Source organism: Pseudorca crassidens, chromosome 2, assembly GCF_039906515.1.
Source record: "Pseudorca crassidens isolate mPseCra1 chromosome 2, mPseCra1.hap1, whole genome shotgun sequence".
Taxonomy (NCBI): Eukaryota; Metazoa; Chordata; class Mammalia; order Artiodactyla; family Delphinidae; genus Pseudorca; species Pseudorca crassidens.
This window is the reverse complement of record NC_090297.1, coordinates 181993978-182282335: the sequence shown is the minus strand read 5'-3', so window position 1 is coordinate 182282335 and position 288358 is coordinate 181993978. Positions and strand designations below refer to the sequence as shown.

Below are 288358 nucleotides of genomic sequence, written 5' to 3'. Positions count from 1 at the left end.
CTGGACCACCAGGGAAGTCCCCAAAGTTTGCAGTTTTAACTTATCATAATCTTTTAAAGCAAGGGAGGAAGATTTCTCCCACCTGCCTTCTTAGCTTGTCAACTTTTGTGTGTCTTTGTACTTCTTTTGTTTCATGCACCATGCAGAGGCACATTCAGTTGTATATGAAAAGCGACCATGGGACCACTTTTAAACAGGAGAACCCTATAAGAAGATTTAAATGGACCATTTGATAGAATTTTGTCTTACTCAAATATCCTGGGCTTTGATGGCTCCACTGAAACCTTTAGTAAATATTTCTCTCCCAAAATGAGTCTGCTTGCATCCCCAGCCCAATCCATTCAACAGTTCTCTGTTCTTCGTAAATGGGTTCAATCCTTGTGGAATACTTGGGATGGGCTTAAAATACACTGGAAAGTGTCAGACCATTAACAGGTTAAAATGTAATTAATAGTAGCTGTCAGGGGCTATAGACCAAGACATTGCCCTGGGGAAGACTTAATTTAAAAACTTTACAAAAATTATTTTTTAAAAAATTCAGGACATCCTTTGTCCTCTACCATTCTCTTCCAATCTCCTGCTATTCTTACATTTCTTTAGTTAATAGGAATAGCAGAGAGAAAAACGACCAAAAATTGACTTCGCAATCTAATAAAGGATGGCTGAGTGGAAAATGAGAATAGTAGATAAATTCTATGACCATTAAAATGTTTCACATACACTCTTCATTCCTATCACAGTATTCGGGTCAAAATACTTTCTAGCTATCCTTTCCAATCTAATCAAAATACGGTAAATTTATAACATGAGTTCATAACATTGAGATTTTATTTGTGGCACTAACAATAATCTAAGTGTCCCCGGCACCCATTTATTTGCCATGAGAAGGGAGTATGGTGGATGGAGTGCTTGTTTGGGAGTATAACTTAAAAAAAAATTTTTTTAATTGAAGTATAGTTGCTTTACAATGTTGTGTTAATTTCTGCTGTACAGCAAAGTGATTCAATTATATATACGCATACATTCTTTTTTCTATATTCTTTTCCATTATGGTTTATCACAAGGTATTGAATATAGTTCCTTTTGCTATACAGTAAGACCTTGTTGTTTATCCATTCTATACATAAAAGTTTACATCTGCTAATCCCAAACTCCCACTCCATCCCTCCCCCAACCCCCCTCCCCCTTGGCAACCACAAGTCTGTTCTCTATGTCTGTGAGTCTCTTTCTGTTTCACAGATAGGTTCATTTGTGCCATATTGTAGATTCCACATATAAATGATATCATATTGTATTTGTCTTTCTCTTTCTCACTTCAGTTTGTATGATAATCTCTAGGTCAATGCATGTTGCTGCAAATGGCATTATTTCATTCTTTTTATGGCTGAGTAATATTCCATTGTATATAAGTACCACATGTTTTTTTATCCATTCTTCTGTTGATGGACATTTAGGTTGCTTCCATGTCCTGGCTATTGTAAATAGTACTGCAATGAACATTGGGGTACATGTATCTTTTTGAATTAGAGTTTTCTTCAGATATATGCCCAGGAGTGGGATTGCTGGATCATACGGTAGCTCTGTTTTTAGTTTTTTTAAGGAATCTCCATAGTGTTTTCCATAGTGGCTGCACCAACTTACATTCCCACCATCAATGTAGGAGGGTTCCCTTTTCTCCACACCCTTGGGAGCATAACCTTTTATGTATTTCAATCACTCTGTAACTTTAGTGAATCTCTGAGCTTCAGTTTCCCTATCTATCATAGGAGGAATTTTGCCAGTCATAGAAAGTTGTTTGGGGATGAATCTGCAAAGGCAGCATGGACTCCAAAATGCTGACATACGTGAGTGCATAGGGGGAGGGGGTGTGTTCAACTTCCATTGTGTTTGAAAAGTTTAAATTTCACATGGAGAAAAATTCAGTGTCATAAATAGAAATAGGAAGTCCCTGGTGAATTCAGGAAAATAAATTAGTCAAAAGCTAGGCAATCGCCACACCGCAGACCAGTTGATGGGTGTATGCATGGCCTTTTCAGAATGTTTCAACCTTCTGTAATGTTAAAACTGACAGAGTGATTTTAAGTTTCTTAAAGCATATCTGACGTATTTCTTTATATGAACTCTTTCTCCCCTTGTCAGTCGTTTTCCTGCTAAATGGGTATGCACAGAGTGATGCCCAAAACCCCAGCCAGAAAACAGGAGCTGTGCTAAGCACCGCCCCCCCTCACTGCCACACCCACGGCCTCTGCCTGGGAAGGTTTGGGAATAGCAGGGGGCACGTGGGAGGCTGTTCAACATTCTTCTCCCTTGTAGTTTCAGCTGAGGGGTATTCACACACCTTCAGTTGTGCCCCGAGCACTCTCGAGAGCCTCACCCCAGGTGCCAAGGAGCACAGAGGAAAAGTACGGGAATGAAACATATTGTTATGTGGACAGAAAATATTGATGGTCTTTTACAATAAAAGCAGAAATACATTCCTAAGGGGAGAATACATTGTCTAACTGAAGAAATGAGTTGTGTAACATTGTCTAACAAACTCATAAATTCTAAACACTGTCTCTTACAGTATTTTTTTTAAACATAATACCAGGATTCTCTGATTCTACAGTAAAAAGGGGGAAAAAACCCCACATTAGCTTGTCTTCATTTAGTTTCATTGAAAGGCAGAAAACCACATGGCTTAATCACATTCAATATTTCTATTTTTGAAGATTCAACCATTATCATAGACTAGAAGAATGATATAAATATAGCACAGTATTATTTAGATAGATAAGTTAGTCTCTTTAGAGAAATTAGATAAAAAATAAAGCAATATATTTAACGGGTTTGGGAATAAAATCTAGACTTATTTATGAGTTGTACTAATAGTATTTAATATTTTAAAACCTTTTTACACATGGGAAATACCTCCAAAGGAAAAGTAATCCTTATAATTAATTAGCATAGCGGAGGTAGGCAAAACTACTTGTTTTACCTTTTCAGGGGTCTCTGGTTGTTATTTTATGGAGAGGTGGGCAAACAATGTTTTCTGGGCTAAATTAGTAGTCTTAGAAAAAGGAAAATTTAGGATACGAAAAGTTGACAGATCTCTATGGATTGCTGGATTGGAAAACATTTCCATAAGAGGATAAAAATCAATTTTAGCTAATTTGCTTAACATGACCTGAGTTTTACATAACATCTTTGTTTTGTACAGGGATCGTGGCAAAATTACCAATAAGTCCATAACGGAAACTGAAGGCAGTTTGATCTACACCTTCAATAACAGTCCCACAAAACTTGAAGAAATATGTTATGTCTCCAAAGACATATACTCCAAAGAGCATAGTTATACCCTAAAATTAGGACGTGATTCAGGTATGTCATTTCTTTGAGTTCAGTTGAAATGCTTTGTTCTTTGTACTGCAGATAATTCTTCTTTTTATTCCCCTAGTCCCTCTCTCTCTTCCTCTCCTTCTTCTCATTAACATATGTCTTTTATAATTGATGTTGTTTACCGTCCTTTCATCAAATCTATGCCACATCACTGAGGCGAGCCATCCGGCAGCACACCTAAGTACACATTAAGGAGCCTGCGAGCCATGAGAGGCTTTGACCGTCTCATCAGGGCAATTATAATAAGCAACTTGGTCTCACTGAAGGCATTGCATTCAAATAATAGCCTTCATCATTACTCGTTTTAAATATGAAAGTAAACTTTGAAGCCCTTTGAAGGACCCAAGCAAACAACACACATGTGAAAGTAGATCAGTGAGCCTTTGAAAAGATATCCCTATGTAAAATCTGTGAAGAATCTTAGGCTTTAAAGAAAGACCTCCAGGTAAATGATGGCTTTTAATAAGACACATGACAATCTCAATTAGGAGAATCCCTTCTGTGTGTTCTCTGTGCCATTTTATATTCCCAGCAGGATTTTTTTTTCTCATCAAGAGTTTCCAGGGGTGTCTACTGTTATCTATGTGTAAAGCATATTTAAGTGGTCCCCCAAAGCTATGCTAATTAAAAAAAAAAGAAAAAATAAAGAAAAAAAAAACAACAACGTTGTCAAGTGGTCAGACAGACTGGAACTAGAGGATTATAGGTAAGAGGGATAAAATGAAGGGTTGAAAGCTATAATTTCTATTTCTGTGGTGGCAACTGAATCAGCTGTTGAATCAGGCAGTTTAAAGATACAGTCACTTAAGCATAGAGTCTGGGAAGAGGGGACTTTACAGTATACCCATGACTCAGCAGTATAGACTCACTACACGGTCAGGATTACTTGCTGGGTCCTTTTCCTGCTTGTCTATGTTTCCTTTCCCCATACCAGTTGACTCCATCCCTGTATTTGGCAATTCCACATATTACTTTCCTTCCTCCCATTTTTTCACCTTTTTTACTTTTTATTTGAAACACTAGTGGCTTGGCCTCTGACCACTGCTCCATGCTGGGGCTTCCCAGGCAACAAAGAACGTGTTTTCAAAAGAGACACTGCATCTCAGGAGCATCCTTACTTGACCTTGTTCATTTTTGGACATGCTGTGGCTGTAGATTTTCAGAAAAAGTCCCTCCTCTGGAATGGTTTTAAAGAACACGTATGCACATATGGATATCAGGCAATCAAACATCCATATGTAGAGTGATTTGAAGAATAAATTATAATAGTAACAAATCGTTCATAAAATGATGAGATATAGGTGCCATAATAGTCGCTGTGATCCTGGGTGTTTCAATTCATAATTTGGCCTTCTCTTTATAACCCAATATCTGTTATTGGAATTAACCGAGTCATAGGTCTGGAAGAAATCATAGAAATTTTGAAATCATAGAAATTTTGTAACACAGCTCTCAAATTGAAACAAAGAAAATGAAGCCCAGAAAATAATCTAAGTCGTTCTGCTTGTCTATAAGTGCCATTGGTTCAATTGTAGTTTTGCGTATTTTTAGATAAAGAATATATTTTCCCCAAAACTGGTTAGAAATGTTTGAGAAGAGATAGCATCATGAAAATATATATGCAGTAAAATATCACTATTATTCAATAGGCTATAATATATATTGAAATTACCTGGGGATATTTTCATATAGCAAAACATCCTTTAATCATTGTATAAAGTATGTAAACCATATACAAATGATGCACATGAATGAATATTATTTTTGTATACAAGTACAACCCCCTTTTTGACCTTTTTTGTATTACAATTATATATTACTCATAGTTCTATAGTTACAATTAGAACAAAAAGGATCACCTAGAAGAAAAGAAGGTAAGTTGTCCTAAGCATATTGGAAATTCAGAAGTTGTTTTCCATCACTAACGTTGCACTCTTAAAAAAATGAAGAAGAAAAATCCCTATCTTCCACTTCTGAGTATTCTCAAAAGAACTGGCAGAAGTGAGAGAGTGGAAGAAATCTACTGCAGATAAACAGCTAGATCCTATTATTAAAGGCAGTCAGTAGTATTCTAGAGAAAATAAAATTTGCTCTTGAAGACATAGTAGACTTAATGTTAAACAAACAAGCAAGATATTATACACACCCTAAAGTATGTTTATGAAACAAAGCTTTTAAATTTTTAATTATACCCCTAAACTGGCTTTCTAGTTTTTCTAGGATATCAAACAACTCAAAAAGAAATATTTACTCAGATTAATGTTTGAAACGTCATATGGAAATGTGTATAGTGATGTTTACTAGAAATGAGTATTTTTATAAATTAAACATGTAGAAGGTCTTGGCTGCAAAAAGCCTGACCCACTGCCTTAAGGTTAAAAATGCAAATCTTACATAGATCTTAGAAGTTGTTTAACTTTTTAGTTTGAAGTACATTTTGATGAAAATATTTAAAAGATGGCCACGTCCTCAGTTAAAGGTGGACATTTTAATGAAATAGGAAAAATCAGGAGATTATTAAACACTGCCTCCTTATTCAGGGCATATTTCAGTCCCCAAATATCGAGGACACATCTAGGAGAAATTAATTTTTTTAAAAAAGAATTAAACAGCTATTTTGTGATCATCTTCATGTTAAATTTTGACATATGTTTCAGGGACTCCAAATACAGCTAAACAGCATCAAGATCTGAATTGCCCCTATTATTGTCATCATTTACATATAGTATGGAAAACACAGAGCAGTGTAGTATCACGAATGCGGATTTAGGGTAGAATGTTATTCCCTAAGACAAAAAGTGAGAGGAATCAGCACACGTGAGGATTTGCATGGTTATTTTCCCGGTACTTCTGTAGACAATTCTGTTACAATGGAATTTGGTATTTCTTGTCTTAATGCTATGTGAAGAGATCCATGGCTAACATTAGAGTTTGCAGGTGGGTGGTACGTATGCTCTTAATAAAAATATCTGTGATCAAACGTTGCCGAGTTAATTAGGCTTCGTGTCAAATTGCCTCTCTTAGAATCTTCAGGAGCAGGGGGGATGCAGCTGTGTGTCACCTGCCTGCTTTCTACAGACAGTGCCCAAAGGATGTAACTTCATGAAAATTCAAATCAGATTGCATAGAAATACAGTATTCCTAGTCTGCTCTTTATATTTCCAGATAAATCACATACACACACAACATTTGTCCTTTGTTAAATTTTATGTTGCACAGTTCTACTAAGTTTTGAATGGCTTCTTTAGCCAGAGAAGCCCCAAAACATCCTTTGGCTAAGAAAGGAAAAAGTCATCACATGCCCTTCAGAAAACATTTTCAGAGCTGTTGTAGAAGTTGCTGAAAGGACCATTGAAAGATGTTTACTAATGGAAAATATGTTTTGTTTAGAAACTGGGCTGTGCTTTAGTATCTTATCAACCTGATCGATAGGGTTCAATCATAATAGAAATTGAGAAAAAGATGCAATGTAAAAAGGAATCTTGTGCGGAGCAATAAACGTGCAGATAGTGAAATAAATGCTTGTTTTCTCATGATGAAGTCTTATTTCAAGTAAGCAACGTTTTTCAGAAAAAGAAGTTGACTAAGAGCTGAACATTCCCACAAGGCAATGTGCCATGGAACTCAAAATGCCAGTGCGAAAATGTGAGCTCCTAAAAGAGGGTTCAATACTGGTCTGTAATAATTAGCCGTATCTTCTGCACTAAGAAGGAAAGCTCTCTTCAGGGCTTGAGGATTGGTTTGGAAGTGGGGCTTTTGATTATAAGAAAGGGAATTTAATTCATGTTCTAGGGTTTTACAGCTATGATGGAAGGCTTTGGCTTCCCAAGTGGGTAACATGGAAATTATAGTAACTATGACTAACTTAACTTGATGAAATAGGACTTTATTTTTCTCTAGGACAAGGTTTCTCAACAGAAGCACTATTGATATTTTGGACGAGATAATTATGGGTGTGGGAGATTTCCTAGGCATCGCAGGATTTTTATCAGCCTCCTTGGCCTTTATTCACCAGATGTGGGCAGCATCCCTCCCCCACCACATGGATATCTCCAGACATTGCCCCTGGTGGAGAACTACTTGTCTAAACATTTTTCATTTCTTCCCTTATCTCACTGCAAAATGAGTTACGCTGGTTCTTCACTTTACCGTCAGTAGAAACTCTGCATAAAGAACTCATGTGTACCAAGAGAAGAACAGTTCTGTAATGCAAATATTTTCTGCAGATACAAAAAATAAGACTGTAGGAGCTCAGTGTGATAATGCTTTATTTCTCCATGTGCATGTTTTTAACAACAGAGGAAGCTTTCCCTGGTAATAAATAATATAAGATGAAAACAAGGGGAGAAGTGGATATGAGAAATTATCATTGCCAGTGAATTTTGAAAAATATAAAACACTTTTAGAGCAACTATGTTGAAATTAAAAAGAAATTACCATTTCTTTTACCTACATACTCTGCGACTATTGCTTGCTATTTAATTACTGAAGAAACATTTTTATTACCACAGATTTTCTAGGTCAAAGTTTCACAAATTTTCATTGTATCAGATTACTTGAAAGGCTTGTTGAAATATAAATTACTGGGCTTCCTGCCCAGTTTCTGATTAGTAGGCAAGGCCAGAGAACCAACATTTCTAACAAGTTCTCAGGTGATCCAGAACCAGAGATGTCCACTGCCCTAGAGACAAGTTCAACTTCAGATGTAGCTTCTTAGTCTGACTTGATAACTTTTTTCTTTATTGAAAATGGCAGAGGCTATAAATACAAAGACATAAAAGATAAATTTGGGTTTACTCATTTGCAATAGACCAAATCGGCTTTGTCACTGGAAAGAATGACTTATGAGAGCACATGTTTTTAATACAAGAGTCTTCACATACCACTGAAAGACAGGAAACTTTAAAAGAAAAACAAAACTGATGAACTACTCCCAAACAGGGATTTAAAGGAGCTAAAAACTTTTTTAAAATGCGTACTACAAAGTAAAAGTTTATTTTCCTACACCAGCAAACACTTAGCTATCCATATTTTGTTTATATTTTCCCTATTCATTCTTTTCCCACCTGCCAGAAACAGATTTTATCGTTCTCCACCCTCAACGTCCCCCCTCCCAATGTATGCAACAGCTCTTGTCCTTATATATCTCGTAGCTTCAATGCACTGCACTTGGCAAGATCCTATGATATTTAGGATGTCATTAAGCTCCGGGATGTGTAATATATTGAATAAATTATTCAGGATTCAAAAAAATATTTTCAAGGGTATGCAGGGCTGTCACCTATGGCCATAGAAACTGTGCACAGTACAACTCCAGGAGGTGCCGTTGACAGAGGTGATGATGTAAATGGAACTCCTGGAATTGTGCCATCAGGTGTGCCTTAGTCAGATATAATAGGGCAGGTTCAACAGGACAGGCATAACCACAAAACTCTGCAGGGTGGGGGAGACCTGGCTTAAGAATTGCACATGCGATTTATATCTAGTTAGTTGACTGCTCTTAGCTCAGTGTTAAGCCAATCATAATACGCAACTGCCCAGAAGAACCATGCACATCTTGGTGTCTGAGTAGGACAGAGTTTCTGATGTGAGGGAAAATGAGAAGTCCCTTATCTTCGTGGATGGTAGAATGACTCCAGAATCAAGGACTTTTCAGACATCATCTTCAACCCTGCTATGTTAGTAGGAGAACCAAGGCACCAACTCTTCTGTTCATTTACAAACAACATTACACACATGTGCTACATTCAGCATGTAGGTAATCGGGAGCTTCAGACAGAAAGCCAAGAAATTGCTACATTAAATTTTCTCAATTAATATCCATAATTTGGGAACAAATATGGACTGGTTTTGCCAGTGGAATATGCCAAAATAAGGTAGCCTTTAAAATTCCCAGATAGAAATGTGGCATCTTGATTCTGGCTTTGAAATAAAAGTTTATATTGGGAATGATGTATACACACTACTATATATAAAATAGATAAACAACGAGGACCTCCTGCATAGCACAGGGAACTCTACTCAATATTTTGTAATAACATATAAGGGAAAAGAATCTGAACTATATGTATATATATCACTTTGCTGTACAGCTGAAACTAACACAACATTGTAAATCAACTGCGTGCCAATAAAAATGTTTTTTTAAATGTTTATAGGGCTTTTGATAACTTATGGTCTATTGGTAACACAGCAGGGGAAATTGAGAAATAAGTTATTCTTGGTTGAATACCGGAAAATCATCATCCACTTTCCCCTACTCAGGCACTAATACCAAAAGACAGCCCTAAATAGAGTTGTTGATGAATTCATTTGCACCCAAACATTTTATTTTTCTTAACGCAATGCGCAAGCCATAGTTCCAGAACACTTATAGTTAAACCTTGTTATTTTGTTCTTGGACCTACTTTAGCTGATAAGGCCTGTAGCCTTACAGATGCTTTATCACTCCGACATTACAGCTTTGAGAAGGCTCCCTCTCTTTGTTTGCCAAGCATTTTAATAATTTGGGCCTATCCTCTTCCACAGAAGCAAATGTACAAACCCCTACACTTCAACACAGAGACCTCCCATTCATACTGTGTGTTTCCAAAGCACTGACATTAATGCTGTAGCCATGGTTTTCAATGGGGATGGTAATCTGTGATAACAAAATTGTATCCCTTCCTTCCTGCAATTACCTCACTATCCATACAGCCTTGACATCTGGAAACCCACTGCTACAGGAGCAGCTGGCATTCCTGTCCTACAGCAGGAAGTTAACTACGCATTCCAAAGAGCCCCGATTGTTTTGATATTTTCTGGCAGCTCAAGAAACTTGGATCCTGGAGAACACACTCTTCTGTACCAACCACATTTGGAACCATACACAAAAGCGTAACTTGTCACAACCTGAACTACTTATAGGTATTGGATATTGTCTTTCTCTTAATGACCTATAACTGCATATGGTGATCAAATTCCAAATGTAACCATGTTAAATATAGAGTGCTTTGTGAGAGAATTAATAGAGATTCTGTTCATACAGTACTCTCCATGGTTTATTTGATGACCTCACTCTGCTATCATTTTCTCAAGTAATAATCTAAATTTTTGGAAGAAAATGGATTAATATAATCTAGAAATCGATTCTTGCAGTACTGTGAGAATCATGATGCTCTGGGTTTGCTCTCATAATGCTCCATTAACAGAGATTTTCAGGTACTTATCAATTTTCTAGAAATCAAGAGAGCTCCAAAGAAGTGCAAAATCACTCAATGTTGGGCAAACCCAACTGTATTTTGGCTTCACTAAATGTCTGAAATGATTTTGGTTTTGAGCTGATAAGATCTATATATTGTTTATTCACGGCGATTTAATTTTTTAAAAGAATCATAGGGAATAACTACTAGATGGATTTACTGTGAATTTATCATTGAAATGGCTACAAATAATTATTACCTTCATTGTAAGAACATTAGTGCTTTTTACTCATCAAATTGAGAATGAAATGGATTTTAGTAACACCCTACAATTACCTTATTAATCAAAATTATTACCAGTGATCTCCTTGAAACCAAACTGGTTTGCTGCAGAACTCATTCAAGACTGCACTGATTCAGAGCAGAACTCTGCAAAAATACAACGACAGATGATTTGTATTTAGTTTACACATTTTATAATGTGTTTTCTCTTTCTTACATTTCCTCCAAAACATAGCAATATTTACCACTGTATATTTGTGTTGGCTTTCAACTCCAACTTAATAAAATATTTCTCTTTGCTTAGCTATTTCTTGTGGAATTTTAAACTCATAGTGATGAAATCAGTCCTCTCTCTCATAATTTAAGAGTTGATTCTAAATAATTACTTATGCCTTCTATTCTAGTGACTGTAATCTCTGATACCGCTCTGGTTAGAAATGTCTTTGATCTGTGTGTAATGTATTTTCCCTATGCTACTGATGCTATGTATGCTTAAGCATTTTTCTGTTTTATCCAATCATTCCTATGATGACCAGAAGATAGTGTGCTTCCTCTTAGTATTTTAATACTCAAATGTACACTGAGTGTTTAAATAACCATAAAAAACAATATTTGTTTGCATAGTAATTGGCTTGTTTACCTTTACTACTCTAGAAAACCTTGCTAGGCAATCTGCCTGGGGCCAATACTTGTAACCGTTAACAATTATGGATTCCAGAAAGATGCTGCTACGAAATTTTTTTAAAATAACATTTCAAAATCAGATACATAATATTCAATATATTCCCTAGGATTGTTCTTTTGTTGCCATCCACGCCACTTGCCTTTCTTCTGATGTTAACTAGAATTCACTTTTCATCAGCAGGCACTGAGTAATAGGATATTTTGTGTCAATCTTGGGCTGTTCCTGGACATTCATAGGCAGATGAAATAGTTTCAAAAGCATAGTTATTTTTATATGATGGAGTTTTAACACAGCCTTTATGTTATGCAGAGGTTTGAGTAGAATGCCAGTGATGTGCTTTTTATTGTCAAGGAATCGATCTGCACAAAAGAGGGTTGGGCCACCGTTCAGCAGGTGGCGACTTCATCCTTTGGTCCAGGTCTGATGAGCTCTAGGGGCTTTGCAAGGAAGGATGCCTGGAACACTGCGTGGGGTCCGGGTGAGGGGATCACAGTCTAGAGTCTTTCCTCATGAGGTGCTGCAGGTGGGTGACAGTAAACGCTAGGAAAGAGTTTTACACAGAAACTTCTCCCCTAGTCTGCACGTTGGGATGGGCAGCAAAAGAAAGAAGCCCCCATTTCTACTGAATACAAACCACTCTCTCAAATATATAGAAGAACAGCATTAAGGAAGACTTCAGTCACAGGCTTGGGTTTTGATTTTGTTCGCTTGCTTGTTGATGGGTGTTTTGCAGAAATGCCCAATGCGTTTGAGCTGTTTTACCCTGAGCAGGATAGATGCCGGAAATAGTGCTGATTAAGCTTTTCAACATTTTTCTTTCACTTTTTAAATAACTTTTAATTTTCCAAAGCATTCTTAATCAAAAAAATTGACTTTAGAATTTAGTTATGCCATGTTACAATAATATGTATCAAGGCAGAAAAAATTTCAAGAAACACTGTTTGTGCAGTAGACATTTTGCCTTTAAGCTTTTCAAACCTGACTTTGGTAGTTTATTATCAAGATTTTCCCAACTTGATGGCATAAATTTGACAGGATAAAAATGTTATTTTTGGCCATTAAACATACTGCTTTCAATCATCCCCAAAATTTCACCTGGAAGAGAAATTGGATCTACTTCTTAAGTATAATGAGAATAGAGAGAGATAGATACAAATTAGATTTATAATATTAGATTCAATCTTGGCAAAACTATTTCCAACTCAGTATCTATATTTTAAAAGATTATTCCTCATATTTTAATATAAAAGAATCAAAATATAAATGCTTAAGTCTTAAAGTTCACTAAATTCTAGAAACTATCACTGGCATACTGTGGTCTCCAAACAATATATGATTTTGACATAAATGTAATCAGCTCCTGTACAATGAGCCATCGAGGCTAAGTGAAAATCATGGTGACTGCTTTCTTTTGTCTGGTTTTCCAAAGAATAAGACATAATAAATCAAATGAAAATTTTCCACACGAAATATTTCCCTTAAAATGTAATATATAATTTACAATTACAATTTAAAGCCAAAAAAATCTTAAAATTTCACAAGATTTTCAATAATTTAGAAACTTGCTCAGGAGAGAATTCACTCTGCTTTGCAAATGGTTGTAGTATATATTTTATTACAGATTATTAGCTGCTAACATTGCTCACAAAGGTCAAATATGAGTGTTTATGTTCTGCTGAGTCTTATAAACAAAATGTGTCCTTATTCTTTAAAAAGAAAAATGTATTAAAGAAGAAGATTGCGTTGTTCTTAATTCCTCAGATAGAAATGCTACTAAACTGCCCCTATGAAAACATTTGAGGTTAGAGTTTTGTCACTTTAAACCCAGATGCGTGTATTTTGGGTACATTTTCTGAGCACTACGTGATCATAAAGTAACCTAAAATAACAATGGAAGAAAACTAAGTTCTGCTGATAAAATACACTTTACTTTTTATGTGGTGTTAACAAAACGACTTAGATGGAAAATGAAATCTGTCTTAGCTTAAGAGAGAAACACAAAGACATTTCCCTTCTGGACAACAGATTTTGGCACTGCAAGATCAAAGAAACAATTTTATCTGCATTGTGACTATAGACCAAAAAATTTTTCAGTATTCCTGTCTCCATGCTAGAGTTTATGTGTCTTTAATGGCATTTAAATTATAGCCCTTCTGTAGCCATGCAGTCAAAACACCACGTCATCTGATGAGACACCATATTATAATCTGTCAGTATGTCATTTTAAAACCCTTCCATACTGTACTTGTCCTCATTTTTCTCTTTTGCTAGAAAAAAATTGAACAAATTGTCTTTTAAACTGGGTTTATGAGTTGACCTAGTCAAGCGAGACAAAAAGATTACTTTGCTTTATGTTATTTTAATTTAATTTAAACCAATTTATAGATTGTTTTCCTTTTTTTCTGCAATACGTCTTCCACATTTTAGAAAATAAATTTATTTATTTTTATTTTATTTATTTTATTTTCGGCTGTGTTGGGTCTTCCTTGCTGCGCGCGGGCTTCCTCTGGTTGCGGTGAGCGGGGGCTACTCTTCGCTGTGGTGCGCGGGCTTCTTATTGCGGTGGCTTCTCCTGTTGCGGAGCACAAGCTCTAGGTGCGCGGGCTTCTGTAGTTGTGGCTCTCGAGCTCTAGAGCGCAGACTCAGTAGTTGTGGCGCACGGACTTAGTTGTTCCATGGCATGAGGGATCTTCCCGGACCAAGGCTCGAACCCCTGTTCCCTGCCTTGGCAGGCGGATTCTTAACCACTGTGCCACCAGGGAAGCCCCTCCTCCACATTTTTGTTTGTTTTTAGTATTATCATCTTTCTTATATATGACATGATGCATGGTATACTATAGACACATATTAAATGAAAATCAAGAATGCGTGTCCATTAGGGAATTATAGCTAAAATATTTTTTCCTCAAAGCAAAGTGTTTTATATCAGTTTAAACTGATATATAAGAGTGACTATTACATATAAGTGAAAGGGGCTGTAATCTGAATTCTTTTGTAGCACACAATGCAGATGGTATGTTTCAAATGTCACCAGAGAGACAAGTTTTAATTTGAATGTGTACTTTAATAGAATGTTTATTATAATGACTTAACAATAAAATTAGCAGTTTACTTAGAATATTCCTGCAGATATAAAAATGAGATGTTACATTTCTACAGAAGTGGTGAGCTTTTTCTTACATATAGATATAAGCAGGAACATGCAATCAGTTATCTTATACTTTTTTTGCTACCCAATGTTATATATATTGTTAAATAGTTATTACAGGTATTCAAAAAAGTGAAACTTATTTTGTCTAGGAGCATATGTTTGATTGGTAACTGATGGATAACTTCGCTTTCATGCTTCAAAAGTACAACATGAAGCTTCAAGCATTTTCAAGCAGATTTAAATAATTTGAAAAGATAATGAACTTTTAAATCATATTAAGATTGAGTTGCAAGATGCTTGTTTGAGAATAAGTGACTTTAATGTGCCCATGGGAGACATTTATGTGGTTATTTTTTGTTTTTAAATTTAAGTGACAGTACTTCAGTTAAGCTTCAACTTTCCCCAAACAGATAGATATATTTTAATATGTATCTGTTTGGGGAAAAGCCATCTACTGCAAATAAATTGATTCCCAATCTTCCAAACAGTTTTGACCAACTTTTATTCCTAATATTTTTGTGTAGAAAATCACACATTCTGTATGCTACACATAGAGTAGGAAGGAAGGGAATCACTGGACATATGGTAGCTTTGAAGAATAAGGTCTTTTTCACCACCTGGAAATGCCAGGGATTCTTCAACATATTTTAATTTACCTGAGGAACTGCAGTTGATTCATTGAGAAGGGGCACAACTTAATATATCACTTTTTCATGGAATCAGAATTGGATGTCTCCACAGTTTGTTGACAATTGACAAAAAATCGTGGCAAATATTTTCCCATCAGATTTTGATGTAGGTAAATGGGGTCATTTTAATTTGAAATATATATTTTTCTTGTATTGGGGCCAAAAATATAATGATTTTTAGGGGCAAGAGAACAGAATAGAATGAAAAATTCTCCTTATGTGTAAAGTAGTTAATTATATATCCCCATTCTCTTCTGCCTCAAACCCCAAGATATAGCCTAGAAATACCTTGGGGAGTCTATTATTTGATAAATACAAAAGATTACATGCAATATAATGAACACTTGTAAAACTACTATCCAATTTGAGAACTAGAAAAGTACCAAAATGATGCCTCTCCTCTATCTCCCCTACTTCCCCAGAAGTTGCTATTATCAAGGCTGCCACAGAAAGTTGTGCAAAGTGTGCACTTTACAAATTTAAGAGATGCTGACCCTCATATCCAGCTGAGCCTCATGTGAATTATGCCCCTTGAAGTGTGCAGTGTGTAACCTACACAGATTTGCACAATGGCTCTGCCACTTTCATGGGCTGCTTTGAGATTCTTTTCATATACCTGATAGTTTTGTTTTTTTGAGCTTTATAAAAGTAACACTTTCTATATGGTCTTACTAGAACTAGTTTGTTTTGTTTTTTTTACTCAAAATTATGTTTCTAAGAGTTATATACATTGTTGCATATAGTTGAATGTTTTTGTACTTCACTTCGGTGTGGTTTTCCATTATGTCCATATCCTCAATTTATTTTTCTATTCTCTTCTTTGACTTTGGGTTGTTATCTGCTTGACAATTACACACGCTGTTGCTGTAAATATCCTTGTATATGTCTTTTGGTATGCATGGGCAAGAAATGCTCTAAGGTATGTACTAGAATAGGGGTTTCTGAGTCGCAAGATTTATGTGTGGATTAAGGTCATATATGTGAAAAATAAAACTTTAAACTCCTATGTAAATAATATTATTATTTTGGGCTAGATAGGACTTTCTTTAAAAGACACAAAAAGTTTCTAATACTTGCAATATGTGTACAAGTACTATTTGTGGCTCTGCATCAATTCCACTGATAAGTAGCTATTTGGGTGGTTCTATAAAATGCCTGGCTTGCTGAAACAATCAATTAATCATTCTATCCAGATCCATCAGCTAGAAGAGGAAGCAAAGCCAGAAACCCTTTTGGTTATCTTAACATGGATTAAATGTATTTATTTTAAATTTAGGAAAGAAGGATTAAAATTAGAGGATTCAGCCAAAGCAAAAATGACCTATTTTACTCCCCTTTCCATGCCCTGTTCAATCCATTCAAGTTATTTTTGGAGATACTGAATATACGCACCAAAAACTGAAGATTGCGATTACAATTTTAAATATAAGGAGGCAGAAAAACATAGAGAAAATTATTAGATCGCAAGATGTTTTATGGTGTAAAATACACATAACATAAACTTTAAACATTTTTAAGCGTACAGTTCAGTGGCTTCAAACATATTCACATTGTTATGCAATCATCACCACCATCCATCTCCAGAACCTTTCTCATGTTCCTAAACCGAAACTCCACACCCATTCAAAAACAAAACTCCCATTCCCCCTCCCCTCCCCACCGTCCGCTGGCAACCACCCTTCTACTTTTTGTCTCTGTAAATCTGACTACTCTAGGCACGTCAAGAAAGCTGAATCACACAGTATTAGTCCTTTTGTGACTGGCGTATTTCACTTAGAATAATGTCTTCAAGCTTCATCCATGATATAGCAGAACTTTCTCCTTCTTTTAGGCTGACTAGTATTTAATTGTGTGTATAGACTACATTTTGTTAACCTATTTTCTATTGATGGACAGTAGGCTGCTTCCACCTTTTGGTTATTGTGAATAATGCTGCTTTGAACATGGGTGTACCAGTATCTACTTGAGCCCCTGCTTTCAATTCTCTTTAGGTGTGAAGATTTTTCAAGAACCCCCATGAATCAGCAGCCTGGGCAGCTACTCCTCTAGGTGTTAAAAGAAAATCCTAAGAATACATTCTTTAGATAGAAAGAAGGAAGGATAGAGAAAATACACTTTTCATACTTTTTTTATTTTACATTATTTTTCTGTTACTTAAATGCATTCGTTTCATCTAGGAATAAAAATTAGATATTGATATAATATGCAGGTTGCTATACTCCAATAATATGAAATTGCTTGAGTTTTAACTATAGGTATAATGTTGATACTTTGAAGGATGCATTTTAGATATGCAATTTTTCTCAAGCTACTTCTATTAATAACAGGTTACACTTGTGTGGAATACTAATCTTCACAATACTTTACCGTATTAATATTTAGCAGAACTCACAATGTGATGATTACTTGATACATAAAATGATAGGTAGGTAGGAAGACAGCTAGATAGTTAGATAGATAGATAGACAGATAACCAGTCAGTAATACTGGCTCAACCCTTTCATACCCATTTTATAGAAGAGGAAACTGAGGTTTTGAGAGGTTAAGTGTTCAAGGTCCTTTGATTACAAATCAGCAAAGTCAAAGATCAAACTCAGGTCTTCCTGGTACCAAAGTCCATTTAACTGTGATAGAGTCTGTCCTCCCTTAGCTAACCTAATCCCTACCCAAACACCATGAGGTCTCCTGGGGTGTTGGCAGCCTTTCATTTTCTCTTGAGGAATGAAATTATGGAGGTTCCATCTTTTTTTTTCTTTTTTTAAATTTTTTAAAATTTTAACTTTTTATATTGTATTGGAATATAGTTGATTAACAATGTGTGTTAGTTTCAGGTGTACAGCAAAGTGATTCAGTTATACATATACATGTATCTATTCTTTTTCAAATTCTTGTCCCATTTAGGTTGTTACATAATATTGAACAGAGTTCCCTGTGCTACACAGTAGGTCCTTGTGGATTATCCATTTTAACTATAGCAGTGTGCACATGTCAGTCCCAAACTCCCTATCCCTTCCCACCACCCTTCCCCCCTGGTAACCATAAGTTCATTCTCTAAGTCTGTGAGTCTATTTCTGTTTTGTAAATAAGTTCATTTGTATCATTTCTTTTTAGATTCCACATATAAGCAATGTCATATGATATTTCTCTTTCTCTGTCTGATTTACTTCACTCAGTATGACAATCTCTAGGTCCATCTATGTTGCTGCAAATGGCATGATTTCATTCTTTTTTATGGCTGAGTAATATTCCATTATATGCATGTACCACATCTTCTTTATCCATTCCTCTGTTGATGGACATTTAGATTTCTTCCATGTCTTGGCTATTGTAAACAGTGCTGCAACGAACATTGGGTGCATGTATCCTTTTGGATCATGTTTTTCTCTGGATATATGCCCAGGAGTGGGATTGCTGGATCATATGGTAGCTCTATTTTTAGTTTTATAAGGAACCTCCATACTGTTCTCCGTAGTGGCTGCACCAACTTACATTCCCACAGACAGTGTAGGAGGGGAGAGGTTCCATCATTTGATAAGGATTTCATAGCTGATAGTTGGTATAGCAAAAACTCAGGTCCTCTGGTTCATTTTTTAACCTATGCATCCCATGGGTGCCATCAGTTTTTGTTGAAGTTAATATACAGCATTTTCCCCCCAGAGATAAAGTCTGAACCCTCTACATGGAATGGATATTTTTGAAACTACATAAAGGATAAAACCTGCCCTGTGCCATACTTCTTTTACCTAGAGAACAAATATCACATTTTAGATTTGTTGAGTTTGAGAGCGGATCTCCATCATCTGGACCTTAATCTCATTACACTTAAGACAATCTACTGCAAGATGTTTCCTTAAGGATAAGCTTACAGCACATGTGTATTCTGTAGTATTAAACATATTTTTAAGCTTAGATACAATCCTGCTAGTACTGATCTGATATAGTAGGAATTTCATGGGTGCTTTTAATCTGGATCCCTTAAGGAGTTGCCACCTCAGCTCACTTTTATTAGCAACTCCCAGTAATATCACTTTTTAGTAGTTTCCAACATGGTAATCATCTATCCACAGAAAAATTCAGTGCTTATCACTAGATATATTTTTAATTTAGCCAGGTTTGAATTATAGTGAATAAAAATGTCATTTGTGCAACACAAGGGGAAATCCCCTGAAGTTAACTACTCACTATCTTTTGGATTAATCCAGTTTGTGTCAAAGAACTGGACAGCAGTTTACATACACTCGTATGCAAATGAACAGGTACAAATGTGATTAATTGAACTTTCATTTTGTCTGGCCTAAAAATTTCACCCTGTAGTCACTTCATCAAAATATCTTTGCCCCTTTTAGTGCAATGTCCTTCCAAAAAGAAAGGGGAGAAATGCGCTGTAAATGTTAAAATACATAATTGTATAAATGAGGTGCTTTTAAAAAATCCAGACCCATACCTTCCTAGGTTTCTGCTAAGAAAATGGATATCATATCCTCTTATTACAAGTGTATTTGTTATCACCTCTCCCACCATGGGGCTTCATTTCAGCCTAGAGACTCCCGTATACTAATCCACCACTAATGCCTATGCCCGAACAAGCTCTCATCCACGCCCCTATGGTCCTTCTTTCCTGGAGTATGAATTATTAAGTAAGCTTTACTTTTATCCAATTGATTTCACTTACTCCACATTTCAGTTTTATTAGCATAAAACAGAGCAGAGCTTAATCATTACTTAAACCTAAAATAAAGGAATTAAAAAATTATTTTGTTGGTAAAAGATAGTTGATAATAATTTGGAAATATTTTCAGATGCAAGCAAAATAGAGCTCACCAGAGAAAAATAGAAACATACCTATGTTTATAGTTTTAGTATTGTACACATTTTAAAAATTCAAACATTCCGAAATATCAGGATAATTTCATTTCCAAGGGAGAATGGTTATTTGTCCTCACTTTCTCCATTTAAAATAATAAAATTTGATTTTGTTATGATGGATTAACTAATTGCATAGTCTTTTTCCATACAAGGTTGAGCTAGTTATCTCTCAGTCATCCACTTTGCAAAAAGTATCTGCCATTAAAAAGAAAAAATCTGCCATTTACCGCTGATATAGTCATTCATGTGTGGAAGGGTTACATTCTGATTCTTAGAAGACATTTCTCCAGAGCCTGTTTTCAAGGTTGTGAAGTGGCTCTTCTTTTATAGTGACGCTCTTCTCGTCACTTCCAAATAGTCACTGTACAAAGGTACACAAAAAGTGAGACCCAGAATGTTCTTAAAAACTTTGAACAATTTGAAGGTAAGAGATATATTCTAAAAAAAATATATGAGGGTAGGTGAGTAAAAGAAGGCTTTAATTTAAAAATTATGAATGGTAGTCACGAAGGCCGAGAAGGGGAAAGAACAATATTGGAAAATAAGCGGGTTCTATGACTGTCATCACTTAGGAAATATGAGGATCTAATGGGAAGGGGAAGATGAAGCTTATACATGACATTAATTTACTTCTGAAAAGAATTAACTACTTACAGCAAGGCAATGATATTATTTTTAAAATATATATACAAGTATGTTACCAAAATATTGATGTATGTGATACACAGACACATCAAAACCATCAACGCAATAATCCCCTTTCTTCTTTGAAACAATCACTATTACACACAACGATTTTCATTTTTTGAATTCAATGTTCTGGTAGACATTGTAGTAATTTCCAGAATTTGGTCACTCTTCTTTACAGTGGTAACTTGGTTTGGCCTAAGTCAAATGTATTGATCCACTATGAGTTAAATATTTAGATTTGAAAGTAGCTGGAATTTTCGAATATGGTCCAAGCCCAGAGTATTTTCTTGTCTTTTTGACTTATCTGTTCAGAAATGGATTTCTACAAAATTCTGTTAGTGCATTTTACAAGCTATTACCAGAAACTGTATTTTAATATGTTTTATTGGCCTATATTGTAGAGGTGCTAATGTGTTACCAACCAAATGAATTATATATAATTCTGGGGGAAGAGCACAATTTCTGGTTAAAAATGAAGGGCACACATGGGTTATTTGACATGTAAGTCTTCAAGAAATACAATACTGTGTAAAGACTGGTGAATCTCAGTCTGTAAAGAAAGCTTTTTGAGCTTTTCATGCAGCTGGCTACAGCAAAGCCTGACAAGGAATGAAGGGGAGGAAGGGAGAGACAGGGATGGGAAAAATAAATGATGTTTGGGGGTGGAGGTAGGCAGGGGGACTGTCTATAAGCAGCTTTTCTTGTTCCTTAATTTCTTGACCATTGAACCAACCATTTAAAGGAGACCTGCAACTCTTTTTTTAACACCATTTTTTAAAATTGAAGTATAGTTGATTTACAATATTGTTTTAATTTCTGCTGTACAGCAAAGTGACCCAGTTACACATATATATACATTCTTCTCCATATTCTTCCATTATGGTTTATCCCAGGACGTTGAATATAGTTCCCTGTGTTATACAGTAGGACCTTGTTGTTTATCCATCCTTAATGTAATAGTTTGCATCTACTAACCCCAAACTCCTACTCCATCCCTCCCCCCACCTCCCCCTTGGCAACCGCAAGTCTGTTCTTTGAGTCTGTTTCTGCTTCGTAGATAGGTTCTTTTGTGTCTTATTTTAGATTCCACGTATAAATGCAACTCTTTTTAACAATTACCTTTCTCATGTACTGGTGGCCTTTTGAACATTCTAGAATTTCATATTCAACTTAGAATTGCTCTCTTAAGTCTTAGACATGATATACTGTTAGGTGACTTGGAGAACAAGTTTCTGTTTTTGTTTAACACTGTCTTCCACTTGGCGATGAGCTGTGTGAGAGTATGGACCACATGACTCACAGTCTATAAGGACCTCGCGTGGGACAGAGTGGAAGGGAGATAGAGTGGTCTTCTGATGTTATTTTTTACATCTGTATAATTCTTCCAATCAGTCTTTAAAGCTCTGTCTCTTCTTTCTTCTTTCTCATTGAAACAATTCATGTCAAAGAAAGCATTTTAGGACAAGAAACCGATCAACTGTTGCTGTAGTGCACACTGACCACATGAAATATATACAACAACCCTCCGTGAACTCTTTGTAGAAAGTGTCCATACTTCTGCTACCCAGCAAATAGGGTCCAAACTTCCTACCACGGTGTGGAAAACTCTTTATTTTCTGAGCTCAGGAACTTAGCTTCTTCAAACATCCTCTTTGCCTCTCTCCCCGCCTTATATTCCAGCCCTACCCATCTAATACTTGGGTACCATTTCCCTAACACGTGAATTGTTATGCCCTGTTGCCTTCTCTTAAAATTCCTTTCTCGGGGGGTAGGGATAGATTGGGAGTTTGGGATGGACATGTACACACTACTGTATTTAAAATAGATAACAAGCAAGGACCTACTGTATAGCACAGGGAACTCTGCTCAAAATTCTATAATAACCTAAATGGGAAAAGAATTTGAAAAACAATAGATACATGTCTATGTATAACTGAATCACCTTGATGTACATCTGAAACTAACACAACATTGTTAATCAACTATACTCCAATATAAAATTAAAAAATAAAAATAAAATGTATTAAAAAAAAAACCCTTTCTCCTTGGAACACCTCTATCCATTTCTGTTTATGGATAATTTCTACTCATCTCTTTATTTATTTATTCATTTTTATTTTCTTTATTTATTTTTAAGTGAAGTATAGTTGATGTACAATATTATATAACTTACAGGTGTACAATATAGTGATTCCAAATTTTTAAAGGTTATATTTCATTTATTGTTATTATAAAATATTTGCTGTATTCCTTGTCTTCTACAATATATCCCTGTAGCTTATTTTATACCTAATAGTTTGCATGTATAATCCCATACCCCTGTATTGTCCCTCCTCCTTTCCTTCTCCCCACTGATAACCACTAGTTTGTTCTCTTTATCTGTGAGTGTGCTTGTCTTTTGTTATATTCACTAGCTTGTTGTAATTTTTAGATTCCACATATGAGTAATATATTGTATTTGTCTTTCTCTGTCTGACTTATTTCACATAGCATAATGTCCTTCAAGTCCATCTACGTTGCTGCAAATGGTAGAATTTCATTCGTTTTTTTTATGGCTGAGTAGTATTCCATTGTATATATGTACCACATCTTCTTTATCCATTCCTCTGTTGATGGACACTTAGGTTGTTTCCATGTCTTGGCTATTGTAAACAGTGGTGTAATGAACACTGAGGTGCATGTGTCTTTACAAATTAGTATTTTGGAGTTTTGTTTTGTTTTGTTTTGTTTTGTTTTGTTTGGATATTTACCCAGCAGTGTAGTAGCTGGGTCATGTGGTAGTTTTATTTTTAGTTTTTTGAGAAACTTCCACACTGTTTTCCATAGTGGCTGCACCAATTTACATTCCCACCAGCAGTGTACAAGTGTTCCCTTTTATCCACATCTTTGCTAACATTTGTTGTTTGTGTTCTTTTTGATGATAGCCATTCTGGCAGGTGTGATATGATATCTCATTGTGGTTTTGATTCACATTTCCCTGATGATTTGCGACGTTGAGCATCTTTTCATGTGCCTGTTGACCATCTGCATTTCCTCTTTGGAAAAATGTCTATTCAATTCTACTGCCCATTTTTTAATCGGGTTGTTTATCTCTTTAATGGACAAGAATTGTTCAAAACTTTCCAGAGTATTTTCAGGACTTAATATTTAGAGAAAAGAGACTATTAAAATGGAAAAAGATGTTGGGATTATCTAGTCCAGTCTTTGCATTTTGCAGCCAAAGAAACTGAGGCACGGAGAGAAAATATTGCCCAAAGTCATAAAGTGATATGGTGGGCCCAAAACCAATTGCCCATCTCTTGCCAGTCTCTCCAGTGGTGATCACATCAGTCTTCAATTCAGATAATTCTCGAATTAAACTTTGGACATGTGTTAGCCTATCTGAGTCTAAATTTAAAATTGGGAATGAAATGGATAATCCAGGATAGTTCCTTTCTTTTCTTCTTTTTGTCATCTTTTCTGATTCCCAGTTCAGCATTTAGTCTCCATACCTTGTGTTCTTACCTTCAGAGAGAACTGGGGACTCCCAGAACATCTGAAGACAGTAGTGAGAACTCAGGCTGTGGCTTAGATTTTTGGTGTTGTTCAAAGTGTGTATCACCACTTATGTCCAACTGGATGCTTATGTCCAGCTGGGTACTTTGGGCAGGTTACTCAACTGCTGTGCCTCGACTTCTTCACTTGTAAACTGTGCGTAATTACCGTATTTAATTCATTCAAACATGCTTAGTGGGAGCTCTCAGTTCTAGGCTCTGGGGATTTATCAGTGAACCAGACAACGATAAATCCTGCTCTCTTGGTGGTGAATTCTCGTGCTAGGGGACAATCAGCTGATAAGTGACATGGGCCCTCTGCTTCCTCCACCTATAGTGAGGTCTTCCTTCTGCCTGGAATTTTCTTCCTATAGATGGACCAAGGGCTAGCCCCTTCCCAGAATTTAAGATTCGTATTTAAAAGTCACCTTTACTGGATACCAACTTTAAATTTCAATTCCACCATTGTCACATCTTTATTCCTTTTTCTGCCTGATTTTTTAAAAATCTTTGGTCCTTAGTGCTAACATACCCTATCTTTACTTATTTGTCTTGTTTATGTTACATCTTCCTCACTAAAGGATAAACTTCAGGAGGGGAGGGACATTTGTCTGTTTTATCCTCTACTCTGTCCCAAGGCCCTAGAATGCAGCTGGTATCTGTCAGGGGTTTGTGATCTATTTATTAAATGACTGCATTCAAATCTAACATATGTCCTATGGTGATATCTGCAATTAAGCAAAATAGAGTAAGTGGATAGAGAGAGAAACCAGGGTACTATTTTATTTTATTTTTTGTATGTGTGTGTTCCAATAAAACTTTATTTACAAGAGCAAACATTGGGCTGGACTTGGCCAGTGGGTTGTAGTTTCCTGACCCCTGTTTAGCACAGATTGTGGCATCACACTGGCCAAGACTGAATCCCAGCTTAGCTCCTGACTAGTCCTGCCAACTTGGGTACTAATTTTGATAGAGTGGTGAGGGAAGGCCTCTCTCAGAAGGCCTTTGACAAAAGACATGAATGAAGTGAGAAAAATGAGCCATGGGGTAACTGATGGCTAAATATTCTAGACAGAAGAAACCACACGTGCAAAGGCCGTGAGGTCGTTCGTATCTGGCACATTCTATTAACAGCAGGAAGACGCGTGTGACTGGAGCAGAGTGAACAAGGAGAAGAGAGCTAGGCGACAAAGGGAGAGGAATTATCCAAGCTATTGATGTAAACCCTGATGAGGATGTAGATTTGATAATAAGAGAGCCTACCAAATTCAGGTGTTGAGAGATGTTGAGAGAATTAACACACATAGCTGAATATCTGATGTATACACAGTATTCAGTACAAGTTACTTACTGTATGCCATGGATAGATTCATGGTTATAGGTCGAAGAAAAGAAAAACAACAAAATGAATGCCCAAGTTTCTTCCCAATCTACAGCCCTTATGACAACAACAACTCAACACCCAGAAGGCAACTGAGGATAGAAAGGGGCACGAGGAAAGTTTTACCTAAGAAAATACATAAAGAATAATAAAAAGAGAAGTCCTAGGCTTATTTTTTAAAAGGCATATCATGCATAGCCATCCCACTCATGGAACCTGAAACATCTTTTGAAATTTATTTTATTGAAGTATAGTTGATTTAAAACGTTGTGTTAATTTCTGCTGTACAGCACAGTGATTCAGTTATACACACACACACACACACACACACACACACACACACACATTCTTTTTCATATTCTTTTCCATTATGGTTTATCACAGGATATTGACTATAGTTCCCTGTGCTCTACAGTAGGACCTAGTTGTTTATCCATTCTATGTGTAATAGTTTGCATCTGCTAACCCCAAACTCCCACTCCATCCCTCCCAACCACCCATCCCCCTTGGCAACCACAGTCTCTTCTCTTTGTCTGTGAGTCTGTTTCTGTTTTGTAGATAACAGAACCAGAAACATTTTAGTCCTAGTCTGTGTTACGGATTTTTCTGCACTTATGTTCATAATATATAGCAGTATTTTATCAAATAATCAATCAGTGAAATGAAAATAGTTTCCTGTCACAGAAGTTGTTTACTCCAAACTACTGTTTGGTCTCACAAGCACACCGAAACATTACCAGGCAGATCATGTAACCTCTATAAACTATCCACCTTTGGAGGAAATGATTTATCACTATTGATAATCTCAACCCCAATCCTGGGTATGTTTATAATCATCCCCAGCAAGAGGGTACATGGTAGCATTAAAGACTGTGCTTTATTAAATACCTTATTGATCAATATTTTCTATTAACAATTTTCTACATTCAGCATATTCTCTGGAATGTTCAATAAATATGATGGCATTTCTGAAAAGAACATTTTCAAATCACCTAATAATTCATTGTCAAGGTGCCCACAGATTCAATGTAACACCAGAGCATGCCCTTTCAGCCTCACCACAGAAAGGAAGCTGCTTTTTCAAAAGACGCCAAATAGGAGTCTTGGGCCTTTCTTATACTTCATTTAGTCTAATTCTATGTATGATAGCGAGAATCTAATCTATTTAGTAGATTTTTAAAAACTGAAGTATAGTTAATTTACAATGTTGTGTGAGTTTCAAGTGTACAGCAAAGTTATTCAGTTATACATACATACATATATATGTTTACATATAGATAGATAGATACATTCTTTTCATATTATTTTCCATTATAAGTTATTACAAGGTATCTAGCATATTTCCCTGTGCTATACAGATTTTACTTGTCAAGTTTAAAAAGCATGTGCTGTATTTAATCCCAAAAAGAATTCTAGAAATGGGTCCAAAAATTCACGTAGAGTTGGTAGAACATGTAGGCTTTTAATTATTTTGCTTGTCCAAAAGGCATGGCAATGGGCACACTGCCTACTATACATTATAAATTAATTCCATTTGTCCTGAAAACGTGTTCATATTTCAGGACTTTGAGTATGGGCTGCTCTAATTAATTGCTATGTTGTAACTCAGGCCCGTGTACCTCTGTGGGGCTGCATTTTTCCAGCCTGTAATTATACCCTCAGCAGACAGCCAGGAGCTGCAGACAAGGGCTCCTTCGCGCGCTCTGCTGCCCCTCGGCTTCCTTGGAGACAGACTTTCTGTTTCTAATGGATGTGCTGAGTCCTCCTTGAGACGAATGCCTGGCCAGGGACCAGGCACCTCCCTAGGTCAGAGGACTTGCTCTGGCCCTTGGCCCTACACCTGAAAACTGTCACTTGAGCCCTGGAAGAGAGCTAAGAGGTCACTTGGAATATTCCTTAGAAGAAATGAACTATATCCAGTATCTTGTAATATCTACAATGGAAAATAATCTGAAAAAATTTATATATACATATATATCTGAAACACTGTGCTGTACACCTGAAACTAACACAACATTGTGAATCAACTATACTTCAATTAAAAAAAACATAAATACATAAGGGAAAAAAGAAACAGAAATGAAAAAAAAAAAAAAGAAACAGAAATGAACCCACCCCCAAATCAGCCCCTTTAGGTTACATCTGCCCTTTCAAACCCAAGCGTCAGGGTCCTGATGCTGCTTCCTCACAGGAGCCTGAAGTGAAGGAACATCGTTAGGTGAGCACGGCCATCTCCGGCCTTGACAGCACAAAGGGTCAGCGGCTGTCACCTTGCAATTGGCTCTCAGAGTCATCTTACTAGGTGACTGCTCTGTTTCAAATGGAAGGAAAATGATTTTTAATTTGGTTATTTCTCATTTAGAATAAAAAAAGTATTCTACCTGACCTTTTCTAAGTATCTTCCTTTCACTTAATAAAATGATGTAGGAAAATCACTTTCAATGAATTATGTGTTCAAACAACCCAACTTAACTGTCACCTAGTACTTCTTTTATTTCTGGGAAACCTACTCCCTCAATCTTCTTATCAAGGATCACAGATAAAAAAAAACTAACACACCTTTTTGTTTATGGATTCTTCTCATAGTTGTAGAGGCAAAAATGGGGCCACAACTCTGTCACAGGAGAGGACAGGTGCCAAGGACAGCTTCTGATGTCTGACAAAGCACAGACTCTATTGAAGAGTCGCAGACCTCTGTGATGAGCTTTTTTGCTGGTCTGAAAAGACTTCAGAAAATTTATTTTTTCATTTTTATGGACTTCCCGCTTCTCATATTCCACTCTTCTAGATATTTAGAATAGTTTTATATTTTAAGAATCCAATGATCTACATGTTGGTGTATACAGATTTGGTTGGAGGTGAAAGGCAAGAGGGAAAGCCGTAAATAGCAAAATCCGAACTTTTGTCATAGTTACTCCATAACCTAAATGTCTATATTAATAACACATGTTGGTAAACATCTCGCACAATATATTGTTACGTATCTCTCACGTGGATCAAATGGAACTTGAGTTTTTGATTTTTTTGAATATCAGTTCAATAATGGGAAGATATATTGAGAACATACAATTTTAAGGTCCAATGTATAGTTCTGCAGGTAATGCTTTATTCTGTTTCCAAGTTATATTTCCCCTTCTTCCTTCCAAATAATGAAAAATAAGGTAGCTATTTTTGGAGAAGAAGAAACAGGAGGAGGGAGAGGGTCAGGGGAGGGGGAGAAGGAAGGAAGAAAAAGTATCCAGGGGTTTAAGGATTAAAAGTTTTTATTTATTACAAAACAGAAAGCATTCCACTCCTAGTCCCAGAAAAAAATAGCAAAGAAAAAAATACATTAATCATCCTTGCCCTTCAAAATGCAAATGAATGGAGGTTAATGTTTTATGACATTTTGAGATCAAATGTACTTGCCAGTGGCTTTGGGGTGGTTGGGCAGGGAGGGCTGGACAAGAGATTCACTGTCCCTGTGGCACCAGTGTGATGACATTGATCCGAAGGAACTGGGAAGTTCTAGGTGCTTAAATGCATCTTGGGGGGTGGGGATTGAACCCGTGCCCCCGGCAGTGGAAGTATGGAGTCTTAACCGCTGGACCACCAGGGAAGTCCCTTAAATGCATTTTTTAAAACCAAAAGGTAAAGGAGATTAAAAACAATTAGGAGATACATGATGTTATAATGAAAGATTATAAAACTCTAGGTGTTATCTTTTGGCTAAAACAAAATAAAAATAAATTCATATGATGAACCAAAAAATAGAAAAAGGGCTGGAGCAATAATGACAGTCCTGAAAGTTGGAAAAAGAATTGTAGCCTCATGAGCTTCTCGGAGCACCTGAAAGAAGAGGAAATGATGATTGAAACTGGTCCACGATTGTGACTGTGAATTGACTCCGGGCTCTAACTCTATATTTTTAGTGGGTTTCAGGCAAAGTCACTTAAATTTTCTAAGCATCCATTTCCTCTTTTATGAGATAAAGTGTTTTGATTAGACTAGGTGAAGAAAAAAATCAAAAGAATTGGAGTTTAAGTACTAATTTATTTTGATAGGAAACATAATCCTAGAATATTCTTTATAATAAAAGAAATATCAACAGAATGAGCTCGAATCATTTGTCAACGCTACTTCATGAAATCATCATTAATTTTAGAGTTACTTTTTAAGATTTCTTCTTATGAGAGAGCGTATGCTTGTGTTTTAGCTAAACTGGAAATAATCCAAATTTATGATCACTTTCAGTTGATAATCTGTAATCAAAGAAGTATTGCAGAGCCACTTACTTAAAGTATAATATGTGCTCTATTTGGTATCAACCTCTCACATTGATATTCCCTGTAACTAAACCATGGCCTTTCATAACTTTAAATTTCACAAAGAAAAACAAAGATGAAGCAATGTTAAAAAGTTTTTTTGTTTGTTTGTTGGTTTGTTTTCCCTTTCTTTTAAGATGAAATTGCTGTTAGGATAGTAACATGCCCATTTAGAAATCTTCCCCTTTCCCTCCCTCCCTCCCTTCATCTCTTCTTTCCTTTCTTTATTATGTTATTTTACTAAGAAAACAATTTATGCAAGGGTAGCTTTAGATGGAAAAATATTTTATCAATTTGTATTTGGGGCTTTGATGTGCAGCTGCTAAAATAGCAATAGAAGTTATCATTTGGTTTTCACGTCAGCTTCTAAATCTAAGGGAAAAAATGGGTTGATCCTGTTTGGAAATATTAACTTCAGATTCTTGAAGACTTTCCCTATGTTTCCAAGGTTTTGTAACTACTACCTGACGATACTCTGCTGAGAATTCCAAAGCAAGCTAGGAAGCCATAAAATAAGAGAAGGGATGAAGCCTCTAATTTCAGCCATCTTCCTGCAGAAAGATGTTTGAAAACAGCCCTGGCTTGTATTTTTATGTATCAATCTCTGAAATCTTTAAAAATATAAAAACCATGGAGTGAGTATTGAGCAAATATTCCACAGGATGCATGCAAAAGTGTGAAAATAAATCAACTTAAATCAAATCAACAATCTTTATTCACTCAAATGTTGCTTCAAATAGAAATGTTCTGTTGCTCTTGGAATAACTTTAAGGACTCGATCTTAGTTTCATCAAGCATTTAAGTTTGAATTAAATGTATTCTCCCTCTCCCACCCCCACTATCCCATGGACACACACAAACTATCCTAAAGAAGAAATGTCATGGTTTGGAAAGATATACTATTTACAAGTATGTAAATATACTGAATTTTAGGAGACATCTGTTTTGGATTTCTCAGTGTACTGTGTATATTTTTTATTCCACTATTTCTCCCAAAGTATTCCAGATTTGTGATAATGGGTATACAGCTAATTTTGAAATTTTACTGTCCATTTCAGTAATGTATGTTTAGTAACCACAGAGGTTTACAAAAATTGTACTTTCAATGTAAGATTGGCTTTAGCTAAAGAAAAAGTTATATTTAAAGGCATTAGGAAAACGGAGCCCTTTGCCATTCCTTCTGCCATATACGTCAAGCTATTTCCCATAATAGAAAGGAAATCTTGTTCATATCTTTTGCCTCCAAAGGACAGTTTTAGCTTTTTGATACTAATTTTTTATCCCAAAGAAACGGTAATATTTCTCTACAGTGCCCTCAGAGGTTTTCAGTAAAGTGTGGGAAAACTGTGGTAACTTAAAAGTGCTCATTGAAAAATATCCCATGGACTTAATCTTGTTAATTAGAATTACAGTTGTGTAGTTTCGGTCCATAGAATTTTGCTTTTATGGTTTCTTTTAAGTCAGCATAAGTTAGCAACACTTTGTATCATTCAGGTGATCTTAACATAACTGGGGAGAATGTAGAATTGAAAATGTGAAGGAAACTATTTTTAAATTAACGTTTAGGTCAAAAACCCCATTTAGTAAAATATTTTTGTTACCCTAAAACAGTGAAAATAACCGAAGGGATTTTTTGACAAGTAATTGCCAAAATTATTTTTCTTTTTTACCATAAAATAAAAGCTGAAAGTAGACTGAAACATACTATATTTTATAGCTTTCTTTCCAAAAGACAGATTTTTCTCTGTAAATATCATTATGTAAAATATGCCTTCCCTGTGGAAAAGTATGTGGTATGGGGAGAAACTAATTGGAATGCTCAAATTAGTCAATATGTTTGAAACTGTTTGGGGAATCCTTAGCCTTTTAGGTAACTATGCAATATAAGTTGTTGATTTCTGTTCAGAGTTTCTTCTTTTGAGCAATAAGCAGAAATCCAAAGTTACATTAAGAAATGCAACTTCAGGTATAATGTGATGATCACAATGTAAACAGGCATCTCCCTGAGAAAGTTGTACTGAAAAATAAAATAAGAGTAATAACATGACAATGGAGTGATTATCAACTTAGACACTGATAGAAGCTGAATTTAATAACAGCAAAAGAAGTGTTGGAAAAAGAAGACTCTAGAATAAATTATGATATTTTTAAAAGCCTTTCTAATGGTATCTTTTGGGCAAAATATCTTCTAGCTAACATAATTTTAACAAAGAAAAAAAAAATCCAAGAAGGGTGGAACATTTTCCCTTAAGAACATTGTTATTGATAGCATCTTAACCATTAGTAAGTAAACCTTTGTGTTTCTTTAAATTGACTGTGGAGCTAATTTTCCATTTGCTGAGACTTTTTATAAATGTCAAGCTTATGTTAATGCGACTGATTTTTGGATAAATGTATCCCAGTATATAATCCAAACTCCATTGGGCCTTCAGAATTAATCGCCTTAGATGGTGGAAACACAAGCCAGGAGATCTGCCCCCAATCACTTTTTGGAATTGTCTTTAAATCCAGCCCCACTTATTTTTTAACCCTACTTTTTAAAGATTCTGAAAGATGACAACTTTCCTCTGATGATTCAATTTTCAGAAGAGCCGAAATATCCTTAATGTTACAAAGTTTGGTGCATATAATAGCTGATCAGATTAATTCACACGGACTGGAATGAAAAAATTAACACGAATTTTCACCTGTGTTTATGAAATAACTCTGAAGGTCATTTTGATGGACAGAATCAAATTATCTTTTTTTTTTTTTTTAAACTGGACCTTTCCTCAATGGGGAAACAGTATGTGGTTAAAATATTTAGATACAAGAGGGAGTGGAGCCCAAAACTCACAGCCAGAGGTATGTTTTGGTAAGAACAGAAGCAGAAAAGCTCATTTCTACGGAGGACTTCGGTCTACCCAGAGCACATTATGTAGGCTTTCACTAAATAAAACTTGGAAAACTTAAAGAATAGGCCCCAAATTATTATACTTTCCATAGTACCCTAGTCTGGATCAGTAGAGACAACAGAAACGTTTTCTAAAATGAGAATATTATTGGAAGAAGTATACAGTTGCTCAAAAAGTACATTAAGGTCTAGAAACATGTTCATGAGTATAAGTTTTTGAAAAGTGTCATCCTTTTTATATTGTTAGAAGAAAGTATATGGTCTGTTGCATAGAAGAGTAGAATTCCTAACTTAATGAAACACCTTATTTAAGAACCAAAAAGAATTATTTGTCTGAAATTTGGCCCTTGGCGTTGCTTGATATCAGTGATTCTGGTGGTGGCCAAGATCTCCAATGAGCACTAATTTGTTTGAATGTTTCCGTGTTAAAATTTTGGAGGATGACTAGCGTCTGTGACCGACTTTAAGTTCTACATCATCCAGACGCATGGGGCCCCAACGTGGAAGTTAGCTGCTCGCACCCGTGTTTCATCGTCAGGTAAATGAGGGATGGATGGGATGTAGACTGTGTCTTGTGGAGCAGCTGGATATAGACCTGTGCTCGAAAATTAAAGAAGACACAAGTAAACATTGAACGCCTACTGTATTCAAGGAGATGCGTTAGGTCCCCAGAGTCCATGGATAATTGAGAAACAGTTTCTGACCTCAAGGGTCTCACCGTCTAGTGAGAGAACAAACAAAGGAAGAGAAGCATTATCAACGTACCTTCATGCAATGATGGGTGTATCTATTTTTTATTCTTGAAAGTCATGTCGCATAGAAAAAGATTCAGTATTGAAACTAGAATTCTACATCTCTTGGTGTACTTGTCCTTAACTTACTATCCTTCCTTATTCTCCTCTCATTTTCAAGTTCAGTGGGAAATAGCAAATGGCCTTTAAGTCTCAAAGTATATATACAGAATCATTTATACTGTCTTTTGTGCAATTTTGATTTAAAAAATCCGTAGCTAATAATTGGGCAACGAAAAGGTGCTAAAAATAGAAGCTAATACGTTGTATACATAGGATGATGAAAAGGGGCTGGGGTAGGGAGTAGAATTCTGTCACTGTCCAATAGCTTGTCCCCAATTATTCAGTGTATCTGAGTCTCTATGTCAATTGAGCATAACATTTCATGTTTTTAAAGAATAACTTTGTCTCCATCCTATGGCTATATGATGTGTTTATTTGTACAATGATCACCATCTTTTCCATAAAGTAGTTAAGGTACATATGGGCATATGTATACCCTTATGCCTGAAATCCTTTGATATCTAAGGGTTTTTTTTCCCCCCAAATCTATGTATTTGTAAATCCTTTTCCAGAAGATACGTAACAGTATTTGCATTTGTGTAATTTTCTCATCACTAAAAAGCATTAGCTTCATGGCTGGAATGTTGCAGCTGTTCACCAGCCTCCAGGCAACACTAAAAACTAGTTTTAAGACAGGAAACTGGGAAGAATAGTGTATTTAATTGGAGTTTCAGAGAGGACATTAAAAAAAGCACCTACATTGACTTTGCGCCGAGATTATCTGTTTAATACCCTCACTGATTAAAAACTTGTAAGCTCTAGAGCCACTCTATTATACATGGTAAATAACGGTTGTTAAAAACAGTTCTACAAATGTGTCTTTGTGTCAGTTTCCCTCTGCATTAGTCTCCAATAACCATTTACGATTAATACAGGAGAGAGGCTGCTTGTGAATTAAGTTCAAAAGGAATAATTCCGAAAAATATGGTACAGTTATCACATATCTTTGCGAGAAACTAGGTGTTTCTCCCTGGATTAGTGGTGGTGAGGTGTCCTTACAGGGTTGTAAATAGTAATTTCATAAAGATTGCTTAAATCAAATCATAATTTTCCACTATTACCTAGTAACATCAAAGATGGTTTAACTCCATCTCTCATAAGCTTTCATTTATCATATGGTCCTTTTTGAAAATTTAAGCCATTTGATTTTCTGTAAATATGTCAATATGAAAGGAAAGCAACCCAACAGTGAAGATTTGAAAATTTGGATAGAAGGAAACTTTCTTTCTTACTTTCTTATCTCTCTCTCTCTTTCTCTTTCTGTCTCTGCCTCTCTTTCTGGAGATGTACTTTAATAGATAATAATGTCTGTGTAACTTTTTTTGGAGGAGAAACAGTTATAAAGAATACAATGAGTAGTTTAAAAATTGTAAAAATATCTGGATTATTGCTACACATTTAATAAGGAGCATTCTTACAATGGTACAAACATAAAGTAATCTCTGAATGAAGTCTTTTGTCTTTTCTCTCTTCAATTATGATTTCAACAAATTGAGTTGCCACATGGTCCTATTGTTCAAGGAACAAGCTGATCTATTAATATTTCTTTAAAAAAAGTACTGTGAGCTGTTAACTAAATACTGGGGGTTTGCCTGTTTGTTCTTTTAATATGTAGAATTTTAAAACATAGAATTTCATGTCTAGAAGAGGTCATTAATCAGCATTCAAAATCAGTGCATAAATTCCTTAGACAATTAATTCAAACATATCATATGGCATCTATCTGATGAATAACTGTGCTAAGGTATTTCATTTTCATAAGATTTATTGAGCAATGTGTTAGTTAACTTTAATGGACTCTTGACTTTTGGTTGGAATCTTTTCTCAGCCACAAGTTAGGTAATGTTCTTGCATGTTCAAGTCTCCTTTAGATTATTCATTCTTAAGGGTAAATTCTAATAAAAGTGATTTTGGAGAATTCCCTGGAGGTCCAGTGGTTAGTATTTGGTGCTTTCACTGCCGGGGCCTGGGTTAGATCCCTGGTAGGGGAAATAAGATCCCACGAGGTATGGCCAAAAAGAAAAAATAAAAAGTGATTTTGATGGCACAACAAAACTTTTTATATCAAGTTCTGCATATCAGAACTTGATATAAAAAAATCTTTATAAACTCTCATATTTTCCAAATATAGAGTTTTATATAATACTAAAGCCACAAGAAGTAATCTTTTGATAGAGATACAGCTTGTACTTAAAAATTATCGAGTTCTGCTGATCTCATTTATTTTAAAATTTCTAGGTAGAATGGACCCCTAGAAAACTATTATAAACCACTTTTATATCATAAATTCTTTTTTATAATTCCCATGGATCCTACTTTATAATACATATTTTGTTTACTGTTTTTCATCTCCCTTTCACCTTCCTAATCATTCAAAGATTTTTTTCTTTTTTGCTACAAAGTCAGTGCTTACTAAAAACTCATGGGAAATAAAATTGTATTATATACACTGTTTCACACAGGTTGATGTAAAAAACATTTGGTAACCTGATTGAAAGAACAGAACAGATGCTTGTATAATTTATGAAGCCAGAAATACATTCACAATATCTTCCAAAAATAGTAAGATATTCTAATAACACAGTTAGTGGGGAATGAAGTCAAAAAGCTTGGGAGACTCGAAGTCATAGACCTTATTTTGAATGGAGCATAGACAATTCAAAAGATGCTATCAATAATCTAAAAATATGGTTGTAATCTCAGTTTATAATGTAATGATATAATTATAAAGTAGTATTTGATTGCTTTACATGAAAACTAAAAATCTAGCATTTTTTTTATTATGCATATCTGATCTCTTCTGCTGACAAACTTTAAACAATCTGTGTAAGCAAGAGGTCTACCTCTTTTCAAAAATTAGCATGTTTCCTAGAAAAAGACTTATTTTCTGTAACACACATATTGCTCTTAATTTTCCAAGATTAATTCACATGATTAATAATAAACCAGGATAAGACAAGTTGAGTTACTACCATGATAGTGTTCCCTGGGAGTTAATTTTTAAATTATTTTGAATACCAGTCAACACATATCTCCTTTCCAAACTGAAGGATGCATCAAATATTCCTGCAAAGTCTGAGATCACAGACATTACATTTCTTTGCTAAAAATAAACATTCTGAACATGACATTGGCACATTTGTTGAAGTCATGATGGCTGTGCTATTGACATAATGGTTCTTCACTCTGAAAAAAAACAAACAAACAACAATCTAGCTTCAACTATGATTTGAATTTTTCACTATATTCAGTTCACTCCAAACTGAACACCATCCTTGTTCCTTTTTCTGTAAAGAAGGTTTATTCTATTTTTTAAAATGCTCTTGTTAATTGGTTCTTTAAATGATTAATTGTTCATAAAGGAATAGTTTTGATAGCTCAGTATAACTAAAAAATAAGCTCACGGTTTTTGGAAAAATGTAGTAATGTATATATTTCTTTCCTTTTTCTGCTTCGGAAAAAAGTCTAAATTTCAGAGCAAAGAAATGCTGACATATTTTTCCAGTAGACAAACTTTGAAACATTAAAAAATATGAAGATTTGATGACTGTTTAAATGTACAATAATATGGAAACACTGGTCTAATTCTATGTAGAGCCCATGACACACTTATTCGATTGAAAATGATTTATGACAGGAGGTCAAGGACAAGAAACAATTTAAAAGGTGATCAGGAAAAGCCATCTTGACTGTGCTCTGGTCCCCACTCTCTGTGTTAACGTTGGTGATGAAGACAAAGACACATTAGGTTAATCAATGGTTCTTTAGGAGAGTTTGAGATGAATTTTAACTTTTAGGTCAACATCGATTCTCTTGAGAACCACGTGTCCTGGAAGGGCTCTCCCTACCTGTCAGGCAGTACCACCTACCAGGTAAGAGGGTGACAGAGCAAAGGGCTGATCTTACTGGGAATGTTATTGTGTTGGTCTTTAAAGAATGACATATTAGGAAGCTATTTAGAAAATAAATCTAATATTTCTCTTTTTTTTAATCTTAGAAGTGGGAAAGCAGCAGTTTCTGAAGGGAAGAAGCATTAAAATCTTACAAGACCTAGATTTAAATCTTTTACCCCTTATATAATAAGTATCACACTATCCCCTGAAGAATATCTATTATACAGGATTGTTTAGAAATAAAGTGAACTAGTGTACATGAGGATGATTTTATTATCCAGGTTTGATCTAGGAAATGAAAGCTCGGGGAGGTTCGGTAACCACGCCGGTGAGTGGCAGACCCCAGAACAATGACCCAATTCTTTTGCTCTTTTTTTAACTATTGTATTGTGTTTCCCAGTAAGGTACATCTTTTAAATTGCTGCAATTCCCATGCAGAGAAAACCTTTAGACATATACACATAGTTTGTATAAAAAAACAGTTTTAATCCAACTTGTAATAATAAATGGTTAATATAAGGAAAGTAAGATAAGCACAAAATATCAATAATTCTAGGCTTTTATTAAAACATTCGATTTGGTTCTTTCTTTGTTAACCTTCTCTACTAAATGAAACTGTAAATATTTGAGGTAGTATATGTTTTTTATACAAAAGACATAAATATGTTTGTGAATACTTCCAAAAACAAACATCACATCAGTAGATTTACAAATCTTTCCAGAAAATACAATTTTTAAAAAAAATTATAAGGGCTCCATAAATGTCAGTTAGACCGATTTACCTGTGAAAAAAATAGTTTTCAATGACTTACAGTGTATTTTGGAACATATATACAGTATGGGTTTCATATGTATATATCCAGTTAATATATATATTAAACATCAAACACTTTTTTCCTCCTTCCTAATAACTTTGCCAAATAGTACAAAGGTTGTGCTAGAAATGCATCTCTTCTCCAAAAAAAATTCATAAAGACATTTTACAAAGTGAGTAGTGTGGAATTATTTCCACAGTTTATAGGAGAAGGAAAACGAGAAACGTTTCTGGCCCTTTGCCGTCAACAGGAGTAAGGGCTATCAGTAATTATGAGTCTGTTGGAAAACAAAATTATAGCCCCTCTGGGGTGTCAGTGTTTCAGTAGTAAAAGCTGTCTAACCCAAGCCAAGCTTTGGCATGACTTGCCCTGCTTTTTCTGCTTTCTCGGTGAAGAACCATGTCCAAGTATTCAACTTGGCTCTCTCTGCATTGACTCAGACTCTGACGCTTTAATGCTTCCACTTTTTCTATTGAAGTAGCCAGAAGTCCCAATAATTACCATGATAATTACCCAGAATGAGCATCTGTAATAGGCACTTTATTTTTTTAACATCTTTATTGGAGTATAATTGCTTTACAATGTTGTGTTAGTTTCTGCTCTATAACACAGTGAATCAGCTATACATAAACATATATCCCCATATCCCCTCCCTCTTGCATCTCCTTCCCACCCTCCCTATCCCACCCCTCTAGGTGGTCGCAAAGCACCGAGTTGATCTCCCTGTGCTATGCGGCTGCTTCCCACTAGCCATCTGTTTTACATTTGCTAGTGTATATATGTCCACGCCACTCTCTCACTTTGTCCCAGCTTACCCTTCCCCCTCCTCGTGTCCTCAAGTCCATTCTCTACATCTGCATCTTTATTCCTGTCCTGCCCTTAGGTTCTTCAGAACCTTTTTTTTTTTTAGATTCCATATATATGTGTTAGCATACTGTATTTGTTTTTCTCTTTCTGACTTACTTCACTCTGTATGACAGTCTCTAGGTCCATTCACCTCAATACAAATAACTCAGTTTCATTTCTTTTTATGGCTGAGTAATATTCTATTGTGTATATGTGCCACATCTTCTTTATCCATTCATCTGTCGATGGACACTTAGGTTGCTTCCATGTCCTGGCTATTGTAAATAGTGCTGCAATGAACATTGTGGTACATGACTCTTAGAATTATGGTTTTCTCAGGGTATATGCCCAGCAGTGGGATTGCTGGATCATATGGTAGTTCTATTTTTAGCTTTTTAAGGAACCTCCATACTGTTCTCTATAGTGGCTGTATCAATTTACATTCCCACCAACAATGCAAGAGGATTCCCTTTTCTCCACACCCTCTCCAGTATTTATTGTTTGTAAGTTTTTTGATGATGGCCATTCTGACTGGTGTGAGGTGATACCTCCTTGTAGTTTTGATTTGCATTTCTCTAATGATTAATGATGTTGAGCATCCTGTCATGTGTTTGTTGGCAATCTGTATATCTTCTTTGGAGAAATGTCTATTTAGGTCTTCTGCCCATTTTTGGATTGGGTTGTTTGTTTTTTTTTGATATTGAGCTGCATGAGCTGCTTGTAAATTTTGGAGATTAATCCTTTGTCAGTTGCTTCGTTTGCAAATATTTTCTCCCATTCTGAGGGTTGTCTTTTCCTCTTGTTTATGGTTTCCTTTGCAGTGCAAAAGCTTTTAAGTTTCATTAGGTCCCATTTGTTTATTTTTGTTCTGATTTCCATTTCTCTAGGAGGTGAGCCAAAAAGGATCTTGCGTGTTTTATGTCATAGAGTGTTCTGCCTATGTTTTCCTCTAAGAATTTTATAGTGTCTGGCCTTACATTTAGATCTTTAATCCATTTTGAGTTTATTTTTGTGTGTGGTGTTAGGGAGTGTTCTAATTTCATTCTTTTATATGTAACTGTCCAGTTTTCCCAGCACCACTTCTTGAAGAGGCTGTCTTTTCTCTGTTGTATACTCTTGCCTCCTTTATCAAAGATAAGGTGACCATATGTGCATGGGTTTATCTCTGGGCTTTCTATACTGTTCCATTGATCTATATTTCACTTTAACTGTATAATTGGTAAGGTGAAAGCACCAGTGCTGAAACATTTCATAAGATTTCATATCTGAGAAAGAGGAAGAAATCCTCTAAGAAAGTGGAAATCGACTTAAGAAAGGGGTGGGGGCCCCCAAATAACAGTTAAGCGGCCTCTCAATGTCTTATAGGTTTCAGAGAGAGCGTTATGTCCTTTGAGGGGAAGGGGAGGGGAGGGGGAACAGCAATGGCTGTTTTTCTGAAGCAACATTTCTCACTCTTTCTATTTTGAAAATATTCATTTCCATGAACAGAAAGTAAAGCTGATTAAACTATAAATATTCATGAATATGAGCTTCCCCTAAAGCATTCAAACAAAGTAGAATGAAGGGTAAGACTCATGCGGTAGGAAAGTCTCCTTCCCTTTCGTTTGTCCAGATCAGAGCCCGGGTGCTCAATGTAGGTCAAGGCGTCAGGCAGAGGGAAGAACTGCAGACTGACATTGAGATGCTCTATTTCACACACTTGCCCTCTGGAAGGACTGGCAGAAACAGTCACTTAAATTAAACACAGGTCATCAGGCAAGATATATAATCTATTCCTAAAACAGACAACTCGAGCATCCCAAATCCCTATGGCCTTTTACAGGGGCACATCACACTACCTCCTGGTGTTCCTCTGTCAATTCACATTAGGACTGACTATGTTTAAAAGTGGTATTTCATGTATTCTGTGACCCTCTTGCTCAAAGCAAAGAAATTGCTTTTGTTTATTTATGACCTATTAACCTTAAGGAAAACTGAAATACTTAATATTCTCACAAGCTTAGGAATGGAGAAATAAAGGCTAAAATAAATCTGGCCTTGATACAAGTTGGTCTTATTCTGCCCACACGACCCTCCAAAGTTATGGGCAAGTGGAAAGGAAGATATTTGTCCATAAATGACCTATTGCTTGTGGCTTTTTTCATTCAAGGAAAACTATGCAAGAATTCAGATTGCTGCCATCCACTTAGAGTTCTGGAATTAGGACAGTGTGTTCTCCCCAAAATGACACTACACACTTCCTTACAGAAAATGTAAAACCTCGGTACCATTGAATCTCAATGTTTTAAATATAAATATTTGACAACTAAGGATTATGTCATGAAAATAAAGATGTGGAAGACATAGGAAGATGTAAAGTACTGATTGAAAGCCACGTTTGAATCAGTGAAAGACTAAGTTGAACCAGCAAGTAAAGCCAAGGACAGAACAAAAATATCGGAGAATATATGGCCCTAAAGTTTACTCTCTTTTTTGGCACTAGGTACCTGCAAGCAAGAATAAGATCCTATTTTCCAGTTGTGGAAAAGTTAAACTACTCAGAGATGAGGTATTATCTTCAACCAACTATAACTGTGTGAAACATCTGGTTTAGTCCAAGGAAAGAAGAAAGAATTCATTACTGAATTTACTACTGTTATTTTATGTGTATATGACATTTAATGGAATTTCTTATTGCTATAAGTGAATCATTTTTATATTTAAGAATTTTAAGTTAATTATATTCTGCTAAGGACTTCTAGGAAAATATGTTGGAATACAAAGAAAAACAAGTTTATGTGTTGCAATTCATTCCAACTGCCCTAGAGATTTGCTTATTAGTAGGCCAATGCATATTTTGTGTTAATGCAAAATACACAATTTAGAGCCTTTTTTCATAGCACCCTTATTATACAAATGTTAGCAGATGTACCAAGAGATGAATAGGCATGATTGAAAATGGTTGTATGTTGACCTGACACTAATATTGCAACAGACAGGCAACAGAGCAGGAGTCATAGGCTTTCATTTGTAATTGATAATGCAAACAAGTGAGTCCCCAGTCCCATGATAATATTCTTTCCAGCAGCAACACAGAAATACCTACTGATAAAGCACACCTTCCTAAGGAGTGTTATCCCATAGGAAAAATTTGCTTATTTCAAAAGAAATAAACACCACAGAATCCAGATTAGTCACCGTTTTTATATTCTAAGATTTTGTCACCTCAGTATGAACTCCCAATAGATCATTAAGCCCTCTGCCCCTAAAAAAGATTGTCTAGAAGGTATTAAACAATTAGTGGCTTTAAAATATTTTAACCAAGTGAATATTAGAAGGTATAAAAGGTTAGAGGACCTTTTTCACTTATATTTCAAGAACAACTGTCTTAATTGAATAGACTATGGTCACCTTCAAAGTAGTAGCCCAAATTGTTGTGTGTTGTCTCACCCACAGATAATTAGAACCACATTGGATGCCAGTTTAATGCATGAAATAGTGACTTTTTACCCTGGTTTTGATACATGCAAAGTGACTTTTTGAATTGATGATAGAAAATTATTGAAAGCAGTCCTAAAAATACATTCACTGGAGTTCACAATAATTTAAAAATAAGTATAAATCACAAAGAACTCTTGGAGAAAGGAGATATGAAAAGAACAAAAACAAACAAAAACAGGATTTTCATATCCAAAATCTTGGAAATGAATGGTTTTGAAAAGAACAGAAACAAACAAAAAACAGGATATTCATATCCAAAACCTTGGAAATGAATGGTTTTGAAGCATACCAAGATTGTACCTTTCATAGTATTAATGAAGTCTTTGTGTCATAAGCTGCGAAAAATGTGTTGAGTTGGTTTCTTCATTTATTATTTGTTCAGTAGTTTCTAAATGATACTAATTTTACAACCTTATTTTAGGAAAAAATACATTAAATATAAAAGGATAATATTGACTAACATTAATATGATTTTAGGAAATGTAAGAAATTCTGTTTAATTTGTATAATCTAAATACATCATGTTTACCTACTATAAGAATAACCATATTTGAATTAGAAGATATTGTTTTGATTTGATACCTCAAGCTACTTTGAATAACAAATTCTCCATGTCATCAATAGTGAGATAATTTCATCCCTGGAACTAATCCAGGATAGGCATTTTTTTAGCTCAATAAAACAGATCCTTCTCTCACAATGTGACGTGGAGACCTGCCAAAGTCTCCGTTGGAGAAATCACGCTGCTTCTTTCTGATTCTTTAGAAATGGCTTAAAATGCATCAAACGTATGACTACAGCTACTCTGTTGTTTCTGTCTCCCCTCCCACCCCCTCCAGATACTCACAGATCCTGTAAAGTCAACAGAATTCTGAGTTTAGAGGTTGCTTCAGTGAACATTCAACGCTGTCGGTGAGTTTGGAATTAAAATCAAAACCATCGACCGTTGATTGTACCCTATGGCCAACCACCATCTCCACCGTGGCTTCAGAATTTGCTGAAGACAGGAAACCAAAACAGGACACACCAGGACCTTCTCTTCCCCTGGCAGAGGTTATTTCTTAAAAGGTCACAATCAACATTCATTGCTGTCGGTGGGCTGAGCTGTGTGGACAAGCTCACTGAACGATGAATGCAACTGTGGCCCCGCATTTTGCAGTCAAGAGCTAGTTCATCCTTGAAAGATGCATTGAAAGTAGTAATATGGTTTACTTTAACTTTTCCAATCTGCAGAGTCTTCAGGTTTATTTATTCAATGTATACCATACGATCAGATTTCGATGAAAAAGGCACTAGTTTAAACAAGAATAACACTTCTACACTTCTGTAAGTTATAAATAGAGCACTTTTTTAAAAAGGTAAACTGTTTGGCTCATGGAATCTGTAACATAACCATCTAAGTTTGCACATCTTCCTACAGGGGTGTAAAAGAAAGCATGAGAAGTCCATCAGCATCTTTGTCATTGGTACCGATGCCCTTAAAACAGCAACACTTAACAGTATCCATTCTCTGCATCTTTTGTTAGATTTCCTGATAAATTGGGACATAATCACCAGGTAATTTTATTTCTGCTGCTCTGGGTGGGGACTGACTCAAAGAATACTTGCTCTTGTCATGGAATTTGCTAAGGAGGGAAGAAAATATATATAACTATATATCTGTCAGAACACTTCTAAGAGTCAGAGAGCAGATTAATTTCCATAATTAAATCCAGCTTGAAGATGAAATTTTATCCACCTTCTTTGTGTTTTTCCCTTCTAAGAACCTTATCTATATCATTAGACTTAGGACCACAGCCTCATAAGTCTGTGGGGCTTATAATACAGCCTGGTTTTGTTCTCCTAACTAGTTTGGCTCTGTTTTTATTTAGTACAACTGTCTTTGAATTTGATCACAGCAGTTTTAAGCTTATCATTTGTAATGATAATAACCATTATATTCTTGTTACAATACTCACAATATAAATACTTATAGAGTGTCCATATTAGGAATATCTGGAAGACTTCAATGTTTATTTTTAAAAATCTGTCACATACATTATTCTTCCCATTTCTTGCCCTTTTCAGTTCCATTTACCTTCAACTCTCACTGCAGAAGCCCATTCCTGAGCCTCTGCTCTAGATCTCGTCATGACCATCAAATATTTCACCACATCCAGTACCTAAACTGTGGTAGTCCACTCTCAGCCTATCATCTCCTACTATTCTAGTTTCTCATTCTCTTATCCCCAAAACAACTGTCCTTTCAGCTGCAGCGTTGCTGAAAACAATCACACAATCCTATGATTTTGTGTTTGGATGTATTCATGGGTTTCCAAATCCCTTGGTCCCTCAACTCCGACCTTGCATTCTCCCAGCCTGCTCCCCAGGAATTAGCCTAAACCTTCTCCTTTTTCCTCAACTGCTCTTCTCCACCATCTTGTTTGCAGCAGAGATAGTGACCTCTGGTTTTCACCGAGAAGCTTTAGTTCATCTGACTGTTCCCCCACTTCCTCATTCATGGTCTCTGAATGCCCAGGCTTCTGCCCTGTGGTTTTCTTACTGCCTTCTCCTTGCTCAGGACAGGTCTTCCTCCCTAATATCTCTCTCCTTTGTCGCCATATTTGTTCTTTTCATTTAACGTGTAACACAGTTCAGTTTTCTCCTTTTTCAAATAGAAACAAAGAAAGTTAAGAAAAATCTCTGTACCGCTGCATCCTCCAAATAATCATCCCATTTCTTTCCTGCTGTTTCAAGCTAGGTCTTTGGACATAGGATGTGGCAGCTACAGCACTTTCTGTACTTGATGACTTTCTATTTCACCTTAATTGTCTGTAATTTGTCTGCGTCTAACATTACTCTCACTCATGCATAACATTATTCTATTGAAGCTGCTCTTGACCAAATCACCAGCAAGCTCCATAGAGCCGAATCCTACAAACCACACTTTTCTGTCAGTGATCCCACTTGAACACCCCTTCTTGTCTGTCACTACTGACATTCGTTCCTTTTTTAAACTCTAGTCTCCATTGATGTGAGCCTATTCTCATTGGAATTTCTTTCTGTCTTTATTACAGTGAAGTCTTACTGTTTAGAGGCCCATCTTAATCTGCCTAACCTAGCATAACTAGTTTCTTTGTGAGACACATCATTGGTTTTCAAAGTTGCTTCTCTTCCCATGCTTTACAATCTCTCAAGGGATCTCAGTCACCTGTACGATGTTTATATCTGCTTAGATGTTGCTGATACTCTAGTGTTTCATTCCAGTCAAGATATCCCAAATCTGCAGCTCTGTCTTCTGCTCTTCCCATAGACCCTTGTCCATCCATGACCACAGCAAACTCATCGTCTTTTCCCCAAGGGATAACAACCTTCATCTCCTGAGCAACCAAAGCCAGAAATCTGGACACCATCACATGCTCCTGACTCTTCCTTTCTGTTCTTCCATGCACATATAATCATGAAGTCCTAAAGATGTCCACTTCTCACTATCCTGCTAAGAGTCCAATTTTTCTATGTACTTCTCCTGTGTCATTGAGAAACTCACACTTCTTACTTGGACTATTCCATAGTCACCTAACTAACTTTCTGTCTACAATCAGCCATCTGGTCAATATACTTTCCCCATAGCATTTGAAAAAAAAATCCTTAAAAAAATTAATTGTGTTACAGAATCCTTTAATGCACTCTGAATAAAAAGTCCTAATATGTTTAATAGATGGATTGTTCTAGTGGGAAATGTGAAAATTAGCCTAGTGGGAAAAAGTGAAATTTTACCTGAAACTTCACAGAAGCTCTCAAGTTATATTTCAGTACATTAAGGAGCTAATTGCAATTTAAAAAATTTTTCTAAAGTAAGTGAGGTTGAAGAGTTACTATTCTTAAAATGGTGAAGAACTTTTAAAATATTAATGACAAAGAAGGGGGAAAAAGGAAAACAAAATAATGAGAAGATTTGACTACTTGAACTTCGATCTTTAGCATGTCAAAAAAACATACAATGAAAAGGCAGTTGCCAAATGAAAAAGAATATGAGAAATAAATAAGACAAATTATTAATATGCTTAATATGTAAAATTTAAAAATATATGTTCTTAATATAGAAAATTCAATAAGGAGAAATTAACACCTCAAGAGAGAAAAGAACATTGGATCTGAACAGAGAAGTCACAAAAGAAATGCAAATGAGAGAGGTAAATTTTACATATATGATGTAAAATTCTGCTTCACTCATGAAAATTCAAGTTTAAAACAATGAGATGTAATTTATCTTTAGTAAAGTTAATTGATGAACAAAAGAACATAGAAGCCACTAATGCTGAAAGAAATGTACTCGTACTGTATAATGTATGATTATCTTTGGTTTTTGCTAATACTCACTTTATGCTTGATCTGCCTTTTTTGAAACTGTGACCTCCCCACTGATGGCTGATTGGACCAATGGCACACACCTGTCCCAAGGGGAGCTAATCCATAAGCTTGGCAGCGACTTCCATAATTTTTCCCTTGGGAACTTGAGCTAAAATCCATTAAATCAGTCAGGAGGTAGTAGGTGTGTAAGAGATCTATAATGTCATGAAGATGTGGGGTAGATTTCATTTTACTTTACTTATGTGTCAGTAAGTCAGAAGCAGAGGGTAATTAGTGAAGAACAGCAGTTCCCTGAAAGATGGACAGGGCAGCTTTCATCCACAAAATTCCAAGTCCAGCACTCATTTTCCCAGCTGTCTTTGCTATGCTTTTGGATGGCTTTTACATATCTACAAGTTGATTGAAGCCTTGAAATTTACCCTAGCTTATTTGTTAGCTAACACTGGTATTTATTCTTTGCCTTCAAAACCATACAGTGCTCATGAGAATATGAACTCATGTAAACTTTATGGAAACAATTTGGCACTATTTATTAAAAAAATTTAAATGTTTGTAAACTTTGAATCTTTCATTCTTATTCTAGGATTCTCTTTAATGTATGTATGTATGAAGACGTTCAAAGCAACATTATTTTCAAAAATTTAATGATGGCAGCAAGCTACATGTCCAACAATGGGGAATGCGGCAATTAATTATAACAGGAATATGATAGAAAATAATAATAACCCAAGAATGTTTTCATGACTGAAGAGCCTGCTTATAATTAAGTAAAACTCAAACTGAGGATTAAATCCCAACTTACTAAAGAAGCAGCTTTGGCAAAATTAATTAAGCTCCTTAAGACTCGATTTTCTTAACTATATAATTAGTATAATATTTTCTATCTGATAATGTTTTCTGAGGATAAATGAAATAATTTATGCAATGACTTTAGCTCAATACCTGACACAATAAACATTCAGTAGTAGTAAGGGTAGTAAACTCTATCCTATGTATCATAGGATCCCATTATGTAAAATTTATTCTTTTTATTTAACTCTTATTGCTGAAATTGTGGTCCTTTTACTTCTCATATGCATGACATCATTTTTTTAATTTTTCTTTTCTTTTTTTTGCTTTGTTTTTCTTTGATTTGTTCAAGCTGACAACGTTCACCTCTTTACTATCCTAAAAGACTCTCGGTCTTGTTTCAAAAAAAGTCACACCACAAATTATGCTTAACTTTTAGTCAACTGCAAAAAGAAATAAAATTAAATAGAATTATCATTTACTTTACTAAGTTCACACAATGATCTAGGTATACTGTCTTCTTTAATCCTCATAGGAACCGTTTGAGGAAGAACATACAATTTTGAAGGTGGGGACAAGACAATAAGTCATATATCTGTTGTCATAACTGGTGGAGTGATAGCACTAAACTCTACCGTTTCATTTATATCCAATTTTTGAGAATCTAGCTGTTAATGCATAACAACTTCTAAGAAAAGAAAGAATAGTATATTCCTTTCAAGACAATAATTCAGCCCAAGTTAAGTATCCCTGGGATTTAAGTGAAATATAAAGATACAGTCTGAGAACAAGGTGTGTCCTCTCAGAATCCATATTTGGAAGGATGGCACTATAATTTAAGTGATTTGAGACCTGTTTTTTCTTGTTCATCAGTGAAACTTACTTGTTCTGGTTGCTGCTTCAAACTGGCACAAAGAGCAATGTCAAAGACATGATAAGAGCTCAACAAATATTATGTGAATGAATGAGTCATAAGCATGGCTACATAGCAAGCCAAGCCCTCAATGACTGACTCATATGATACGATGCTTTATGCCAGATACTACGGGTCAAAATTGAGTCTTGGCTAAGAGACTGTAATTTTTTTCAGAAAACTACATGTACAACAGTGGCATTAATTTCTAGCCTCCAGAGTGGATTCCTAACATTCTCTTATATATTTACCATATATGAATTTAACTACAATATTTCTTCCAGCTAATAGACCAATAATGGCAACACAGACCATCATTGTATAAAGTAGTAAGAGAAAGTAGAAAGAAAGAAAGAAAAAGAACTCTAACCATTATTTTAAAATGTCATCAATTATAAGACACATCTCAATTTAAGAGATGTTAAAATATAAAACATGCATCTAGAATCAATGAAATAGAATATTTATTCCCAGAAGTCCACTGGGTTGCATTCCTTCTATTAAAAAATAGACACAAACCTGAAAAGGTAATGCAAGTAAGAAAAAAATGATGGAAAGATTTTGGGAATGGGTTTAATTTTTCCCCACCATTGACCACAAATTAAATGCACAGTTTGAAGATTACAAGTGTTTTTAAGAATTTCCAAGGGTTGTTTGATCTCTACATGATGTTTATCCTAGATGCTGACTTAAAAATCTAACTTTCCCCTTGACCTTAAGCTAAGAATAACTCCTAGGTATAAACAAATTTTTCCTAATTTCTAAGACTATAAATTATAGGTAGTAAGAAGAGCTAGCATTTATCTAGCAGCTAAATTTTTATTTTTACAAATCCTTTCTTTTACCTTCCACGACACCATCACAATTCAATATAATTTTAACAGGTCTTAATCACATTTTCCAAGTCAGTCCCACTTCCTCTTCAGACAAATTCACTCATTCTTCCTGCTCCCTCTGTGAATACCTTCAGAGTCCTTTAAACCACCCCTCCCCATGCAAAGTTTTCTGGAAAATCAACACCAAATAATAAGAATAAAAGATTCCACTATATTCCCTGCCTGAATCTCTCTAAGCCCTGGACAGACAGCTTGGACCCAGGCACATAAGCCTTTGCTAGTGGGGCCAAATCACACAAAGTCATTTCTAGATGCCTGTTCTGTGCTATCAGTCCTCCTACCTTAGACAAACCCCTCCTGCTGGTTAAGTGCTAAAACATGCTTTACAACTCCAGGAGAGGATATGGTTTACAGATTAAAATTAGATGCAGAATTAAATTGCTTGAACACAGCAAAAAAGAAGAGGGTAGTTGAAGGGGTGGAGAAGACAATTTGGTCAGGCCAGCACTCACACACACTTAATTCCAAGACTTGGGTTTCCATAAATTTCCATTAGAATACTTGGTCTCAGTTTCTCCTTTCATTACTGAGAGTCACTTTCAGAGCAATAACACATAGAATCTGTCAAAGAATATGAAGTCCCATGAAAATGCATGTTTAAAATGTGGAATTTACAGCCATGTGAGATCGCTGAGTCGAATACCAGAGCTCCTTTTAGAGAGCCAAAGAGAGTAATTTAAGGACTCCTAATAACATGTGTTACTTTTCAAGCTACTATAATAAGAGTAATCAGATCTCAGGCTTCAGGGTGTAACCTGATCACCTGTGCTTTTCAGAAAAGAATTTCTGTGTACACGGACAGCACTGCACAGCTGGCCAAGCACATTACTGGGCATGTCAGAAGGAAGGGGAGGAGAGACCACCTTCTCCAAACCATTAAATGCCTTTTGCAACTGGTAAACACAAACTAACACAACAGTTAAGATAGATGAATCTTGATTAAATTTAAAAAATGACAGCTGTTGCCTGAAAATGAAGACCTAAACCAGTGGAAAAGGAAATGAATAAGTTCACAGTATGTGGTTTCTTGGTTTAGAATGCAAGGTCATAAAATGCAAAGTTGTGTACTCTTCCATTCAACAGATATGTGTTGGGAACCTATTTATTTCCTGGCATTTTGTTGAGTGCTGAGTGGTATCACGGTAAGTGGTCCCACCTCCTGGGTACTTGAAGTAGAGTGGCACAGAAAAATACTCATCACAAAATTTGCTAATAGAGAGCTCTAAAGTCAAGGCCTAGAGAGGAAAAGGTAGACCACCAGAACTCATAAAAAGGAGAAAAAAGGTCAAGACTGTGTCTTCCTAACTTGCAAAACAAGGGAATGCAAACCAATGAAGAACTTCACTAGGTCATTCAGGGACAGGGCAAAGTTATGGTTTTTGAGTGCTAAAGGGTATTGTTGACCATATGATAAGTCAGGATTAAAAACTAGCTCTCTGGATAAGATGATGAAGGAATTCAAGGTCTATCTAAGGTTGGGTAAAAAACCCTCATAGCTTATTGACCAGTGAAGGGTCTTCAGTTAGATCCAGTAATGGTTTGGTATACCAAGGTCACTCAAAGTTCATGGTCTTCTACAAGTTTCATCCAGTTAGAGATGAAATTAACATCCAATTAGAGTTGTCATGAAATTTAGTTTTGATATCTTCCAGGCAAGTTCTGCTGAAGTGGAAAAATTTTCCATTTGCAGATGTAGAGGTAAGTGGTAAAGGAGTTGAGGATAAGGGGTCAAGGGAAGGAGACAAAGCAACCCAGGCAGAGAGAATAACAAATGTGGACACCAGCAGCGGGATTGGAAAGGCAGTTTAAGGATAGGATAGAGGCCAGCATGGTATGGATGAAACAAAGCCTGCGGAACTGTTGTCATTTGAGGTTGAGAAGGTGGCCTATGGCCAGGCCATATAAGAATATATAAGCCATATTAAACATGTTGGTCTACTGTCCAAAGTGCAATAAGAATCCACCGAAGAATTTTAAAACAAAGGGTAAGGGTGGGGGTTGGAGGGTAGTGGATGATCCAATTGAGTTTCAAAAAAAAAATCATTCTGGTTATCGTGTGAAGGATGATCTGATGGGTTTGCTAGTGGAGCTGCTGATACACCATTTAGGAGGAAATGATCATTATCCAGAAGAAAGATGAAGGAATTCTAAACAGAGAAGTTTCCAAAAAATCTGGATGATTTTCATGATGAAAAAGAGTGATAGTGTGAGAAGAAATAATTAGGGCAGCTGTCCCCCATATTTCTGACACCAGGGACCAGTTTCATGGAAGGCAATTTTTCCACAGACAGCAGGGGGCTTGCGGGGACCAGTCCCAGGCTGTGGCCTGGGAGTTGGGGACGCCTGAATTAGGGCACCCGAAATGCAAACTGCCCAATAATTCATGAATATAGCACTTAACCCTTGATCCAACATTTTCCATCTTAGACAGTGTGGTTGGCAGTCTCTAAAATGGGCCCCAATGATCCTCTTTGACAGATATTTATACTCTTGTATAGCCACAATCTCTTGAGTGTGGGCTGGACCCAGAAACTTAATTCTAACCAGTTGAATGTGGTGGAGGTGAGGGAATCAGTTCCAAGATTAGGGTACCAACAAATGTGTTTTCTCGTTTGGTGGTTCTCTTTTGCTTTCTCCCAGTTCACTCTCTATGGGGAGAACCACCTGCTGTATCCTGAGACAGTCTTGGTGGAAAGTGACTCGTGATGAGAGACTGAGGCCACAGCTGCTTGAGTGAGCTGGCAGGTGGATCCCATTGTAGTCCAATCTAGGTGTGACTGAAGCTGGACCAACACCTTGATTGCAGCCTATGGAGATGCTGAGCCAAGAGGAACCCAACCAAACCGCATCAGATTCCTGACCCCAGAAGCTGTGAGATAACAAGTCTTCATTCTTTTAAGCTGCTAAGTGTTGAGGTGATTTTTTACACAGCAATGGATAACTAACGTAGAAAGCTTGCTGGTTAAGCAAGCAGTTTGCCCTTCCTCTGTCACTGATTTTTTTTTAAATCTCCTGATGTACTTCTTTATACTTTTTCACTATTTTATGCCTTGTCACTTTTCTTACTAAATCTTTTCTTAAAATGTTATGTTTTACAGCAGTCAGTGACAGATAGACATAATAGAAAGTTTAAATGGCTTTTTAAGTTTTAATAGTTCAGAGGTTGATAAAAGCAAAATGAATAGTGGTATGACTTTTTATAAGTCCAACTCTATTACAAAGTTAGGAGGCATTTTGCTTTGATAAATTTCACACTTTCAAAGAATAGATGAGCTCAAAGTACTAAAGTACTTTTATCTTCTCTGCTTTGTTAATTTTAATAATTTTGGTAAAAACTATGGTTGTACTTATTAAGTAAAAATAACAGTCTTCAGATTTTTGATGTAATTAAGTAATAATTAAAGAAAGACCTCTTGGTATCTCATTGATGATTTTTGGCTACTACAAAATAAAATGAACTTTGGGCATATATAGATTATGAAATTAACTTATTTCCATGAAAATCTTGTCCACTGGATACTACAGGGCTTTAGTCTTCAGTAATTCCTTTCCTATCTTTCCTCCAATCTCGAAGTATTTCTGAGAGGTTCCAGGAGATTTTACAAACCAAACCAAACTTGACACCGCACCAGCCTCTTTTTCTCTACTTCTGCTTTCGATTGAATTATAACCACTTCCATTAGCATCACTGTTCTCTTGGCTACTTGCAGTCACCCTCAGCAGGGACTGCTTCTCCCTGCTGACAATCTCGTTGGATAACAGCAATCTGGCCGCCAAGCTCTGCTGCTTTGGGGAACCACGACCCCCCTGGAGTGCTGACTCAAACTTCCAGAACTGCCAGTATGGGGAACTCGAAGTAACCTTCTTTCATCTTTCGCTGTAATTCTCTGGTAAAATGGTACTGAAGAACTGCATTTTTCCAATATCATATACAGCCTTAATGGAGTAGTTCTTCCTGTTTATTCAGAGAACCAAGCATAAATCCATAGGTGGAGCCAACAGACTCATCTCCATGTCAAGCACCTTGCTAAATTCCGAACTGCCCCGCGTGTTAAGGCTAAGGTTTTAACATTGGGCTCAAATTAAAATCCTTCTTTCTTCCTCTTCTTAGAATGAAGCTCTCTGTACGAAAGCATCTCAATTTTTCATACAATAGATTCTAGGGAAGGCATGGCCAGAATCATCTGAATCACAGCAAAGGAAACTACTTGACCTCAAACTAATTCCACCCACCATCAAAGGAAAGTCATCCTCTACCCCTTTCATGTCCTTCTGTTAACAACAACAGCAACAATGGCAAAAACAAAAAATGAATAAATATCTCAAGATTTCATGGTGAAAGCACTGAATTTAAAAATTGGGAGATCTGTGTTTCAGGCTAGCTCTAACACACACTGCTTCTTTGATGCAAGTCAGACTGAATATTCTCCCAGAGTTTTCCAGATGAAATGATTTCCTCATCTCTAAATAAAGTTTCTGGAATAGTTGATCTCCTAAAGTCTTTTGCAACTTTAAATCTCTACAAGTGAGTTAAGAAGAAAAAGGAAATTTCCTCACTCACGAATATTAGGAGATAGCAGGAATCACTAACTACTCAGGTAAGTTATCATGACTGATCACGACCAACATAAAAAGAAAAGCTGACTCCAGAGAAAATAGAGGTAATTCAGAAAAAAGAAGAGGACTTTGCTTAAATTTTAATTTGTAACTAAGAGACAATTGGGAACAAATATATTTATAAAATAGCAACAGACGATAATGAAAAAGAATTAACAGAGAACACAATGATTATCTTGACAATTAAATGTGTGATTGCCAAAAAAATTAATAGGAATTTTAAAATGTAAAATTAAGTCATCTCCTGGTAGGTAAAATCCCAAGTAAGTAAGACTTTGAAAGAAAGGTTGAAGAAAGTGGATCATCTCTGAAGGTCTAATATTTAAGGTGCCAGAAAAGCACATAAGAGAAAAAGGAAATTTCTGTGCACCAAGGATAAAGAGATCTTAAATAATTCCAGAAAATAAAAAAACAAAATAAGTCATCTAAAGAGCCATCAGAACACAGAATAAAGAGCCCAAAGTTTTATATTTTTAACGCCCCACACACATTTCATATTTTTGATGACACATTTTACATCTTTTTATTTTGTGTATCTTTTGACTAATCATTACATTTTTAATTAGTTTTACTTCTTTTCTTTTTTCCCCTTTTGTGCTTGCTTTATAAATGATTGATCCCCTATCTTTCTTAATTATTTACTTTTCCAGTAAGATTATTACTTTCATAAGTTTTCTTATTATTAGTCAGTGCCTTTTCTTTATAGCTTAGAGAAATTCCTTTACCATTTCTTGTAAGGCCGTTTTAGTGGTAATAAACTCCTTTAGCTTTTGCTTTTCTGTAAAATTCTTAACCTTTCCTTCAATTCTGAATGATAACCTTGCTAGGTAGAGAATTCTTGCTTGGCAGTTTTTTTCTTTCAGCATTTTGAATATGTCATGCCACTCCTTTCTGGCCTATAAAGTTTTTACTGGAAAATTTGCTGATAGCTTTATGGGGTTTCCCTTGTATGTAATGAGTCACTCTTCTCTTGCTTTTAAGATTCTCTTTTTATCCTTAACTTTTACCACTTTAATTATAACGTGTCTCAGTGTGTTTCTCTTGTGTTCATCTTATTTGGAACTCTCTGGGATTCCTGCACCTGGATATCTGTTTCCCTGCCTAGGTTAGGAAAGTTTTCAGTCATTATTTCTTTAAATAATTTTTCTGGCCCTTTATTTCTCTTCTCCTTCTGGGACGCCTATAATGTGAATGTTATTTTGTTTGTTGTTGTCCCCAAGGTCCCTTAAGGTATTATCATTTCCTTTAATTCTTTTATTATTTTGCTGCTCTGTCTGGGTGTTTTCCCTTGCTTTGTCTTCCAGCTCACTAATTCATGCTTCTACCTCATCCAATCTGCTGTTGGACCCCTCCAGTGTATTTTCAAGTTCAATTATAACTTCTGTTTGGTACTTTTCTATCTCTCTGTTGAGGTTGTGGCTGTGTTCATCCATGTGTCTCCTAACACCAGTGAGTATCTTTATGACCATTACCTTGAACTCTTTATCAAGTATGTTGCTTACCTCTGTTTCACTAAGGTCTTTTACTGGGGATTTGCCTTGTTCTTTGCCTGGGAACATATTCCTCTGGGTCTGCATTTTTTCTGTTTCTCTGTGTTTGTCTATATGTATTAGGGGAAACGGAGACTTCCCTCAGTCCTGCAGGAGTGGTCTTGCGTAGGAGCTGTTCTGTGTGGCCCAGAAGTGCCATCTCCCCTGGCCACCAGAGCCTGTCACTCTGTGAGTGTCCCTCTCATGGACTGTGTGTGCCACCAGGTTTGATGGAGCTGTAGCAGCTGCCCAGGAAGGGGGGCTCATCGCACATACTTTTTTAAAATGATGCTATTTCAGTTTGTTATAGGAATCACTGAATTCAACACAGAAAGAGTTACTCTATGTAGAGAAGACAGAGACTCTGGGAGAAGGAAGGTCTGAATAACAACAACAAAAAATGTCATGGGAGAGAATTCTGAATATACATATATGTGTTTATATATATAACTTTTGATTGTATATATATAAAATCTTTGATTGAAATTCTGAATTTATAGAGGCACAGAATATAGCAAAGAAAGAAAATATAAAGGAAAAACTCTAGTGAGTTCTTTTTTTTTAATGCTCTGCACAGGGAACTCTACTTAATGCACTGTGGTGTCCTAAAAGGGAGGGAAATCCACAAGGGAGGGAATATATGTTGATGTATGGCTGATTCATTTTGCTGTGCAGTAGAAGCTAACCCAACATTGTAAAGCAATTATGCTCCAATAAAATTTAATTAATAAAAAACAGAGTAAAATCTAAATTTCCATGAAAAAAAAAAGTGATCTAACCAGTTTAGAATAAAACAAGCATTCTGAAGCCTTCAGAATAAAAATGGAAATCACTCCATTAAGTAGACAGAATTAATGATACTAGAAAATAATATGGATGTGGTTAAATGCATATGTTTACACAAACATGAGCACACACACACACACACACACACGGCTTCCAGCCTAAGAACAAAGAAGAACAAGGATGAAGAAGGATAGTCATCAGATTTTGTAGATATTACAAGACCCACAAAAGAGACATATGTTAAAAAGTTACACACTTGTCAGGATTTTGAGCAACTGGTAGAATGTAAGAAAGGAGAATCCATATGATTGTTTTCCTTAGAGAACACATTGGAGCAAGAAGGAAGGACACAGGAGCATTGCAACGTATTGTATTACACTGTTGGGTTGTGACACAAATAACAGTAATAGAGTCATAGTAATGCAAAATTATTTTCACTCTTTGGGCAATGCATGTAAGATTCACTTGGGTTTCCAGACAAAAGGTATATGTTACCATTCTTGATTTGAAAGCAGCAATAAATCTGCCAGAATATGGGAAGTGGAAGAGAAGTTAGAGAGTAGAAGGTTAGAGGTTTTTGTACCCTCATTCAAAGAAGTGGAGAGTGATAATAAACTGCCAATATTGATGGAAGAAGAAATAGTAGAGTCAATATATTATTTAACACTATATATATTTTTATTATATATAAATATAATATATATTTATATTATATATATTTACAATATATTATTTATATTACCAACAGAAGAGCCATATACTAAAAGGGTGTAGAGGAGGTAGGGAGAATCATAGCAAAAAATCAATAAATTAGGCAAAGTGGATAAATCAATAAGTAGCTGCATAAATGTACTTTTAAGAATACAGATAAGACAAAAAAATTAAGTAATTATTTCTAAGTAAAACTGGAGGAGGAGATTACTCTTTTACTTATGAACACCACTATACAATTCAATCTTTTAAAACTATGATTCATGTAATTTTAAGAAGAAATATTTTAAAAATATAAAGTAAAATGGCACTAGTATATTCTATATTTTACTGATTCTCAATGGAAACTAATGTGTAACTGTTTTAATAACTCATGTTTTTATGACTTTTTCACATTAACTAGAACAGCTTTTCCAGCCCCAATTACCCTTTATTCCAAAAGTTCACAAAAGGATTTCTGGGAGTCTCTGAGGTATTTTACACAATTCCAATGACAATGACATTTTCTCTGCCCCTTGGTGTCAATAACCACTATGGAAGTTCTGGTGTCCTTTCCAATAGATCTATTGCCAAATACACATGACTTGACTCTGACTTGATGAATTGGTGATGAACGGAAGCCACATGGTTCTCAGGACTTAGAGGGGTGGCTGCTCCTCTTTCCCACACTGTCACAGTCATAACTCAAGGTTTCAGAGGTTTTCTTGTAAAAAGAAAATTCCTTCAGCTTCTGCCTGCTGCCTTTTCTCTTACAAAGCTCAGGGAGAAATTTAAGGGGTCTAGCAGGGAACTCTTCTGAGCAGGCGTTGCTCTGGCAGCCCTACATCTTGCTTCCAATTTGCAGGGTGACAAGGGCACAGCTGGACTCAGGCATTTGAAAGCTGCCAGAATCTACCAGTTTCCTTGTCTTGGATTCTCTTTTCAGATTTGCTTTATATTTTGAGACACGAGTTCCTGTACAGTAGGTATTATGACCTCACAGCTACCAAAACACATCCCCCCCACCCCAGCTCAGCAAACAGAAGGGGACCAAGAGGGATTCATAATATACTCATATTCCAAAACCTTAGGACAGGATTCTGGTTGATTCAGGCAACGTCGACCAATCAACAATCACAACCTGATTGGCTAAGGAGGCTGAGTGCTGTAAACCCACGACTGCTCCAACTGAAATCCTGTAATTAGGAGTGTAGGAAGGATGAAAAAGAGTATATCACTGAGTCACTTTGCTGTACAGCAGAAATTAAACACAACATTGTGGATCAACTATACTTCAGTAAATTTTTTGAAAAACAAAAGAAAAGGAGTGTAGGAAGGATCATTTTCCAGAATGTTGGGGGAAGGTGTGGTATTAGTACTCAGCACAGAAGAACATCTAAGCACAGAAAACATCCCAGTTGAAAGGTCATGGAATAGACTCTTGGTGGATATAAGCTGAGTGGTTTACAAATTGAGTGCTTTTAGGATGTGCTCAACTTCATAGATGGCAGCGATGTTTGTTCAGATGGAGTAATTTGAGATCAGCAAAGTCAGAACTGCATTCATTCTCAATCCTATTATGGAGCCTAAACTTTCCACAGCTATTTAGTGTTTGGTTCAGAGAAGTCTCTTTTCAAATGTAATATAGGATGAGTGCAAAGTAGGGGACTCAAGTTATCCCACCATGAACTATTAATAACATCCCTCATATTAGTTTCTTAGATTTGCTGTGTAGGAAAGGCTTGGATGGAATGAGTTATACAGCAAGAGATTTTGGATGCCTATTTTCATGATGCAATGCTTAGGGAAAATACAAAATAACGTGTACAGTCCTATGGAAAAATAAAACCATTATCCTTAGAAAGAATGACTCAGGAAACATGAGGCATATGGTAAAACCCTGGAGGAACAAACCTGCTTATGTCCCCACACACACCTGGTGGTTCAATGTCAAGCTTTCAAGTCAGAGTATCAGATTTGAATTCCAGTGAGTTTGGGCAAGTTACTTCACTGCTTCAATTTTCTTCACTTCTAAGCTACAAGTGGTTTTAGAAACCTCATGTAGTTGTGGTGAATTTAAATAAAGCATTATATAAAACACAGGGCGGTGCCGAGCATATAAGACTTGAAAAGTATTAGCGATTACAATTAGCAGGAATCTTAGGCACTCAGAAGCAGTGAGTTTCTAGACGCAATGGAGAAACGTAAAGGGAGGGGAGGATGTTCAAGAGTCTGAGAGGCACCAATTGGCACATTTAAGCATGGTATTCCATCACTGTGGTGACCCTGGTGATGGCAAAATTTGTTTAGGTCCTACAATGTCCAAAGCTTCACATATAGTTTTTGAGATAGAATTTTGAGGGTTTTGTCCTGCTACAGGTGTGATGCCTTATTAGACTACACAGAGTAGAAGTCAGCCCTGCATAATTTGGGTACTTTCTCCCCTGAGTTTACTCAATAACTACTTTGAACTAAAATCTAAACATAGCTGTTACTTAGCCAATCTGTGAGAATTTCGTATTCATCTTTTAAAAGAAAAAAACAGTGTGGGATTCCCTCACTCCTCCATCATAGGATGGGACTATTGTGTAGAGAAATAACACACATGCGTACACATTAGATTTGGGATCGTAAGTTTAAGATCTGAGTTTAGCTTAAGCCTTGATAGCTATGATCCTGTACCAGTCACAGACCTCTTGGGTCCTCAGTTTTCTTACAGATAAAATAAAAATTGGATTAGCATCAATTGTTTGTGAGACCATTTAGTCAAAGAAAATCTTACTAGGAAGCCTTGTGTATAAAACAGATATGAGGGATGCTTCTTTGATTAAAATGGAGAAAAGATTGTGGAATCCCGAAAATTCAGATCTCCTCTCTTTGGTAGCTGAGTGGTTCCCCAGGGCAGTTACATAACTTTTGGACAAAAGGACTCCTTAAGCCCTTTCTGTTTTTAGACACATATTTCAGCTGAGTAGCTACTTCCCCAAAGCTGAGCACAATCAATGTACCATAGAAAGTGTTTACTACACATTTTTGCCTCTTCTGTTCTCTTCTGTATATTTTGCCTTCTTTACATTAAGTCTTCTTAAAATATACTCTTGAAAATATCTTAATTAAATGGGAATAGAATCTCCAGTAAACCACTATCAAGAAACCATTTTAGGGTAAAATAAGAACGCAAATATATTCATATCAAGCAACCATCTACAGGTCACTCAAAAATCAGTGGATTGCACTCACTTTTCTGGGTTAAACTTGGTCTACATTTCTTGTTGGAGACAAGAAAACACTACTCTCTTGTATTCACGTTTGTAGTCCTTATTACAGTTATGACAACTATATCTCTTATGCTAAGCTTCCAGTGTTTGGAGAAAACAACCCGGATTTGAGGTCAAAAAAACAGGTTTTAAGTCCAATTTCTACCACCTGCTAGTTCTATGAAACTTAATCAAATTGTTAAACCTTTTGAGCCACATACATAGGTAAATAATATTCTTCATGGTACTCAGTTGACTTTCCAACCACCGTACTTTCTTGATCATCCTTCTGGTTTATCCTCTACCTCCTTTGTCCTTCCTTCCAGCCCTTTTTGATGGTGTTTCTTCTTCCTCCTCACCTCTTATCCTTACACCTTCCCCTACCAGGCCCAGATCTCGGTCATCTTATCTATTTGTAGGATTGTCTTGTTGATCTCAACCAGCCAAATGTATTTGAATAATATCTGTATCCTAGTGATTCTGAAAGTTAATCTCTAGCCCAGCCCTCATTCCTCAATGCAGACTTCTATATCCAACTGCATACATGACATTGCCAGTGGAATGTCCAAGAGATATCATACTTTCCACAGGTCCCAAACCAAAGTCCTTGATCTTCACCCCAAACGTGCTCCCCATGTAACCCTTCCCATCTCCATTAATACAGCTACATCCTAATAGTGGTTTAGGCCAAAATATTAGAGTCAGCCCTGAAATCAACTCAGTCAGGCCACTCTATTGGCTGTTCCTTATAAAGGCTATCACTTTGGGAAAACAGGCACATGGAAAGATGCTCAACATTGCTAATTATTGCAGAAACGCAAATCAAAACTGCAATGAGGTATTACCTCATACTGGTGAGAATAGCCATCATTAATAAGTCTACACATAACAAATGCTGAAGAGGGTGTGGAGAAAAGGGAACCCTCCTACCCTGCTGGTGGGAATGTAAATTGGTGCAGCCACTGTAGAAAAGAGTATGGAGATTCCTCAAAAAAAAAACTAAAAATAGAACTACCATATGATCCAGTAATCCCACTCCTGGGCATATATCTGGACAAAACTATAATTCAAAAAGATACATGCACCCCAATGTTCATAGCAGAACTACTTACAACAGCCAAGACATGGAAACAACCTAAATGTCCATCAGGAGATGAATGGATAAAGATGATGTGGTACATATATGTAATGGAATACTACTCAGCCATGAAAAGAATGGAATAATACCATTTGCAGCAACTTGGATGGACCTAGAGATTATCATACTAAGTGAAGTAAGTCAGAGAAAGACAAATACCATATGAAATCACTTACATGTGGAATCTAAAATATGACACAAATGAACAGAAATAAACTCTTTGTACAGAAACAGACTCACAGAAAAAGAGAACAGACTTGTGGTTGCCAAAGGAGAAGGGTGGGGGGATGGGGGGAAGAATCAGGAGTTTGGGATTAGCAGATGAAAACTACATATGTACAATGGATAAAAAACAAAGTCCTACTGTAGAGCACAGGGAACTATATTCAATATCCTGTGATAATCCATAATGGAAAGGAATCTGAAAAAGAATATATGTGTATATATATGTGTATATATATATATATATATATATATATATATATATATATATATATATAAACCACTGTGCTGTACAGCAGAAATTAACACAACATTGTTAATGTTGTTCATGTTAATTCAACTATACTTTAATAAAATAAAATTTTTAAAAAGCCTACCAGAAATGAGGAGGGTCAGGGTCACCCTCATTTCTGTGTGAATTGTTGTGAAAGCCTCTTACTTCATTTCTCTGTCTCCCTGCTTCCTTTGGCTACCTACCTATAGCCTTCATTAGGCAAAGAGAGACATCCTTTTGAAATGTAAAATGAAATTAGTCCCTTCTAATAGGTGACATAATTTACATATATTTATTGCCTATTTTCTCTCTTCCGCCACTGGAATGTAAGCTCCTTGACTGCAGAGGGGTTTGCTTCTTCACTGATACCTACTAACTACCCAGAATAATGCTTAGTACAGATCAGGAGATGAATAAAATTTTGATTGACTAACTGAACAAATGAATGAATAAATAAATACATATTTTGAAATGGTTTTGTAAGGCTTCAATAGAATAATCTATCCCACAGAGCCTGACACAGAGAAAACACTAACCAAATATTGCTGTTCTTAGGCAATTTGTTTAGAGTAAATTCTGAGGTTATTGGATCACTGAATCTACTCTCTTTAACATGTAGATGGAGTTTCCTGTGTAAAGTTCTATGCAAATCCTGAAAATGATTGGATAGCAACAAGAAAACTTAATTTGAGGCACTTTTTTGTTTATCAAATCCCATGCTTGTTTGCATGACAATAAAATTTTTGTTGTAAAATGTTTTTCATGAGCATTTTCTCAAAGCAAGATTGGTTGTACTGTAATTTTTCTGCCCGGAGATAAGTAGAGCATTTTCTTAGCTGTCTTGCAGGCTGTCTTTATCCAAACTTATTTAAAAGAGTGTCTCTAGAAAAATCACATTTATTTTGAAAAACTTAAAAAAGTAACTGTCACACATTTCTTACCACTATTTCGTTAGGGAACTAACAGAGAAAATAATTTCACATTTTGCAGCTAAAAGACTTTTCAAAGTCAAGCCGACTATTCAGTTCCTCAGTGCTTGTGATGGGCAATGCTTGTCAAATCATAGGAATTATCATAATTACCCCTTCCTTGATTTGTTTGTCAAATCACAGAAATTGGGATTTCCCTGGTGACACAGTGATTAAGAATCCACCTGCCAATGCAGGGGACACGGGTTCGAGCCCTGGTCTGGGAAAATCCCATGTGCCGCAGAGCAACTAAGGCCATGCGCCACAACTACTGAGCCTGTGTTCTTGAGCCCGTGAGCCACAACTACTGAGCCCACGTGCCACAACTACTGAGCCTGTGCTCTAGAGCCCGCAAGCCACAACTACTGAAGTTCTCAGGCCTAGAGTCTGTGTTCCACAACAAAGAGAAGGCACCACAATGAGAAGCCCGTGTACCACAATGAAGAGTAGCACCCGGTCAACACAACTCGAGAAAGATTGCACGCAGCAATGAAGACCCAACACAGACAAAAATAAAATAAATAATTAAAAAAAAATCACAGAAATTGTCATGCCCATTATAACTACAGAACTTTGGTTTCCCAGCTGGAAACATGGCTACTATCCCTGGCATATGCAAGACTTTTAAGCGTGAATCGAATTCCCATGTTTATTTTAGGTATTAACATAATGTAGGCAGAGCATATAAACGATGTACAATCTTGGAGCTACAGTAAAAAGACACACACACACAAATGCAGCTCACCATCGCTTTTCTATTTTTACAGATATTTAGCACTGATAGCAGGGAAGAATTCAACACATGGAAAACAAAATTTTGACCTAAAACACCTCATTTTTAAACAAGAACACTTATCATCAGTTTAAAGGGTAGTGAGTTCACAAGGCCCTAGTGTGAATGTGGCCTGACCTTGGGGGAGGAGGTTTATAGCAAGGTCACTTCCAGCTGCCAGCAGGTGCTGCTTGGAGTGTCAGTCTAAAGACTTGATTCATTAAGTTCTGCCACTCTGGTACTGTACTCTTTATGACAAGAAAAACAAGAAGGAACAGTGAATCTTTTCTGTGTAACACATAAACCTTAACACTCTGACCTCAACCATATAAACCAGAAGTGAAAGGGGCAATTTCAAATCTGACCAGTAAGACTGGTAAAGCACTTCCATGCTGGGATTAGAAGACCCTCTGTCCAGGTACATAGGGAAAAGAAGAATTTGCAAATTCTTCTGTGTAGGTTATTCCAGAACTGGTAGAGTCCATATTCTTTGCAGCATTTCGGACACATTGGTGAATGATGGGCAGACTCCTCATCAAGACCTGGTTTGCACTAAGGGCTGGGGGAAACGTCTTGAGTAGAAAGACATGGCAAGGAAGGGACCCTCTGTTGTAAGGAGAAGGTGGCATCTCATGTCTGTCTATTTCCTTCCATGTAAAGCCTGAAAGACCCACACATGTTCTAGGAAGAGAGAGTCCTTAGAGTAGAGATGAGAGGACTATTTTATACTAAGCGGGGCACAAAGCCACGCTACTTTGGAATGCATGACTAGAGCACTAGGATATAGAAAACAATCTTTTAGCCTCCAACAAACACACAAGGACTTCAGGCTGTGCTGCTCTCCTTGGTAGCTGGTGGGGCTGATGGTGAGTTTCTTTACCTGGAAGAAAGCAAAACAAAACAAAACAAAAAATCTATACCCCTAGTGATTTGCTGTATAGAATAAATCTTTTTTAAAACCCCTTTCTATATCTCAATTGAGGTGAGGGCATGGATGGAGACTATGGCTGAGAATGAAGACCTGGTTGATGATTCTTTTGCTTAAGAAAACTCCAGAATGTGTGCTTGAGTAGCTTTGGATAGTGGGGGGGTAAGTGGTGAACTGTGACATTGTCTCCTAAAGAAGTCATTGATGATTAGCACACAGGAGAAGGAGGGAGAGGTCTTTAAAAAGAAAAATTGACCCTGACAAGACAGTCATGAACAAGTATTAGGATTTGGCCAGGAAGAAAGTTTCGAATTTTTTCATGTTTATTTCAATATTTTGTATTTATTATGCTCTGATATAATCTCCTACTAGTACTCCAACAGATAGTAAAAGCACATTATATATATATATATTTTTTTTGGTACGTGGGCCTCTCACTGTTGTGGCCTCTCCTGTTGTGGAGCACAGGCTCCGGACGCGCCGGCTCAGCGGCCATGGCTCACGGGCCTAGCTGCTCCGCGGCATGTGGGATCTTCCTGGACCGGGGCATGAACCCGCGTCCCCTGCATCGGCAGGTGGACTCTCAACCACTGCGCCACCAGGGAAGCCCTATATTAGTTTTTTATTTGCTATACTATTGATGGATTATGGAAAAGGTGTTGCATTCAGTACGGGATAAAGTCATGTGAGGAAAAGGATGGTGGAGGAGAGGGACTCAGGAGAAACAAGCAAGCAACATGAACTGGAAGAAGCCCCCTTGGAGTATCTTGCATGGTAGCCAGCATTTTAAGATCACTCCCTATGGATGTAATGAGATCTCACTAGTGTGATTATGTTATACTACATGACAAAGTAGTTTTGCAGATGTACATAAGGTTATTAATATTTGACCTAGAGATAGATGATTCTCCAGGTTCCCAATCTAGTGACATGAGCCTTTTAAAATCAGAAAGTGTTTGGGCAGGAATTTGACATGAGGATCCTTGCAGAGTTGGAGGGGACAGGTGGAAGGACCTGAAGGCAGACTTCCAGGAGCTGAAAGTGGCCTTGGCTGACAGTTGGAAAGAAGACCAGAGTCTCAGTCCTACAACCACAAGGAACTGAATTCTACCAACAACTTGAAAGAGCTTAGAAGTAAATTCACCCCCAGAGCTTCCAAATAAGAGTCTGATCTGGCCAACACTTTGACTTCAGCCTTATGAGACCCAAACAGAGAGCCCAGTTGAGGCCTCCTAGGCTTCTGACCTAAGTAACGGTGAGGTGATCAATGGGTGTTGCTTTAAAGTGCTAACGTTGTGGTGTTTGTTACACAGCAGTAGAAAACTAACACACTTGCCACAACTGGGGTGAGAAGGTGCTGGCTTCCTTTAATAAAGGGCATGGACACATGACTGCAGCCTAAGGCCCAGAGGATGCAGGGCTATCCATGTGTCAGGCAATAAACTGGAGTGCTTTCAGGTCAGCATTTATTAGGTATTTTGATTAGGTGACCAAGGAATACCAAAATCCATGTCAGCTTGTCTGGTAGTCATGGGTGTGTGCCTCTCCACCTTCAACTAGAGGGAGCTTAGTTGACCAAAGACCCAGCTGCATTTTCCCTGAGGCTATGTCTTTTGCAGAACTGCTCCTTGCCAACCTTTGAGTACAGGCTGGGGCCTAAGATTGACCAAGCCCTGCCTTAGACACATTAACCAGTTCCTGAGTGACAGGGGACTCCAAACTTTAGCTTAAAGAGTCCTTTTTTTAAAAAATTAATTTTTATTGGAGTATAGTTGTTTTACAATGTTGTGTTAGTTTCTGCTGTACAGCAAAGTGAATCAGCTCTAAGTATACATATATCCCCTCTTTTTTGGATTTCCTTCCCATTTAGGTCACCACAGAGCACTGAGTAGAGTTCCCTGTGCTGTACAGTAGGTTCTCATTAGTTATCTATTTTATACATAGTAGTGTATATATGTCAGTCCCACTCTCCCAATTCATCCCCCCACTGATATCCATATGTCAGTTCTCTAAGTCTGTGTCTCTATTTCTGCTTTGAAAATAAGTTCATCTGTATCATTTTTCTAGATTCTACATATAAGTCATATTATACAATATTTGTTTTTCTCTTTCTGACTTACTTCACTCTGTATGATAGTCTCTAGGTCTATCCATGTAGACTATCATACAAAGTCAGAGAAAGACAAATATTACATGATATCACTTCTATGTGGAATCTAAAAGAAAAACAAATGACACAAATGAACTTATTTACAAAACAGAAACTGACTCAAAGACATAGAAGACAAATTTATGGTTACCGAAGGGGAAAGGGGAAGGGAGGGATAAATTAGGAGTTTGGGATTAACATATACACATTACTATATATAAAATAGATAACCAAGAAGGATCTACCGTACAGCGCAGGGAACTATATTCAATATCTTGTAATAACCTATAATGGAAAAGAATCTGAAAAAGAATAGATATACCTATTGGATTAGCCAAAAATTTCATTCAGATTTTTCATAAGAAAATGGAAAAACTCGAATGAACTTCTGGGCCAACCTGACATACATAACAGAATCATTTTGCTGTATACCTGAAACGTTGTAAGTCAACTATACTTCAATAAAAAATTTAAAAATAAAAAATTTAAAAGAGCCCTTGACAGCCTTGCTGAGCCTTCCTTAGATAGTACAGAAGTCTAGGCACTTCTATCTAACTTTCCTTCCCTCTCTCTTCTCTGGGTCTGACTGCTCTCCCAGCCTTTCCCACCTCCCAACCAACCCCATTTTCCTTCACACAGGCTTTTCCCCTAAGACAATTCTTGAAAGCTTAACCCTGTCTTAGCATTTATCATTTGGAGGACCTGTACTAACACAACAGAATTATCTTTCTTCCTGTGAAACCCCCGGTTGCAATATGAACATAAGATCGATGCTAGCTACACAGAGTAATACTACGTCGCTAACTAGAGCTTGGGTCCTGAGTTCTAAGGCAGGGCTGTTGTAAACTCATCAATTAGCTCATCAAGTGCTCCTTTACCGGATCTAACTTGGGCCAATGTTGTCCTGAATATCCAAAGACCAGAGGAGCCTTTCAGTGCAAACTTGACCTACAAAACTATGCAATAAAGAATGGGTGTTGATTTAAGGGGCTATGGTTGTGGTATTTGTTACACAACAGTAGAAACCACACACCTGGGAAGACTGAGCTGAGAAAGTGCTGATTTCTTTAATAAGCAGCAGAGCCTACCAGTACAATGGGAGGACAGGTTGAATCAAGCATCCCCACCAGTGCCAGAAGAGGGGTCAGAGAGAAAGAGTGAGACTGAGTGCTGACCCACCTGCCTAGAGTCCAGCTGGTTGTAATTCCGGTCTAGACACCAAATAGATAAAAAAGACAACATCTCAGGGGAGAGAGAGTGCCTGACTGGCCATTTGCCTGGACTTCCTCAGTCACTAGTCTGGTTGGATGGAAATGATGCTGAAATCTGTCTCTGTGCACAAGTGCCAAAGCAAATCTCAGAGTTTTGGGTGAAGTAGAAAAGAATAGTTTTATTGCTTTGCCAGGCAAAGGGGGACACAGCAGGCTCATGCCTCTCAAAACTGTGTGTCCCAACACGGGAGGATTTGGTGAGGAGTTTTATAGCAATAGTTCAAAGGTGGGGTTGCTGATACGATTAGGGTGTGTGCAGGGTCTCCTAATCTTGACGAGCTTCTCTGGTCCCTTTAATCTCGCCTCAGGTGGTTTCTTGGCTTCTCCTCCCTTGATAAGCAACTATTCGAATCTGCCCTTTGGAACTCAGGGAACGTCACGGAGGCTGGAGTCTTGCCTACAAGAAACGGGGGACAAACGGGCTCCTTTTGTGCCCAGGAGTCCCACAGGGACCTTCTCAGTTTCAGAAGGAGGAAAGAAGTTATGAAGAGGAGGGCTTTCATTTTTATTTTCTTGGAAACATCCACCCCTAGAAAATGGGAATTCGTGGCCTGGAAATTGACCAATCTATCAAGGTCACTCCTCCTTGGGGAGGAAGACTGTAGGCAGAAGAGCACAGAGAAGGCTTGAACTCTTTTTCCCAAGAGTTGTGTGTAGCATGAGGTCTCCAGGGCACCAGCAGCCTCATTGCAGATATCTTGGGAGGTGGCATCAGAAGACAGGACACTGAGAGAAACCTCAGCCTTGTCCGTCTGGCCAGCAGCTGTGTGGGTGGTGAGAGGCTCATGTGAAGCTTACAAGTAGTGGGATGTCGGGAAGATACCTCCTTGCCTTAGGGTGCTCAGCCAATCGTAGGGTCCAGCAACCAATTTTGTGTGCGCGTGAGAGAGCTGGCCAAGTGTAGGGTGACAGTGATCAGCTGAACTGCTCAGAGTCTCCTACTTGGCAGCATGAGCCAGGAAGAAGAGAGAAGCAGCCAGCTAGTAGAAGGAGGTGTGTAAAGTGTGTTTTTATTGTTTTAATTTCTTTTTATCTTTTATTTTACTTTTTTTTATTGTGGTAAGACACTTAACATGAGATCTACACTTTGGAAAATGTTCTAGTGTACAACACAGTATTGTTAATCATAGATTGTACAGAAGAACTCTAGAACGTACTCATCTGTATAACCGAAACTTTATAACATCAAATAACAAGTCCCCCTTCCACAAGCCCCTGATAACCACCATTCTACTCTCTGCTTTTGAGTTTGACTATCTTATTTTATTTTTCAATTTAAATCTTTATTAAATCTACCAAGTCATTTTTTAAATTTTTATTTTAAATTGGAGTAGAGTTGATTAACAATGTTGTGTTAATTTCAGCTGTACAGCAAAGTGATTCAGTTATACATATACAAGTATCTATTCATCAAATTCTTTTCACATATAGGTTACTACAGAATATTGAGCAGAGTTCCCTGTGCCATACAGGAGGTCCTTATTGGTTATCTATTTTACATAGAGCAGTGTGTACATGTCCATCCCAAACTCTCAGTACATAAAATATGTTGTGATTTTCTCACCTTGGAAGTAAGGAAAGGGCAGGAGACAGAGAAAAGTTGCCATGTGGGAAGGAATTCCCACAGAACTTTGTTATAATGATCTCTTCCTGAGGAGAGAGAAGTGAAAACAACACTGATGTCGAGAAGATGTTTTTAAATTATGATTTCAAGTGTTTTTATTTACTTAGAAGTAAACCTACCTATGACCCAGAGATTCCACTCCTAGGTATTTTTACCCAGGAGAAATGAAAATGTATGTTTATGTAAACATTTGTAGAAGAACGTTCATAGCAGCTTTATTCACAGTAGGCAAAATAGGGGATTTTCGTATGCTTCATTTGGCAAAACTAGTGAATTATAAATCAGTCAAAGACCTACTCAAAACACACTTTTGTGAGAGACCCAGATGCACCCCTTACACTCAAGCTGGAAGACACCTCATTTTGCAAAATCTCTTTTGCACATTACCTCACTGAGCCCACTGAGGGGAAGTACAGTATCTGGAGAACAAAAGTTCACTATCAAGATTATTTTCTAGTGTGCCTTCACCATCATATATTTTAAATAACATATGAAAACACCATCATAACTATGGGGAAAAGTAAACTTTGATCCTGAGGCTAAGCTAAGCCTTCAGGGTTTGCGAGATCAACAAACCACATGTTATATAAACAGAGACTTTCAAACAAATTGTTAAACCCGGTTTCATATTTACCACTAAAAAGAGTTGACTTGGAGGTGAGGAAAGAGCGTTGCCTTTGTAACTGGGTCCAAACCTCGGCTCTGCCTCTTACCCTCATCTTATCCTCTGGAGCTCAGTACAGCTGCACCTCGCTTTGAAACATGAGAGAGGGGATACACATGAAAAAGTGTGGGGTACCGTATACATGGGATGAAGGGTCTCTAGTCCACGTGTTTTAGGGAATGCTAGTTTTTCTGATGCATTCAGCCAGTTCTTCAGGAAACCCTTAATTCTTGGCAACGGAGTCAGTTTTGGAGGCCAGGAAGTTGGGGGCGGTCAGGAAAACCTGAATACCTGACCTCCTTTGAAATGTCAAGATCCTCTAGACACTGTTTTAACCCAAGCTTTAAAAGAAATGACTGTTTTGTTTGCTTTCACTCCATTTTCCATTCTCTCACAGAGACACCAAAGCACAGTCAAGCCAGCAAACAGAAGCAGAAACAAAACCACAACAAAAAGACTAAAAGACAAGGATGAGATGAAGGGGAAAAACCTGCAGAGTCTGTATAATTCACAGACTGATTATCAACACTGGACATTGGAGAGTTGAGCACCTTTATATGACTCAGAGCCACCAGAAGGCTAAAGGGGGTTCCCTAATGTAAAGCAGGTTCTACACATTTTAACAATTTTTACCGTGAGCCAAGAGCGGTAATTCAACTGAAGCGTATCCCTCCATAGTCTTAGACACGGGATAGAATTGTTTAATTGTAAAACAGAAAACATTGTTTTATGAGGTTCACTGTTGTGTGTGCATAAAAGCCACTGTATTCAGCAGCAATGAGCAGGTGTTGTAGTTTCTCTTGTAGAGGAAACTGTCAAGTTTAAGCCCTTTTTCTTTGCACTTCTTTCCTCAGCATGAAAAGACATTGACTTTGAGCTGAATGTGTTTGCATTTTACAGTCTTGTAATAGAGTTAATAAAAAGGTTTCTGTCCCTTCCTTTCAGGTATTTTGGAAGGTTTTGAGATTTTAATTTTTAAAATTTTTATTTTATATTGAAGTACGGTTGACTAACAATGCTGTGTTAGTTTCAGGTATTTTAAAACGTTTTTATTTATTGTTTGAACAATTCCAGGAACTACTCACCTGTGGTTCATGATATTGACAGATCTTTTGTCACAATTGGACACAATTTTCAGGGTGATTGTGAAGATTTGTAATTTTCCAGGAAGTCTCTGCTGCCGTGGTCCGTGTGGATGGATGCCCTGCTCTGATACTCATAAAAGGATCTGCCTATTGTAATATAATAGCAAGTCCTCAAAAAGATCAGTAGAAATGGGGAAGAGATGTTTGAGCTCACAGATTTTGTGTGGAAATGATGCACAGGAGGGGGTTATGGGGGCTGATTAGATGGAGCCCACCCAAGGCTGCTTCTGATCTGAGCTGAGTCTCTATAGGCATAAATCTAAGCCCAAAGGAGAGACTCTCTTTACAGAGAATCTCTGAGCTGTGTTTCTCCCTCTAACAACTGTGGGAAGCCTGGTAATTGAACCCAACACTTGATCTTGGGTGACCTCAAAAGAGCATTAAGGATCTTTCTTAAAATAAAGTGCTAGCAAGCAACTACCAATCAGTGGCAACTGGAACTTTCAATCAATGATGGAGACATCATGCAGTTCTGAGATCAGGATAAGCTTTGTAGCATAAACATGGTTCTAGGTGATCTTTTACTTGATTCATATACAGAATTAAAAATAGATTTGGGGCCAATCTGAAGTTAAGACTTGGGCACTTGGTCAGCCTTGTGGAAAGACCCACGTAGTGAGGGGGTGAGGTGTCCAGTCAACAGTCATGTGGATGGGTGTGGAAGAGGACCCTCCAGCCTCAAATGAAAGTAGCTCCAGCTGACATCTCGATGGCCAACTTCATTAGATCCCAAGTCATCACCATCAAGCTAAGCTGCTTCCTGACCTTCAGAAACTGAGTGAGATAATAAATGTTTTTTTAAGTCCCCCCCCCAAAAAAAGACTTCATTTCTAAAGGAATAGTGAGAGATCTCCCTCCCACAGTTTATTGTATGTGAGTCCAACTATCATACAGCTATTGCCGTTGCTGACTTGCCAACTTGGTAGGGAGTGAGTTACACACGCACTGACTTATCCACATTTTTCTTCTCCACTAGGTCTCGCTGGGCTTCCAAAACATGCGCAAAGTCATGTGGCACTGCCAAGGAGTCAATGGACTGTGAGTCACAGAGCACTGACTAACCAATCATTTATTTCATGTCTGACACTTGTGGACGTGCACCTTATCTCTTCAGGCAGCGAATACTCTACATCATGTCACATCAGAGGCTCAGCACAACAGGGCTGGGAAATATCTAGCTAATGTTTCATCCAAATACCTTCCAAGATGGCAATAACTATCTAACAGAGAAGAACTACTGAATAGCAGTTGGCAGCCTTGAAAAGCATGTTTAGAATAACCCAGTGCCACTAATGTAGAGAAGGCAGTCTTGTCATTTGAAGGGGAACCTAAGTCACACCTTGTTGCAAAATAAGTGTCCCTTTTGGACCCAGTGTAACAAGAAAATTTCTTATGTTATCCATTTTGCATACTTTACAGTGTTAGTATGTGCATGTGTGTGTGTGTATTTATGTTTTTATGGTGGGGATCATTAAACATTATATTTTGGTGTTGAGGCTCTTGCTGAAATAAAATCATTATATAGAAGAGGGAACATCATAAGCTTTATCTGTCACAATCATGCTGGTGAGGACGTTTGTTTTAATGGGACTTAGAGATGTTCCATTGTTTACAGACTGTGTGATAGACAGAAATATTTGGGAGCAATACTGAAACTTTAAGCAACCTCCTTGGTACATCCTCAGGTTCAAGAGCATCTTATACTCAACACACCCCGACCAAATCTGATTGCCTTACTTAGACCCTGCTGGCTGAACCCCACCACCAGGAACCTAGGACAGAAACCTCTCAGTGCTATCTGACTCCCCCTCTCTCATTTCGCTCCTCATGGGCATTTGATCACTCGTTCTGACATCCCACCCCTCCTTTCCCAGCCCCTCTCTGACCATACGCCTTGGTTCAGGACTAATCATTGCTCATGTAGAAATGCATTAATCTACTCATGGAGTTACTTGCGTCCAGATTAATTAATTTGTTTATCTGCCATCTCCTCTATTAGTTGTGAATTGGTTCAGCGGTAGAAACCATGTTTTAGTCATGGCTCTGCAATTTCTGATGAAACCCACTGCCCAGCATCTGTATGTAAGAAATGAAGCAGGACCCTCTGGGGCCTTCCCAGGATAGCCCCCCCGCCCATGTCCTCAGCCTGCCTTTTGTCTGTAGAAAAACTTTAGTAAAAGAATAAATTTCATCAGAGAAGTGAGAAAATGCAGAAGCAAAGGAAAACAGTCAAATAAGACCAAGTAATAATAGTTTAGTCATTAAACAAAGGCCTTTAGCTCCTCCTCAAGGGCTATAGATAATATTCATAGTCATGTCCTGTGAACTGTTTTATAGATACTGAAACCCCCGCCAGATGGAAGACATTAACTACATGTCGACCAGACCGTAGCCATGACATAAGCTGCCACAGTTCCAAGGAACTGGCCTCAAAGAAATGGGAACAAACAGACCCTAGAACTGAAGATTAACTGTTCTTAAAAAACAATCAAGATGATGCTGGTCGGACCACTGCATGACCAATTTCAAGATGAGTGTCAGAGCTGACTGTGCTGTTTCTGCATATAGCCCCCTCCCTCCGCCTATAAAAGTTCTTGCCCACTGGTTGTCATGGGGGTGGGAGGGAGAGAGTCGGCCTTTTGACAGGAGTCCGCCCTCCCCACAGTTGCTGGCATCCAAAACAAAGCAAACTTTCCTTTCCACCAACCTTACCTCCCAAGTATTGGCTTTCAAGTGGCAAGAAGGCAGACCCCACTTTCAGTAACATATATGTTTGTGTTTCTGTGTATTTCTGTGGATATGCGTGTATGTGCATGTGCATGTGTATCATTCAATAAAATCCAGCATCATGAGAATAGGACCAAGTTGTAAGTCCCTGCAAGCCAGGTGACAGCATGAATGATAATAAGTACTATTCTTTGAATGCCTGCATTGAGCCAGGTAATTGAGACACATTTTGTTAGATCAGTCTCACAACATTTAGAGGCAGCTGCTACTAGTCATAACTTCCAGGTTACTGAATAAAGACTCAAAGAGATTATGTAAGTGCTTAGAGCCATCTGACTCCAGAACCTTTATATACCTAGAGACAAGTGCTATAAAGTGAAGAAGGGCTGCAAACAAAAATTAGAGAAGGTTTTTTTTTTTAAATTTATTTATTTTTATTTTTGGTTGTGTTGGGTCTTCATTGCTGCACGCAGGCTTTCTCTAGTTGTGGCGAGCAGGGGCTACTCTTCGTTGCAGTGCACAGGCTTCTGATGGCGGTGGCTTCTCTTGTTGCGGAACATGGGCTCTAGGCATGAAGGCTTCAGTAGTTGTGGCACGCGGGCTCAGTAGTTGTGGCTCGTGGGCTCAGTAGTTGTGGCTCGTGGGCTCTATAGCACAGGCTCAGTAGCTGTGGCGCATGGGGCTTAGTTGATCTGCAGCATGTGAGATCTTCCCAGACCAGGGCTCAAACCCGTGTCCCCTGAACTGGCAGGCAGATTCTTAACCACTGCACCACCAGGGAAGCCCCAAATTAGGGACGTTTTGATGAGAAGCTTTGCCTGCCTTAACCTCTTGCCCAGTTCCCCAGTCTGTCCACTAGATTCATTCAGGTTCAGAGCTCATTTTTCATTATGAGAATTATATTTGAATGAACAATAAAAGAGTACAGGAGTAGACTCCTACTACATACTTACATACCTGCATATAAAATTACTTTCTGATTGTAGAGCTGCTGTTTTTAATTTGGATATGCATAAGTGTGTGTGTGTGTGTGTGTGTGTGTGTGTGTGTGTGTGTGTGTGTTTTAATGTTTAGAGACCCAATGTTTGGACACCTTCAACTGATTTAATTGAAAAGTCCCCTGACAGAGAAAACTCAGTACTATATGAGGATAGCTATAACATAGTGTAATTTGTTTATTGCATTTTGAGAATGCTGTATATCCTTTCTACACTTAACATAATCTATTAAACTGGTACCTAACATTGATTACAAGATTATATTCCAGATTATCTAAAATAGCTTCCTTGTATCTAGTCAGACGTGTAAATGTTGAGTGACAAGTTAAGATTCTTACTCAGACTGGGAATTCCTTTCAGAATCAACTCATAAACACTCATGAATGACATATGCCTGAAGAGGATTTGATTATGTTACTTTGTATCACAGGTTTTGGAAAAGTGTTAATGGCTGACTTACATTTGCTCTGTTGGGATTTATTTTGAAAATAGAGTTTCATTTTATAGACAGCCTCCTGTTGTGCATTAGTGGTTCTTTTTCTACTTCATTGGCTAACAAGAAACAATTCCAACCCAATCATTTTGACAACGCAAGTTATAAGTATTACCCCATTTTCACAGAAAAGTTTGCTATAATTCATCCAACACCTGTTAAGAGTTTTCCATATATCATGACCTGTGCTATATGTTTGTAACTTATCTGACTGTCAATAATCCTGTGAGTTGGGTACCATTATCTCTATTTGATGGATAAGGAAGCTGAGACCCAGAAGGTCAGGCATTTAGTAACAAACAGATTCTACCCTGGGCTCTTGAGAACTGAATAGAATTGTACAAATTGTCTCCCCAAGTCTCAAAGCCTATATGTCCTTACATGTCTATGTTAGCAGTTCCTTGTGGTCTCTGAAGTATAAAGACCATGATATCCAGGACACTTTGGGAATTCAATTAAGCCAGCTCCCTAGCCAGCTAAATAGACCTGAGATTTGAGTGAACGTAACGTTGTGAGTACTGATTCAGAAAACTTCGAAGAAGCACAGAACATGTTTAATATGCTTCCTCAATCAATGATGAACACTAAACCTTATTTTCCGATGCCGTGAAAGAAAACTTTTTTTTAAAATTTCAGATCTTTTTTTTTTTTAACATCTTTACTGGAGTATAATTGCTTTGCAATGGTGTGTTAGTTTCTGCTTTATAACAAAGTGAATCAGCTATACATATGCATATATCCCCATATCCACTCCCTCTTGCATCACCCTCCCACCCTGCCTATCCCACCCCTCTAGGTGGACACAAAGCACCGAGCTGATCCCCCTGTGCTATGCGGCTGCTTCCCACTAGCTATTGGTTTTATATTTGGTAGTGTATATATGTCCATGCCTCTCTCTCACTTTGTCCCAGCTTACCCTTCGCCCTCCCCGTGTCCTCAAGTCCATTCTCTAGTAGGTCTGTGTCTTTATTCCTGAAAACTTTTAACTGTGTAGCTCTCGCTGATCAATAGCTCAAACTCTAGAGCCAGAAGTTTAGCAGGTCATCCTGCCTTTAATACTTTTTAGCTTTCTGACTTTATTCAAGTTTCTTAACAACTCTGTGCCTCAATTTCCTCTTGTGTACTATGGTGCTAATAACAGCGTTTACACCATAGAACAGTATAATGATTAACTGAATCCTCCTTGAGAGTTATTATTTTGATTGTTATTAGCATTTCCTTAAAACCTTGAAACTATAAATTAGATGAAAAAGCTTTTCTAATAGTTATTATTATATTTCAAGACACGTGATTGGAACTGAGCAATTCACTACTTTTCCCCTGCAATTTACATCACCTAGGAGATAGAATTACTCCTCATTTTGTGTTTCTCGCAATAAAACATTTATGGGTAAGTTAATGTAGAGCACTCTGCTTATCTCTAAGGAGTATTTTGTAAACTCTTCTGAGAAGTCTAACATTTCCTATAATTCATACAGCACTTCTAAATTTCTTGACGTGTTTTTACATAGCTGACCTTATATTTACAACAACCCAGTAATGTTGGAAGGGAAATATTACCACCGTTATTTACAAAAGCAGAAAGTGAGTTTAAAAGTGAAGTTTGGGCAGAAGGAAGTACAGAGGCTCTATCTTCTAATTCTTAGTCTCTTGTGTCTTTTTCTGGACCAGCCTGAGAAGAGACGAAAGGTAGCAGCGTTCTGTTTGCCAGAAAACTGGATTTTCCCCTCTTCACCCATCCCAGTGAAACATTGTCCCTGATAAGGACAAGAGCACATGGGAAGAAAGGACTGAGTCACCTTTAAAACAGTACCAGGAAAAAACAAAGTGTGGGACCTTTTCTCTTTGTTGTTAAAGGCTTCTAGAAGCCTCTCAAGCAAACACAGAGTAGATTATAAAAGCAAGACCCCAATTTACTAACTACAGAAGAGTTCCTTTCTCCTCAAAATCATCACTGACTAAAGATCATAGGAGAAACCAAGCCTACCAAGGAAGCCTAGAACAAATCTTTACAAGCAATATCATTCCAGAGTTATCTTCAATTGTATATTTTACCTTTACATTAAGATTCAGTGTCAAAATTAAAAGTTAAAATACTTGAGAGGAGAACAATTTTGGCAGATGGCTAGTTTGAGAGACTGCTACATTCTCCTGTAGAGCCTAGATGTTGTAGGTCAATATACCTAGCTTTAAAAAAACTATTCATATATATATATACAAACACACGACCAAGCACAAACAATAACAAAAACAAAAAATCCACAACTGTTCAACTGTCCTCACTTCCCTTTGAGCTTGGAAACCATTGTATTCTCCCCAATAAGATGTGAGCAGAAGAATTGGGGTGGAATTTATCAAGAAACCTTTTAAAAGAGAACCAACTAGCACCTGTGCTTTCTCCTTCTATCTTTCTGAAATGCTGACAGGATGACTGGAGGTGTAACAGACATGAGGGAACGGTTCAGAAAATCCAGGGGTCTTCAGCCAGGATACAGTTGAGCCCCTGCACCAGCCTTGAATCACCTACCTTTCAATTTCTTCTTATCACAAAATGAATGAATAAATAAGTGAAATAATTAATATATAAATAAGGAAATGAATGAATTTCAATTTTTATTAAACTCAATATTTGGATTTCTGTTACATAAGGCCATACCCAATTTTGTCTGTAGACAAAAGTGGACCCTAACAGTAAATGAGTCTTTCCCCCATGCACAGACCCACCATCTGTGCAAAAACACAACACAAAGTAAGCCCTGTCATCTGTGAGCAATTCCCAAAGACATTCACAAATGTGGTTTCCCATTACAAAAGAAATACCTTTTAAAAATGCCTTCTATTCTTAAAAACACACATACACAAAACTATCTGTATAATGGCTATTTGGATTAAACCATAGCAATTTATATTTGTTTTTATTGATTTTAAATAGGATAAGGTAGAGAAATGGTAAAAAAAAAAAAAAAAAGGAAAAGAAAAAGTCCTTTTTATTACATTGAAGTGAAATGAAGAGAGTTTATTTGAGAAAGTCAGTCCAGGAGCCTGGATTCACATCCGATGTTTGATAAGAACAAAGGCTGGCTGGACCTTTGGCAGTGGAGACTTTGTTGGGGGTCCCAGCCATCCCTCTGAACTCTGCCATCTCTCAGTTCAGCCCTTGTTCAATGTGCTAATCCAGAACCCATCCTTTAATCGGAGGTACACCTCACTTCCTTAAGACACAGAAAAACTTCAGAGGATGCCTTAATTTTATCATGGTATGGTAAGCCGTTAATATTTTCCCATCTCTTTTGAAATCTCACCTTAGTAACAAACAGCTCTTACCCTCAAAGTTTTGAAATAATACTAAACTTTATAATCGATAAATCATAGAACACTATGAGAAATGACAACAGATTGAGTCTCTTGTCATCATTTCAATTAAAATGATCTTACAAAAGACCTATTTTGCATATACAATAGATGTGAGACATAGCTCAAGATACATCAAATTATAAAACTAGAAGTTTCTTCTGGGGGGTATTTGATGATGAAGACTGAGAACACAAATACAATGAAGGAAAACACTGCTCATCATTATTGATTGTCACCTTCATGGAATTGCAGCAGGTATTTTTGTTTTGCCTCTATACCTAGTGCAATATGCTAACTTTCTAATTAAAATAAATGGAGTCAGAAGTGTGAGAGGTAAAGGAGGACTTGCTTGAGGGGTTAAGGTAAACAGAATAATGTCCCTTCCCAAAGATGTCTACATCTTAATTCCTGCAGCCCATGAATACCTTACTTTACATGGCAAAAGAGTCTCTGCAGATGTGATTATATTAAGGACGTTGACATGAGACGATTATCCAGGTGGACCCAATGGAATCCCATGGGTCCCTATAAGAAAAAGGAGGAGGTCATCAGCACTGAAGATGCCTTGCTACTGACTTTGAACATGGAGAAAGGAATTCATCCATTCAATGAGCCAAAGAATGCAGGTAACCTCTAGAAGCTGGGAAAATCAAGGAAACAGATTGTCCCCCGGGGCCTTCAGAAGAAGTGGAGCCTGTTGACACCTTGATTTTAGCCCAGTAAGATGTACTGTGGCTTTCTGACCTCCAGAATCGTAAAGTAATACACTTGTGTTGTTTTATGATATTGTTTTGGGAGAAATTTGTTACAACAATAGGAAACTTTTCAGTAATATAGGGTTTATGTTTGGTTTGAATTTTGAGTTCAGTGGAAAGATCAGGGAGGTTATGTATTCCCATTTAAGGGAACACTAAATATGAAGTGAATAAACACTAAAGCATGAAGGCTGGAGGGAGAATGATGAGGCGACCTGGATGAAATGAAGATACACGTGAGAAAGAGATGCCTGTGTGCAGGAGGGGAGCTTAGGTGATACAGGTGCCTATATCCCCAAATAAATTTATCTGCCTTTTTAAGGAATTTGAACAATAAGGAATCATGGGGAATGACTTAATTGGATTTGCATTTGGGAAGATTTAAAAAATTGCCCTCACAAGAAGCAGAGTAGGATTGAAAAGCAATGATACCAGTTCAAAACCAAGGAATGTAATACCTAATGGGAAGAGTATATAATGTGGGCAATCTGTTCAGGAGCACCTTGATGGAAAAAGGTGATGGTTAAGCACCGAAGGATAACTTCTAGTTCTGATTTGCATCTCTAGCAACTGAGAAGACCCAGCAGGATCAGAGGAACAACTATGGTCCAAGGGGGTCCCACCTCACTCCCCTCTTCCAAAGAGGACCCACAGTAAAATATTCCATAAACTGGAGACTTCACTTTGCAAAATCGGTCCTAAAGGTACCATTAACTACTATGGTTCTGGAAAACTATACTATTTGTGATTAGAATTCATGAACGTCTGCAGGCAAAATTTTAATTTTCTATTTATCTTAAACTTTTAACTTTTTGACTTGCATAGGAGGTTAATTCTCTCCATTTTTACACTAATATGTATAAATAAGGGGGGAGAGATAAATTAGGAGCTTGGGATGAACACAAACACACTACTATATATAAAATAGATAACCAACAAGGACCTACTGTATAGCACAGGGAACTCTACTCAATATTTTGTGATAACCTATAAGGGAAAAGAATCTGAAAAAAAAAATATATATATCACTTTGCTGTACACCTGAAACTAACACAGCATTGTAAATCAACTATACTTCAATTTTTAAAAAGGTAAAATAAATAAACAACTAAAATATGGGGCCTTCTCAAATAACATGAGGTCAATTATAAAGAAAAAATAAATAAGCAAGACATCATTTTGACAAGTTTTTAAGTGATGATTAGACAACACCCACTACCACCCCAAACCTCCCAAGGAAAGCTTTCTGTTCTAGGTATGCCCCTATGCATAATAACCGGAAGTCATTTATTCTCACCATATAAGAGAGTTGAATCTTCAACAAATTCCCTTTTGTTGAAGAAATTCACAAGAACACGAAACACTAACACATGCCTTTTAGTCATACTTTGTTAAAAAAAAAAAAGGAATTTCCAAATATCTTATCCACCTTTTGTTTTTCTTCACCTGAAGCCCAAATCCTTATTTTCAGCCTTTTGCTGATTTCCCAAAATGTTCTGGCATTAGAGTAAACACATGTTCAACTCGCCTCTCAGGACTCAGCCCATGTGTCAACGTACTTGTGACAATCTGGGTGAATCCTTTACCAGCATTTTGAAAATTACTTATCAAATGTAACATATTAGCTAACTATTCCTACTTTCTCTCTTGTCTATTTAACTCATTAACCTTTCTTTTCACTCTTAATGGAAGTGAAGAGAAGCAATTTATTAGTTCTGACATGCCTATCAGACTTATAAAGAAGGTATCAATGGAAATAGTGTTGAATATATCTGAAAAAATACATATTTTTCTACTACAGATCTCTGTGAACCATTAATAAAGTTAATCCTCTCAGCATATGTTATTTACTGAAAGAAGTCACCATTTTGCATAGGCATAATGCCAGAACTGTAATAAAATGAATTAAGACTTATTATGATGATTTTAACCTCATGATAAAATGATTAGGCAGAACAGAAAATTGAAATTGAAAACATGTGGAGACCATCTTTCTGGTCTCTGGATTAATTTCAAATGTTCTAGGAGTATTAATCAGCTGGTTGCCCTACTTTCTATACTCCTATTAGACTCCTATTAGATGTGTTAAGATAAACAAACACATTCCCCCAGGCAGCAGGACCAGGCTTGGTTCAGTCCTCCACTTAGAGGATACCTAGACCTGAAAAGAGCAGAGATGTGCTTGGATTTGACATAGAAGAGCTTTCTGTGTGGTTTTCATGTACGGGAACAGCTGGAGTAGGCACTGAATTAAGTCTGTGTATGATGTGGATACATAGATGATAGATTGATAGATCGATCGATAGATGATGAATGATAGGTGATAGAGATAGATAACAGATAGATGATAGATAGATAAATGATAGGTGATAAATGATAGATAATAGATAAATAGATGAAAAATGACAGATAGAGATAGATAAATAGATGGTTGATGAATGACAGCTGATAGATAGATAGGTAATAAATGATAGAGATAGACAAATGATAGGTAATAGATAGATAATAGATAAATAGATGAAAAATGACAGAGATAGATAAATAGATGGATGATAAATGACAGATGATAGATAGATAATAAATGATAGAGATAGACAGATGATAGATAATAGATAGATAGATAGATAAATAGATAGATAAAGAATCTGCCAAGGCAGTGTCTGTGCTCTGAGTTAATAAGGACAGGAGAACCCAGAAGGAATTTTGGAAGAAAGAATGAGGGAAGGTTGAGGCCACCCACTTCACTGTGAAGAGAGATACAACCTTGAAACTATTATGGCTCTCCTTACTCTCCAGTCTGTACTATAACTCTGTCATCTTCTATTTTTCCTTCTCACAAGACGATGATCTCTTAAGATAATATATAAGAAGTTCAGTTTTAAAATCTAACATATCTACATCTGAGGCCTGGCCTCACCTCTTGTCAGGTCAGCAGCTTTCATTAGATGATGCAGTATCTTTAAATTTTAGTTTTCTCACCTGTGAAACAGGAATAATACCCTTCTCAAGGGTCGCTGTGAGGCAAAATTAGAGAACATGTTAAAAAGAGAGATTTGGGCTCAAATCTCCCATTCAGCTTCAGCCTGGGCTTTTGAAGGACTTAATCAGAGGACTGTTATTTGAGTCAGGGCTGTGCTTGCCCGTGGTCAGGGGTCACACAGACCTCTGTGAGAACACAAAGGCTGCCCGACACCTGACAGGCATCTCCACCTTAGTCACACTGCGAGGCACGCCTTAAGATGTGTTATTAATATCCAGATACTCTCCTTCAAATAGAGACCGATAAAGAATTTTGAATGAAAAAATATTTTTATGCATTTTATATATTGAAATTCTATTGATCAATAGAACTGTAAATATGTACTTATTATGATTAGTAAAATGATATAAACATTAATAATGATGGTTAAACTTATTAATTTTTTGTGCAAAAGCATTTAAGAACTTTTGGTCGATTTAATAAATAGAGACAGTTAATACAAATCTTAGGACATTTGATAGTAACTTTTAAAAAAAGAATTATATCCTTTAAGCTAAAAATGGAAAAATTTTAAAATAATGATGCAAAGCAGAATTATAGAAAGCAGATTATACTCGATTCTAAATATGGTAGAATTGCTAGGTGTAATAGCATTCACAATATAAAGCAAAATAAAGCAAAAGGCTTTCAAGAAACCTGTCTAATTTTTTAAAAAAATCAATTCAGGCCCTGACTCTTTTAAAGAAAGAAAATACTATTTGGAAATTGTATATATCTCATGAGGATGAAGTGAAAGCAGAATGCATGTTTTGTGATTACAAAACTTCATAAGGAGAAAAAACATTTCCAAAATGACATAACATCTATGATAAATAATCTTTACTGAAATGTAATACAGGATATAGAGAATATAAAGTAATGGTAAAAGCATTAAAGATAAATTAGGTTCTTCCTAATTTAGTTCCTAACTGTTCAGTTCAGAACTGTTCAGTTCCTAGTTCAGTTCCTAACTGAACTTACCAGGTTCAGTTGAAATGAGCATCTTTTTAGTTTCACGAACAAGAGGAACAATCTATTAGCACACTGTTGAGAAATTATCTTCCCCGATAATGTCAAACTTCAAAAACTGAATCCTTACATTTCTTAATAAAATATTATTTTTTAGATACAAATCTATATTTGTTTTTGACTCCATCATAAGCTGATATTTACTGTGGTTAATGATTCATTTTCACACTTAACCATTCATCATTTGCTTTCAAAGCTTATTCAGAACATGTCACAGTTAAGTTTGTCCAGAGAAAGTCCCTAAAGCAAGGATTTCAATGTGAGCAGTGTTTGAGAGGCGATCCCTGAAAACATAGGGAGCAGAGTTGGGGAGTGAGAGCATTTTAGGTTTTATCCCAGAAGCAATCAGAGGCTATTATATAGAGAAGTGGTGAAATTAGATTTCCATTTAAACAAACAACCAAAAATGACTATCTAAGGGAGAATGAATTTGTAGAAATCAAAACTCAGTATGAGAATTGTTAACGGGTAAGTATTACTATAATCCGTGCTAGAGGTCATGTACAGGAGCCTGTGTACATCTTGCAAGGGTGAATTAAAAGCATAATGTGTGCTTTGCTTTTTAAAATATTTTATAATGAGGAGAAAGTTACAAAATTATATCATATCTATGATACATAATCTTTTATGGAAACATAACACAGAATATAGAGAATATAAAAGAAAAGGTGAAAGGTGGGATTAAGGCTCTAGAGAGCAAGAGAGGTTGACAAGTTAGAGGATTTAGAGGTTGGATGTGGAAAGGACAGGAGCAGAATGATATCCATGCATCTGGCATAAACACCACCTCTGGGGAGGTGGTGACCAGCCCGTTGGTTGTAGACCTATGAGTCGGTTATCAGACAAGACCAGCCCAGAGAAATGACTTCTGAATTAAATACATGCTTGCTACTTAGGGCATTAAACTTGGGATATTATTGTAGCTTACTGTGTCAATAAATAATTTATACAGAAATTGATACCTAGAAGGAATAATATCATAAAAAAACCTTAAAATATATGGCATTGGCTTTAGAACCAGGTGGCAGGAAGAAGCTGACAGAATGGCAAGAAAATTGTTAGCAAAGGCTGTAAAAAATGATTTAAAAAATGTATTAAGGCTGGAAAAGAGGAGACTCAGGCTACGTAGTAGCAGAAAAATACTGTGTTCACTTGGAAATTGAAAATGAAGGACCTAGTGAACTTTTGGATTTGGTTAAGAAGACCTTCAGTTAGAATATTGAATGTGTCAGCAAGTTGCTTCTAGCTTTGCGTGAAAAGATATAGAAATAGATGGGCTAAAGAAAGAACTGAGCAATTTGTAAGAAGAATTTAGAGGAAATATCAAAGAGAAAAGCCTTGTCGGGTTAGAAAATAAAACTATTTTTTTATCCCTAGCCTCTCTAGCCAGCAAAACAGTTCGTAAAATACAGCTTGAGGAGGAGATCAAGTAAAGTGGGTGCTTATACAATCTTTTATGATGCTTCTATGCTCTGTGCTATGATGCATTCCCATTCACAGAGGGCCTTCTAACCGCTAGGAAAAAAAATAACTTCTCGAAATCTTAAAGGATTCTAGAAATCCCACAAGAACTTGATATGCCTTAAATAACTATAATTAAATCTAGAGAAAGGCTTGTCTCTTGAATTGTAGGTATAGTCTTCACCGTTAGAACTGAATGGAATCAGATTCACAGAAAACCTAAAAAGTTCTTAAAGGAGTTATGTAAGCAAAAGTGCTGCAAGACTAAAAATGAAATTATTTGAAAATCAAAAAGGCAATAAAGAACTGGGAAAGTTCCTCAAAGGTCATATTTTCCAGTGGAAATACTCCCCACTGCCAGAGCAGGGAATCTGGGAATGTTTGTTCAACAGGATTTTGAAAGGCTATGGAACAATGACTGCTATGTCTCATTTCTTACCTTTTCAAATGAGAATGATATTAAGTGAACCATACTCCTTTTCCACCCTTGTAGGTTTGGGGGATGTGAAACAGATATCTTGTCTTTTTGGTCCTTAAATCTCTGAATCGAGAGGAGCCACATCAGGACCTGATGTAGAGCCCAAGATACTGAATTTTGATCCTCAGGCTGTAATTGGATAACACTTTGAGGATATGTAAGGAGGTGAAGAAATTTTGCAAGTGGAAGGAATATGAAGGGCTATGGCAGAAGATATAGACTGTTGCATATTGGTGATAAAATGCCCACATTTCTTCACCCTGCCCTCTATTCAGGCCCTCTACAATGCAATTTTGCAGTAACTCCCGCCAAAAGCCATGTGAATCTGGGATGGCCTTGTAATTTCCATCCATCTACATGTCTAACTTTATGTCAGTGCTACACCATCTTGATTGCTGTTGCTTTGTAGTAAGTTTTGAAATCGGGAGTATGAGTCTACCCATTTTGTTCTTTTTCAAGATTGTTTTAAATATCCAGTATTGAGTTAAAAATGGAATCAGAATCTAGTCAAAGGTATGTCCTTAGCATTGGACAAAAGGAGTGTTTGTTACTTTCCCTGTAAATAGGAAAGTGCTCAGCACAGGACCAGTTATATAACATGTGTATAACAAATGTGCCTTCCCATTTAAGTATACTTCCTTTTCACACACAAGATAATATTCTATTGCCTAAGATAGATTTTGGCAGCTCTTAGACATTTTCTGTGTACAGATTCCAGATAGCAGGATTTTCTATCTTCCAATGCGGTCTAGAGACATCCCCTCTAATGAAAGATTTGACATCACAAAGTTAAAACATGATAGCACGATTTTCTATCTTCCAATGTGGTCTAGAGACATCTCCTCTAATGAAAGAATTGAGATCACAAAGTTAAAACGTGGGAATCTTGTCACAACATGGTGGAGACTTAAATCCTCAGTCTAGCTGTGTGGTACCCCACGGGATATCCCAGGGCCAGATAGCCACAGTGCTGAACGAGCGAGAGATGATCATATCTGACAAGCTGGCTTTCTTTCCTTGTTGATATGGAGCTCCCGAAAGAGCTGCCAGGCATTTTGTGCCCGGTGAACTATAGAGCAGCCTGTACTTCTCTGACTGTGTTTTTCCAGCCTGGGATGTGGGGAAATAAGAGACACATAAACCCCTGGAAACTCTACTGAGTGGCCTGAAACCCTGAATTTCATTGTAGACTCATTTCTGAATATTGGTCAGATTTCTTAGAGGAAAACAAGAGCCGCTCAAATCAATTAACTCTGTCTGTCAAGGGTTTTTCTTGTTCTTTAGATTCCTCCTGTCACCCCCTCTTGCTGGGTCAATATCCCTTTCCTGAATTTTCTCCTCTTTCTTCGAGGTTTACTTATCCCGAGTACATCTTTCACTGGACTTTGTCATGTTCTTTCTCTAGACCCTTATTACCACAAATCCCCTGGCCCTCTATTTTTCCTTCCCACCCTTGCCATACCCTCATCTAATCATCTTTTTACAAAGCCTTCCTGAAGAGAGATATTTATAATGAAACCTGAGGAAGTTGGTGACAATTTCAGACAATCGTAACACACCAAATACAATTTTAAGTGACTTATTACCTTCCAGGCATTCTGTGAGCTGCTGGAGACCCATCCATGGAAAGGATGGATACCTGCCTTTCCACACGATTAAAGAAATGCTTATGGGTGTGTAATAAATGCTACGGAAGAGCATACGGTTCTGTTGGGTGAAGCATTTGGCCAGAGATACCTAGAGGAAACTGAGATCTGAAGGACAAATAAGGCGAGGTCAAAGGAAGAAATGTCCCAGCCAAAGAAAATAATGTTCGGAAGCCCGGGAGTGGGAGAGCCTGTTTTAAGATCCTAGAGGAATCCAGTACAGCTGGAGCTTAGGAGAGACAGGAAGATAAAGATGTGTGTAGAGAAAGAGGTGCTTGGAGACCGCTTGTAGGACTTGGCCCCAATGGCTAGGGAAAGATTGATGGTTTAATAGAAGGCCAACATAACAGGAGCTGTGTTTGCAAAAGATGAGTCTGTGGATTGGGAATGTATTGGAAGGGGTCAAAATGTGGTATGTGCACTACCATGTGTAAAATAGATAGCTAGTGGGAACCTGCTGTATAGCACAGGGAGCTCAGCTCAGCGCTCTGTGATGACCGAGATGGGTGGGATGGAGAAAGACTGGGAGGGAGACCCAAGAGGGAGGGGATATATGTATACATATAGCTCATTCACTTCATTGTACAGCAGAAACTAACACAACATTGTAAAGCAATGTTATCCCAACAAAAACAAAACAAAAAGAGGTGGTGTGGTGAGGAGGTTATTTCCTGAGTCTAGAGGAGAAATTATGGCTGAGAAAGGTTGAAAAATAATGGTACCAACACATTTATTGTAACAATCAAAGGGAGAGGTTTAGTTTTCCCAACTGCAGTGAAACTAGGATACGGCCCTTGGCTGTGCGTTTGTGCTGCCTCTTTTTCTTTTGTGATGGAAAAATAACTGTATGGGGAGATTCCTATGTTCATGGGCTCCACTTGGCTTGTTCTGATGAAACCCTACTGTTTGATCCAACAAGGGTAAGTGGCCAATAGTGCATGCATTCCTGCCTTTTCCGTGTTTCCTCTCAGTTCTTAGAAACAGACTGAGAAGTTATCTTTTTGTTCCCCAAATGCCTCATTCTTGTCTTCCTGCTGTCTGTTATGTATATGAGTCATTTTCCAAATGTTGAAAAGAAAAGAATATTGTGTCAGATCTCCTTGTAGCATCTTGAAATTCCTTGGGGATTCTTAAGCCTCTCATGGAAATGGCCCTGGACCAGGAGCCTTGATATTAGCTTTCTAGTTCACTTTGTCACTCTCTCACTGCATGAATTTGGACAACACAATGTGTGTCTCTGGACTTCAAATTACAGGCCTATATGCAATGAGAACATTGGATGAGATTACCTCTAATCATGTTTTCATGATTTATTTTGTATGTGTGGGGACACCTTTTTAATTTAGATATGCTCAGGGATTATAAATGTAGCAACACAGTGGTTATCACTCCAGAGCTGTTCACAGAAAGAAATTGAGAGGAACAGAGAGAAGGGAAAAAGGAGAAACAGGGAAGACACTGGACTTTAGACCACGTGACTCATTTTAGTATCTCAACTGTATTTTGGCCAAATAAGAAACTTTATTTAGGATGCTGTATCAATCAGCTTAAGCTAGATTCTGCTGCAGTAATAAGCATCCCCCAAAGTATCAGTGGCATACAACAACAACAACAAAACTTGTTTTAACTTTAAATGACATCTCCAGCATGGATTGGTTTTGGCTCTGTTTCCAATTTTCTTCATTCCTGGGCCCAGGCTTAAGGAACAGCATCTCCCAACGATGGGCCATTCTTAAGTCAAAAGCAAAGAGCAATGGTAAAACCACACAAGGGCCCTTAAAACTAGCACTGAGAAGCATCACACTTCGCTGCCACTCCCATTTCATTGGCCAAAGCAAAGTACACAGCCAAGTCTGAATTCAATGGAGAAAGAAGTATGATCATCTTACAAGGAGAGAAACAAACAATTAGGGACAAAAATGCAATCAACTACAGGCACGTTTGTATGAAAACTGAACAAAATGTGGTGGTCCTACAGGAAAGTAAGAACCTATGACTGCTGACATACTAGATAAAAGTTGAATCATGGCCTATGTAACCATCATTACAGATTGGGTTTCTTTATACAGAATAAAGAAAGTAGTATTAAATGTCTTTCTAGTATAGCTATCTTACAAACTCTGGCTTATTTATACACTAATCAACACAGCAAAACAACCACATTCTGTTCACTGGATTGTCCTTAAGTGTTCAACACTCTGCCAAGCCTGATCCTCATTTCATTCAGTCTTATTTATGTTTCCTATTTGGATTATGTCTACAATTTTTAAAAGTCAGAGTTTCATAGCTTTTTTAAAAATTTTATTTTATTTTATTTTATTTTTTATACAGCAGGTTCTCATTAGTCATCCATTTTATACATATTAGTGTATATATGTCAATCCCAATCTCCCAATTCATCACACCACCACCACCCCCACTTTCCCTCCTTGGTGTCCATATGTTTGTTCTCTACATCTGTGTCTCTATTTCTGCCCTGAAAACTGGTTCATCTATACCATTTTTCTAGGTTCCACATATATGCCTTAATATACGATATTAGTTTTTCTCTTTCTGACTTATTTCACTCTGTATGACAGTCTCTATATCCATCCACATCTCTACAAATGACTCAGTTTCGTTCCTTTTTGTGTCTGAATAATATTCCACTGTATAGATGTACCACATCTTCTTTACCCATTCATCTGTCGATGGGCATTTAGGTTGCTTCCATGACCTGGCTATTGTAAATAGCCCTGCAATGAAAAATGGGGTGCATGTGTCTTTTTGAATTATGGTTTTCTCTGGGTAGATGCCCAATAGTGGGATTCCTGGGTCATATGGTAATTCTATTTTTAGTTTTTTAAGGAACCTCTATACTGTTCTCCATAGTGGCTGTATCAATTTACATTCCCACCAACAGTGCAAGAGGGTTCCCTTTTCTCCACACCCTCTCCAGCATTTGTTGTTTGTAGATTTTCTGATGATGTCCATTCATAGCTTTTAAAATGTTTATAAAGCTCTATATTTGTTCAATAAATGTGCATGAACTTGCTTTCCTACAAAACAATAATAAATCAGCTGCCATAGGAAGGCTAATACTTCTGCAGATGGGAGAATGTGTAACTTTTTTTGCATGTCATTATGTTATTGTTTTTCAACGTTTAAGTTTCTTGGGCATGGATATCACACCTATAATAATTAAAAGATTAAAATAATTCAGGGCTTTCTACGACTTACGTTATTTAGTTGAATAACAAGAAAAACTTGGCCTAAAGGAAAATAAACTTAGTTTTTCTACATATTAAAATCCAACCAATAATGGCTTTTCAGTTTGTTGTTTTGTTTTGTTTTATAAGCAGGAAGAAACTTTTACATAAACACACTCACATGCATGCCAGAAAACATTCTTAGTAGGGCTCTTTAATATTGTTTTATTTATATATACAAAGACTAAATCTATTTAATCCATATTAAACTATAATACCCTTTAATTAGACAAATAAAAATTGGGACCAATCAGAAATTAACCATTTCTACAGAGCAATTCTCTAGACAAGTCAGGATTGGAGACCACCATTAGATAGTTTTACTCCTTCCTTTCTGTCACCTGATATTTAAAAAGCCCAATTAAGAAGACTTCTTGGGGTGTACATGCCCCATTGCACCAAACTTTCTGCTGATTATATCACTATCATTTCTTTCCTGCTTCATTTTTCATCCTCTTTACACATCAGCCCCTCCTGCAGATATATTAAAAAAAAATTATCAGCAGACAAAATATATCTCCCCCTTTTCCTAATTTGCTCATCTTCTTTCCATTTACCATGTTTTTGGTGTTTGAAGGAGGCTGTGCATGAGGCCAAGGTCAGAGCCTGACTCATTGGAAGACTTCTTCCAGTCAAACCTTTCCAGCTGTTATTTCTAACAACTCTATTACATGCCGACTTTATTGTGTTGTGATTTTACTTTCAACTTCCACATACTGATTTGTCACTTGCTGCTATTTTCAGCTGCACGATCTTGGGCCAGTTATTTAAATGCCTGAGTCCCAGCTCTCCTATTTGTATAATGAGGAAAATACAAGCATCTACCTATTTGTGTCATAATGGAAATAAAACAAACTATTGCTAATAAAGCACTCGACACAGTACGTGCTTGATAAACGTTAACTATTACCACGGGGATGAATACATGTAAAAAGTCTTGAGCTTTGGAATTTGACACCTCTGTTAATGCAGGCCTTTCCATCATTGCTTTTGAAAATAAAAATATTTCCAATAATCCAGTAAATGTATTTAACAAGTTTATTTACCAAGCACTTTTGCTTGTGACATTTTGGTAAGTTCCACGAGGGTAGAAATCTCTTCCTGTCTTGGTCATTGTGATGAGATGTATCTTGGTAACTAATTATTGACTGACTGAAGAATAGAATAATGTTAATTTATCCTGGCAGGAATGGGGATATATTCTGAGTCTTGTGAAGGAATGGGAATATATTCAACCAGTTGTATTAGTTTGGTAGGGCTGTTTAACAAAGTACACAGACTGGTGGCTTAAACAACAGAAATTTATTTTCTCTCAATTCTGAAGGCTAAACATCCAAGATCAAGGTGTTGGCAGGGTTGGTTTCTTCTGATCCTCCTTCACTAGCTTGTGCACGGCCGCCTTCTCCCTCTGTCTTCACGTGGTCTTTCTTCTGTGTGTGCCTGTATCCTCATCTTCTCTTCTTATAAGGACAGCAGGGACTTCCCTGGCAGTCCAGTGGTTAAGATTTTGCCTTCCAATGCAGGGGTTGTGGGTTCGATTCCAGGTCGGGGAGCTAAGATCCCACATGCCTCACGGTCAAAAAACCAAAACAAGGCAGAAGCAATAGTGTAACAAATTCAATAAAGAATTAAAAAAAGAAAGGACACCAGTTATATTGGAGTAGGGTCCACCCTACAAAAACCTCATTTTAAATATACTCACCTCTTAAAAGGCTCTATATCCAAACACAGTCACATTTTGAGGTATTGGGGGATGAGGACTTCAGCATATGAATTTGGGGATCACTATTAAGCCCATAATACCAGTCTCCCATGTTAGGGTCACACATAGAACCAGATCTCTTTAGTTTCTCTTCATTTCTCTTCCATCAGAATGTGCTTTATCCTTGTAGCAGGGGGCCTGGGTGGGCAAATATTCAGCAAAACAAGGCATGGGGATAAAGATGAAAAGAATCTAAGTCAAAATAAAGAAATAGAGGAGGAAAAAATAATAGAAAAATTATAAACGAAGTAAGAGAAGAAAGGAGAAAGGAAGAAAAGACTGCCTAGAAAAGTAATTTACCCTGTGTCTCGAGTGTTTTTTTTAAGGCTAACTCCATGCAACATAAAAGAGAAAGTTATTACAATCAGCAATCTAAGAATGAGGGGAAAAGCTAACTCTGGCTGTAAACTTTTCACCATCTTTCTCTGTGATTCTTTCAAGACCTCACTTGTTACTTTTGAATCACATTTAAATCATTTTTTTCATTATGCAGATCTTAGTCTGAAAGCACTGATGGACATTTTTTTTTAATTTATATACAGCAAACCATCAAGAAGCAAACAAAACCAAAGGTAATTAGCAGGGTTTTTATTAACTGCCCTAGAACTGGCTCTATTTGTGTCGGCCAGCAGCCTGTCCTAACAACCACAACTGCGGTGTCCAAATCATACAGCTGGAAGCTTCAGACCTTGAAGGCATGTTCTACATGCTGTCTCTGCATTAATCCATGAACTTAATAAGCATCTGTCTCCCTGGTGGTGCCTCCGTGTCTAACTGAACTACTTATACCCTGTAAATTTGCAGTCTGTTTGACTCCTAGAAAACAAAGCAGTCAGGCTTGCCTGATCTCATCAGTTTAATCTTAGAACATCGAAGCTACTCAACAACCCATGTATCTTTACGTAAAAAAACCCAAAAAACAAAAAAGGAAAGAAAATTGGCACAGCAAGAGCTGTTATTAGAGACATGTGGTCCAGGTTGGAATCAGAAATCATTCCTTCGTCTTTCTGGAGGAACATGAAAATATGAATATAACATATTAAAAACGAATGTGGCTAATGAATCACTCTGTGCTGTAATCACCACGGTCATCTATAGGATGTCATCGTCGGGGTCTTCAGTATCAGTCAGAAAACACATTTTCTAGGGAAAATGGTTAATCACGAGAGTCATGCATCTGTCAGTGTAGGTAAGTGTGTTTAATATATTAATTATGCTTGTATCTGAAAGTTTCTTAGCTCTGCTAATTTAAGTCTCAGAATTCAGGAAACAATATATATTGATACTAACCGGGGGGCTTGATCCCAGAGGTGTTTGGGGACAAAATTGGATCTTTTCATGAGCTGCATCCTTAGTGGCTTGCACCTTCTTGGCACTAGGCAGATGGGCACTGTTGTCATATAATGTCGCACAAAAGTGGGAAGAACCGTTCATTATAAAGAACACCTTATCAGCAGGTCTTCTTCCTGTTTTGCCATTTGGACAGCACCTCACAAAACTCTTCCCTGTTTTATTCTTGGTGCAGGGAGATAGAAAGGATGTCCAGCATTTATCAAATACTTACTCTGTTCCAACCGCTCCCAATCACACGAAATATATAGCCACGCTGTGAGTTGAGAATTCACATCATCCCCATTTAAAACCAGAAAAAAAGGAGGTTAAGTAACTTTCCAAAGGGGCCATCCTCAGTGAGTAGGACATCCTGGACTGGAACTCAGGCATTTAACACCAGAGCATTGAGACTAACCACTATGCCGTATAGCAACTGGGGGCATGAACTTCTGGCTAATGAGGACCTTGGTCTCAGAGAGGAAATGCTGAAATGTCCTGCTTGTCCCACTTTGCACACAGAGTAAGCCACGTGTGAAGGGGTCTGAGTAGGACAGAGGCCAACTTCTTTCAAAGAAAAATTAACAAGAGGACTTGCTCCACGTGGGGAACTTCCCCTGTGAATGCTCCAAGCACCTTCTAAACATCAACCAAGAGTAAGGGGTGGGGGCCAGGGGTTGAATGCAATACAAGCCCTGCCTCTCTCTACCTGTGGGACACTGAGCAATTCTTTTAACCTCTCTGGGCTTCAGTTTCTTCACATTTTATTGAAGATAACAATAGTATTTATTTATCACAATATTTATCTCCTACATTTGAAGAAGTCATAAGACTTTCTCATTTCATCTTCTCAAAAATAGGACAAATAACATTAAGAGGCACACCTTGTTAAATCCATTTGACAGGTGAGAAAAGTAGGAAGTAACAAAGGTTAAAGTAAATTCAGTAATTTCTGAAGGCCATGCTTTTTCTCCTAAACCACGTAGCCTACCATAAGGTACTTTTTCTAAATTTCTGAAAACTTCAATGGATTGTTAGGTGATAACAAGTTCTCTCTCAATGGGGAGGTTCACATGTGGGCTGAAGACCATCAAGCAAGGAAGTAGTGTTTTGTTGAAAAAGGAGATCTGCAATAGTCTCTTCTGAACCTGAGATTCTTGACTACATGATCACCTAAGATCTGGCCATCCATGGCTCTGACTTTCTGGAAGATTCCTCTTTCATGTAACCAGTGGTTATAGTGTCTCTCTGTAGCTGGTGAACTTAGTTAACTTAGTTATTTTGTGCTTCTAACTACACTAAATTATTGAGTCCAAAATAATATGTTTATTGCACTGTGAACCAGTGAGTTTTGTGTTCTAAGACCCTGGATTAAGTCCTTAAACTCATCAAGATTCCCTGAAATACAAGTATGGATGGATTCACTCAATCCACCTCAAATTCTGGGAAACAGATGAAGATATATGCGCTACTAAAGGCAACTTGCTAGCCTTCCTCTATCTTTTTCCAAAGGCTACTATTAATCCTTGGGTAGAACAACTCACTGCCAAAAGAGCTACATTTCATGGGAAGTCCTTTCAGTTGCATCAGTCTGAATGTGGGATCTACTTTCCTAAAATCTGAAATAGATCTGCAACTTTCCGAATTCATCCTTAAGCTACACCTGCCCTGATAAGTGAGTTTATTTTTAAACTGAACTTGTGACTAAATAAATTAATTAATTAATATAATATCCATGTTGAAACACATCTTTTGATATAATTTACCATTCTATACCATTCTATAATTTACCAATCTGTTGCCTTTTGCAGGCATTATGAACATGTCAGACTGAAGGTTAATTTAAGAAGAAACCAGAATTCTCTTTGAAGTGTTTTATTGGAACTGTGTATTCTGCTTCCATTCATTGTGTAGAGTTTATGTATTTTGTTTTTGAAGAGTCAGGCCTCTCATGAGAGCTTTCTTTTCTTGAATTTATTTGTGTGCTTTGTCCTTGTTATTTTTATGCTCAAAGGACATGCTCAGTTATCATTTTAAATAAACAAGAAAAGATCAACTTGAATGAATTAGAACAAAGAAAAGATATGCACACACACAGCACTTAGTCACTTGCCAAGATATCGTAGCATCAACTTGGCTCTGATTTTTAAAAGAGATGAGAGTAAGGTCCTTACCAAAAAAAAAGGGAAGTAGATTCTTTAGATAAATCCTCATTGACATTTTCTAGTAAACAGGAATTGTAGTGACCCATGATATCAGACATAACATCCAACAGCATGTGTGTTTCAACTTCCTCTTCCATTCACAATGGAGTACCACAATTGGACACAAGCACCCATTCACTTTTGCCACAGAAAATAATCTTAAAACTGAATAATATATGCTAGACAACACTTTAAGGTACCAGACAACAGAAGGCAGATGGTATGATCCTTGAGAGCAGGAAACACAAAAAATAAACCCCAGGACTTTCCATACTCCAGCGTGAAGAGGTAGAAACCAAGTGGAGAACAGTGGTCCATTCTGCTGACAGAGGCTGAGCTCAAAGCAGGGCTGATGAGGCAGGTGGAATTCATGGGCCTAGATATCAGAAAGCAGGGAACTTGGCTGAGAGCTGGTTTGTACACACACAAGGCAGGACTCCACAGTGTAGGGTGGTGAGAGAGGCAGAGAGCTACATAGATATATCAGATGTTGTACAAGTATCCACTAAGCTCCTACTGTATGCATCAGGGCACCACGGTAAGCATGAGTGTGGTTTTAAATACAATATATAAAATGTATAAATATATATATTTAATTAATAAAACATTAATATACATGCAGCACTATTTACAATAGCCAAGACATGGAAGGAAACCAAGTGCCCATCAAGAAGATGTGGCATGTATATATATATAGATAGATAGATATAGATATAGATATAGATATGGATATAGATACAATGGAATATTACTTAAGTCATTAAAAAAGAATGAAATATTGCAATTTGCAGCAACATGGATGGACGTAGAGAATATAATGCTTAGTGAAATCTGAAAAATGAAACAAATGAGGTGTATGTAAAAAACAGGCTCACAGATATAGAGAAGAAATTTATGGTTGCCAAAGGGGAGAAAGAGAGGGGGAGGGACAAATTAGGAGTATGGGATTAACAGATACAAACTACTATACATAAAATAGAAAAGCAACAAGAATTTACTGTATAGCACAGGGAATTATACCCACTATCTTGTAATAATCTACAATGGAATATAATCTACAAAAAAATCCCAAATCACTATGCTGTACACCTGAAACTCACACAATATAGTAAATCATCTATATTTCAATAAAAAAAGAATGAGATCAATCAATCAATTTATATAATTTATAAATTTGTAAAATATATATTTATTTATATATTATATATATTATAAAATTTTAACATATCTTCCTGGTATTTGCCTTTTTCTCATCCATTTTTTCACTATCTGCTCACAAAACCCAAAGTCTCTCCAAGACACCTTTTATTTTTTCTTTTCTTGAGCTACATTTCTATATTCCAAATTGAATATGATTAATCTGAGAGCACTGTTCCAAAACTGGGAATGAATGTAGCTATCAGAAAGGCAGCAGGGCAACAGCCAACAATCATAAGTGAGTAGATCAAGCATTGTTTGTTTTGTGAATATAACCATACCTGGTTTCAGTATAGTTGTTCTAGACAGTAAGAAAGAAAGCCTTTTTCACCCAGTCTAAAGTTATTAAATGAGAAATATAAGGCTATGTTTTAACAGTATGCCAGCTTTAGGGTAACACAGGCGTGTTGACATTTTGAACTGATTAAAATTCTTACAGCCATCAAAGGGCATTTATTAAGCAGGTAAGTTCAACAGTTTATAGAGTTATTTGGTATATTCTCTTGATGTGTACAAACAGAAAAGGAACACAATGACTAGTGCTTTTCTTTGGAAGAGCTGGAAGCATACCTCACATATCACAACAATCACATTATTTCTATAAACATTTTCAAAGCAGATATTTTTACCATTTTACAGATGGAAAAAATAAGATTAATTTTACATTAAGTAATAACATCCAGATTTCTCAGATCTTGTCCAGAATTCACTGGCTTCCAGCGAAGTAGCTGCTTGAATTTAAATTTTCAAAAGAGCTATTTTTTATTGGAGGCTTACATGCATCTGCTGTTGGAGAATTTCAATAAGGCAAAAAGCTCTTTGTGTACAAGCTTCATTCTGGCAAACTATGGATTTTGCCATAAAGTGAGATGAAACGTGAAAAAAGTTGGAGTTTATTAATTTTTTATTTAATGCAATGATAAGATTTTGGGTGTGATATATCAAGAAAAAAATAATAAAACTAAAACCACATAAAAAATCAAATACATTATAAATATTTATTATTAGAAAAAATTAGTCTGTCTACTTCTTATGACACTTCCTTAAGTTTATCAAGCTTTTGTAATTTGGTGTTCTTTACTGAGATTTGCAGATTATAAGGTTTTTAGTATATGCATACATTAAATCACAAAAGATCAGAGTTCAGGTCTTTTGAGCGTGAACTGCCTGTTCTCCTTGCTTGGCCCTGCAATAAAACTTTCTCTGCTCAAAAAACAAAACAAAAAAAATCACAAAAAATTTAACTTCCGGAAGCTACTGTATATTACTTTAGGATTCAGCCCTAAAATTTAACCAACAAAAAAAATTTCTGAGGCTGAAGTCTGATAATAACCTAACATCAGCCAGTGACTCTTTCAGAAACAATCTGCCTGTGGAGAAACTCAGGAACAATTGCTTCCTGGAATTAGTGATATAGGGACTGAAATTAAAGTCATATCTTTCACCGTGGAAATCCATGCAGCTGTTGGACCAGCAATCTTGAAGGACCCTGACAATGAAAATGCAGTATCTTAAGGGACAATTCCAGCAATGAGCCCTGAAAACAGAAATTTACATGTTAGGCTAGAAGTTCTCAGCCAGGGGGTGAACCTGTAACAGGGGACATTTAGCAATGTCTGGAGACTTTTTGATGTCACAACTTGCAAATTATTAAAAAAACGATACAACAGGCCCAAAGTGGTGTCATTTATGTCAAGCCCCATGTCAGCAAACCGAGACTTCATTACAGTTTTGGTTCTCCTGGCAATAGAACCTTAAACCTGTCAATCAGGAATCACCTGATCAGCACTAGGGAGCTCATCCACCTGATAAACCTCTGGCATCCCCTAAAGGAAAGGAACCTCGCAATAACCAGCCTCATTTTTTTCCTAGTAGAACTTCCTTGTTCTCAGTCCCTTTGGCTTATAAAAGTATTTCATTTTACACAGCAACTTGGAGCTCCTTCCTCTCTACTAGATTGGATGCTACTTGATGCAAATCAATTTTTGCTCAAATAAACTGAAATTCTCTCCGGACGCGCAGGCTCAGTGGCCATGGCTCTCGGCCCCAGCCGCTCCACGGCATGTGGGATCCTCCCGGACCGGGGCACGAACCCGCATCCCCTGCATCGGCAGGCGGACTCTCAACCACTGTGCCACCAGGGAAGCCCCTGAAATTCTTTTTAACATGACTCAGTTTATCTCTTGACAGAGTGTACCTGGCATCTAGTGGATAGAGGTCAGGGATGCTGCTCAATGTCCTACTACGTGCAGGTAAACTCCCTATAGCAAAGAAGTATCCAGCCCAAAATGTCAATATAGCAGACGTTGAGAAATTCTGAATTAAACTAGTTTTAATAGTAATCATACAGTTTTCTTTAAAGCATTGAGGTAAACCTATTCACATGTAAATAAAGTTGTTTCTTAGAAAGAGGAGATTTCTATGGCTTCTCTGCTGGTGATTGAAAATATTATCAGATACAGTACAGACGTGAGGTATTTTGGAATCTTCCTCGACTGAAATTGTTGACATAAAATCAATAGACTGCCATATATTTCTTCAGCAAAGATGGGTGTGTTTGGGATCTCAGCAGAGAATTGCACTCAGGGTCTGCAAGCATGGTGAGCCACATACAAGCCCCACGTGGCAAGGGAAGGAAAACATTTTACGGAGGAGAAAGGAAGTCAAGAGGGCTGTGTAAACAAAGAGGCCGTGGCTTTTCATTGGCTGAGTCCTTGCAGGAAAGAACAGTATTTCTCCTTCCTATTGGGCTCTGCTATGGTCACAGGGACTGAGCCCTCCCCTTTCTGGTCTCCTGGGGCTTCTGTTTATTCTTTTTTTTTTTTTTTACAAAATCAAAGAAGCCTTTGAATAGGAACAATAACATAGTGTATTACACAGCTTAGGACTGTATTTAACTAAATTCACTTAAAATTTCAGAAAAATCAAATGTTTGTGCACTTTAGTATGATGTTTAAATATAAATTGCCTTTTTATGCCCTTGATTTCCCAGCTAATATGATTTCAGGGGCCACAGCCTCGTTAGAAAGTGCCAGGAAATTGATGTGTATTAACCAACACTCAAAATAAAGTATACTCATTGATCAGGTTGGAAATGGTTTCGTGCAAAGTTTGGGCCCTGGGTAGATGCCACTCTGAGCACATTCTTTGATAACGTGCCTGGTGCAATAGCCTACTCAATCCACATTTGTGGGTGAAAATGGTGTTGACGATTACGGCTGCTTATAACTTGAAAGCCACACTAAGTTATTAGTCCCAGACCAAATATTGCACATGTCAAGACAAAACCAGGGGACTTAAAAAGGTTGTGAGAGTTTTTGAAAACTGCTCTAAATTCATGCAGACTGAACGAAAACTGATTCTGATGCTGAGGATAATAGTAATGACATGAGTAGAGATGTGAAATCCATGTAAATGACACACAGCTCAGGAATGCTGATGAGGAAAAAGCAAGATGTACTGATTTCTCTCCCCTGAGCTGAATGGATCCACCCTTGCTTTTCCTTTGAGAAGTTGTTTTTTAAGGACTGAGATAAATTGATAACTTGCTTTTTAATAATACATTTTTTATTCACAGAAAGCTCAAGTTACTCAGTCACTTTGATAAATTACTGTTTTGCTCTTTATACCTGGAATGGGAATAATATTGAGACTTTCCCCAGATAATTCAGGGGTGAACGTTATTACCTAAATGCATACTATTTATCACAAAACTGAGTCCTATAACTTTCGTGGTGATTTCATTTGGGCTTTGCTAATGGCTTTTCCATTCTTGCTGGGTAACCAGTAGAGGTGGGCAGGATCCTGTAAGACCACCCAAACTGGAAGAACCTAGAAGGTTCCAAACACCACGGTAAATGTGCTGGCTTAGAATCCTTCTGTGGGCCCTCTGGCTTGTGTTTCACTCCTAAGCTTCTACATTCAAGATCAAGTGTTTTACATTCAAGATCTTTCTGAAGCGATTTCCAAAGCTCTTTGCAGTTCTAAAGTGCTGTGATTCTCTATAAATAATATTGTCTCTCTTTTTCATAGCACAGTTTCTTTCTTCTAGGAGATGCTGCCCGATAAATCACTTTCTAGCATACCATCCGTATCATGATATAAATTCACCTGCATGTCATAAATTCAGGCACAAAAACTTCAGGATAGGAGTTATCAAAGGGATGTGTAAAACCAGGAGAGCACATGATTTTAAATGTTCAAAAAGAGTTAAGGTAATGCATATGTGATGTCTTAGTCTATTTTAGTTTATTTTTTACTGAAGTATAGTTGATTTACAATGTTGTGTAGTTTCAGGTGTACAGCAAAGTGATTCAATTATAATTACATAGATACCTATTTTTTTGTGATGTCTTTTTAAAATTTTCCTAACGTGAGAGTTGATTTGTGAAAAAACACGTTAAGAAATCATGAAAACTGAAGTTATTTAGAAATATGCTTTCTAATGAACATATGCTCTGTTCTAGGGCAATTTAGACCATTTAGAAACTCCCCGACTGGAGGAGTACATGGTGACTGAATTTCACTGTATCTGTGTTCTTACTCAGAATCTAAAGATATTTTCATGATTTCTTGAGAGTTTAGAGAACCCTTCACCATCAAAGATGGATTTTATTCCAGTACTTGCTTTGGAGAATGGAGGGTATTGGATATACTTCTAAATAACTTGTTTGATTAAAACTATTTCAGTTCAACAAATAAAAAGAAAAAAAGGAAAAGACAAGAGAAGAAAAAAATAAGAAAAGGCCACGTGGAAAAGTGGGGAAAAGAGCAGCAGCCACTCAGAAATATTCATTGACTGTGGAGAAATCTGCAGGGCTCTGCTTTTAATACTCAACATCTGTCTTTAAAAACATATCAATCACATGATCAGTAACAGCTGTTGCATTAGACTTTTAATCAGCCATGATTTTCAAAAGGGAGAAAGAATGCCTTTGGATCAGTTGATGGAAAGTTATAGCTTAGAATGCACCAGCTTGGGACTGGCAACCAATTCGAAATTTAAAGAGACAAAACTACCAAGCACCGTAAACACTATTGGAGTACCAAGTGCTTTGTTATGACCAGCATAAATGCTCCCACAAATCTGGAAGCCTGAAGAAAACAATGCAGGTCATACCATGTGTTTAAAATGATACATTTAATGTGATATGAAGTGTATGAAAATAATTTAACAACAGCTTTTACATTCATAACAAGGCAGAAAAACATAAAAGCGTGATACATTTTAATCACAATAAATACTGAACTGTATTCGGGGAGCCTATTCCTTCATAGGTATGTGCAACTCTCACTCATGCTATTGGAAATTAGTAATCCATGTGGGAGTCAGAACTTCAGGATGGCAGCAATTTTACATATATTGGGGAAGAGGTTACTCCTGTTTTGAATTAACTTCCAGCTTTCTTGGAAACGACTTATCAGGTCTGTGTCATTTACCATTCATGCTAAGATATAATGGCAACACACTAAAAATTCTTGCATTGAAGTAAGGCATGTTTTTCCAAATTAAGGGGGGAAATATACTTACTTCCAGCACAGAATATTTCTTAGTTCATCAGCCATTTGCTGCTAGAGGTGGTCACAGAGGAATCAGGGGTGTCCAATGAGATTGAAAGAGAATTAAATTTACATGTGACTCTGGCATAATAACTCTGTTACACCCCAGGAATATGTAGAATGGGAGTCATATTCATTGAGACTGTGATGGGGATAATGTCTCACTTGTGATGGCTAAAATAAATTGCAACTGAGTCCTTTTGAAGACATAGATTTCCAATCAGAAGGGTTGGATGGCCAAATGATCTTAAATGACTAATACAATGAAGTTATCTTTCCTCTGATTTACAGTAAGTCCCCTACATACAAACCTTCGAGTTGCAAACTTTCAAAGATGCAAACGTGCATTTGCATGTCCAATCACGTAAGTTAGTTCACGGGTCTGGCATACACTGTCATGTGCATGCATCCTCTACAAGTGGTTGTGCTTTTGTGTACTTTACTGCACCGTAATGTATAGAGTACAGTAGTATAGTATCTTTATTCCAAGACCAGGATGTCCAGAAGCAAGTGTAAAAGCAGTAGTGATGTAGCTGGTACTGCTACCAGCCCCAGTATGCCAGCTGTTGTACTGCACTACTGTACTTTTCAAGGTACTGTACTGTAAGATTAAGAATGTTTTCTTTATTTTTTGTGTTTGTTTTTATATATTATTTGTGTGAAAAGTATTATAAACCTATTACAGTACAGTAATTACAAAGCTGATTGTGTTAGTTGGGTACCTAGGCTAATTTTGTTGGAATTATGAACACGCTGTTGGAACAGAACTCATTCATATGTAGGGGACTTACTGTATTATAAATAAAAAGCATAGAATAATTACAGGTGGCACTATTGCACAGTACTTAATTTCTTTGTCATAATAGGAAATTATTTCTTGTAATGATTCTAAATTATATCCTACAAGATTTATGAGGATAATCTTGATGGCTAACCATCCTATCTTGCTCTAGGGCACAGCAAACATTTATTACCAACACATGTGTCCATATTCCATATTAAAAAATGATGATATACAAACGTATACAAGGACATGGGTTTACTTTCATAGAGTTCAGTCCTCAAAAAAACATATGGCAATTTTGACTGGGATGCAAACAGAGATTAAGATAAAATGAAGACCTCCATCTTGGGGTGATGGGGGTCCTGGGATGAGAAGCTGAGAGAGCTTTCCTGGTGATGGGGTACAAGTGCTGGGCTCAGTGGTGTGTGCCCAGGGCATCCTAAGGAAAGGAAAGTACACACTTGGTAGCATAAGAGTTCACTGTGAGCAGCCAGGTGGCTCCAGGATGAGCTCACATCCACAGAAGGAAAGAAAGAGTCAAGACATGAAACTGAACACCTAAATTGGAGCTGGAAGATGACGACTCATCAGTGCCATGCTGTCAGGTTTGTATCTCTTTTTTAATGAACATTGAGACTCCATCTGATTAAGTCATCTTCAAACTCTGAGAAGCCATAGGTTTTACCAGCACATCCATCAGACACTGCCACGTGGGTGAAAGAAGGGGACTGAGTACCAGGATCCCAGTCCCCGCTCAGAGTTCAGCCAGAGATGAGCCTCATTCATCCACAAAATGTTATTAAGGAAAGAGTTCTCCTGTGTAAGGAAAACTACACTAATTAAAGAAGGAAGAAGTTTACAAATCAATATATTAAGTATTTTGAAATGGGAAAACCAAGATACACAATGTCTTGGTTGGTTGGTTGGCTGGTGGGTTGGGTGGGTTTTAAAGCCACTCTGACAGTTGTCTGAAGAATGGGTTTGAAGGAGGCAGACCACTTACCAAGTCAATAAACATAACAGAAGATAAAAATAGGCCAAGAGAAAAAGGAAGAAAAGAGGACAGGTTTAAGAGGTAAATTGGGGGGCAGGCTACTTAGCACTCAGAGCAAATTGGAAGGGGAAGGGGAGATGGTTTGGAGGAGATGGTGTACTGCAGGGCTACTCAAAGTGTGGTCAGTGGCAGCATCAGCATCACCTGGGGTCACTCCCCACCCCAGACTTCCTCAATCAGAATCAGTGGGATGGAGGAAGTGCGGCGAGGGGGCGGGTGCGAAGTTCAGTGTTATAAGAAGTCTGCCGGATGATTGTATTTGTGCCAAAGCTGTGGAAGCCCTGGTAGAGAGGATGAGCCAAAATCCCTAGGTTGGTAAGTAGAGTGGGTGGTGATTAAAAATGAGAAAGATAAGTTTGGAGTCCAAAATAATTGTTTCAGTTCTGGATATGCTGTGCTTGCTATGAGTAGACAAGAGATATTTAGAAATCCAGGTCTGGAGCCCAAGGCAGGTGTTGGCTGGGTTATTGGTTTATGTAGTACATACTATTCTAACACCATCACCTCCTTCATTTCAATGTCTTAACCTGCAGGCATTCATTTTTGGCTCATGTAAAGTCCCAAAGAGGTATTTTTATTTTTATTGAAGTATAGTTTATTGACAGTATTGTATTAGTTTCAGGTGCACAACAGAGTGATTTGATATTTTTACAGATTATACTCCATATAAAGTTATTATAAAATAGGTTCTTGATCAATAGGTTGTTGAAGCCTTCTCTCTCTGACAGGTGGCTTCATCAGCCTCAGGCTACAGAAGAGGAAGGGCATGGAGGACCATGCATGGCCGGCCGGGAAGATGTGCTGTCGCCTGCACTCCTGTTCCGATGGGAGAATGCAATATTTTGGTCACGTCTTACTTACAAGGGAGGCAAAGAGATACATAAGTACCTATAAGGGAGTCTAGCTGGGATGCCAGGAAGCAGGTTAGATGAGAAATGGGCCTGTCTTTGCCACTCCTAAAGATAGCAATTTGGAGATCAGAGGTACATGAAGTGCTCTCAGACACGAAAGGGGACAGGATTGCTCATGTAACATGTATTTTGCTGATAAGGGTCATACGTAACACAGTAAGACATATTGATATGCTGGTCAGCTGATGAGACATACTGCCTAATTATGAAAAATAAGTTCACAACACTTTCAGAAACAAATGTAGACATATATATACAGTGAAATATTCCTCAGCCATAAAAAAGAAGGAAATAATGCCATTTGCAGCAACATGGATGGACCTAGAGATGATCATACTAAGTGAAGAAAGTCAGACAAAGACAAATATCACATGATATCACTTACATGTGGAATCTAAAAAAAAATGATACAAATGAACTTATTTACAAAAGAGAAACAGGCTCACAGACTTAGAAAACAAACTTATGGTTCCCACAGGGGAAAGAGGGGGAGAGAGATTAATCAGGAGTTTGAGATTAACAGATACACACTATTATATATAACATAGATAATCAACAAGGACCTAGTGTATAGCACAGGGAGCTCTACTCAGTATTCTGTAATAACCTAAATGGGAAAAGAATCTGAAAAAGAATACATATATGTATATGTATAACAGAATCACTTTGTGTATATCTGAAACTAACACAGCACTGTAAAATCAACTGTACTCCAATATAAAATAAAAAATTTTAAAACTAAATTGGAAACTTTTAGAAAATGAATAAAATTTCACTTTTCTGAAAAAAAAAAAGAAACAAATGGAGGAAGCTTGGAAAATAAACTAAGTAGTGATATTCAGGTTGAGAGCTTTGTTTTGTATTAAGGAAGACAACTTGTTTAGCTAGAGATTGGTCATAGTTTCTTGAAATTGAAGGAAGTACATCTAGTCTTCAATATATTCCATTCTTATCCTAAGAAGAGAATATTGTGAAATAAGTACATACTACTTTGAATAGATATATTTCTTTGAGATATGCATTTTCATAGTATTATTTATGTTTTGGCTCTCCTACAAGTGCTTATCCTACCTGGTAGCTAGGATGGTAGATGGTTTGAAAGGTGATAGAATAAGGGCTTAGCTGAAAACGGTTTTTATCCAAAGGTACAAGATAAGTGCAAATCAGTCGAATTCATGGGGAAGGCGATTGAGAGTCCCAGTACTGTTCAAATTTGGTAGCTGGAAACCATGATCCATAGAGCACTATGTTGCCTTCAGAAGACATTCTGCTTTGTGGTGAGCAGGTCGCTAAAGGATCTAAAATAATTCCTTTACATGGTAGGCAGAGCTTTTTGCCTTTCAGTTTTCATCTGTCTTTGCAGACTTACTCACTTTTGTAATTGCTGGACCACTGGTTTTTCCCTGGCATTCTCCCACCCGTCTCCCTCGGCCCCGTCAGGATTTCAGTCATAGTGGGAGGCTTCAAGGAACTCAGAGGACTCTGCAGAGAGCACATTTGAAAAGGACGGATCCAGACAGGAAAACAGGCAGAGATGAGACACGCAGGCTGGACTTGGGAAATATGTTTGAAATGTTTCTCAATAACTTTTCCTCATAAGCCAGGTGTCCAGAGTGATTTATTCCATGTACATATTGAATGTGTCTATTTGAATATATTATATTTGTTGTATTTGAAGATCACTTCACTGGAAGCCCTCTCCCCTACAGGGGATAATAATATTACATTCAGATGTGTGTTGTAAGAGATAAAAGACATAACAACTGCCTGAGATACAAGAACTCAACAGAGACCAAATATTACTACTATTGTAGTATTTTTTGTCTCTCAGGACATCATTAGGTGAAATCCCCAGGAGAGGGAGGTTGATTGGAGGTTTGGCCTGCCCTCTACCATGGAGACAGGCCACACAGCCAGCTGGGGGTAGGACTGCTATGGTTCTCTTCAGAGGAGGCGGGTGCTGCTGAACTGAGAGGGAACAGTGACAGCTGTTGCAATGTGGAGGGGCCTTTAACCCCTATAAACTTTTGTGAAAGTGGTTTCCTTTGTGACAGCTTGAAATATTACACGGCTTACTTTCCTGTCGCCAGTGGATATCATGAGGTCAATCAGGTTTCCTTAGATGGTGCAGGGCCAGACTTGTGTGTGTCTTCAATACATTACCCAGGCAACCAGAGGGAGGCCACAGCTACTGAGAGGCACAGGGCATCCCAGCGACTTTTGGTCTAGAATGCACTTCCCTCCCTTGCAGAGAAAATTCTAAGCATGTCTCCAATGTTGTTTCTTTCCTGAAGTTAGCCCTGCTCCTTCCCCCATGCCCTCCATGGCAGAAAAAGGGCTTCCTACTCACTCTTCCTATTGGGTTTTACTCCAATTTGCAAACATGAAAATAACCACCTTGAGCTACAGTGGGAGAAAGCATGGCTTCATAGTGTTGTAAATTTAGCGTCACCACATCTTTGTGTCTCTAACTCAAATGGGCATCTGTTCTTCCCAAAAAAGTCAGGGCAGTATATAACCCAATGAAAGCGTGGGCCATACCAATGTGAGGGGGCAAAAGATACAAAGCAGAGAGGCAGGGCCATGCAAATAGAAAGGCCATTCCAGGGTTGATAATTAACCGGGGGCAGGCCTTTAGAAGATTAAATGGGAGAAGGTAACTCAGTTACATACAATGAGAAATAAACTGAATGGGCAAGTCTCTGCAGATGACCACAAGGTTCCTAAAATAAGGAACTGGCATTTCAATCCAGATTCACATGGGTCCAGAAAAGGTTAGGATCTTGCATGTCAAAGAAAAAGAAAACTCTTGATTGAACCAGAAAATGAACAGTCTCTTTAGCCATGAGTGCAAGTGTTTTCTTGTTTGTTTTAGTTTTGTTACTATTGTTTTAGTTCTTCTTCAATGTCTAATAAGGAAAATAAGATTAATAGCTGGTGTTTACTGAAAGCTTATGATGTGCCAGATACTGTGCTCGGGGCTTTATATATATATTAACTCATTTAATCCTCACACCACGCATAAAACTAAGTATGTTTATGATCGATATTTTACAGATGATGTGACTGAGACCTGGATAGGTAAGTTACTGGCTGAACGTGACCGAGTGAGGTTGGTGATGAGGGCTAAGCTTGAAACCTGGGCAGCACCATCACAGTCTGTCCTGAGGACTTTCATAGGATCGTCTATAATACCATTTACCATCATTGGTACCTGGGTGGAGGAGATGCTAGGAGCAAGGACCAGAGCCAAAGATACTGCAAAGCAATGGAATCCCTGCTGGGGGAACGTCCCCAAAGGGAGAGGAGTGGATGGCGCAAGAGGAGGATGAGTCAACAAGGGACCAGAGGATCTTCTAATCCCTATGGTGGCAGTGAAATCAGTGCTTCCTACAAGGAGGGGTTTAGGGCCCCTACGTCAGGCGTGCTACCCACAAAGCCAGAGCCCTTTGCCTCCAGGTGCATGGGTGAAAGAGAGGAAGAGTATGGAGAAGACACAACCGCTGTTAATTAAGTTGGCAGGGATGCTCTGCTCACAGGCTATTGGTAAGAATTGTTCACATGACCTTCATTCATATGTGAGGGGGAAAAGAACACATCAAAATTTGGCAAGACCCAACAGTCTTTAACAAACTCACTAGTGGGTGGTCATCCAGCATTTGATTTATTTTCAACCATTTCCTCCAGCCTCAATTCAGCCAAACTGGGCTTCTCTGACTCTCGTTTATGACCCCAGGATTCCACTCTACAAAGGAACTTACCACACACAGTTTTCCTTCCCCTTTTTAAGTAGCTAATCCTTCTGTATCCTTCAGTGTCCTTTAATCATATCTTCAGAAAAGCCTTCTTGGGCATCCTTATCTAGATCAAATCCTGGGTCAAGCTCTCATGGCAACCTTTACTATTTTTTGTCGCAGTGTTGATTTTTTATTTTGTGGTTGACTAATTTTCATTTTCTGCCCTCCCTCATAGACTGCCATTTGAATAGAGTCTCTCTTTTGGTTCATTGCTTTATGTCCCAAGATTTACAATAGCAGATACTCAGTAAATGCTAGTTGACTGGCTGGCTGGGTGGCTGAATAAATAAATATCCAGTATTTTTGATAGAAATTCTCTATCACGAGAAGAATTTGGAGACTGGAAAACTGCTTGTTGGGAATAGAGGTGCTGGTATTTGAACTCAATGGATTATTCATTTATTCACCAGTACATATGTATTGAGTGTCTGTTATGTACCAGGGACAATTAGGTACCAGACACCAATCTAGGATTTAGTGATACTTTCCATGAGTTGCCGTAATTGCCCTCATTTATCTTTGCACACTCCACCTTCTGCCTGAGCACTCCTTCACTCTACCTTTTATCTTACTAATCCCTAAACATCCTAAGAGTCCAGCTTAAATGACTTTCATCCAGGTCAACTTCCGTGGCCCCCAAAGTCTCTGTTAAAGGCATAGTCACTATTCATCACTTATCACTGAAACATCACGGAGATTCTAGGATGGCCGACAAGAGATGTAGCAGATGACTTCTGGTCGCCCAATATCCATTCCTCTCCACTTATGCATGGCAGACTTTTAGCTGACCCAGAGCTGCCAGGTTAAAGACTATATTTCCCATTCCTCTGACAGCCAGTTGAGGTATGTGTCTCCCCTCTCATCTAAAGCATTTGAGCAGATAGATGTATGATCTTTTCAGGCCTTTTCCTCATATACGATTGTCCATGAACTTTCCTGCTCTTTCCCCATGAGCTCTCCTTTACATTGGCTGGAATACAGCAAACACTGGAACGGACATGTTGGGTCTGTAAGTGTTAAGGATAGCCTGACCGGTCGATAGACTGGTACAGGAAAGAAATAAACATTTTGTTATTTGTTTTTCTATACTTCAGGGTCTCTTTGTTATAGAAGCTTAGCCTGTACCCTAGTAGTACAACAGAGTTCATACTTGTAGAGTTTATTTTGTATCCCCACCTGTTTCACTGGGTCTGGCATATAGTAGGCACTTAATAATTATTTATTGAATAAATGAATGAGTAATTTGATATTACCGAAAGAAGTGGTATGATGATTCAGGCTGGGGAGTGGCCAATAGCATGGTGATGTCTGAACCAAGAAATAATTATTAAGTTTGGTTATTTCCTGAAAAGACAGACATATAACCTGGAAATTAAATACATACATAGAGATACAGATGTATAGATAGATACAGATATATAGATATAACTTATATGTACCTATAGGTATAATTTTCCCTAGAGGATAACAGTTGATTATTTAAATGTTGAGAGGTAAGTGGGAATAATTGAAATGTATAGGTCCAAAGTGGAAGCAAAACACAGGGTTTAGCAAGTTACTGAAGTTTTAATGTTTTGTTATCTTTTTCTTTTTAATATGTAAACTTGTATTTGAGTAAGCTCAATCTGCAGATCCTGAGAGTAAACAATGAGGTTCCTCTCTCCTGTAGATAGTTTGGGTTTCCTTTGCCCTATCTGAGGCTCTTGGCTTCACCCTGATTTCTGTATTTACCTTCTCAGCTTGTCAGCGGGACCTTGGACCTTGTCTTAGACTCCCTAAACTAAGGCCACATTTGGGCATTATCACATGCCATCAAAACAATTCCAATTTCCTTCATTCAGCTTCCTTCCATTTTTATTTAGATTTAGTTCATTTTTCAATTGTCCTCTCTTACTCACTTCTGAGCCCAATAATCTTTTCATGCACATGCAGGCTTATCCAAGATCTGGTTAACTGAGTGGGAAGGACCTCCACAATATCTTACTCTTCAGGTTACTTTTGACCCTCTAAATATAGATTATTCATTCTCATCCTTTTTTTTTTTCTTTATCTTTAGTGGCGTTATTCTCTCTGATGGTGGTCACTACTATCTCTGTGATGTTCATTCATGTATCATTCAACCCATTTATTCGTTGGACAGAAATCTTAACATGATCATTCAGATCTGGGTGGGGGATTGCTGCAATGTGACGAAAATTAGGGTAAAAATATTCACAGTTCCCTGTAGATGTCAAGCATCAGGAAAATCCTTACTCTTCCTGGAGAGGTCAGGAAAGGAAATCTTCCCTGAAGTGGAATTATTTTACCTGAAGTGAAAGCCATTAGGACTCTTAAGAGCTGGGCTTAGAAGTGCCTGAACCTCACCTCCACCACAGGTATTGGTAGAAGCCAGTCACAAGGTCAATGAAAGGCACACACCCTCCACCTCTCGGTGTGAGCAGTGGCATGTGCACGGTGCAGAGGGTGGGTAGTGCCCCCATCATCACCAACTATTTACCGCAGACCCTAGAAATCCAGAAATTTATCTCCTGGTATTTCAGAAAAATATGCTTGAATATTCATTCTCCTCCATTACCCTCTTTATTAACCATGTTCTTGTGTCGATTGGATCCCATTGTCTACTTTCTATAATTATTATTTTTTTCCTATTACTTAAATTATTTTAAAGTATAGATTTTTTAACTTTTGCTTTTCTTTCTTACAATTTTCCTCTCTGTTCCTAATTAGATTGTCAACTTCTTTTCTATCTTGCTTTCTCATGGCTTTATTTCCCTCCTTTACTTACTTTCTGACATCTGCCAATTAAACATCTGAAATGTCATTTTCTTCTTTAAGCCCTACTTTAACTTACTTTAAACGGTAGTTCTAATAAACTTTTCATATATCCTTTTGGGTTATTGGGGAATATCTTGGAGCATAGAATCCACCCATTTCTTAGTGGCGATACTTTTCACATCTGTGTTCATCAACAACCACTTTCTTTTGCCATTCCCTTTTTCTCTTTTGGGGGTAATGTTTATGTGTACATTCCGTGTAGTTTTCTCTTTGAATATTTGAATGAACCATCAATTTTTTTTTAAAGCTTCAACCATTCTTTTCAATTTATTTGATATAAAGGAAAACATCTGGTTTAGGGTATGTATTCAGAATACAGACTATCTGTGAAGCAGGTATGATGCTGGTACCCAGGAAAGACAGAATCTCTTTTTTCTTTGCTGGAACTGCCATTAGGAGGTTGCTGGCAGCTTTTAGTTTGGAGAGGCTGAGAAAGCTCTCAGAATTTCTGGAACCGATTCCTTTTGTTTTTGGAAAATTACCAGCTCTAGATACACACTTAGGCAAAACATTTCTCACCCTCTTCAAGGGCATGGTTCTGGCTGAAGACACCCACTTACATCACTGGACAGAATAGTTGGCATCTTAATCTGCAGCATCAGCATTCAGATTTTTGGTGACTTCACTGTAATGGCCAAGGATGATGGGTGGGGACTTGCTTTATATTTATATAACTACAGAGCCAATCCTGAACCCTCAATTTTTGGAAGAAAGTTGTGAGAGAGGAGTCAGGGCATCAGGAAATTGACTCTGCTCTTAGTAGAATGTTCTCTAATTCAAGGCTTTATGTCCGTGTAACATATTTAAAGCCAAGTGTTTGTCAAAGTGGGTGTAGCAAGGTGCACCCCAATCGGAGGTCTCCCTGTCTACCATGAGCATTTCATTCATACCCTTTTTGTTTTCCTTATTAACAAAAAGCCTAAATATCTTCTCCCATGTTTAGAAGCCATCTATTTTCTGTTCACTACTGAATAAAACCTGCCCAACTTTTAAATTATTTTTAATTTTTTATAGAATGTATAAATACGCATGTTTGTATGAGTGTGTATTTGCATATTAATTCTACGTTGTTCATATATGTTACATGTATACACTTCAAGCTTGTGACTTGTCTTTTCACTCTTAACATGGTACATTTCAATGAACAGAAGATCTTACTTTGAAAGTAATGAAATGTATGAATTTTTTCCTACATTTCCTACACCATCCTATAAGGATGGTGCTGTTTGTATCTTGCTAAAAAAATCCTTCTCTTTCCTATGTATGCAAATTATTCTCATATTTGTTTATTTAAACATTTAATTTTTTTTTCCTTTTGGTTTTAAATCTCTAAACTAAATGGAATTAGTGTGTGTGGGGGATATGGGATGGGAATGCAGTTTCATTCTTTTCCGTATCACTAATCAGATGCCTCTGTAGTTTGTCCCCTGTTCTGATTGCCGGGTCCACCTTGAATTACATTCCCTATATGCTCACAGGTCTGTTCTATTAGTCTATTCCTGGTGTGGCCACACTCTGTTAAACTGAGTATTTTTATATCTGGTGGTAGAGGTTGTCTTGGTGTCTCTGCTGAGCACTCACCTCCCTTGCTGTGGTCCTTCTCCCCTTTCTCCTCAACTCAGGCCTCTCATCTGTCTCCCTTTTCTCCCCCTCCCACCACATCGTCTTTTCCCTTCTCTTTCCTCCCCAAAGTTCTTTCTCCTTATTTCTCCCTCTCCCTCTTTCCCCTGCCTCTTTCCTCTTTATTCCCATCTTCTCTTTCCATTAATTTATTCTTCAAATAAAGAAGAACTCATTTGCCTCCCAAAGAAACTTGCCTCTCAAAGAACTGAGGATGGGAGATAAAAAACATGAGTGGGATTTAAGTTGAGGGAGAAATTACTTCCAAGAGCAATAACTCCAAAAGGAGGATGTAAACAGGGATCCAGAAATGATTCTTAGAGTAGATAACATTTGAGTTGAGACTTAATGGGACAGTGACCTTTTACAGTGCTGTCTCTGGGGTCAAGTCCTTCCAAGTAGGCGGAACACACTAAAATCAGTTCCAGGAACATAAAGAGTAGATGGTAATCAGCATGCAGTGAGTAGAGCAGGTGAACTCGTGCATAGGGTAAGGTGCAGATCGTGGAGGGGGTGGGTCTCAGGTCAGCAAGGGAGAGTGACCTTTCCTTGTGAGCCATGGGAAAATCACAGAGAGATAATGTTATGATCAGCTATGCACTATAAGAAAGTTATTTGACAGCAATGTGTTGGATAAACCAAAGATGAGAGCATTCGGAGTCCAGTCCGGGAGACCCTGAGCTTGCATTAAAATAGTCTAATCGAAAGGTAGGAAGGGCTTATACTAGGGCCTTGGCTGCAGGTATCAAAATAATGGACACCTTCCAGACCCTTTGAAAAATGGAATCAATCAGTTTTTATGATGATGGGCCCTGGAAGGGATGAAAGACCACACTGAAGCCTTGATCCCAGGACACTGGGCAGTTATCAATTCCGTTTACCAGGACTAGATGGGAGTTTCCAAGAAGTGAATGAAAATGTGTGTCTGGTCCCTCAAAGGAGGAGCTGATGCCATACTTTTTGGTCTGGAAGCTACCTATATAAACAAGATACAAATAGCACCATCCACAAAAGAAAAAAATGCATACATTTCTTTATATTAAAAGTAAGAACTTCTGGGACTTCCCTGCTGGTCCAGTGGTTAAGACGCCACACTTCCACTGCAGGGGGCATGGGTCTGATCCCTGGTTGTCGGGGAGCTAAGTTTCCACACGTAAGAACTTCTGTTCATTGAAATATATGTATGCTAAGAGTAAACCTATATTGTAGAGGACGCTAAGGAGAAATTTACTGCCTCATTGAATGTAGTCAAAATTGGAGTCATCATCCTACAATTAGGAACAGGCCTGCAGGGCCTTTTGTCCTTGGGGAAACTAGTGTCCTTCTAGATCCAAGGCTCGATGCCAGGGCAAGGCATCGAGGAAAGGGCAGTGGGCTGCCCATGTCTCTAGTCCTGGGTTAACGGGCAACTGGGAGGATCAGTGTGTCTTGTGTCACCTATTACAGAAGTCAATTCACAGGAGGACTAAAAAGAATCACTAAATTTGATAATCCAGAGTTTATCATTAAATATGGAAAGACTAGTGTCAGGCGTCTCTTTGGGCATAAACGTTAGATTTCAAAGGTGAAGATTTCAAAAGATTTGAAAAGTGAGTATGGAATGAGGCAATGTAGCATCTGATGTACATGACTCTTGATAATCTGAAGTTGATACAGAGGCAGCTAGGATGGGACGAGCTGGGGGAATGGCAATATAGATCATCGTTTTGAGAACGGGGGGAAACGTGTTTGTAGGTCAGATGATCAGTAGACGAAACGAATTTGAAGCAGAGGCTGGTAAAGTTGAGGAGGGGGTGTGAGGCTGTGGAACCAAGAACACAGGTGGGGCCTCGTGTAACAAAGGAGGGGGCAGAAGGAGACCCAGCGGAGGAAGGAGGCCTGAAGGAGGAAGCCACAGATGGACCCCGAGTTCGGGAGAAGCTGGCCAAGGAGACACATGGAATTATCTTTCTCTCAGTGAAACAGAGGAAGAGTCATCTGCAGAAATAGTGAGGGGTGGAGTGGGCTGGACCACTGGGAATCACGGAGGACGGCAAACAGTCGTTTGCAAAATGTGACGGAGATTTAATCACCTACCTGTGGCAGAACCCACAAGAACCTGCTTATTTCTCTTTTCTTCCTGTCGTTGTTGTTGTCCTGTTATTGCTTTGGTTTTGCGTAGTTTCAGATTTACTTTCCTAATAATATTAGCACTGAATAGCTGAGGGAAAGATTTTCGTTTTCGGCCTCACTGCTTATAAAATACATTAATAGGCAAAGATAGAAATCAAAGCCATCTTTTTTGTTTTATGTGAAATTACAGAGTACATGTTTAAAAAACAAGTTTTCCTTTAACTCCAGACGCAGACCTAAATCTTAAGGGGTATAAAAAAAGGTTTCACATGGGAAGCTGGATTTTTAAGCTAATGAATGCAACTCTATTTTTGATACTATGCTGTGTGTTTATATAAAATAGAGGAGCGTTTTAGGCCAATTAGTGGCTTGCAAACCCTATACTTTTTCCAGCAAGGGCTAAGCTTGACGAACTTGAGAAGTTAATACAGAAAAGCGTTGGCAGTGAAATCGTGCGGTCGGGTTGATTCGAGGCAACAAAGCTTGAGCATAAATTAGTTTTTATTTGTTAAAAGAAAAACAAACTCTGTTTGTTTTTGTAATACAGTTTGTTAGTTCTTTTAATTTGGGGGAAAATTTGGGGAATTCCAGTTCTCAGAGAAAGTGAGAGGCTCGGGCCAGGGTGAGCCAGGCCCCAGCTCCCAGGCCTGTGTAAACAGCCACATGCGTCTCCCTAAATATACCTCGGTCAGAGGCAGCAGGGCGGGCCTGTTATGCCTGGACCTCGACTGAACCGAGAGAGCCAGCCAGGCAATGATTGTGGTGGGGGCCACACTGGATTATTCAGACCACCAAAGGGAGCCCCTGGCACGGCCCCTGTCCCCCATCCGTCTTACGTAGTGGCCGTGGAAACCCAGATTTAGAGGATGATGTTGCACGATAGAATTTGGAGATCCTGGAGTCCTTTCCCTTCATTTTGCAGATAAGAAAAATCAAGATGAGACCTGTAGCTTGTCCTCATCAAAGCAGACCCGTGCAACTCGAGACAGACTCAATTCCCAAGTCCAAGGCTCTTTGCCGTAAACTGTGCCTATCAGCAGCCTTCTTTGTGTGCTCGGCCACGTGAGGACGGGAGGGGTTCTTCGAGCCCGGCTCTAGAAAAAATGACATACGTGAAAATCAAATGACTTGTAGCCCAGCTAATGGTAAACCCCTGTACATTCAGAATCCGTGTCATCGTTGAGCCCTTCACCCAGGCCTCAGCTGCAACTCCCAGCTGAAACGAAGCTATCCTAACCTTAACTCTATCCCTAACCTTAACCCTAATCTTGGGGAAACTTTATGTGGTTGTTGCTCCATCTTTCTTACTTTTATGAGTTGGTAAAAAATCTCAGGATTTGTGGTGTAAGAGTTTCTTTAGAAGAAGTCTGCAGCTAGGGTTAGTTCAGTGTTGTTGTTGGTTTGGGGGGGTTTTCTCCTTAGGGCTCACAAAGCACTCTCACATTTACAAAGCCCTGGAGACTCATGACAATACTGTAAAGTGATGTGGTGGAACTTGCTAGTGGTTCCCAAAGTCTATTTTCTTTTTTCTACAACAGTAGAATTCCTGTATTAATTAGTCAGGGTCCTCCAGAGAAACAGAACCCATCGGATATAGAAAAAAAAACATACAAGAAGAGATTTATTATAGGAATTGCTTCACAAGGTTATGGAGACCAAGACGCCCCATGGTCTGCTGTCTGAGGGCTGGAGACCCAGGAGAGCTGCTGGTGTAATTCAGCCCAAGTCCGAAGGCCTGAGAACCAGGGGTTGGGCAGGAAAAGATGGACCTCCCAGCTCAAGAAGAGAGAGGGAAAGAATTCACCCTTCCCTTCCTTTTTGTTCCATCTGGGCCCTCCATATACTGGGCAGAGCCAACCACACTGGTGAGGGAAGATCTCTTTATTCAGTCTACTGAATCAAATGCTAATCTCTTCCAGAAACACCCTCACAGGCATCCCCAGAAATAATGTTTTATTGGCTATCTGGTACCCCTTAGCCTAGTCAAGTTGACACATAAAATGAACCAACACAATCCCTGATTTTTATACGGATACAAAAGAAAGGCCAAACATCCCAGGCTTCCTTGCCACCATAGATAGCTAAGTTCTGGCCAATGGGATGAGAGGGGAGGTAATAAAATGTAGGCAGACAATGTGTGCTACTTCTATGTTATGCCATTGAAAGGCAATGGCAGTAAAGCAGCTACACTCCAACAAAAATTAATTAAAAATAAGGGCCATGGCAAACCCTTTCTCCCTTTCCACTTCCCACGAGAATATACCTAGACTAGTATTGAGGTGAAGAAACCTTGTTCTAGGTGATTCAGATAAATCAGTAAAGAATAAATGCAAAAGATTGTGATTTTTATAAATGTTAATGATTGTGTGACCTTGGGTACATCATGTAATCATTTGAAGCGTGTTTCCTCAATTTAAATTTGAGAGACAGATAGCTGCCTCGAGGAATATGATGCCGACTAGAGGGGCGGTGTATAAAGTGCCCATCACGGTGTCATTGTTATTGCCAACAGCAAGCTGAGCCTGGTTTGGGGAGCTGCAGAGGGGGAAGGACTGGATGCGGAAGGTGGAGGAGCTAGTGAGGGAGGGGGTGGGATTCAGAGACCGTGGTCAGCATCACCGCAAGGCTTTCCTCTCCTTTGTGAGATCACTGCAGGGGTTTCCTTAGTGAACAGACAGGACCCTGTGGTTAGTGCTGGAAATCTTTGTCCTGAATTCCCAGTAACAGGAAGAGTGACTCAGTCTCCAGCCTCAAAGGATGGAGAGGCTGAGTCTGGTTTGGAACTTCCTCCCTTAAGTCAGGATTGGTCTGGGAACTACAATAATAACGCTGAGTGTTGGGATGATTCATAGACATCAGTGGGCCCAGCGAAGGCAGGGTGGGTGGGAGTGAGGCAAAGGCAAGGAGAGGATTCTGGCAACAGCAATTTTTATTAGCCTGGTGGTTTGAGCTAAGTTTTAAAGGCCAACGGACCTAAGCGTGAATACCAGGTCTGCTAGTTTATTGGTACCAATTTCCACATCCTTAAAGGGGATAATAGCTACCTGTTGAGGACTGTTAATAGCCATCATAGACTGAGTTCCGATTACGTGTCAGTCACTCTTGTAACTATTTTTTGTATATTATTTGGGTAATCTTCCCAACAACCCTTGGGAGGTAAGAACTCTTGTGATTTCCGGGTTACAGATGAGAAAACTGGGGCTTGAAGAGGTCAGAAAATGGACCCACCTTCAAACTCTACTTCTGGGTTGCTTTTCTATTTAGGATTAAATGAGAAAACCTAACATGCTAGCGTAGTGCCTGGGTTATTGCCTTGAATAAATGGTAATTTTTAAATATTATCCCAATTTTAGAGATGAAAAAATTGAAGCTAAGAATGGCATAGTAACTCTCCCCAAATCGTACACCGTGCTGGTACAACTAGGCTCAGACTTTCAGCTCTAAAGGATTTTCTACCCCTGCATCTGCCTTGGCACCAAAAGGGCTGTTTGAAAGCAACCTGCTCACCCAGGATGGAGTGGAAGTTTCACCCAGCTTCTCAGAGGTCAAGAGGATACCCCGGCTCTTAAGGACATGGCCTCATGCTTCTCAGAGAGGATGTTTTCGTTGTTGGATGCATCTTAAAACAGCAGCCAAGAGCAGCCTCCATCCCACCGCCCTGCCTGCCCCTCCTTTCCAGGGACTGCTGGAGCCACATGGTCTCTCTCTCACTTCTGTTTATGGAGTTTCTCAGCCAAGAGAAAAACCATTAGGTGTCTAGTTGCAAGTAGAAAGCATCCAAGAAGCTGCCTATTCCAGTGGAAGCTCCTGCCAAGAACCTTAAATAAACTTGGTGGAGGGAAGATGTCTAAACCCATTCTGTACGCAGTATATTTTGTTTGTTAGATTAATAGGTAGAACTTGATTTCATCTAATTAATTAGTTTGGGATCTAAAAGCAGAGGAAAACGGTGGGCTTTTTTTCTTCCCACTTCTGATTCTCTTTGTGGGTTTCTTTTGGGCAGAGAAGCGAGTCAATACATTACTGAGGATAAAAGAAAAATCTCTCTGAAGAGTTAAGCAACTCTTTATTTATATTTTTACCCAAAGGTGAGAATTAAAGTCAACAATTTCTCTATGATCAGTGGCTATGCCCAGCAGTAGTATGGATAGAAAGGAAGACTTGAGCATGTAAGAGGAAAAAGTCAATACAGTTAAAAACTATAATGAAACATGTAAGATGCTTTGCCTCCATCTTAAAAAAAAAAAGTCTATTGTGTCTCTAGAATACTTTCAGAAGGAAACTGAATCGTTTTACCCTCTTTTAAAATATATACATATAATAAGGTAGAATCCTCTTATGTTTTACATGACAATGAATTTCATGCCAGTTGACGGATGCCCCACGACAAGGTGCATTAATATAAATGACTCGCACTAAGCAGGCTGACACTTCTCGCCCTGCAAAGTGCCCCCTTAAAGATAAGAGGATGGGCAGGAGTCAGGCCAGCCCTGGTTCCTCACAGCTGAGATAGGGGAGAGTTGGCCGGGAAGTAGAGGAGAGCAGGGTTTGACACCTTATCTTTATGCAAAATTTCTTTTCGCAGAATACAATGCACACCAGAGAGAGAGAGCAGACCTCCTCTCTACACGTTTATTGAAATGCTCCTGGAATAACTTTTGGAAGAACCTGGATCGAGTTCAAGGCAGATGTTGAGATTTTCTGGAAAACCAGAAAGTAGTAAGAGATCATTCTGTAAGGAAGGGTCAGATAGACCAAAAGGAGACACCCCAAGAAGACAAGGCAACAGTTAAAATTTAAAGAAAGAAGCAAACACAAAAGAAGTAGACAGTTGGATATCTAAAGAGTGAGATGTTAGTGTATGTAGTCAAGACAAAAGCAGTGGACGGTTATCTGAGCGGAAAGCAGGAAAGATTCAGGAGGGCAAATAAAACCCTAAATTAAGCGGCAGAAAAGTTACAAATACAGAAGCAATGAAAGGTCCAAAATCCAAGCTGTGAAACCAGTAGGTCCCAAGTGCCAGTCAGGAATAATGCATCAAGGAAACTTACAGTACTTACAGCTGATAAAACGAATCCCCTTCTCCTGGGACAGCAGCAGTTTAAAGAAGAGAAAATGCATCTGTATAAAAAGCAAGGTCATTTTGCCTCTTGGCACAAAGCTGTGGAAAAAGGGAGAATGCTTGTGAAAGAAAAAAAGAAAGAAGAAAAGAGACCGTTCAAGACAACCATCTCCCTCTCTCGGGCACGTTTTTCCTGGTGGCGACCTCCTCTCCACCAGTCCTGGGCGAAATAAACAGTCCTCAGCGCACAGAGTGGAGAAGCCAGAGGCTCCAAAACAGAGGATCTGCATCGTTGGGATCTATAAATCAGAGGCCACAGATAGGCAATAGTGAGTCTGAAGTCAATACAGGCCATTAGGACAGATGGATGGATCCTGCTCTGCAGACCACCGACACTTGATCCACGTGACAAGTGACCACGTGGCCAAGGAGCCCCGTCTCTGGTCAGGTCGAGCTTCCCAGCATGTTCATCTCATGAGCTCAGAGTGAATCGAAGTATTAAAAGGCAACTGTGATGAATAGTAAACCGAAGAAGCTGTAGTCTGCACAGGCTTCCTATCCCTGCGGGTGACCATCCTTGAAGTTCTGTGGCCTCAGGACCCTGTGAGGACGGTGGGGGTCAATGTCAAGGCATGCCAAGGTGTCCACCTCACCTGGTTGGGAAGCTCTGCCTTAGGGGATGGTTTGAGATCTCCTGAGATAATTACCCTCAGAGGCAGATGACCACACAGTGAAAGCAATGGATCTAAACAAATGTCAAAATTAAGTAAAAAGCCCTGGAAACTACTGTATAGAGACTGAGACCAGCACAGAGTAAGGTGATGTTTCAAGTGAAAAGTACAACAGAGGGAAAGAAGTCATTGTTTCCCTGAGTAGTACAAAGACCTTCCTCTCCCCTGAGTAGAGTACAAAGACCTTCCTCTCCCCCTCCCCCTCCCCCTCCCCCTCCCCCTCCCCCTCATCCTATTCAGTGGTGGAAGTTACAGTGTATAAATGTAAAGAAACAGAGGCAGATGAAGCAAAGAGCAACCTAGCAGACCAGCAGCAACAGTTTCCTGGGACAGAAGCAGGACCGGTAACCGTAGCACAGAGATGTGTAAAGCTCAGGCTGCTGGGGTGTTTTCTCAGGCCAGAGCCATGTTTTAAAAATAATTAAATTTGAGTGCTTTTAGGGGTATGCATTTTCCATGTTTTTGAAACTGCCACCCTTAATATTTTATCAACCGTTTTCATTCCTTCTTGTTATTTTCCTAACCTCTGAAGGTATTAGAGTTTGCAAACTCCAGCTCTTGGGCATTTTTAGAGGCATAACCTCCTAAGATGATCAGCCCAGTGGAGATAAGCTTGGGCCCAAGGGAAGGAAAGTACAAAATCAAGACCACAACTAGCTAGCATGAGACAGAAACAATTCCTGGGAAAGAAATAGTGTTACTAAGAGCTACCATACAGTTTCAAATTTTTTAGGATTAAAACACACACAGATTTATGCATACGTATTTTCTAAAAACTATACTTTCTAAATTATCTTTACTGGACATGCTGCTCGTTTACCATGTTATTTTGTTCTCCTCAATGACAAATTCTTTTGTTTCAAAAGGTGTCCAAAGAGGATGTTCAAGTTGAAGTACCTAACTTACATGAACTTAACCTACCACCTGATAAAGGTCTAACAAAGTCATAGCCAAAGTAGGCAGAAAAGACCCTTGACTGAGTCTTCCAAGTAGCCAAAATGCATTGCACAGAAGGGCTTCCGTGCACATGTTTCTGTATCTGTGAGATGCTAAGCCTTTTGCAACACTGTTCTGATTTGGGGCAAAGAAAAATATGACCAACCTGGAGCTCCTTTTCTGCTTTTTGCCTAGAAGGAGCTGGTGTTAATGTGGGATAGATGAAAGGATATACTTGGAAAGATTAAAGGCTTGGGATCTACCACTGGAAGCTCTGACCCCCAAAGAGAACTCCATTCCCAGGGGTTCCTGCTGTCAGAGCAGTGAGATAGGAGGGGATTTCTGTAATGGGTGAGTGGCGATGTCAGGCTGGACCACTTTGGGGAGATTGTATGGAAGACAGTCTAGAAAAAAAATCATTCTCCACAGAAAGAATATGATTGATTTACCTAGTAGTGCCATTCTTAAGTAAATGTGGGTGAACTCAATGATGTAAGGTATCAGCACACACAGAAACCTGTAAAGCAGGCGTGTCTGAATGCACCATCGAGTTTACTGACATAACAGGCATATAAATTTTAGCATTTAGAAGCCATCCACCCCTCTCCACCTCAGCCTCGAGCAGAATAAAACCATTGCAAAGGTTTTAGCACAACCTGGTGGTCATTCTACGGTGTAAGATGAGATGAGGAAAATAAGTCAAGTACCTCCATGTAAAAACACTTCAGTGTGACAAAAATTATCCCAGAGAAAATACAAATCATTCCCATGAAATTTACTGTTTGGCATTACCTAATAATAAAATATGAGTCTGCATCAGTAAAATAAAACATACAATTTCTCAAATTTGTTTTTATTCAGCACTCATTCCGAAAGGGAATATACATTTTGGATGAAAAAATGTCCTGAATTGAAAATGGATTCTTCACAGACTTTTTATTTGTCCTTTTACTCAGAGAGTTATTTCCATAGAATTAATTTTAAAAAATAATTTTAAAGTTAATAATTTGGTCTTCATCAAAAAAATAAGAATTTGCAGTTTAAAAATAAGTTAATGAATTTTTTAATAGAGAGAATGTCTTAGGAAGTCCAAATTTAAACACTGAATATTGATATTTTGTTTCACTAATAAATAAACATTCCTCTTAGAGCGATTAAAAAAAGTATAAAGTAATTGTATAACTTATTGGCCTGGTTTTCTCACCCTAGCACAGAAAGCCCACTGAATTCATTTATATTGTATATGTTTATAAGTTGTTTTTTTTTTTTGGCACGTTACATGATGTCTTTATTTTTACATGTTGATCTGGCAAGATTTTGTATATTGATTTTTTTTTTTAATTTTCATTTTATATTGGAGCATAGTTAACAATGTTGTGTTAGTTTCAGGTGTACAGCAAAGTGATTCAGTTATACATATTCATGTATCTATTGTTTTTCAAACTATTTCCCAGTTAGGTTGTTACAGAGTATTGAGCAGAATTCCCTTGCTGGTTATCTATTTTAAATAAGCTTTATCAAAACATTTTCTAGTTCTCATAAAGCAAGGGCTAGAAAGGCTGATTTGACTGAGATACAGATCGGGCTACCAGCTCAAAGAAGATTTATGTTCCAGGGAGCATTTAGGGACTTATTTCCTCTGAGACTTTAGATTATAAGTTATTGGGGTCAGAACTGTTTAAGTCTAAGAATTTTAAATCTTCATTAAGATTTTTTTTATAGTTTTTGAAGAAAGTTTTTATCAAGAGAATATATAAACAAAGCAAAGAATTTCCATATTCCATTTATTATGAACCCATAGCTGTATGTCTTTGGTGATCTTTACATTTTCTTTAATGATGGTATGATTTTTAAAGGATTAAATACCACTTTTATTTCTAAATTAATGAATTAGTATTACTTTTTGAGTCAGTGATCTGTTAAGAATTACTATTGAAATAGACTATTTTGATAATTGAAATATGACTATTTTACTGAAAGTGGAATGGAATATTTACTTAGCTCTCTGTAATAGGCCCAGTGATGAAGAGCTACACACAATGGAAAAAAAATGTAAAAGCTTGTTTAATACTACAAAAAATATATACTTTCCATTGGTAAAACTTAGTTATTTGGGAGGTTATTTGCATCTGTATAATTTATACACATTCATGTGTATAAATGCTTCATTTATTAAAAATGCAGATTCTCATGAAAAAAATTCACCAATGTTTTAAATGCCTATTCAGTAGTAAAATCACTTCACCGAGACCCTGTAAAATGTACGACACATTGCATTATCTGGACTATATATTGCACTGCAAGGATAATAGCTGTTTTGTTAAAGTGGAATTGCTAAACATGCACTCCAGTGAAAGTGAAAGTTAATCACATGTTTATTTTTGCACATGTCTGATGGAAAAAAAAAAAATCCAAAAACCTCCAGTTATGACTTCTGGGGCATTTTTTTCATTAGCTGTTTCAAAGTAATCCCCATCTCTTATCTTAAAACTTGGTAGGTACAGTGTGAAATTAATTTTAGATGAAGTAAGAAAACCAGGGAGAGAGGGCCTAGAACCGGATGTTTCCCTCCAATACAACAATGTCCAACCGAGAAGCCCCCGAAAGGGCCATGCTGAGTATATTTAGATTCCTGCAGTCCTTCCTCCTAGTTCGTCTCTGAATTCCCCTCACTGACCCCTCCCCTTCCTGTCCAATGGCGGGAAGGCCTCCCCAGGCTGCAGGCTCAGTGCTGCATGAGCAGCTAGCTCTGCTCTCTGCCTCGGTTTGTGGCAGACCACAGAGACCCCCCCGCCACAAATTTGCTTCCTTCCAGTTAATAACACTTGCATTAAAACGTCCCCAGAGACTACCATGTGTCAGGCGCTTGAAATACAAGAGAGAAGCTCACTGGGGCATGAGCTCAGTCAAGGTGAGCCCTGATGAAAGCAACACACAGGGGTGAAAGGACACCATGGAGGGGGTGGCCGGACATCATCCATGGGGGAGAATAGCACAACTTTTGTTCTTCGAGATGGGTGACTTGGATGAGAAAACATGGTAATGAAGTTGAGGATTATCTATTTCACCATCAAGTCAATATTTTACTTGAGGTTCATATAAATTTATACAGGCAGACCTCTGAGATATTGTGGCTTCAGTTCCAAACCACTGCCATAAAGCAAATATGCCAATAAAGGGAGTCACATGCATGTTTTTGGTTTCCCAGTGCATATAAAATTTGTTTACACTATACTGTAGTCTATTAAGGGTGCAACAGCGTTATGTCTGAAAACATGTACATTTCTTAATTTAAAAATACGTTATTGATAAAAAATGCTATCATCCGACAACCCAGTGTTGCCACAAACTTTCCATTTGTAAGCAATGCGGTATTTGCAAAGTGTAATAAAGCAAAGCACAATAAAACAAAGTACATCTGTACATAAGAAAAGTAAAAGATGACTGACAGCATTTAAAACACTTAGTGACCACTCCAATGTTCTCGCTACTGCAAGTTTCTACAGAAAAGGTACATAAATAGATTCAGACACAGTTCTTCATTTCGAGGAGTTAGGTTTCCTGAAAGAGACACTTGTATAAAAGTTATGATGGGATATGACACATAAAAACTGTGCAGTGAGAGTAAGATGAGGGGGTGATAAACTCTAGTTGAAGTAATAAGAAGATACTTACAGATTTAGTGATATTTAGGATGTGTCTTAAAGGCATAGAAGTTCACCAGTCAGTGAAAAGAACTTATTAGGTCACCAAGAAAGGACAAAAGTCTAGAGTTGGGCAAAGGAAACATAGATAAAAACAGACGATATTAGGAATAGGACAAAAAGGTAATTAATATGCTCGGATAACTTTTCCCATCATAAAGTATCAACATGAGGTGATTAAAAATGAAGATCCTGAGAATAAATTAATTAATAAAATTCTTGTTAATAAAATGATATTTTAGAGGGAATAATCAATGTAAGATAGAAAATGAAGACTCTCAGAGAAGAGACCAAAAAGACAATAAGATTTTTTTTTAAAAAAAGATAAGGGCTAAGGGCAGTTTCTTTTGTCAAATGAACAACAGATCTGCTTCTTTCAGATGATTAAGAAAAAAACCCAGAGTTAGATTACACCAACTGAGGAAAACAAAACTACTGATTTTAAACATTAGCTATTAGGTGTTAGAAAATTATTCTGAATTCTTCAATTCAGCAGGGCTCTGGATTGCTCACCTATGAAAGAACAACGCAGTGAAAACTGCATGAACTAGTTTTTTTGAACTTTTTATTTAAAAAATAATTTTAGTAATACAAAGATTGCAAAATAGTAGAATCCCCGTGTAACTTTCACTCACTTTCCCCTTATGTTAACGTCTTACATAGTATAATATAGTAAATTGATTGTAACCAGGAAACTAACACTGATATAAAACGGTTAACTTGGGCTTCCCTGGTGGCGCAGTGGTTGAGAGTCCGCCTGCCGATACAGAGGACACGGGCTCGTGCCCCGGGCCGGGAAGATCCCACGTGCCGCAGAGCGGCTGAGCCCGTGAGCCATGGCCGCTGAGCCTGCGCATCCGGAGCCTGTGCTCCGCAACGGGAGAGGCCACAACAGTGAGAGGCCCGTGTACCGCAAAAACAAACAAACAAAAAAAGAACTGTTAACTAACCTAAAAAAAAGACAATGAGATTTTTTTTTAATAACAAAGTAAATAAAAGAAAATTAGAGAATTTGTAAATTCAACACAAAAAGAAGGTAATTGTCACCCTTGCCTTCCCCCCGCCCTCCACAAACAAAGAAGAATAAGATGAGGGAGGATGGGGAAGAGAGAGACAGAGAGAAACTGAGAATTAAAGAGAGAATGAAAAGGAGGAAGGGAGGAAATCAACAAAGACATAATTTAGGGAAATGTCCCCAGACAGAAAACTATTAGTTTCCATATGAATGGGCCTCTCAAGTGACTAAAACAGTGACATTAAAAAGCAAACAAACAAAATAAAACCTGCCCACATCATGGCACCTTATTGTGAATAATAGATCCTAAAATATCTCAGGAAGGAAAACAAGAAACCTCTGAAACCAGGTTATCAGGAACCAAGTGGCATCAGACTTCTCAGAAGCAACAGCCAATGCTGGGGAACAAAAGGGCGATGCCTTTAAAAATCTGAAGGAATCTAATGGATGTAGAAGTTCGAACGAGCATCCCTAAAAGAAACCAAATATATGGAAGAGAAATTCAAAGACACAGTAAATGAAAACCATCATGAAAAAGTAAAATCTAAATATACAAGTTGAAAGTGCAGAGAGCCCAGAAATAAGCCCACACATATATGGTCAATTAATATATGACAAAGGAACCAAGAATATGCAATAGGGAAAGAACCATCCCTTCAATAAATGGTGTTGGGAGAACCGGACAGCCACATGCAAAAGAGTGAAACTGCTGTTGTATGCCATACACAAAAATTAACTCAAAATGGATTAGAGACTTGAACAAAAGACCCGAAACCGTAAAACTCCAACAGAAAACTACAGGGGTAAGTTCCTTGATGTCTGATCTGTCTTAGCGATGATTTTTTTTTAATTTGACACAAAAAGCAAAGGCAACAAAAGCAAAAATAAACAAGTGAGACTGCACCAAACTAAAAGTTTCTGCACAGCAAAGGAAACCATCAACAAAATGAAAAGGCAACCTACTTAAAAAGGGAAAATATTTGCAAATCATATATATGATAAGGTGGTAATATCCAAAATATATAAAAAACTCATGCAACTCAATAGCAAAATATCAGTCAGACTGAAGAATGGGCAGAGAACCTGAATAAACATTTTCCAAAGAAGACATACAGATGGCCGACAGGTACATGAAGAGATGCTCAACATCACTAACCATCAGGGAAATGCAAATCAAACCCACAATGAGATATGACCTCATACCTATTATAATGGCTATTATCAAAAAAACCCAGAAATACCAACTGTTGGCGAGGATGTGAAGAAGAGGGAACCCTCATGCATTGCTGGTAGTAAAGCAAACTGGTGTAGCCACTATGGGAAACAGTATACAGGTTCCTCATAAAATTAAAAATAGAGCTAAAATATGACCTAGCAATTCTACTTCTAGATATTTACACAAAGGAAATGAAAACTAACTCAAAAAGATATATGCACCCCCATGTTTATTGCAGCATTAATTACAACAGCCAAGATATGAAAACAACCTAAGTGTCCTCCAGTGGATGAATGGATAAAGAAAATGTGGTATATGGATACAAGGGGATATTATTCAGCCATAAAAAAGGAATTCTGCCACTGTGACAACGTGGATTGTTCTATAGGATATTATGCTAAGTGAAATAAGCCAAATGGAGAAAGATAAATACCATATGATCGCATATGTGGAATCTGAAACAAACAAGCAACAACAACACAAAACAAAACCCTAAGTCATAGATACAGAGAACAGATTGGTAGTTTCTAGAGGTGGTTGAGGGTGAGAAGGGTGAAGTGGGTGAAGGGGATCAAAAAGCACAAACTTCCAGCTATAAGGTAAATAAGTCCTGGGATGTAATGTACAGCATGGTGACTATAGTTAACAATACTATATTGTATTTGAAAGTTGCTTAGAGAGTAGAACTTAAAAGTTCTCATCACAAGAAAAAAGATTATATTGTACACCTGAGACTAGCATATTGCTATATGACACTTATTTCTTAATTAAAAAAAAAAAGAAAACGGTACACACTGTGTCCCAGGAAGACTTCATACAGAAAGATTAACACCATGATTAGGTGGGATGAGTTTTTGAATTGCAAAGTTCAAGATAGAATCGTGAAATCATCCAGGAAGAAAATACAATTGGATGCTAAAAAGAAAAAATAGGTTCCGGTTGGCTCCAACATTCCACAGCAACAATCAATGGCAGAATTCAGTGAAGCAGAGTCTATAAAATTATTTGGGATCAAAAATGTGACTCCTAAATTTTCTGCCTCCTGCTTGCTGTCTTTCTAGTATACAGCTAACTTTGGACAGTCTCAAGGATCAGGTCAGAGGGAAACAACATCATAAAGAATATCTGATAAGACCCGCTTGACAATGAAATCAAGCCAGTTAAAGATTAATCAAAGTAAGAAATTCAGGAGTAGGAAAGCCTTCAAAAGGACTCTAGACCCTTACTCAATTTAGATGCAGGTCTAATGCAGTTCTTGCAGGCTTGATATTGTGAAATTAGCAATACAAATAGGAAAAACACTGAGAGGTGGAGAGAGACAAAGTTGAAGGAAGTGTGGATATGAGAACTCATTATCTTGAAAAGCAGGAAGACAAAGAACAGTAAGTGGTGTTAAAACATTTTGAAGGGTTTATGATCCTTCTTTGCCTTAAGTTAACATGAAGTCATTTAAATTAATATATACAGCAAAAAAAAAAAAAGATAATTTAGGTATAGGTTAAAAATTTTTTCAACTCATTAAAATTCCATTTTTTCAGTAAATTTAACTGGATTAAACATAATCCTTTGTTTAAAAAATAAAAAATCTATATTTTGATTTGTATTTTCAAATCTTTATGTTTTTCTAAATTGTTCTACATTTTTTCTAATGTAAAGAAAATCCTTATTTATTTTGGCCTCCTTCCCTCCTTCGCTTTCTCCTTCCCTCTCTTGGTAACTTCTATATATATGGAGAAATGGCTAGCATAATATTCACCAAAATATGATGTTCACTTTGAAAGTACTTTTAGGGACTTTTAAAAATTTAACTGTTTTTCAACTAGGTAACAGATTCACAGTTTAAAATTCAAACAGTTATGCTAAGACATACAAGATCCTACCCGTGTTACCATTCCCCCACCAGCCCCAACAGGTAAGTACATAATATTCCATTGAAAGGGAGCACCTTAGGTTATTCCAGAAGCCTATAGATGGACACTTGGGTTGCTTCTAATAATTTCCAGTTTCATAGGAAAATGCAATAATTTGTACACGTGACACCTTGTAACTGTATAGCTATTTCTGGAAGGAAATCTGGAGATGTGGGGTTTCTAGGCAGAAATGGAAATGCATCTGTAAATTTGGTAGATGTTGCCACGTTGCCCACAGTAGGGCTGGTGAAATCGTGAGGGTCCTCAGTCCCCAGACCTCCTGTGTATCTCCCATTAAGAACAGTTATGTCAATTTTGTCTTGATGTGCATCTTTCTCATACGAGTGAGACTGTGCATCTCCTGTGTTTAGGCCTTTTGTAGTTCTTGTTCTGTGAACTCTCATTCTCCTTTGACCAATTTTCGATTGGATTTGGGGTGACGTTTATTTTTATTGGTGCTTTTCTGTATTGCTTGCTTTTATATAATAAGAATGTGTCAATTTTATAAAACAAAACTTACTGTAAAAAAGCATAAGACCACAGAGGAAGAGTTTGGCTTGGTAAAGTGTAGAAAAACCCTTTCTGAGATAGGATAGGAGCAGGAGAATGAGTAAGGTAAGGATAGAAATATATTTTTAAATACATAAGAAGAAATTTAGGTGAGTGGCTTTTATTTTTGTTTCTTTTTTTAGTAAATGAATCAATGGCATTTGATGGAAGTAGCAGCTATGGAGATGTCCAAGTCGGGAAGAGCACCAAGGAGGCTGGTAAAGGAAAATAATCCACTCATCATATTGTGGTCCTGAATCAAGTTTGGAACCACACATATTTAATGATGCCAATAGGTAAGTTTTTGTTTCTTTTTTTTTTAATTGAAGCATAGTTGATTTACAATGTTCTGTTAGTTTCAGGTGCACAGCAAAGTGATTCAGTGAGATATATATATATATATATTCCTTTTCAGATTCTTTTCCATTATAGGTTATTACAAAATATTGAGTATAGTTCCATGTGCTATACAGTAGGTCCTTGTTGGTTATCTATTTGATATATATTAATGTGTATATGTTAATCCCAAACTCCTAATTTATCACCCTTGCCCCTTGCCCCTTTGGTAACCGTGTTTGTTTTCTATGTCTATGGGTCTATTTCTGTTTTGTATGTAAGTTCATTTGTATCATTTTTTAGGTTCCATATTTAAGTGATATATGTATTTGTCTTTCTCTGTCTGGCTTACTTCACTTAGTATGATAATCTCTAGATCCATCCATGTTACTGCAAATGGCATTATTTCACTCTTTTTATGGCTGAGTAATATTCCATTGTATATATGTACCACATCTTCTTTATCCATTCCTATGTCAATGGACATTTAGGTTGTTGCTTCCATGTCTTGGCTATTGTAAATAGTGCTGCAATGAACATTGGGGTGTATGTATCTTTTCGGATTACAGTTTTCTCTGGACATGCCCAGAAGTGAGATTGCAGGATCATATGGTAACTCTATTTTTAACTTTTTAAGAAACATCCATACTGCTCTCCATAGTGGCTGTACCAATTTGCATCACTAATCATTAGAGTAATGCAAATCAGAACTACAATGAGATACCACCTCACACAGGTCAGAATAGCCATGATCACAAAGTCTACAAATAATAAATACTGGAGAGGATGTGGAGAAAAAGGAACCCTCCTAGGCTGTGGGTGGTAAGTTTTTAAAAATAATATTAGTTCCAAGCAGAGAAGTTACAGGTGTGGAAGTGGGAACAGAGATAGGAGAAATCTGACCAATGCAGGCTTAATTGTCGGTAGGGCAGGAGGGCTGGTGACCAAGGTGGTGGCAGGAACTGGGGATGCTACTGGCAAGTATGTGAAGTGAGTGCACAAAAAGGAGAAAAGGATCAAGACAGGAAGGAGGACTAGAGTTCTCCATGGGGTAACCAGAAATTCCAGACCATACCCAGTTATCTTTTCTTTTTGTTTCCTTTTGTAAAAATTCATATTAAAGCATGTCTTTCACTTGTAATAATTTCAGCTGCTACATAAAACACAAATCTCAGATAATATTCCCAGAAAGATATCTTATATGTAAATCTCCACATGTGAATATGTAAATTTAGAATTACTTTAAATAATGAATTGCCTACAAAGTGCATCATCTTGCAATGATAAATAAAATTAATCTCTTCCTTTAACATTGTATACATGTAGGGTTGATTTTATTTCTCAAATTCACATGTTCTATGAAAGACTTCAGGACATTGAATTAAAACATACTATAAAATCTGTAGGGAGAAACAGTGAATTTTAGTAATTTGACTAAACTTGTCATTGATTTGACTGATTTTGACTTTTTTTAACTTCCTGCATTTAAATTGTGAATAAATATTTTGCTACCTCTTGCAAGAACAAATAGAGTTTATTTATCACTGACTCTCGTCAAAGAGAAATTTGACTTCCATGATTTAATGCGACTTTAAACAAAGAGAAAACTGCCAAAGCCTGTTTTATTTACAAAAATAACTTGTTTTGTTTAAGAAGTCATTTTATAAAAGTAGAACTGACTGTGAGCTCAGATGAGAAACATTAGACTGTCTGAGGGGAAACCCACATACTTGCACACACACTGAAAAATCCAGACTAAAGTATACTGCATTTATATCACTGATATGTATTTTCTCTCACAATTCACATGACTCTAGCTATTGAAAAAAAGTGCTCCTTGGATGTTGAACTAACTGTGATCCCTTATGGTGTACTTGTGTCCTCCAAGATGGATGCAGAGTTCTTTAGGATTATTAGACATTGCAAGATAGTGTGGGAGAAAAGTCAAGATGAAGATTCTAGGTCCTAGGACAAAGATCTGATGGATTATTAAGACTTGTAACCTAATCAGAGTGTGTCCGCTGGAAAAGAATAGTGTAAGGGAGATAAAAACACATGTTTTTAAAAGATGATGTAAAAATAACCATTGCTAAAATGTTCCACAGAGCGTTACCTTAAATAGCTAGCTAACTGTTCTGTGCTATTATCTATGAAGACCCACCGCAATGTATGAGAAACGATGGGAGATTTATCCCCCAAGTCAATTCAGAGTAACTCAAAGCAGATACTAGATGGCCAATGAGCAAGTTTAGCTTTTATTTCTGTTAATTATAATGAAATTATGCAAACGTTTAGTTTTAAATCTTCTGCAAATTCTTTGTTTTCCATCCCCGTCTTTAGGTTAAGTTGTCAATGCAATGAAAGCAAATAATTATTAAATATAAATGGAAACCCCTTTATAAAGGGATTTACTACATGTCAATTTCTTATAAATGTAATAATTCAATTCTCCCCTTTGTATTCTATAACATAACATATGATAAAAGTCATGCAATGTAATTCATGAGGGATAATTTAGTCTGAACTAAGGAAAAATCTCAATTATGGATTACCAGGAAAAATTCTCAGTGTGCAGTTATCTAACATCTTGAGGAAACCCCTTCATAGAGCCTGTGTTAACCAATGGTGGACAAGTTCTGTGGGTAACTCAACTCCATCCCATCTTTCATCCCAAATATTGACAACTTTCATCCCCAGCTCACAGAGTGTCCATGGTAAGATTGCACAATGCATAAAAATTCAAGAGCATATTTTTATTCTTTGACAGGTCATCAGCCTCTACTGGTGGGATTTGCCTGTTATACCTAAGAGTTACCATTGAGTCCAACAAGTTCTCCTTTCCTGGAAAATTAAATATAATATCCCAGAGGTCCCACTTTTACTAAGGTAAAAAGGTGCATATGAGTCAAGAAAGCCCTGCTTTTTCTAGAGAGAAATGCCTGTGTTCTTTTACATAGATAGTCCACTTCCAGGTCCCTGGCATCCTAAGTTTGGGGACAGCTACATCAGAAGAACTGAGCTCCCTTGGACTCACTCACTAGAGAGAGAGAAGGACTCATACGCTCCACAAATGTGGTTTGCATTTTATGGTGCCCTGTTAACGTGTTTCAAAATCTGATAGATGGGTGCTCTGACAAACATACTGAAACGTGATCTAAACAGTAAGAACATGTTCTGATTACCAAACTGAGAGACAATGGAACAATGACATTTGTGATTTATTGTTGGGTTTTATTTCCTGACACTCTGGTGATGAGGTGATCTTCGTTTATATACATTATGGGAAAAATCCTTCCCCAGGGATGTTTAAGAGTGTGTTTATTTTTGTAAAATAACTTCAATGTTGTGAGTTCAGCTAAGCTTACTACATCATACAGCATTGCTGAGAGCCTATATTACACGTGGTTTTGTTTTTGTTTTTAATCACGGGATAAAGAAAAGACAGAAAATAAGTTTAGACTATTTTTTCCACTAATTTTTCAAAACACATGAACAAAGTTGATACTCAGGAAGGCAGAAGAGCAGAAGGTTATAAACACAGCCTATGGTGCCAGGAAGAGCTGGTGCAAATCCTGAATCTGTCACTTACCAGATGTGTTGGAAGATGCCAGGCACCAAACTTTTCCAAGAATCACTTCCTCATCTATAAAATAGAGATATAAGAGTACAAAATTTGTCTTGAGAAACAAATGCAGATAAAATAAATAAAATGCCTGGCATGAATTATGCCTCAATAGTTGTTAGTTATTATAGTAATAGTATTTTTATTTATTAAGAAATGATACAGGGACTTCCCTAGTGGCTCAAGTGGTTAAGAATCTGCTGACACGGGTTTGAGCCCCGGTCCAGGAAGATCCCACATGCTGCGGAGCAACTAAGCCCGTGCGCCACAACTACTGAGCCTGCGCTCTAGAGCCCGCAAGCCACAACTCCCGAAGCCCACATGCCTAGAGCCCGTGCGCTACAACAAAAGAAGCCACCGCAGTTAGAAGCCCGCGCACTGCAACAAAGAGTAGCCCCCGCTCGCCGCAACTAGAGAAAGCCCCCGCGCAACAACGAAGACCCAAGGCAGCCAAACATAAATAAATACATTCATTAAAGAAAAAAAAAGAAAAGAAAGAAATGATACAGGTTGTATACCCTTTGATTGGGTTAGTATTGATCCGAGAAAATGTAAAGAGAAATGTAAAGAGGTTTACAAAAGAACGATTACAGAAAATGGACCTTTAGCAGAATAAATCTTTTCACCCGAAATAGGAAATGAAAAAGTCCCAATTTTGAACTTGTCTCTTTGAAGAAACTTCAGATCCTTCCAACTGTAAAATCTGTTTAAGAGGACGAAAGCACAGCCTTTTCTATTCATTTGGACAGATATTCTTTTAAGTTGTGCATTTCGAAGGTCTTCATAACAAGAAACATGTTGCAATTAGCCAGGGCAATTACCACTCACTTACTTAAACTTAATATAGTGCTATGAGAACATTTTATAACAAATCTCCAGTGTAAATTAAAAATTAAGATCAGTCCTAGTTAGTTATAAGAACTAATAAACTTCATATTCAGTGTTTTAGCAGGAAAAGAGCAAAAATAGATATGGAAATATCACTGTATAAGTATTAGAGTTCTGAGTAAAAGCTAAAAGCTTACATTTTAAAAGTTATCATTGCAAAGACATTTTGCTAATCACTTCATACAGTTTTACCATTGCAGAGAGATATTAAAATGTATATTTTTTTCTGCAAATATTCATTTGTCATATGTAAAATATTAATGTCTTGGGAGCTGAATTTTGAGAATACTGAGTATTTATATCTTTTACTCCCAATAAATTCTGGTACCAGAAATAACATAAACAAACTCTAAAAGAAACATAACATAGTCTCTTTCTGTCTAATAAATATATAATGGAATCCAAGCTTTATCCCTAAAATGGACCAGCCTTTATTAAGTTGGAACTTTTTGCTTAATTTTTCTGACTAGGTCTTGGCATTACTAATGGCAGTGCCAAGCTTTATAAATTGAATTTTTTATATAACATGACAGATTCCCTAGGAATGCAAACTGTAGTCATAGACATGGGTCTATAATTCACATATTATTTTATTTTTTAAGATAAAAATCATAGACATATGATTCCACTTTCTAACGCAATGGACCCCAACTTCTGAGTGATACATATTCTCACAGAGTAATGGACCTTCTGACTGGCCTCCAGCACTTCCTTTATTACAACTTCTCATGTACAGAAGAAGAAAATGTTTCTAGCTTGCTCCTGTTAAACTGATAGAAATTACCATTGCTCTGTTATCTAAGTATTTATTTTGTGTCTTCTCAAAAGGATAAACTCCAGTGGCAAACAAACATTTAAAACACACAACATCCACATTTGAAGATGTCATTTGCAGCTGAAACCTCTAAATAAAAACTTTACTTGTAGATTATTTAAAATTTAGAACTTTTAAAGGTGGGGAGAGGGATAAATTAGGTGTTTGGGATTAACATATACACACTACTCTATATAAAATAGATAAACAAGGACCTACTGTATAGCACAGAGAACTATACTCAATATCTTGTAATAACCTATAAGGGAAAAGAATCTGAAAAAGATATATATATATATATATATTTGCTGTACACACCTGAAACTAACACAACATTGTAAATCCATTATATTTAAATAAAAATTTTTTTAAACTTTAGAACTTTTGCTGTTTGCATTTTGAAGCAGTTCACAGAAAAAATAGACATATATGATGCTAGTCTACTGAATTTGAGAACTCTAAATTTTAACTACATTGTCTAGTAAATGGCGATTGATCAAGTTTCCATTGGAGAAACTGATGCACATTGTTTGAATGAGTAATGAGAGAAATGAAAGCAAGTTTTCTTTCTTTCTGGAGCTCGTAGCTCATGATTCCTAATCCCCCTTTTTTTCATTAGTAAGTAAAGAGATATAAGTAAACAATGTAAGTTAGAAACTATTGCTTCATTCTAAAATTCACTTCTTTTAATATGTTAATGGCAAGGTACTATATAATAATGTAAAGACTTATTGCTAATTTTGTGTGTATAATATAAGAATTAGAAGGATGAACACAAGACGAATGTGAGTTGAATGGAAAACAATTGATGATGTATTGTTGAGATATTTAAACTCAATCAGGAGAGTGAAGATATAGAGAACCAAGCCAACTTAGAGGCAGTGTGTGACTAATGTAATAAACTGATGCAAATTCAGTAAAAGTTTTGTTTATTACCTTTTCTTGAATTTTTTCTGGATCCCAGCAATTATTAGACTATATATCTTTAAAAAATAAAACCTATAGAGTTATTCTACAAATGTTAATTGCATAAGTCTATATTTCAATATCTGCTTACATAATTCATATATGAACATGTGAACACTTATGTACAAGAAAAGATAATGATTGAACTTCATTGTTGTTGTTATCAATTCCTGATAAAAGCAGTATAAACATTTGAGAAATTCAAAGTAAATGCACTTCGGTGAAAGGCAAGGACAAATTTTACCATGAAAAATATTCATATGCAATATTATATATCTCATATCAATGTCTTATTCCATAAAAATAGCTATGTTAGGCTTTGTATGTAAATATTTAGAACAACTACATTTGCATGACTCCATTTTTGTCCTAAGGATTGAATGCAGATTGCATTTGTTTAAAGATGTTTATTTAAGTTCAATTGTAACAAACATATAATTTTGGGTCAAAAGTATCAAGCAATGAATTTCACATATTATACAGAGAACAATCCATGTTGCAAAATCGTAAACACCATATGAAGATAACAAGATAGGTTTTCCTGAAATTTTAAATTAGATTAAATAAGCTTGAGATATTGTACTAAATGCTACCATATAGAATATAAGATTTCCAAATGTTAATTTAGTTAACTTTCTTATAGTAACTATACACACCTACTATTTTATGTCTATTTCTAGAGGTAACATAGTAAATTATAAGATATATTTCAGTAGAACAAGGAGGCCATCTTGAGGTCATTCTAGAAATGTACATGTTATTCTTACACAGAGCTCACACACAATTTATGATTTAAAAAAATACAACCTTTGAGCAAAGTTAATATTTTCCGTATAAAATGTTGTTTCTTAAAAAAAAAAATAAAAAACCAAAAAAGCAAAGTTTCTCAAGAGCATTTAGATTTACTTGAAATCATCCTCTCTCTCTCTCTCTCTCTCTTTCTCTGCCTCTTTGTTTCTGTCTGTCTGCCTCTCACACACACGCACACGCACACGCACACACACAGACTACAAAGAAGTTGTTTTTTGCTGAATGATGGATAAAATTTAAAATAAGTATAAGACTGTACAAAATGCTTCAACTAAACTGTCTTAAATATTTTTCTACAGTTGTAAAATAGAAACTTCCCACAAATATTTGTCCATGCCCTTCATTAATCCATTGTATATCTATTTTGCCTTTCTAGTTCTAGAAAAATAGAAATAACGTTTAATGTGAGGTTTTGGGTTGCCCCATGTTTGCCTTTTCCTATGCACTTTGAGTTAAAACTGGACTCGCTGGACCATTGGCAGAATGTTCTGGCCCCTCAGGGCCACTTGTGGGTTTAGAACTTTCATCCTCTTTATTTCCTTCAGGAGTCTTATCCAGGGCACCAGGTGGACTCACACAGTTAGCATCCTGCTTCGCTTTGTCCACTTCATTATCAAATTCAATTTTATCTTCTTGTTGGTTGTTTTTCTTCACCTGCCCATTCTGGGCAGGGTAGATGCTAGCAATGACGTCATACAGGAATTGATATTGCTCCTAATAAAGGGAAGAAGGAAGGAATTACATAGAAGAGGTTTATGTCATTATTTTTACATCAGATGAAAATTAGCAGGACTTAATCATTTACTTGGGGAAGACCTGGGTATCAGAAAACAACTCTCATGTGTTTTCATAAAAAAGAACATTTTAAATGGTTCACCCTCCTTACAGTTCTAAAGGACTGACTGCAGGGCAATCTTCAGAATTTGCCTTGTAGCCACACCAGACTGGTGTTCGGCCCCCTTGCAGGCCGTGTGGGGTGTCTCATTCCTAAGCTTTTGCAAAGGAAGCCATTTTTGGTGGCCACCCTCTTGGTTCATGCCTACATATCATTTAGCATCAGATCAGGGGTCACCTGCTTCAGGAAGCCAATGTGATCCCCTTGGGTTAAATTCAGTGCCCTCATTCATATTCTCTAATAATTTCTCTGTCATTTCACTTACTACATTGTTTAATAAATGTCTGCCTTTTCCTCACACTAAACAATGAGTCTCTTAATGGCAAAACACGTAGCAGGCACTCAATATACTTTTAACATCAATACATGTAAGCTCAAGGTCATACATAAGTAAAAGCTGCCTATATTTGAGTGAGTAGTTAAGTTTACTTTGTTACTAACTCCCAGACCATCATCTGTGGTCACTACCACTTACAGAGGACACAGCTTAGATTGATTATGACAATGCTCACTCATTATCCTCTCTGTATCCACACCTCTTTGCAAGGTGACTTTGCAGGCCCTTTGGACAAAGGTTGGGTCTATGACCCCATGCCCTACACCTGAGCTGGCCTTGTGACTTGTTCAGATAATAAAATGCAGAGGAAGGCATGTTCCAGTCCCAAGCCTGGGATCCAAGGGGTCTCACTCTGCCCCTATGAACCCTGCTGCCTTTATGGGAATGTGTCAGGCTAGGCTTCTGGATGAGGAGAGACAGGGGATCCACTCATCCTTATCGCCACAGCTAAATGCCAGCCAACTCCCAGCCTAGTGGCAGTCAAGGTCCTTTTGGACAAAGTCAAGTCGCAGTGGACACATCAGCGACAACACACATATCCGTGAGCCTGGTCCAGGTTGGCTAAGCCTAATGTGATCAGCAGAAATCTTCAGCTGATCAAACATATTATTGAATTATAATAAACGTTATTTTTTTTTCAGTTTCTAAATTTTGGGGTGGTTTGCTACACAGCAACACAAATGGATACAGGATTAAAGGTGGGGAAACTGAGGGAATCCATGAGCTTTTAAAAACATGTTCTTCAAGAACCACCACCACAAAGTGTTGGCAAACTCCAGTTAGGTCTCTTATTTATACTAATAATAATTCAATGTGAATGATCATGTAAAATGGAATTTAAAAGAGAAGACTAGAAAAGCAAATAGAAAAGAAGTAATGGAAAGGAGAGGATCAGAAGAGGGGGAGGGGAGGGAAGGGAAGGAGAGAGAAGAAATCGTCAAAATAAAAATGCAAAACATGTTAAAAGCAATGATGACAGGGCTTCCCTGGTGGCGCAGTGGTTGAGAGTCCGCCTGCCGATGCAGGCGACACGGGTTCGCGCCACGGTCCGGGAAGATCCCACATGCCGCGGAGCGGCTGGGCCCGTGAGCCATGGCCGCTGAGCCTGCGCGTCCGGAGCCTGTGCTCCACAACGGGAGAGGACACAACAGTGAGAGGCCCGTGTACAGCAAAAAAAAAAAAAAAAAAAAAAGCAATGATGAGGTATACTTACAAATGTGGGAACCATTCCCGGTCTAGCTTTGCGTAGAGATTTTACTGCTTGAAAAACATCTATCACTTCTTCTGTTTCTGCACTTTCCAAGAGATTTAACAAAGCACAAAATATTCCTGTTTGCTGAGATCCATCTCTAAAATAGAAAGAAATAGATTTTAAAAAAATTCTACATTATATGGAGAAAGTGACATTGGAATAAAAATTGAAAGAGAGAGACAAGAATACATGCTTCCACTTCATGTTTACTGTAATTATTTTATTCCAATATCTTAAGAGCAAAGCTTTTCTGCTAAGTACATGTTTTATGCAAACTTTTTCAATTTGGGAATATAATAATCATTTAGTTTAAAAAAATATTTGTCATAAGCTTTAAAAATATACTTTCTTCTATTAGTACTTTACCAATTATAATGCACTTTAATTTACTTCTGAAGTTGTTAAGACAAATATCATAATATCCGCCAGACAGATGAGGATACTGAGATTTAGGGAAAATAAAGTCAGGGCTAGAAACTGATGAAACCAGAAATACTGGACCTGATATTTTGTAAATTACTAAACCACATGCTTTTTCTCCTCTCTTCTGCCTCTCCAGTGCTTTTTACAAATGTTAACACTTCTGCACCAATAGAAAAATGATACCTAGTGAAGTTATTTATTAAAAAGAGGGCAACCAGATTACTTACAAAACTGTGAGAGGTATGTTAGATTATAATAAAAATTCAAGTTAAAGAATATGTTAATAGCAGAACTTTATTTATTGTACATAACAAGGAACATATAGTAGGTATTCAGCCATTCCCTAAGAAACACATACAGTTTTAAAGCCTAAACTTCCCGTCTTATTTTTCTTTCCATGTAAGTTTTACCTTTGAAAACTCAAATAAATGCCAAAAAGTAATATCTGTCTAAGGTCCTGATTATAGCATATACAATTCTAATAATAATAATGAAGGTTCTCAAAAATTCTAAAAGCCCTTTGCTAGATTTACATTTCTCATTTTACTTTACTATTTTTCATTTCTAATTTACTTTACCATTTTTTATGCAAATATTTTATATCACACACCCTTCTTTCAATATCTCTTATTTAAGGTGGATATCTATCACAGATGAAAGTAAGGGTCTGCATAACAGAAGTTAATCAAATCAAGTATTATTATGGATATTATTAAAATCTTTGCCTTTGGGGTCCATTTAGAGAGTCAGGTGATGGGTTTCAAATCGAAGCTGCTAAACATTGAGATTTCAGTTTAATAAATAGCTTAAGATATGTTTTTTGGAGGCAAAGCATTCAGTCTTCTGGATTTTACTGACGCCTAATAGCGTGGCTCAATGCACTTAGGCAGAAATAAAATGCAACATCCATCCATCCGTCTGTCCTTGCATCCTTCCATTCATTCAGGACATGTGACATTTCAGGTTCACAGCCTAACAACATTGCACTAAAATATAATTATTTCTGCTGTATTTCTATAATAGTTATGCTGTGGGAGCACATGGGAGAGAGTGCCCCACTCCCTAAGAGGCTTCCACTGCAGTCATGCATTTTTATCTGTTAGGAGAAATAGAATTTAACAGAAGGTGCAAACCAAGAGGTCAAGAAGGATGCTGATTTTTAGAGCACATCCCATCAAATCCCACCCACCTGCAGTGAATGAGGAGAGGCACGTTCCTGTGAAACTTATTCCCTTCAGTGGAATTCTTGGGAAGTTTCTGTTTGAGATTCTGAATCATTAAGATTAAGTCTTTGGGCTCCACGGGCAGCTCTTCCCCATTCCAGTTATTGAATTGGTACTGGAACACGGTTCGTGGATCTTTCCTCTAAAACCAGAAGGGAAGGGAACATAAACTCGAGTGAAGCTCAGCCCATCTGTTAAGTTGATAGTCATGTTTTCCTCACAGTTACTTTCATTTAAATCATTTAAAATTTTTATTCTGAGAACATTATAGAGAGAGTTGCTTTGTGTTCATAGAATGGTTTATATTAGTTTTTCAACCAGATCAATTACCCCAAAGATACATACTCCTGAAATTGTTTGTATACCTTGGAATGTCTCAGTTCAAATGCACGGATGGTATAGGCTGAAGATTTATTGGTGTCCTTCATATGAACTTCTATGTCTCCATATGTTTGCTTTCCTTCCTCCCAGTACTGAGAACAGGCTTCCTAGAGAAGAAAGAACATGATTCAACATCATCTGCCCAAGGGTTCTGTTTGTTTTTAAATGCACTCAGAGTACCTCTCTCTGTCTTTGCTCTATCCCTGTCCTCTTTCTCTTTTCTTCCCTCTGTTCTATTAAATTTGAAATTACAACTTGTGCTCTAAAATTGAATCTTAATCATAAAGATCTAAAATCTATTTGAAGTATGTTGGACATCCATTCAACAAATACATGGTGTTGCCTTGTGCAAATCAAGGGAACCTAGGGATAGCCGAGGTGGCCAGGACACCACAGGAACGGCTCTGCCGTCCCTGGTGTAGAGCTCAGATTTGTTTTTCCCTTCCTTCCATGCCCTCACCATCACCTTTTCAAAATGGATGGATTGACCTGACGTTGTTCATGACCCCTGAAATAACTTAAGTCTCTCTGTTCCTCCAGGGGTCCTTGGAGAAGGAGGTTACACCTCTAGGAGCTTTGTCTCTATCTTGTCTATATCAGTTGATTGAATATCCAAGGAAATGGTCAGATTGAAGAACAGGTAGATCACAAAGGTATTTCCTCCTTCCTCAAATGGTTTCCCACCAACTACAGTCCCACAGTTGCTGACCATGATAGGTATTCCTGCCCACGCTCTCGTTCCATTTCCTGATTTTCCCAATTTAGATGAAGGAAAAGATTGCTAGAATTCCACATTGAAAATCTGAACATAGATTTCTTTTTTAAAAAAGAAAAAACAGAAAGATTAAAAAAAAACAATTTTCTATGTACAAGGGTACATAGGGAAAAGAGAGAGAGAAAAAGAAGGCATATAGTATAATGCATACTTATGAAAATATTTATTAAATAAGCTTTAACATATGTCAGATAATGTGTTAGGTGCTAAAACTAAGATGTACTGCCAGGTAAATTTTGATAACTTGAGGTATTCGGAAAGGCTCAAATACATGTAACAGACATTAGGCAGAAGATCAAATTAGATCTCAGGTTCACCTCCAACTATAGAATTGTATGACAATAAATATTACATGGATATAAAGAAGACAGGATTTAGAAACATTTTCCAGAGTTTTATCGTTCTAGAAGAATGGGATCAAAATGGGAAGAGAAGGCACATTTAGGTACATGGAATGTCAGAAAATCAAGTCAATGATGAGAACACAAATGATGTGTTAAGATTCAGTCAGTAAATCTACTTGCCCAAGGTGGAAAGTATGGAAAACATAAACATATGAGGAAAATGGAAAGATACATAGGGCTCGATTATTGAGGGTCATAAATATCAGACTGAGGAGTTTGGTTTCTATCCTGATAAAAAAAAAGGAAAAGGTGACCGTTTGTTGTTTTTAGCAGAGGGTGGCACTGGGATTGCTGTGCCTTATATGATCTGTGAGCAGTAGGCAGGGCTGGTGAGGGGCAAACAGGAGAGAGGGTCAGAACCCGAATGCAAAACTTTGGAGGCCAGCGCTCGGATGGAAAACGGGGAGAATGAACAAATGTAATTGTGTGACAGAGGGATCAAAAGGACTCAGGTATAGCAATCAAGTAAGTAATCCAAGAATGAAGAATCAGATTTTAGGACAGAAAGACTTAAAAGCTTCTTAAAAGTACAAACCTGGTCTCCATTCTTTAGCTCTGTCAGCATAACAATCACCTTGACTTTTCTTTGGAATATCATTTGCCAAAAGTCACCAATGGTCTCTTTCAGTGGTCCCTGAGCTGCAATCATCACTTCAGGTTTCCAATAACTCTTTAAAAAAATTAAAGGTGAGACTTAGTTACTAGTGCTGGAGAGCGAACAGTGCATGTTTAAAATAACCATTTGAAAGTACAGTCACTTAATTTGATATCAATTCTGTTACCTAATATTAAGATGCTTAGGTCCAATCCTGTGATAAACCATAGTGGAAAAGCATATAAAAAAGATTATATATATATCTGAATCACTTTGCTGTACAGCAGAAATTAACATGACATGGTAAAGCAACTATACTTTAATTTTTAAAAAGTGAAAAAAAAAAGATTCTTAGGTCCAAAAAACAATGTGATATATATATATATAAGATATTTACTTAGTTAATGATAATACCTGACTAATAGTGTGAAATCAAGTTTAGAAGATATTATTTTAGGAAACTAACAATTTTTCCTTCCCAAAATACCATTTTTTCTACTGGAAAGCTTAATGTGATGGTAAAAAGAAAAAAAAGCATAAGCATTTCAAGTTATCTCCATCATGTCTCTAATTTATGTTTATATATTCTGTATCTTCTAATTAATATTCTATGAATACATATCAATATTTTAAGAAAACTGGGAAAAGAAATAAGTTCAACTTAGTGTACATGCAAAAAATATTTACTGAATTACTAAAAGTTCCTTGTTTGAATTCTCAGTGTATCCAAAAAAAAGGTATGTGACACAGACTCATTTAAATATTCAGAAAATCGGAATGAAAAGCCATAAAAATATGCAAATTTAGGTTTGCTTACAATTTGGGTATATGAGTAAGTATAAACATTTTCAAATACTTGCTTTTGCTGAAATGTCATTATTTTTCAAATTATATAATAGTCATGTTTGTCATAAACTGTAACTAATAGCATTGTTTTGTTCTGTATCGACTCATTAGGTTTTAACATCTGAGTGTTGCAATAAGTTAAGATATAGCATTAAAAGTGGAAACTCTCATGTCAATCAATACATAGTTATGGTCAAGCTCATCATTCTTTTATAGAATCACTTAATGCATGGCCATAATAACATACATATATTTTTTAGAGTCGGACCTTGGGTTTTGGAAGCATAAGGACCTACCATTACAAAGGAGGCATTGATGTATTTGCTCATCTCTTCCGAGTCACTGTCATCGTCAGAGGACTCATCTGAGTCATGCTCACTCTCCTTGCTCATCTCCAGTTCATGTTTAAGTGTCACTCTGTTAAAGTCATCTACGCAAAACAAAGTAGCAGTCAGTCTTCCTTTAAAGGCCCCTAATCTCTGCTTGATCATCATGTGGAAATAAGAAAGTCACTTAGAAGTGACAGATTACATGATGTACATGTATTGATCTACAAGGAATGAGATCCTGCTCCATTTTTATTGATTAACACATTATTTTTTAAAAGTCTAATAGAAAGAAGATCCCAAGAAAGTTCCAGGAAAAAATATAGACCATAACTCTATGTCATAATGTTCCATACGATTATGCAATCGTTGATATATATACTTTAGTTTTCCATGGAATATCATCATGCTGATGGATAAAAGTTTTAAAAATACATATATGTTAATAAAATACATAGCTTAAGTAAAAACCTGATTTCTCAATTATATCATATTAACATTCAATTAACAATCTTAATTCAATGGGTATCTCAGATAATTTTTTCAACAAGAAAAGTATTTAGTCCATAATTTCTCACTGTTTCTCAATTTCATTTATAATAACCTGATCAAATGATCTGATTAGTTACAGCACCATCAATTCCATATTTTAAATTATATTCATAAGGACCTCTTCAGTAATTAACTAGGTCAGCCATGCATTGATCCGATTTATTTGGTTGTCCAGCTTAGTACCTTGGGTTATATTTTCTCCGTGCTAGTTTTAGTGTAGGCAACTGAATAAAATTATAGTTGTGCCAGGTGTGGTCCTATCAATATACTTAAGTAGCAAAATTCAAGTCTTGACAATGATGCTTATTTTGGTCTGTTAAATTTGATGATTTATAGTATATTTCCCATCTACTTTTAACCTCCTTGGTGTAAGGAAGGGATAAACAGAAAACATAAAGGGAACAAAAGGATGTAATTTTGCTATTTGGCTATTACCCTGGAGTAAATAACTGCAATAAACTGAAGATGAGAGAAAACTGGTAAAGAGGACTTGGCTTTTTTCCCCCAGCTTCAGAGGTTACATCTTTCTGAAAACCCATTTCTGAACTAATTGGTACAAAGAAAACATGAAATATTGTCTGTCCTCCAAAGTCCATTGTAAATGTTTGGGGTTCAATGTATTTGCTACAACTAAAATTCAAATAGCCTATAACTATTCTCTACTGTCAAGCAAATGTTGAAAACGTGCTTCCAAAAGGTTTGTGTGTGTGTCTCACATTAAACAAATTCAAAAGAGAGCTTCACTTTATCTGATACAAAAAATAAAATAAGCTGCATACATGGAATGACGTTAGAATTCCTGTTTTTACTCTTATTTTCTTCTTGATTCCCAATGTGCTGCGTCCTCCAGCTCCTATATGAAGGAAGTCTCTGAGGGAAAAAAAAAAAAAAAAACAGAATGGAAACTCCTTTAAAAATTTATGTATTGGCTTAGTTTATTATTGTAGCGTAAGATGCTCCCTAAGAAAAGAATTTCACCAGGTTTTGTGAAATTTGCATACGTTCCCTAAGGGCACAATTTTTAAGTTTGCCTCTGAATTTTTCTTTATAATGGCTCAGGTATTAAGTACTTTGACATGGCGAATTTGAACATATACAGTTATATAACAGAATATGTTTCCTGGTTAAGAGGTGCTGGATAGCAAAATAGTATGGTTTATTCTTGTATAAGTTGAAAGCATCGCATAGATGTTGATTATTCTCCATATTGCAAAAGCAATGGTAAATTATTTTAAATGATCCAAAGTAAATTCTCCAGATGAAGCATTTGCCGAAGACTAGGCTCACGCAAATAATCAATACCTCATTTCTTTAAACCCTCCAGACTCTTTCCCCTCTCCCTCGCGATAGCTAATCAATCAATCAGTCGGCAAGACCTATCATTTCTCCGGGTGGAGCTCTCAAATCCTTCCGCTTTTCTCTCTTCCTACTTAGTCCAATCTGCTTTCACTTCTTACTTGAAAACATCAGCAGTTTTTTCACTGGCCTCTTTATCTTCAATCTCACTTGCTCTAATCCTTCTAAAACACAAAACAGAGCAGGTCCCCCCTCAGGTTTTTGGCAGCTTCCCATCTTTGTTAGGAAGGATTCAGCATCTGTACAGCACAGAAAGCCTGTCAGGAGACGCCCTTGACTGTCTCTGCAGCCTTACCTCTTGCTGGGACCCCCTGCACTGCAGCCAAACCTACTTCCCCCAGTCTTGGAAGGGGCTAAGCTGTCCTTTAACTCTTAGCAGATTCTCAGGTGTGTTTTCTACCTGGACTATCCTTGTCCCTTTTTCTCACTCTGCTAACCTCTACTCGCCCTTTAGATATCTGTTTACAGGTCAATCTCTACCGGAAGATCTCCCTGCCTGCAGCCTTTTCTTCCCAATAAATAACTTAAATAAATATTTGTCAAGTGGATGAATAACCTAAACTGAGAGAACTCATCATACAAAGTTCAGGAAGATTATACACACACATTATACACATATATGTTTGTGTATATATAGGTATGTGTGAATATGTATTATATATAAATGTTTCGAAAACTATGGTGCCTTTTTTCAAACTAAATATGGAACCTTGTTTCAAATCACACTCCAGCCTCTTTATTTCTTAACCTCTTCACCTCCTATAATATTTCTCCTTTCTTCAGCCATCCACATTCCCCACTCCACTTTTGTAGGTAGGTTTCATTCCAAAGATTGCATCACTTTAAAAGTTATGACTTCAACCATCCTTCCTACGGAAAATTACCTCTATTCTTCCCAGTCATTTATTTTAGTACCTCCAATCCAGCAATCTGCAATCCTATCAAAACCTTTATCATATTGTTTTTACTCCTTTCTTTTTTTCCCTCATGTCTTTCTGTGGTCAATATGCTCTTTATTATCCACACTGTATCATTCATTTGCAAACACCCTTAGTGCCTTTGCCTCCCAACTTTCAATTATTCACTTTAAAAAATTCTAGATGGGTTTAACCCAACTATACACAGCTCTAACCCCAATGTTACTGTAGGAAACAACAACAAAACAAAACAAAAAACCGACTGGCTCTCTTTAATTTCACGACCATAAATTTCAAATGATCCGATAATTCTGGCACCCCTACCACCTTTGCCTGGGAGATTGCTTTCCTACTTTGATAGAACTATTTCATATGCTTTTCTCTTTCTCAAGCATAAGCCCTTCTTTGCCCTACTCACTTCTGTCCCCCTAAACGCCCAACCAATGATCTTACTTCGTATTCTCTTGAGAAAAATAAGGCAATTAGACAAGAACTGCCTCAACTTCCCGTTACTAATCTACCAACCAACCTCCATCTCTACCCTCATTTTCTGTCTCCCTTTCTGCTTAGATGGAATAATTTCACTGTTTCTATGAGAGCTGTGGTCACCACCTGTCTGGATCACACCCACTCCCCATGTCCACATACAAATCACTTTGATTCTTGTGCCTAGAATTGTACTCAGTACAGAGCACAGACTCAATCATATTTGTTCAGCCAAAGAATTTACCCTTTTTTTTAAGTGACTTTACATATGAATGTTTACATTAAATGTATAAGTGTTTTAAACAGTGTCTATCTATATGCAGTATAGTGGGGTTAATGTATCAAAGGTGGTCAATTTATCAGCTAAAAGGGCAAGAATAAGAAAACACCCCTCTATCGAAGACCATGCCGGTAGCCTACTAGCTGTTCCACCACGGTGATTATCTCAAGCCCCACTCCCACCCCAGCCCCACTCTGATCCAAAACATTCAATGATTCTGCATCTGATTAAAAGCACATTCCTGGTCTTGCTGTGAAACTCTCTGAATTGACCAGTTTGGTAGTTTACGGAAAGATTCAATAAACTGAAAATCATAGGTGAAAGAGAAGTTACAAAACATTTTTTTGACAACTGAGCAATTTGGAGATAGCTCTGCCAACTCTGTGAAATCACAGTGAGCTACATCCTAGGTTAGTTTTCAGAGTAACTGCCTGATAAATAGGTTAGGACACACATATTTATCCTTCAGTTTCTGTCTACCAGCTCCAGCCAGTTCATGTTCCTAAGTAGTCATAAACTCCTCTAACTATTTCCTTTACAAACCAAAACCAGATGTAGTTTTTAAAGGTGAGATGCTACATTGCCTTTGGAGGGCCAATTTTGTGGCCATATGCTATTATTCTGACACTTTATTTTATACCAGCTTAATGAAAAATGGTTAAAATGTTGGCTGTAGAATCAGATTTCTTGGTTTAAACAAGTTTCCTACAGAATAGCTGTGTGCTTTCAGGCATTTCTCTTAAACTCTGCGTGTCTTTGTTCTCTCATCTGTGCTCCATTTCATGGCAAAGCCCAAATACAAGAACTATGTCAAGTACATAGGACAGCACTGGAAAAGAGACAGAGGTTCAAGTTATCTGTAATGGTGCTCTTGTTCTCACTATTGTTACCTGGAATTCAGCCTCCAGTGGGGAAGGCTCACTGGGTGGATCTCTTTTCTTCATGTTAGACAGATATGGATGTAACTCAGACAAGCTCACTTCTGTTTCCCCAAACTGATTGTATTCCACCAAGGCCTGATGGATCAAGATGTACTGTGCCTATAATTTCAGGGAAGAATATAGATAATTAATTGATAACTTAAAGTCCTATCAATCACATTTAAATAAATTCTACATTTCCATAATTTTGCTCATATGGAGACAATGTATGGAGAAGAAAACTGATATCTGTAACATTTAAATAATCTGGAAGTTAGCTCTCATGGTTCTATGGGATATAAGCAAATTCCATCCCAGATTTTTTTTTTTCCAGAAAAAACAAAATAGCTTGGTAAATAGATGAGGCATCTACAAGGTAGGGCATAACTTATATCTCATTCCTAACAGTTAAAAAACATTATCTGTTACTTCCTTCTGTGACTAGTATTGAGTCAGTAAGTTAAATTACTAATATATAAAACTATAATAAGTTTCACACTATATCTGAGAAAGAAAAAAGCAGGTTGATATTCCATAGAACATATTTTTTAAAAGAGTTTCCTAGAAGCTTTTAACAGAGAAAATTATTCTATAAAGCACAATAGGCCAAACCCATATTTAACAACTCCTAACCTTTTATCATATTTGAATCCACCATTTTTAAATAAATGACAAATTTCTGATAAAATTCAAGACTCTTTAACACCACCTCTAGTCCCCTGAGTTTGGCTGTAGCATCCTTCCAATCTATTGTGTTTTTCCACAGGAAATAATTTCTTTTTTTTTTCTCGTGTACAATCTGTTTTTATACTTCTACACTAATATCTATGTATTTATAACATTGTACATTTTTGTGTCCTTTCTTAACAATGACATAAATTGAATTGTATACGTTTCATCTGGTGACTATATTCACTCATTGTTTTCATCTGAGCATCTACCTACACAGAGAGCTACAGACCTAGATTATTCCTGTCAATCGCAGCAGAGCATGTGTTTACAAAGGGTCCATATGTCCACATTCTGTTTGCTCATTCCCATATTGATATATATTTAAGGTTTTCTATGTTTTTGTTATTCTAACAATGCTGAACACAATGAACATTCTTAAACATGTTTCTAGTAGCACACATTTGCAAATGCTTCTCTCGGTTATATACATACATGTAGAATTGCTGGGTCAAATGCAGACAATTTTGATAATAACCATTGCTTACAATTACTGACTACATGCATCTTCCAGGGGCTTGTTTAAGTGCTTACTTGGGTTACCCTTTGTGTGTTAACCCTGTAAGGTAAATACTATCATTATCTCCATTTTACATATGACTTAACTGAGGCACAGGGACATTAAACACTGGTAAAATGGTGCACAGTATTAAGAACAACAAGCACGATTTGAAATTACTACATCTAGTTCCCACTTAACCACTGTACCGTCCTCTTCTTGTCTCCCCAGTTTTAATTTTATGAGATGCTGCCAAACTGGGTTTTGGCATTTAAAAATTTTTCCCAATCTGATATGTGTAAGTGCTATTTCATTATTTTTTATTTTTTATTTTTTATTTTTTTGCGATACGCGGGCCTCTCACTGTTGTGGCCTCTCCCATTGCGGAGCACAGGCTCCTGATGCGCAGGCTCAGTGGCCATGGCTCACGGGCCCAGCCGCTCCGCGGCATGTGGGATCCTCCTGGACCAGGACATGAACCCATGTCCCCTACATCGGCAGGCGGACTCTCAACCACTGCGCCACCAGGGAAGCCCCTCATTATTTTTTTTAAATACATTTTATAGTCATCCTCCTTCCACAGTACTCTCAGCCACTAATGCAAAATGCTTCTAACTGCAATTGGTGCTTTATTTTTCCAGATATTAAAAGAAAACAATTTTCACCCACTGTTCGAGGTTGAGAAGAATTTGGATTTCCTTTAAGATCTCTACTCCCACCACAAAAAGATTTAAGCCAAAAGGCATAAGTGAGGATAGTGACTATGGCCTGGAACATACCTCCACCTGAACCATCAGGCACCTCTGTCGCCTTAGCTTGACGACATAGCCATAGACATCCACCTTGCTCTCTGCCTCCAGGCCTTCTAACATGGCATCAATTCCAATATAGGTGCCTGTGCGTCCAACACCAGCACTGACAAAACAAATGAAAAGGTTGAAGGTATGATCGATCACGGCAGGAAAATGAATGGAAAAGCCAGCAAGGGTGAAGCAGGGAAAACAATGTCAGTTTCTCCTCATAGATTGTTTCTCAAAGTAGCAATTGCCAAAGGGGAGGGTGGCCCTAACACCCCAAGGAGTGAAAATTTGAACAGCCCTTGTGCTTTTGGTGGAGGTCTTTATTTACCTGCAGTGCACCACGACAGGGCCACTGAAGAAGTTGCTGAAAGCGTTCACTCTCCTGCGCAGCTTGAGGAGCAGGTGAGGGTCTTCGGGGACTCCATGGTCTGGCCAGCTGGTGAACTGAATGTGGGTCACTGCTCTCCCAGTTGCTTTTTCTTTTCTCTAGCCAGGGGATAATACTTTTTTTTAGATGATTTTTTTCTCAGAGCAAACTATGGGACATAAGTAAGTGGAAGGGAGGAAAAGTACAAAAAACTCCTCGTGCAAGTTATTTTTCATTCATGATTACATTTTCCTTTCCAATGAATAACTAGGAATTGAGACATCACACAGGACTGGCATGCACCAACCAGTAAGCAATTACTTACCAGGAAGGTAAGTAACATATGGTTAAGTGTAGCTGAAACCACTAGGAACTTTCATGCTGCCAAGCCAAAAACAAACAAACAAAATAAAAACAATAAAACACAAAACAAGGGGATTGGTGGGTGGGTGTGAAAAGATACAAAGTAAAAGCCATTCTCACAGCTGTTTGAAATACTTCTGCTTGGTAGGAAGACAAACAGGATTATTGTCATATGAAGAAAGCTGATTAATTATTTGATTAATGCTATATTTCTCATATTAGAAGTGTCAGCTCGACTGTAGAGAGAGAACTCAGGAGAGTCAGCTCCAGATTACAGCTCATGTTTCTCCCAGTTTCAAGGTAAGCACTAGAAGATACATAATTCATAATTCTCTGACCAAGTATGAAGAAGAACTACCTACATTTAGATAATAGAAGAAACAAACAAACAAACAAACTTGGTTGGTTTTAATTTTCAGATAGGAAATAACTGACTTAATGAAGAATAGTAATGGCAGACTAATCAACATAACCAGAATGGTATTGGCTTCTACATTCTTGGTTTTAGTGCATCATGTCTTTGGCCATGAACCACTGGTGGGATTGTTCCACAGCCTTCCAAGGGCATAGTTGTTAGTGATGCCACAGGGCCTTAGGAGGCCTTGGGAGAAATAGGCAACTGATATTTTTTTCTTTCACAAAATGTATCTGGATCATATGGAAATACAATTTAGATTACTGAGAAAACCTCCCATAAATGGAATTCAGAGAAAATTTCAACCTTATCTATAAAGACTTCCATTTTTTGACATCTTTATTAAGATATTTTCACATTTCTTTAAAGTGTAAATGTTTTCATTATATTCACAGAGTTGTAAATCATCACCACTGTCTAATTATAGGGCATTTTCATGACCTCCCCAAAAGAAATCCATACAGATTAGCAGTCACCTCTATTCCTGCTCCACCCACCTCAGTCCCAAGCAATCACTAACCAACTTTCTGTCTCTATAAATTTGACTATTGTAGACTTTTCATATGAGCAGAACCATATAATATGTGAGAAGACCACCATTTTAACTATTATTTAAGGCCACACTGACAATTTTCTTTTTGGAACTAAACATTTTATCTCACCTACAGAGTTAGAACTTTAGACTTCTTACAGTAGTCTCTGTGCCATTTGTATATATTTTCCATAATGGTAATAAACCCATTGAGATGAGGGACCATTTTATCATTAATTCAATAATGCAGTCATTCATTTAACACAATTGATGAGCTCTTTATACTTCAAGGGTCACAGCATTATAAACACTTTTGATGTGATGTGGACAAACACTATTTTCACTAGTGACTTAACTTGACCCTGTTGGCTTGTATTATTGTTCTAACCCAACTCTTCCTCCTGCAGTTCATTAAAAAATAATTTTCTAGATATATTTCAATGTCTCACATTTAATATTCCATAATTATATTTTTAGACAAACAGTATGAAAATTAAAATTATGTCGTAAAGCAAACTCACATTTGCAATGGTCAACTTCTGAATGATGTAATCCGGGCATCTTTTGTGCTCATTGATCTCTACAATCACATCTCCAAAAACCCGGCTGCCCTCTTCCATCAATGGCCAGTATAACGCACACTTGTTCTATATTTTAAAAAATCATTAATGATTCCAGTTTTTCATGTAAATGGATTTGTTTATTAAGCATTCTTTGTAAAACAAAAGAAACAAAAATGTATTCTTTGAAAGTCTCAAGACATTTTTATAGTCTCCTGTAAACTGTGATGCTTGGAAAGTATTCCATTTCCCATTAAGAGCCCTGAAGTATTTCCTTCATACGACCCAGCAGAAGAAGGATGATCTTCCCAGGCTTACCTGCATATTAAATGGGGACGTGCTTGGTGGTCAGCAGAAATGATGTGGTTGCGTGTGGTTAATTTCAGGCTGGGGGATGGGGAGGTTTTCACGCTTCCTAAAGTCACGTTACATGAATTTTCATCTATCTGCCTAAGGTCTGTGTGTTTCAAGTATTAACAAGTATTTGTGAAATCAGCCCACAGAAGTGTACTGAACTTAAAATAATACTGCAACAAACTAGGAATCACGTAGGAGTCCAGCAATGAAGCAGAAACATTTAAATGTTATACTTATATACAAATATTTATATATGTGCATATTTAATTTTTCTACAAGTATGAAATTTTAAATCAAGTGTTATACTGATTCAGACAGAGAATGATCTGTTTTGTCATCAAGCACATACACACGTGACTTTTCAAAATGCAGTTCAACACTGTCTTTTCCTAACATCCAGCCTCCACCCTGTGAGTCCTGGACCTTCACCCTATGAACCTTCTGGGTCCTTACCTTGTTCCCTTCTTCACATCGAGTGACCATGACAATAACCGTGGCTTTCTGTTCCCAGATCATCCTCCAGAAATCATCAACAGTTTCATCCCTGGGACCTAGGGGGTAAACAAATAAAAACTGGTAAGAAATATCTCCTTAAATGTGCAATAAAACAATTTTTCAAAAAAGAATGTTGGACTCTCAGAGAAATTACCTTGTGCAGCAATGTATTTCCTGGGTTCTTTGAAACCCTGTTCAAAACACACACAGAGGTATATCATTTACTGAGCGCTCAGTCATATATTTACATGCAAAAGTGTGAGATAGGGAAGTTGCCTTAGATCTGCCATTTCTTGGTTGTGTATTTCCCTGGGCAGTTTCAAATTAAAAGGGGGGTTTTATTAACTCAGTGGCAGTTAACTGTGTCAAATATGTTTGTCAACATTTACAAACAATGTTCATGACCTTCATGGGTCTTTGCTATATACCCTAAACAATTTTTAAAGCTAGATAGACTTTATCTTCATGTGGGAAGGTGCAGCAATTTATAAGCATAATACAGGCACTCCTATATTTTAGATCCTGCCAACCTTTATAGCACCATCTGCCAGAATTCAAACCTCCTTACCAGCCATAGAGATACTTTGGGGAGTTTTACTCAATTTCTTTCAATAAATCATCCTGAGGTTAGCCCCATACTTCTACCTCTTAACGAGTGCTGGGATATACCGCTGATTCCCTAGAATCCTTTTCTGCCACTCTAGATAAGAGATACAATAACTTTCATTTTATTACCTACAATGTCTGCTTTCTCCACTCTGGTTACCAAGGCAAAGAAGGAATAGAGACAGGTGAGACACTGTGCTAGTTTCTTTCAAATTATCTCCTACTCCTCAGACTTACCTCAGTGATCAGAAAAGCCCTTCAGAGAGATAACCTTTGCCCTTAGATGAAATTCAGTCACGTGGGCCACAATAATCCATGATTAATTTTAGTAACTTCTTGAAACTTCTATCTCATGATATAGTATTATTCATACATTCATTTATTCAACAAGTATTCATTGAGTGGCTACAGTCTGTCAGGTACCTATCTAAAATCTGGAGACATATTTTTTCCATGAGCTCCCAGGTCTGCTGGAGAAAAGTATAACTCGATACTATAATTACCATATTTATTTGAACAGAAAATATAAGGTTTTTTTCCCTAGAGACTGTCTAAATCCTTATAAAATCTGCTCTCAATGACTTTACTTTGAAGAACAAGTTATTGTTTGGAAAAGACACTATACACAAATAAAGTTGTTCAACGTTAATTGTGAAGGCCTGCAGTGGTCACCTACAGAATAAGTTAAAATAGAGGCCAAAATTATGACACAGTCTTAGTAATTATTTTTGGACTATGACCTCACATTTGAAAGTGTTAGTTGCCACTATAAACAAGCCTTTTGAATATCATAAGAACAAGAAATTGCATTGTGGATACCAAGAGCACATGTCAGGCCAAGAGGTATGTGTTGCTTGAGATAGAATTTACAGGGACAACATGAAACAAAAATATAAAAACTCTTTTTTTGTTGTTTTTTTGTTTATTTGTTTTTATTTCTACTGCCTTGGGAGACTGACCTAAGAAAACATTGGTATGATTTATGTCAGAGAATATTTTGCCTATGCTCCCTTAAAGGAGTTTTTGATGTCATGTCTTATGTTTAAGTCTTTAAGCCAATTTGAGTTTATTTTTGTGTATGGTGAGAGGGTGTGTTCTTTTTTTTTTTTTAATACAGCAGGTTCTTATTAGTTATCTATTTTATACATACTAGTGTATATATGTCAATCCCAATCTCCCTACAAAAACTCTTATGCATCAAACAAAGTTGATGGGAAGTAGGACATTGTACAGGTTAGAGGGCTGTCTCCAGACAAAATGCTTGAGAAAAAACATCCTAGCTTTGCTTCTACTAGCAAAATTGGGAACACCTCAGAGTTGTTGTGAGAGTTCATTGAATCAATATATGTAAAGCACTTAAATTCATGACTGATAAATAGCAAATGTATGATAAATTGTATTATTATTATTATACAGTCATCATAATCATTAATGTCAAGAATTTTGCTCTGGAAAATCATCAGCTGTCTCACAAAAGGACACAGAAGTTGCAGATGCTTGTTTCATGAACGATTCAAGTAAAAAGTTTTTTTTCATTATCCTATAATTTTACATAAATTGTGTGTAATGGACTGAATAATGTTCCCCAGAAAACTCATGTCCACTCAGAATCTCAGAATGTCACCTTCTTTGGAAATAGGGTCTTTGTGGAAGATGGGGTCATACTGGGTGAAGATGGGCTCTAAATCCAGCGACTGGTGTCTTTTGTAAGAGAAAGGACACACAGTGACACAGACACACAGGGAAGAAGGCCATGTGTTGACAGAGGCACAGAACAGGGTGATACAGCTACCAGCCAAGAAACACCAAGGATGGCCAGGAACCACTATAAGCTGGAAGAGGCAAGGAAGAATTTTTCCCCAGACCCTTCAGAGGAAGCATGTCTCTGCTCACACCTTAATTTCAGACCTCCAGCCTCCAGAACTGTGAGATAACACATCTTTGTTGTTTTAAGTCACTCAGTTTGTGATGTTTTGTTATGTCCACTCTGGGGAATTAATACACTGTCTAAATAAATAAATGAATAGATAGATAGAATTTGAACATTTTACTTTCTTCACTGAAAGTTGGTGAAAGCTTATATAATCATGTGGATCAGAACAAACAAACCAAACCTCAATTTCAATTGTTTTTTCTTTGAGAAAAATTTGAAATTACCTTATAAACCAGCATGGATGATAGTATGAGACAGTTTGTCAACTGTTTGATTGTCAAAACCAATTTTTGATAGTCACTGTTTTGGCAGTCTGTGTGGAAATAAACACTCTTACTTTGCTGGTGGAACATATCTGGGTACAACCCCAGTGGAGGACTATTTGGAAATGTCTTTTCAAATTACAAATGCATATTCCCTTTGAGCCGGCAGTTCTTCTTTGAGGAATTTATCCTACAGATATGCTAAAACTCATTGAGAAGTAATATGAGTCAAGATTATTCATTAAACCATTGTTTGTAATAGTCGATTAGAAACCATATTTAACGCTTGTTACTATAGGAACTGATTAAATACCTCATAATGCAGCTATGCCAAGAATTACCCTAAAAATATTAAAGAAAGATGTAGAAATGTTCGGTGTTCAGAGCCAGCAACCTACAGCCTGTGGGTCAAATCAGCATGGCCTGATTTTGTAAATGCAATTTGTTTTTCGGAACAGCCACATTATGTATTGTTTATAGAAGTGTAGTCACTGGGCTTCAGAGCTGAGTAGCTGTGGCAGAGATGGTATGTCCGGCAAAACCCCAAATATTTGTTATCTGGTCCCTTACAGAGAAAGCTTGCCAGTCCCTGCTTTTTACAGTGATATTTTATGTAACCAAGATATATGTTTTAAGTAAATGAAGCATTATACAGAACAGCGTGAATATTACATTAACATTTTTGGATAAAGGAGGGGGTAACAAATGTTGGTGTTTTCTTGTTTGTGTATTAAAAAACTCCCGCTGGATAAATAGGAAACAACATAGAGGTTACCTTTTAGGGTAGGTGGAGGCACTGGGTAAATGGTGGATTGGGTGGGAGGAATTGTTTTTAAGTCTCTCTGTGTTTTTATACTGCTTTTTTTTTTTTAAAATTCGTGTGATGCATTAATTACTGAACAATTGTTTAATAAATTACATTTTTAAACATTTTAGATAAATTAACCATGCACTATATCCTCATACTGTTACTAATTGAAAAAGGGCAGGGACTTCCCTGGTGGCACAGTGGTTAAGAATCCGCCTGCCAGTGCATGGGACACGGGTTCGAGCCCTGGTCCAGGAAGATCCCACATGCCACGGAGCAAATAAGCCCGTGAGCCACAACTACTGAGCCTGTGCTCTAGAACCTGTGAGCCACAACTACTGAGCCCGTGAGCCACAACTACTGAAGCCCACGTGCCTAGAGCCCGTGCTCCACAACAAGAGAAGCCACCGCAGTGAGAAGCCTGCACACCGCAACGAAGAGTAGCCCCCGCTTGCCGCAACTAGAGAAAGCCCGCGTGCAGCAACGAAGACCCAACACAGCCAAAAATAATAAATAAATAAATTTACTAAAAACAAAAATAAATAAATAAATAAATAAGAAAAGGGCAAAAGTACCAAATTAATCAGAGCCTCCCAGTCCTATCCTCTATGGTGAGGGGCAAAGACGGGGCTCTTATGAGAAATACACACATAGATAATTTAGATAATATCCAGCGTATGACAGGTACAAGAGTATTTTAATTCTTAGTTATCATTCTGTTTGGAAAGAAAAATCCTATATTACCTAGCACCAATAACAAATAATAAATAACTATTCTTGCAAATATTAGTGATTTTGTTGTTTATATCAATGGCATTTATAGCTTCCTTCAAATCATTTCAAATAATATTTCTAAAGATTTTCCATGAGAGGATATATGTATATGTATAACTGATTCACTTTGCTGTACACCTGAAACTAACACAACAGTGTAAATCAACTATACTCCAATAAAATTTTTTAAAAATAAAAAATTTAAACAAATAAAAATTTGCCATAGCAAAGAAGGAGCTGAAAGGAATGCATAGATACCAGAAGAATGAAAATAGTCAGAGACAAAATGATGAAGATCTAAAACCATCTGGCTGTTATGCATTTTTTACTCACATCAATATAGCTGGCATTGATATAGTTGGACCCTGCGTCTCCGTTTATGTCAGAGAGTTCAACACGGTTATAATCATCTGTTCAAAGAAAAGAAATATTAAATAAGTGAAATCATGAATAATCAAGTAGCCCAAATGTATGGAAATCCAGTTCTCAATGAGCACTTACAAGGAAGGATGTCAACGTAGCGGTTTTTATTCTGGTTAAAGGGTTTTCGAGCATCCTTGATAGAAAACTTGCCAAATACCCTCGGAATGCTCTGAAAGACACAAAGATCCTTTGGGTCACATTCAAGAAAAACCATTTCCCCTTGCCACTTATCCTTTTGAACAAAGGACACCTCCTGGAACGTATTTCCTTTACACCGATGAACAAGTTGCATATGGTAATAAATGAACATTATTAGGAATTATGCAAAAAACACTCTTTAAGAAAAATGAATGATAGGCTACTTGGAAAATAAATCCCATGAAGGAGAGCAAATTTAGCAGTTATTGCTCTGCCACTTTAAAATTCACTGAAAAACACACTTGGATGATTACCTAGAGCAAAAGGACAAAATCAGCCAAATGCGTTTCGAGATACAGCTTCATAACTAGTATTCATACAATGAAGCAGCATTATCTTGAAATGTTGACTAGTTTTATGACGATGATATTCTGGTCTGCAAATATCTGCTAATAAATAGCTGCTTTGACTCCGTTGCACTATTATGTGGGATAAACTATCAAGGCAAATGGTTATACAATACATTTAAGGTGAATTACGTTGATAACAGAGTAAACTTTCTCATCACGTATCGAGAAGAGCACACACCTGGAATTCAGCCAGGAAGAGCCTCCCTTCATCAGCGATCTTTCTTTTGTAAGTTTCCAACAAAACATCTGCATGGATGGGCTCCACATTCATCAGTTGCTTCTCATCATCTTTAAATGTAGTAAAGATTCACGACTAGTGTTAATGTCTCTCTTTCCCTTGTTCATGCAAATTTCATTAAATATATACCTTGGATTCAGTCCTTAGTGTTTTTCCTTTACATACACATTCCACCTGGAAAATCTCACTCACACATAAAGATTCACCTGTAAACCTATGACGTCTAAATCTTGGGCTCCAGCCCCCTTCTGGCCTTTGTATTAATCTTTCCCTCTTATTCTCAGATTTTCCACCCAGTTATTCCATAGGGACCTCAAAGTCAAGATGTTCAAAGTAATTTTCCCTTTATTCTAGCATCTCAAATCTTGGCAAACAGGACCACCATTCACAAAGTCATTCAAGACGGAAATTTCCAGGTGATCCACGATTTCTCCCTCTGTTCCTGTATCCAACAGGTCACCGTGTACTTTCCATCCTTTCTGCCTGTGATCATGCTCAGGACTCTTCTTCATCCACGTAAGGACATCTTCCAGACTCGTCTCCCTGACTCCAGCCTGTCCCCACCCTGACTTATCTTTTAAACTGCCACAAATTAATCTTCTGTAATACAAATACGAGCCTGCAGCTCTGCTTGTTGAAAAAAACTCACACTATTGTTTGTGCTCCATAGCCTATAGGCTAAAGTTTCAATGTCTAATGTGATATATGATCCCTTTTTATCATCTCACCTGACCCATCTCAACCACACTGTTTCCTACACTTGCTTTACATCTTAGGCATGAGTGTTCTCCAAGTGCATCACACACTTTCTTGTCCTCATGTTTCTGCACACACTGTTCTCTCTACATAGAATGTCCTTCCTCATTTTCTATCTACAAACAGATTCCAGACCAAATATCACCACTGTGAGGATATATACATTGTTTGTTGGATTAAAAGCATTTTATGGCAATAACAATACTCATCTATATTGTAATTTTTTCTTTTTATTGTATCTATTTTAACTTGTGAAATACTGTAAACATATAAATAAGAGAATATGATGAATACTCTATACCCAGGACTCATCTTAATGTGATAATCTCTATAGTTGACTGTGAACAGATTGTGTTAATATTTTATGCCACCAGAGTGAAACTCATTATATGCTAGGCTTGTGAAATAACTTACTAAAGAACAAAATACATATTAATGTAAATAGCTGTAAGTGTATATGAATACTGAAACAACTCCTACTATCCCAGGTATATCTGACAGTAGTTTTTCAGTATTCATGTTAATTTCCCCTATTTTTTAGATGAAGAAAGAAGGTGCCCATTAGGGTTGTACATTTATTTTTTTGTCCGTGGAAATTTTCTATCCAATCATAACTATCAAACTGTCCATGTATGGTTGCTTCTTTGGGTGTTTGGAGATTTCTGGCATTCATTAATTCTGACCTAGGGCCACCTTCGGGGTTTTATGGAGTTTGGGTAAGTTCTAATCACTCCAAGGAGCGATCAGTGTCAACTTTGAGATAAATGCTCCTTGACCCCTGGCAATGGTGCCCCACCTGTCTTAGGTGCCTGTCACTCTTGTGATCTTCATCCATCCCTCAGCGCACCTATAAAAACTAACCCTCGGGACATTTTATCTCCCACATTAATTTATTCATTGACACGTATGGAACCCACATGCCCACCCAGGTACTGGGGATAAAGCACTAAATGGGAAAGGAAAGCCTCCCTGCCGTCCCAGAGCCGACATTCTAGACAAGGGAGGAAGATTAACAAACAAGCGGAATATAAAATACGGTGTCAGCAAGACTCTGCAATGGAAAATAAAGCCTATTGGGGAGCTCCAAGGAACCTGCCCAAAAGCTTCTGCTTATGGATTTGGGACCTGCCCTGGCAGAGGGAAACCCTTCCGAGACAAGTTAAAACCAGATAGAGGAGTTCTGAAATGTTTCCTGTCTTGAGGATGAAAAAAGCAAACCATTTCCTATATTATAAACATGTTTTCAACTTCTTTATCTCCTGCCCTTTAAATGGATCAAAAATCACATTTTTAAAGAGAAATGAAAGAAGTACTGTAAACGTTTTTAAGAAGAGAGAAAAAATGGAATATGTTTTCATTTCCTAAGTCAAATTGCCATCTTTTGTCATGTCCATCAATGTGCCTTTAGTGGGAACAGCCAGTGTCCCACCCTGGCAGGGACGTGAATACACTTGCACTCCTCATTTGTGTGGCTTTCCATCTGCTCCTTCCTCAATGTTTCCCCACAATCTTAGAAGACCCAGATTCCTTCCTTCTCCACAATCAGCTTTCCATCTTCCATCTTTCTATAGCACCACACACAGTCCACGACGATGGTATCTATCAAATCTGTCATATTTGTCCACATGTCTCTCTTCCTCTGTTAGATTCTAAACCTTTAAAAGCAGAGTCTGTGGCCTGTCACTGACGTATTTTCAGTGCTGGCACAATATTTGGCCTACTCTGGGAAATGCATAGATCCTTGCTGGTTGAATAAATACATAACTTAAATTTCATCATTGTATCCACAGAGGAAGTCCAGGTTAGATTTTTTTAAATATTGAATTCTTATTTCAAATGAGTAGATTCAAATGGGAGGGGGATAATCACCAGTAAAAAATGTGCATACTTACCCCTTTCAACAAGTTCCTGCTGTTCATCTAAATTGCTGTGAAAATAAGAAATGTAAGTTTGCATACTCTTAAGAAACATAGAAATTAGTTGGCAATCAATTTATGTTTAATGAATGTCTTGAAGGAAGAAGGGAGTGGAGAGGGGGAAGACAAAAAGGAAAAGGGCAGAGGATGGGAGGGGATGATGGGGGGGGAGAAAAAGTGGGGAGGAAGAAACCAATCACAGGTGGTCAACCAAACTCGGATAACTGACCACATTATTTTATTTGGAACGTCTTGGTTTTCGTAAAATGTAGTTGTTCCTGGACAGAGGAATGCATATCCTTCCCTAGATACTTCTCTCCTTTGTCATTTCTAGATCTCTCTGACCACTTTTTACTAAAAGAAAAGACACATTCTTTTCATTGGTTATTATTAAAGGGAATCCATCCAGTTATTAGTGAACGTAGAAAATATTAATATTTAATATAAACCAATAAGACCATGTGAAAGTCTTTGATCAAAAGGTCAGTGATGTCCTGGACTTAGTCCTGTCGTCTCTGAATTCACATTTTTCACTTAATTGGTTCCAAACTGGCCTCATAAATGGGTTTTCATCATTATTACTACTATTATTATTTTTTCATCTTAAAATCAACTCTTACCTGGATCTTTTCTTTTGCAGATCATAGATTTTATAGAGAACAACAAGCAGGGCTATTGATGTCACAATAATCAGAAATACCAGAAATATGATCACTGCATTAGAATTATCTAGAAATGAAAAAGAACACATAAAGAGAGCTTATTATGCCAAATATTTTGCTGGATTCTTTGAAAAGATCATCTTACAGTTTAACGTTTTCATTTCTTTTGAAGTTTTCAAAAAGTACAATTTTTAGAATGAGATCAAAGACAATACATTCCTGATTTTGTAAATCTTGCCTATATTGTTCAGAACCAATAAAACATTTCATATTTTAAGAGCGATAGAGCATAGAAGAGCAATTCTCTTCCTTCCTATCAAATAATGTCCTTTTATGAGATAGTATCATTTATATTTAATTCTCTTTCTTTCAGTCACTCCATTTTGAAGGGATCGAAGAGGTAATCTAGTTACAATTCTCAGAGAGAACCTCCTATAGTTTAACTTTATATGCAGAAGTAGGTAGTCTCTTAAGGGGATCAGAAAGGTCTCTGCCCCACAGAGATAAACCTGCTCATTGAGGTATACAATCAGTTATCCAAGGGACAAAATTATTTCATTCTACAGTTGGGATTAGTCTTACTCTGACCTGTATTTTCACTAAGGTTTAATGTGAAATCACACCCTTTCTTGGAGGAAGGGCAGAGAAAAGAGAGTGTATTGGAAATATGCTTTGCCTTGAATAAGTAGGTCATACTATTTGTCTGCAGTGAAAGTGCAGTAAAGTACCACAGAGGCATTAGGGAGCCAGACTTAGCTCCGCCACTTCCTAGTTGGGACCTTGGCCCAAATCCTTATTATCTTTGTGTCTCCATCCCTAATTCCTAAAATGAGGCTAAACAAATTTGATTCACTGTAAACGTTTAGCACCATGCCTGGAGCATAGTCAGTACTAATTATTCACAATTCACACAAAGTATTTTGAGTCTTTAGTGTGTGTCAAACACTGATTTAGGTACTTAAGATGTCTCAGAGAACAAAACAGACAAAGACCCCTGTCCTCATGGGACTGATGTTCTGGGACGTAAGACAGACAGTTAAGAATATACACATTAAGTAAGTGAATGGTAAAGTAGGTTGGAAGATGATAAAGACTGGGAAGGTAAGGAGTTAGCTAAGGAGGTACTGGCGGATGCTGGTTCTAGGCACAGGTGTAGTTAGGTGAGAGCCTGGAGGCAGGAACATGCCCCGTGTCCAAGGAGCAGCAAGAATCCAGAATCCGGAGAGGGTGAAGTGGAGGGAGAGAGAGATGGGCAGCAGGCGATGCCATTTGAGAATATGGCCAGGAGTTGGCAGAGCGCAAGGGTCAGGTTGGAGGGCCTTGTAAATCATTTTAAGGTTACGTTGTTTTGTTATTGTTGCTTTTTGTTTTGCTTTGTTTTGTTTTGCTTCACTGCTTATCTTGTAGGATCTTAGTTCCCCAACCAGGGTTCGAACCCAGGCCCACTGCAGTGATAGAGCAGAGTCTTCACCACTGGACCACCAGGGAATTCCCAGTTACACAGGTTTTGGAGTTAAATGTGTAGCACTTGCAGGATTTTGAGTAGAGGAGTAATTAACTCTAATGTGTGCATTATACAGATCCTTAGGACCCCTTATTGAAAATGCCATAACCCAGGCAAAATATGACAGTGGTTCAGATGAGGTAGATGGCTCTGGAGTTAGGTGAAGTAGTCATCCAGTGCTACAGTGAACGGAGATCAGGAGGGCTGTGGGCAGAACAGCCTTCTGAGGGGAACAGAAGCTCAGTTTTGGATTTGACAGTCTGAAAGAACAATTAGATGCCCAAGTGGAGGCACCAAGTAGGAAACTGGATATGCAGATCTGAGGCTCTCCTACCATAAATCTCACGAGGAAGGGGCTGGGACTGGACATTAATTTGAGAGTCTTCAACACAGATCTGTTACTTAAAGCTATGAGATTGACTAATTCACCAGGAAATTAAAATTGGATAGAAAGGAAAGAAACCCCAAGACTGAGTCCTGAGACACTCCAGTATTCAAAGGTTGGAGGAGAAAGATGGAACCTGCAAAGGGACTCACAAGTGAAATAGGAAGAAATGAGCTTTACTGTTGGGAGTTGCAGGGGGTAAAGAAATAGGGTGGCAACCAAAGAGGAAATAGGGTCAAAAGAAATATTGTGGTTGTTGCTGTTTTTTGTTGGTTTTTAACAACTGCATCTTGATGAGACCCATCCAGCACAGAAGGGAAATCATGATGCAGGAGAGAAAGAAGAAAACTGTTACATCAGGGGTTTGGGTTGACAGGATCAAGGGATTCAAGAGTAATTGCAAGAGAGTGGCTATGGATTATGGATTAATGGTTAATCCATGACGATGGATTATGAATTAATATTGTGCACAGAGGGAGTGGAGGACCCAAGGGGATGAGGGGCTGTCCATCAGGGTTCACTACCATGGCTATGGTTCGCGGAGATAGGGAGAGACTTAGTGCTCTTACTATTTTCAATGAGGAAAGAAATTCAACCCTCTTCAGTCATGTTTCTAAGGCAATACAGAAATTGTATGTTTTAGGCAGGGGCGGGCTGAGAAGACTGGGTGTTTTGAAGGAAATATATGGTGAGCAGAATTCCAAGATACGCCGCCCAAGATTTCCAGGTCCTGGTTACTTCAGAAAATACTAACTAGGTACTGCTGCAAAGCGATTGTGCAGAGAGAATTCAAGCGTCAAGTCAGTTGGGACTGGAAGATACGGAAATTGTTCTGGGTGAGTCCAAACTAATCATGAGCTCTTTAAAAGCAGAAGTCAGAGATCTGAAGCACCAGGATCCCACACACTGCTCTGGCCTGAAGATGGAGGAGGCCAGGTGGAAAGAACGTGAGGGGCCTCTGGGAGCTGAGTGCAAGCCCTGGCCGGCAGCCCCCAAGGAAATTGGGTCATCGGTCCCACAACAGCAAGAAACAGGACTCCGTCAACCTGGAATGACCTCAGAAGCACTTTTTCTGCATATTCTCCAGATAAAAACTCATTCTGGCCAACATCTAGATTTCAGCTTTGAGCTGAAGACCTGGTCACATGGAGCCGGAATTGTGACCTACGGAATTATGAGCTAATGAACAGGTGTGGTGTAAAGCCACTGAGCATGCAGTAATTTGTTGGACAGCAAGAGAAAACTAATACAAAGCATTACCTCCCTGTGATTTTTGCCTGGAGACAGTCCATATAGTTCAGCGTGGCTGAAGCCACAGCCTCCTCCCCTCACTTGCTTCCTTCCTTCCTGCCTGTGGCTGACACTGACTGACTCTTAAGCACACCTCTTTTCTCTTCCTTCCAGCTTTCCTTGCTGTTAAGTGTGTCCAGGTAACTGAGATAAGGGTAGAAGGCATATAAGCCTCTTCTGGGTCTGGTGTTTACCCACCCTCTGGAGAGACACTTCACCTCGTCTCTTCTCCAAACTGCTGGCTGGATGCTGGTTGTCCTCACAAATTCAGAAGCCATGTGTGGGAGAGGTCAGCCCCTGTGTCAGCCTGGAGTTTTGAATGGTGTGTGGAGCAGAACCCCACCCTCTACATGCCCACAAACATCCCCAATTGGTGTGGAGTAAGAAATAAATGTCTGTTGTGTTACTTCACTGGGATTTGGGGGCTTAACTGTTATAGCATCCATCGTTGCCTTAACTGATTGGTACCCCTCTTCATCCCATACTGACTGAGCAAATGCTACGTGTCCTAAAACTGTGACGGTCTCTGGGGATATGACAGAAAATAGGCATAAAAAGGTACCAGTTCTGAGGGAATTTTCCTTACCTTTGGGGAAAAAGAAAGGCTAGACAGGTAAATAAAATAATTATATATTTTCCTTATATTTAAAGGAAAAAAATAGAGTGGTAAGAAGGTAAGGGGAACCTATTTTCTGTATGGTCCGTGGAAGACTTCCTGAGCATGAGACATTTCTCCTACAACCAGAAAGATGGAGTGACTCAGCCAGGCCAACGGCTGCCCAAACAGCGTGTCTCATGCTCCAGATGTCTCTAACTGGAGATTCATAAAAACAGGAACATAGAAAATTAATTTCAGATGGAGATTGTCAGATGTCAGAGCTGAGTCTGCATCCTGGCTCTGGCATTTCTTTGACTCTTAACATGGGGCAAAATAATTAAATTGTCCGAGTTTAAATTTTCTCATCTATAAAATGGGAATGATTTGATCTTCTTTAGAAAGGTGTTGTGAGGATGCCTATATACGTGTCATGTGTGTGTCTATATCTATATTTATGTCTATATGTATGTATATCTATCAAGTGAGAAAGAGAAGGCCAGCAGCATATACAAGAATTTTGCAAAAAACACACCAAATGGTGTTGAGTGAGCATTGCAATCCATGGCAATTAATTAGGGCTGTTGGTTCTATAGAAACATGACATAGCATCAGATGTGCCTCCATAAACGTATTAATAATAGAACAACCAAGGCTTCAGATACGTCCCGTGGCCTAAGACTTGCTCTTCTCTCTTCTCTCTAGGAGCCCCTGTAACACTGACCGAGGCGAAGATCCATGATGGCAGACAGGATGGGAGACGGGGAGCCAGAGGTTGAGAGATTTTGACAAGTTTTGGAAGGTAGGAAGCAAAGGAGAGGAAGCCACAACCAGAGAAGCATGTGGTGACGAGGGACACACACCTTCCCAAGAACACCTGGGCCTCAAGCTCCCAGGCACCATGGACAGTGGAAACCAATCAAAAGACCAAAATGGCACAATTGAGGGTCTATTTATAGAAAACCCAGGCATCTCTTGAAAGACACACCAGGGAGGAGGAGACACAAGCCTACTCTTTGGAAAAATTGAATGGAAGAGGTAGGAGTCTAGAGGTAAAATCAGGCTCCAAGTAGAGAAGGGAGGAGGCCCAGCACGAAAGTGAAGCAGGAGAAGCAAGTGTCTGCATGTGGAATGGTTGGACACTGGCCCTGTGCCCTCCCCTGAGGGAACCATCCCGCACCCTCCACTCTACCGCAAGGACTAGTTGTGGACTCATTTCTGGAGATTATGAATGATGCCGGAGAAAATAAATCAGTAACAACACAGAGAATCTCCTCAGTCAATACGGCCCCTTAAGGACCACAGAACTTCTAATCACCTTCTCCCCTGTGTCACTGTAACTCTGGTCAGACTGCCCATGAGAACGGAACTCTCAAAGAAACCCTCAACACAAAAGGCAGATGCCAAAATAATACATCGACTAATGATTCCAAAATGTGACTAAGATGAGCTCCAAAAAGACTGCAAAAAGAAAGTGGAACAAAGAAAACTTCCCAGAGATACAAGTCTCCAGGTCACGAAAGCCAATAGCATCCAGGAAAATAAGTGAAAAAGACCCATGTCAGACCAAGAATAAAGAGGAAAGCCTAAACGTTCTAGAGAGAAAATAAAATGAGGGAACATATGAAAAGAATGAGAAGCAGGATGGCATTAGAAAGTAATACTGGATGTAGGGGAACAAAACTGAAATACTTTAAATTCTATAGTTTTAAACTTAAAATCTATGCCAGAGCAAAATATTGATTGTGTTAGAATAGAATATAGATATTTTCATGCCTGCAGAAATTAGAATATTTTCTTCTTACACTAGAAGATATAAACCAGTAAAAACAACAACAACAACAACAACAAAACCCATGAGATTCAAATACAGCAATTTTAAAATGGGAAACTGATAAAGGAAAATTTTATGATGGTAGCCTCAGAGAGTTCCACAAGAAAAGGACCCCAGGAATTCAATTGGGAATGTTGTCAAAATGCAGATGATGGAATGTGATACCAGAGAAACTCAGTAATACATTTCTAGCAGCTGTGCTTTTGCAATTCGAAACCCAAGCTCTCCCCTGGAGTAGATGTCAGTATTAAAATGTGAAGACATTATTTATCTCTTATGAAAATGCTGTTGTTAGCAAAGAGTTAATACTTTTTCTGCTTTATGGGCAAAAAGGAGCATAGGATAACCCTCTAGCTCCACTGAAGGAGAAATCTGATGAAGATGGAATAGTAGCTGTGTCACCAGGCAACATTGCTAATGTAAACACAATCCCTGATTTCCAAACGGCATCTGGACAGGAGGGTTATGTATGAATGATGGTATTCTGGTGGGAAGCCCTGGCCTTGATTTCCCTGAATGCACTAACCCCTGGCACATCTTGTTACTGGGTGCATCCCTGTTGGCACATCTGGTAGCTATAACTGTGGCACTATTATAAGAGATACATGGGGCTTCTAAGCCAGGGTCGCTCCCACACATATGGCCTCAGTCTTATAGCTCAGTTGCCTCTAGAGGGTCAAAGAGTTCATAGTCCCCGGACTGCAGTGGGCAATGCTAGCAGGATTTTCTTGGCCAGACCCCCTTCCTGGCTGTGTTTCCCACTCTGTGTTTCTCTGAGGGAAATGGTGCCAGGCCTGGCTTATTAAGATAGGAGTATGAAATGTCCAGTGGAGTCTACGACCCCAAGAATAAATGCTGCCACTATAAATTATTTACATAATCAGAAAAACTCAATGAAGCTGTTGTTATAGTAAGGGCTTATAAAAGAAAAGTATATGGAAATAAAGTCAAAGATACTTGGCTGAATTTGTTTGGCATTTCACATTAGGAGCTTTTATTTTATAAATCTGAGCAGAAAGAACTAAAATTTTGTATGGGACTTAGTAAAGCAGTTTGGAAAATAAGCTGTTTTTATATCTTCCCTCTTTGGAAAGACTTGGGAAAATGAAGCATTAATGATTGTGCACGTGCAGGTAGTTGACAAAGACGGAGAAGTGACAAGGTGACATCAGAAACAGCCTGTGTTTCGTAACACTGCACCGGGAGCTTTGAATTGAATTGAATTGAATTGAATTTAGAAAGCTAACAAGTAGAGAAAACTTAAAGCAGTGTGCTAAGTCTTCTTCCTCCGCAGGCTCAGATCAATAAGCAACATTAAAACTCTAGAAAGAGCAGCAGACAATATCCTTTTTATATATGGAGGAAACTATAGAATTGAAAACAGAAATGGTGAAAAGTGGTCATTTTGGAGAGCAGAACAACCGGTGAGGGAAGGTGACACATGGCTTTCTTCATTTCAGTGATTTTTTTCTAGAGTGACCTTTGTTTTGATTAAAATATTTTAAAATATTAGTGACAAAACATTAAAAAGCCATACTGTTATTAGGGAATGTGTATCCTAGCTCAGTTGGGTAAATCAGCACAGATTTGTATGTAACGCCTGCTTCTGCTAAGCAAATGCTTGAGGGACAGAATAAAAAAGGTGACAATTTCTAACACATACACAAAACAAACATGCTTGTTACTAACATGAAGAAATGCCATAAGCATAATCATAATATTAGTCTGTGCAGGTAAATACTTTATGAATTATTTTATGAACTCTTTTAATAATTTAATATCTTAATTTGAATTTAAGATATTATATTTTAATATGGTGTTCACCTGTACATCTGTTTGCACACACAACTTAAAATATAATGTTTTTTGGAAAATATATAATATAAACATTTAATAATTAAACATGAGTAGGAATGTAAAATAATAAAGCTAAGTGCTACTATATATTTAATATAAATATAATAAATAGCTAAGTGATGACTTACAAGATGTTGATTGTGAAACAATTATTGGATGACCAGCATATTTCCCATTGTGATAAAAAACCTGAATTTCAGTAATAAAAGAGAAAATAGTTTTCTAGTGTAAATTTATGAATCACAATATAACACATACATATTTGTCATACATTGTTGTTTATTTTCATAAAAAATATACTGGTTAACTTTAATTTAAAGTTGAAACTTCAAGATTATGTCAATACTTTATTATCAAAATGTTTTAAAGAACATATTTACCAGTGAAAAAGATATAAAGAAATCTTAGCCCATTTAGCAATAATAATAATACTAATAGTTATAATCAGCAAGAATAAGTGAAAATGAAGGAATAAAATCCAACACATCAAAATGTTCGTCATTTAAAGTTGATTCCCTATTAATAGGCTAACATCTTCATAGTTCTTTCAAAAGGAAATTCTGCTGCATACTCTTTAGAAGTTATACATAAAACGTACAAAAAAGTTTTTAAGGCTAAGTGGAAACAATATAATGTAAGAATCACAGTATTTATATTCAAGTGATATTTAGTTCAGAAGGGTTAAAATGATCAAGATTGATGATACAGGGTAAACTCTACAGTGTAGACATAAGTAGTTCAAAATATTGAACACAATAAAGCAAAACAATTTAGATATACAAGGAAACAGCATGGAGCAGGAAAGCATTAAGAATCTTCAGCAAAAAAACAGCTGAAGCAAAAATAGATCTAAAGAGTATTAATAGAAGAGATTAATAATAAATCTGAAAAATATATATCTAAGCTTTTACCCCATGGAGGGTATATAATATCCTCAGTACTCACAGAGTATTCATAAATATTTATCACACACTGAGCTGTAAAAATTACTGGAGATTCCAAAGGGCAGAAATTGTAAAGGACAATTATCCTTTTAAACTAATAATTAATTGCAATAAAAAATTCAGGAACCAGAAATGTAGAAAAGTCTCTTTAAAAAAAAAAGGTAAATTAAAAATTCTTCCAAATTACAATTATATACTCTTTAGAAATTATCAATAATAAGAACAATCTACTTTAAAAATCCACTCATTAAATCTTATGTCAGTCATTGAGAAATTAGTAATAAGTAATATAGACATGGGATAGAGTCAAAATTTTACCAAAGAACAATCCGTAGCTTTATTTATTTATTTATTTTTAGTTAATAAAAAGGAAAAGGAGAAAGAAATAAATGGTCAAAAATCACTTTCAATGCCCAAACTACCAGAATATCAAAATAAACCTACAATAAAAGAAAGTAATACATTAATGATTATAAAAACAACTGTATTAATTTATTAACCAGAGATTACAATGATGAATAAATTTAAAATGATTGCTCCCTCATGAAGGTATAAATGTAGCAGTGGATTCTGAAATAAACTTAAAAACAAGTTATGGGAACTTCAGTGAAGAAAACAAGAGGCAGCCTTTTGAAGAGTGAGGAAGAGAAAGGATAACTGAATAATTGTCTCCTAATTTGAATTTTGAGATTGCATTTTAATACGATGTTTACCTATATTTTTCCAGAATAGATTATCATCATTGACAAATGGGAGAAGAAAATTCTAGCAAGAGAGGAATGTTCAGTAAAGTGCCTAAAAGAGAGTAAAACCTGAGTGTTTGGAGAAAAGAAAAGGAAACCAGTGTGCCTGGAGCTTCCTGGGTACTGAGGGAGGTGAAGTGAAATGTACGATAAGGTAATAACAAAGTATTTCTTTTATTCCGACTCTTCTTTGGGAAAATATAAGTGGCACACCCACTCAAAAAGGGTAACTAGAAAAGAACAGTAATATCGAAAGATAACGTAAATGATTCTCAAAGAATCCCTCTGTGTTAAAGGGACTAAAACACATTTTTCGGTGAACAAATAATTCCTGTATTGTTTAAAGTTATAAAACACAGAACAGGCAAATGTCTCCAACCTGTTTTATCAGGTTAGCATAACCTTCATACAAAAATGTGGAAAGAATGATGTGTGTCCCCACCTATGCCAGCGTCGCCTTTACCCACTTATTAAATGACCTCATTTATGAATGCCTATTCATAAAAGCTTAATAAAATATTAAGCTGTTGGGCTCAATAATACTTTAAAGGAATAATACACAATGACAGAGCAGGGTTTTTTTCTTGGAATGTGACACTGGTTCAACATTAGAAAACCTATCACTATAATTCAGCATATACACTAATCACACCATAGCATCACAACCATGGCAGACCCAACATAGTACCATAAAACACATTTGATAAAGCCAAACCTACGTTTCTGGTTAAAAACAAAACAAGAAAGCTTATGTATACCTAAACACTTCTTTAAGTGATAAGAATGTGAAGCAGATTGTCAACATGACATTAAGCAGTCAACTGTGGAAATTCCCATTAAACCAAAAATAAAAGTGAGAGATTTGACTGAATAAAAATAAAAGGGGAAATTGTGTATGAGTTAAAGTGCTATAAAGAAAATTAAAAGGCAAACTATACACTGAAAACAAATTTGCAAGTCATAGGACGAAGAGTTTAATACTATTAATAGCCAAGAAGCATTCCCAAAGAAAACTAGACAAAGGAGCAGGAAGGATGTTACTACAAGACAAATAACAAAACGATATTTCTCCTCAACAGTAAGTAAAGAAAATCTATAAAAACAAAAAGAGATGCCAGTACAGTATTCCACCCACTAAATATCAAAGGAAAAGGGGATACGCAGTGTTGGTGAGATTCTCCAGAGCAGTTATTTCACACACTGCCATGGGAACGGCAATTTGGTAACTTCCACAGGGAAAAGAAAAAGTATCATAAAAAATCTCAAAATACATGTCAATTCCTTTTGACCCAATACATTCATTTCCGGGAATTTATTCAGACAGAAATGATAAAAGACATATTCAAAGATGTTGTTATTTCCCAGTAAGAGTGTTTGCTGACTGTTGTCAAAACAGGCATAGTTAGTAGAAGGTGATAAAGCCGTAAGATAGAATCTTACGCAAACATGAAAAACTAGTAGCGGAATATTTAACATGGAAAAACGTTCGCGATACAGTGACTTATGAAACATGCGGTTTATCAAACGGTGTGCTCATATTAAGGAATTTGTGAGATCATGGAAAATCTACATCTGTCTCTCCCTCTAGTTCCTGGCACAGAGCTCCCAAAACCCTTGTGTCTCCTAACTGATAAGAGCGCTAGGAACATTTTTGTCTTTGGTCTTTGACCCTGATTCCTGACACAGAGCTGCAGAAAACCTTGTAACTTCCAGGGCGACAGTCTTTTACTCTATTGAGCTGATTCTGGGTGGGTTCCTGGATGGCTCCCACATGAGGGCTGGTCACTGGAAAGACCAAGCCATGATTAGTCTCGGAAGTTTCAGTCCCTCCCCTCCCCCAGTCTCTTGAGAAGGGAGAAGGGCTGAAAATGGAGTTAATGATTTATCATGCCTATGTGATGAAGCCTCCATAAAATCCCAGAAGTACTGGGGTCAGAGAACTTCCAGGCAGGGGAACACACTCACACCTAGAGGGTGATACACTCCCAACTCCACGGGGACAGAGGCTCCTGCACTTGGGACCCTCCCAGACCCCACCCTACGTATCTCTTCATCTGGCTGTTCACCTGTATCCTTTCTCAAAACCTTTAATAAACTGGTAAATGATGTAAGTGTTTGCCTGAGTCCTGTGAGCTGCTTTAGTGAATTAATCAAACCAAAGGACATGGGTCATGGGAACCCCTGATTTGCAGACAAATCGAGCTACAAAGTGGTGGGGACTTCCTACTTGTCATTATCTTCTGACATAGGGTGGGACCAATCTCGTGGGACTGAGCCCCTCACCTGTGGAATCTGATGCTACCTCTGGGTACATGGTGTCGAAATTGAATGGACACCCAGCTGGTGTCACAGATACTTGCTTGATGCGGGGAAAAACGTTCACACATTTGGTGACCAGAAGTGTCAGAAGTGAAGTGTTTCAGGTGTCCGATTTTCTTTGGAAATGCTTCCCTGTGTTTCTTATAGTGAAGAACACACAGGAGATAGAATGAACTGAGGTTTTTCCCTACAGCAGGAGGAAAAGACTGAGTTTTCCCATTTTAGAAGTATACACACAGAATATGATCAGTAGACAGCGAGCTTATGGGTGAGCTTTTTAACTCTCTGTGTACACTGCTATTTCCTTACATTTATTTCTGCTATTTTTTAATCTCAATGTACCTGTAAAAAAGTTTGTAATTTAAAAAGTCACATTAGTGGGCTTCCCTGGTGGCGCAGTGAGAAAGAGTCCACCTTCCGGGGACACAGGTTTGAGCCCTGGTCCGGGAAGATCCCACATGCCACGGAGCAGCTAGGTCCGTGCGCCACAACAACTGAGCCCGTGTGCCACAACTACTGAAGCCCACGTGCCCAGAACCCGTGCTCCACAACAAGAGAAGCCACTGCAATGAGAAGCCCGTGCACCACAGCGAAGAGTAGCCGCTGCTTGCCGCAACTAGAGAAAGCCCGTGCACAGCAACGAAGACCCAATGCATCCAAAAATAAAATAAATAAAAAATAAAAATAAAGTATTAAAATTTTTTAAAAGTCACAGTAGTAAAGATAAATAGCCTAGATGAATAAAAGTTGTGGCAAAGTAATAATCTACTGTGCATGAAATGTTGTGCTTCTTGACACGGGAGCAATAATTTAGCTATAAGTAAATCACGTTAAAGGTCAAAAATAATCCAACAAAATATGTGTTGTAAACAACTGTATTATGTACTAGAGATGAAAAGTTTGGAGTCAAACTTTTACACTTTTAAAGTGTGATTCCGTTAGACCTCAGAGCTTCGTGAGCACTGGTGTTAGTATTATTTAAATACTGCAGAATAATCACTATAATGTATATCAGTAATGTATGATTATGGAAATTGTAATCTTACCTGAAACGTATATTCTGTTGAATATTGAAGACCTTCTACCAAGAATGTGCACTTTTGTTGTTGTAATTCTTTTACAGTCGAGTGATTTCCAATACTAACTATCAAATGGTACGTCCCTGTCTTGGGGCCATTAAAGTCGTCAGGAGGTTTACAGTTCACATTCATACTATTATCTGTCTTCCTTGAAACACGTAAGTCCTTGACCTTGCTTGGATCTATCAAAATGAAGAAATATTTTATTTTTAATCATTTGGTAAACGCGTATTTAAATTACTGGACAATATATGTGTACAGTATAAACTGTTTTAAGTGCTTATTTGGGTGTTACAGATGGGGAAGTTAGGATAGAACATACATAAAAAGCTATAACAAAACATCTGAAAATAAATTACACATTCATTTGATGAATATTAGCATGTAAGTTGTACTTGAAACTATGAGATTTTTTGCAATTCCCCCAAAGAGAGTGTGTAGAAATAGAAAATAGAGAAGAAAGGAGTGGAGGGGAAGGGAGGGGAAACCCCGAAGGCCTACGAACAGTCCAGGTCCTCCTTTTGGAAATGCTTACATGACCCTGGTGATACCTGGCTGGATTCTTCAGCAGCAATGAATCATCTTTGTTTCTGTGATAGCACAGACTTTCAGGAAAATAACAAAAGCATAACGCTTGAGGACCTGGACTTTTGAAACCAAAACTTAAATGACATTAAGAGCATTTTACATCCGGCCCTGAAGAGGACAATTTTTCTGTGTGAGCCTGGTGCCAGGTGGGGTTTCTGGAGCCATAGCTGTTGCCTTACACAGGGGTATTTCTTCTGCCTTGACCTCATGGAGTTCACATTCACCCCAGAGACAGATCTAGCTTTGGACCTGGAATCTATGGAGCCATCCCACGGGGGGGCAAGAGCCAAATGAATGTAAAATGTGACATAAAATAAAATAGTATGTAGTTCATTGTAATGGAGAAGAAAATGCTGACAAAATATTGTTTCATGAGGTCATGCAAGCAGTGGATGCTTGTGAGTGAGGCGTTCTTGGGTGTCTGATGGCAGTCGATATTTCTAGAGAGTAAAGAAAACAATGGATAACGCATTTTTATCTAAGTTGGTTAGATACTTAATTGCCTGAAATCTTATAAATGGTACCTGTTCATATGCCCTCAGGCTTCATTCTTACAATTCTATGATTATACCTGAAGTATACAGAGAAAACCCAGGATGAGAGTTTATAAATTGTTGTGTTTTAAATTATTATAAACCCTAGATGTTAACAAATGTGCCAGGTCAGTGTGTTTCTCGAATGAAGCATTAAGGTGGACATGTTGTTTTAACGGTTTAGACTTTGCTGTTCATAGAAAAAAGCGTTAAAGCTTATAACTTACATGTTGCTTTTGTTTCAGCTACACATTTCACATCAGTTCCATTACGTTTCACTCTTCCATTGACAGAGGCATGTAATGTTATCTCATACCTTGTAAAAGGTTTCAAATATTCCAAATTAATTGTATTTGTGGTTTTATTCAGAGTGTGGCATCTTTCTTCTCAGGGGAAAAAATGGAAACTTTTAGTAAGTCATCAAAATTTAAGATTAGCACATATTTAATTTAGTGTCTACAGTAAATCATTCCAAGCCGACTCCAAACTGAGTGATTGAGAAATGAAAAATCCTTGGTGCTCAGAAATACATACAATTATCAGCAAATGCATTGAACAACTGTGATTACTATAAACTCAAATATTCAAAAATGATGGTTTCATATAATTAATTTGGTACATAACATATTTAATAAGTTCAAGCATATTGTTTACCTATGATCTCTTTTCTTTCTGAGAAAACACAGCTCATGGTGGATATTATGAAAGTCTTTTTTCCAATACTTTGGCAACCCCTTTTCTGATACTTAACCTCCAAACTTTGAACTTTGGTATGAGCCACTGTTATAGACTTCAGATACAAAATCCATTTGATCACCAGTAACTAAGTATCCTCTGCCCTATTCATCTGAGCACTACAGTAATTCATGGGAGCTGAAACAGTGAAGGACAGCTTCACACTGGCAGTAGAACCTGAGCTGATCATTGAAAGATGAGTGAGGCTGGGTAGGTGTAAGGGAGGAAATAAAATTTTACAAAGGAAAGAAGGAGCATTTTTAGTTTAGGCACGAGCCCGACTAGGATAGCAGACTCTGGCTGGGTGGGAACGTGGGAGGTGGGACCTTGCTTACACAGATGAGTTAGCACTTGTTAAGTTGAAAAATCACTAACCACTAACTATTTTTGAGTACCCAAATGCCACCAAGAAAGACAGGTTAAAAGAAGGTTAGAGAGGAAGCATGTTACAGTGATAATAATAATAATACCAGTAGTTATAAAAACAATGAACAGACGATGCTGTGTTCCAAGCATGCCTTGAAGTGGTCTATGTGAATTAATTCACCATCACCACAACCCTATAGGTTGGCACTGTTGATGTCATCTGATTTTACAGATGAGAAAACTAAGCCACAGAGATATTAGCAATCTGTCCATGATCTCACAGGAAAGGAACAACAGAGTCAGGATGAAACCCGGACACTGAGGTCCCAGAGGCCATGCTTTACCCTTCACTGCCGTGCATATTGTCTGGGGTAGAAGAGGGGGACAAGGGTCTGCAATGGGGCCAAGCTTTTTCCTCCTCTTGGACACTTTAATTCTCTGGTCTAGGTGGACATGCCAATGGACTTGCAGAAACAGTGTAAGGGAAGATTTAGCATGTGCTAATTTCTTGTCTCAGTTACTTATCCATGACATGGAGATTACAGTAATATCTCTACCTCACCATGGGATGCTAAACAGTAAGTGAGATAAAGTGTCTGTTCCAGCCTGGTTAAATGTCTATTTTCTCAGAAATCCCTAAATCTGAGTTAGTTGATTTAATACCCGCCAGCTCAGCTACCCTGTCCCCAGTGAGAACTGTCTTTGAGGACAGGAAAGGTGTGAGTTCTAGAGAGGGGCAGGTGGCACCCCCTTATATGCTGTCTGGCTGTCGGGACAAGTATCAGCTTCTAACTCAGCTACAATCCAAATGTCAGGATGTCGTTCTCAAGGTCCATCTGGCTTCCATTCAGTGACCTAATTTTGTATGATTGTAGATGTAATCTCACAACCATTCTGCATCAAAATGAGTTCATTTATGTTGTTCTGTGATGCTTTCATCTTAGCCAGCTTAATAAAATCAAATTGTTGATTTAATTTTGAACAACACATTTTTTTCCAAAAGACATTGCTCTTTGGGGAATCAAAGTGTTCAGTGCTTAGAAAGATGGTTTGGAATGTTCATTTCCAGTTGCCAAGGGTTTCAAGCTTTGGTTGAAAGGTCAACATATTTTACACGAGCCTCTCTGCCTCCATGTGGGATACCTTTCCTCAGGACCCTGAGGTCAGAAGCACTAGTCGAATGGCACAGGTAAAGACTTTATTAGATTTAGTGATGAAATTTAGTTTTCCTTAGGGTGACAGGGACACATCTAGTTTCAAGTCATGCCTGTTGCACTGGAAATGGCTAGATAGATACTGGCTTCATCACTTGTCACCTCTTTGCTTTTTAGCAAATACCTCAGGAAATCCATTAACAACTTCCCAGTTTAAACTGCTCTAAAGTATCTTCTTGAACACCATGCAAAGTAGTATAAACTCGTTGATCCCCAAAGGGTTTTGCACTGCTACCTCCCAAAATAAGAGGTAATTTTTCTCTTACGTTGTTTAAGCAAAAAGGCAATAAACAAAATCATTTCCAATAACAGCGCTGCGATGTGGAAGGGTGCACACTGGTTTCAATAACTTTTGAGAAATAGTCCTTTGAATGCAACAATGACTCAGGGTCTCTTCCCTATTACTGAGGAAACTTCATTGTCACTTGGCACTTTAAGTTAATACATAATACTACAGATGCACAAGGTGTCTGATGCTCAAACATGAACTTACAGTAGTGAAAAAAAGCACAGTCCAAGCTGTTGAATTTGAGCATTGATTTTAAGTTCTGTGATCCTCAGGGAATCGTATGAACTCTGAACATATCCATTTATCTCTCCTCTCAGAGTCATTGTTGAAACATTTAACAAAATCTTAAAAAGCTATAAAAACACCCCACAAGCAGATAAAACTAAATAAATGTCAGTTACATTTTTCTACCTCTTTTAGTCTACAGCTTTCAGAGTCGCTGCGATGATTAAATGAGGAAATAACAAAAGGAATTTAATACCTAATTAAAAGTAATATAAATTGCCATAGGAGTTCACTGACTTTCTTCCCGTGGATTTTTAATAGTGGTTTTATTTGAAATAATGAGAGTAGTTAAAAGAATTGTTCTAACAATGCTATACTCCGATCATCTCTCTTTGACTTAGATAATACAGAAGAGGATCTCATGTCCCGTGCTCCTGATGAACCAGAAGACAAGACAGAGCACGCTCCTCTTCCCAGCAGTGGAGTATGATAGCAACAAGAGACAGAGAACTGGGGATGAGCTGTTTCCAAAGGGCCCTTTGAGCAGAATCAGTGCATGAGCCACAGTGGAGACTGGGTTCAGTTAGTTACCCACCAACTTTTGGAGAGGACACACAGCCAGATGTTGCCTACCTGCCCCTTCCCTCCCCACCCATTCTGTTCAAGTGTTATATTTGGAGAGTCATAAATTTGGGTAGCACTGAATAAGAAGGAGCTGTACTCATTGCAAAAATCAAACAAAAACTCATCTGACTGCAATAACTAACACATTACGTCCTTCTAAGCCTAATTATTCAAATACAGGTTTTTTAAATAGTATAGAATACAAAGAAGCAATAAATATTGCTCCATAAATTTCCACCATATATTCTGGCATACAAAATACTCCATAGTAGAGAGAGAATATAGAAAGTAAGGAATACAGAAAGAGAGAGTGAGAAGAAATTTCAGAAAAAAGAGAAAACAAAACAATGTGCTCACACAGAAACCAAGCAAAGAAAGTTTGTAGGAGAGGTGTCCAGCGAGGCAGACTGTACTCCTGTAATATGTCAGATTACAGATTGTCTTCCTGTAATTTCCATTTTTCATCTTCCTGTAAGTTCCATTTTTCCTTTCTCATAGACATAACTTTTCGAATTACCATAACCTCAAATACATTGCCTGTATTTCTTCTCCATAGAATTTGAGTCCTCTTATGCTAATTTGAAAACTACATGTGTATTGAACTTTGTTGTAGTAGTTTGATTATTAAGATTCAAACAACAAGCAAAAACAATATGCTATCAAAATATAAAATAACACACTGGAGATAAGTGGCTTTCTACTTTTCAAAATTTGAAAATTTATGTCTGGTTCCTATGCACCAAAGAAAGAGATGAAATTCTGTGAGATGTCCAACTCAATACTACTTTAAGCTGCAGGTAAAGGATTGACAAGTGGGCTATTCCGTGTGCTGAATCTGTTCTGAGGTGGTCCACAGTCCCCACTGTTTTCTACAAGTATTTTAGATACTTCACATCGTCCAGGAGATGTCTGGTCTCTTAAATAGTGTCTCATTTGGAGGGACTAGGCCAATGGTTGAACTAGTCATAGCACATTTTTTGGGCTGTCTTTATTTCTGCACAAGTTCTGCAGAAGTTAGTTAATGCTAACTAGAACTACGTTCCAAGATTCCACCTGCCATCAAACTCTGTAGCTAAGTGGGCATATGTTCATTTTTGTTCACCCAATTTTTTGTGTGTATCAGCTGGGGCACATTTTGGAAGTTGTTGTTTGTAGTCCAGAATGATGAGTTTTTGGAAGACAGATATGAGTATTATCTTCCAGAGATTTTCTTTCTCTAAGCTTTGGAGTGTAACAATTAGAACTAAGAAGATCAAGAACGAGAAATGAGTATTGGGGGATACTCTGAGATTTAGTCATTTCAGAGGCTAGGGAGCCTGTAGTGAGTGGAGGTAGTTCTAAAACCAAGGCGTACAGGATGCTCATCACGGTTGTAATGTAGAGAGCTCCGTGGCTCACTAGCTCCATCCATATGTGGAGTGCGCTTTCCAATTTTTGATTTATCTTTCCTGATATGGAATTAAATTCTATAAAAGTTACCTGAAGGATTCCGATAACAAAGAGTGAACGTATGAAAAAAATTTTCCGGTGGTTCCCAGGTAACCCATCCTTTATGTGCACTGAAGTTAGAACAATTCATATTCTGAGGGATTCTTGGAACTGTTGAAAGAATAAGAATATAAAATGTAAGAAACAAGACATGGAGAAAACGTTCTTCATATTATCAGCATGCATTATTAATAGCCATATTTTGATTAATTATGAATTGATGATGAAAGTAAAAGAAAGATATCTGGTCTTGTTAAATTTGATATGGTCATGTAACAGAGTGTCACTCCAGGGTGACATTGTGGAGCCTAAATGTTCCACTGACTTGACGAGATCTGAAAGCCCCTCTTCCTCTCATTTATATTATTGTCCAGCTATCTTGGGATGTCTAGATTTCCCTATGCTGGAAATCTGTCACTGGTAGGGCTGATAAAATTAACAGTCAGTACTGGAGTAACACTTGTCATCACTTCCAGTAACTAGTCATCAGAACTTGAGGTGAAGAATGTAATAAATGCTTAAATCAAAACTACAAGGTATAATTTATATGAAAACCTGCCCATTTGGGGTATAGTTGGATGGGTTTTGACAAATATATGCATCGATATAACCACCATCGCAATCAGATATAAAACATTTCTATCCAACCTTGGAAGTTCTTCTGTGCCCACTCCCAGTCCACCCAGTTCCCTTGCCCACCCCCAAACACCCTCTGTACTGCCTTCTATTACTATAGATTAAATTAATCTTTTCTTTCATTTCATATAGATAAAATCAAACGGTGGGTACATTTTTACGTCCAGCATATTGCACTTAACAGAATGTTCTGGAGATTCATTCATATTCATTCATTCACACTGTATGTGTCAGTAGTTAGTCCTTTTTATTTGTGAGTAGTATTCCATTCTAAGGATAGACGACATTTCATCTATTCATTCAACTGTTGATGGACATCTGGGTTGTTTCCAGGCTTTTGGCTATTATGAGTGAATCTACTATGGATATTTGTGCAGAAGCCTTTCTGTGGAAAGGACATGTCCTTTCTTCTTTGGTAAATACCTGGAGTGAAAGTGCTGAGTTATTACTTTGCCTTCTCACCAATAGTATTGTCAGTCTTTTTCATTTTAGCCATTTTAGTTGGTGTGTGATGGCATCAACATCTGTTTGTTGTTTTAAGTTGCATTTCCCAGTTGACTAATGATATTGGGAAAATTTTTATGTGCTTATTGACCATTTGTGTATCTTTTCCTGTGAAGCATATGATCAAAATTCTTGTCCATTTTTAATTGGGTTACTTGATGTCTTATTTTGTATTTGGAAGAATTCTCTATATATTCTCCCAAAACTCTCTGTTGAAAAAATTAATTGTGGATATTTTTTCACAATGTATGAATTGTGAAAAAATTTTATTTCCTTAGTGACTTTATTCAAAGAGCAAGAATGTTTAATTTTTATGAAGTTTGATTTCTAAATGTTTTTCTTTTATGATTCTTGCTTTTTGTGTCCATCTAAGGAACCATTGCTTAAGCTAAACTAGCAAAGATTTTTCTAATGTCTTTGTCTAGACATTTTATAGTTTTAGATTTAGTGTTTAGCTCTGCAATCCATTTTGAGTTAATCTTTGTGTTTGTTGAGAGATAAAGGCTGATGTATTTATTTTTTCTATAGGGATAACTAAAAAAAAAATCTAATAATGAAATAAATATCCAAATAAATAAATAACCAAAAAAAAAAATCCTTCCCTCCACTGAATTGCCTTTGCACTTTTATAAACAATAAAATATTTTTTTTCCTGGGATTTCTATTTTGTCACAGTGATTTATAAAGACTGTACTAATTTTAGTATTTGTATCCAAAAAGCATTAAATTTTTGCTAGTTACATGAAGACATAGTATTTCTGTAGGTTCATTTATTTTCTAATGGCTTTGAGTTGTTTGGGGGGCTACTGGAGACATGGATTTAGGAAGCTGCCTTACTCTCAGCTAGCTATCCCTTCCACATGAAATTCAGAATCACTTTAGTATGTTCTGTCAAAAGTCCTGTAATATTATAATTAATAAACAACTTCAGCAATGAGACAGATTTCAGGATCAATACAGAAAAGCCCATTGTATGTCCACACACTGACAATGAACAATCTGAAAATGGAATTAAGAAAACACCACCATTATAAGCAGGAATAAATTTAAACCTAGGAGTGAATTTAACAAAAGAACTATAAGACTTGCACACTGAGAACTACAAAACATTCTCCAAGAAAATTAAAGAATACCTAAATTAATGGAAAGACACTCCATATTCATGGACCAGAAAACTAACATTGTTAGGATGGCAACACTTCAAATAGATCTACAGATTTAACTCAACCTCTGTCAGAATCCTGGCTGGCTTCTTTGTAGAAATTGACAAGTTGATCTCAAAATTCATATGGAATTTCAAGGGACCTCAAATATCCCAAACAATCTTGAAGAAGAACAAAGTTGAAGGACTCACACTTTCTGATTTCAAAACTTACACAAAGCAACACTAACCAACAGTGTGGTACTGGCATTAGATGTATAGATTAATGGAATGGAAGAGTCCAGAAATAAGCCCATCATTATTGTTAATTAATTTTGACAAGGATGTAAAGAACATTCAATGGGAAAAGAATAGTTTTTTCACTAAATTGTGCTAGGACATCAAAATAATGAAATTGGACCCTTACCTCAAATCATAAATGAATATTAACTCAAGTGGATTAATAGAGCTAATTTTTAGACTTAAAACTAAAATATTCTTAGAAGAAAACATAGGGATAACTCTGCATAACCTTGGATTTGGCAATGAAATTTTAGTTGTGACATCAAAAACATGAGTAACAAAGGTAAAATTTAATAAATTGGACCTCATCAAAATTAAAAACTTATAAGCTTCAAAAGCTATCAACAAATTAAAATGACAACCCAGAGAACTGGAGAAGACATTTGCAAGTCATATATCTGAATTGTGTCTAGAATATATAAAGAACTGTTACAACTCAGTGAAAAATCACCCAACTTTTAAGAATGGGCAAATAGTGATAAAAGATATACAAATGGCAAATAAACAGCTGAAGCTATGCTCAAGATCATTAGTCATTAATTCAAATCACAATGAGATACCACTTCACACCCACTGGAATGGCTAAAATAAAAAAGACAATAAGTGTTGGTGAAGATGTGAAGAAATAAGAACACATACGTTGTTGGTGGGAATGTAAAATGATGCAGCTACTTTGGAAAACTGATTGGCAGTTCTTCAAAATGCAAAACATAAAGTTGCCATATAACCCCCAAATTCCAATCCTAGGTATAAACACAAGAGAAACGAAGACATATATCTACACAAAACTTGTACACAAATGTTCATAGCAGCATTATCCATAATAGTCAAAAAGTGGAAACAGCTTCAATGTCACTCAACTGATAAAGGGACAAACAAAACAAGGTACATTCATAAAATGGAATATTATTAGACAATAAAAAAATGGAAGTATTGATACGTTACAACATGGATGCACCCTGAAAACAGTACACCAAGTGAAAGAAGCCAGACACAAAAGACAACATATTATATGAAATGTCCAGATTAGGCAAATCCATCAAAGCAGAAAGTAAATTGATAATTGCCTAGATATGGGAGCCGGAGGGAAATGGGGAGTGACTGTTAAAATATACCAGCTTTTTGCTGTTGCTTGTTTTTTTGTAGGTTTTATTTTATTTTATTTTTTTTTGGTGTGAAGAAAATGTTTTAAAGTTGATTCAGGTGATGATTTACAACTCTAAATATATTAAAAACCACTGACTTCTATACTTTACATGGGTGAATCATACAGTAGGTGAACGAACAAAAGTTTGTGGGTTTGTTTTTTTTAAGAATGTGGCTTCTTTGGCAATGGTCTTGAAAAATTTCCCCTGTTGCCTGAATAAAATGACATGTAAAATGGTTAAATTGCTATTTTCAAAGGCTGCAGGATTCCTGCATTACTGGAACAAACTCAATAATGGTGGGTTTTTTTAAGACCTTACTTTTTTACAGCATTTTTGAATTCACAGCAAAATTGAGGAGAAGGCACAGAGATATGCACAGCATCCCCTCTTACCAACATCCTCCACGTGAGTGGTACTTATGTTACAATTTATGAACCCTACACTGACACGTCATTATCACCTGAGTCCATAGTTTACATTAGGGTTCACTCGATGTTGTACATTCGATGGATTTGGACTAATATATTACATGACATGTATCCATTATTATGGTATCATACAGAGTACTTTCACTGACCTAAAATCCTGTGTTCTGCCTATTCATCCTTCCCTCCCTCCCTTACAACTCCTGGCAAACACTGATCTCTTTATTGTCTCCACAGTTTTGCCTTTTCCAGAATATCATATAGTGAAACCATATGGTATGTAGCCTTTTCAGACTGGCTTTGTTCACTTAGTGATGTGCATTTAAGGTTCCTCTATGTCTTTATAGCTCATTTCTTTTTAGTGCTAAATAATATTCCATTGTCTGGATGGACCACAGTTTATTTACCATTCACCTCCTGAAGTACATCTTGGTTGCTTCTAAGTTTGGGCAATGATGAATAAAGCTGCTATAAACATCCATGTGCAGGTTTTTATGTGGTCATGAGTTTTCATCTCCTTTGAGTAAATACCAAGGAGTGTGATGGTTGGATTGCATTGTAAGATGATGTTTAGTTTTATAGAAACCCTCAAAATCTCTTCCAAAGTGACTGTACCATTTTGCATTCCTACCATCAATGAATGAGAATTCCTGTTGCCCCCCATTCTTGCCGACATTTGGTATTGTCAGTGTTCTAGATTCTGCCCATTCTAAAGGTGTGCAGTGATATCTCATTGTTATTTTAATTTCCCCAATTACATGTGACGTGGAGCATCTTCTCATAGGCTTATTTGCCATCCATAGAACTTCTTCTGTAATTACATATTTTATAATGTACTAAAGGATCCACTTTGCTAACAGTTCATTTACTATTTACTATCTATGTTCATAGGAGAGACTGGCCTATAGTTGCCTCAGCTCTGCCCAAGTTTGGTATCCACATAACAGTAACCCTAGTTTATCCCCCACCCTAACAATAATCAAAATTAGTAGATGGATTTCCATGATTTCTATACTGTGGAACACTTTGAATAGGATAGGAACTAACTGTAAACTTACCTTTCTGGTTTTTCTTTTTTAAAGGGCAGGTGAGGTAAGCAGACAACGAGTGTGAAGAGATTAGAGAGGTATTAGACTATTATTTTATATACAACTCCAATTTTCTAATTCTTCCTAGGCAAATGTCCATAATTCCTATGTTCTAGAAAATTATCCATTTTATCTAACTTTTCATATTGGATGCAAGTTTCTTTATAATCTGTAAAATTTCTACTGTATTTTTAATTTCCTTTTTATAATGCATGGGGGAAGGTTGTTTTGCTAGAGGTCTAACTATTGTATTATTCTTTTCAAAACCAAGCCTTTAAATTGGTTAGTAAATTCCTGCAATTTTTGTTTGTTCCTTCTTTCAATAATCTGTACTCTAAACTTTGTTATTTTCTGCTTTCTCTGCTTTTGTTTTCTGGTTCTTTTCCAAGCACTCTCCAATGATTTTCATTCAATAGAGAGCAAAGTGATAAAAGTTCCCATAGGGCTTCCCTGGTGGCGCAGTGGTTGAGAGTCCGCCTGCCGATGCAGGTGGCACGGGTTCGTGCCCCGGTCCGGGAAGATACCACATGTCACGGAGCGGCTGGGACCGTGAGCCATGGCCACTGAGCCTGCGCGTCCGGAGCCTGTTGCTCCACAATGCGAGAGGCCACAGCAGTGAGAGGCCCGCGTACCACCAAAAAAAAAAAAAAAAAAGTTTCCGTAAAATGTCACTTGATCTTACTTAAGGCTACAAATTCCTCCCCGCAAATATGTCTTTACTTTACTCAAGTCTGAATATCTTTGTTCCCAAAGGTAAATTTAAGCCATCTATATTTAGTGACTTTTGATACTTTGACATGTTTCTGCTATTTTACCTATTGTTTCCTACTTAGTAGTCTCTTTCTCCCTCCCTTCCTGCCACGTTTTTCTTCTTCCTTCCCTTTCCCCTCCCCCCTTTCTTCTTCTTCTCCTTCTCCCTCTCTCCCTCTCTCTCTCTCACAATCTCTCTCCCTCTTCTTCCTCCTTCTTTTCCCTTGTTTCTCCTTTTCCTCCTTTAACATGAAGAATTTTTTTTTTATTCCATAACTTCCTTCTACTGCTGATAGGAAAAGCCATCTATTTATCTGTCTTTCACGTTTTTAGTGGTTACTCAGAAGTTGTCTTATGCACAATTAACATAGTTTCCTAGCAGATTCTAAATTTAACTGGAATGTCTTTACTTCTACTACAGCGGTCCCCAGCCTTTTGGAACCAGAGACAAGTTTCGTGGGAGACAATTTTTCCACGGACTGGGGTTGGGGGGTTGGTTCAGGCGGTGATGGGAGCGATGGGGAGAGGCAGATGCAGCTTCACTTGCTCACCGGATGCTCACCTCCTGCTGTGCAGCCTGGTTCCTAACAGGCTGAGGATCAGTACCCGGGGGTTGGGGACCCCTGTTCCACTAAATACAACTGAAATGTTAGCACTTTTCACTTCCTTCTCCCCTCCATCTTCCAAATGCTATTACTTTCCAGAATTTTACTTTCCAGTTGTTATTAGTTATGATAGTCTGGTTATTATTTATATTGCTGACATTTTAGTAATAACAATTGTTATTTTGCCATCAACACTTAGCTTTACCATTGCGTTTTATTAGCTTCTTAAAGTGAGCTTCCGTGCTCATTTTACTCCTATCAGCGGCAGGATTTGATAGAGGGGGCAAAAGATGCAGGACACACCAAGAAGAGAATGCTGCTACAGGAAGAAAGGGGAAATAAAATGGAAAACACGTGAACAAGCATTTCACTTACCTCACAGTTTTGTTTCCACCCCGACCTCACAACAGCCTACAGTTTGCAAAAAACTTGATGAAGGTTTGGATTCGCTGTCATTTATTTCTAAATTCTTACTTTAAAACGGACACAAAGCCATTTTCTGAAACCCTTTCTCCAAATCCATAACATCTTTTTCTGTGATTCTCAACGAATCATAAGAATATAAAAAGGAAAGAAATTTAACATATAAATGTAAGTGATATACTCACCTCCAAAATCTGTTTTAATAGTTGTATTTTGGCTAGTAAGAATCTTGTTATTATAAGATACTTCTGAACTACAAGTATAATTACTTTCGGGCTGAAGGTTGAACTTTTCAAATCTGCCACTTTCATTATATGGAGAAAGGCCATCTAAAAGAAATAAGTATTGCATATGAGTATATGAATACAATATATCACACTTAAATTTCATTTTGGTTTTATATCTATAATTAATATCTATTAGATTGAAAACCTATGCAAATGGTCAAAACAATAAGTAAAAGGACCTGCTATCAGCTATAATGCCGCATGATTTTGCTACACTCAATTTTAAAGAAAACATTAAGACGTAGAACTGAATTTGAGAGTGTCTCTAATTTAGCTGATAAAATGAGGCCTTAGTTCATTGTTCTCTGTTCAGAAATTGAGATTGCACTTGACATAGCCTTTACCTCAAAGATATCTTGTTTAATCATCAGTCTGTCATATGTTTGTCCTTGCTTTCCTCACCCTGCTCGTGTCCGAGCTGAGCACCTTCCCCGTAACATGATGATTATAAGCAGTATCATACTCCATCCTTCGTGTGAGAGTCTGTGTGTCTTTGTTTGTCTGTCTTGCCAAATATGGCCTAGCAGATAGCTTTATGCCAAGGGGGGAGATTTCATCCCAATAAATGCAAATGAAAATAAATTAAAAGTTATTAAATCATTAAAAAGAAATGCTATCTCAATTATTCCCCCTTCCCTGAACTCAAATTCATATTCCTAGAAGCACTTACTATTCTTTCTCTACTTTCATTTTATCTAAGTCTTCTTGTAGTTGTTTATAAATGTTGTTGATGGAGGGCTGACAAAGAAAACTCTTGGAATCACGTGAAATTATGGTTGTTTTCCCTTTCATTCTAAGAGTATGTGTACCATAATTTTTCATAACTCTCTTCTCTGATAATATTTTCAACAATACCTCGTGTATAGCAGTTGCCACGAAAATTCTTATGAATTAACTGATATTGCTATTTCAAACATTATTTTTCAGGTGGAGTGTTTGTCTATTTTGTGAATTTGAGTTGTATAGAGAATACAATGATTTGATTCCAAACATATCATGGACTATGCGTGTGTGTGTGAGAGAGAGAGAGTGAAAAAGAGAGAATGGAAGAAGGAAGGAAGGAAGAAGAAAGGAAGGAAGGATTAGAGAATATCTAGAAAAACATTCCACTATAGGAAAAAAACTCCTCTGATCAATGTTAAATTCTTACCACATTTAAATTTATATGTTATATTCTTTTTATCACAAGTAAAATTTTTACTGATTTCCCAACGTAAACAAAGAGAAGTATTTGCCTTTTCAGGTTCTACACACTCATTCAGCTGAAAATGTTTACGATCTGTTAAGAAAAAGATACAAAAATAGATGATTAATATTTCATAATGTGTGCCTTATGCTCAATTACAGTCATTGAAATTATATTCATGATACAGAATCTGGCAAGAATTTAGATTACCTTTGAAAAAAGTCTAATAACTCTCAGGGTGTTGAATTTCTTGATTCTTTAGTTTATTCTTTTTTTAACATCACACATATTGGTAGCATTTCACTTAGAATTTATGCTACTTTAAAAAAATGGAACCCAAGGAAACATCTAGATAAAATTGCATTTTTTGCACATTTTAAAAGGTACTCCATTTTGTTTTCTTACTTGTATCTTCAATTTTTCATTTACTCTTTGATTTTTTTCATCGCATGATCATTACACAGAGCATGGGGGCTTCACTCTGGGCAATGTATTGTTTTAAATTGTCATTTTCTGTTTTTAATTGATCATTTATTCCAGTAACATTTAGAGAAAAATGAATAAGTTAAATGGCATTTTTCAAAAACATCAGCTATTTAACCTATTTAAATGTTAATAAGTCAATCAATGATCTTGAATTATTAAAAGATGTGAGAGATTCAACAAACTTACATAGTCCCTGAATCCCTTTTAGAAAATGCATTTTGTGAAGGTAGCTTCTCTGAAGTCAGCTTGGTACCTTAGTCTCCTCTTTCCCAGCAGTAGCTTAGGTACTAAAACCATCTTGATCACCTTAACATGACTATAACGCTCCCCCTTTTTTTTTTTTTTTTGGTGAAAGTACTTTTGTTCTTTCCACAAACATCAAACCTTTGACTTTGTGTTATTCCCCCAAGATATTCTAGACACACTTGTATTTAAAAGGATTTATATATATATATATATATACACACACACACACACACACACACACACACACACACACACACACATATATAATGACTTGAATTCAGTAGCGGAGAAAAAAGAAGGCTTGTGAATAACCACTCAGTGGGATAAATTAGATCCAATCGACATGAAGCACTCTGTAAAAGAGGTGTAAGGAGGCAGGTAAGGCTTCTCTGAGGTTACCATTTTCACTGGGTCTGGAGAGCAGAAGTCCACACACTGGCCTCCTGCCGCCATCTTTCCCTCAGCCCTGTTCCCCTGCCTACTAACTCCTGTGACCAGTAGGACACATCACACACAAAACTGCAGTGTTGCTGTAAATGCACGAACAGAAATCAACGGATATTTACCTGGTGGTACCGCTAATAAATATTTAAATGGAGGGTAACATGAAGGATGTGTTATACTGATATTCTTCTTTTCACATTCCTTTAGGCCATGGAGAGGCTCTTCAGACTTAAGAGGGTTACCGTTCTCGTCACTAAGTGTTGCATTATATGTTTCACTCTCATTGTTATAAACGTAGTGCACAGAGATACCTGCATATTTGTCTTCTGAAAGAAAATAAAATAGTGAAGCTTATCTTTTATTTTTCAGAATGAATAAACCTCTATTAAATACAAACTCCTTAATGTATATTTTTAAAAATATCCAATCTCCAACAAAATAACCCCAGGAACATAAAAAAGAGAAGGGACAGATCAGTGCCTCCATGTTATTCTTTCGTGATTCCCTTTTCATCACTGTCGCATCAAAGACCTCAGCTTGTGAGTTTGTATTTGGATGATAATTGGATTAATGTCTGTCTTCCTAACTGGACTGTAAATTCCATGAGAGAAAAATCCCATCAATTTTGACCATCGCCATAAATCCAGATCCTTGTGTAAAACCTGTCATCAGAAAGGGCTCAAAAATGGTTGAATTACACAGAAATGAACAACGCATCTGACAAATTTCTTCTTCTTGCTCTATCATTTCCCTTGCTTTCTAAAGTGTAGTATTTGATTATCTCTTTCTCTCGATACGGGGAACATTAATTACTTAGGGAGCAGAGGCCTCATTATTCCTCTACTTGTGTAAAATTATTGATAACAACTCCTCCTAAGCACTTTCTCTGAGTGTCATCTCACACTCTTCCCTTTATTTAAACAGACTCCATTGACTTGTAAAAATATCTTTTCAACACACATTCACTTATTCACTCATTTTTAGTACCAAAAAATTATGAAGGCTTTATTTTGCTTAAGACACTGCCCCAAGCACTAGGAATACAAATGATCCGCTTTTGGAACTATAGAATCTAACGTGCAGACAGGCACAGGCATGAACTACAGAAAACACCAAAATAAGATGATGCACAAAATAATACAGGGGTAAAGAGGCAGAGAAGTCTGTTCAGATTGCAGGACCAGGAGGGGTCCTCCAGAGAGGTGAGTCAGTTTGCATTTAAAATATGAGCAGGACATAGAAAAATTGATGGGGGAGGGAGGTGGCGGATGAGGATGCATTCCAAGTGTAGAGGAAGAAGAACAGGGGTGAACACAGGGGCAGGAAGAAACATGTTTTAAGAAACTGAGCACTTCCACGTTACTTAAGTGAAAAGTGTAAGGAGGCAACAGTGCAAGAAGAACCTGGTCATCCAGATCATATTCATTAATCAAACATACAAAGGCTGATGTCTGCACTAAATATACGGAGAGCCACTGAAGGTCGGAATTCCAGTGGTGAGACTTAGAAACACGTGGAGGGATGAGCCCTGGCCACGAAGAAGGACTCTGCTTCCACTGAGAACAGAGGAAGAAAATGGGAAAAGGATGGATACAAACTGTTCTCAAGCATCTGCTTTGAGCCTAACCCTGGCGAGACAGAGAGACTTTTTCTTCTTGGTGAGCCTTGAAGGTATTATTCACATTTCATATTTATCATTACACAGAATCCTCTCCCAACCGCTAAACAACCTTGCTATTATCCCACTTTACAAATACGCAAACTGAAGTTAAGTGGCACCACCAAGGTTGTTTTGCTAGTAATTATCAATCGTAATCCTCAAAACTAGGTCTGACTGTGACATCAAAGCTTCTTGCCCTGAAGGACCCTGGCTCTTAATAGTTGGCGCTAATTGTTGGTGAGAAATTAGAGCCAGTGAGCTTAGCCTGCTGGGGGGTCTTGAAAGCTTGTAATAAAGAAGGAAATCATTAAAGTGATATATGTTGCCTCTAGGTAGACAAACTTACCACATGATGGCTTATGTGTAGTATTAGGATCTGTAATAGAAAAAAAAGAAAATGCAAATTATTAAAACTGCATTTTAGAATATCTCTGCTCTAGTCATTCTGAGGAAGGGTGGTTTACAATGTTTCATCTTCATAAATTATAGAATCTACCGAGTTAGGTTTAACAGATAATGCAGAGTTTGCAGTGCCTGTTCCCATGTTTGGATCTCAAAACTTCAAAGGTTGTAAACCAACAAGCTAGTTCTATAAAACGTTTTCATAAATTCACCCAATAAACACAACTGTGATAATACAATATTAAGACTTTGGGGCACACATCTGATTATGTAATGGTGATGTGGTTGACTATTTACGCAGCCAGAAATATTTTAAAAGTCTTCCTCCCCTTGATTAATCTCAAAATAGGTTTATATAATTATAATCCCTAGAAAGTTCAGTTTACTCCTTTGTTTATTAAAAAAAAATCAGAAAATAGGCAAGGGCTGCTTCATTGTCTGGTTTAACTTTTGTAAGCTCTTTGCCCATATACTAAATCCAGGGTAACACATCGTTCCGTCCACCAACTGAGAACTATCTTGTGTGAGCATATGTATTTAACTGAAGAATTGGATGGAAATGGGGTTTGTGGAAGCTAATAGATCTCTGCTAATCTGGTCTTTGAGATGGAGAACTTGCAGGGAGAATAGTGTCCTGGCAGGCTCTGAATGGCTGACCCATTGCAGACTCTACCACCTCCTGGACGTTCGTTCCCTGCATGGAGCCCCCCACCTCCATCTCCACATCCCACGTGTGTGTCTGGGGCTCTGCGATCACTCCTCTGCCACTGACCTCTTGGAACAGAGAGCTCCACTGAGAGAATTGTTCTTTTTCATACCAACACCGAAACCCACTCTTAGAAGTCCTAGTATAGTTGGTCATTTCTACGAGTTTTCATAGAGTACACAACTCTTGGGGGATGCTACGACAATGATGTAAGAGGTTATCACAGTAACACCGGCCCTGATCTCATCGGCTGTTGCACTGCGGAAACTGATCTGTGTTTTGGACCAACTGCCCTTCCACAGCCCTCAGGATTAGAACACTCAATTGAACTTCTCGAAGAAAGAGCCCAGGGTGGAGTCAACGGAAGACCCTTCAATGAGCATGTCCAAAGCACATGGTGGTGGTGTGACTGCATGACTGGGGGTCAGGTTGTCACCTGTTGTTGTGAGATCAGTTGTAGAGATAATACCTTTTGCAGAGGTCGGAGAGGATGGTGTAGTGGACGCACTGAACTTATCTGCAAGGAAATGAACAGAGGGTCACGGTTAATGAGTTTGTCATATCGAGGGTCGAGGGGAAAACTCTTTAGCAAAGATGATTTCTTAACTGAATCTTTGCTAGAGGCTTCCTCCTCGTTTGAATTGACACTTGCTTGTTTTTAAAATAAGAAAGTGAGTCAAAGATTTGTCTACACGTGGCCGTTTAAGATGACTAAGAGTGCAGACAATTGGAACTAGACATTGTATACGTTGAGAAGAAACTATTCATTCCTTAGTATAATTCTGACGTGTGCAGTCTCCCTCAAACTACCTCTCATCCTGTTACAGCTATCCTTATTTTAATTACTAACAAGGATACCCGTTACCCTTTTGTACTATTCAGTTCATACCAGACTTTTTACATATTCTGTCTTCCTATCAATCCTATGAAATGAGTATTATTATACCCATTTTTACAGAAAGAAAAATTGACACACAGAAACTCTAAGTAACTTGTCCTAAAGTCAGCTAGAAAGTTGAAGAGGCTGTATTTGATCTCAGGGCTATAGGACATTAAAGTTTGTTATCTTTCTTCTTCACCATGAACTTTTATAATATAAATAATAAAATTAAATATGCCCATAGAAAGCTTACTGGTAAGGTTTTTTTTTTTTTCTCCTAATTTAGTATCACTGTGTGAAAATTTGTAAAATAGCAAACCCACAGTCATATCTGGTGTGAAATAAAAGAGCTGCATGACAGTTTTCAAGTTTCCATTTCATCATCCAGAACCTAAAACACCTAGAGCATCACGGTCAAACCTGAGGCATTGTCTTGGGTGGTCGAGTTGGAGATGTGTGCAGGTGAGGCAGCGGGACTGCTGTGTGCAGGGCTGAGAGTGGTTACTGGTGGGAAAGTTGTGTCTGCAGGCAAGCTGCTCGGTGCAGTCCTCTCTCCTGGAGCCCCTGTAATCACAAAGGCCATCAGCCTTCCTGTCCTGCAAGGGCAGAGGCCACACAGCCCACAGAGGCATGTTTATTAATAGAGGCTAAGGCCAGGGCTTCCCTAGTGGTGCAGGGGTTAAGAACCTGCCTGCCAAGGCAGGGGGCACGGGTTTGAACCCTGGTCCAGGAAGATCCCACATGCCACGGAGCAACGAAGCCCATGCACCACAACTACTGAGCCTGCACTCTAGAGCCCACGAGCTACAACTACTGAGCCCACATGCCACAACTACTGAAGCCCATGCACCACAACTACTGAGCCTGTGCTCTAGAGCCCGTGAGCCACAACTACTGAGGCCACATGCCACAACAACTGAGCCCACGTGCCACAACTACTGAGCCCACGTGCCACAACTACTGAAGCCCACGCACCTAGAGCCTGAGCTCCGCAACAGGAGAAGCCACTGCAATGAGAAGCCCACGCACCGCAACGAAGTGTAGCCCCCCGTTCGCTAGCAACTAGAGAAAGCCCGCGCTCAGCAACGAAGACCCAAGGTAGCCAAAAATAAATAAAAAAAAAAATCACTTTAGAAGCTAAGGCCGGGCAGTAAACACTCAAGCACTCCTGCTACCTCATAACCTACGCGTCTACAAAATGGGATGAAAAATAACACGGCTTATGGGAGAGATGAGTTTAAAGGCAGACACCTCAGAACCTATGCAGCTTTGGCATCACAGCACACATTTTAAAAGTATCTGGGACCTCGGGAGAAAGCCTGGACTGCCCAGGGAGGCCAAGCCTCCTGGCGGGGGGCTGCCTTAAGCAATACTGAAAATGCACAGAGTGGGTGCTGCTGGCTGGCGCAGGGACCACAGAGATGGACGTGAGCTCTGAGGGCAAAAGGCTGCTGCGGTGAGGTTACCACAAGAGGAACTGTCGCCCGCCCCTGCCAAGTGCCGTGGGTGAGGTGCACCTCTCTGGAGGGATCCCTGGGTGCAGGTGCTTCCTTCCGATTTTCTGAAAATAGAGCTGAAGGGGATCCCGCCTGTGCAGTTGCTGAACTGGGGGATTGTTTTCCTTCCAGCTGAAGGTCACCATACTACCTTCACTATGAAAGCTCCCCTTGCCAGGAAAAAGCAAACTGGTTCAGAGCCCAGGGACTTCCCATTATATTGACAGCATCCCCTTCGTTTCCAATTACAGATGAGCTAGTGGGTATAGAATCAAGGGTTGTCGCCGATAAAAGCCCACACTGTATTCGGTTAGGACTTTTCATGGTCAAGGTTCAAAGCACCCACCGCATGTCACATCTTTCCTCCCATGCACAGACACCACACCCAGAATCACAGCACAAGGGAGCAACGTGTATTCACTGGGTGCCAACTAGACGCCTAGCACTATGCTAGTGGTCCTGGCAGAAGCAAAAGAAATAGGGCTAGCTCCTAGTTGAGCTTTGTGTGGTTATTTCACTGTCACGATCCCTGGGGTCACCGGTTCAAGGGTATGAGGTGGGTCCTGCATCTGCAGTCAGATGCTCAGTGTTTCAGCCGAGTGACACACGCATGCGCATCCCCCAGATGGCTCTGACGTGAGCCCTCAGGCACCCTCCAGTCACACACATCCATGCCACTAGGACCGAACATGCATCTGCTAAATTTTCAGTTTGGGTTCTCAGCTCAGTCTTCAAATACCACTGAACCCCAAATTTAGCTAAACTGTGGAACAGGACGAATAGCTTAAACATCAGTTCTTCAGGTCGGGCTCCTCAGTGGAAGCCTCCCACAGAACCAGGAGAAGAGGAGAAGATGCATTTTTTTAATCCTTTGAAAAAAAATGGTAGGCACACAACTGGCCCTCTGCAAATTTTGAAATCAGCTAGGCTTGACTTTAGCCTTCCTCCACACTTTTTTCTACTCCTCGCTTCACTAGCTCATTCTCTCTGCCCCTCCCCAAGGTCCCTGGTCCTCATGCCATTCTGAGGTCTCCCACCCTCACCCTCTGCACATCCCTGACCTTCTCTCTTCATAGGAAAACTATGTTCCCTGGTTTAGTAATCTCAGCGATGGCTTAGGAATGGCAATTACAATTTGAATGAGGTTAATTAATCCTAATAGATGTTTAATTAGTGGAATTAACCCCTGGGAGAGGAAGAAGTCCTTGATGGGGCAAAGCAGACTAAATTGTGTGACGACCAGCCTCCCAGGTCAACCCTCCTTAGCTTTTTCCCACATCCTTCCCATCCACAACTTCTGTGGATTTGCTAAAAGCTCCAGATCTTTTTACTGCTGTTCCCATGGCAGCCAGAGTGAGTGAAATGGGGCAGGGAGACAAGGGCAGCTCTTTCCCCAGCTGTTTACTCTTCCTGGATTGCCTGTCATGATTTTGATGCCGAAGGAGCAGTTTTAATACTTCAAAATAATAATTACTCTATCTGATACACTTGGCTTCCTCGTTGGAGCCATACTTAAAGCAAGGCCACTTCCCTGCCAGGCTCCCCATTCATATCTTTAATTTTCAGGCACTCAGGTCACTAAGTGTATACATGTGGCTGTGTGCATTTGCAACCTGAGAAACATGCTTGTTTTTTAGGATAAAAAGGGGCACCGTGAACTGATTAGACACGAGTTTTGGAAAGATCAGGGAGAGGATATTTTGCAGTTTTTATAAATAGAGATGCTGAACTGAAAGAATCTTGATGTTTGAATGGAAAATATGAGCATCCTTTTTTTTTTCATTCTTTTAAAACCGATGTATTTGTGGTTATAACTTCTCAGTGCCCTTTATTGATAATGTACACCATCTACTCTTCCCTGTTTTGTTTAGGTAGGAGGTCTTTAAGGAAAGAATCTGTGCATATATTCTTTATTACTAGCAAGAAGTTTTCACTGCAGAATTATACTTGCCTAAACTATAAACAAACATATAAAGCCCTGACTAACCCCCTGAACAGGTCTTTCCTGTATTCTCATAATTCTCATTCTTTATCAATTCATCACTATTACAAGGACTTTTGTTAGGTGCCCTCTTGGAATAGGGGTGACTCTGAAAGTTTGAAATTCCAAATCCATCCACCAGCAAATGCTACACGTGGAACAGTGGTTGGAGTCCCTCACTCCGTACTTAGACGGTGTTCATGTGCTCTTTGTATTGGCACAAGTCTGAAGGAGCCACAAACTGGACTTGACATTCCTGCCCAGAGCTGGGGTGAGTGCAGAGAGGCACCCGCGGGTCTGCGGGAGACGGCAGGTGAGGCGTCTGGGCTGGTTAAACTCTAAGGTAGGAAAGCGAGATCATTGTATCAATATCTCCCCATGGCAGGGGAAAATTTTAAATACCAGGAAGTTATAAGGAGCACACTGTTATTATAGTTTACCAAACTGTGAAATGGCCCAGTCTGTTCAAGTGCAAGTCTGCTCGTCTTTAAGTTCACCTGCCAGAAGCACCCGCGTGCTCGTTTACACATCTCGGAGCCTGTCTGGGTTGATGCAGCCATAGGTGGCTCATGTTTCCAGGTGGCTTTTGTGACTTTCGGGTCACTATGAGCTTTTGGAATTCTCCATCAACTCCACAACTGAAAGTGAGGACATTTCTTTGTAGGCAGAATAAGCAAAGAATCCCCCAATATACAAGAATCTCTTACACGAGGAAAAGACCAGAAAAATGTGTGAGAGATGTGAGAGACAATGGCCAAATAGTATATGCAAGGATGCTCATTATTATGAAAAAAAGTTTAATGTAAATCAAAGCATAAATCAAAATGAAAAATGTTTATCATACTGACAGAGTTTTAAAAGATTGATAATAGCTAGTATCAGAAGTGATATGAGGAAACACACTCACAGAATTATATGCTGAGAGTCTGGAAGATAGACAACTTTTTAAGGAACAGTGTTTGGGGAGAGTGTATTTTCATTGTATGTGTGTGTGTGTGTGTGTGTGTGTGTAATGCTTCTATAATGCTGTTTTGCAACATGCATACATTAATTTTACAGAGATAATATTACAAAATTAAATTTAGTGTTATGCATGTGAATGCTTATTGTAATAATTTTTTAATTTTTGAAATGGTGTATATTATACTGTTACAAAAATAGATTGAGGCATAGTTTCCCCCTTCATATATTAGTAAGCAAGAAAAATTTGATTACATTCCATTCCACAGTACAAATCAATCATAAACATAAAATAAATAACACCTATAGGTTTTAGCCCAGTAGAGAATTGAAATATCACCAAGATTATTTTCCAGAAAAGAAAACGTGTTGTATTGTTTGAAAGCATAAGAAATTTTCCAAGCTAATTTTATCACTAGTATTACTGAGCCAGAGCAAGTTAGTATTTTTAAATAATTCATCCATATGTCCAATCTATTTCATTTTAAACCTTTTTTTCTCGCACTTTGCTTCATATGTAAATCTCTGGCTTTAACGTTTTCAGGGGAAAAAATTGGGGAAATAAAAAGGTAGGAACGTTGTATGTGTGTATTTGTGCACGTGAGGTGAAATGTGGAAGCTTTGAAATAGAAAACTCTGTGTGATGTTATTCAGTCAATAAAAAAGTTTAGCATGAAAGGTTCTACGTAGCCATCAGTTCCCTCATCCTCACATTCCTTTTGTTAAAAGGAATTCCAACACTTGCAATGTTTAGATAGGTCCCAGCCACCTCCGCTGCCCTATGGTAGGAGGGAAAATGGGATAAAGATTAAATATAAATTACTGTAATTGATATAAAAGGCACTGAACATTTATTCAACCACTTACCACAGCCAATAAACTTCATCCGGATGGTACTCAAAACACTGCGTGTACCCATCACCCAGGAATGTGATGGTGTTACCAGTGCTTGTGTTTCAAGCTAAGATTGATGACCTTATTGAACAAATATCTTAGTCTTTTTAAACAGAACATGTCTATTAACCAGTTTGCCTCAGAAAGTGGCACACAGCACATTATTTAGGAAAAGGCAGGAACCAATCTCAGGATGGTCAGTTTATGTACCAGATACACTTGTGGACCTAACATTAAACAGAGAACGAGTGGATCAATGGTGTCCCTGGATTCTAGGAGCATCAGAGGTTTTCCCCAGCAGAAATACCTCCCATGTCACTCTGATATTTTGCTACGAACAGGACCACGTCATCTTAAATTCTACCATTGGGACTCACAACCCTAATTAAATACTTTTTAAAAAAAAAAAAAAACAGTGCAAATATCCCTGGAAGAAATCCAAATAGCAAAGCTGAATTATTAATCCTCAGTGTGTTTTTTTTAAAAAAATAATAAATTGTCTGTCTCCAATCATTTTCTGCTATTGAGGATCTGGGATTGAACCAAGAAAATTTCTACTTTGGGGTAAGAGCTGGGGAGTGTGAGACAAACAAAGACCTGAAAGAGGACATTCTGACCTCCCCGGGGCTACAGAAAACTTAGGTGAGCAGGAACCAGGAAAAGGATGCAGCACGTGGGGATCAGAGGACACCGAGAACCGCCTCTGTCCCCCGTCAACACACCCTGATTTTACTTAGGGGGACTTCCCTCCCTCCCCGTCTCCCTAACAACAGGCTTCATTACGTATGCCGGCCAATATTTCATGAACACCTAGATGTTCTACGTTTTACACACTTTAGTAAAATCTCACACGTAGAAACTGAACATAATTTAAACTGTTCTGATAACTTTAAAATTTAAAAAGTAAAAACAAAGAGAGACAAGTTTTTCCCTAATCCCGTCTCAGTTAAGATCGCTGCCAACCTGTCACAGCAAGAGAACTATCATTATCCCAAGAGTTCAGGGATGCTTCCGTGGTGGTACTTTCTGGGCTAGGAGGAGACGTGGTCTCTGAGGAGTCATTTCCTCGTTCAGAGATGCTTGCGAGTGAGAATGCAGTGGTGTGAGCAGGTAAGGGATCACCTGCAGGCAGAGTAGAGGGCTCTTCTGTTGTGTTCATTCCTGTCACATTCATGGGAGATGGAGGGGGGAGAAAATAAACATGTGAGTCACACCCTGAATCATATCATCTGAGCCGGCTAACTCCCCAGCCCATTATCGCATGTACATAAATATACTTACCTATACGTGTGTATATACACACACACACACCATACAGATATGAGTTATGGTGTGTGTGTGTGTATATGGGGTGTGTGTATATTTGACAATGCGTACACATGTATGCACATGCATATGTACAAATATAGATGCATCCAGAGGGACAGATGGAATATATAGACTTAGACAGAAAGCAAGCTGCAGAACAGGGGCTAAAGGTGAAAATGGGGAAATGAGGTGAAAGCAGCTATTCCCTGCACTCTTCTCACTTCACTGGTGGATTCTCAACTGTCCAAAGCAATTGGGTTCAGAAGGATGAAACACCAGGCGTAAAGAGGATTAAAAGAAATTGTGGAAACCTGATCAACGAAGAAAAGAATAAAGAAAGATAAATTTGGAAGGGGATTATTAGGAGGGCTAGGCATTCCAGGAGAAGAAAATGAAAGACAAGAGTTCTAGACGCACACACTGTTTTTTTTTTCCTTAATCAATCAAATTCAAACAAAGCAAAGACCAAGCAAAAGACTGGAAAACAAAATTCACAAACAAGTATACAAATGACCCAAGTCTACAAAAATGTTTTTTTCATGATAACCAAAGAAACACAATTTGAGATACTGATATAACTTTTCCCCCAGTTTCAGTTCACTTCAGGAAAAAGAAAACTGTGGCAAGAGAAAAGAAAACTGTAGCGAGGGCGTGGTGAAGTAGGTCTGTGCACAGCTGAGATGAGCACACAAATGGAAAAACGTGCCTGCAGAGCAAATGAGCACCGTGTACTAAAGGCCTTTACATTTGTGTGCTCTCTTATTCAGAAAGTGGATTTCTTTATCTCGAAGAATGCTGAAGTACACCAGTTTAAAAAAAGAAACATGTTGTGCTCTCTGAATATTAGGATTATAGAGGTGCATTTTTTTCTGAATTTTCTGTTTAACATGTGTTTACTTCTATGAATAGCAAATTTTGTTTTGCAATATCTAATTAATAAAAAATTGAGTTATATCACACAAGCATTTTAATTAACTCAGTTCAATAAGATTGGACAAGCGAGAATAGCACAAATATGGGAAAAGGGAGAGAATGGGGGGCGAATCAGAAAAGGAGCAGAAGTGCTAAGAAGGGCAGAACTAAGAATGGAAATGGAAGATCACTGAGTAGAGAATTAAGAAATGGAAACAGAAACGACACAAGGAAGTCCCAGCTTTATTCATTAATGTTGAAGGTGATGTGAAATCCATTTTTACTAAGTACCCGTAAAACCCATCTGAGCTTCATGGAATTGCCTCGACGTCAGTGTACACGAAAGATCACAGAACTATTCTATGATTACAGAAATCCAAAGAGATAGGACAGCTGTTATATGTGTTCTTTTCCAAAGAAAAATTCCAATCCCTAAAATTTCATAGCCTAATAACTCACAAATAAATGTTTTTATTAACAAACTTTTACCCATAATTACATGTCAACATGTTCAACTAAGTAACAAGCAAATGGTGCCTTCCTGTCTTCAGTGTCAAATCCTAAATCTAACTTTAGTGTTTTCTCTCATCATTACAGTATATACTGAATAAAAGGAGGGGAGGTGGGTTGGTGGGGGAGAGACTGGAGGGAGACAGGGATGGGGAGAGAGAGAAGGTGGAAGGGTGGGAGGAGCTTAAAATTCTGTCCAATAACATTCACTCACATTCAACATTATAGACGACCAATTATTCATTTGTTGTTTTCAGGTTAAACTAATTTTAGTGTCAGCGAAGTTCCAATGATCCCATTTGCTTTGAGGAAACTGTTGCAACTTTTTCCCTTTATCACCCCCTCCACGCCTTTGCTAGATTTGAATACCAAAGAGGGAAAATCACTGCAAATATCTCATATAACAGTGCTTTACTGTTCTGAAGAGTAGCATTCCTAAGGATTACTTCTAGTCAAGAGCAAATTCAATTCATGGTGTATGAAGAAAGGGTGTTTGGAGAACCACCCTCCACCTAGAAGCCTTAACATCCTTGCAGACATTCTAAAGCTCCATGCACATTCTCTCACTTCATAAATAAGAACTGAATTTAGGATGAGGAAGCATGCTTCAGTTGCCAATTCCACATTGCCCCTGTGCTCCCGCTTTGGAGAGATACTGGTTTCCACTGACCACATTCTCCTAGGCAGTATTTGGGAGAGAACGTTCTGATTTGCATTGGGGGCCACTATTTTAACTTACCTGGTTTCACCATTTAGGGGCTTGTTGTGATCGAGTCTGGGCAGAGATCAGGACACTCTCAGTAAGGTGAGGGTCACCTACTGTTTTAAACCTTCAGTCCCCTTTCTACTCCCTCCCATTCCCCTTCTGCAAAAGTAACCTGTTTCTATGGTGGAGATGAATTTACTCTTCTGTAAAAGGTGGAGATGCTGAGTTGCATGTCTTTAGGTGGCATAAACCAATCACAATCTGCTATGCACCAATGACTTTAACATATTTATAAAACCTCTCTGCCATGGTAGAGTTTCTTTAATAATCCACTTCTCAGAATATTTTGAATGTGCCTCATTAGAACTGTGCATTATAATTGTTAAATCAGGGTTATCTTAAGGGCTTTACTTATCTTCTTAATGCATAATGTCAACCATATGATTAATCAGGACATCAATAATATAATTTCAATAACAATATCATTTAAGTGGTGTAATTTATTTTTAACCAGATCTAATTTTTCTTTCTTCTTTGACACTTCATATATATGAAGTTATTGTCAGCATCTTCATTGCTTAAATTTATCTCAGGATTAGGACACTTGTTAAGACAATTCAGTTGTACAATCGAATTTAGAAATGATTATTACAAAATATCTCAATATTGTCAAAACTTTTCTCTTGCAGGAATTTATATAGATATATAAAGTTACGCTTAGAATTCTAATTTCTCATATAGTTCCTTAACTATGAAGTTTTGCAATCTAACTAAAATAAATTGATTTATTTATAGTGGCAAAGTTTAAAAAGAGATTGGAAACCTGCTATGTGATTTACTGTCAGGTGTAAGAAAAGCTATAATTTATACACAATAATATGTCTACAAATAAAAATATGTTCAGGTAGTTATCAAACTTTATATCTTACAAGCAGGAATGTTAAGAACAAGAGAATGTCAAGGACTATTCACGATTATAAAGTTGTCCTTACAAAACGATTTCCCAAGAAAATAATAGAAAATTCTATCAATGTTAAATATATAAACTTGGCAAGAATAAGTAAAATGTAAATACCTTGAGTGGAAGAAAAGGCTTGTTCTTCTGCAAAAAGGAAAACAAACATCTCTTAGAAAGTTTCAAACTTCATACATACATATGTAAATATAAGTTAGATTTATGTGTATATATATATATATATATATATATATATATATATATATATATATGTATATACAAACAGCATCCCTATGTTAATTCACATTCACAAAGTGACAATTTTCAGTACATTTTACCCCGGTGAAACCATAGTCCTTCTCTTAATATCATGCTTACAAAGCCCAAGTATGTCAAAACTATGCTATTAGTTTTTGAATTCTCAGGTAAAATAAAAATAATAGAAAAAAAAGAGAGCTTTGGAATTAATTTCAAGTCTGCAAAAGACTTTGAAAAGACTTCTGGAAAAATTTTCCCAAATGCATTCCTTTACTGAGATGATGATTATTGATTGAGTACTTACTATATTCTAGACATTATACCACATTCTAGGATAAAATACGATCGAGTTATAGAAATTCTCTGCCCCCAGTGAGCTTAGTTCAATGTGAGATATAGAACAAAAAAAAGAAAAGAGAGAAAGAAGGAAGGAAGGAGGAAGGAAGGAAGGAAGAGAAAGAAGAAAGAAAGAAAGAAAGAAAGAATAAAGAAAGAAAGAAGGAAGGAAGGAAGGAGGAAGGAAGGGAGACAAAAAGAGAAAGAAGGAAGGAAAGAGAAAGAAAGAAAAGAAAAGAAAGAAAGCCATACAGTGTGATGACAGATGAGAAGAAATGTGATACAGAAACAACTATGAGGATCACCTAATTCAGACTCCCAGGGTTGGTGGCTGGCTGGTGGAGGAGGTGTTAGAGAGGGTTTCGTGGGTACATTTAGTCTGTGACCTCAAGGATTATGGACAGCTACCTTAGTCCTAGAATAAGAAGAAGTTGGGATTTATCTTGCAGGCTTTAGCCATCGGCAAGAGGTGTTAAGGGGAGGTCTAATGGAGAAGCATTTCAATTTTCGATCAGTCTTGTTATGAAATGGAAGATAGATTATCAGAAGGCAAAGCTGGGAACAGGAAAATGAGGAGACTTAAAGAAAAGCATATGAGAAGGATGATGTCCTACGTGAGGAAAATGGTACCCACAACTCAAAAAAAAAATGGGATTCATGAAACACTTAGGAAGTAGTCATCAAGGTTTTGTAAAGCTTTGAATGCAAGGAGGAGGAGGAATAATTGGAAAGACTCTCAAGTTGGTAACTGAACATCTTAGTGAACTGCAGTAGGGAGACTGTGGATGCTTTCACTGAGTGAAAGAACAAAGGAAAACAGGTGGGAGGGGAGCATCTGATACGCCTGAGACTTCTGCGTGAAAACGCTTAGCAGCGCTATCTGTGAAGGTGAGCAGCTCAGGCTATACATCTGGGCTGAGGCTGCAGATCAGCATATGGACAGATATTACAGCTGTGGAGGTGACGATTCCAAGTCATATAAAAGAGGAGCATCCAGGATAGAACCCTAAAGGTTAATGTTGAAGGAGAGCCCAGCAAAGGCGACCTAACATTCCATGCAGTGGAGACACCGAAGTCAACAAGACTTCAGAGTGAGGGTTGTTTCAAGAAGGAAATGATTGAACTAAGACGAGTACTAACATGGGTCACTGGATTGATCACTAGGGTCTGTGGGAATGTTGGGAAAACCGGCTTTATTGGCGTGATGGGAACTGGATTCCATCCACATCGAGTAAGACGTGGATCCATCCGCCATCTTAGTAAGAGACAATTAAATAAAGAGATCATAAAGTTCTCCCCTAAATGACAGTCAACTCACCTTGTGAAAGGGCGGCAAGCAGCAGATGGAAGTATGGGTGCGTGAGTATTTAAGGTACTTCCTGCCTTGAGATTTTATTTTCTGAGAATAAACTGATCTGAAAAAACTCTCTCCCCTCAGAAGCACCATCAGAGGTGTATGACCCAGTATTCGTCAATCACATTTCCTGGCTTATTCCTCAAAATAAAATGTATTTTTGTATTTTATATATGTATATGTAAAATATATATTATATAAATATGTGTAATTAAAATATATTTTTTAAAATATATAAAATACTTTCTTATTATAGTACTCTATGTTTTCTTCCTTTTCTTTAAATTTATTTTATTGAAGTATAGTTGATTCTACTTTTTCTTAACCATTCATACTTAATATTGTTTTAAATTTATATTATTTGCATTTTTGTCCCTCCTCTTTAGTCAGCTTTTATCTTTCTATCCCATAATATAAAATGACTTTTTTAAAGTTTTTTTTAAAGTTTTTATCTTCCTGTTAATAGTCTTCCCTTTCCTCTTGTTTATTCTTATTTCCTTCTAAATAAAGTTCTTAGAATTGTGTTGATTTGTAAAAAAAAAAAAAAAAAGTAATAAGAGAAATAAAATATCAGCCTATCAGTAACTAACGTCTTGTGTTTTAAGTGAAGAAAAAATAGCCCTCGTGGTAATTGTTCATAAAGAATTTAGCATATTGCCACATTCAAAATATTCAAGTTAGTTTAAGTGTATGAACACATGTCATAGAAGACACCCCTCTTCTTCATCTGAGAAATCTATAAGGTTTTAAGTATCTAAAGCTATTCTGATGTGCCGCTTCTCGGTATAAACACTTAAATCCTTGGAACTTCAGACAAGTTCACTTGATTCAGTCAGGTCCCAGAAAGATGTATCGTTTTGCTGGCATGCTATTAGTGGCTGCTTTTGAACATGATGAAGGTATGGTCCTTTTCCCTGGAAAAGCTCATAACCCATAAGACATAGAGATAGAGATAGAGATTTAATCTTCAGTGGTCTGCACAGACATTTAAGTCATAGATGTACTTTATTATGACTAATAAATAAAATCCTGTCCACCTGAGGTCAGCAAGAATCCCACAAGATGAGGATGCTGAAGAAGAGAAGAAGCTTTGGCTACATAGCAAAGAGTCTTGCGCATAGTATGTGGTCCACAAGTCATTACTGAATGATTCTGAGCATGAGTAAATGCAAGGGAGAAATCAGACCTGAAAACAGCAGCTTTGGGACAAAAGCCAAGAGCGAGCATTAGAGACTAGGTGAGGAGACTGAATGTTGTCCTGAGTGATGGAATCAATTAATATAGAGGAAAAATCAAATAGTAGATTTGATGACAGAGAAAAGAGAAATCTTAATGGTACCCATACTAGCTCCATCACTAATTCCACAGACCACTCTAATCTATTGTTCTGATCTATTAATTTTTTGCCACTAAAATATGTAACACAAATGACATAGAGCATTTTATAACAAGGAATTATAATTTATCACATATTTATTGTGGACATGAGAAAAGAAATGATGGCACAACAAGGAAGCTATTTCTTTTTCACCTAAGAACTATGAAGACTAGAATAAATCTGCTAGAAATGTTTCCAACCAGTAGACGACTTATCAGGCCACATTTGTGTCAAATGCCCCAGAGATACTCATTTAATTCCAACTGGTTTGAAAGCAATGCATTTCTTTAAAGGAAATAGATGATGTTCAGTATTTTAGTCTAAGTTTGGAAAATGAGAGCAAGCTAAGTCACCAAAATGAAGAAGACAGTTACTAGAGATTTGTCTTTTTTAAAGAACATTTCAGAAATAATATTTTATTACTAATTACTAATGTGTATTGAGTGTTTACTGGGTACCAGGCAGTACGCTAAGCCTTTTGCTTGTATTTTCTTTCTGAAGCATCAAAGCAACCCTCAGGAGCTCAGAGAAGACGGATGCCTTGACCAAGCTCTCGGGGCTGGTCCAGGCTAGCCAGGGCTTGACCCTGAGCCCGTCTGACTCCGCAGGCCATCTCTCCACCCTCCGGCATCCTGCTTTCCCCATCAACTTGGGCCTCTAGCCTTTCTCTCCATTTGACCTTTCAGCCAGGAAATTCTTTTAGCCAGTGTTTTAGGTTCCATAGAGGTCAGTGTTTATGAAAAGCTCAGAAGTTGAGTAAAAAAGCATCTTAATCAGGATCGGACCTCAGAGTAAATGACTCATAGTGTTACGAAGGCTAAAATAAACTTGACCCTAAATAGAGACGTTCAGACTAAATTATAGTTTGCTAAGTGAATGCTCTCTGTATGGTACAGACCAATATCAGAAAATCCAGTGGCGTGTCAATTTAACTTACTACAGGATATTATTTTGACAGGAAAGGCAACAAAACAACAGTAACATCAAAAGAATTACAACTCACACATCTCTTGTTTAGCTGTGAAGAGGTTTCTGGAGTTTGGGAATAGAATAATAACATATCTGTATATCTATATATCTATAAGTTATCTATCTGTACCTATATCTACATATTTCTGGTCTAATCATGGTCTCATATCTAACATTTCCCCAAATCCTTTAACCTTCAATGCAACAAAATTCAGCGTCCATGGAACACAACATAATATCTAAACATTGATCACACTTCCTTTCTTCTCTGTTCCTGTTTACTTCCCATAAAAGCTTCTCACATTGAATATGCATTTTCTTTTCTATCCATTTATCTCAGAAGCTGATTCTAAATTTGTCCACTCAGTGATTTTAGTGTATTAAAACACAGATGCTTATGTTTTATTTCATTTTTTTATAGAGTATTACACACACACACACACACAGAGCCTTCTATCTTTTTGAAAGAAAATTCCAAGCCCTAGGCAACACAGTTTATACTCAGTGTAAGATTAAAACCGCTTGTTCTCATGGTCACAAAATCCCTATAAGCAGATTTGCAGTCCCTGTAACAATTTTAGTCAACATGATAAATCATGTGAAAATTATTTAAGCACTCAAAATATAGGATAGAAGCACTTGAAAATAAAATTTTACAAATGTAAGCCATTCCCAAATTTAAGCCAACATTTTTAAGAAAATATTCAGGCACTACAGCAATGTAACTGGAAATGACACTTTCATTTCAATAAGCTATATCCACTAGACTACATACATTTTTAAAAAATATTTCAATTAGTTTTTAAAACATCAAAAAATTAACTACAATTCGGAAAGTAGGAACACATATAAAGACAATCTACATGAAATAGACTAGTTATAAATCTAAGTAATATCTAAAGGACATATCCAGCCCCCAAATAATGTGCTGACTTTTATATTAATGTGCACTGACAAATACTTCCGCAGAGGCTGTCTCGCCACACAAGATAAAGTAGCAGATGGGAATTCCCTGGTGGTCCAATGGTTAGGACTCCCCGCCCTCACTGCCGAGGACCCAGGTTCAATCCCTGATCAGGGAACTAAGATCCCACAAGCCCCGAGGTCTGGCGAAAAATAAACAAAAACAAACAAACAAAAACATGATAAAGTAGAGGATGGGTGAAGTTACTTAAATATTTAGAGGAGACAATATTACCATATGTCTGCATAATTTGTCAATGTCTCATCACGTTTTGTAATTCTTCAAGTGTCCGTTGCATTTCAGACATTATCAGAACGTTAGCAAAATCATAGACAGAGGGGACTGTGCTGAATTCTCATCACCGAACAGGAAGACCTGATGAGACGGGTTGTATGAGGTATTTAACTATGTCGCGATCTACCCACTTAGCTGCTGGGTTTGGTCACAGAGGGATCTGCTCGGCCAGCAGAGTTAATGTGGTTACGTCTGTTGCCTGATGTAGGTGGACAGCCCTGCTGTCTTTATACCCAAGTTTATGTATGACTAGAAAGCAATCATCTACTGATAGTGGAGTCAAATAGACCTGGAAAAGCAAATAAAACATCTACCTAAAGCACTTAATAACTATGTACAATAAATACCTATTTAAAAATTAGGAGATTGTATTAATATAAATAGCATTACAATATGTGTAGACATTATATGCGAACAATGCTGTGAGGGTGTGGAAAACAGGTAAAGAAAAATATGTGAAATAGCGGCAGGAAATAGGAGGTCACAGGCTTAGGGTGTGACAGTAAAGAGAAGGTGTCAGGATTTCTCAAAGTGTGAACTGCATTGAATGGTCTCTTAGATTCTACACACACATCACATCCAATAAATATAATAAAAGAGAGCACTGTTGTATACCTTGTGTTTCTATATATTATCCTTTGACTTTTACTCCTCTGGGGATAATATTTTCTACACCATTTTTTAACATACGTTAAGTGCCCGTTTTCATTATTTAGACAAAGGACTATTTATAAATCTTCCAGTAGGTGGCACCATAGCACCAAAAATCTGCAAACCATTTCCCAGCGTTATAATCCTGCTGTTGTGAATCACCCATGGAATTGACTAGGTACATTAAACAAATGAAAATGTAGTTAACAGACCACTTGATCTTCAGAGCTGTGTTATTCTAACACGTGTCTTGTTATTGAATTTACCTTTCCCAATGTGTTTCTTTTACAACTCAAAATGTTCAAGTGATTGCAAATCAAAGCTACCTTGAAGTTGCACCCCTAAGTCCCCCATCAGAGATTTCAGCAAAAACTAGGAATCAATTGAGTGAAAATGACATTTCAAAAGACATGCTTGGGCTTTGAATACCAACTGTTCCCATCACCGCCCACCACCCTGACCCCCCACTTCCTCAGAAGGAATGGAACACCATTTCCAAAGAGAATTAAATCTGTCTAGTTCAGCAAATCTGAGAAAAGTACAAGGACAGAAGGGTGAAACAGAAGAGATGAAATAAATGCTGATTTTCAGCATCCAGCCTAAAATGAATGGTCTCATGTTTTGAAGGTTGAGAATGCACACCTGACCTCCATAAACATAAAGGCAATACAAAAATGGAAAAAACAAATCAAGACAAAAAACACAGGTCAACTAAAACAGATATGTATGGTTTTCCTTGCTTACTAAGGCAGGATAATAATAAAGCAGATAAAGAAAAATAAAAGGATTCTACCTTTACTTATTCTGTAAATGTGATATATGGTCCACAAACAGCAAATCCAATAAATGCATGAAATTACTAAGGACCTGTGGAGTAAGTCCTTTGTGCAAATGACAAACAAAGCGTTAGCTGGATTTCAGAGAATCATAGGAAGTAGCCTTTCCTTCCCTCCACCAGTAAATATAATAATTATAGCAAGAGTTTTCTGAAATGTTATGTATCAGACACTATGCAAACCTCTTTACATGTTTTTGCCCTTAATCATCCCAGCAAGTCAATGAGTTAGCAATTATTTTTCCTATTTTATAGGGAACAAAACTGATACTTCAAGGAGCTTCATCAGTCACACACCTAGGAAGTGGTAGGTGTGAAGGAGTCTATCCAATACTAGTTTTCTTATGCTTCATGCAGGATTTGTGTTAAAACATTGCTTGTATTGTTATAAGTGCCTGGAGTCCTGCAGATAAAATAGTTGCTGCTGACCACCAGAAAATAATTTTAGACATTTCAACTGGTATAGAAACATAGGATTTTAATATCTATTGACATGTAGCTCCTTTGATAGATAAGGAAACTAAGTCTCATTGAGTTTAAATGCCTTTCTGATTTCATGCAATTTAGTAAGACCCATGACTTATAAGCTCCATCAATTATGACAGAATTTCAACATACCTATTGGGGAACCTCACTCTGAAATACAATGGACTTCCAAGAAACTTAGACTGAAGCCTCTAAGAAGAAGGACTGAGATCAAGATAAACAGAAGACAGACCTGGGAGGAACAAGACAGTTCAAGGAGAACACAAACCGCTAAAACCAACTATAATTCATCTTCTCAGAAATGAGACAACGTTGCATGCGTGAACAAAACAAGGGGTATTAAAAAGCAACATTCCAAGAAGAAGAAAGGAAGTCAATGGATACTGGCTAAAATCTTTGGAAAAAAGAAAAAGAAACTGCAGAACAACAGACAACACCATTTAGAAATGGTGAAATATCTTTGTGTTTGCTTCTGGAAAGATGGAGGATGAGGGGTGGGATGGGGGCAAAAGATTGTCTTTTACTATAGAACTTACAGTCCTGTGTAAACTCTCCACACACACACACACACACACACACACACACACACTTGAAAAAAACACAAATAAGAAAGAAAGGTATCAATTTGTAAAATTCAGTTAAGGATAAATAAGGCAAATGCACTTGGCCTTTGAGTGGAACAAAATTTTAAAATTCTTAATTTTTTAAATACAGCGATCATATCTAGCTATCTAGAGGTTGTCATACTTAGTGAAGTAAGTCAGATAGAGAAAGACAAATATCATATGATATCGCTTATACGTGGAATCCTAAAAAGTGGTACAAATGAACTTATTTACAAAACAGAAATAGAGTCACAGATGTAGAAAACAAACTTACGGTTACCAAGGGGGAAAGGGGGTGGGGGAGGGATAAATTGGGAGATGGGGATTGACACATACATGCTACTATATATAAAATAGATAACTAATAAGGACCCACTGTATAGCACAGGGAACTTTGCTCAATACTCTGTAATGACCTATATGGGAAAAGAATCTTAAAAAGAGTGGATATATTTGTATGCATAACTGATCCACTCTGCTGTACAGCAGAAACTAACACAACATTGTACATCAACTCTACTCCAATAAAAATTAATTTAAAATAAATAAATAAATAAACCAATCATATCTGGCTGTCTCCCAAACAACTGTCATGTGCCACATCACAAATATTCTTGTTCTCACGTGAGCACGTGTGAGTACACACACATCCACCTCTAAAACTAGGCGTGCATTTACGTCTTTTATATTTGGCTTAAAACATGCTATCAATTTTAGCCATTGTAATTAACTAACAAATAAAAAAATAATAATAAATGCAAGATGACCATCTATAAAAGATTGGTTATTTTGCCTTACTTTCTATCTTAAAATATGTATCTATAAGTCATGGGGGGAAAAAAAACGAGATTATCACTTCTTGGGTATTGATGGCCAACCTGGAGTCTTTGATTCAGACTTGAATGTCTTAAAATGGCCCATAGTCAATTTTTTTTTCAGAAGTACTTCATGCTACATGTCCCCTGGAGAGATATATAAAGTGTGTTAATATAGCAAAGGCAAAGAGAAAATTTATGCAGCTGTTTAACCCAGAATCTCTCAAAAGCATTTGACAAAAACCCATTTTTTTCCACGTGTGCAGGGATCTGTGGGCTGGTATTTTCTTAAAGCTCTGATGATGGTGGGGAACCAGGGTTAAGAATAATTGGTGAAAATACTTCCTCACACATTGACTCTATAAAAACATTTCTCAGAATAGGTTTATTTATGTATTAAATGTCTTTTTATTTCTTATGAAAAAGTCTGTTTTCCTTTATTGAAATCCAGGGATAAACACCACATTTATAAAATATACTTCAGATAGCAAAAACTTTTTAATTCTATTAATCTCTTAGTAAGCATGCTTTTGTAGCTCTTTGCTTTCTCTAGGATAGGGTAAGATCGTAGTCAAAGAAATTGAAAGAGTCATCGAAGGATGTTTGCACAAGTCGTGAAATTATTTTACTAGTGTCTTTAGTACTATTAATAGTTTTTACTATTTAATAACCGGCTCCTGTGTGAATGGCACTATGATAAATAAATGTATGTATTACTTCATTTAATCAGACACCCCACAAAGTAGATAGCATTGTCCTCTTTTTACAGAGGAAGGCTCAATAAATAAATCTATGCAAGGCTAAAGAGCTCATTGCAAGAGGAGTTTGGTTTTAAATGCAGATCTGACTTTAAAGAGCGTCACACTTGTTCAACTACACACTGCCATAAGGGAAAGATATTTAACGCTAAATCCAGCAGTTACTCTAAACAGACCCCAAATGAGTAAAATATCACGTGTGGACCATCAAAATGGGATTCAGAGTTAAGTCCCACATTGAAATGTGTTTTTAAAAAGTGCAAATTAAGAGAGGTAGATTCTTATTTAGAGAAAAGTTGGAGGGTGGAGAAGCTGGGAAGGCGGGGAGGGGATGTGAACAGACCTCAGACAAACTAAAACCAAGCTGGGACCTTATCCTTCAGTATTTTTACCCAAATCCTCAAGGAAGGAAAAATAGAACACGCCTGAAAATGGTTTACTGTTATTACGGGCATGCTTTAAAACTAAACAAACAAACAAAAAAGACTGTGCTGATCAAACCTACGTTTCCTAAAACAAGTGGGGAGAGGGAGAGACACGGTGGGCAGGTTCCCGGTTGGCGGGTCATTGAAAGCTGGGGGCGGGGCTGCGCGTTGACTCAGTTCTGCGTCAAGGCCAGCGACTGGCAACACCATCCGCAGATTGTTTTAGACGAATCAGGAGTGAAATCTAAATCATACTCTTTTTTTTGGTGAACTAAGTACAAGATAACAAGAGGTAAACAGAAGATCCACGCTAGACTGTAGGGACTCCGCCTAACCAACTGGTCTTCCGTTGGTTTATTTATTTATTTATTTTAAATGAATTTTTATTGGAGTAGAGTTGCAAACAGCATCCCAGGGTCGGCCGAGGCTGCCCAGAAGGGAAGGGAAATAAAAGCAAAGTCTGATACACGCGCTACTAACTTCTTCTCATTTCCCTTTGCTGAAAACTCCGAAGAGAAACACTCGACTGACTTTCAAAATCATTAAAGGAACCGCGCCTAACGGGAAAAGCTCCCCTTTCAGATAGAATAGGTTTTCAACACGCTCTCCTCGCCAGACGGCTGTTTGCACAGTGAAGAGCACACCGGTGGCTTTTCTGCTCTTGTGGTTTCTCCTCCTCGGGGTACTTCTGTTTTTCTTTTTCTGAGTCTTTATAGGAAAGGAAGAGGTGTAGCTGGTGCGGTTAAGCGCACAAGCCTTTGCAAATGGTGCAGCGGGTTGCCATGGCAACGGCCGCAGCAGCCCCATCTCGGAGTTAAACCACAACTTCTCTAGTTTATAGTTTATGGTGAAGCCGGCTGATAAGACAATGAGCTCCTGCAGCAAAACTGAAGTTCAGGGTGATTTGTTTTTGTTTCAGTGAAAAGGTGTTTCAAAGAGAAGATTGAGGATTAGGACGATGATTTGTTTCGCTTGGAAGCACTTCGTTTTGAAAGGCATTTGCAAATCATATGTTTTTCTCTTTTTTTGTTGTTGTCTGTTTGTTTGTTTTGCGGTACGCGGACCTCTCACTGTTGTGGCCTCTCCCGTTGCGGAGCACAGGCTACAGACGCGGAGGCTCAGCGGCCATGGCTCACGGGCCCAGCCGCTCCGCGGCATGTGGGATCTTCCCGGACCGGAGCACGAACCCGTGTCCCCTGCTTCTGCAGGCGGACTCTTAACCACTGCGCCACCAGGGAAGCCCGCAAATCATATTTTAGTGAGAAAAAAAAAGTTAAATCCAATCGTCTCTTCAGTAACATAAAAAGTCACCCTCTCTTGGGCTCGCAGTGAAACTGGATTCATTCATTACATAATGCAACTTGGAAAAAACAGGTTCCAAAGAGAAAAGTAAGACAAACGTGCTTATTTGTAAATAGAATTCACACTCCTTTAACCTCAAGATTATGAAATGACCAGAGTGGAGGTGAGGATATTTCACAAAGCACACAGCTCTTTATCATCACTTACAGATGTTACTCTCCCACTATGACATACCACATACCACCCTTTGCAAGCAAATGTTCTGAGCTAAATAAGTTAAGTAACTTCCTTAATATCACACTTGAAGTCTCCTGAAAGTTCACGCCTGAGAACACAGAAACGTACAGGTGAGCTTTGCTACCTTTGCCATGTTAACCGACACACTTCAGCCCTGATCGGTAACCATTTTCCATGCTGAGCATTTCTACCAACGGTCTTAGGTCTTAGCTAAAGATAATTAGCTTATGATATAGAAAATATTAAAATAATATATGAACATCCATAAATTAACTACCCTGGAAAAGGTCATGAGATCATTTGTATTGAACATTTTCAGAAAGATTCATATTGGGTCGGTTTCTCGTGGCTTTTTATGTCAGGAACCTTCTCTCTCTTGAGTAAAAAGAGGAATGTTTTTGGAATACCTACTCTCCTCAGAATATCTCTGGGTGGTGTTATTACGCTTGTTTTAGAAATAAGGCGGCTGACAGTTTGTATAAATTGAATTCAATGAATACATAGAGTGATAAGTAACAGTGCAGAAACTCAAGCCCAGGCCTACCAGACACCAAAGCTCTTGCATGTTTTTACTAACCACATAAGGCCACCTCCTGGGACTGCAGGATACAGGGTAACCATTTCACTTTATTCTCGAACTTTGGTACATAGGCCGTGAATATCTAGTATCTGGGGTCTGGGCTTCTGTCCTTTTCCCTGCGCTTTCCCCTAGTCTGACTACTTATCCTATCCTATTTCACCAACCTTTATACTCAGCTCTAAACCGTGACTCCCCCTTTCCCCATGCATTTTATTTTTTTGGCCACACCATGTGGCACGTGGGATCTTAGTTCCCGGACCAAGGATCAAAACAGCGCCCCCTGCACTGGGAGCGTGGAGTCTTAACCACTGGACCACCAGGGAAGTCCCCCTCCACACCCCGTGCATTTTAGGTAGTGTCGCGAGTCCACTTTTACCATGTAGTGATATGCTTCATTCTTGCTAAAATATTTTAGTAGAAGATTCCAGAATCTTTACTATTATTATTGAAAGTCCTTCCCACTCTATCTCCAAGTTGCCTTTTCAATAACATTATCAATATTCTTTAATGAAATCACTTATTTCATTTCAAATTCAGTTCAAACGCAATTTATTGTCACCCAATAGGATTTCAGCACACGCCTCCTCTCTCCCTTTCAGTTTAATTTTACCCTAGCCTGGGATATCTTTCCTTCTTTGAATGACCCTGATTCATAGCCTTCCCCAAGACTTGATTCAAAATCCAACTTCATGACAATTTTCCTGGTCCCCTCAGGCCACCAAAGTCTTCTAACATTTAGAATAATAATAATGTGTAGCACTCTTGGGGATGCATATCATAGATCGACTTATCTAGTTAGTTATCTCTTTACATGGAATGTTCCAGTTAAGATCATAGATGTTTGGAACCAGCATAGGAGGGTTTGAATCTCTCCATTGCCACTCTCTAGCTGTGTGACCTTGGAAAAGTGACATACCCTCTCTGAACCTCAGTTCTTCTCCCGTTAATCTATAATATCTGCTCATAGGGCTGTATGGCTATTAGGTAAGACAATGTCTGTGAAGCCCTTAAGTGCACTGGACCCTTAAGTAGTCATTGAGCCCTTCCTCACTTAGGAACTCAAAAAATGATACTAATCACTGTTTTTGTCATCATCACCATGATTATCACCTTTGGGCATTTGACTTGTTAACTCTATTTGTGTTTCTTAAAGGTGCTGGTGAATCGTCATCCCTTGTATTTTATACAGTGGCTAATTTATGGAAGGTAAATAATAAATATCTTGGGTTTTAGTCTTAGTATATTTTGTACTTGGTAAGACAACATTGAGCAATATAATTTTGAAACTCATTGTAATATATGGTATGTGTCATTTCTCAATAAGATGAAATGGTATTGTGGTTCCTCTTGTCATTTTCATGTGCTTTTGAATTTTCACGTACATCTCTATTTATGTCATGCATTGAAGAACAGAATGTAAAACTATACCCATAACGAACTGGGCTTTGCATGGTATTCACACTGACCTGGTTTTGAATCCTAGCTCAGCCAGTTAGGACCTTGTACAGGCTAAACAGTATTTGTGAGCTTTGTTCTCCTTGTATGTAGAGACAGAACCACCACACCTCATGTATGTACAGGTACATAGGAGATTAGATGGAGTAATACTTGCAGAGGGCTTCCCAAAATGGACAGCAAGCACACAGGTGATGTTGAATAAATGTTCAGTACAGCAACACCCATCCACCCCTCTGCCTTTCACACTCAGTGGCCATCAGTGGTCATCATTTTCAGATGAGAGTCAGGAATCCAGTGGTAGTTAAAACTACCATTTTAAGAGGCTCTCAGGGCTGAACCATCTGTTTATTTAATTGGCACACAAAATCTCATTTTAGTTTTCATCATGGGTCGGGTAAGAATCTATATGTGCCTACTGTCTTGAATTATGAATGTTTGCAGACTTTTTCTATGGTTAATGCAACTTGTACTGGGCAAGAAAGGAAAGAATCTGAGTTCCACACCCAGAATATTAGCATTCCGTGTTCCCTTAGCTTGGATGTGCTTTTCATATCCAATGCTGCATTTTCTATATTCCTTTTGCATGCCCCCCATCCCTTGGAGGGCTTTGAAAAAATTTTATCAAAGCAAGGCTTATGAGTGACCATGAAGATACCAGACCTCAAAAACACGTGGTTTCCCAATGACCGATCATCTGCGATTTCCATCTCGGGGCAAGCAGTGGAAACGGCTGGGTCCCATGGGTTCTGAATTCCAGGTGCCCCTTCCCAAAGGCGCTCAGACACCAGTGCCATGCTATCTGGGACCCAGCTTCCTGGCCATCACCCAGCACATGACTCCAGAACCCCTCACTCACTGACACAGATCTTAAGTTTGACAATTGTACAAAAGAGGCATGGCCTCTTTCCAGACTCACATTCAGCTCACTGTTTCTCCTTACCGACGGGCTGAGGCATTCCCCAAAGTCAAAAGAACACCGTAGGCTTAGGTTCAAGCTATGCTAAAATTGTCACCCTTTTAAAACCTCAGGGCATGGCTTCCTTAGGCCTGAGTCTTTGACATGTGCAGTGCCAGCCTGGGTGCCCAGACAGCACGTCAACTCTCCATGTATTGAACTGAAACTGGTTGGACTGAATCAAGTTGTTAAAAAACACAGCAACAACGATTACAACATTGGAGGGTGGATGTGCAGTGGCCTAAATAAAATGACTTGTTACTGGTCTGTTTCTCGTTGTAACCATGTCTTACTTACTTTTCACACTGAGGTGCAATTTTAATCTCACAGAGCATCTATAACCTCAAGTTTGAGGTGTAGTCCTCAATTCTGAAGCAGGAATGATATTCTCGTCAGTGGCAAAGTTCTGGAATCATGCTTCTCATATGCTTTAGTGACGCTTTTAAGTGAATTCAGCAGTAACAACAGAAATTAACCCACCCATTTTAGAACCAGGAATGTAGCCACTGGGGGGGCATTAAGGGTAGGGATGCCTGGGGACTTCCCTGGTGGTCCAGTGGTTAACACTCCACACTTCCACTGCACGGGGCACGGGTTCGATCCCTGGTCAGGGAACTAAGATCCCGCAAGCTGCACGGCCAAAAAATATACATGTATAAATACATATATGTGTGTATATATATATATATATATATATATATATATATATATAAAATAAAATAAAATAAAATAGGATAGGGATGCCTGCCTTCTTTTTGTAGTGATAAAACTGTCCAGGGAAAACAGACCACGTGAGTTTTGAATTATCAATTCATTAACATATTTTCATGACATACCTAATTTACAGAGATAGAAAAATAATTTTTATGCCTGATCTATGACAAAGGAAATCCAGATCTTGGCCCAATATATCAGTTAATATCATAGAACCAAAAGCATACTTGGGCTGAGATCATTCTTATGGGAAATCTCATAGATTTATTGTCATTTTTTTTACATCATTTTGTCTCTTTATGAGAATCTATTCCCGTTGATCCTAGTGAGAAGGAAGGTGAAGCCAAAATTAGGTAGATTCTTATGGTTAATGAGTTTTTATCAATGTCATATACCTTTTTAAAGAATGAAAGTTAAATGTGAATGAGATAAAGGTAAATTTGAGGCACATTTAGTGAGAAAGTGCTGGGCTTTTTTTTCCCCTATAATAAATACTTCTTTCACAACCTCTCGCCTACCTCAACAAAATTACATTTTCTTTAAAACTTAGACGTCTGTTTCTCACAAAAGTTAATTCCATGTCAAAAACTACTGTCCTTAAAGTGAGTAGAATTGAGAAATATTTAAAGTTTTCCAAGGATGACTGGAAAAAAATTGTTATCACTGAAATCAGGCATTCAGATTAGAGAAACAGTTAGGTGAAATTCACATGCTATATGACTGTTAATACATTATTTTATAGAATTATGCAAACTAATGGGGCACTGCAGAGTCTCCAGAAATGGAGTGGGAATTCTGATAGTGTGGTTTTGCAGCACATGGTACAATTAAAATTTGGGGTAAATTAAATACAGTCACTTTGGTGTATGCATGGGGAAAGGAGTCTAGAAGCATATGCCTCATTATGTCAACTATTAAGTATTATCAACTATTTACATTATTATCCATCTAACTCACACATTTCTGTGTCTATATTGTTATCATGAATCCATTCTATTTGTAATTAGAAAATTAATATTAATCGTGTGTGTCTGAGAGAAATTTATTTAAAACTACATTTAATCTCTATATTTTCTGCTAATTGGTTTTGAGACAAAGATTGAAAAAATATAAAAAGGAACACAGCAGCTATGTTTTCAGAAGGTAAGGATCGCATTATACAACACCCTAAACTTGTGGATGCTTAAATACTGTGCCGATATATTTATAATAAATCAGAACAGTGGACCCATTGAGTATCTTAGAACACACAGCCACATCTTTTAAAAATGAAGAATATAAAATGAAGCATTAGGAAAACGAGAAAATACTTGAAATCACTTGCAGCTTCCCTCCAAGGGTAGACATGGCAGCAGGGATAATAATAGTGATGATGACGACAGTAGTTAATGTCAATTAAGCCCTCACCCTGCTAGTCTGGCCCTGAGGTGCTTAGTTACCTAGTCCTCCCTTTATGTAGCATCCTGACACTCTCTACTCAGTCTCTGACTGACATGGGTCATTTCCCTCTCTCGCTGCTCCACTAGTTCTCTCCCAAGCAGTATCTCTTCAAGATCACTATTTCTTTAATATATGTCCTGTGGGGGGCTAGGCAGGAGGCATAATAGAATTATCGTGGACCGGATGGCCACGTAGACAAAATGCGGGCTCCTGCGGTCCAGGGTAACAGGGCAGGGGACTCAGAGGCTCTGCCTCGCACCCCTTGATTTAGGTCCTGGGAGTAAGCTTTGCCTTCTTATCTAAAAACTGGGTGGGTAAGACTTATCTGGCAGTGGTGTGGTGAAGATTAGGGATGTGTAAAGCCTCAGAGTCATAGTAAACATTCCAAATAATAGGTAGCTGTTTTCATTGCCAGGGATGCAAATTTGAGGCAGGAAACAACAGCTACAGAAAGGCTACAGCAAATATTGGCTGGAAGTTTCTATAAGGAAATCTGTATTCATTAATATCTGTGTAAGTGGATCTGTGATGTAGGTACTGCATGAATTTTGCAGAGGGGAGGCCAATGCCACATAGATGAGGACAGAGCCCTGTGTTAACAGTCTAGCTGCAAAGTGGAAAATATGTCATTGGGAGTCACAGAACCCCAGGCTTCAGCACCACTGTGAGAATGAAATCGCATACGCTGAGTGATACTATTGTAAATTAGTCCTAAATGAAGTTAGTTTTAATAATAAAATTCTCTTGAAAATTACTTATGATTAGCATCTATGTTCAGGAAAGAGCATCACAACTCAACCGGTCCATCAGACAAACCCCGATTCAAAGCCGTTCTACAAAATATCTGACTGGTAACTCTTCAAAAATTTCCAGATCATGAAACACAAGGAAAGACTTAAGAACTGTCCCAGATCCAAGGAGACTAAAGAGGCATAACGCGTAATCAGTGTGGTATTCCGGATTAGACACTGCAGCAGAAAAAGGACATTGGTGGAAAAATCAGTGAAATCCAAATGACTATTTCTCAGTTTTGACAAATGGACCGTGGTTATGTAACATGCTAAAATTAGAGGAAGCTGAGTGAAAAGTAAATGGGAACTCTCTTTGCAACTTTTCTGTGAATCTAAAACTATTCCCCGATTAAAGGTTATTTTTTTTAAGTTTTATTTTTATACTTCTGAGAAAGATGAAGCAGCTTTTTTTTCACTCTGGAATAGAATTATTTTGAAATTGCAGGCGCTTTCCTAGCACACCTGGTAAATGTTTGCCGTCATGGCCCCAGTCTTCATGCAGTTATAATACAGATGCTGTAAACAGCCACTAGTAAAAAGACCACGTTGGACACTGTGCTCTGTTTAAAGAATCATAAAATTTCAGGATTGAAAGGTACAATAAAGCTTACCTAATCATCTACTTAATACATGAAACTTTTTTTTTTTTTTTTCCGGTACGCGGGCCTCTCACTGTTGTGGTTTCTCCCGTGGCGAAGCACAGGCTCCAGGCGCGCAGGCTCAGTGGCCATGGCTCACGGGCCCAGCCGCTCCGCGGCATGTGGGATCTTCCCGGACCGGGGCACGAGCCCGCGTCCCCTGCATCGGCAGGCAGACTCTCAACCACTGCGCCACCAGGGAAGCCCACAAGAAAATGATATATAAAACCCCTACTCACTACTTGTGAGTTTATTCTTAAATGTCTTACTGAAAACATAACTTTTTATAGATGTGGACACAGCATCCATCACCTAATGGAAGTGATGCTGAGTTTTAGCTACTGCTTCAGACGTCCATAAAAAGAGGATATGGTCTTTAGGCCAAAGAGTTAGTGTCATTTCTACTGCATGTAAGGAATAAGCAAATGCAGGGAAATAAATGTCTTTGATTTAAGGAGATAAATCGGAATTTAGTTGAAAATGTGTAAATATAATTTTTTTCATAAAAGTTTTTGATTACTACTTTACAGTATACCAAATGAATAGACAAAAGTCTACTAATCAATGAAAGAAGATTATTTTTTAGGGTTTTTAGCCCCCATATGTTTATATAATTCATCCATAGTATGAAATTTAGTTAAATGATTTTAATCATTTAATTAAAGCAAAATTTGGAGAAAAATACATTATGAACATCTCCTGACTGTAAAATTCTTAAATTTGGCTTTGCTTTTTAAAAAATACCAGCAAAGTAACATAAGTAACATATAAATACATACATATATATGTATGTGTGTGTGTGTGTGTGTGTGTGTGTGTATACATATATATAACAAACAAAAGGCTTATTCCTGGAGAAATTCTATTTCACTCTTAGAGTATATTCTTCTGCAGTCTTTCATCATACTTTGTTAATTTTCCACAAGAGACTGTATTCCTTAATATCACTGGAGGAATGACAAAAGTTAACTCTTTCATTTTTCAAAATAACAAACTGAGGGTGACAGAGTGGGACTTTGCCTCTGTAAAGGACACAGCCCAAATGGTGTCTTTTTGTTTATTAAAAACAAACACTTCACTCTTTATTCACTCAATAAATATTTTCAAATCCCTATGGTGTATAAGAGGCCATGTCTGATGCTAAGGATACACAGTCCTTGACCTCAAGCAACTTCCAGCCTAACAGAGATGCAGTCATAATAATACAGTCCTAATAACACTAACATGTGCACAGCCCTTATCATGTATCCAGCACTATAATAGACTATCTCCAATATCTGTGTAAAATGTACCATATACATTAGCTTCCTCGACCATTGTAATCATATGGGGTGTGTATAATTATTATCCTGATTTTAGAGATAAAGAAACCACAGTAAGGTACATTAAATAACTTGACCAGGACTACAGGATTTGGATGCAGACATCAGGGCTCAAAGTCAATTCTTTTAAACATTGGGCTATAACCACATGGCAACGTGCTAAGTGCCTTAGTGGAACCAAGCACAGTGGCCATGAAAACAGAGAGTGCTTAAGCCAATCTTGGGGTAATCATGGAAGATGCCCAGGGAAAAGCAATGTCTGAGTTGAGAAGGACACGTTGGAGTTGTGCAGGAAGGGAAGACAAGTCTTTCAGAGAACAGAACAGTGTGGTCCCGAGTGGAGAACCTAGTACATTTCAGAAAGTGAAAACAAGAGGTAAGGTAGAAAGGGCTAGAAATGTTTCTGGAAGGGAAACTGCTCTGCTGGTGGAAGGACCTCCTATTATATACTCTTATCTTCAGGCAACAATAACCACTGTCAAGCTTTCAGCTGGTGAGTGATCCCCGTGTGGCTTTCAGAGTAGAGTTTAGGGATGCAAAATGAGGACGTGGGTTAGGAGCCTGCGAAATGCTTTAAAATGCTGTGAAAATACTTTCAGCTGCAACTAGCAACAACAAAAACCCTCAAACAGAATAAACACTAAGGAATTTATTTTTTTCCAGAAAAGGGTTAATTCAGTGGTTTAGCAATGGTATCAGAGCCCAGGTTCCTTCCATATTTTTTCTCTGACATTCACAGGGTCTGGGCCTCACTGCCCTCAAGTTCTCAAAATGACTGTGTCACCTTCTCATAAAATATCAACCAGAGACAGGAAAGGGGCCTTGTCTTCCCTTTGTTTCTTTTTAAGACTGAGGACAAAGTATCCCCAAACTCTTTTTATGTTTCATTGGTCTAAATTGCACCCCTGTCAAAGGGAAAATGGTCACCATCATTCACCCTGACCAATCAGGCCCTAAGTTTAGGTCACGTGGAATCAGCAAGGTCTAACTGAACTTTAAGTCTCGTGGAAAGGCATAAATAGCTGAATAATTAAATAAATACAAAATCAATTTCTTTTCAAAAAGGAAGCTCTCATTTGCAAGAAAAACACAGAGGTATAGGCGATTACAGTCTCGGGTGGTTCTACTGTAGGCTGCATCAAAACTGTGGCAATGGAAGTGGACAGGAGTGAATATTCCAAGAGATATAAAGACTGTAGACTTAGGAATATTTTATAACTGAATGCCGAGTAAGGGAAATGGAGAAATTCAGAATAGGTTCTAAGTTTCTGCCCTAGACACAAACTGTGTGAAAGTTGATAGAATTCACTGGTATAGGGAATACAAGAGCAGAGTAGGTTAATGGAAGATTTTGAGTTGAGTTTCAGTAAGGCTGTGTCTGAGACGCCTGGGATACGGGTTGGAAGCATCTGGTGCAGAGTTGGACAAGCGGGTCTTTAAAGCAGAGATGACAGCAAAGCTGCAGATACAGACGTAGAACCCACCACCTTACAGAGCACAAACTAAGCCATGGGAGTGAGTGATCGCTCCCAGAAAGATACCAACACCAGCATCTAAGGAGCCAGCAGAGAAAGAGAAGCCAGAGGACTGAGACAGATAGGAAAGCCTAGAGAAGGTGGTTTCATGGTCCATGGAAACTAGGAGAGGAAAGAGTTTCAAAAAGAAGGTTGTCAGTAAAGTCAAACGTCTGGGAGAGGTGGAGTAAAATAAATCCTCAAGCTTGGTCCATGGGATTTAATTTCTTAGAAACTGGGACATGGGCGGTGATGCTGGTGTGTGAATATGAGTAGTTTCAGGGGCATCGGAGGAGAAGCAGCCAGAAAGTCGTAGGCGGGTCGGTGAATGGGAAGTGAGGGTGTAAACTGTGAGGCTGGAAAAAATCTTTACAAAGTCTGTGAAAGAGAAGACAGAGCTGAAGAAGAAAGACTTAGCGATGCAGAGTGGAGAGAGGGTATTTATTTGTTAATTGCACTGACATCACAATTACAGCGCTTCTCCCAAAATTGTGTTTTGATGATCACAGTTGCAAATTGTTTTGCAGCCTATCAAAGAAAGATTTTTAAAATGTAATGTAAATATTTCTGGGATTATATTATGCACTAAATCCATTAGGAAGTTTTTTAAGCTTTTAAACTTTTGTTTATAAATTTAAGTAGTGAATGTGTCCAAAGCTATCTCGTGTTCTTCTTTCTGTGTATTTCTTCAATGGTGTTTCCTTTTATTACCAGTCTTTAAACCCCAAACTGAGCAGTTTTCATATTTAGAAATTGAATATATATATATATATATATATATATATATATTTTTTTTTTGTGGTACACGGGCCTCTCACTGCTGTGGCCTCTCCCGTTGCGGAGCACAGGCTCCGGACGCGCAGGTTCAGCGGCCATGGCTCACCAGCCCAGCCACTCCGCGGCATGTGGGATCTTCCCAGACCGGGGCACGAACCCGTGTCCCCTGCATCGGCAGGCGGACTCTCAACCACTGCGCCATCAGGAAAGTCCTGAATATAATTTTTATACTTAATAGGGTTGTATAACATTAATCAGTTATTACAACAAAGTTATCATGAATTTTGGCTTTCAGTGTCTTTCCTTAAAAATGCTAAGGCAAATCAACAATAGTAACATTTATATTCAGTATTTAAGGCTAAATCTGTCATATGGGCCCTCGCCAAGCTATGCCAGGGATGTATTTCACTTGTGACCTAATTTACAAAATGTCTAGATCACTAACAAAACTCCTGAGATAAGTATAAAAATGAATTCAAAGCAGAAGCTAATAATACTTTTAGGTTTCATTTAACATAAAAAAAAATAGCATGTGTCCTTACAGTTCTGAATTAAGATGCTCACAATAGAAAAAATAAAAGGGGATCATATATTAGCTTTTCTTCACTTAGGTCCTTTGAGCGATGCCAAAGAAATAGCCCATCAAATCCATTCCTTTACAAATGCAATTTTCAGGAGGATGAGGGTGTGAAGAAAAGTGGAGAAGAAGAGTGTGTAGTTTGGAAAAAATGACTCAGTCATTCACTAGACTTAACAGCTCAAAGACCAGCCTATTAATTCAGTTAAAATAAAACCTGATTTGTAAAACTTTCCCAGTTGTTTCTTTGTAGGAGAAACAGGTTTTACATTTTCTTGGGGGGAAGGGGAGGGATGCTAGTGTGAGTGGTACAGGTTCTGGATTACACCCTGGCTCTGCTTCTAACAGAATACAGAAGCCAAGTAATCCGTATCTGAAGGATTCAGCAATGGGATGCTTAGCAAAGGTTAAAACATGGCACAGAAATAATGTGAAAACTTGAAAAATAAGGGAAAATATTTTAAAAGAAATACTTAACTTTTAAATCTAATTCTATCATCTCTTTCCAAAGAAACAAGTCAACTTACATCTTAGGCTTTATAATTTGAAAAACTCTTGATCAAATAAATCAATTATCTTTCAACTCCCTGCACAAATGAAGCTTATTGGTAGACTTTCTAAGCCATCAGATGCTTTCTTAGTGAAACAAACGAGTTAATATTTTTTCTAAGCATAGAATAGCTTCTAGTTAGTGTCAGACACAAATGTGCTATCCTTTTCTCCATAAACACACACAAACCCGCAAGCAAACATAATCCTCATCTGCTACACACAGCCATTCATTAACAAGTGGCTAAATGTAATATTAAAGACGAGTGGAGGTAAAGAATGAGGATTCTCAAGGTTTAAAAAAAATCCTGTGGGAATTCCCTGACGGTCCAGTGGTCAGGACTTGGGGCTTTAACTGCCAGGGGCCAGGGTTCAATCCTTGGTCAGGGAACTAAGAACCCACAAGCCGAGTGGTTTGGCAAAAAAAAAAAAAAAAAAAAAAAATAGATCTTGTTTTGTGGATGAAGCAGGAGGGAGGCCTGCACAGCGTGAGCAGGGAGGCCAGAGGGCATCCAAGGAGAATGTTGGGTGACTGGGTAGGGGGCTGCGAGTCCCGGAAAAGCGTGTGCAGGAGAAAAGAACGCTAAGAATTAGTCATTTCCAAACACACTCTCACATTGACCACGATTTGAATTCTGAAAATGTGTTCATTTTTTGTGGCTACTATGCAACAACGTAGCTACTTCTTTGTAATTCTGACCCAATGTGTTAGCTGTGGGTACCATTTCAACCATGTTATTTGCACAAAAGTCACTCCTTTGAAGAGATTGCCATGAGGCTGAATCACATAAAATGGTTTCTTCTGTAGGCCAACAGGGACCAAAGAGCCTCAATTCCGTGTTTCAGTCTATATGTCCCATGTCACCTACTGTGCATATGAAAATACCTTCTAGCTAAAAGTATCATAGCCCTCAGTGGTCTTGCTATAGGGATGGATGGCAGGTCTTTGTTAGACTCTTTTAATCTCCCTTAAATATATATCTGTTCACCAAAGGGCTCTAATTCTTCCATAGGGAGAAGTGGATTCCCCAATTCTGAAAGGCTAAAACATCTCCCTACGCGTTTCGGAGTCTGAAATCTCTGTGACCCCATGTTTATCTCTAGAATGTACACTCAGTCTTCTCTGCTCCTTTATCTTTGCTCTCATGTGCGTTTTTCACCTAACCTGAAAAGATCTTTGATTTTTCCTGGGACACATTTTAGCTACTGCCATATTTCCCTCTTCTCTTTTAAATCATCTTTCCTGATACAGAACCTACTAATGACTTATCACCCGTTCTCACCTTAACCTTAACCTTGATCAGTGGTCTTTCCTCCAAACCATGCAATTGGAATAATTATGCTCATTTGGCATTTACTTGCCAAATGCAAGGAAGAGTCTTGCTTCCTTCTCCTAACACTGTCCATTCTTAGTAGCTGTATGGAAGGTGCTTGGCAAAATTAAAGCCCTCCGTTTGTATGCAGGTTCGTACCTCTGATGTCTGAATGTGCCTATTTCTTTGTGTGCCGTGCCCTCCCCTGACTCCCATCCGGTCTTTAAAACACTACCTTAGCTAACATTACTTGTTGCTACCATGTCACTCTGTGCCTCTGTTTACGTAAAACGTGTCACACCGTATCCTCACCTTTGATTTGAGTATGTGGAATGTGCTTCCCCCACCCAGACCTATGGCTAATTCTCACCATTTCTGCTCTCCGTGTTATGTCTCTTTCTGTGAGGCCACACTGACCCCTCCTACAGTCACTGTTCCACTGTTATGACCGCACATTTTAACTTTGACTTCTGCATTTGGGGTTAGCTACCTGCTAAATCCCTGAGTAATTTTCTAACACTCCCTCACTCTGCCTGTGTTTATTTTTATGACCTTATTTTCCCACGCTGTGTACTGCCCAGAATGCCTGTGACACAGCGGCTACTTGTCCATATCTTAGGATTTAAATTCTATCAACTACTTGAGTATTTCTGCGGACATCCTAGCTTGTAGCGATATCTGGTTTGCATATTTCTGTGGCACCTTGTGAACTGCCGGTGTGCGTCCTGTCCCACCAATAGAGGAAACATGTTTTGGAGGCAAAGATCACGCCTTTTTCTCTTCTGGGTTCTGCCCAGTGTTGAGCCCATTGCTCTGTCAATAATAAGGACTCGATACCACACCTAGAATGACCCAAGTGACCCACACCTGGATGAGCGCCCTTCGGTGCCCATCAGTAGAGCAACTAAGACAAAATCTTGGCTTCCCAGATTCATCTGGGAATTATTATTCCCATCCGAGGCCAGCTCATTATTTTTCTTTGATCTTTGCACATGGGGAAGCTTGTCAGATAAAATGGCCTTATTTGATAGATTCAGTCATAGGAAATGAGTACCAGCTCTGGCAACGAGCAGACACAATACGTCCTCAGAAGCTCTTCCTACCCCCATTCTTCCTGGTGTAAGGCTACAATAGAGGCTGGAAAGCAAAAATGTCTTATTTCTGGGTGCCCTCTCCCCATCCCATATTGCAATGGATGCCATGAGATGTTTTTCTGGCCAAGAAGCATAGACAAAGTCTCTGGGAAAGGTTTCCATCTCTGAAACAAAAGGCCAAAGCTCACTACCCAAAACCTCCTGCCACTTTGTCCTTCCCTTTCTTACTGCCTGGGATGCAGATGAAAAGTGTGGATGCAGCGCAGCCATCAGGAGACGTGAGATAAAGCATGAGGACAAAAGCCTACAAAATAGAATGGTAGACTAGACACAAGAGGTTAGTTGCTTAAGCCATCCTAATGCCTCTGTGCTGGTCATGGATTAAATGACTCTAGGTCTCTAGTTGTATAGCTCTTCTGTATTTGAACCATCAGGAATTATTTTATTTTGTTTCCTAGCTGAATACAAAGCTGACCGATACGTATCAGAACTTTCAGTTTTACATTTACTTCAGCATCTAGTCATGGTTAGTAAATGCTTTAATTATTCCTTTTTCTTTCTAAGACAGATCAGTCTCACCAATGGTTTCTAAAACTTTTTGGCCCAGAAAAGAAAAATCTATTAAATCCAAAGAATCTGTTTAGGGGCCACTATGATCACCAAAGGAATCTCACCCTCGTTCCCATCTCTCCCTCTTCCATGAGCGAAGTGAAAATAGTGTGAAAAAAACACACTATTCCAGACACACGTTTGCCCACTTCTACCGTTCAAACTCTGTGAGTAGATGTCCACAACTCTCCCTACATCTGTAAATGTGAATATCTGAATGAATTAAAAGACAGTGAGCTGCCTTTGTAGGTCAAGATACACGAATGACAGTATGAATCACGCATGCACTGGGCTGTCTTTCCAGGACCAGGAAGAGATTCGATCATATTTCTCCATATTCTCTCTTTATTCTGAAGGCACCAATCAGAATATTTTTGCCAACACTTCAACACTCTACCAAAGAGGCTCCTTGGTCTGCCCTGCGGTATTTCTTGCCGTGCACCATATGGAACATACTTGAATGTTTCTGTTGTGTTTACCAGTCAGATGGTAAGGAACGAAGAAAGAGGAACACATAAGTGTGTCGAGAGAGCAGGATGAGAGCATCACATGCCCTGGGGGCTGACCCATCTGCTGCTTCCAGTGCCCTTGTGCCTAACTTGATTTCTTGGGCCCATTTTGATGTCAAAACACGCCCATCAAAATTGTAAAAAATAATAAAGTGTACTCCCTTACAAACTCTGATATTGAAATGATCCATTAAACTGTTAGAAAAGGCTGCAGGAAGCTTCCAAAATTGCTCCCCTTGTACTGGCTCCAAACCCATTCAGATTCAAGACAATCTCCAAATTGGAAGACCTGACTTTTTCTTCAGAGACCACCAGAACATCAGCCTTCAAAGGATAAAAATAGCATTTTTCTTTCTCTTCTAACCTTTGACCACTTTTGATGCTGAGTATCACAAAGTCGAAAGAAAATAGCTGTCCAAGCACTTCTTCCGGTGTTAGAATCTATAGAGATTAAAAGGAGGCGGCCCAGGGCAGTGGAAAACCAAGTCCTCAACTTGCAACCTGGTGCTTCCCAGGGTCCTAAGTAGCCTCAGGGAGATTTTGTCTTCTTTTCCAGCCAGCTTCATACACACGAGTGGAAATAAACATCAGAGCAGCGCTTAGCATATCTAAATTGGAATTTTCCAAATTTCCAAAAAGCATTCACTAAATATGATTAAGGGTCCCTCTACTTGACCTTGTCATCAAGTAACATGACTATTAAAAATTATGAGTTGACCAAAAAAAAACCCCTGTCTTCTAGTTTTCTACAGGGAAACAGTTTCTACATTGGGCCCCAAGGAGATAGTCCGAAGGGTATGGAAAATATCCTGTCCTTTGAAACCTGTTCTCAGAAAGATAGGTCAGGACTTGGTTTTCCTATGCACAGAGCATCTTCAGATTTCTTGCCAACCAAATAGTTTAATTTGTCCCTAAAGCCCTTCACACTTACAGCAGAATTCACAGCAAAAACCATTCTGAGCAAATATTTTCCCATTTTTGTACAGTTCCCTTTCAGATGTGGGAAGATGGTCTGTTCCTTATTTCTCACAGCCAGCCACAGACACTGAAGGAAGAAAATCCACTCTCACCTCAATTATCCACAGACCAATTTTCTTAGAACACATAAGCTTATATGGATATATAGTAATTAGAGTAACACCGCCTTAAATAATATTATTTCCCTTCCTATTCACCCCCGTATATTCTTGCTATTTGATGTACTACTCCTTAGAGGACCTAAAGGCATATGCGAGAAAAATGTATAGTTCTGAAGCATTGAAAGTGTTTGTTGCTATTATTAATAGAGAAAAGCTTTTTTGTTTGTGTTCTACTCTGCTCATAGGCAGGTAACGTGATGTCAGGCATAAAGGAATAATAATACAAATAATAGCATAGCAATGATAATAATGAATACTAACGTATATTCAATGATTTCTCTGTGCCACTCATTTATTCTCTAGTATCTGGGAGGTAGATGCTCAAAATCTCACCATTTACAGATGAGGAAACCGAGGCACAGAGAAGTTAAGCAACTTTCCCAAAGAAAATTCAGTACATGAAAGGGCTGCGATTTAAATCCAAGAAGTCTATGTTATTCAAGTCCTCAATCTTAACCAACCTCAAAGCTACCTTGTAACTGACAGTATTTTTCAAGGCCACCAGGTCAGCGCTGGATGCAGAGGGAGGCTGCAGGTCTGCAGTGGCCTGGTCAGGGCATCATCCGTTGGACCAACTTCTAACTGAAGCCTCTTTTAACTGCTTCCGGAAGCTCACCAGTGTCTCCACTTATTAAGACTCAGGATTTTTTCCTTCTACTTCTACAAACCCACCTGGGCCCTTTTACACTTTACCAGGGGTTTCAGCTTATTTAATTAGATAAAGGAACCATATAGCTTCAGGCACTCTTCGGAATGCTTTTTTTTTTAAAGAAAGATAAAAAGTTCAAGAGCATTATTATTCAAATTGCGAACACTACCAGCTTGGTTTGGCTCCGTAAATGGACTGAAAAGAATGAAATTCAGCAAGGTGTCGAGGGGAGTAGGAGTACCCAGCAGGGCTCAGGTCTGAGGAACGCAGAATTACATGGAAGGAGTCATGATCGGGGCATCCTGCCTGTGGGGCAGTTGTGCTGGGAGAGTGTCTCTGTTCCCCAGCAGTGTGGTCACAGACTCAGGAGGCTGGGGCCTTCCCCGCGCAGAGACCTGGGAAGCAGGACACAGCTGCTCGCTTCCTCCCGTGGCAGGTGGTTCACGCCCTGGCTGGGGACCGTGGCAGTTCAGCCCCTCCCTCCCACATCTGGGCAGGAGATGCATATGGCATTGTTACAGCAACTGCATAAAGGGGACGCTTAGTCCCGAACAAGGGCTTGAAATGAAGTCCTCTGAGCTAAAGGAGAAACAGTAATTTTCACAATTCCTATGAAAACACAGGCAGGCATGTTAAAAGAAATGTAACTGTCAAGGAGCTGAATATCTGTAGCCTCTGTAAGGCTGTCCTAGAAAAGGAAAGAGTGACATTTGTCAGTGTGGTGGAAAGTCACCGAGTGGATTTAAAGCAGGAGTCTCCAGAACAAGGAGAGGACGTTCTTTAGATTCTTTAATCTTCATAATTACTTTTTCCTTTCTTCTCTCTCTCTCTCTCTCCGTCCTTTTCCATTTCACTCATTGCTACCAAATAAGCCACTCCTACCTGTGACATTTCAGTCTAAAATATATATTGATATGTACGCTTATACAAATACAGGCTTATGTTTACATTTTTATATATTTATTGAAACACACAGCTCCCAGAAAATTCCAAGTCAAAATGAGCCTGGAATCAAACGATCTGGGATCACATCTTAGCTCTGCTTCCTATTAGCCATGTAACCTCAAACAACTTCCCCAGTTTCTCTATGCTTCACATTCTTTATCTATAAAATGAGGATAAGAAATGTATGTACACCATAGGATTGTCCTAAGAATTAGGTGAGTGAATGAATATATGCATTACACATAGCACCCAGCACATTTCAAATGCTGAATACTGTCAGTATTTTTAAGGATTATTCCTATTGACAGTATTATTCAAATAACCAATACAGCGTGGAAGAAACGTATCATCTGAACCCAGTTAGGTGGGCTCTGAGATTACCGGTGTTTAATATGAAAAATTGGTCTATCAGCTGGACATGGTCGCTTCTCAGTAGCCATCCTTTTTAAGACATACGTTTGCTGAGTCAAGGTACTAGGTCCCTGAAGAGCTGGGTCCAGCCCAGGATACCACACATTGAGAATGGAATTGAAATCCTGAAATATTCAGAAGAGATTAACCCGATGGTATGGTGATGGGGGGGTGAAATATAGCATGCCAAATATAGAAAACTTAAGAAAATGTAGGATATTTTTTCCTAAGGTTAAATAGTGTCGGTGAGGCTACAAGAAATACATTCAAATACTTGAAATACTATTATATGGAAGAAGGTATCGTCCTATTCTATGCTGATATAAGAAAAAGAATTGTATCCAGTTGGTTTAGTCAGTGGTTCTCCAAGTGTATTCTAGAACCTCAAGGGGTCACCAAGAATCTTTCCAAGTGTCTTCAAGGTCAAAACTATTGTCACAATGATACTAAGCTATTTTTTGCCTTTTTTTTCTCTATCATTAGTAGAAAATAGATATTTCCAGAGGCTACATAGCATATGATACTGCAGCTATTAAAACGTAAAAGCAGATATGAAAATCCAAGTATTTCTACTAAGACAGACATTCAAGAAATTTGTAAAAATGTAAAACAGTGCACTGTTCTTACTAAATCTTTGTTTTGTAATATGTGGCTATTTTTTCATGAAAAAATGCTATTTATATTAACATATATTGGGTTTATTCTTATTATTAAATTAATAATAAATAAATATTTTAAAGTCTCAGTTTTAATTTTCACTATGGTACATAGAGATATGACCCACATAAAGAAAAACTCTTCAGGATTCATAATGGTGCTGAAGAAAGGAGTTTGTTTTTAAAGAACGTTGAAGAAGGCATATTGGGACTAAAATGTTTGAGGTCCATGAGCTTCAGTCATCATGGAGAGGCTCTGAAACCACCAATTTCACCACTAAACTAAGCTTTTCTTTCACAGTAACAGTCTTTAGAAACTCTTCAAACATGGAGGGCATGTGCTAAAAGAGATACAGGCATTGACGTTAATGGCCTCTAAGATTTCTTTCAACTCAGATTGTGCAATTCCCTTACAAAAGGAAACAAAAGGGAGTTTACTCAGATATTGTTCTCATGAAGCTGCTGGGAGAGTGGGCAGATAGGCATGTGGTTATGGGTGGAAGTTTGGGGTGAAGCAAAAAGTGAAGAGTCCCCCCGGGCAAGGAACAGTGCACTTTGAATTGCTGTGCCCCTGATAGGTTCTCTGAGAGGAGGGTCATGAGGCTCTGGGCTCACCACCCAAGTCACCGACATTTCCTAGGGGACCTCCTCCTGGGAGGATAAAGGCTGGTTTCCCTGATGGCCTCACAAGTCTCCCCTGAACATTCCAGAAACTAATCGTCAAGAGTCCTTCAAAGATGAAAATTGATCGAAGCACATACGATTCCTCTTCTAGGATATGTCACAGCTGATAAGCTGGCAATCTCAACTCACTGTCCTGGTTCTAACATTTGTATCAACTGGGAATGTATATATAGTTCTCTCCTCTCCCGTACAACTTGATATCAAAATGTAAACACAGCTGCACCAAAGATAAGTGTGCAAAACAGGAGAATGCAGTTCACAGAGGAAATGCAAATGATGATAAGCAAATGCAAAAAAAAACCGCAGTAAAAATCAAATTAAATGCAAAATAGAAATTTTAAGGAGCACCAGTTGCACCTTTACAATTAAATGTTTGAAAATGATGCAAGTAAACCCTGGCAAATATATAAGACAGGAAACACACATACGTTGCCAGGAAGAGCCTCCACAAGAAAATCTGTCTGAAAAGCCATGTGTTCATATACATGGAGAGACTTAAACCATTCCTGGTTTTTGAAAGAGAAATTCCAGGTCAAGGACTCTGTCTTAAAGAAATGGTCATACATCTAAGGACAAGGGTTTCTGCATAATGATATGCATTTTAAAGAAAAACTGCCAAAACATTCTTCTTTGACTGCAAACTAATAAACTAGTTCCACAGAAAAAGTAAGTCAAATATCCTTGAGGACCAAATTGGTTTGGTCATTAGACGCACACTGTCCCTTTCCTGAGACAGACCGTACGTGCTGTGGCCTCCGAGTAAGTATTGGTCACTTCCGCATCTCCAGGGGGGACACACAGGAAGTTCCACGTGGGGAGAGGCCACCTCCCACCACTGCTGTGTCCTCTGTCCCCTGGCACTGAGTGATAAGTACCTTTGTTGAGTCTTTGTAGGAAATAAGCAAATGATTTCTGTGACATAGTATGTGTCTAGTGAACACAGGCAAGAGAACGAGGCAGACATCAAAGCGTGAGGTTGCTGGTACCTGTTCCTCAGAGACCCAGGACTTGTGTGGACACCACCTTAGGACCAGGTGCTTCCACGGGTCCATCTGCAGTTTCCAACCTTAAGGAAATATAATCTCAATTCTCCAAAAGTGTTTATTTTACTTGAAATCACTTGGTCCTTAATTTTAAGTTCACCAGAAATAACTTGGTCTTTAATTTTAAGGTCACCATTAAGACTTTTAAGAAATGTTATTTTGTAAAATCTTGTCTGAGAGGAAAATGGTGTTTCTCATTTACCACTGCAAAGGCAGAACGTTGCTTGCTGGAGCAGGTGTTTGCCACATCCTGTAAGGTTCTGTAAGGTAGGACCATGTCAATTATTCAACTTGACATTCCCAAGTCTCATTAAAAAATGCCTTTTCTTCTGGAGACTTTTACTCCAGAGGGAAGGGAGAACTGGGTTTCTTCTCTGATTATCATGAAAAGCTTCCAGACAGCAGTGTCACTTTCTCTGAAGTCTTTGTGGGGGACCTGAATTATCATGATTTTTTCAGAAACTAGCATCAGAACAGAAGAGCCATTTCATCATCTTGTCGTGTGTGTGTGTGTGTGTGTGTGTGTGTGTGTGACAGATGTGTTTCATTTAGTAGTCCCGGGTCATAAATACCAAAGTGTTAACCACCTTTAGGGGGTGAGAGGCACAGAAAACTCATTACCTTCATCTGTAAAAGACCAAGCAAAAGGCTCTACAACACATACCACTTCACGTGGAATAAATACTTTTCTCATATACTAGAGACTGGTAAGTCATGGTGAACATTCTAGGCTATCCCTGTCATTCTGTCTCGAGGACGTGAAGCATTTATGTACCATGTTTCTTTCATGAGTACAGTTATTCACAGTGCATGCTGGCTTGTTTCATCCCCTCCTGATATAAGGAAGTAACACAATAAGATATGACTCAGATTCAGTGGTTTGCCATTTTTCTCTCAGAATATCAGCCATCAGTATCAGTGTCTCTATACAAAACATTCCAAAATATTCCCATGATAACAAGGTAGCTCAAAGAGTCCTAAGGGTTCATTCATTCATTCGTTTCCTGTGAATTCAACAAGGATGTGTTGAAAGGCTGCTCTCTAATGCAAAAGCATTTGCGTCTGAGGATGCAAAGCAAACAAGGAAAAGTCCCTCCTGAGAGGGATTTATAGTATTGTAGGGAGAAATTAAAAGTAAATAAGGAAGGGCATTCCCATGACACAGGGATCAGAGGATGTCCCTGTGGGGATGTGAGAGGGCTGCAATCAACATGTACCCAACCTCTTCCCTACAAAAGTGAAAGAAAAACGGGCTATGCCACAGAGCTGGTTACTTGGATACAGTTTACTTTAACACATTCACTGAGTATTTCTAAACATAATTAGACTACTTCTATATAATTATGGAAGAGATGCTAACCAATGTGTATTTTTAGGGGGCATGGAAGAGCCAGTGGCAACAAGAAACCTGCAAGAATTCATTCAGGATGAGAGTGGGACGTTAATACGTGAGCAGCAATTTTGAATGGGTAGGGGGTGACCAAGCCCTGCTGTGAAGGTGCAGCCCAGAAATGAGCCTTTAGTAAGAATGGACTTTCCTCCAGAAGTACCAAATGGACTTCTGGTATTTCCATCTGGGTGGAGATTGAAAAAAAATAGAGCAAAATTTTTCTCACAATGTTTTGCAACTTCTGCTTCTGGACTCAGCAGTCAGAACGCAGAGACAGCAAGAGTTAAAAATGAAAACACTGTTTATTCTTTTTTAAATGACAATTGATTTTTACCCATAAAACTGAGTCTACCTCATTCAGGTATGTTTGGGATTTTACGTGACTATCTATAATAAATCTATTTTTATTTAAAATGAAAAGTAGTTTATTCTTGACATTCTTTATCTTAGCTTGGGGAGAAAGAGTCTTCCTTGTTCGACTCCAGTAAAAACAGAAAACAGAATGACTTATAAAAGTTGAATTTCTTTAATGAAAAAAAAAATACTATAGCACCAGTAATCTGGTGAGAGTATTCAGTATCAGAAAAGCTTCTTTTCTCCAAGAGTTATCAACACTATGATTAGGGAAAAGACCCAGGTAATTTTCTCTGCTCTAATAACCAAAAGTTTTGGATATCAGCCCAAACTTTACTTGACTGGAAAAAGATAAATCAAAATCTTTATTCCAGATATACATATAGATTACTGTATATACAATTGTATACTATTTACACCTATTGGTGTAAGATGATCTTAATTCCATTCTATGCTGCATTTTAAATGTTCTATAAACACAAGAAATGGATCTAATTGAAACAAAATTTGCTTTCCCTCTCTAATTGAATCCCCTTGTTTAGTGCACTCTGCTATTACTCCCTGGTGGAAGTCTGCATGCTTTAATAATTTACTCACAGGATGCATGCCTCCATTTTTTTTTTAATTTTTGAATTTTATTTTATTTATTTTTTTATACAGCAGGTTCTTATTAGTCATCCATTTTATACACATCAGTGTCTACATGTCAATCTCAATCTCTCAATTCATCGCACATGCCTCCGTTTTTGTCTCCATCTGGTAGAGCATAACCAACGTATTTGAGCTCTCAGCTCCCACTCTATAGCAACTAAACTTTCCCTGCAAGCTTGACCTCCGCCCTCCACACCTCCATGATGTGCATTTCCTGTAAAATCTTACGTCAGTAAACTTCCTCAGGGAACTAGTAGCAACACATGACAAACACAGTAACTCTGTGGCATGCAGCAGAGCTGCATCAATTGCTAAACAAGTTTCCGAGGTCCTTCTGTAGCTCTGCTCTGAATGAGGCTCTCCTATTCTACTGGCAGGTATCTGGATTCAGTGGGAAAAAGAATTGAGGATGGAGGAGAGAGAGAGAAAGGAAAGCAACAATATCTTTTAGTTTAAAAACTGAGGATAATGGCTATCTATTTCTTCCACGTGCAAAGGATGCAAATATGTCTGTGACCCTTTTCACTATGAAACACTTAATGTTTGTTCTAGCACATCTTATCAGAAACAACTGTCCGACACAGTTGAAATGGTCTTAGAGAGGAACATGCATTGTGGACACCAAAGATTTGCAGCGGGTCCCTATTAATCTATGAAATAAAGACTGAATTGTTGCTGTACCTTTGGGACAACTGGTAAATACAGAGATCATTCTTACATGGAAAAAAAAAAAAGATGCCACTTACAGTGAATACATTTTTATATTGTTTTGTTAAGCCTTCTTAAACCTTTCTAATATTTACTGTCTCATGGGTGTGATAAAATTCTCACCTGTGAATATTTCTGATCTTTTAAGTTTCTAAAAAATCTATGTCCCTTTTGGTCACTGTAAACAGTATCCAACAAACTTCCTGCTTCGTGGGTCCTTCCTGGAAGCATCTAAGGGTCAACCCTGTAGTCCAGAATTGTACAGTGGTACTGCTGGGGGAGTCCTAAAGAAATGATTGCAACTAAACCACTAGTTCCCAAGGAAAGTGGTGAGGGCTGGCCATTTTGCCCTTGAGGGACATTTGGCAATGCCTAAAGACATTTTGGTTGTCATGACTGTGGGGAAGGGAAGAAGGGGGTCAGGGGTGCTACTGCATCTGATTTGTAAAGACGAGGGATGCTGCTAAACATGGTACAATGCACAAGACAGCCCAGTTATCTAGCCCAGAATGTCAATCATACTCAGGCTGAGGGACTGGAGAAGTGCATTTCACCAAAAAAGGAACTGAGGTCTGAGGACATCAAGTGACTGACCCAACACCACACATCAGAGTCTGAGTCTAGGCAACAGGAATTGGTGACAGAGGCAAGATTCAAAACTTGTCCCTAAACATCTAATCTGATACTCATTTCATTCTGTCAGGCAAATGGCTAAGTACCTGGTGGTGTACAGGACAAATTCTGGACCAAGGTCCCTCATTTTGGGTGTGACACAGGATAAGCCACTGAACACTCTTGACTTTCAGCTTTTTGTCTCGTAAAATAGATGAGTTAATGGGCTTTCCTGGTGGTGCAGTGGTTAAGAACCCTCCTGCCAATGCAGGGGACACGGGTTTGAGCCCTGGTCCAGGAAGAGCCCACATGTTGTGGAGCAGCTAAGCCCATACGCCACAACTACTGAAGCCCGCACACCTAGAGCCCGTGAGCCATAACTACTGAGCCCACAAGCCACAACTACTGAAGCCCGCACACCTAGAGCCCACGCTCCACAACAAGAGAAGCCACTGCAATGAGAAGCCCGCGCACCACAACAAAGAGTAGCCCCGGCTTGCTGCAACTAGAGAAAGCCCGCATGCAGCAACGAAGACCCAGCACAGCCAAAAATAAAAACAAATAAATAAATAAAATTATTTTAAAAAATAGATGAGTTAAATAGATGATTTCTAAAGTCTTTTTATTCCTCTAAAATTCTATTATTGTATAAATAATAACACCTTACATTATAATAGTCTCCAGATTCCCTTTCTCTTTCTTTTTAAACTTCTCTAGGAATCCTAACCCAGAAAGAAGCAGGAAATATTGCTGCTGATTTAAACAGAACAAAAGAGTGCCTTGACCAATACTCGGCTCTCAGTAAATAGTGAAGTGTATAATAAAATTCAGGAATAAAACGTATCCACATTGTCCATGATTTTAATAGGAAGACAAGTTTTTCTGGTCCTTTTATATCCTATGTACATATTAACTTATTTTGACTGTATACATGCCACATAAAAACTTTTATAAAAAGAAAAGAAAAGCAGCCATGTAAGCAGCAAGATGTTGTTACTGAATTAATGGAATTTGTTTGACAAATATAATCCATTGATATATTTCCTGAGATAAAAGTTCCCCAGGGCTTCCCTGGTGGCGCAGTGGTTGAGAGTCCGCCTGCCGATACAGGGGACACGGATTCGTGCCCCGGTCAGGGAAGATCCCACATGCCATGGAGCGGCTGGGCCCGTGAGCCATGGCGGCTGCGCCTTCGCATCCGGAGCCTGTGCTCCGCAACGGGAGAGGCCACAACAGTGAGAGGCCCGCGTACCGCAAAAAAAAAAAAAAAAAAAAAGTTCCCCAAAGTCTTCACGGATCTGTAATTCGTTCTCAGTAATTTTAATATTGTAGACAAGAAAAATTAATCAGCGCTTTAAATTTTAATTTTCATACTCATACGTTTAGTGCAAAAGAGGGACCAAAGTCACTTGTTATGTACTATATTTTGAAGACTAAAAAGTTCAGTAGATTAATCGCTAAAATTGTAAAAGAGGACATGGGAAAAAAAATGAAAATATGTATAGTTCTCATCTCTTCACTAAAAACAAAACTAGTACCTGTAACCTGTATGTATAAATTTGGGGGGTACCACGTAACCCCTAAGTCCTAATTTTAAACCCCTTTTCATTATAAAAAAAAAAGCAAAAGACATTTTACATGTCAGATTGCTGTTTCATTCCACTAGCTAATTTTTTTTTAATCAGAAGAAAATAAGCTATCATTTCTTTTCTTTTTTTCTTTTTCTTTTTTTTTTTTTCCATGAAAAGAATTTTAATCTGACCCATGTGCTATCATTATAGCACATTAACCTCTGGATGTTTTAACAACATTCTGATGGATCTTAAATCAATTAACACTATAAAGGAAAACATCTGTGGTCCTAATACTTTTTAGAGAGGTTCTTAATATTGTTTTTATAAGGAATTTAGAATGTATTTAATTTTTAAAAAGCCACTGAAACTTCCATAATTCACTGTGTGTTAAAAACAGTAGATATGAAAATCATGTCAATTTTATTAACAAACATGAAGCATGTGTATGTATAAGAAAGGATTATTAGAAAAGTCAGTGGAAGGAAATATTTTCCTGCCCATCAAATCCAGATGTTCAGCCCATAAAATGGAGACTTAGAAAGAAAGGCAGGTTATGGTATCTGATATCCTTAAGAAGTGTTACTTCTGAGAAGATTCATGGTCAAGGAAAGCCAAAATAGATTTTTTTTTTTTTTTTTTTTTTTTTGCGTTACGCGGGCCTTTCACTGTTGTGGCCTCTTCCATTGCGGAGCACAGGCTCCGGATGCGCAGGCTCAGCGGCCATGGCTCAAGAGCCCAGCCGCTCCGCAGCATGTGGGATCTTCCCAGACCGGGGCATGAACCCGTGTCCCCTGCATCAGCAGGCGGACTCTCAACCACTGCGCCACCAGGAAAGCCCCAAAATAGATTTTTAAATGAATTATGTTTTACTTTTGTTTTAAAAGAATTGTAGTAATATTTTCTACATTCAATATGGAATGGAATAAAGAGTGAATTAAAATAAAAGGCACATGAATTTTTTTTCAGAAACAACATTATGTAAATACTTGATTAACATTTGATTTAAAATATAAAGGTTACTCTTTTAGCAAAAAATAGAATCATGATAAGCATTTTCTTTCATAAATTGACAAAACAGATACCAGAGCAAAGATTCCACAGAGCCATGGTTTTGTGGGTTGCATTGATTTTTTCTTTTGTTAGTCCATTGCTCTTTAGCAAATACAGATGTTTGTAAAATAGTTTAATTACAAAATAGGAGTCCACATTGATAGTGGCTGAACATTCCATGTTTCTGTGTTTTGATTTATAGATTAATATGCAAACATTTCTTGTTTTTTAAATAAAGATTTCAACTTTTCTTTCAATTCTTAAAGTGAAAAAACAAAAGAGAAGCTAGTGATAATAGTAATAACAGGGACTTCCCTGGTGGCGCAGTGGTTGGGAGTCCACCTGCCAATGCAGGGGACACAGGTTCAAGCCCTGGTCCAGGAGGATCCCACATACCGTGGAGCGGCTAGGCCCGTGAGCCACAACTACTGAGCCTGCATTCTAGAGCCTGCGAGTCACATCTACTGAGCCCACATGCCACAACTACTGAGGCCCACGTGCCTGGAGCCCGTGCTCTGCAAGGCCACCGCAATGAGAGGCCCGCACACCGCAGCGGGGAGTGGCTCCCGCTTGCCACAAATAGAGAGAGAGCCCACATGCAGTGACGAAGACCCAACACAGCCAAAAAAAAAAACACCAAACAGATAAGTAAATAAATTTATAAAAATAAAAACAGTAATAACAGAAATTGGTACTCCATAGTTTTCCAAATGCTTAAAGTAAGAATCCCTTATGATTTCATTTCATTATACTTTATGAGGTGCTTTCTCATCGATTTTCTGTAACCACCCCCTATTTAGAAATGTAAATTTTAAATTTAGTTTAAAAGAAGGCATTTTATTAAGAATAACAAAAAAGTCATTTTGGATTCTTTGAACATAATATACTTTTTTTGTTGTTTTGAAAATTGACCAATGAAGATAGATGAGAAAAACACGTAGAGCTAAATTGATGTTAATAGAAAATATCTTTAGTTTTGCAATGCTCCTGAAAAATAGTGACAAAACTGGACAAATCTTACATCTGACAACTAAAGGTATTTTTATTATTCTTATTTCCCCATCTTTGAAGTTCTCCTTATATTGTATCTAACTTGTTCCACGTCCAGATTTTTGAGGTTCTACTTGCCTTTGGTCTCTCACTGGTCATCCCAATGGTTCTTTCGTCCATGCCTTCTAGCTGCCCTCAACACAGCACCACCTTCTATTCTTAGAAGAGGGATAATCTTGGGTTTCAAAGGCTTTGGTGAGTTTCTGTTGTAGGTCATCCTGCAAATGTTCTTCCTCCCTGTAAGAACCTCTCTTTCTTGAACCTGTAGATGGACTCATGGGCTCCATTGTTCTAAAGTTACCAGGTAGCAAGGCAGCATCATAGCTGTTCACATCGAAAGGACGCTGAGTCCTCTATTATTTAGATGGAAAGTCATTTCCTTCATTCGAACTTTTATCCTTGAAGCAATGGGCAACTAAAGTCATATTTGCTCCATAATTGAGCTCACACATCTGAAAATGGATTACTTAGGTTTACCAGGCTTTTATCTCCCTACTACTTACACACAGGCAGATTTTCTGCATTACAGCAACTAGGCTTTCTGATTCACTGATGCTACAGTCACATGCATGATTATCTATCTCCCCTGCACTAAGATACTGCCTGCAGTAAATTGGTCCTATTTCTCTCATCCCCTCTTCCGCCTTCTTCCACCTTGTGTGCACGTGTGATGAAGCAGATGTGCCTAAATGAAGCTTTACATCCGTATGAAAATGCAGCAGGGCCGGAAGAGAAAGCTGTACAACTTTCTCCTGTGCTGAACCTTTTCAATACGATTTCATAATAGAGATCACAGTAAACTGCTAAAACATTCAATGTGCCCATTTTTCAACGTAAGCAAAACACCATCATACAAAAATAAGTATCAGTAATATTTAGATTACTTACTTTTTTGGTTTAACCTTAATTCTGCTCTCTGCTATTAAGACTAGAGAACAAGAATTGTTGGAACATTTATTTGATACTCTGAAGAATTCTGAATACAGAAAATGTAGAAAGAGGTGAGACCAGCATGGTGCCCGCAAAGCATCGTTCAGAGGGCCAGGCACACAGGAGGGGCCCTGGGCTGCTTCCCTTTCCTTCTTGGTCAATCTTAGTACTTACAATTAGAACAAGGAAAATGAAATTTAGCTCTTTCCTCTTAGGACACGAAAATCAGTACATTTTATGATATATATTGGGAAACAAATTAACAAAGACAAGTATAAGCTAGACTTGATAATGGTTTGTGTACTTAAGTTAGACGAGATCACATTTATAAAACGTTCAGAGCAGTACCTGGTAAGCACTGCTTTTCTTGCTAGCTAGCTACCAGTGACTACAAAAAAATACATTGCCCTAAAGATCTTCTCTAAGCAAAACCTGCCAAGTCTGATATTAAAATCTTATTTATGTATGATCTCATAAAGACAAATCCTTATTTGTATCCTGTACAATTATCAAGGCTATTAGGTTCTACCTAGTATAAGCCTATGTGATAACCAATTGTTTTCAATTTTCTCAAAGAAATGAAAGATTTAAAATTTGATTTAGAAATAATCCTCTTACAGCAAAAGACAAATATTATATGATAGTACCTATATGTGGAATCTAAAAAATAATACAAATGAATCTATATACAAAGCAGAAACAGACTCACAGACATAGAAAACAAACTTATGGTTACCAAAGGGGAAAGGGAGGGGGGAAGGATAAATAAGGAGTATAGGATTAACAGATACACATTACTATACATAAAATAGAGAAGCAACAAGTGTTTACTATATAACACAGGAAACAATATTCAATATCTTGTAATACCTTATAATGGAAAATAATCTAATATAGCTAGATAGATAAACTGAATCACTTTGCTGTACATCTGAAACTAACACAATATTGTAAATCAACTATATTTCAATAAAAAAAGAAATAAGCCTTTTATGTAACAAATTAACTCTCAACAAACCCCCAACCTGTCCTAATATTGGCTTAAATAATATTTAAAGATATTTTTATCAATATGCATCAAAACAAGGTCCCCAAAATGGACTCAACAGAGCATTGTCTTTTCAAGACATTCTCAGTTAAATTCCTAATTCATTAGTCTCTCAATACATTTTATATAGTTTTTATTAAAACAGATTATTTTAAGCTGTACCTTTTTTTAATAGCTAAGCTAACAAAGGATACATGTAAACATATATAGAGACATGTATAATACATACATTGAAGATATTCGATTCTTCCAAATATTGTTATAACTTCCTTCATACTTACTTTTGTGATAATATTAAAGTTAAAAGGGGATATTTGACAATAGTTAGTATGTTCACAATCACTGTTCAGTAACCTTTCAAGAGGAGACATGAATTTGGATTTTCAGTGGAATTTACTGGATTCTTATTATATGCCAGCAAACATGATAAGCCTTTCACAATCATCACTCCTTTCTTTCAACATCCCAAGCAAAACATTCTTCTCCTTTCCTCACTGACTGCCCCCTCTGACTCTCCTCTCCTAACCCCTCCTTCCAACCCCTTCAAACATGCAGTGTCCCAGGGCTCAGAGTCGGAGCGTCGGCACTTCTCCGTCTGAACATTCTTCTGACTCTCTCATAGTGGATCCCTCAGCTCTAAATCCCATCTGCACTACGACTCCCAAAGCTATGGCTCCGATCAAGACCTGATCAGCCCCTCACTCTTAACTCCAGCTGACTTCTTGGCATCTGTAGTTGGATGCCTGATGAGAATTCAAGCATTCACATGGACAAAGCAGACACTGGATTGTCTACCCCCAACTGGGATGTTTCCCATCTTAGTTGCTCATGGAAAAAAAAAAAAAAAAAGTCATTCTGAACAACTTCCTACTCCCCTTCTGCACAGCAACTTCTCCAGATCCCATGTGGATCTGTCCTTTTCTTTTACTGTCAACACTTGGTCCAGGTCCCCAACCCTTCTCCCTTCCACCAACTCAGCGGGCTCTAACTAATCCCCAGGCTTTGTCTCACCTCCAGCCTGCTCTCCACATGGCAACCAGGGTGGTTTCTTAATATGGAAAAGAGATTTGACCATTCCCTGCTTAAAAATTCCAAATGGCTTCTTCTCATTACACTTAGGGTGAATATAAATTCTCTCCTTCTGTTTCTCTCTCCCTCTTCACCACACACCACTCAGCCTTTACTCGCCATCCTGCAAGCACCCGGCCTCCTTTCTGTGGCTTGGACCCACCAATTGTTTGCTTTTTCCAAAGGGCCTGGCACCTGCCAGTTCCTCTCACCTGAATCTTTACATTCTCATCAGCCAACAAGTAGCTTCACGACACTTCCTCAAAGAAGCCTTCCTTGATCACTCTGTCTAAAGGGCCATTCACCCCCAAGTCTGGCCAGTCTCTGTCATATCACACTGTTTCATTTCCCAACACTCATCAATACCTGAAATTTCTCTAATACTTCTTTGGTTTTTTGTTATCTCTCTTGCTAAGATATAAGCTTCATGAACGTTTTATTTACCACTCTTTTTCTTTACTACGATTTTTATTTCTGTTGTATGTACCACTGTGTCAGCACTTTGGCACATAGTAGGGGCTCTAAAAACAACTGAATCAAGGAGTAAATCGTCTCATTTAAGAGCTACTGCCATTATTCCCATTGTACAGATAATGAAGCTGAGAATTTAAAAGGTAATTTTCCTCACATTTCATAATTGGAAAGCTCAGAATGGACTCCAGACAAGATGTCAAAGACTAATTTCTTAAGCACTTTAAAAGTAGAGCATGTCTGGGGCTTCCCTGGTGGCGCAGTGGTTGAGAGTCCACCTGCCGATGCAGGGGACGTGGGTTCAGAGCCCTGGTCTGGGAAGATCCCACATGCCGCGGAGTGACTAGGCCCGTGAGCCACAACTACTGAGCCTGCGCATCTAGAGCCTGTACTCCACAACGGGAGAGGCCGCGATAGTGAGAGACCCGCGCACCGCGATGAAGAGTGGCCCCCGCTCGCCGCAACTAGAGAAAGCCCGCGCGCAGCAACAAAGACCCAACGCAGCCAAAAATAAATAAATAAATAAAATAATTAATTTAAAAAAAAGAAGCAACACCTTTAAAAAAAAAAATAGAGCATGCCTCAATCCAACATTTCTATAATTATCTCTTTAAATTACTTCCATCAGCTCCCTGACCCTCTTCTTTCCATCATCTGTCCCCTTCATGTCATCACTTCCTCTTACAGTCAAAACTCTGAACTGATGTCTTCCACTTCATTTATGTTTTCTTAGATATTATATATCTTGATCATACCTGAAGTATCAGTAAGTAAATTAAGAAAATAAAATGACCGAAAAGTAAAAAGACAGGGTTTATTAGGCATAAGTTAAAATCTTAGTTTAGAAACCAAAAAGGGGATTTGGAAACTCAAGTTTAAGAAGTCAAAGTACAATATTTGGCCTGAATTATCTGATTGGCAGCCCACATTCATCAGAGTAACCAAATAATACACATACTTTTTTCTTCACTTTCCCTTAAGTTAGAGCCAACTTATTCCTGGAGTAGCAAACTATAAGAGAGCTCTACCTGATTCATTTAATATGCCTCTTGGATGAGTATGAAAAGATTGTCTAGTGCCTACACTTCCTGGAATAATATGAAAACCTCATGTGTTTTCCATGATCAAAGTATTCAACAAATGTCAAGTTACTTCCCTTGCACTTCAAAAACAGCAACAAAAAAATCTAGATACTTTGGTACATTATTCAATGGCTTTCATTTTATGTAATATCAAAAACAATTTAGGGATGGGGAAGATCCATTATTTCCATCCTATCACTCACCTTGAGACAGACTGGGTGCTATACTTTGTTAACCAGCTTTCAAGACGATGATAACATCACTTTTGCATTATTAACATGGCATCAGCATTCATAGTACAGACAAATTAATTAAAGATGCCTCTTTGCTTTTTATAGTTTTAGATCTCGCTAGGGATATGGAAGTGGCTCAGTATACAATGGTTCACTCATGCAGCTAAATCAGGTGCATGGGGATTAATGCATGTTTCACACAAATGACCTCTAAGCAACTACCAACTACCCTTCAGTCTTGTTGTGTTTTGCCCACCATCATCATGTCCTCAATTACCTGGTTATTAAGCTGACCTTTCAGAAGGCTGAAAAAAATAGACCTAGAATCAGATAGACTCAGCATGAAATCTCAACCCTCACCTCCCCAAGTCTTACTCCTTATGAACTGGTAACCTTGGAAAATTACTGTGGAAGATCACCAAAAACAGTTGAGGTTTTGTTTGTGTGGTGCGTATATGTGTATGCTTAAAATTTCTCTCCAAATAAATCTTTTATTTTCAGTTTAAATCATAAAACAAACCAAAAACAAATTGAGGCTATTGCCTAGTTCTGCAGCTCCCAAACTTCTATCACCAAAAGCCCTTCCAAAGGAATCTGGTTGGAATGGAGGCCTAAATGTAGTCTGGCAAGAATAGAGTTTTTACTTAAATAGTGTACTATATGCAGATTTTAAAGGAATAAGTTATAATTTATAGAACATTGAGAACACAAATAATTATCTGTTGTGAGGTATGCTATTCCTTCGAGGAGAAAGATTTTGAAGAATTTGGGAGATTTAAAACCCCATCTCTAAGCAGCCACTGCTTCACTGAGATTACAGACTTCACAAGGAGAGGAATGGGACATGGTAGGCCCAATTCATGGAACAACGAAAACACTTACAAAATATTTGTTCATGAAATGAATAAATGAATAGGTTTAGCTAGCCTGGTAAAATGAAATACTCATGAAGTGTTTAGGTGATGGTATTGGTAATCTGATTTTTATTTTCCTATGTATTCATCTCTGTATTTCTCAAGTTGCCTAGAATAATCATGGTTTACTTAGGAAAAAAATAGGATATGCAATTTTATACACAGCATGTGATCGAAAGAGGGGAAGATCGGGAAAGAGAAAGAAAAAATGTTGGCAAAGATTTTAAAGCAATTTTTTTCTTTCTTCTATTTCCTGAAATTTTCTATCATGTAGAAATTTTGCCATGAATAGTTCACTTAAGAAACAACAAAAGGACAATTAAAATTGTTTGCCTGAGTTGTTAAGTATTTTCTACGTACAGGGGTGGGCTGCACTGACACACCATCCATTCATTCAACTCACTGGTAAATAAGAAGAGACCCAGGCTTCCCTGGGGGCGCAGTGGTTGAGAGTCCGCCTGCCAATGCAGGTGACGCGGGGTCGTGCCTCGGTCCGGGAGAATCCCACATGCCGCGGAGCGGCTGGGCCCGTGAGCCATGGCCACTGAGCCTGCGCGTCCGGAGCCTGTGCTCCGCAATGGGAGAGGCCACAACAGTGAGAGGCCCGCGTACAGCAAAAAACAAAACAAAAAAAAAAGAGACCCAGTGAAAACCTACACGAGCTCACCAGCTACTGTGAGAAACAGCCAGGTAAAGAGATCCCCAGAAGGTCAGAAGAGGACCTGTGCAGGTGTGAAAGGGGTGAAAGAGCAGAGGATGTGCAGGAGGGCTGCCCAGAGGAAGTGACCTCTGAACTAAATTTGGAAGGGCAATTATAATTTGCCCAGTTTAAAAAAATTATGGAGGGAAGAAAACATGGAGGGGTGAGCAACAGTTTGGAGACAGGAAAACATTATATTTTTAGGAAAATGAAAGTTACAAGAGTACATAGTACATGTCACAAAGTGGCCCCAGATAAAGCTGGAGAAATCTGGAGGGATTAAATTAGAACCGTGTGTGCCATGCTGTTTGCTTTCATTTTTCCTAAGTGCACAGAGACCAAAGGAGGATGATTTGACACCTTATTTTGACCTCACCCACCATTGTGCCTTGAGAACATTTTAAACTTGTGTTGATTCTTCTATTTGCTTTTTGTTCCACCAGTTAGTAAGAAGTTGGTACAAATGAATGAGAATTAAAATACACCAATGCTAGACTATACAGCAGTCTAATAAGTGATACTAATGTTTCCATTGGCTACCTGAGAAATAACCAAAAACTCTCAAAATCTCAAAAAGGAATCTTGCTGAAGGAGCTCTCAATCACAAAATGGATGTTACTAATAGAAATATCAACACAAAATAGATTTGAGTATAGCTAGTACTGCCCAATCTAAACTTTGACAAAAGTGAAAAATTATATTACATGACGTATTTTATGTGACATTGAAATGCAAAAAAAAAAAAAAAGAAAGAAACCAACAGTGGCTAAAACTGCACACATGAAGTGTTATTTCTGGCTAACTAGAAAAATTAAAGCCTTTTTGGGAAATTTAGATCTGTGTGGTTTGACAAGAAAAATTGCACTTAGAAAATTAATAACCAGGCTTCCCTGGTGGTGCAGTGGTTGACAGTCCGCCTGCCGATGCAGGGGACATGGGTTCGTGCCCCGGTCCGGGAGGATCCCACATGCCGCGGAGCGGCTGGGCCCGTGAGCCACGGCTGCTGAGCCTGCGCAGTCCGGAGCCTGTGCTCCGCAACGGGAGAGGCCACAACAGTGAGAGGCCCGCGCACCACAAAAAAAAAAAAGAAAAGAAAAGAAAAATAATAACCATAAAGGAAAATTCCCACAGGCGTAAACTATAATCAGTAAAATGTGCCGTGGATAAAAATCAATTCATGAATTTAATAGCGATTGTAAAAATTAAATGAAAATAGATGCTGTTGGACGTTAGTTCAGTAAAATAAAAATGGAAAAATTGGTAATGATTTAATCAGGTTATATAAAAAATACTCAAGGAATTAAACTAGCTTAATGGAGGGGAATTTTTCTGTGAAATATATTTTCAAGAAAAATTTATAAATGTTGGTATATTCTAATTAAATGTTTATATTCATAAATGTTGAGTCAAAACACCTTGAGACCAAAATCATGGGATCAGTATATTCTCTATCCCAACTGGGAGCCATTGAAGGAGGAATGTACAAAGGTGAGTTTTGCCTTCTACAAAGATTATCTTGGTAACAGCTGAAGGGAGACAAGGTTCCAAGCTATTAATGTTAAGACACTGTTGGAATGCATCTATAAACTATTTAAGAGGTAGAATCCAGAGGAGTCTGAAAATCCCTAAAATAGGCGATACAAAGTTAAAAACATTCAAAGATCTATAAGAGTTTATTCCTCTTCCACACAGCCTTAAGCCTTATCTTCTCAGAGTCTCTCAAAGGAAGAGATGTGATTTGGGATCACGTTTCAACGGGGAAGAGCTGTGTGCTGTGATTTCGAGGGATTACGTAAATGAAATTTACAACTTTGCAGAGCACCTCACCGTTTTCAAAGCAGTGTCACAAATATTATCACGTTTAATGCTTACAACACTTTGAGGAAATGGTGTATCAGAGAAGGAAAATGATTTGGATCCAGATCACACTATTCATAGAATTTGCTTTCCAAAGTATTTCTCGTTCCACCTGCCATGGTTTTCTCCAACCTGGATGGCTCCTGACTCATTTCCTATGATGCTTAGTATTTCTTTTATCAGTAAACAAATTATGGTCGTTTTCTTTAAGTGGAAATATTTAAAATATTAAAAAACATTTAAAATATTTAAAATGGTGACCACACTTTATTTCTTGATTTTGTCCCTTTGATAACCTCTTTTATCGATACATCATTATTATTTGCATAGGTGTCTCTAATCTATTTTCATGACTATCAGGACATTTTGTTTTAATTTACAAAGCAAAGAGTTTCTTCTTATCTACCAGTGATTTTTGTTAAGTTCACTTTACCGTGTATTCATTTCCTGACACTACCTCTGAGTATGATGCTGAGTTGTCCTCGACTCAAGTTCTGCTCTCCAGCAGATCACTTTTTCAGATGGTTGATGAATTTCCTCCAGTTGCTCACATTTTGGTTGGAAGCAAATTTTTGAATATATGAATGGCAATCATTTTCATTTAAATATCATCACATGGAGTTACAACTTTATCACACTTGTGATATATTTATAGGAGAAATTGAAGTTTTAGTAAAGCCACTTTTTTCACTTCAGATACTTGTGTCTCATTTTTAACAGGAAATGAATGTTTAATCTTTCAACACTGTGTAAGTGTGCACCGTAAAAGATGTTAAAGTGTGTTTGAGTTTGGGTCTTCAGTACAGAACCTAAGAAAAAGCATTGATAATCTTGTTGATTATCTTTTCAGAAGGGAATCAATTGAAGATAAAGTGAACGAACGTGAAAGATTCTTGACTATTTCCCTAACACTCATTTTATATATATTTATGCTTGCCCCAGCTGAAAGAGAAGGAAGGTTTTCACTTCTTTCTTCATTTTTGCTTGTTTCTGTTGTTTTCCTGAACACATAATTCTCTGCTTACAATAGCCATTCCCTAGACTCTTGAGAGACTGAAATTGGAATAACATATTGGCATATAAAAGGAATGCACATTAAAGATTTTAGGCAATAATTAAATATTTTCTTATCTAAATATTGATTACAGCCATGTACACAAAATCTATGAATTACTGTAAATTTTACTTCTGTATATTGCAGAATTGTGTAGAAATAGATATCACATGGTATTGCTAAATGAATAGCCTGCAATATTGTATTTTTTCTTTATCCTTCCATAAGACTATCTTTTTTTTTAATTGAAGTATAGTTGACTTCATTATTGTGTTAGTTTCAGGTGTACAGCAAAGTGACTCAGTTGTATACATATATATATTTTTTAGATTCTTTTCCATTGTAAGTTATTACAAGATATTGAATGTAGTTCCCTGTGCTGTATAGTAGGACCTTGTTCTTTATAAGACTACTATTTTTATGCATGCAAAAGTCATAGCAATAACTCTTTGGTGATCAGCAACTAGTGTGTGGTTGGGTGTCTCGTACTGACAAAACTACTTACACAAGATTGAAATTAAGTTTAAACTGAGGTTAAGTGAAATTTCCATTCTTTTCTCCTAACAATTCCTATAGACTTATAAGATGACTGAAAAAGATCAAAGATCTGCAGTGATGACGAATTTCTTTCTCTGCACCAGTAACTCTTATATACACATGGTCTGTAAACAAAACCCTGTAACATGAATGCTGCATGCACCTTCATCAACAAAGTCAATCAATCTGACTACAGATCTCTGCCCTTCACCTGCTCAGACTGCAATTCTTTATCACATTATCTAGTAAGAAATGATGCTCAGACTCCTACAGGCTTTCTGTGCACACAAAATGCAACTGGCAGGGTGAGCCGTTTTCCATCTGCCTTTGGCAACAGTCCCAGGTCAAGTGCTACCCACACCAGTATGTGCCGGGGCTGGACCTGACTCTGGTGTCTCATTCCCCTGCTACATGAGTCCTTCCCTCCCTATTCCTTACTTTTCTTCCTGTGGACGTCTGGATCTGAAGAACAAAACAGACCCATCAAATGAAATGCCACTAGCGAGAATGTCCAAAGAGTAGGTCGAGGAAAATTTAGAAACAACATATGCATGAACTATGGATTTTTAAGAAATCAGGAGGCTCTTTCCAGAGCAAAGGTAAAATAAGGAGATGAAAGAAGGAAATGGGGTGGGGTTGGGGGGAAGGGCAAAGCCTGTAAAGATCTAGATCTAAAATGATTCTACTTAATCTTGATAAAATTGTCCAATGGCCTCCACCTTCCACTTCGCCTCTGACTAGTTTTTTCATTTCATGTTTTTCCCCTCTCTGTCCTTTCTTTCTGAAAATTGTCTTACCCTCCTCCTTCTCCTCTATTATTATAATCTGCAGTTTCATCAAAAAAGGCCCATTGCTTTTTCAGTGTCTGGGAAGAAATCAAGCACAAATGATACAAAAAAGGCATAAGACGGTTTCTGCTATCATGTAGGTTACAATGGCCATAATGCTCTGATTGGTAAGCAATAATGCCAGCAACAGCAAACTGAAATGTTATGTGAAAAATGACAAGGAAAGGTGTTAAAAAGTATCCAAATGCAGTGGAGATGTTTTGTGGCAAGAGTGATGAAAGAGAATTTTAGAGGGGAAGTAGGATTGGCGCAGCGCCTTGGAGGTCTTGAGGAAGTGTAGAGCGGCAGAGTGTTGAAACTACCTGCTGCTTGTTCTATTTTAGTCAATCAAAGAAAAAGAAAAAAAGATCCCTGCCCAGCTCCTGCCATGCTCCTAGCCCATCGGTGGACTCAGTTGTTCTGGCAAAAGTTTAGAATAGAAACCAAGGCAACGAAAAGATGTCGGAGGGTTTTTTCCTCTTTGATTTTATATTTTTAAGCTGTAGGGTGTGAAAAGAAATGGACAGATTAGGATACTACTACAACACTGCAGGTGAAAAGGGATAAAGTTGTGAATTAAAGGGATGTCAATAGAGGTGGGGGGGGCGAAGATTTTAGAGATCATTACAAAGTAAAATGATAGGACTTGGGGAGCATTTAAATATATATTTCAGATTTTCTTTCTCCCTCTCTCCCTCTCTTTTTTTCTTTTTTGCAAAAACACAACACAGTAAAACAAGATTAAATTTAGGAAAGGAGGTGGTGGGGTGGTGGTGGTGGGGTGGTGGTGGTGGGATGAATTGGGAGATTGGGATCGACATATATACACTAATATATATAAAATAGAGAACTACTAAGATCGTGCTGTATAAAAATAAATAAATAAAGTAAAATTAGAAAAAGTAAAAAGACATAAGCCCTCAGCACACAGGCTAAAATAATTTTGCTTAGAGACTTTGCCTCAATACTGTTAGAGTTCTAGAATAGCTCTACATCACCGTCTGTTTGACTGAGAAAGTTAGGAATGAAACAATATATCTGGGTTTCATGATTTAGTTGGAAAATGTTGTGTTAAATAAATATTAAACACAAAAATCTAACAAAAAAGAAGGAAAGGAGGTAGGTTCCGCCTTCTGAGGGGTGAGTCTGGACATGGAGAATCAGGATCATCAGTGCATAGTAGGTGATGATAAGGAACTCTGAGTTTAGGAAATAAGAATAAAACAGGCCGAAGGGGCTTCCCTGGTGGCGCAATGGTTGAGAGTCCGCCTGCCGATGCAGGGAACGCGGGTTCGTGCCCCGGTCCGGGAAGATCCCACATGCCGCGGAGCAGCTGGGCCCGTGAGCCATGGCCGCTGAGCCTGCACGTCTGGAGCCTGTGCTCCACAACGGGAGAGGCCACAACAGTGAGAGGCCCATGTACCGAAAAAAAAAAAAAAAAACAGGCCGAAGATTGAGGCCCATAGAACTCCAATATTTAAAAGTAGACAAATGTGGAGAACCAGTAGAGAGATGATAGACAGACAGACCAATATACATACATAAATATATAATGTTTGTGTATTATATAACTCACACACATATATATATATATAACTCATCTATTTATGTGTGTGTGTATGTATATGCATACAAACAGTGTAGAAATATCTATGTTCTTACAGTACTTAATTGTCACTGGTAGAAGGATACCAAGTAGCCCAGAACAGAGCAAAGACCCAGCTCAAAGCTGAGGGCTCTGACCCTGTGCTCAGTCACGTAGAGAAAGGGAGGAAAAGGAAACCAGACCCCTAACCTCACCTCCCCTTCCCTCTAACCAAAGGCATTTCAGAGTCTAGCGATGGTAACAATCCCAGGCAGATTTGTATTAGGAAAATGTTTTCCAAAAAATCAATATATAATCATACTCATCACCCCCAAACTCTACATTGTATTTAGAACTTAAGAGGATTGCTGATCAAATTCAATTCATAACTAGTTTTGAATACCTGCAATGGGCAAGGCAAGGTACATGCTTGGAACTAAGAGCTCTTTCTTTTTTACTTAGATGGAAAAATGAAAACTTATGTCCAGGAAATGACTCTTAACTGTTATGACTCATAACTCACATAACTCATGTATTCATGGCTGTTATGGTGTGAAGCCGTAGCTTCTGGCAGTACTTTGTTAGAGCCAGAGATCACTCACTCCTACCTGCATGCTTGAAACCATCACTGTCCCCCAGAATTATTTAGAAATTTTAAACAAAGTGTTGGTTTCCGGTTAACACGGCAAAGAGGCACAGAGCAAATAGATCAGACATTTATGTAAAACTCAGCCAGCGATGTTACTCTGCGCTGGCAAAGTGTAACTTTGCCCATATTTTAGAGATTAAATAACACATCTGAGTTGTGCAACAATTTATCCACTGAAGTCACTCTCCATTTGGCTCTATTTCTTTATGCCCTTAGAGTTCACAATATAAATTTGAGGTCTAATATTTCCTATAAACACGAAACTCAACTGAACACATTAAAGTAAAACATATAATGCAACTCATAGGTTGCTAATATAGAAAAATATATCATTTAAAGAATTAATAATTTCCAAAATTATACAGTGAATCCCAAAATCTCTCTGGGGACTTCAAAGTATGATAAACAAGATTTGCACACCTAGATAATTATATCTATATATTTTTTCTAAAAATGAGTATGTTTGCTCTCCATATTTATGTGAGCAGTTGAAGTGAAACTTGGTTTTCAAAATAAATCTATGTATATCGATACATTTATTTATAGTATAAACTATTCAGCCCAATTGGTTTAAAGGTTGCTAGATCATTTTATACTCTTATTTTGATGATAAATTCAAAGATGTTTCTTACGGTAAAAATCCTTAATAGACTGTGTTGAAATTTTTATGGTGGTTTGCTCTGTGGCCTATAAAATATTTGAGAATTTCTTGATGCTCACTCAGAAATGTTTTCCAACAGTTCCTGAGTGGGAATTTTTAATGGAAATTTACTCTGACTTATGATAATACACATATTATTACCTTATTAAAATTATTATTCTTTATAATTTGGCTTTTATTATTATAACCAACTTTATAGGAATGGTAACTTGGTAAACATTTTCTGTACTAAGACAAAATGCTGTACCTATATAAAAAATGTTTAATCCGTTTTTGCAGTTAAAGAAAACAGACAAAAAAACCACTATCCACGCTGCTTTCTACTGTCCTTGGTTACACAAAATGTAAATTAACAATGTAGCGTGCTCAGAAGGTAGCTACTGCCCTGCCCTTTAGAGAAAAGGAGAGCAGTAGAAAGTCAAAAAAAGATTTCAAAGTGAGTTACAATCAGCAAGATTTTTAAAAATATTTTTCCTGTTTTCTTTTCTTTTTACTTATTTGGAAATCTACAAAAATACCATTTAAATACCTTTTCAATAATAAAACATTGCTTTTAGATTCTACACCATAAGGAGTAATATTACATATCAACCAAAAATGTACTCATGACCCAAACTGAAACCGTTCAGGAAATGTACATTAAATGGACCATAAGTGTACAAAGATCTCAAACGTGAATAGGTACCAGGGGTCCGATTAGTTATAGCTTCCTATAGAATACAGCATTTGCATGATTCTTAAGAGTTCAAGTATTTTTATCTCGTCAAGGCGCTACTATTTACCCATCACCCAGGAAGGGCGGCGGCCCCATAAGAATTTTCAAAGCAAATAAGCATTAAAACGACTGTAAGGGACCAAAACCTTGATTTAAAATACATTCTGTGATAAGAATTTGCAGAAAGTTAATATTTAATTAAATACCCAATTGTATTACTTTAAACTACCATACAACTAAGTATTCAATAAAATATTTCAGTCATAATCAAAATTTGAGGAAGCAAACTACTGGTCCGAAAAAAGGGAGTGGCTTGCATGCAAGCAAAGACATATTATGATTTTTAAAAATGCATTTTTTGTTGGAAAGATAAAAATTTACTTCTTTTGTCATTAAAATTTCCTTAGACATTCATAAACTTGTGTTTGTATATTTTGAGGGTTAAGTAATAGCTTTTGTAATATCCAAGTTTGAACAGTTTGTAAACCAAGATACAGAGAGACAATGTTTGTAAACCAAGATACAGAGAGACAATGTTTGCCTTTTAAATCGTGATTTCTTTTTTGGCCAAACATGTATGCCTTTTTAAACAGAAACAATGTATTCTGTCACATAGCAAGCCATGTCCCTCTGAGGTACAATAACCTTGACTGTTTTACAGTTGGCTTCCTCACCTCCAGTCACCAATGCTTAATTTATTTTTATGTCTATTTCAAACCAATGACCTTACACACACACACACACACATACACACACACACACACACTAACTAAGGAAATATGAATTTCCTCGTACTTACCTGTAACCAACACTACAGTGTCCAGAAAGGCAAAGCCAAATGCCAAGAGTTTAAGCCACAAATACATGGTCATATCTGGAAATCAGTCGTATTCCTGTGAAATAGCATGCGTCCTTCTGAAAGGCAAAATAATGGTTATTTCCGCAAAAATGTTTCTCTGTAAAACTGAATCAAAAAGAAAAGAAATGAATGCATACTCTTCACTGGTGTCTTATCGGACAGGGAGCAATTTCCTCCTTTGCTGAGAACAAACCACTTGCTGCTAGGTAGTGATGTCAGATTCGGTTTTACTAACTTCTCCAAAAATGCTGTAAAGCGTCCTCTTTGCAGGAAGTCAAGAAAGTTGTTCCAAGTCACTGCAAAGGCGTCTTACTTCCTTAACCCAAGTGATTAGACTGAGTTAGCAGGCCTTTCAAAAGATGTTCCCTACAAGGAAGATGTGTTTTTAGTATTCAAATAACACTCCCAAACAGTATCCATTACAACCAAAAACGAATATAACCCCCCCTGAAAAATCCATAACATTTTTACCTAAAAGTTGAGGAAACATAGTCAGCATGGCTACAGCAAAATGGGGGTTGGCAAGATGATACACTAATTGAATTAGTAAAAAATACCTGTATGGGTTTTAAAAGGACCAAATGAATGAAAAAACTACTACCTATCTGGTTATTTTCGACAACCAGTATCATTTACCATGAGGGCATTCAAAACCCAGCAATATGACAGTTTTAGCATCTAGCCATTTCCTAGGCAAAGCACTCTCAGGGAGCTTCACAGGTTTGCCCCAAATCTTTCATAGATAGCCTTGTGGAGCCAGCCATGGAATTGGACACTCACTTCTACTGCAGCAAGTCCTGCTTCAAAAAAGTAATACTTCTGTGATATTCTTGGTGCTGTTGATGAAGAAAAGATGAGCCATTAAATCGAGAGCTGTCTTTTACAAAAGTTAACCATTTTTTCTCCCTCAGTAATACTCTCTCACCCTTTCTGATTAAAAGACAACAAATACACAGTGTTCTTCTTGATTCTGATGGTGTTCTTAGTAAGTCCATTAATTAGGAAAACTCATGCTGGCAGAAAGCCTCTGTGAATCAGCAATACAGTTAAGTGAATTGGTATCATGGTCACAATCTCTGAATGCATTTAAAAATCCTCGTGCACAGACATACCAGGCATTATTATTTGAACTACAGATAATGTTGAGGGGACTTTGAGAGAGACAGAGCCCTTGCAGCAAGCTGGTTAGGAAGTGGTGTTGCAGGACTTTTGCGTTTAAGTATATACATCTTTTGATGTTTGCAACCTGACTTGTTTTATACTTACTTAGGCTGCTAGGAAGTACAGAGCCACATTTGCAACCACCCTTGGTGCAAATGAAAGTAATCCCACATCTTAATTTCTGCATAGTAACACTATAATGAGATTCTTATTAGGATTCTGATTTTATACGATTATTATTATAGTAGCTAACTTATTGGGCTCTTACCATGTCCAGGAATATGCTTAACCCTTTAATTGCCTAATCCAATTTGTACAACAACCCTTGGGATAGATAATGAGACAGATAATTCCTCATGTTATCTATGAAGTTCAGAGAGGTTAGGTGATTTGTCCAAGATCTCACAGCTACGAAGTTAACAAGCTATGTTTTGAAACCATCCCCAAGTTTCATCTTGCTTTCCTTATTTACCTTATTTACCTTCCTACCTTCTTTCATTTTTCTCACCTCTTTCTCCAATCTTTTTTACTTTGTACTTTTATGATTCTTAATCTCAGAAAGATAGAACTTGATGTCATAAAAATGATCTTGTTCTCTTTTTGCAACAGAGAACAAATAAAACAGCTGGGCATGTCTGCACTACTGTTTTGGAGGTAGGTCTAAGGAAACGTATGCGTCAGAGGCCACAGATTTTAGTTCTTGGCTCCCCAGCCTATTTTTTAAAATACATTGGCAATGGAAATCTATTTGGGGGTTAGCTTAGAGTATGTTTAAGTGAATACTTGTGTTCTGTTAGCTTGCTACTGTGGCAGGGTATTTGGTAAAACTGGAGGCCAGGAAAAAACTGCGTGACACACCATCTTTTAAAAGGAAGTGAGGTTAAGAAAACATACTTTTGAACAAGCTAAGGAGAGGGGGTCAGACACCTCAGAGAGACATTTCAAAAGGGCTTGCATATCACAGCTTTGAAGAAATAATAAGAAATTAGGAGATTCAACTTCATTTCAGGCAGGCGGGTAGAGAGATTCTACCCAAGGAATACTGAGATTAACTAACAACAAATGAGTTGGATTATGTGTTTTAAGGTGTTAAAATTGAGTTTAGTGTCAACCAGAAATATTAGACCTTGAGGTAGCAGAATGCTTACGGGATACTCCAAATGTACAAAGAAACAGGGCCTGATGCAGAGACAGCACTGGGTGAATAGGTGCACAATTCAAGTGCTCTCAGAATGGGGCAAAGGCACCCAGGAGCTAAAGCAAGAAGGAAGGCCCTCACAGCTTGTTGGGGGACAGAGCACAGCTCCCCTTTGGTGGTGGACAACCGGACATAGAGGTGGGAGCCTGGTAAGCAGCTGGCCTCTCCACAGGGCACCCGAGGAAATCTCTGCTTTATCACATGTAGGCCCAGCACGGCCCTAGACAAACAGTAGCAGTCACAGACTCTCATAGAAACAGAAGGAGCATTTGTGACACTGGTATGATCCACTGATTCTGAGAAACAGGGACTGGGCAGAAGACTGATGAATGGCATTTTTAAGAACCACTGACACTGGGAAAGGACCAGGAAGTGATGTCAGAATTTATATGTAAAAGAGTAAATAGCTGGGTCCTTCCTGAGTGGTTGAAACACTCCAAAACAATCTCAAAGTTTGATCAATAAATGCCAAAATAATCATAGCTGATTGACTTATACTAGATTTTTTAAAGATATAGTATTTTTTAATTTTAAATATTTTCTTTAAATTAATCATCATTTCCCAGATTTTTTGTTATATAAAGTAAAAGTTACATCAAGATAGAAACTGATGTAAAACAATTATACTCCAATAAAGATGTTAAAAAAAAAAGATAGAAAGTGATTACAGGAGATGAACTGCAGAAGCAGATAGTATCCATTTATTCATCCACAAATATATAGTCACCTCCCAATATAACACAGTCGTTTTCACCATGATGAAGAAAAAATGGTGAGCAAAAAAAGACGTGCTCCCTGCCCTGATGGAATATACTTTAGTGGAAGAGACAATAATTAATTAGCACACAGGAAATACTTGATGTTATGATTTGAGTACATAATAAGGTATTTGGTCTGGTCGTGAGGTCAAGGAAGTTTGCGTGAAATAAAAAGCAATGAAGCTAGGTCTGAAAAAAAAAAAGAAGTTAAATGAACATGGGGAGAAAGAAAGAGTATTCCAGGCAGAAATAACTTTATATTTAAAGGAGGAGAGTGTGTTCAAGGAACAGAAAGAGGCATATGAGCCTGCCACAGAGAGAAGCAGAGCCTTATATTTACATATATGATATATATTATATCACAATACATGAATATATACAGTCATCACGTGGTATACCTTAAACTTATACAATGTTATATATCAATTCTACCTGAATAAAAAACAAAGTCAGGGGCTTCCCTGGTGGCACAGTGGTTGAGAGTCCACCTGCTGATGCAGAGGACACGGGTTCATGCCCCGGTCCGGGAAGATCCCACGTGCCGCAGAGCGGCTGGGCCCGTGAGCCATGGCCTCTGAGCCTGCGCATCCGGAGCCTGTGCTCCGCAACGGGAGAGGCCACAACAGTGAGAGGCCTGTGTACCGCCAAAAAAAAAAAAAAAAAATGTCAGACATGAAAAACAAAAAAAAAGATCTGGCCTCAGAGGGAGGTGATAGTCAAACCCTGCCAGGCCTTGTAGGTTCTAGGACACTGATGTCTTTATCCTTTATCCTGAAAGATACAGGAGGTATTGAGGCATGTGAAGCATTGTTCCCAAGTCTCCTTGCCAATGACACCTGCATCACCAGAGCTGATACCTTCACTCACTTCTCTGTGCTCATCGTATGTGACACAGCAGCACTAAGTACTGTCAGCCCCTCCTCCAACCCTTGCCTTTGGTCAACTTCCAAAACACCATTATCTACTGATTTTCCCTGACCCTCACTGGCTTATCCTCAGTGGCTGCCATGTGGGCCCTTCTTCTACCCGACTGCTAAGTTCTGTGACACATGACCAGCTCAGGTTTGGCCCCCTTCACTCTTCCTGAGCATCGGAACCTTAACTCTCCTGGCGATTCTCTGTAACCCTCGTCCATGGATCCCCACACATCACTGTCAACTGATGTAAAAAATTCAATACTGATGTGCAAAAGGAAAAAAAAGATTCTGCCTAGTGGCCAAGAAACGGGGTTAAATCCTAATCCTGGCAATGACTGAATCTCTCTAAGGTGGAGCTAGTAACACTACCTTAGTGTGGCTGTGAGAAGTAAATTAATTCAACAAGCTTTCAGTTAATGGTGTCAATACACTAGGTTACAATTAAAAGCGTACACAGTGGAACATACATCCCGCTCTTCCTTCCAGCCCCAACAAACAGAGGAGGAGAGACCCAAAGGAGGGAGGGGGGAGGACCCCAAGGACCTGACCTCACCAGAACATTCTGCACCTCACCCAGGCAACGTCCTGTGGACGCAGCAGGAGAGGAGGTGAAAGAGTGACATTGACTGTGCTCAACTCAGCTGAATGAACCTCTTTTTTTACCCCAGTGTAATTAGGAAGTTGGGGGACCTTCCCTATATACTGTTAAGAGATGGAAAAGGCAAATTCAATATGCTGTTTTCTTTAATTAGCTTAAAGACACTGTGGATGGCAAGACTCATGCTGATTTCAGCAATGTCGAAATGTTTTATAAAATATGTGTCTCAGAATCAATGAAATACATTGAAATAGCTGACCTGTGGCAGGGGAAATATACAATTATTTTAATGAGCTCAGACTGTTTAATAAACCAGTCATGTATATAAAAAACTACAAGACGGGCAGTGAGTTCTGATACCAGTTTCCAAATCTGCCTCAATAAGAAAGTCTTGTAGCTTTTCATAAACTAAGAGAATATTCCACTCTGTCCGGGTCGTCTGTGGATTCCACTTTATTTTTGTTCCATGAGGTCTGAACCGAGGTGTGTGTGCTTTACTTCAGTAATATGACAGATGACAAGCCACGTTTAACATTGGTTGGTTCCTTTGAAGCCTGCAGGATCCTTTTCTCTCTCTCTCTCTCTCTCTCTCTCTCTCTCCCCCTCTCTCTCTCTCCCTCTCTTACTGCACTGACTCCCAGCAATGGATGACTTCCCTTTGTGGGCTATTCCAATCACCTACCTGGATGCATAATATAACACGTAGCAAGTAGAGCACAGGAGATGAATTAGCCTCCAAATGCTATGACGAGATATAATTTTGGAAACTATGATAGTGTAAAATAGGGACTCTACGTATGGTCCATTGTATATGCCTTAACTATAACCTAACACGTTCACTCCAAGCCATGCACTGGGCACTCGCTCAATTGATTCATTTAGTTTTCACAACACCAAGTGTTATGGCTTTTTCAACAAGAGAGAAAATAAAAAACAGAAGATGCTACACACTTGGCTCTATCTGAGCTGTCACTGATGCTTCCTTCATATCATGTCCACGCAGCTGGTATCCTGCCCACCTGCATGCACGTGTTGACTTTTGTGTGCTGTTTCCCATCCCATGTCATACAAGGCTCAAACTCTTCAACATCAACTTAGTATAAAAGCAATGGTTTCTTTCTTGCTAGCTCTTATTATTTGAAAATATTGTTAAATAGTAGTCTGCGTTTTACTTATTTTTCCATAAAAAAATGTCTAAAAGTCTGTACTATATTTAAAATAGAGAACCAACAAGGACCCACTATATAGCACAAGGAACTCAGCTCAATATTCAGTAATAACCTAAATGGGAAAAGAATTTGAAAAAGCATGGATACTTGTATGGGTATAACTGAATCACTTCGCTGTTCACCTGAGTTGAAGTTAAAATTTCTGAACCCAGCTTGAAATTAATCCAAATAAATAATGGATGATAAACAATGAAAAAAAAAGTTCTTTCAAAAAGCTCACAGCCAATTTCAAAATGTCAAAGAATATGGACATGCAGATATTTCAAGTTTGTCCCATGAAGTCATAAAGGAAATAGTGTCAGAGGAGATATGGACTGAACCCCACAAAACTAAATTAAATAAAACAAGGGCCAAGCACGTGAGAAGATGTGTAGATTTGATGTAATGTCCTCCTAGAAATTCAATCTGTTGCAAATCTCAACCGGCAGCCTCTTGGCATCTTAAAGTCATTGCACATCACTTTGGCCAGTTAGTAAAACACATTAAAGAAGAGGACAACAAGGTCCTACTGTAGAGCACAGGAAACTGTATTCAATATCTCGTAATACCTATAATGGAAAAGGATATGAAAAAGAATAGATATACATGTGTATAACTGAATCACTTTACTGTACACCTGAAACTAACACAACAGTGTAAGTCAACTACAGTTCAATTAAAACTGATTCATTAAAAAAGACTCATTCTCTACTCTGACTGGGTTACATTTAACATGTGAGCTCTGATTATGGGGGTTTCACTTGGACATGATCTTGAAGACGTCTTTAGGTGGATAATGTGAGATATAACATGCTATTTTTGTTCTTTTTTTGGCCACACGGCATAGGGGATCTTTGTTCCCTGACCAGGGATCAAACCCATGCCCTCTGCAGTGCATGTGTGGAGTCTTAACCACTGGATGGCCAGGGAAGACCCAACCTGCTACTGTGAGGGCAGTGGACTCCAGTATGATTTTTAAAATTTTGGTAAACAGAAATGCTTTTCATAAAGCATTTTGTTTGCTTGAATAAGGCCCACTGGTGGAGACACCTGAGGCCACCTCCTCCAAGGAATCTTGTCTTCCAGCCCCTCCCCCTATAGCCCCTGTTGCAGTAGGACAGTCATGGAACACCTGTGTCCATGGAGTGTTTCACGCCAAATGTCCTCTGGGGTACGTTGCCCAGGAGGAACTAGATCGATACCATAGATATCCAAGTTCCACATCTTTCTTGCCAACTGAAGAGCAAAAAGCTATGCTAGCTGCAAGACTGCCTACCTTGAAGCGTCAGAGATGCTGCTTCCGAGAATAAGAAGGGTGAGAAAATCTGCCATTTGGGGCACTGAGTTGTGCAAAGTACTTCCTAGTGCACATGTGATTTCTGAGAAGCCAGCTTTCTCAGGGGAGTAAGGAGAGATACGGGGGTCTGTGACTTTGTGAGCCACGTGTGTGAGAGACCCACACTCAGCTTTCCCTACAGGCTGGCCTTTGGTTTCTCTCTTACCCTGACTTTTGTATCCTTTTCTCTCTCCCATGACATTATAATAGGCTGTGTCACAAGATGTCATTGAGGGAGCCTAGCAAAATTAGAACTCTGGGAGTATAGCTAGAATTCAAGGGACCTGACAGGCTTAGAAAATGGACCCAGTGGACACATCCATGATAACCCGTGGGAAACAGAAGATGCAAGTTCAACTCATAATCTTTCTCCCCCAAATACAATTTTGTTCTAGAGTTTCCTACTTCAGTTTGTGGCACCACCAGCCATTCTGTTGTGAAAATAGAAACCTCGGTGTCATTCTCGAAACTCACTTCCTCCAATCCATCACTAACTTCTCTCCATATGACTTCCTAAGTAGATCTAAAATTTCTCAATTTTTCTCCATTTACACCACCAGCCAAGGGACTACCACCTCTTGAATAAACATTTAAAATACCGGGACTTTCCTGGTGGCGCAGTGGTTGGGAATTCGCCTGCCAGTGCTGGGGAAGTGGTTTCGATCCCTGGTCCTGGAGGATCCCACATGCCGCGGAGTGGCTAGGCCCACGTGCCACGGCTGCTGGGCCTGCGCTCTGGAGCCCGCGTGCCACAACTACTGAGCCTGCGTGCTGCAACTGCTGAAGCCTCTGCGCCTAGAGCCCATGCTCCGCGACAGGACAGGCCACCACAATGAGAGGCCTGCGCACCACAGCGAAGAGTGGCCCCTGCTTGCTGCAACTATAGAGGGCCCGCTCACAGCAGAGACGACCCAAAACAGCCAAAAATTAATTAATTCGTTAATTAGTTAATTTTTAAAAAATGACCTCCTAACAGCTCTGCCTATATCTGCTCTAACATTATTTCTCACTTGCCAATTCATTCTCTACTCTGTATTCAAGAGGTCTTTTCTAAATGAAATTGTATCTTGGGCATCCGCCCCCGATTCTGTCAATATTTTTCCACAGAATTTAGGATTGAAAGAAAAATGCTTAAGAGAACCTCAATGGCTTTGCATGGCCCAGATTTCTACTTCTCTACAAACCCAATTTTTCACCCTAGTCATACAGACATTGGCTCAGACCTTCCTGTTTACCGTAGCTTTATCCAGGTAAAAGATTTTATATATAGTGTCCTCTCTGCTTTAAACACTCTCCCCCATCTGGCAACATTCTTTTAATCCTACAGGTAGGACCAATCATCCCTGTCTTGGGAAGTATTCCTTTACTTCTCTGATTAGACCAAATAACCTCCCATTGCTCTCCCAGTATTTATTTCATCTACTTCATGGAGCCCGTCACATTGTTTCGGTGATTATTTGATTCATTTCTTTCTCGACCAGCAAACCATATGTCCCATGAGGTCTGCTACCTCAGCCCGCAGGCAGAGGTATACTCTCATTAGTTGTTAAATGATTGAATAACCGCTGCATCCTTCCTGATTCTCCTGGGCTGCCTAAGACTCTCAGGACTTTTTTGCAGCCCTGAGATGAGGATTAAATTTTCCACCCTTCCTGGTATAAAATGGGTGGAAGGTTAGATTTAGTTTGAGTTACAGAAAATAAAGAACTGTGACAATTTGGGGACACTTGAATTAAGGTCACAGAATCATATCTGCTATATAGACAGACAGTCCCCAACTTACGATGGTTTGACTTAATGATTTTTTTTGACTTTGCGATGGCGCAAAAATGATACACATTCATTAGAAATCATACTTCAAAGTTTGAATTTTGATCTTTTCCCTGGCTAGTGATATGCTATACGACACTCTCTCCTGATGCTGGCCGGGGGTAGCCACAGCTCCAGCCATGAGATCAGGAGGGTAAAAGACCAATACACTCACAACCATTCTGTATCCAGACAACCTTTCTGTTTTTCACTTTCAGTACAGCATTCAATCAATTACATGAGATATTCAACTGGGCTTTGTGTTAAATGATCTTGTCCAACTGTAGGCTAGAATGTAAGTGTTCTGAGCACAGTAAAGTCAGGCTAGGCTAAGCTATTCATGTTCAAGAGGTTTGATGTATTAAATGCATTTTAACTTATGATATTTTCAACTTACGATGAGTTTATCGGGACATAACCCCATCGTAAGTGAAGGAAGAGCTGTACTTGCTGAGGAGGACACCCTTATTCTTCCTGTTTTCAAAGACAAGTTCATTTTCTGCACCGTATGCAGGAAGAAACAAAAGAGCATGTAACACCAAAACCATCTTCCAAAGATGTAGCTCTGTTTTGATGGAAGTCCCTTTCCTCCTAATAAGCACTCCGTTAGTTAGGGTTAACACTTCCTGCTGGATCAAACAGACTCTCAAATGTATAAAGGCTCAAACGCAGTGAAAGCTTATTTCTGCCTCAAAAGACAGTCCAAGGTGGCGTTCCAGGGTTGGAAGCTGATCTTCTCCACACAGTGATTCAGGCACCAGGTCCTTTCTATCTTGAGGCTTCACAATCCTCTGGCCTCGGCGTTGTCCACACTTAGCGGGAGAAGGGCTAAGAAAGCATGCATGAGGCCCACACAGTCCTTAAGGCCTTGGCCTGGAAGCGCACATAGCACTTCGCCACCCATTCTAATGACAATGATCAGATCCAGATACAATGGGGGAGGGGTAATGGGAAAATGTAGACTGGGACAACGTCTCCAGGTGGGAATCTCCCTGCCTGCAGCAACTCTATACTATGGAAAAGGAGAATAAGTATAAGTTTGGGAGGACAGCTAGACATTTTTGCCCAAAATACCCTGGGTTTGGATAAGAAAAAACCAGGAGAACTTGGACGTAGAAAAAAGAGAGTGTTAAAAACTGCTACGTGCAGAGTACAGTGCAAAGGAAAACGAGTGGGATATTATCCACACCCTCTAGGAGTTCAGGCCAGGGAGGAAAAGGACAAATGCACAGTTAACTATGACATAAGATATGTACATAGGCGTATGTATGTGTTCAATTTTTTGATGAATGTAAGAATTTTCAAACCTTTAGGATATGCTCAGATCTGAAGAATTATCTTCATTTTCTTGAGATGATTGTCAAGCACTGGGTTTTCTGGGTACCAAAGGAATATTACCCTGCAAATGTAACTTGTTTTACAGGAGAAGCATGGCATTTGAGACCGCTTATTACCTGTCAAATAACCTTGACACTTTAGTTTTCTGTGAATTGAGGGTATATTTAATATGTAAGGTAGTAAATTTTCATGGTAAAAAAAAAAATCTTTGTAAACTAAGCAAGATCACAAAGGCACCACAATAGTGGATGATCCGGCATGAAAATGGAAAAATATCATGTACCTGAACAATTCTATAGAATGAGATTATGTTTAAAGTACCAAGAGGAAAGAGTTGGCTTTAATTAGTCATGTTTTCTCAAACACTGATAAGAGTAGTAATAGTAGTAGTAGCAGTTGTAATATATTCATCAAGCACTGTTCTCACATTAATTTGAATTTTCTCGTGGGATCAGAGCACCAGTATGAGGCTGGGTAGTATTATGTCGTCACGTTTTCAGGCCCAGATTAGTAAAGAAACTTCCCCTAGCTCATTTATACTGTAAGAGACAGAACTTAAATTTGAACCCACGTCCTGAGTTTCAGAACTTGAACCCAACCCAACTCCCCAAAATTCTACCCTAAGGAGTTTTCACTTGCAAATCCATGCAACTCTATGCAACTCAAAGGGAAACAGAAATGACACAGAATCATGAAACATTTTCAATCAAACCTATCTTCCTGTCTCTCAGAAGTAATAAACAGTGCAAACACTTATAATATAAAAAGCAATTGTTCAGGGGTTTAATATCCAATCTCTTCTATCCAACTTCTCAACATTGCAGTCAGTGGTCCTGTTCTCTCTCCACACTCTCTCCCAAGACAATCTCATGGACTCCCTTGAATTAAAACGCTGTTGATTTCCATTGATTCAAACCTTCATCCATATTTTCTACCTGAGGGCTGAACCTTACCTCTGTGCCCCTGTTTCCTTTTGCCTAAAGTGACAAGGTTGTGTTCCACCGACAACCACGTGGACCCTGAATTCTCGATTCACCCCCCTAAACCCGCCCTCCTGCCCCAGTACGCTCTTGCCTTGGTGCAGGGCACCACCACCTACCCAGCTACTCAGGCCAGGTACCCGAAAGTCATCCTCATTTTCCAGCATCATCGCAAGCCACCGAGCCCAATCCAGAAGCAAGTTTTCTCAGTCCTGCGTCTAAAACGCGTATCCATTTCATGTACTTCTTCCCACCCGCACCACCGCCATGTCTCTACAACACCCCTTCTCTCCTGGAGGACGGGCACAGCCTCCTGACCTGACTCTTGGCTTCCACTCCTGCTGTGCTCAAAGCCAGCCTCCACAAGGCAGCAAGAGAGTTTCTTAAAATGTAAATAAGCCCGTGATAGGTCCTTGCCTTAAACCTGCTTAAAGGTTCTGTTTGCAATTCAAATAAAATCCAAACCCCATAGAGCCCTGTAAGTTCCAGCCTGGATCTCACGTTTGACCCTGTGGACTTTTCGCTCCATGTTTCTCCCATGTTTGTCCTCGCCCGACGTTGGCCATGACGTGTGTTGTTTACTATGTTCCTTCTCTCCTACTTCCCATCACCAAATCCTTCTCTTTTTCACATCATGGCTTGACTATCAGAAAGGCCTTCCCTGACCATCCTTCCTAAGAAAGATCCCCAACTCTGGTTTGTTCCTTTATTTCACCCCCTTACTCTTTCCCTTTGTAACATCTTCCAATAATTATGATATTTTTATTTGTCCATTTATTTACTAACCTTTCATCCATCTTCCCCACTTGGATGTAAGCTCCATAAGGGCAGGCGATCTGCTTGCTTTGTCCATCACTGAATCACCGGTGCCAGGAACCGTGTCTGTCTTCTGGAAGGTGCCCAGTACATGTCTGTTAGTGAAGGAATGATGGTACACAAGAACAAGAAGATGAATAAATGAATAAATGAAAGAGGTGCATTTCTCTTTCATGTGAGGAAACTTTAACATAAATAAATTTGCTAGTTAGAGATATAGCATAATATATAGACAGCTTACTATTTTTTTATTTTTTATTTTTTCGCGGTACGCGAGCCTCTCACTGTTGTGGCCTCTCCAGTTGCGGAACACAGGCTCCGGATGTGCAGGCTCAGCGGCCATGGCTCACGGGCCCAGCCACTCCGCGGCATGTGGGATCTTCCCAGACCGGGGCACGAACCCGTGTCCCTTGCATCGGCAGGCGGACTCTCAACCACTGCGCCACCAGGGAAGCCCCAGAGTAGCTTTTTATAAGATCTCAAAACTTAGTGGCAGCAGTTAAATTTTCAGGAAGGAAAGCTGACTCAAAAGAGTAAGCTGTCGGGCTTCCCTGGTGGTGCAGTGGTTGAGAGTCCGCCTGCCGATGCAGCGGACACGGGTTCGTGCTCCGGTCCGGGAGGATCCCACATGCCGCGGAGCGGCTGGGCCCGTGAGCCATGGCCGCTGAGCCTGCGCGTCCGGAGCCTGTGCTCCGCAACGGGAGAGGCCACAACAGTGAGAGGCCCGCGTACCGCTAAAAAAAAAAAAAAAAAAAAAAAAAAAAGTTACTGTGCTATCTACATGTAGTGGCACTTTTTCTTAGCACAGTTTCTCAATATAAAATGGTAGCTACTACTTTACTGAATATGAACCTGAACTAAATGAAGTGAATGTCAAGCATCTAGCACCATGTCTTATACATGAAATGTTAGTTTCTTAGAGAACACAGCCTGTGATCTAGACATTGATCCAGGAGCCAGAAGGACTTATTTCTATACTTGGGTTTCCCACTTACTTGCTCTCTGACCCCTTAGCCAGTCTTTTTCTTATTTCTTTACTTAAGGGAAATACTCCACCTTTTTCTAAATATAAAATTCTCTCTCACATATTAGCTTCTATTGCTAGTGTTATAGGATAATAATAAATTGCTTTAAGCCCTAATTTGGGGGCTTAAATCCATCATTGTCTCATCTGGGAAAAGTTTAAGGTAGTTTCTTAATGAACCTTAATAGTGGCAAGAAAAACAAAAATTAAAATGCTAACTTTTTCCAAATGATATTCTAGTACAATTTCCAAAATATGTCAATCTGTAATTTGTAACCACTTTTAAACATGGCTTTCAAAACTCTGCAAGCCCATCTTTTCCAACCTCTTAGTTAACTATTTAATAACTGCATACAAGTGTTTGAGAATCACAGACCTGAAGGAATCTGCCCCAGGCCTACGGGCAGCACCTGTGTTTGGGTCAATGGAGTTTACTGTCATATGTAATCAGTTGGCTCAGAAGGACTGCTAGGGGGTTTGACCTTTGTTTCTTTTGGGAGAGGAACTGTGCTTTGGGAAGACTGTCAAAGGAAGCTACCCTCCCATTTTCTAGAATCACACTGAGACTCCATCCTCCACTCTGAACACATGAAAGGGTGACCAGCTAATGAAACCCCATCTCATCGTGATTTGGCATGAAGTAGAAAGTCAAGGGGACCTATTTAATAATCAGTAACTTCATTAAAAAGGAATCAGTTACCCTCATTTGGAAACATCTGGATGAATTATGAATACGCCCTATGGTAAGATCAGAAACTTACCATAGAAAACTTACCAAAGTTTTCAAGTTTATTAGAAGGAGGTCAGAACGCGGAGAGCAATTAGAATTCTAAAATCTCCAGTTCTCCACTGGATCCTCATTTCCAAACTAAAGATGAAAGTAAGATGGAACTAGCTTTTTTTCTCCCCAAGTTAGACATCGAGGCAAAGAGATGTTATCGCTTTAATAACTGAACTGTAATCATGAACATGTTCAGTGACTCAGGGAAAAATAATTCAACAAAGGCCCTCTGCCCTCCAAAAATCGCCACTTTTGGAAAAAGGCTGTAGGTCAAGTGAGAGAGATGAAAGATGGTCACACTCTCTTTGACAAGATTTGAACGATAGGAGAGGCCTTAAGAGAATGGCGGCTTCCACGTCCTGTCTCTTGAATACTCACCCTTGAAGCCTTGAGCCTACTATGACAGCCACATGTGGAGGTCATTTACAGTAGAGGGCAGCAAATTTTCTGTAAAGGGTCAGATAGTAAGTGTTTTGAAGGATATAGACAACATTTAAAGAGAGTAGACAGAAAGTAGACAACATTTAAACAAGTGTGTGTGACTGTGTGCCAATAAAGTTTTATGTATGGATACAAATTTGAATCTCATATAACTTTCAGACTTCATGGAGCTTTATTCTTCATATTTTTTTTAAAAAACACTAATAAATTTTAAAACCTTTCTTGTCTTCTCATTGAGCTCCTTTCTGTCGATCGGTGACAGTTTAGGATTCGCACGAGAAGAGACAATTCACAGAGCTAGCATTGTTGCCTTCTGTCTTCACAGAGGTATATTCAGCCGTTTTGTGGGACATTCTGAAAAGAAAAGAAAAAAAAAACCTTTCTTAGCTCACAGGCTGTACAACAGGCTGCAGAATGCTTTTGACAGAGAGAGAAAAAGATGTTCATGAGCCCTCAATTGCTCCAGCCCTCAGACATTTGCTTTCCCAGCTGAGACCCCAGCTATCAGGGCAAGATGAGTCATCTGCACTGTGCCCTATCCAAGTTCTTGGTTCCCAGAGCATGAGATATGATAATAAAAATTTGCTTTAAGCCCTAATTTTGGCCGTAGTTTGTTAAGCAGCGGTAGATAATCTAACTGGGATAGCCCTTACAACAAAGACGACAATGAAAAGCTACATTTAATGTTTTTTGAAAACTTGGTGACCATCTCACTGGTCTTATCCCTTACAAATGCCCTTTTCCCTTGGGTCACATGAATCAACAATTTTGACTGTACTGATCAAAATAAGTAATTTTCTTGGGGCCGTAGACAAAACTCCATTAATAAAATGAGCAGAGTTTCCATTTAAAAATCACATTGAAAGGTATGCATTATGTGAAAATCCAATAGAAGGTGTGTTTTCTGATTTTGCCATTAGCAGTGAGGCAACAGATGAAGTTCTCAACTTCCCAAACCTAGGTTTAAGAGAGCAAAGTGTTTCCTTTATTACCCTATCTTCACGGATCTATTGTTTTTGTCACCCAGCTTTAATTCTTTCGTCTTCTGGTAACGCTTTGAGTGTATCCATCTCTCCACTCTCAGCCCCCCGGGGCTCTGGGGAAGCTGACAGACAGGTATAGCACAGAACTCATGCCTGAGGCCATCTGAGTAGAGCATCCTCCTGGCCAGAGAAATTGGTTCCACAACTGCCACACATACCAGTCAGAGACAATTTGGTTCAAGCGACTTTGGTATTTCTGAGAAAGAACTCTCACTCTTTTTTTTCTTCTAGACTGAAAATTATAAAAATAAAAGAGGCTGGAGTTTGGACCCTCTTTTGCTAACATACCCATTCTAAACCTAAAGTTCCTCGGCATATATCTGGTGAAAACCATCATTCGAAAAGATACATTCACCCCCAATGTTCATTGCAGCACTATTTACAGTAGCCAGGACGTGGAAGCAACCTACAAGTCTAAACACAGAGGAGTGGATAAAGGAGATGTGGTACATATATACAATGGAATATTACTCACCCATAAAAAAGAATGAAATAATGTCATTTACAGCAACATGGATGGACCTAGAGATTGTCACACTAAGTGAAGCAAGTCAGACGGAGAAAGACAAGTATCATAACAATATCACTTATATGTGGAATCTAAAAAAATGGTACAAATGAACTTATTTACTAAACAGAAATAGACTCACAGATGTAGAAAACAAACTTATGGTTACCAGGGTGGGAGGGGGGAGGGGAAATTGGGAGACTGGGATTGACATATACACACTACTATACATAAAATAGATAACTAATAAGAACCTACTATATAGCACAGGGAACTCTACTCAATACTCTGTAATGACCTATATGGGAAAAGCATCCAAGAAAGAGGGGATATATTTATATGTATAACTGATTTACTTTGCTGTACACCTGAAACTAACACAGCATTGTACATCAACCATACTCCAGTAAAAATTAAAAAAAAAAGAAAAACAGCTTAAATGCAACCGTAGGGATGGGAAGTAAGAGATGTGGAAACACATGACATTTTGGTATGCTCCATTGAGTTATAGCTCATCTAGTAATATTCCTAAATGTTTTATCTTACCTTAGCCCCCAAATTACCTCTTTGCTTCAATTAGTTGAAGTCCAATTTTGTGAAAGTTGCAACAGAAAGTGCCCTGAGTCACCACATGGAAAAAGCCTTTCTTGCAGCGGAATATTCATTTCTTTACTCTTTATCTAATACTTTTGGAATTATATCAGGGCTATTCCAGGCGTGGTGATAGGACATAAGAACACAAAGACCAGTAGGCACAAAGTCCACTGCCACCAGCAGCTCACCATCTAGTAGTGAAAACAGACGTATAAACAAGTAATTCAGATGCAGTGTGATAACAGTTGAACAAGACTGTGGCCTGAAGGAGGAAGTGATCCACCATGGCTGAGTTGACAGTAGAAGGTGCCCAAAGGAGACAGCAAGCTGGGTGGGGGAGGGGTGGCAGGTACAAACGCTCTGCACCCAGGTTCTCAGCAAAGCTCTTTGTCTGGAGAGCTGCAAGCGTTTCCAAGTCACAGAATCGCCACGTGCAGAGGAGGAATTTGGAGAGATGGGCCCTTCTCAGGTCAGGAGAGGCCTTGGATGTGACACCAGTGGTTTGGATTTCAGCCTGTGGGCAGTGAAGGATCATCAAAGCATTCTAAGTAGGGGCAGAAGAGGTAAATCGATCTGCCAATAGCTTAGGTAAAGGGACACTCCTCATGACACCATGATAAGAGCCCGGGCTAAGGAAAGGCCTGGAGGCTGAGGGTAGAAACCAGAAGCCAAAACTGCTAAAGACGCCTCATCAATACATTTGAGACTGTCCCCAGGAGTGGGAGAAATGAAAAACTCTCAGACTATTCAAACTTAAAAGGTGACAAAAGTAAAGATCTCCCTATTCTTCATTCCAGCTGCTCCTGTTCTGTATCTTATAAATGCTTCGTGTTTTCTTCCTCTCTGCTACCATCTCATTTCCATTTTCCCTCAAGAATGTACAATTTGGTAACTTCCCTTTTTAAAAAAAAATTATCTTCTTTTATCTTCTAATAAACCTTTGGTTTATATGTGCTCTTTCTCTCTTCCTTTCTTTGTCTTTCTTTGTGTGCGTTTTTGTTTTTGTTTTTTTGTTTCTTCCTCCAAGCACTCAGAACGCGTCTAGGGACGTAAGATTCCGGGAGGGATTGGGGAGCAGCATTCCTTTCCGCTGCAGAAGGTCCCTGGGAAGCCAGGGTGAGGAAGGAAGACGTCTCAAAACCTCAGCACTTTCAGGGCGCCGACCCTCCACATCGTGGACACGTGGCCCCCACCAGCACATGGTGTAGGAAGCTGCATCTCGGTTTAGAAGATGCAAAACAGCTAATGGAGGGCTCAAGTGTAGTTCCCCACAAACCTCGCTGCTTCTGATGTGGGCGGAAGTGAGCTCAGCCCGCGATGCTCCGCTGCTTCCCCACCCCCGGGCGGTGCAGCTGCAAAGTGTGTGCTGTGAACCTTGGGAGCCACAGAGCCGTGACTTTGGCTCTAAGTTAGGAACAGAGAGAACAGAGGCCCCGGGGGACCTGACCAGTGGGAATATGGCCCTTTGTCTTCCTGCAGGATGCCTTCCTCACCCACAGCTCAGAGCTCCTTGGAGCAGTACCTCCAGGGCGCTGAGAGCACTTCCTCTGTGAAGAAGGGGCAGCCCCTCTGCTGAGATCAGAGGTGAGATACTCACAGGAAGTCAACGGTTCGCTTGTTCACAATACCTGCGGGCTCGCAGCCAGGCCTCTCTAGCTGCCTGGTGAAGCCTCTGAGTGGGACCGGGGGCCGGTTGCATGCTGGGCCTGCCCTGCCCACCCGTGGGCTGCTTTCCAGGGCCAGTGGAGGCGGAGCTGGAGCAGGAAGCACAGGCTGCTTCCCAGGCGAGGCCCGGCACCAAGATCACAGCCGGGCAGCTGAGTTCGGTGCCAGGTAGAGACCCTGAGGCCGTGGCAGAGGCGGGAAGCAGAAATGCTCAGCCCTTCACGTGGCAATAGATCTCCCTCACGTGTGTGTTTCATGCACGGTGGGGACTGCAGCTTCCCTGACACACAGCCAGGACTCACACCCATCCCTGCCCCCAGCTGACATATACATCCTACCTCTGGACAGGATCCTTCCTCATTTAAATAAGAAGGTATGATTTGAGGACATCTAGAGTGGGTTGAAATGCCTACTACGCCTAGAAATAAATGAGTGAGGGAGAGAGCCCCCCCTGTTACCATGGCACTGAGTGTCCGTTCAATGGAAAAGTGATGATTGCAAAGAAAGGGGGGGGGGGGGGGGACATCGAACAGGACCATGCCAGTGACGAAATGACTTACAGTCTCAAGTATATGGTGAAGGAAAATGTATATTCTGACCTTACTCACCTGATTAAAGACTAATGAAGGAACTCAATTCATTCTATAGGATTTACCCTCCTGGTCCCAACAGATCCAAAGGAAAAGGATCCCTGCAAGCCAGCTTTTTTGTTTCTTTTTTTTTGCTGTTTACTTTAATTTTTGTTTCTTTGAAAGACAAGAACCAGGTCCATGTTGTACTGTGTTTGAAAACAGCGATGCTCTGCCTGAGAATGTAAATGCACTTTGGGTTTCTGGATAAAGGGGTGAATCCCACAAACAGGCAGTGTTTCCATGACAATGGTAGAAACAGCTGTTTTGGTTTGAAGCTCACAAATGTCAACACACCGTAGATACTAGATGTCCACAACAAATCACGTGCAAAGGAGATTGTGTGCAAAACTGTACACAGCTGATGTGTCCAACTGTAGTTAAAAGGAAATTTTTTTCTAGCTTTTGAAAGTCGGCTTTTAGAAAAAGTCAATTCTCAATATTAAATGATATTCGGGATTGTATGGTAATTTTATTAGGTATGTGGTAATGGCATTATGAGGATACAAATGTGAATGTAGGAGAATGTTCATAATTTTTGTACACTCTGGTTGAAGTCTTTAGGAGCAAAGTGTCCTGTTGTTTTTATAATGCTCCGGAAAAAAAAACATCAAAGAGATTAAATTGAGAGATAGGCAGACAGACAAAAAAAATACAGCAAAATGCTGAGAATTGATGAGTCTAGGCGTGGTATGTGGGTGATCACTGTACAGTTATCTTTATTTTTGTTTAAATTTTCATAATACAAATTTTGAAAAAGAATATAGGTAACACACATGCAGATTTACCTTCCAGTTAACAGTATCTAATCATAGCTATTTGGTAGTCACGCTCTAAAATATTCTCATTCAGTATCACATTACTAAGTAGTATTCACTTTGCTAGTCTGTTAAAAGCATGTACAGCTGAAGCTCAGTTTAAAAAGATGATTCCAAATACACATTCATGGACAAACTTATCCATCTTCCTATAAAATGTGTGTGTTTATTGACAGATATAAAGGGAGGTTCTGTAGAGCACATTCTGTAAGATTCTATTGACATCAAAGTGTGTGTGTGTGTGTGTGTGTGTGTGTGTGTGTGTGTGTGTGTGTGTACACGAATGTATACATAGAGATGACTATTTGGCAGGAGACAAACAGGGCTTATCTCTGAGGGTTGCATGGTCAGGTGATATTCTCTTCTTTGTACGTGTTAGTCTTGCTTGGTTTTTTACAATGAGTGTTCTATCATCTTAAAACACAAAAGTATCAAAAAGCAGATAAACACATTGGCTTTAATCCTGTCCTATTTAAGAAATACATGAACGTGTTCACCAGAAACATAGTCTATGTACACAGTACACAGGTATGAAGTTGACTTTCTCAAGAACAACGCAAAGGCATGGAGCTATTTTTATGTTGTACTTAGACTCATATTTCTTCTTCTTTTCCACTTAGGATAGCATTTGAGTATGTGGTTTTTATTTCAAAGAATTTGAAATGCTAAATAAGTAACGTTCTCCAACACTGTATTTTCCTCTGTACCTAAGGAAAGAATTATTCATAGACCGAGGCAGGCTAAACCATGAGAGAAATAAGTCAAACTGACTGTTACATTTTCAACGAGTCTCTTTCTACTCATTGAAAGAATCATCATCAAAGCAGGTCTGTACATTTCTCACCTCATGGTATATCTTATAAATGAATCTCATATGCATCGTTTTCATATTGGTGTACATAATTATGAAGTGGAATAAGCTCAAAGTCACACTGTTGTATCGTGTATATTTTCCTCATCATGGTTATTACAAGGATGACATTTATCCTTAATTTTTAACATCTTCTGCCATATTTATTAGATGTTCTCCATGGCTAGACTTGGACCCCACTTACAAAGTGGTTCATTTAAATATTTTAAAAACTTGCAACATGCAACAAGCAGAACAAGCTAAGAGCTCTTGCTTGGACAGAACAGAGCTAACTTTCTTACCCTCTCCCTTAGTGGATTAGAACATGCTCAATGCTGTTCATGCCAATGTACTCAGGGTAGCTCATGCAGGAAAAAAAAAAATAGTGAAGTGACACAATTACTAGTGCTTTTCTTTCTGGTTTATTTCATTCGTCCTTCTGAGCAAACCCATTCTCAAGTAAGGATCAGAAAAAATCCTTAATAGTGATATAGTGATGGAGTATTCAACTAAACATCAAAGATCTAAAATCTAGACTTATTTCTGCTCTTAATTAGCTGAGTGATTTCTACAAATTATTTAACTGATCTGTCAGTTTTGTAACTGGGAGAACAAATGATTTGGCCTGGGGGGATCTCTAAGGATCTAATGTGCTGAAGTTAAAATCGGGAAAACATTGTCTCCATGGAAGAACCAATCTCCCCTGGAGGGACGAACATGAAACAGAAGTACAGTGTCAGCACAACCAGGTTCTAGAGCTGCAATGGCCCCGGTGGATACATCAGTTTTCTCTGATGCTGTCAGATCTCTCGTATCAGGGTCAAAACAAGAGTTCTGAGCCCCTAACTCAATGATCTCTTGTCTGTGCTTGTTTGCATCAGATGCAGTATGTAGCCTGGTTGAAATCAGCACATTAACGACATCAATTCCCTTTTGAAGCCACTTTTTCTCCCTGCAACTAATGAGGTTTGTCAACCCCTCTTTCTTTGTCTCTGGGGCTCCTGTGTTTTTCCCTCCGTATCTCTCTCCAGCCATTTCCCTATTCCTTGCATAGTATCATGTGTTGTTGCTTAGACCTAGCTCCAGTGCAACTCCCTGGGATTCCTGTAAATGGTAAAAGGGTTACAAGTAAATGTGCAACTGAAATCTGAAAGTGCCTTGGTACAAGGTGTCAGGGCATCGCTTCTTCTCCAGCAGTAGGATACAATGGTGATTGTTTCTGCTGTGATAAGATGCCCTTGACACAGACATTAACATCTTCATTAGTGCACGTCAGCGTATTTGTGGGTATGACTATGGATTTCAGCTGCAGCAGGGACCAGTAGTACTTTTCAGCCAGGACTAGAGAAGGAGAGATGTCACCAGAGCTGAAAAGAATAAAGACTAAAGGTGCTGAGGGGTGGCACAAGAGGATGAGCCAGTGGTAGCACATGTGAGACTACTCCCTCCTGACCTATAGATGTTGCTCAGGACTATGGGAAAGGAATGTGGAGAAGGCCAGACAGAGTTCACAAACGGCAGAAGGAATATTGAGAACCTATTCTTAGCATCTGCCTAGGAAACACATTTTACATGTATTTTAATGATTCACTTACTTGACTCCAGCTGCCTACAAATCCTCTATAACTAGCCTAAATCATCTATAATTAAGTCCTACATTTTCCATGCTTTCCAGAATCTTAACATTAATACAATATTCCATGATATAGGCCATACCACTGAATAATGTCAACTATTCTGAAATTTTAGCATACATAAATATAGGTCATTATTAACCCACCAAATTAAATATATTTAAGCCACAAATTCGTATTGAACATCCACCCTATATCAGTTTAGATGTGATGCTATTATAGTAATGGTGTGAGATTCAGTAGAAATGTCCATCAACATAAAGAATAAGATAAATTTTAAGAGACAGGTTATGATTCCAAACAGCAACAATAAAAACAATAGCAACAGATCAATAGCCACCATTTATTAATCACTTGCTATACACCAGGCATTTTTTTTTTTGAAAACTTCTGTGTACATTTCTTCATTTAAGTGTTGAAACCAATATTGAGTAGTGAGGTATCATCTCTGTTACACAGCTGGGACGTGGATTTCAAAGCCAGCTTAAAAAATTGTGACTTTTTTTTTTTTTTGGCCCCTATTGCTTTTGTGGTTGTTTTCATCTGCATTCTTTGCTACCATTTAAAAATAAGAAGGATTTACTTACAAGTTCACATTTTTAATTTCTCTTGAAAAACTAGGAGATTGTGTGCTACACCAGGGCCTACATTTTTTACCAAACAATAACATGATAAAGCTGCATGATGGATGCCAGCTCTAAACGAGCCATCAACTGTCCACTTATGTAATTTTTAGAAAAAGGCAAACAATTCAAGTTCAGCTTGATGAGTTTTCACAAATAAGAAATTAATTTGCACAAAGATGCAACCACATGAAGAAACAGATCACTGGCAACACTTCCAAAGCCCCCGTGCCCTTTCCCAGTAATGTCCCCCACCCCCCCGCAAGGTCATGGCTATCTTGACTCGAGCGTGTAGATTATTTTTGCTTGTTTCTGAATTTTACATAAATAATATACAATTTATTTTGTGTGTGTGGCTTCTATCACCCTCATTGTATTTTTGAGGTTCATTCACATTGTACTGTCTATTTGTAGCCTGTTCATTCTGGTTGTGGTACAGAATTCTACTCACAAATATATCAATTTTGTTTACCTATTCAACTGCTGAGAGACATCAGTTTTTTTCTAGTGTTTGGCTATTTCAAATAATGCTGCTGTAACATTCTGGTGTGTATCTTTTGGTGAACATCCATGCATTTTCTTATGAGAATTAGCTGAGGAGTAGAATTGCTGGGTTATATGGTACATATATATTCAGCTTAGTTAGATAATGTCAAAAATATTTCCAGAGTGACTGTACCAATTTACAACCCCATCAGAAGAATATTCTAACTATACCCAGTTCTCACCTTCCCTCTTCCTTCTTTTTCCTCCTATTTTAGTTATTCGGATGGGGGTATAATAGTATCACGTCATGCTTTTAATCTGCATTTCCCTCATGATGAATGAAATTAAGTACTTTTCATAAGTCTGTTGACTATTTACTATTCTCTTTTGTAAAGTGCATGCCAGTCTTTTACCCATTTTTTTTTTAGTTGTCCTTCCCTTCCTAGTTAATTTGTAGAAATTCTTTATGTGTTCTAGATATGAGACTTTGTGAGACATATGTATTACAAATCCTTTTCTTCCACTAAGTGGTTTAACTTTTTATCCCTTAATGGTGTTTTTTAGTGAACAAAAATTTTCCTTTTTAATGTAATCCAATTTGTCATTTTTTCAATTTTCATTTCATTCATTTATTCATTCATTCATTCATCCATGTCATTTATTTTGTATGTTTCCTTCTATGAAGTTTTGTGTCCTGTTTACACAATTGCTGCCCATCTGGAGTTCATGAAGATATTCTGCTGTTTTCTTCTTGAATATTTATTATTACCTTTAGACATTTGGCTCTATAATCCATCGGAAATTATTCTTTCTCCATGGTGTTGAGGTATGCGTCGTAATATTGTTTTTCTACACAGGTATACAACGTTTATTGAAAAAAAAAATCCCTTTCTGTAGTAAACTACAGTGGCACCTTTGTCATAAATTGTTACACAATTAATGGTTGGGAGTTTTTCTGGACTCTACTGAGCTCTCTGGGCAGTTTATTCTTATACCAATACTATACTGTCTTCATTACCATACTTTTACCAAAAAGTGATATATAAAAATGTAAGCCCTTCAGCTTTGTTCTACAAGATTGCCTTGACTAGTCTTGGTACTTTGCATTTCCACATAAATCTTCAAAAGGGTGTGGCAGTATTCTGAAAACATCTTCTGAGATTTTGGTTGAGATTACATTCGATAGATCAATTTTGAGATAATCTATACCTTTACATTATTTGTTTTCTTAAAAAAAAATTTTTTTTTATTGGGGTATAGTTGTTTTACACTGTTGTGTTAGTTTCTACTGTACAGTGAAGTAGAGTTCCCTGTGCTATACACATTATTTGTTTTCTAAACCATGAATATGGTATATATCTCCATTTATTTAGATAATCTTAGTTTTCCTCAGGGATGTTCTGTTATCTTAACCGTAGGTGTATTGCACAATTTTATTAGATGTATTTCTAAAAATTTGATGTTATTTGACACTACTGTAAATTGCATTGTTTTTACTTTCATTTTCTATTTGTTTGCTCTTGATACATAGAAATGTAATTGGTTTTTGTATAATGACTTCATATCCAGCAACTGTAGCTTCAGTGTTGTTAAATTCACTTGTGAATTTTAGTCATTTGTAGATTCATTTGGATTTTCCATGCAGTTGACCATATTTCTTTCATTCTTAGCCTTATGCCTTTTATTTCTTTTCTGGCATTACTGTACTAGGATGTACCTCCAGTACCCTGTTGAAAAGCAGTGATGATACTGGGCAACAATCTCTCAACCCCAAACTCAGGGGGAAAGCTTTCAATATTATACAATTACCTATGGTATCTGCTGTAGGATTTTTTTTTTCTTTAATAGAAGCTCTTTACTTAGATTAAGGAAGTACCTCTCTCTTCCCAGTTCACTGAGTTTTTTGTGACATAGTTTATTTCTTTTCTTCCTGGATCTGAGCAGCTGATTATGGGATTTCTCTCTGTCTGTCTGTCTCTCTCTGTGTATCTCTGTCTCTGTCGCTCTGTTTCTCTCTGCCTCTGTCTCTGTCTCTCTCTCTTTCTCTCCCGATTACATGGTAAGATACATGAATTGTTTTTTGAATGCTTAACCTTCCTTGCATTCTTGGAGTAATGCCATGATGTATATTATTCTTTATATATTTCTTTAGTGCCTATGTGCTAATATTTTATTTAGCATTTTTGCTTTCTTTTGTACTTTTTCTTTCTTGTAATGCCAGTATAAACTTTTGATAAAAAGATTGTGCTACCATCTTAAGAATAAAATGGAAGCTATTTTCTTTTCTCTGTTCTTTTGAAAAGTTTATATAAGACAGGTGTTAATTCTTACAAAAACTATCTGGGCCTGGAAGGTTTAGAGGAGGAGAGAGCAATGATTTTAATAATAGAAGCAATTTTTAAGGTAAACTAAACTTAGTTTTTCTAATTCTTGTTGAGGAAGTTTTGATAAGTGTGTTTTCAAGAAATGTGTGTATTTAGCCTAAATTGACAACTTTCTTGATACAAAGTTGCTCTTGCTATTCTTTTGCTATCATTTTAAAGTCCATAAGATCTAACTGGTGCAGCCACTATGAAAAGCAACATGGAGGTTCCTCAGAAAATTAAAAATAGAACTATCATATGATCCAGAAATTCCACTTCTGGTTTTATATCTGAAGGAAACAAAATCACCATGCCCAAGAGATATCTGTACCTTCACGTTCAAAGCAGCATTATTTACAATAGCAAAGACATGGAAACCTAAGCATCCATCAGTAGATAAACGGATAAGATAATATGATATATATTATACTATATATACATATCACATTGAATACTTATAGCCATAAATAGGAAGGAAATCCTGCCATTTGCAACAACATGGATGAAACTTGAAGGTATTATGCTAAGTGAAATAAGCCAGATAGAAAAAGATAAATATGATCTTATTTATATGCAGAATCGAAGAAAAATCCTGAATTCATAGAAACAGACAACAGATTGGAGGATGCCAGAGGTGGGGAAGTGGAGGGTGGGAGAATGGGTTAAAGTAGTCAAAAGGTAGAAACTTCCAGTCATAAAGTAAATAAGTCCTGCGATGTAGCGTAAAGCATGGTGACTGTAGTTAACAATACTGTATTGTGTATTTGAAACGTACTAGGATAGATCTTAAAAATTTCATCACAAGAAAAAAATGTGTAACTATGTGAGGTGATATATGTTAACAAAATTCATTGTAGTAATCATTTCACTATATATATATATGCACACACATATATATCTCACTATATATGTATATATATATATATATATCTCAAATATTTATGTTGTACACCTTAAACTAATACAATGTTATATGGCAACTATATGTCAATAAAACTGGAAAAAAATTTAATGTTCATAAGATTTGTAGTGATATCTTTTTTGAAATTACTGATGTAAATATTTTATCTTTTTTTCTCTTTTTTCTTGATGAGTTTTGCTAGATATATACTAATCCTTTCCAAGAACCAATTTTGGAAGTTTAGTTACTTTTCTCACCTATATTTATTTTCTATTTAACTGATCTGATTTTTGCTTTTATACATATTTACTCCTTTCTTGTATGTTATCAATACTTTGGTTTGGTTTGCTATTCCATTTCTAGTTTCTTGAGATGGAGGCTTAGATTTTTGATTTTAAACATTTAATATTATCTTATACCACAAGCTTTACTCATTTATATTACGTCTTTCCTCTCTAACAGCATTTGTGCTTACAAATCCTTTAAAGGGTCCTTAACTTGTCTAAGATTGGTTTGATACGTTTATAAGTTGATAGGGGGTAAAAGAGCAAAGATTCAAATCTAGGCTGTTTTACTCTTAAATCCATGGTCTTCCTTCTCACATAGGCTTGATTATATAAGCCATCAGGTGGAAGAAAGAGAACGTAGAAAAGCAAAAGTAAAACAAAGGAACCTTTCCTGATGCATACTTCTTGCTAAGTACAGAGCAGCTTCTGGAGGAGACAGAGAAGTGAGACGAGAACCAGATGACTTGTGTCTAGTTACC

The 288358-nt window shown here is 38.0% G+C and overlaps 1 protein-coding gene and 2 non-coding genes across 4 annotated transcripts; 1 reads left to right on the top strand and 2 right to left on the bottom strand.

Annotated features, from left to right (window-relative positions):
- Positions 1-138241: 138241 nt before the first annotated feature.
- On the bottom strand, positions 138242-261339 carry PTPRC (protein tyrosine phosphatase receptor type C). 2 transcript variants are annotated; one of them, XM_067729837.1, is made up of 31 exons: positions 261251-261339; positions 261054-261169; positions 206621-206647; positions 197199-197342; positions 196368-196415; positions 195137-195166; positions 193253-193456; positions 191919-192047; positions 190667-190810; positions 183450-183569; positions 178745-178903; positions 177364-177578; positions 172440-172500; positions 164805-164913; positions 164161-164195; positions 161453-161562; positions 160805-160895; positions 160637-160713; positions 156074-156110; positions 155878-155975; positions 155029-155154; positions 153159-153316; positions 152810-152945; positions 150773-150922; positions 147623-147713; positions 146262-146395; positions 145060-145194; positions 143330-143452; positions 142931-143106; positions 141280-141415; positions 138242-139548 (listed from the first exon to the last, which is right to left on the bottom strand). In XM_067729837.1, exons 2-31 carry the CDS (start codon positions 261124-261126, stop codon positions 139273-139275), a joined length of 3552 nt encoding a protein of 1183 aa, XP_067585938.1. In that variant the 5' UTR covers positions 261127-261169; positions 261251-261339; the 3' UTR covers positions 138242-139272. The 2 variants fall into 2 exon arrangements, with proteins under 2 accessions (XP_067585938.1, XP_067585939.1); XM_067729838.1 differs by lacking the exon at positions 197199-197342.
- TRNAD-AUC (transfer RNA aspartic acid (anticodon AUC)) lies at positions 166262-166334 on the bottom strand. Its single transcript has one exon. It is a non-coding gene; the product is annotated as a tRNA-Asp (tRNA).
- Positions 261340-275702: 14363 nt separating the features above from the next.
- LOC137220314 (small nucleolar RNA SNORA75) lies at positions 275703-275833 on the top strand. The gene has a single exon (XR_010941617.1). It is a non-coding gene; the product is annotated as a small nucleolar RNA SNORA75 (small nucleolar RNA).
- Positions 275834-288358: the final 12525 nt, after the last annotated feature.

Excerpts from the sequence above, each read along its gene's own strand:
- PTPRC (XM_067729837.1), bottom strand. The coding sequence starts at position 261,126 with ATGACCATGTATTTGTGGCTTAAACTCTTGGCATTTGGCTTTGCCTTT. Across the intron at positions 192,048-193,252 it reads TTTATTAGCGGTACCACCAG|ATCGTAAACATTTTCAGCTG; the intron begins GTAAATATCCGT and ends TTTTCTTAACAG. Across the intron at positions 190,811-191,918 it reads AACATATAAATTTAAATGTG|ATGGCCTTTCTCCATATAAT; the intron begins GTAAGAATTTAA and ends TATTTCTTTTAG.